The 202,982-nt window shown below is 39.7% G+C and overlaps 5 protein-coding genes across 15 annotated transcripts in view; 2 read left to right on the top strand and 3 right to left on the bottom strand.

Annotated features, from left to right (window-relative positions):
- The window catches only part of LOC130929904 (E3 ubiquitin/ISG15 ligase TRIM25-like), a 42,404-nt gene extending 26,103 nt beyond the window's left edge, over nucleotides 1-16,301 (top strand). The window contains exons 9-15 of the mRNA XM_057857523.1: nucleotides 4,423-4,578; nucleotides 5,081-5,167; nucleotides 10,598-10,831; nucleotides 12,444-12,603; nucleotides 12,797-12,841; nucleotides 12,920-12,982; nucleotides 15,089-16,301. Of these exons, the coding sequence (XP_057713506.1) occupies nucleotides 4,423-4,578; nucleotides 5,081-5,167; nucleotides 10,598-10,831; nucleotides 12,444-12,603; nucleotides 12,797-12,841; nucleotides 12,920-12,982; nucleotides 15,089-15,615 (1,272 nt within the window). The 3' untranslated portion in view covers nucleotides 15,616-16,301. The remainder of the gene's footprint in view (nucleotides 1-4,422; nucleotides 4,579-5,080; nucleotides 5,168-10,597; nucleotides 10,832-12,443; nucleotides 12,604-12,796; nucleotides 12,842-12,919; nucleotides 12,983-15,088) is intronic.
- Nucleotides 16,302-17,943: 1,642 nt separating this feature from the next.
- On the bottom strand, nucleotides 17,944-38,680 carry LOC130929579 (elongation factor 1-delta-like). Of its 4 annotated transcripts, XM_057856851.1 has the most exons (9): nucleotides 38,106-38,117; nucleotides 31,050-31,483; nucleotides 27,792-27,915; nucleotides 27,199-27,258; nucleotides 23,850-23,928; nucleotides 23,699-23,793; nucleotides 23,436-23,639; nucleotides 18,095-18,289; nucleotides 17,944-18,022 (listed from the first exon to the last, which is right to left on the bottom strand). In XM_057856851.1, the coding sequence occupies exons 2-9, from the start codon at nucleotides 31,478-31,480 to the stop codon at nucleotides 17,984-17,986; spliced, it is 1,227 nt and encodes a 408-aa protein (XP_057712834.1). In that variant the 5' UTR covers nucleotides 31,481-31,483; nucleotides 38,106-38,117; the 3' UTR covers nucleotides 17,944-17,983. The 4 variants fall into 4 exon arrangements, with proteins under 4 accessions (XP_057712834.1, XP_057712833.1, XP_057712836.1 ...); XM_057856850.1 differs by lacking the exon at nucleotides 38,106-38,117 and having other exon boundaries at nucleotides 31,050-31,530; XM_057856853.1 differs by lacking the exons at nucleotides 27,199-27,258; nucleotides 31,050-31,483; nucleotides 38,106-38,117 and adding an exon at nucleotides 38,539-38,680.
- Nucleotides 38,681-41,913: 3,233 nt separating this feature from the next.
- cfap300 (cilia and flagella associated protein 300) lies at nucleotides 41,914-49,066 on the bottom strand. Of its 3 annotated transcripts, none has more exons than XM_057857877.1 (8): nucleotides 48,930-49,066; nucleotides 48,764-48,845; nucleotides 45,864-45,927; nucleotides 45,635-45,792; nucleotides 45,391-45,563; nucleotides 44,143-44,209; nucleotides 43,835-43,970; nucleotides 41,914-42,564 (listed from the first exon to the last, which is right to left on the bottom strand). In XM_057857877.1, exons 1-7 carry the CDS (start codon nucleotides 49,064-49,066, stop codon nucleotides 43,839-43,841), a joined length of 813 nt encoding a protein of 270 aa, XP_057713860.1. In that variant the 3' UTR covers nucleotides 41,914-42,564; nucleotides 43,835-43,838. The 3 variants fall into 3 exon arrangements, with proteins under 3 accessions (XP_057713860.1, XP_057713861.1, XP_057713859.1); XM_057857878.1 differs by having other exon boundaries at nucleotides 41,914-42,450; XM_057857876.1 differs by having other exon boundaries at nucleotides 41,914-43,970.
- Nucleotides 49,067-61,957: 12,891 nt separating this feature from the next.
- On the top strand, nucleotides 61,958-127,540 carry LOC130929571 (pituitary adenylate cyclase-activating polypeptide type I receptor-like). 3 transcript variants are annotated; one of them, XR_009066921.1, is made up of 13 exons: nucleotides 61,958-62,144; nucleotides 68,422-68,530; nucleotides 99,797-99,904; nucleotides 101,421-101,521; nucleotides 101,601-101,698; nucleotides 104,805-104,937; nucleotides 105,026-105,179; nucleotides 110,354-110,414; nucleotides 111,619-111,688; nucleotides 111,734-111,844; nucleotides 116,865-116,994; nucleotides 120,234-120,275; nucleotides 120,383-120,483. XR_009066921.1 is itself a non-coding variant. In XM_057856816.1 (13 exons), the coding sequence occupies exons 1-13, from the start codon at nucleotides 62,058-62,060 to the stop codon at nucleotides 120,527-120,529; spliced, it is 1,335 nt and encodes a 444-aa protein (XP_057712799.1). In that variant the 5' UTR covers nucleotides 61,958-62,057; the 3' UTR covers nucleotides 120,530-127,540. The 3 variants fall into 3 exon arrangements, 2 of the variants coding, with proteins under 2 accessions (XP_057712799.1, XP_057712800.1); XM_057856816.1 differs by having other exon boundaries at nucleotides 111,750-111,844; nucleotides 120,383-127,540; XM_057856817.1 differs by lacking the exon at nucleotides 116,865-116,994 and having other exon boundaries at nucleotides 120,383-127,540.
- LOC130929570 (pituitary adenylate cyclase-activating polypeptide type I receptor-like) lies at nucleotides 124,328-199,097 on the bottom strand. Of its 4 annotated transcripts, none has more exons than XM_057856812.1 (15): nucleotides 198,964-199,097; nucleotides 185,349-185,481; nucleotides 171,860-171,971; nucleotides 164,312-164,422; nucleotides 164,143-164,243; nucleotides 156,534-156,631; nucleotides 156,207-156,339; nucleotides 152,286-152,439; nucleotides 150,277-150,337; nucleotides 150,042-150,111; nucleotides 146,146-146,237; nucleotides 145,773-145,856; nucleotides 140,638-140,767; nucleotides 140,524-140,565; nucleotides 124,328-134,338 (listed from the first exon to the last, which is right to left on the bottom strand). In XM_057856812.1, the coding sequence occupies exons 2-15, from the start codon at nucleotides 185,397-185,399 to the stop codon at nucleotides 134,114-134,116; spliced, it is 1,464 nt and encodes a 487-aa protein (XP_057712795.1). In that variant the 5' UTR covers nucleotides 185,400-185,481; nucleotides 198,964-199,097; the 3' UTR covers nucleotides 124,328-134,113. The 4 variants fall into 4 exon arrangements, with proteins under 4 accessions (XP_057712795.1, XP_057712796.1, XP_057712797.1 ...); XM_057856813.1 differs by having other exon boundaries at nucleotides 124,328-134,325; XM_057856814.1 differs by lacking the exon at nucleotides 145,773-145,856.
- Between the last annotated feature and the right edge of the window lie 3,885 nt (nucleotides 199,098-202,982).

Genomic DNA, 202,982 nt, shown 5'->3' with positions numbered 1-202,982 from the left:
TGGAGTAAATATGTCGACGGGCTTCCACAATTACGCGAAATGGACATTCTGCTGTATTTATTTTTTGGTGTATGTTACTAAACTCATGAGCGATTCCGAAATTACAAATCGCTACAAAGCTACGAACATTTTTCCTGCGGATGGGTGCAGGAGCTGCACATTATGACCGTATCAAACAGCAACTCCATCGTTCTTGCAAAGCTAGGCTATGTGTGTTTACTATTTTCATTGCCAAGAACCTGAACGCACCCCAAGTCTTGGATGACGAATAAACCGAGCAGAGGAAACTCGCTACGGCTGGTAGTTTCTTCAATTTATTCAAAGTAAGTAATGCACCGCTTTTGACCGTCAGTAACGGTAACGGCGGAAAAAATAGTTAGATTCGCCCGTTACCGAAAAAATAACGCTGTTATGTAACAGCGTTATTCCCTGTTCTTAACCCCTTGTACTGACTCCATTTTGAAAGCTGGAAGAAGGTTTCGAAACACAAGTTGACAATTTATTCAGATCGACAGCGATCAAACAGCAAGGTGAAGGGAATAGTTACCTTTCTCGCACACTATAACTGTTTGCATTTCTCTAACACACGTAATATAATTAATCAGGGAATAGCATAATTTCTCATATTGACTGTAGGACTGTTTTTTTATTACTCTAACACACCTAATATAAAATAAATAGCACTTACACCATAGTTCAATGAAAATAAGCAGAATGGAGGCGAAATAAAAGATACACAATACCATCTTATCACAGAAGCCCAACGTGTGTGTCACGAGCAAGATTGACGCACCAACTCTCGCAATCAGTTCACCCGGGCACTCCAGGACAAAGAGCAGGGCGCTCTGTCCTAAAACTGTAGCATCTCGCCCAATCAGGATAACAAGTTGATAGCAGGCGCCTGGGACGTCAAGACCGGCGTCGGTCGCTGTGGCAACCACGTCCCAGCCACAAAGAATGACGCACGAACCTAACTGCCCAAAGCCTGCCACAGAGGGATGATCCCAAGACAACACCCAGCCACACCTTCGGCCCGGCCCACTCCACCGCAACTTTCAAAGAGACTGGACACTGAGATAACAAACTGACGCTTCTGGGGAACATTCCTATGTAGCCGTTGTTTTGCTGACCCTGGATCCAGCATTGTTCCTCCGTCGTCTGTTTTTGCCTTGTTTTTTGACCATTGTCGACGAATAAATTGTCAACGTGTTCTTCGGTGAGCCTTCTTCAAACTTTTGGAACATGGAGTCAATACAAAGGGTTAACACAGGAGTGAACGTGCGGAATCTTGGCCCCGACCGGTGGGCTTGCGGGAGCAGTGTTAGAGGAACGGCGTTTTGTTCGGCTGGAGATGTTTCCGCGGCATGGTGGCGGGGGGTTGAATTCCTTCAAAGGCAAACAGAAAATGGACTCAGGCGGGGGAGGCAAGGTCACCATATCACACGTCAACAAAAGGTTCCAGAGAAAAATGAAAATGTTTAGTTAAACATTGTCTTACTAAGGCTCTCGCAAGGCAGGCCGTGGGCAGGATTAGGATAATCTTCTATCGCAGTTTGGGCTCTTTAGTTCGTGTGTCACCGTTGTTGGGTCATGGTTAATAAGGCAACTGAGGTGGAGGTTGGGCCTGCCTTGACGTCTGAGAGGCGCCGAGCTATCAAACTTCTTGTTCTCTGGTGTTGCTTTGGTTGGCCGGGGTCTCTTGGCCCCACCGAAGAGATGATAGCGTCTTTTCCTTTGCTTATCAGGCGAAGGCTGATAAGCCAGTCCGCTTCACTGTGTCAAACGGCATGGAGTATTGTCTGCTTGTTTCCTTAAACTATAGTTAAATGGTTTATGATAACAAATGTGTTAGAATAATGCAAACAATTAAACGGTGCCTACGAGAAAAAGTAGTATCACCTTCATTAGCTACTTTTTCACATCTCATTTTGAATCATGCAGTTTATACTCCATTGCGGCTTATTGGTTCATTTATTTGGGTTAAAGTAACACAAGGTAATTTTTCAACCATTGTAATATTTTCACAACATTTATGATAATATGCCAACTGACAACTACTTTATTGGCCCGAATATAAGACGGCCCTGATAAGGCGAGGTCGTCTTATAATTTTTCAAGACTCAAGTTTGGAAAAAGACTTTTTGAACACCAAATTATTTTTTATACAGAAAATAATTACAGCACATCCGAAACAAATGATTATAACAATATAGTTGAGGGAAAAAGCATGTTGTTTTGCCTCATTCAAAACTTAATATCTGAACATTTAAATATGTAAACTAAAGTGCAATCACATTGGTAAATGAATGGCTTCTGGTTTTTGCAATGTAAATAAACCAATCTATTGTGATAAAACAACAAAATTGCAATAACTGCATTAACCATCAAAGTGAAGTCTAACTGTAACTGTAGTCTTGAAACAAATCTGAATAAGGAAAAACATTGCAATAAAATAATGCAAACTGGTTAAATGAGAGTAGCTGAGATCTGTCATGACATAACAATGCTTGTGATATCTGGCGCCATCTAGCGTCTTGAATGGGGAAAGTAGCTGAGATCTGTCATTACAGAACATCGCTTCAATAATATATGGTGCCATCTAGCGTCGTGATCAGCTGTCCCGAGCCGATCGCGTAAGCTCACTCTCTTTCCCTCCCGCCCTCTCCCTGCTCATTGTTGGTCAGGCAGTGCACTGAAGTTGCCTGTTAAAATTAACGATGATTGACAGATATTTAATGTTTGATCTTGTCAAAGAGCGAACTTCAAAGCGACGCATGCGTCTACAATCGTTTAACTTGTTAAACAGTTGCTATGGCAACTCATTGTGTGTAAGTGAGCAGCTTGAGCGGATCTGAGTGGACTCACTCAATGAAAAATTTATTAAACCCAAGCATTTTTCCACTTTATTGTTTAAAAATAATTCGGTGGGACAGTAACATATTTAAAACCTAACAGAATTATTACATTTGAAGTGCTTAAAAAACATTTATTAAAATATATGACGGAAAAAAGACAAGGCTGAAAAAGCAGTTTCTGCTCTTGCACTCCTCTTTAAAATAAACTGCTGTATTTTAAGCCAAAAGAACTGTTGTGTTTGATAGAACAATATGTCTGTATGCTGCAATAGTAGATTCTTGGCGCAATAAGCCCCAAACTATTTTTAATTTGTCCGTTTTACCCTGGAAACTCCCTTTGTTTTAACCTAGCCATAAAAAGCAGGTAAGTAATCGTATTTATTATTCGAAATGTCTGTCATATTTAGCTTAGAATCATTAATTGACTTCTAATGTTTCGTTAAAAAAAAAAAAACGACTTTAAAAAATGAATAAATTAGGGCTGTCAAAATTATGGCGTTAACGGGCATTAAATAAATATTTTAATTAATCACGTTAAAATATTTGACGCAATTAACGCAGATGCCCCGCTCCGACAGATTTAAATGACAGTACAATGAAACGCTCACTTGTTGTGTTTTAGTTTTGCTGCCCTCTGCTGGCGCTTGGGTGTGACTGATTTTATAGGCTTCAGCACCCATGAGCATTGTGTAAGTAATTATTGACATACACAATGGCGGGCAACTAGTTTATTTTTTGATTGAAAATTTTACAAATTTTATTAAAACGAAAACATTAAGAGGGGTTTTAATATAAAATTTCTATAACTTGTACTAACGTTTATCTTTTAAGAACAAGTCTTTCGCTTTAACAGAATGTTAATAATGTTAATGCCATCTTGTTGATTTATTGTTATAATAAACAAATACAGTCCTTATGTACCTTATGTTGAATGTATATATCCATCTTGTCTTATCTTTCCATTCCAACAATAATTTAAAGAAAAATATGACATATTTTATAGATGGTTTGAATTCCAATTAATTACGATAAATTAATTTTTAAGCTGTAATTAACTCGATTAAAAATTTTAACCGGTTGAGAGCCCTAGAATAAATACATTGAACAAACATGTAATTTTTTTTGGGGGGGGCGGGGGGTTACTTTGCAGTTTTTTGCTTATCAAGGCGGGTTCTGGTCCTCATTAACCGCGACAAACGAGGGATCACTGTACTTTTAAATTAAATAACGAATGCATAAACAAAAATATTGGAGCAAACAAAATTTACCTTCTGCAACTTTTAACCGGGAGCAGCTGGATTCAGCTATATTAGATTTGTCATATTCACTCTTGCCACTAGAGGGCTGTATATCCACCCAAATCAATACAACTAAAATGCAAACACTTTCAAATCAAACCATTACGTCACTCTAAACCAATCTTTGAGCAGCAAAATTTCATTCAAAGCTTTTTTTCTAAACGAATTACTTAAACTAATCTGTTAATCATTGCAACACTAAAGCAAATTTCTTTTGCAAAGATGTCCAATTGTTAATTGCGAATGTATATCGTCTGTTCATGTCTTAGTCTGGTGCTGTGAAAGAGAACCTGTGTCCACGCCACGAGAAGCCGGTGAAGAAATACTGCCGCACTGACCATCAGGGCTTGTGTTTGCGCTGCGTCAAATCCCATCACGCGGATCATGACGTCGTGCAGCTGGTGGATGAACGAGTGGCGGAACAGGTTTTCTTTTTGTTTGTTTTATAGATTTATTGCTATGATGATCCTTTTAATTTAGAGATATGATCAAACCAATCAAAGTGATGAAGGTAAATGGAACACTTGTGATAAAACGCTGAAACATAACCTCTTAGCGTTAGCTTACCGCCTGCCATTAAGGGCTCTAGACACCCAATTTATTTTGACTGGATTGGACCTCTAGCGCCGTCAATGGCACTGAAACTGAACTTTCATAGCCAGTCTTGTGGGCATTCACAGAACATATGAGTCCCTTTCAAAGTCCTTTGTTAACACACTTGGTCAATACCAACTGTATTAACCAAAGAGACCATGAACATATAGAGGAAGGTAAAACCTTCATGTTTGCTGACTAACAGCATTCCAGTCTCATCTTTATTTGTCGTTTCACATGAGAAGTTTCCCTTGGGAAAAGTCAACAGTGTTGAGTGATCTTACATATGCAGCCTGACGGGCTAAAACGCTTGAGTGCTTCATTTTTTTGTAGAAAAAACTCCAAGAAGCATCTCTGAAGAGCACGCAGAACATTAAGGATGTGGAGAAGGAGCTTCGATATGCGGTCAAATACATCAAAGTAAGTGTATGTGTCCATATACAGTGGGGCAAATAAGTATTTAGTCAACAACTAATTGTGTAAGTTCTCCCACTTGAAAATATTAGAGAGACCTGTAATTGTCAACATGGGTAAACCTCAACCATGAGAGACAGAATGTGGAGAAAAAAAACAGAAAATCACATTGTTTGATTTTTAAAGAATTTATTTGTAAATCATGGTGGAAAATAAGTATTTGGTAAATACCAAAAGTTCATCTCAATACTTTGTTATGTACCCTTTGTTGGCAATAACGGAGGCCAAATGTTATCTGTAACTCTTCACAAGCTTTTCACACACCGTTGCTGGTATTTTGGCCCATTCCACCATGCAGAGTTCCTCTAGAGCAGTGACGTTTTGGGGCTGTCGTTGGGCAACACAGACTTTCAACTCCCTCCACAGATTATCTATTATCACAGAGATTATATTATCCTTGAAATGCTTCTTACGAAGCCACTCCTTTGTTGCCCTGGCTGTGTGTTTGGGATCATTGTTATGCTGAAAGACCCAGCCACGTCTCATCTTCAATGCCCTTGCTGATGGAAGGAGATTTTCACTCAAAATCTCTCGATACATGGCCCCATTCATTCTTGCCTTTACACAGATCAGTCGTCCTGGTTTCTGCAGAAAAACAGCCCCACAGCATGATGTTTCTACCCCCATGCTTCACAGTGGGTATGGTGTTCTTCGGATGCATTTCAGTATTCTTTCTCCTCTAAACACGAGAACCTGTGTTTCTACCCAAAAGTTCTATTTTGGTTTCATCTGACCATAACACATTCTCCCAGTCCTCTTCTCAATCATCCAAATGCTCTCTAGCGATCCGCAGACGGGCCTGGACGTGTACTGGCTTCAGCAGGGGGACACATCTGGCAGTGCAGGATTTGAGTCCCTGGCGGCGCATTGTGTTACTGATAGTAGCCTGTGTTACTGTGGTCCCAGCTCTCTGAAGGCCATTCACTAGGTCCCCCCGTGTGGTTCTGAGATTTTTGCTCACCGTTCTTATCATTTTGACGCCACGGGGTGAGATCTTGCATGGAGCCCCAGATCGAGGGAGATTATCTTGTGGTCTTGTATGTCTTCCATTTTCTAATAATTGCTCCCACAGTTGATTTCTTTACACCAAGTGTGTTACCTATTGCAGATTCAGTCTTCCCAGCCTGGTACAGGTCTACAATTTTGTCTCTGGTGTCCTTCGACAGCTCTTTGGTCTTGGCCATAGTGGAATTTGGAGTGTGACTGACTGAGATTGTGGACAGGTGTCTTTTATACCGATAAAAAACAGGTGCCATTAGTACAGGTAACGAGTGAAGCCTCGTTAGACCCCATAAGAAGATGTTAGACCTCTTTGACAGCCAGAAATCTTGCTTGTTTATAGGTGACCAAATACTTATTTTCCACTCTAACATCCAAGTTCCGATTATTGAATTTTACCAGATTACGCGGAACTAAAACGCAGGAGGTCTTCGGGACGCAATGAGGAACGGACAGAGAGTAAATATCATGTTCAAATCATGCCGCTAGATAAAAAAACAATAATACCTGACTGTAGCCGACAGCCGCTACAAACATACGGCGACAGTAGATATCACATATTTGTAGACCTAGATGCAAAATGACAGACTTGCTGGCGTTAGTTAACAGCCGCCATCTTAAAGCAGTAGACTTCTCTAGAAGGCTCTGTTGTAGCGAACCTAATTAACTTTTGATCTAAAACACTCCTAAATCGGCAAAATCTTGACTTGAATCCATCTTTAAATGATGAAACAGTTTTAAACCTTCGACATGTCGAAAGTAGACAGAAGGGAAATTATGGAATAATATGCATGCATTAATGCATTAATATGTATTGAAATATGTACAAGTTACTTTAACCAACATTCTAGTTTAAGTGGATTGGACGTCTGGTGCTGTCAATGGCACTGAAACATGACCATTCACAGCCAGTCTTTCTGGTTTTTTGAGGGTATTTACAGGTTTGTTTGAAGTGATACTCACTGCCCGTTCAGTAACCCAAAATCATCAAGAAGTGAACCGTAAATGCCCCAAAATCAAAAGGAAGTGACCCATAAATGCCCCCCCAAAAATCCTGCTCGACATACGACCATTTCGACTTACAAACCAGTAAAGGTGTAACGGTACATGTATTTGTATTGAACAGTTTCGGTACGGGGTGCTCGGTTCAGAACGGACATGTTTCTGACGTAATATAACCCTTACTTCTCGAGGCTGTGAGTTGATCGGGTTACAATTTCTTTGTGTAGATTATATTTTACTCCGTCTTCTCTACTATAATGAGGACCAAAATGGTAGGACAGTATAACCCAGAAACGTCAACGGCGCAACAACGTGGCCGCCACGAGAACGCAGTGAAACGCGGGCGTTAGAGTCCATCAGCCAATGCACACCAGTCGCAGTGCGGCCGCGTGTTAGATGCGTCCCAGATGCGGCTCAACGAGACGAACGGCAGAGTTAATTATTTGACGCGAGACTCGGTCCTCCTGTGTCAATACTACTACCTGTAGCTTGGATCGGGCCGGAAGTCACTCGTGTAAAAATACGGTGGATCCAGTCGATTTTCAAACTAATATGCAATCTTAACCTACTTTTTTAGTCCATCAGATCTCTTGAGTGGTGGATCAGGGCACAGTTGACTTGTCTTTGTTGATATACTGCTGTTTTCTCTACTATAATAATAGACACGGCCCAGTGTTCAATACAAAACCCTCCTACCACACACAAAACAAGTAGGAACTAATATTCACATTAAAGTTATACAACATAAAATATACAGTATAAATGAATACTACATCACATTTGGAAAATATAAACACATAATAAAATAAATAATAGCCCATTGAAATAAAATAAATTGAAATGAGCCAAAAAACCTGTAATTAAATAATAAGAATAATACACGGATCCTGCTTACACAATTAAATTTCTTAATTTCTGTGTGGCGCTTTAACTTGAGAAAATTCACCAACAAAGTTTTTGAAAACCGTTCATAAGGGAAAAAAATGTTTCATTGAGTAGTGTTGTATCGGTCGCGAACGATTCGTTCTTTTTGAACGAATTGTTTGGGTGAACGAGACCGAACTAATCACCATCTGCACTGATTCGTTCTATGAAGTTGGTGGCGCTTGTTCGCTGCGTGGGAGGGCGTTGAGCAAGCAGCAGCGTCTTCTGACATCGCACACGACCAATCAGACGCCAGCCTCATCGCGGGCAGGGGAGGGAGCGGAAACAGAATCAAGGCGTCTGTCACTCATTTCCACGTGTGGCCAATAAGCAGCCAGCATGCAGGCAGGGGGGAAAGACCGAGTTTTGTCACTTCCCGTTCAGTGGTTCGGTCCTCCGGTTCCTGACCTAGCTTGCTGCTAACTTGACTTTCCAGTAATGACTTGCGGTGAACGAGTCATAAAATGAAAGGAAATGACTTTATCACATATTTGTTAAGTGGAGCCTATCAAATGCTGCTCAAACAGACAAAAACACCACACAAATCTAGCGAGCATAGTTTAGTGTTCTACTTTTCTCAACAGACTCGGGACTGTACCTATGACGATATACTATCAAATATACAGTAATTTAAAACGCGTAGCTACGAGGCAAGCAAAAGCTGAGCTGCGGTCGCGTGACTGCAGTGAAGCGGGCAGAGAACTGTCACTATATGGAGGCTTCATGGCAGCGATATTTACCTCATATGTGCACAGAAAAAAAAGAATATTTAGTATGATCACCGTAATACTGATTTGCAATGAAACTGTATATACATGTCAATTTTTTCCGAGTGTTTTATTTTTTTTTTTCGTGTCAGAGCGTGTCGGGTGTTGGTTGGTTTGACAAACTATGTCAATCCGTCCATCATGTGCTACTCAAGCGCCCAAAAACAAAGCACGCGGACACGGGAGATGTCGCAATATGTCTACATTTTTCTTAACAGACTAATGAGAGTAGAAAGGCGACATCATAAAGAGCAAACAATTATTTCTCGTCAGCATTTGACGATCTGAGATGCGGGGACGACAGGGGAGCTGACCGGATGATTTTACTTATTAATACCAGTGCAAAAAATCAATACGATCATCATAATACTAAAAAAAACAAAAATACAACAGAGCGAGAGGTAAATATGATGTTGGTCGTTCCATATTTAGAAATTAAACTTTCGATTTATTTTTATTTTCGTGACAGCAAGCATGCCGCGTTGGCTGGTAGCAGCAGCATTGTATATGTGAGCAAGATCATGCTAAAGAAAGTCCGTGCGCCCCCGACCCCAAACCCCACTTCCCCCACAAAAGGAAAATGTTTAACCGTGTCCTAAATCGAAATGCAAGCACTAGCCACGACTTTGAGCCCATAGAACTAGGACAGACTACGCGGAAGTTCTCCCTCGCTTTTGCAGCAGCGGGAGGGAGACGAGGCTGTCTGTGAAAGCAGAATGATATCGGCTGTCACTCATTTCTGAAACTACGACGAGCGGTCAATGAGGAGCCCGTGTGCAAGAGAGGGAGGGACCAAGCAATGTCACTTCCCGTTCAGTTATACTGCGAAGCTGTCTTTGGTGATTCGTTCGGCAACGTCACTTCCCGTTCACTAACCGAACGATTCATTTGGACGGGGAGGGAGATGAGGGGGGCGAACGATTCGTTGAACGATTTGTTTGAACGAATCTTTTTACTGAACGAACCGGAATGGATTCGTTTACTCAAGTGAACGACAGATCCCGTCACTATCATTGAGGCATGTAAAATACATTTGTAAAATACACGTTAAAATCTTTGTCATTTGGGATTGCTTTTCTCTTTAGCACAGGACTTTTTTCTTATTTCTTTCAGAAAGCTGACCAATATGCGGGGTCTGAAAGGCAAATTGTTGTTGGATTATCTTTAAATACCCGCTACTTTTTGAGCAGAATTCTAGCTTTGTATAGGCTAATGTTCCTATTGGTGAAAGCACAAAAGTGTGTAATAAACAACTAGCACATTTATATTTTGCATTTTGTTTTCTTACTGTACCGAAAATGAACCGAACCGTGACCTCAAAACCGAGGTACGTACCGAACCGAGATTTTTGTGTCCCGTTACACCCCTACAAACCAGGTCCCGGAACGAATTAACTTCGTATGCAGAGGTACCACTGTACTTCCTATTCATTTGGGGACATTCCCAGTTCACATTTTGTTCAAGAACCCAAATTCAAAAGGAAGTGATCCGTTAATGCCCCCAAAATCAACAGGAAGTGACCAAAAATCAATATATTGTGTATTATAGAATGAGTTGCTGACCCAGGTATCGATAATTGTTGTAGAGGCATATCGTGAGATCATCGTGATTATGTGCCTTGGATCATGAGGTACCCAGAGGTTCCCACCCCTAATTCTCACCACTCCTTTTCGTCTCAATTTAGCACGCCACCGAGGCAGCGGAGGAAGAGAGTGACCGGGTCTTCGCCAAGCTGCTCCGAGCCATTGATAAACATCGATGCGATGTGAAAGAGGCGATCCGAGGGCGAGAGCAGGTGGCCTTGGCGCAAACCGAGCAGTTGCTAGAGAAGCTGGAGCGCGAGACAGCGGAGGTCCGGAGGAACGAGGCCGAGCTGGAGAAACTCTGCCGGAGCAACGACCACCTTCACTTCCTTCAGGTACGCAGTGATACCCAGTTTTACTCTTTTAAAGAGTATTATAACACGTGGGAAAATGCTAATATTCCATCATTTATCCATAAACGCATGCCTTTTGGATTCATATCATGCCACTTCGTGTAATTACACGCATCGAAACACCAAGAAAATGATAGAAATTTGGATCAATTGTCAAGGTAAAACCACCGGCGCCCGAGATTCCGGAAATCTAGCATATTGTGTGCGTGACGTCACAACTAGGAAACACCCGGCTCAGTACTTAGTACTGAATGGCGGCGATGATGGCGGACAATTTTGTTTCTATTTGCAGCGAGGAATCCGACGTAACGAACATTCTTCTAATGGTGACGAGGAGAGTTATGAACCTTTCTTTGGTGTTTTGGGTTATCAATTTGAGCCCAAACGAAAGCCAATGCAGCCTCATGAAAGGATCATTGAGGGGAGCAATCGCACTGATGAAACACCGGCCGGCAACAGATCGTGTGGTAAACACCGATTGGTTTGTTTTGCATTTCTTTTTGTGGAGCTGATACACCGTGACCGTAAAATAAAGTCATGTATAGAATAATTATCATTTATTGGTTTTCGCTCTGCCAGCAGACACAAATATGAATAGGATTAGAGGATTTGTTGTATATATTTTACGAGCGATAATTTATACATGTGTCTAGTCCTATATCCAATGCGTGATATGTTTTTTATTATAAAAGAGTACTCACTCTGGCCATTTCGAGCTTGGCTGCTCCCCTCCTTTGCTTAACCTGGGCTGGTGGGGTGGTCTCATCAGTGCCAGTCATTGTCCTCTATCTTGATATCTCGGGACATTTAGGTGGCTGCACGTGTATGGTGGCTGCTTTCATCAGCAATTTCTTAGCAAAACCTGATTCCATTTGTCCATAGTTCGAATAGCTTTCAGGTGTAAAATGCGCACCACACAAAACCTTGCCGGTGGCTGGCTGCGTCTGCAAAATTAGCCCTATTTGCACGGACGAACTTTACTCATTGTCTGCGTAGTCCAGCTCTTTTTCTTGCGTTCGGAAACTCATGGGTACTACATTGCGACAAATGGCTATTTGTACACCACATAGCATGACAGGTTTGAACCATTTTAGCGATTTTTTTTTTTGGATAAAACACGAACGCCACTCTCTCGTCGATAAGCAACGATGGCACCTGCCTCGACCTTTTGTTTCCTGGCTGTGACGTCAAAGCCCCATTCGACTGTTTCCGGAATACTTTCGGAAATGTTCATAATTTTCGATCTATTTTTTGATAATTGCTCATGAATCTGATTCTTTTTTTTTTTTTTTTTTCTGTTAACTTTATTAATATTTGTTATCTTGCCACATAATGGTTTTATTGATATCTCACAGCCCCTTAGTATTATAATTCTCTTTAAAGGAACCAACACAATCTCCCCAACCGTGTGATGCACAGCAGGGCCGGACCAGGCCAAGAAGTAAAATTTACTTGAGTAAAATTTACTTGAAGCACTGGCAGTTAATTTCACTTATTCCTAGTAGATTTACACTGAAAACAAGGGGATTCAACTATTTTTAAGGAGGTGTGTTTTTGCAGGATTACCTTTTTGCTTGTATGTGTGTAATTCCAGAAGAGCAGATCTCTTCATTTCCCATCCAAGCGGGTTCAGATGCCTAACACAGACATGCTTCCATACTTAATGTACAAAAGCATGAGAGGAGGCCTGTCGGAGCTGAAGGAGGGTCTGGATGAAAGCCTCCAAAGAGAAATCAACCGAATCTCCGATAAAGGCAACCACCACAACACAAACTGACATTCAACAGACTACACTATCAGTTGATAGGACACGGGGCTGATCCGTAGGGGGACTATTTTCAAAAACTTAGGTTTTGAAACTATTTGAATCTTAAGTGCCCCCCTCAATCTCTGCCTATGTCACACCGCGAGTCATCACTGACATTATTATTTCTCTCCGTCTTGTAGTGATTTCACTGAAGGAAACCAGCGCTCCAAATGAAAAGACTAAAGGTATGCAAACGGATGGGGTGGGATTCAGGAATCAAGACGCTATGAATAATTGTCTTTTTTCCCCCTTCATTTTTCTAGTCACACTAGACGCTCACATATTATATGACGCGGAACCAAAGACGAGAGAAGAATTTTTACACTGTGAGTACAATTTTTAACGTGTTAAATCAAGGGCGTAGGTTTGGTCTCAACATTGGTAGGGACGATATAACAGCATAACCTGTATGTACACTTTTTGCTGGGGACGGGACATTTATAAGACGAAACAGACTAGGGGAACGGGGGTCAGGGCTACATTTCTCACCAATATGAACCTAATAAATTGATAAGCTAAATGATCAATGCAAAACCTGTATTCACTTATACTAAATTTCGTGTTTAAAGGTTATACACCATTCAATTCAAACCTTTGTTTTCAAAAACAACTAAAACATTTTGAAGACTTGTTCTGAAAAATGGATTTTATTAGCAAATACAATTTGCAATATTTGAACCCAAATTTACACAAGAAATAAAAACTTAACTATAAGGGGGTTGTAGTTTCCAAAACATAAGCCCGACGCGCTCCCCGCTCGTGCCCCTCACGCATGCTGGACAGTGGCCAAAAAAAGACCCTCACGCTGCTGGTTCCGAGTTCGTTCGTTTAATCCACAGCTTGACATCCAAACGCAAACTAAAGAGCAACTGAGAGAATGATCGAGAGAGAGAGAGGTCGGAAAACTAGCTGGCTCTCTCTGGCTTATACCTAGCGCGACTGCTTCCCACACACAGCTACTTCCTCTTATATATCGTCAAACGTGACGTCACTAGTTATACGAAATCAAATAAACCCTAATTTACATGACTAATCAACTAAACAATTATTTAGGCTCCTACAGGGGTAATCCTTAGTTGACTACATTTCTTAATTTAAATAACATTAACAGTAGAAAACACACAGGAAGATATTTTTCTCAACGCAGCTTCCTCTTCAATTTTGGGAAATTCACACAGATTATTGTGATGCTAACTGTGATGCAGGTTGGACTTTCAGTAGCAAAGTTATTTGTGTGTTCCCCACCTCCACAACATTGACATCTTTTTACATACAGTGGCTGCTGCTCGCGGGGGAAAAAACGGGGGTCAAGTCATCAGCCAATCAAACTTGAGTTTGAGGGAAAATATGGACTGGCACAGTTATCAAGTGAAAAGGGTTCAATGTAAGTTTGAACATCAATAAAGTACTGTAAATCACTAAATAATAGTAGGGTAAATTCTAGAGGTGGGAATCTTTGGGCACCTAACGATTTGATTACGATTCTGAGGCTACGATTCAATTATAAATCGATTATTGATGACACCCCCGCTATTAGCTGCTTTTATAATGTTTTGTACATTAGTTACAAAAACAAAACAACAACAAAAAAAGCTTCGCAGGCTTAAATAAATAAACATTCAATTAATTTAATGTTGTGAATCAACCATTAAAGTTGTTAAAATTGCTCCCGTTATTCCATAATTTCCCTTTTTTCTACTTTCGGCATGTGAAAGTTTTAAAACTATTTTAAAGATAGATTCAAGTCAATATTTTACCGATTTAGGAGTATTTTAGATAAAAAGTTAATTAGGTTCGCTACAACAGCCTTGTAGGGAAGTCTACTGCTTTAAGATGGCGGCCGTTTACTAACGCCCGCATCTAGCTTTTTGTACATATGCTGCTACGCCACCGAGTCTATTTTGCATCTAGTCCTACATAAATATGATGTCTACTGTACCATTATGTGGACGTACTTTGTAGCAGCTGTCTGCAGCAGTCAGGTATGTTGTTTTTTTATCTCGCGGCATGAGTTGAGCACTGGCATTACCCGAGGGGCCGGGTAATGACAAGCATGTTTAGCTACTCTCGCTCCGTTCCTCATTGTGTCCCGAAGACCCCGCGGCGCGCTGAGTGTTTTTTACTTCCGCTTTACTTGACATATATCAATAATTGGAATTTGGATGTTTGTGAAATTGTTCTCGAATCTTCCACGGCCGAACCGCGAATAATCTAAGAATCGGAAATTTCGCACACCTCTACTAAATTCTGTCCTTACAACATACGGGAAGACAATCTAAATGACTTATATAACTGAAGTCATTATAAAGTTGCTGGGGACGATTTGAGCATCCTGAAAAGTTGGTAGCATTATGTCCCTACCATCCGATGCAAACCTACGCCCTTGTTTTAAATCTGCTCGTCAGCTTGTAAAACTGCTCGCCAATACGCAGATTACCAGGATTTAACGTTGGACCCTAACACGGCCAACCCTTACCTGAGCTTGTCCGAGAGTCTGCGGGGGGCGACCACTCGCTCCGAGGCAAAGCCCTACCCGGAGCACCCGGAGCGCTTCAGCAGCTGGGCGCAGGTATTGTGTTGCGCCGGCGTGGCGGGTCGCTGCTACTGGGAGGCGGCCTGGGCCGGCAAGGGCGGGGCGTCCGTCGGCGTGTGCTACCGAGGCATGAACAGGATCGGCGGAGGCAACGACAGCAAACTGGGCCACAACGCCAAGTCCTGGAGCCTGGACTGCTCCGAAAGCGGGTGCGTGTTCCGCCACGACAAGCAGAGCGTGCGCGTGGCAAACGGCTGCGTCAACAGGATAGGAGTTTATCTGGACTTGAGGGCCGGGGTTTTGTCCTTCTACAATGTTTCCGGGGGTATGCTTCTACTTCACAGCGTCCACGCCGCTTTCAGCCAGCCCGTGCATCCGGGATTCTGGGTGGGTTTAGGATCTACTTTGAAGTTGTGCTCTTTGTAATTGTAAAACCTGGTTGCTGCTCACTTTTTGAGATGCACCTGCACCATCTCCTGTAAAGACATGTACCGGTTTCACGGTATACTGTGGTATAAAAACGTCAAGGTTTCAAAACTGCAAAAAATTTCCGTCATATTAGCTATTTATGTCCCAAAAATGCATGGAAATCCCTCGCTTGCAGCTGGAAGGCTCAACGCTCCCCCACCGGTTGTTGCTCAGTGTCGTTGAGTCAGCTGTGCTACACAATGGCTAGAGGAAGTGAAAGTCCTGAACATTTTTCCCCCCATCGAAGAAAACCAAAACATTGGTATGGGAATACTTCGGCTGAAGAAAATTTTGACTGTCAACCGACCTGCAAAACATGTTTGCAGGGTGTTGCTGCCGAGGAGGCAATACCTCCAATATGATTTCGCATTTATACATAATTAAAGGTTAGTAAACACTGTCATGAACGTTTCCCACCAGTTACGAGAGAGGACTCCAGTGTGTCTAGCGGTGGTAAAACGTGTTTTTTTTTTTTCTCTCTCTGGCAACAATGTTGAAAAAGTGTGTGTAATGTAAACATGATACGTGTCATACGCATGTGCTTCTTATGAAAAAGAATTCAATTATTTTTGTTCTGATGCTAATACTATTGAGATGTGGCTGTGAATTTAAGCTCACCTAAAAGGACTGCATTTATTTTAATTTTATTCAAACTTTTTTAAATGTATGTTTATATACTTGTTTCAATTTGCGAATGTTCTGAAAAATAAAAATCCTATTCAATTTTATTTTTTTTTAAACCAGATATCTAACAGTTTTCAGCTGTAAAGGCGTACCGCAAGCAACACGTCACTTTTGCTCATTAATATTCATGACGTTAGCAATTGTTGCTAGGCGGGTCAACCTCCAGTTTGTCGCTAATATTAAATGCATGGAAATAGTGTACGAACACTGAGCTAAACCTACCAATTCTGTCCAAAATGATGTCCCTGGTGCCAAATTCACTGGTAAAGATGTGGAAGAACATACAAATGTTCAGTTACAGAGATGGTTTGAGTGTTGAGTACTGAAAAAGACGGGAAAAAGAGCCAACCTGATCAGAGAAGGTTTGTTTTATCCACACTATTTTCTTGTGTGCATTGCCTTACGCCACTGACAATGACATTCTCTTGTTTCAACAATTATCCTTTACCACTATATGCCCCGTCTTTCTTATATATCCTCTGTCTTACATCTGTTCTTGGGGGTAATTTACATTGTTTTTATGTAACGTCCGCAAATGCTACTTAGTGACAGCCAATGAACACTTTTAATTTCATTAATACCAAATCTTTTTTCTATTTATTTACAACAGAAAAGGTAACAATGGTGGCAGTCAGATACCATTTAATTTTTTTTCAGGTCATTCATTGTCAGACAGCATCAGCACGGCAAAACGCCACGCTAAAAAATATATCAAAATGGCTTACCACTTCGTCCTCTGTAGGACCATGGCCCCCAACAAAATGTTTACTGCATATGAAGGTGAATGGCTTCACACTTGCTGGCGTTAAACTAGATCAAATTGTGCAGACGTCAAAAGACCATTCATCATAACCCCCCCAGAGTTTTTGGCTTCGGGAAACGTATGAAGAAAACATCCTTTATATGTCGTAATGTCTAGAGTCGTTTCTACAAGTTCCATAGCAGCAGTGTTTACTCGGCATGTTTTTTGAAAGCTTACCCGCAAAAAAAAAAAAAAAAAAAAAAAAAAAAAAAAACAGTTTGTATGCAAGGGCGTGTATGTTGATCCACTTCCTGGTTAAGATGGCAAAGTACGGTCTAAAAATAATATTCGGCGGTACGCTATTGCAATACTATGATAGTTTCGCTTACGGTTATTGTACCGTCAGATTGTCATACAGCCATATTTTTCTTTAAAGCATGTTTTTTTGTTCGCTGTCGATTTGTGTACCCACATACACTGAGGACACAATAAGTGCCATATTGGCACTAGAACTTGATCCAAAAAGCTGATTGCAATGTTCTGATTTCAACAATATAATGGTGCAATTTGGCACTTTTTTCCATAACATCCAGCATACATCGGATTTTTGAAGTTGTACATTATATGTTGTCATTATCGGACAACGCTACTCAAAATTTCAAATTTTGTCTCATCAGTTTCTCTTATCATGCTTGATCATTTACCCTGCAAAATTGAGTTGATCTTCCGTACCGGTTATCCTCAAGGTTGATCCAGCCTTTGTAATCTTTGTGATTCAACTTTCACTCTGCATCTTCAAATGCTGGGGAAACAATGTTGTAGCCAGTGATTAACACGAAGGAGTCACATCAGAAGCAGAGTTTTTAAATTTTATTGACCCATCAAACAGCAGCTCTTTGTTCAGATCTTATTGAAGGCAGCAACGTCGACACTCTGGACCTGCAACGGCGAGACCATCAAACAAATAGTTACCACAAAACGGCAAAAATCCCTCCCACTTTGTTTACTCACAAAGTCCTCAAACTTGGTGATCTCCTCCTCCAAAATGTCTGTCCCCACTTTGTCGTCCTCCACCACGCAGTTGATCTGCAACTTTTTGATACCGTAGCCTACCGGCACAAGCTTGGACGCACCCCACAGGAGACCGTCCATCTGCACCGAGCGCACACACTCTTCCAGCTTGGCCATGTCTGTCTCATCGTCCCACTGGGAGGACACAAAGATGTAAATGTCCAGATCAAATTTTACTTGTTTCAACCCGTCTAAAATGGTAAATAGAGAGTATATCTAACGCATTTATCTACATGGTTACTAGAGGTGGGAATCTTTGGGCACCTAACGATTCGATTATAAATCGATTATTGATTACCCCCCCTCCCCCACCAATAGCTGATTTTTAATGTTTTGTACATTAGTTACAAAAAAAAAAAAAAAAAAGCCTCGCAGGCTTAAATAAACGACTATTTCAGTATCAAGTTAACAGTTAAAAAAACAATAATATACTCAAATCCCCATTCTGTATCAGCAGCTTTAAACTACGTTCAATTACTTTTAATGTTGTGAATCAACAGTTAAAGTTGTTAAAATTGCTCCTGTTATTCCATAATTTCCCTTTTGTCTACTTTCGACATGTGAAAGTTTTAAAACTACTGTATTTTAAAGATAGATTCAAGTCAATATTTTACCGATTTAGGAGTATTTTAGATAAAAAGTTCATTAGTTTCGCTTGGAAGGTTCGCTACAACAGCCTTGCAGGGAAGTCTACTGCTTTAAGATGGCGGCCGTTTACTAACGCCCGCATCTAGCTTTTTGTACATGTGCTGCTAATGCCACCGAGTCTATAATGCATCTAGTCCTATATAAATATGATATCTACCGTGCCATTATGTGGACGTACTTTGTAGCAGCTGTCGGCAGCAGTCAGGTATGTTGTTTTTTTTATCTCGCGGCATGAGTTGAGCTAAAGCCGCGAGTTGAGCATTGGCATTACCCGAGGGGCCGGGTAATGACAAGCATGTTTAGCTACTCTTGCTCCGTTCCTCATTGCGTCCCGAAGACCGTGCGGAGTGTGTTTTACTTCCGCTTTACTCGACATATTTCAATAATCGGAATTTGGATGTTTGTGAATCGTTCTCCAATCTTCCACGGCCGAAGATTTCGCACACCTCTAATGGTTACCATGCCCAAAGTGCTTTACATTCACACAACAATGGTGCTGCCAACCCATTTGGGGCAAATTAGGGTTCAGTGCCTTGCCCAAGGGCACTACAACAATGAGCAGTCGTAGCCAGGAATCGAACCTTCAGACGCAGGATAACTCTAGCTATGAACTGCGCCCCGGCCGCTCATAGTTTTAGGGCACTCATTTGAATACTAATTCCACATTGGCATAATTTGTGCATGAAAGTTAACCAAAATCAGGATTATTTTCTCAAGTGTTTTTATAATTCTGTAGGCATGATCAGAAATAAGTGTCCAGTGTAGTAACTACTACCAGAGTGCATTTGCTTTCATTTTATTAAAACAAAACTACAAAAAAACCTTTACAGTCTCAGGTTATAATAAAATTAAAAAAGGCGTAATAATAATTGAGACCGGACATCTACGTATGTGAACATTACATCAGTGCCACTGATTATGAGACATCCTATTATATGGCTCTTTTCATCCTTGTGCTGTAAAATTAGATTAGTTCGTCACTGGTAGACGTCCAATCCAATTGAACAAAGAGGAACAGTTGTTAAATGATTGGCCACCATTGACGGTAGATGTCCAGACTAGAGATAGACGGATTATCGCCGCCGATTAGATCGGTTAGGAGTGTGCCATCTAAGGCACCCCACGATTCCATTACGATTCTGGGTGCAATGATTCGATCGTTGAACGATTATCGATGCATCATACATACAGTATTAATTAATAAAGTAGCCAAACCAAATTGTCTTATTTAAAATATCCTAATGATTCAACAGGAAAGATGGAAACATGCCCATGCAACAAAAAGCTGCCTTTTTTTCCCTCTTACTAGAAAGTGAAAAAACATTTACCATTTCAAAGGCAGTACTTATTTCTCAACATGCCTATAAAACACAAAGCTGACCTTAAGGTGGTCTTTTTCGCAAGAAGGTTCAAAAACATTAGCCATTTCAAATGCAGTACTTATTTCTCTCAACTACAGATGATATCGGATCGGACGCCGATATGGGCAAAAAATGCGCATCGGTATCGGATCGGCCGACACGGAAAAATTCCGATCCAGACTTCCGATCCAGTTTTTTTTAAAGTCCGGTCTGGGTTTTCCAGTGCACCGATTAACATAATCCATTCCAGTTTTTGCTTCGGTTTCCCTAAAAGTCTGTCTGCATTTTACGGCACACCTTCAACACACTACATTGCCGTCTCTCAATTTACCAAGAGACTATCAGTAAAAATGTCAGCGGTGTGGGATCATTTCACCTTAAAGGACGACAAAGACGAAGAGGCGGAGTCCAACATATGCAACAATAAAGTCAAGCGTGGTGGTAAAGCTGTAAGAAGTTTTAATACAACCAACCTAATCAAGCATTTAGCGAAATACCACCACAAACAATATGAGGAGTATGTTAAGAAAACCGAAGACAAAAAGAAACGTCCTTTTTATACAATTTTTGTAACTAATGCACGAAACATTAAAAGCATCTACTAGCTTGGGGGGTTTGTGGGATTTTCCACTGAGGTTGTTTGTGTGTTTTGCTTTTTTAAGACAGTTTACAATATTATTTGCACGTTTTACTGACTGAGTATGCCATTTCTGTTGGTTATTTATAATGTTTTTTGTTTGTCACTGAATAAACAGGTCAGTTTCTTGTTACCAACCATTGTGTGTTATTCAAACTCACCTAATTCAGCTGGCTAGTTGTTATCAAGAGTACTAAAACCTTTTTCAACATGAGTCTGACAACTAAGTAATGAGGCTAAATAACTTTCAAACTTTAACACATGCTCAGATAGGCCGGTATTGGTATCGGCCAGTACAAAACAATATCGGTATCAGATCGGAAGTGCAAAAACCTGGATCAGGACATCCCTACTTTCAACAATAAAATTTACACTGGTGGAATGAATTCCACATTTTCTGGAAACAAAGAGCCTTTAGAAATAAGACTTTTATCCACTATACTTCATTTTCCCAGATTTCTGTAATATTTAGCATGTATGTAGTGTTACCGCTGTACTTAGTCCTGATTTTACAAGTTCTCCCTCTGGAGTAACTTTTGTACACCACCAAACAACGTGCAAATGGACATGAAAACACGAATTCACTAATTAGCATAGCGGTCAGCGTCAACTAGTAACATCTCAAAAACAACAACAATGAAGGCATAACAGTACAAGACTGTTTGTGTACTCACCTCTTATCGACAAACACGGGACTTTGCAACACACTGGGGACATTTTCCAATTAACACGACTTGAACTTACTGTTGGACAACTGAAAGGCAAGGCGCAACAAACTATCGCTCTTCCTCTCTCGCTCTAAAAAATAACTTGCGCACAGAAAACCCAATTGCGACCCAGTGCTTGCCTGTCTAATACAAAAATTTATTTTCGAGACTTTTTAACAGGAGTAAATTTCTCGGTCAGTAACTTCAACTGCAGCCATCTTAACCTTGTGCATCCCTTTAGGTGTTTGGGCGGCAGACGTATCTTGAATTTCGTTCCGCTAGCAGCGGGCTATCATTAAGTTATTAGGGGGGAAAAAATCGTTTTTTTAACATTTATGAATCAATCAAATCGTCACGTGTCGAATTTCAATGAATCCAATAATCGATCTATTGTCACACCCTTAACATTGGTATCTGCCTTTTGTTTTAAATCTGACTGGCCGATATGAAAAAAAATCAATTTAAACCCGGCCCTCCCTCCTGCCTATTGTCTCCTTCAATAGTATTCACCCAGTCCTCTGATGGGTTAAATGGTAATAGTAAATGGACTAAAGCCTGAGTTATACTCCCGCGTTGCGGGGACGGCGCAGCTACTACGGCGTCATTCGACATTCGATAGTTCTGCGGTGAGTGGACGCGTTGCTCTGTAATTCACCGCCAAGCCACTAGAGGGATGTGGCGTTATGTTTGTACGGTTTTAGGGCATGCTCGTTGACTTCCGCTAGTTGGAGAAAAATTAAACAATGCAAGATGGAACTCTTTAAAGTAAATATTCTGCTCATCAACACTGGATAAATATTGAACATACAAATGTTGAGGGGCAGGCGACGCAGAAGACGGTTTCGAGGCGGTCTGGCCGACTTTTGATGCCGCAGAGAGAGGTTTAGACTCGGGTGGAGAGAGCTAGCTGGCGGCTAGCTTCAAACTGGCGTCGAGCACTGCGTTCAAGGTCTGCAAAGCCCTCCAGCCCGATTTGTTTGCCGTGTCCTACAACCAGCCAGTGGGAAGCCATAGCCGATTTCTGGCGTCTATGGAACTTCCCAAACTGTGTTGGGAGCCTTGATTTTAACGTTATCATAAAAAGCACCGAGGCACTCTCAATCAGTGATGATGTATCGTGTGTGAACTGTCTGTTATTGAAAATTAAAGATCAAAACAACTTTTGACACCACATCTGTGCTTTATTCTTCATATACTTCAAGTGTGACACGTAAATAAGTCACAGACTCACAGCAAACATATGTACACAATAAATGATGAAGTGCACCAACTAAAAATACAACACAAAGTGATAAAAAGTTGGCAGTTTTTGGCTGACTGGGTCACCGCTTCTTGTGGCCACTCGTTTCCGAACACACACGTCTCGGTGGTTTTTCCATTCCCCCCCCAATCGCCGACCTTGCCATTTGGCAATCACAATAATGTCTTGACGAGACTTGCTCTTCGATGAAACTCCCGTCGGCTTGGTCCATTTTTGCGTGTAGAAAACAATATTTGATTCTATTCTACAATGGCGGTGATTTCGCGCTAAACCGGAAACAACAGTCTGAGCGGACCAGTCACAGTCTGTTTTCGCCACGTCAAACACGTCTACGTGACGCGAAGGTTAGAAAATTCGAGAGGCGCGCGTCAGGCTACGGCGTAGGGTCGTAACTTGGTTCTTCCTTGACGGCGTAGGTCTGACGCGGAAGTATAACTCGGCCTTTACACTTGTATTGCGCCTTTCCACCTTCTTAAGGCCCTCAAAACGCTTCACACTATATCCTCTTCTATCTACTGGTGACAAAGCATGTACCAAGAGGTTCCCAGCTCTAATAGATTGAACGATATTCGCCATTATTGGCACTTGTTCTAAATGAATTCGCTTTAACTTAAATAAATGCATTAAAATTGCGAGAAGACTCCTAATTTTAAGAGTTGTGACTTACGGGCTTGACGTCCAACAAGATGGATGACTTGGCGATCAGGGTGGGCTTTTTGGCCTTTTTGGCAGCGTATGCTTCCACGCGCTCTTGCTTTAGACGGGCCGCCTCTTCATCTTCGTCATCGCTGCCGAACAAGTCCATGTCGTCGTCTTCGTCCCCGTTTTCTTCCGCCTGTTTTGCAGGCGCAGCTTTGACGGCGGGAGCGGCCTGGTGAAGGCAATCAATTAAGACATTGAGCGAAAATAACTGTCATTCTTGTTTTCTACCTTGACTACTGGGACTGCTGCTGACCCCGGGGTCTTCTCTAGCTGAACAACTCTGGATTCAAGCTTCTGCAAGGCAGCCTGCATATCGCGGACCACTAAGAAAACCGCAGTTTAGCCTTCAGCAGAGTGTAAAACACTTCAGTGCATTTACCTTTGTGCAAAGCTTGGTTCTCCAACTCCAGGCTCTTCATGCGGCCAATCAGCTCCTGCTCTCCTGACTGTGAGGAAGACTGTCGAGGGCAAATGAAAGAACACGCGAATGTTCAAGCACGATTCACACTTCATGATCAAAAGGTGAGTTTGCGGTTTCAGCTGCATGACATGTACTGACAACTCCAGGAGGTTTACCCCTATCAGATGCAAATTTATCAAAAAATTATGCCAATCAGGTTTGTACAACAAAAAAAGTTTTGTTTGGTTTTCCATTTTGAGATATTTACAATTATTTTATAGGTTAATCTGATGTCAACCAGTCGAGAAATTTAGTTCGAAAGGTGCCAATCTGAACCCCCCGAGAGGGTGCGTTCCCGGCAGGAGTGAGCGTTTTGTGGCAAACCTAGTGCGTCCAATAGCAAAAGTGCTGGAGACACCCAGGTCACGGCCGAGGAAACCTTGACAAATGTGCCTTCTTAGAAAGTTTGGGACACTCGAAAAATGGCTCAGACTCCTCCAATTGCTAAGACGAATAATATCTCGAATGATCCTGTTTGTGCGGAACTAAATTCACAACAACAACAACATACTATTCCGTTCTTGCCATAACTAGTAATGCTCTTTACAAGGCTATTACACTCTCACACTCCTTAAAATAAGTGGCTGTTTACTTGTACAACGCGGGAAGTCGATCGAGAAATAGGCGAGTAGGCAGAGTCCGAGCGGTGACGAAGCTGAGTGAAGTGGCTCCTAGCCAGATTACCAGGCGACTGGCAGAGGGGGTGTAGGATCCTCAAAAAATAAAGTGACAAAAAGGAACTGGTTGGGCAATAAATGTATTGTACTAAACCACAGCATAGCCATTGTTGTTGACGTCGCAGGGCGTTGACGTCACATGGGTATGCTGCCGGATTCCACAGTGTCACTTTTTAACTACATACATTTCATCGGTTCTGCCCTCCCAATTTGAACCACAGTGGAACATAAATAAGAACAGCAAACGCAAAATGAACAGGAAAGACTGGTTGAGACGAGTAGCGTTCATGTGTCAAGTTCGCTCGTGACAGCATTGTTTGATGTCAAAAACGGTTACCAAATTTTCGCAATAAACTATTGTGTGATCCAACTTATTCCAATATTATAATGGGGATAATTAGCATCCACGGCTGTCGTGTACTCTCCATATGATTAGGATATACAGTACAGTGAAACAGCAGTTTTCTGATAGCCCGTGCATAACGGCACACGAAAACGTAGATGCAGCTTGCCTCTACCGAGACGTCTAAGTGGCTCCGTGACCAAGAGAATGCTGCCTTACCTTATTTTTGTCACGTAAAAGCAATGTCCAGATTGTTAATCATCCTGGCGGTCTTCTCAGATTTGCCATACTTAATCAGATGTTACTCCCGAAGCTTGCTTCCCAGTGAATAAGTGACACGGAAAACGAATAAATGTACCGTATTGGCCCGAATATAAGACGGCCCTGATTATAAGACGACCCCCTCTTTTTCAAGACTCGGGTTTGAAAAAAAAAAAAAAAAAAAAAAAAAAAAAAAAGACTTTTTGAACACCAAATTTTTATACAAAAAAATAATTACAGTACATCTGAAACAAATGATAAAATATATTTGAGAGAAAAAGCATGTTATTTTGCCTCATTCAAATCTTAATATCTGAACATTTAGATATGTAAACTAAAGTGCGATCACATTCGTAAATGAATGACTTCTGGTTTTTGAAATGTAAATAAACCAATCTATTGTAATAAAACAACAAAATTGCAATAACTGCATTAACCATCAAAGTGAAGTCTAACTGTAGTCTTGAAACAAATCTGAATACATAAAAACATTGCAATAAAATAATGCAAACTGGTTAAACTTGAGAGTAGCCGAGATCTGTCATGACAGAACATCGCTTCAATGATATCTGGCGCCATCTAGCGTCGTGAATGGGTATAATGTCTAGACCGCGAATATAAGACGACCCCCACTTTTTCAGTCTTATTTCAATGCAAAAAACACCGTCTTATATTCGGGCCAATACAGTATTTAAACTTAGTTTGACTGCTGGCTATTCGTATCGTTTTCTGCCCAACAAATTATAATGACGCCTTATTTTACACATTGAGAGCTAAGAGGCAGAGAAAGGCGAGTGGACACAGGTGTTCAGATTCGTAGCTCAGACCGCGCTGTTTATTGGCAAAAGCGTCGGCAAGTACTTCACAACATAAACATAGTTGTGAAAATACAATAAAAATCTCTCAAAGAATAATGTTCAAAAAAGGAAAAGTGCTTCAATCTGGATTAATGAGGCCCTATTGTCACAGTTAAACAATAATGCAAAGGACTAGCATTCACAAATTCACAATCAAAATAGATATGAACATTAACAAAACTTAGACTTTGGTCAAACTCAACATTTCAGCAACTCGTTTAGCTCAACAAATACACTGGATGGCAATATTTAGCCACGATATACAAACTATGATGCGGGAGCCATTATCAGGAGTCTTGTATGTTGTTTTCACAACATACAAAATGAACATAGGGCACAATGGACCCGCCGTAAAAAAAACTACAGCGTCAGCGAAGGGGGAAAAAAACACTCATTGGCTTGATCTCTAAAATTCGCAATTGACACCTTGTGGTTTACTTAAATCACTACCTTACACAGTTAAAGAGTGACACTGTGGATGTAGTAAAGGAAATTTTATTAAAATGAAAACATTAAGAGGGATTTTAATATCAAATTATTATAACTCGTACTAACATTTATCTTTTAAGAACTACATGTCTTTCTATCTGTGGTACCCTTTAAGGGACGGCAACTTCAGAACGAGCGTGTAGCAGCGATGAAGCAAATTTTATTTACCTTTATTTTATAATGAATATTTTTTTTAGACCGGGTGCTGAGAAATGTGTGCTTAACACTTCCAAGCATTTAAGGACTTTACGCAACATTCAAAACATTCCTCGAACCTTGAAAACGTGATAAAATCATTTTCAAGGATTTCAAGGACCCGTACGAACCCTGAAAGAAAATATTTTTTCATCCATCACTCTGTTTTATTGTATTGTTCAAAAGTTCCCGTTTTTTTGGGTCACCCTGTACATGACTTGCATTCTACACACACACAAACATTCAAAGTTATTATGAATGGATCATTTATTTCACACCAAATGACACAATTATCATTATGATTATTATGATGATTCAAAACAACAACAAAAACAAAACCGTAATCCACCCCAATTAGGTCACTTCATGCAATGACGTGATGATGCCACACAAATGTCAAATGATCGATGGCGGCCATGCAGCATTCCCACACGTTCATAACTTACATTTCTGTGTTGGCGCTTGTACTGGCGCCCTTTGGCCTGTTGGGGCGCAGCGCTTTTCACCTGCGGCATTTGAAAGCCCAGGTGATGGCAGCATGGAAAGAAAGTTATTTTAAAATATGAAAAAAGGACAAGCAGCCATCTCTTTAAGCCGATGAGGCTTCATAATTTGCAAGCTAACTCATTGGCTGTTGGTGATCGGCCTAAAGTTTCAAAGCGATATACTACAGTCTGTATTTAGCTGCATAGTAAAAGGAATCGAGACAGCTGCCAAAGCACCTGACCTGGCTGGCCAAGGCTTCTAAATAGAGCACACGTTTGCGCCCACACAGCTGCTTTGGGCTATGATGTAACTTTGGCCTAAACCAATAGAGGCAGATAGGGCAGCGGGACCTTTCCAAGGTTGAAGGTTTTACGGCAAACCTCCAAAAAACGACTATAGCAACTCATGCTTGAATTGATCTGAAAGACAATCTGACTAGAATGGCTGCAATAATATCAATAATAAAAAAAACTGTTTACGAGACAAGGATTAACATTTCTAACCAATGTGGTTAAAACACAACCCTCCAAAGAAAAGTGAATAAATTAGTGACCTGTTGCTGCTTGGGGGCAGGTCCATTAGCGCCCTCGTAGAACTTCCTCTCGGCCTCATCGTAGCGGTTCTTGTCAAACCACACTTTCTCGGCAGCAAGGCACTCGAGTCCACTCATGATGGTGCTGAGGGCAAAACAGTTATTTATACTTCCAGAATTGCAACACTAAGACTGATGGCAACAAATACGCAAGATGCTGGCCCGATATTTAAACTCTTACATTTAATACACACACATGCGTACACTTGCCCCTCAAAACCAGAACACAACAAGGATTTTCTACACTATCTGCTAAATTAGACTTAATATGCCAAAACGGTTACCCCCAACATCTACTTTAGTGTTGTTTTTGTCAACAATGACAAGAATGAAAATATTTCATGGATATATGCTGGTCCTTCTAGAAAAATTAGCATATTGTGATAAAGTTCATTATTTTGTACTGATAAACATTAGACTTTCATATATTTTAGATTCATTACACACAACTGAAGTATTTCAAGCCTTTTATTGTTTTAATATTGATGATTTTGGCAAAAAAGTCAAGAAAAACCAAAAATCCCCATCTAAAAAAATTAGCATATCATGAAAAGGCACTCTAAATAAGCTACTAACCTAATCATCTGAATCAACGAATTAACTCAAAACCCCTGCGAAAGATTCCTGAGGCTTTTAAAAACTCCCAGCCTGGTTCATTACTCAAATCCGCAATCATGGACAAGACTGCCGACCTGACTGCTGTCCAGAAGGCCATCATTGACACCATCAAGCAAGAGGCTAAGACACAGAAACATTTCTAAGCGAATCGGCTGTTCCCAGAGTGCCGTATCAAGGCACCTCAGTGGGAAGTAAGAAGTGTGGCAGGAAACGCTGCACAACCAGAAGAGGTGAAAGCACCCTGAGAAAGATTGTGAAGAACGGCCGATTCCAGACCTTGGGGGACCTGCAGAAACAGTGGGCTGAGTCTGGAGTAGAAACATCCAGAGCCACCGTGCATAGGCGTGTGCTGGAAATGGGCTACAGGTGCTGCATTCGCCAGGTCAAGCCACTTTTGAACCTGAAACAGGGGCAGAAGCGCCTGACCTGGGCTACAGAGAAGCAGCACTGGACTGTTGCTCAGTGGTCCAAAGTACTTTTGGATGTCATTCGGAAATCAACGTGCCAGAGTTTGGAGGAAGACTGGGGAGAAGAAAATGTCCAGTGTCAAGTATCCACAGTCAGTGATGGTCTGGGGTGCCATGTCAGCTGCTGGTGTTGGTCTACTGTGTTTTATCAAGGGCAGGGTCAATGCAGCTAGCGATCAGGAGCTTTCTGAGCAATTCATGCTTCCATCTGCTGAAAAGCTTTATGGAGTTGAAGATTTTATTTTTCAGCCCGACCTGGCACCTGCTCACAGTGCCAAAACCACTGGTAAATGGTTTACTGACCATGGCATTACTGTGCTCAATTGGCCTGCCAACTCTCCTGACCTGTACCCCATAGAGAATTTGTGGGATATTGTGAAGAGGAAGTTGAGAGACGCCAGACCCAACACTGTGGATGAGCTTAAGGCCGCTATCGAAGCATCCTGGGCCTTCAGAACACCTCAGCAATACCACAGGCTGATTGCCTCAATGCCCCGCCGCATTAAAGCAGTCATTTCGGCAAAAGGATTTCCTACCAAGTATTGAGTGCATAGCTGATATAATTGAAGGTTGACTTTTTTTGTATTAAAAAAAAAAAAAAAAAAACTTTTTTTGTATTGGTCGGATGAAATATGCTATTTTTTTTAGATAGGGATTTTTGTTTTTTCTCGACTTTTTTGCCAAAATCATCAATATTAAAACAAAACAATGAAAGGCTTGAACTACTTTAGTTGTGTGTAATGAATCTAAAATATATGAAAGTCTAATGTTTATCATTACATTACAGAAAATAATGAACTTTATCACAATGTGCAAATTTTTTTAGAAAGACTAATATAGTTTTGGTCTGACGAGACAAAAATGCAACAGTTTCTGTCATATATTCACAAAGCATGAGTCAGTAACATTTTCATGTTGTACAATACGTGGAGTACGCTAGCTTGCATTGTAGCAGTGTTCGGGTCGTGTCACTCGTGAGATGTGCTGCGCCTCTCCCTCACTCTCCTCACCGGAGTTTAGGATGTTTCAAGCTAGGCTGTGCTCCATCTTGCTTTTTTAGAAACTTTTTATCTTGGCAAAAGAGAATATGCAATGTTGTTTTTAAAGTTTTAAAAATCTGTGCTGAGTGATCACCACACACTAAATGTAACTCACTGCGTAAGCATTAGCATTAACTTTAGCATGGCGAGCATCCTGTTAAATGCTTACACAATTTTTTCCCTTTCTTTACATACAGTTTGTGGCTTCTAGGTGGATTTAATTGAAAATAATATTCTGCTTTTCCTGCCGAGCGTGTGTGTTATCGTCACAAAGTTGAAGTTGTCGAGGCAATAGCATGTGCTCGTCTATGTTCATCCGAAATTGTTGGAAACATTATAACTTGAATTGGATAGATGAAACATTTTGAATGACTTGATGAAAACAAGACAAAATTTGTATTTGATTTAGACTAAAACTAGACTGAAACGAACACATTTTGAAAAGACTAAAATATGACAGATTAATATTTTTGTCCAAAAGAACAATTAAAAGGGCTGGCAAAAACAACACTGATCTAATTATATTTTTCCTCAGGAAATTAAAAATTGTATGCATTTGAGGTGGGTTTTTTTTTTTACATCCCCCCACCCTTTTTTTTCTTTTTAAACTGTCTGTTGCCCATATTTTCAGCAAACTAAAAATCATTAACACTACATAGCACCAGTAAACTTGGGCAGAGACTCAAATGACCCTCCCAGTTGAAACGGATCAGACGTCAATGAGATGAATGCGTTCTACCCCTTTACATTATACAGATATTCTTTCATTAGGTCAGATGTAAGTGTAAATTGTACATAATTAAGTACTGAATAACATTCTTTTGGAAACAAAACAATTTAGACATTACATGCAACAATGAAACCAACAGCCTGCTTTTGCCAAATCAACACATTCCTCGGACAGCGAAGCAGACTTGTCTGCTCAGCAGGATTACCACAGACGGCCAAAATGCTGTATATCCAAGAGTGAGCCATTTCCCTTTCACGTTGATATACTTATAGTTTCAAAAATGACAACATGGAAGCCAAACGACAAGAGTGCAAGGCAGACAACTAATAGTACACATCATTTCTTCCATTCCTCGCACCCCGACCTGTTGTCGCTCTCAGAGAGGCCCTTCTTCCGAAACTTGGGGTCCCTGCTGCCTTTTCCTCCCTTCTCAGTCTCGGATGATGTTCGGAAGCGGCCCCTGCTATAGCGACGGTGGGGGGTACCGGATGACTTGACCGTGGGGATCTGGGAAGATTCCTGTTGGGAGCGTTTGGCCCAGTGGCCCCTGGTGTTGGGGCTCCTCGGGGAAAAGGACTGCTGCTTGAAGATCTCTGCGTGGACGCCGGGGCTCCTTCCGTAGGAGCCGCCGGCCTCCAAGGACGAGCCCAAGTTTTCTTCCTCGGGGCCCGAGTTCTGATGCTCTGACTGGGACAAGCGGGTGTGGCGCCGCATCTTTCCAAACTGGAGGTTATCTCCGCTGATGATGCTCCTCTCCGGAGTGGCTGCTTTTGGCTCAGAGCTCAACTGATCCATCCGCTTAAGGAAAAAACAGAGTTCTTCTCACAGAGAAAAACAACAAGTGGCAGCTAACTTTATGCTACAACTTCACGGAATAACTCTTAGGCAGTACTCAGACGAGGCCATTCAAGGCTTAGTGGACTTGACAGACTCAACAATAGCCATTATATCATAGCTGTTTCACACTAGCGGCAGCCAACGACAAGCACAAAACGAGAGGAGCCACGCAGGGTGACCTAGACGCCGTCAGGAAGTAAAAAGCAGGTGGACTCCAGCAAGCGTATTTACTATAGTGTAGTGCTGCAACAATTACTCTATTAAATCATGTAATTTGATTAGGGGAAAAAAATGCTTCCTATCAATTTTGCTGCCTCGAAGATGCTTTTAGTTGGAGTGGCGTTGTAATGGTTTGTTTTGAAAGTGTTTGCATTTAGTTTTATTGATTTGGGTGGATACAATGCTCTCTAGTGGCAACAGTGAATATAACTCATCTAATGTGGCTGGATCCAGCTGCTTCCGGTTGAGACCAACATAAGGTTGTAAGTTTTTCTTTGAGCGAATATGATTGTTTTTGCATTTGTAATTGAGGTATATTTGGCAGTCTTTTTTGTGGGAATATGTGTTTGAACGATTCGTTAAGAGCATTGCAAAAAAAACTAGCATTTTATAGCATTTAAGCTAGTGGACTGTTGTTACGTAAGATACTCAATTGTTCTTTGGTTGTACTTCGATTCTCATTTATTATTATTTTTTAATCTATCCTTTAGAGCTGAAACGAGCAACTCGAGTTTAAAAACTGATCCGAGTAATTTTATTCACCTCGAGGAATCGTTTAATTTTGCCAGCTCTAAGCATCACGTTTTGCCCGGACTACTTTTAATGCGGGACAACGCGCTAACGTCACGTGCGTAGAGAGCCGTTACAAACTGCGACAACGTTGCTTAAAAACTACGCCCGCATGTTGCTACGGTGGTAGCAGCCTAGCAGGTAGCGTCTGATGCGAAATGACCAACATGCCGGCGTTAATAAAACAGCCGCCATCTTAAAGCGGTACACTTCTCGGCGCTCATAAATAAGATTAACGTTACTTTCACTCGCTCACGTAATATTATCCCTGCGGAGGGCTAGGTTTCTATTCATTATGACCACTGCCGATGCGTGGCTAACTCTTACATACAGGCTTTATTTAATCTGTGAAAACAGCGCTGTAGAGTGATTAGGGTGTAAAATAAAAATATAATAATGCTAACTGTCAATTTTAGCTCAGTAGTCATTGCTGGATAAAACACCAAGTAGCATTGGTGCCTAATGTGCTCCAATACAGCCCAACATTTATTTTGAGCACTGCAAAAACTCAAAATCCTATCAGGACTTAGAGGTTTAGAATAACTTAAAACTTAACTAGAATTTATAGCTTGACACAAGTGGAAATTCAATTGAAACACGTAGGAAAAACACCTTTTAAGTGTGTTATCAGCGTAATGACATTTTTAGGTAAGAATTTTTTTTTTTTTTTATAACATCTAAAAGGTTTTGGAGTGAAAGCAGTGAATTAGTCTTTTTTTGTCACATTTGAGATGCAATTGTTGGCTGTTTTCAACAATGTACATCGAAAATAAAGACATTGATTGACTGAAAATGGTTCAATATTACATGAAATGTATTTTCTCATCTGTATGTATAATTGCTCTTTACCTAACAAAAAATGTTTTATCCGATTACTCGATTAATCGATAGAATTTTCAGTCGATTACTCAAATACTAAAATATTCGATAGCTGCAGCCCTAATATCGTTTGAGGCTAAACTTGGGTATTTCAATTATTGCTCTTGTGAAAACGAAAGTAATTCTGCACTTTGGGGGAAAAAAAACAACGTATTTTGTATTCGCATTTAATGCTCTTTTTAAAGTGTAATATTAGCAAGCCTTTGTTTTACATCTCCTAAAATTGATTCTGCAATGAATTAAATAATCCTTATCCAATTACTTGATTATTCGAACTGATAGATTAATCCATGACTAAAATAATTGATAGCTGCAGCCATACTATAAACAAACACCAATTCATTTATTTTTCATTGTTGCACAAGAAAACCAACTTTTCCCATTTCAAGTATTAGGGGCATTATATAATATACGTACATATAATAGATGTGTTAAGAGTTTTACTAGTTTTGGTGACAAGGTGAAAAGTTTTTTTTTGTCATTTGTGAACTACATTTCCACACAAATGCACATTGAGTTATCATTTAGCTTAGCAAGGAGAGGCGACTCATTTTTGAGTGTCCTAGAGCTTGCAAAAATTTTTAAAAAGCGCCCTTATCAAGGTTTCGGCGTCTTTGATTTATGTGTATCCCCAGCCTGATCAGTACTCTTTCCCTTCTACTATTGGCTGTGTTGTTGACGTCAGCGTGGCAGCGCTGTGAAAGTTGAACAAGTTTCTATTTTCGGCCCCACTCCTACTAGCTGAAAATTCACTCAAGAATTTCCGCTCAGTCCAAAAAGGCCGCAGCTCACTTTCGCCGACAAGTCCCCTCCCACATACACAATGAATGGGTTGCCGAGCACCCCGTCATTGTGTCGCTAGTGTGAAACTGCTTTAACAGATGCCAGACTAGACTTTGGGTGTCAAACGGGCTCATGCATGGTACAAATTAGGCCTCGCGCAAGTACACCAGCTTCCAATGTGCTCTTCGGTTGACGATTGATCAAAAAGCTTCAAATAAATCTTAGTTTATTTCAATATTTGGGAATAATAAGGCTCAACTCTTTACAGGGAAATCATTTTTGGTCATTAAAAAAAGATCCCAGTCAAAATGGATGAGATGTCTAGCACAATCAGTGGCAGTCATGAAAGGCTTATAAAAAGGTTAACACTGAAAATCTCTGCTTTGGTGGAAGTTTGAATGTCCAACTAATAGAAGCTAATGGATCAATGTCACGTTACACTTTAAAACTTGCATTTTGGTTTCCTAAACGCCACACAATTAGAAATTACAGTAAAACCTCCAAAATTCAAATACTCTTAGAGTTGTACAAATATATGAATTAAATGTATTAATGTTATTTTGTTCATTTTTGGCTTTTTGCAGTCTTCACAGAAGAGAACCGGGGATGTCAACATAACCCCCGCGTTCACCAATATCTATGAGGACTTTTTTTCTTGTATTTTAATTTTAAACTTCAATTTCAAACATTTCAAATTTTATATATTTATTAGATAAATCATTTTTTCCTAAGACTTCTCCACATGTAATGACATCTTTTTTTATCAAGTCCAAAGTCTGCCTGAGTAAATGATCATTTAGTATTTACATAATTTATCAGGGTCTTGAACCTTGGAGGTTTCGCTGTAATTTGTTTTTAATGATTACAATAAATTAACCACACCAGCAGTGTTCAATTAAGGAACTCCAAATTACAGAACATAAAAAGGACATGACCCCATGATTTCATTGCATTGAATACTGTATGCTCCCTGTAATTGAACAAAAAACACATACACATGCCCAATAAAACAAAAGCCCAATTAGCATCAGATAAGACTCAATATCAATTACAAACGAGGACATTTACAGTTGCAATCATTTACAATTTGCTGTTAAGCGGGAACACCTCCGTTAAGTTGGCCCCCCATTAGACGCATGTTCATATAAAAATGATGTCAATCAGCCCATTTTGATTAAAAATGGCTAAAAATTGTGTCATTGTAAATGTTTTTATTTGTGCTGCAATGGTTTTGAGATATTCTTTTATTTTGTTGTGACGGCATCATGCAGCCCCCCCATTTACTGCAAAATGGACCCGAAGTGGTGCCGTTATCACTACAACAGAAAAAAATACGTAATATCGATAAAAGAGCGTTTGTGGCGGTGACCCAGTCAGTAAAAAAATAAAATGTGTAATATCTATTAAACCGTCAGTTAAACTCTGGATGACCTTGGGAAAAAAAAAAAAATTGTAATAATAACTTGTAACAACTGCAAAGCTGTGGCAGCACAAACAAACAAAAAATTCCAGCACAAACGGATGCGGTTCCATTCCTGGGACGTCATTACTCGAAATGAGTATCTCAATATACTATAAAATGTTAGCAGCACAAACAAAACTTTTTACAGCACAAACTAGCAAAAACGAACAGAACCACTTCGGGTCCATTTTACAGTAAATGAGCGGCTTGGAGTGACGTCATCACTCGAAATGAATGTCTCAAAAGCTATAAAACGTTAGCAGCACAAGTGAATTTTTTTTACAGCATTAATGATTGACATAATTGTTACATAAATTTGCGTCTGATGGGGGGCCAGCTTCACGGAGCTAACGGGGGCAAATTATAGAAATTTGACTCTTTTCAGGTCTACAAATGGCGGGGTCTGTTCTAACTCTAGAGCAGTGGTTCTTTACCTTGCTAAAGGCACCGAAACCGAACCCTCCAAGTTTCACATGTGTATTCACAACACTTCAGAATTAGATCACAAAGCAATTTTTCCGAATTCAAAACCAATATATCTAAGCTAGCAAGCTAATAAGTTAGCAAATCCCCATTCAAAAATCTTCTCATTTTGACAGCATGTTTTATAAAACAGGTCAAAGTTTTGAGACTACGCTGCCCATTGGTCTGTTGTATTCCTCATACCAAGTGCGAGTCGACCTTCCACCGAGCAAACCAGTTCCTCCTCCCATACGTTTGAGCAAACCAGTCCAAGACCTAGTCTAAAAAGCCACTTTGCATAGATTTAATCAGCGTACGAAAATAGGGCTCTGCGTTTCTTTACTTTCGCCGAACCCTTAGACTTACTCACCAATCCAGAGGCGTCGCGTCCCATTAGGCAAACCAGACAACTGCCTAGGGCCCCCAGCCAGCAGGGGCCCTCAGAGGGCCAACAGATTTAGCACACGCAGCTTTACTGCACTGTCACAGTGACAAGTGTAGGGAGTGTTTCAATACCATGGAATAATTTGGCAGGTTATCTAACGGTTCTGTTATCAATCCCAATCAGCACTAACCACGTCACGTAGATTATATATGTTTAAGAAAGTCCAATCAGCTATTAATACCACATGACTGATTTAAGAGTGACTCACCAAGTACTCTCGGGAAAGTCCTTGCCGAGTTTATGTAGATTTTCACAGGCCACCTCATTATTCATGTGACTACTTAAAGAAATGGTGATTTTTCCCAAAAAGTCTATGAATGGGTCTATCGTATTCCTCGTCGAAACCTCCATAAGAATTTATAACATATATGCATCTAAAATAATCCTAAACTATTTTATTAGCAAATTTAATACTCATTTCGGTCAGTAGTCCAACAATCAATGGTTTTTACGGAATAATTTGAATTTGGTGGGTCGTAGGGCCAATCTGACTACTGATTTCACACAAAGGTATATACCTCCGCATCCAATGGTGGTATTTTTGTGTTGCTAGTCTTCTATTGCTCCAAGTCCAACTGTCCCCCTTAATTGCTCACGCTCGAAGGGCCCCATGTTGCTTGTTGCCTGGGGCCCCTTGCTACGTCTCTGCACCGAACCCCCGGGGTTCAATGGAACCCAGGTTAAGAACCACTGCTCTCGAGCCCGTCGCCAACATACAACTTATTTTTCATAAAGTTTGTTTTTAACAATGTTTCTACATCAACTGTGTGATGTTTTGACAAAGATCCACTAAACAAGACAAAAGAGTGTTCCAAGTTTAGGATTAGTAATTAGGGTCGGGAACCTTTGGGTACCTGATGATCCGATACGATTTGCGATACAAGGCTTACGATAATGATGGGTTTAGGGTAAGGGTTTATACAAGTCATCCCAATACATAATTCTACAAAACGACTGAAACAGAAAAACAGGCTATATTCATCCTTCTGCTGTGAATTGACTATCACTAGTAGGTGTCCAATCCGCATCCACTTCAAACGGATTGAATGAGTTAATTATGGGGCATTTCACATCATTCCTTGTTGATTTTTGTTGACTTCCTTTACCTTTTGGGGCATTTACGAGTCACTTCCTGTTGATTTTGGGATACTGAAAAAGGATGTGAGTCAAGAATGTCTCTAAATGAATAGGAAGTAACTTGTAAATGCCCTAAATTGAATAGAAACTGACCTGTAAATGCCCACAAGACTGGCTGTGAATGCTCATTTCAGTGCCATTGACGGCGCTAAACGTCCAATTCAGTCAAAATGAATTGGATGTCAGGGCGCCGTCCATGGCAAACGTAGACACTATTCAAATGGAAGATATTGGTTGTATTTTTTAAACGGTGACCTTTTTAAAATGATATATCGATTCTTGGCGGGAGCATATCAATAACCTTTTGGGTTACTAGGTTTTGCGATATGTCACCTTTTCAATGTATTGTCACACCCAGAGTAGTAATAAAGCATTATTGCTCATTTTTATATTGTTCCGCTTCACATTCAGATTTACAGTTTAATTTCAAACAAAAATTCTTCATTCTCTTATATAGATTTCACCATAGAAATAGAGAACTTGATTTTTCCACAGGCAGTTTCATTAATTGATGCTTTGCATGCAAATAAATTGGCAAATTACAACGAATTGATCAAGCAGAAACATGTCTTAGACAATGAATTTAGACAAATTAAACACGAAACAGTATGATATCCAACACTTACCTATGGTAACTGAAATGAGACCGACAACAAACATAGGAAATACACAAACACACACAGAAAATAAAACTTTTACATCGTTAGCCAACTCATTAGGTACACCCATACATTCTAAATGGAATCCATAAATGGGTCGCTGTCACAGTCCAAGTATGTCAGTCTATGCGATACAGTTGCTGTAATTAGCTTTATATAGAGCGTCAAGTAGTTAGAAAAATGTCTAAGCTTTCACAAACATTGTCTCCAATTATAGACAAATAATATGAGCATGATATGACATGTAACAACTCCGTCCAAGTTTTTGACAGCTGCCTCGAATGGTGACTGAACACGTGGCGCTTAAACCAGTCATAATGTCGCACATTACCTCGCATTCGAACCTGTACGAATTTGTTAAAAGTTTCAGGGCGCTCGCGTGTGACTTTTCCACACTTACCTGGTTGTTTTATTCGACGTTTCAAGTCTCCGGAAGCGTCCCTTCGCGTGCTGCCTCGGCTGTAATCCGACGGGAAAAGGGCCGCCGTGAAACGGACGCTTTTATTCGTTGAACGCGGAGGGGGTAGCCACTTTGGCGGTTTTCCAAAATGTCAATTGGTTGCTTGTTTAAATCTTCGTAGTTGTGTTTATTATAATTATTACACCACGATGATAAGTCAGAGTTCAATATTTAAAAACGTATATCCTGTTTTCCAATATGTAGAATTACCCTTAAGAATGGTATGAGCCTTTTTTCTGAAGACTTCGTTTCCCACAATGCTACTCGCCTCAATGTTTTTTTTTCTAGCTGCCCTTCCATTGACTGTAAAGCCTTACACTTTTCTTAAACGTATATGAAATATTGCATTCCAACACGAACAATTTTTTTGTCTTTGCATATTTTAAAAACGGTATTATAACTGGACGAAGCTAAACCAGGTAATTTTCGAGCAATTTGTCATTTGTCCGGTAGAGGGCACAATACAATCATTTACAGTGTGCATTCAGCAGGCAGTCGCTGCATTTTCCTAATCTACATTTTGTTACTCTTCCAAAAGTTATAAACATTTCACATCACACATTATCATGAAATTTTTAATTTTGTTTAGATTTTAAAAATATTTACAGAATAACCGAATGCCTGCCAACAAAGGCGTAGGCAGGGGCGTCACTAGATTTTGAGAACAGGGGGCGGGCCGGGTTGCGTGCCCGCCGCCCGGTGGGGCTCGCGTGCGGCTGGATGTGATTGGGCGCGCTCGGGTGGGGGGACCCGGTGCCGGGATTGGCGATGGGGCGGCGTAAAGTCGGTCGCCGCTTACACTCACAAGGGATTCACACGATTACTGGGTTCTAGATCACAGAGCTGATTTGTGTACACTCTACCCCTTTCAATCACTTAGCTTATAGACTCCCCCAGCCCCTTCCCACTCTTTCCCTGGTCAACAGACCCCCCACATGGTGCCAACCGGAAATACATTTAGCTGACGATAGCACCAACATATTAGTAGTTAGTGTAGTTAGGCGTTCAATGTATTTCTTGTTGTTAGGGTTTAGTTTTGTGTTTCTTTCCTTTCTTCTCTTGTGTTTCTTTTCTTCTGTTCCCCCATAGCCCCTTCCTGTTGCTGCTTTGTCATAATAAGCGAGGTATGTTGAATTCAATTCAAACCTTTGTTTTCAAAAACTACAAAAGAAACATTTTGAAAACTTCTAGAATAAATGTCTGGATTTTTAAAGCAAATTTAAATAGCAATACTTGAACATAAATTATATTAACATTGGAGCCTTCCTTCAGGTAAAACACTACATCCTTTGTCCACAAACTCAACCAAAAAATGAAAGCTCCTTGGACCTGCTTTAAGAACACATAAATAAAATTAAAATTAAAATTGGGGGGTGAACCTCGGTTCACTACATTTCTCACAGTTTAATTAATGTCAACAGTCGAAAACACACAACGGAGGACACTTCTCTCTACGCAGCTTTCTACTCGTGTTTTGCAGTTTAGCAAATTCGCACAGCTTAATGTTATTGTAACTCTGATGCAGGTCGGTCTTTCAGTAGCAAAATTAGTGGCGTGTCCACAACATTGACGTCTTTTCACACATCCTACAGGTGCTGCTGCTGGCCGAAAAAAAAAAACTTCTAATATCCATCCTCTTTGAAAGGTGTGGAGGAGGCGGCATGTTCTTGACATGTTGTATTTCTGTTGGGTTTAGGTGAGTGTTCATGTGTGTGGGAGTGGCGAGTCATCAGCCAATCAAACATGCGTTGGGGGGGGGGGGGACTCGCACATTAAGCAAGTGAAAAAGGGCAAATATAAGTTTGAAGAAAATGAAAATAATGTACTTAAAAAACATGGCGTCAATTTTATCCATACAACATATGGAAAGATCATCTAAATGATGCAAAATACTCATGTTTCAGTGCCAATGACGGCACTAGACGTCCAATCTATTTTGACTGATCAATGCCAGCCTCTCCTAGTCAAAACAGATTGGACGTCTAGTGCCGTAAATGTCAACCAATGAGCTATAAACTCAAATTAGGTGTAAATTATAGCTTTATTGAATAGATGACATTAGTAACAGCAGTGTGCTCAGGGTCATTGACCTACTCAAAATATCTCTCTTCTGATAGTCTGTATACTACCATGACTTTCAATAAAAATTCTCTATTCAAGTTAATTACATGGGACACAACCACTATTTATACAAGACATATTTTTAGTCTGTAAATCTGTATAATTTGGAGGCAGTCCCATTTTAAACACCTTTATTAAAAGAACTAAGACATCATCTGAGAAAAAATGGATTATTTATGACATTATTGTTCGGCTGCACGCTTTAGCTCACCTTTGCTTTTAAATGAAAGAGCAGTGTTATCGTGTGAACCCGTGGGGATGATGAGTAACCTTTCAAAACCCAACACACTGCTGCCACTTTAAAAAATGAAAAGGGCATAGATTCACCGTCTTAAAAATGCTTCTTCTCTGTTCTATTATCCAGCAAAACAATTGCTACTTGTACTATGATTTATGCATTTTTCTAATGTATATAATAATATCAGAGGCAGGGTTAGCGGACAGACAAGCCAGGCAGTTGATTGGGGTCCTGGCCAATAAAGGGGCCCTTAAGGAGAATTGACCATTTTAACTGACATTGTATTGTTGGCCATGCGTCAAATGCCCTGCGTTCGTTCTTACTCTTACCACTGATCTGACTCCAATATTGATAGCTGAAAGAAAGGTTTCAACAAAAACTCCAAACAAAGTTGAATATTTACCGTATTGGCCCTAATATAAGATGGTGTTTTTGTCATTGAAATAAGACTGAAAAGGTGGGGGTCGTCTTATATTCGCAGTCTAGACATTATACCCATTCACGACGCTAGATGGCGCCAGATATCATTGAAGCGATGTTCTGTCATGACATCTCAGCTACTTTCAAGTTTAACCAGTTTGCATTATTTTATTGTAATGATTTTCCTTATTCAGATTTGTTTCAAGACTACAGTTAGTTAGACTTCACTTTGATGGTAATGCAGTTATTGCAATTTTGTTGTTTTATCACAATAGATTGGTTTATTTACATTTCAAAAACCAGAAGCCATTCATTTACGATTCCGAATGTGATTGCACTTTAGTTTAAATAATTAAATGTTCATATTAGGATTTGAATGAGGCAAAATAACATGCTTTTTCTCTCAAATATATATATATATACACACACACATATACATATACATACATACATATACAGTGGGGAGAACAAGTATTTGATACACTGCCAATGGGAAAACCCATTGACATTAATCATTTGTTTCAGATGTACTGTAATTATCTTCTGTATAAAAATTCATTTGGTGTTCAAAAAGTCTTTTTTCAAACTTGAGTCTTGAAAAAGAGGGGGTCATCTTATAATCAGGGCCGTCTTATATTTGGGCCAGTACGGTATGGAAATGTTTCATCTTTTTGAAGGTGCTGGGCTTCGGGGAGGCAGATCGGAGGGGCTATCTATCCAGCGGTGTCAGCAGTCTTGGGTTGGGCAGCAGAGTTCGTGCGTTACTGTTGTCAGGGCGACAGGAATTATCATGCCAATGGAATACGACGCCATCTTCGAATGTTGTAATCGGGCTCCAGGACATCTAGTGATGGGGTTTGTTCCTATTTTATCTCGTGTCGCGCCAATCCGGCAAGTTGTTGTTATCCTCACTGCTCCCAACTATCTCTGCGCCGCCCAGGCCAAAGCACTTTTGTTGTTTCCCAATGGACTGCGCCGTTGTCGTCATGGACATCTCTGGTATCCTTGATGTCACTTCCCTGGCTTTCTTATCACCACTGCATGGTCATCTCACCAACCTGCTGTCTTTTTATCTGACACTCAGAGAATCACATACTCACTAACCCTAACCCTTAAGTAACAAACCTCTCTTGTGGGGCTCCAGCCCATCTATCGTAGCAACCTGCACTTGAAGCTGTCATTGGACCCTGCACATTTCGAGACGTCTATTTTATTTTAATTTGTTTATTTTTACTATAAAGCAACACTTGGTAGCTTTTCAGTTTTGGTCGATTTAAGCTACGCCGGTCGACAAATGTGGTAGTGTTTTGCCTTAAGGAAGACTGTGTTTCCCACGAGGACCAGCGCACACCCGCAAAGTGTAGTAAAATCATCAATCAATCAATCAATCAATCAATCAATCAATCAATCAATCAATCAATCAATCAATCAATCAATCAATCAATCAATCAATCAATCAATCAATCAATCTCCTGGTCGCCTGCAGATGAATTAAACAAAATTTCTGGTTCCAGGGCTGTGTGAAGCATGAATAGTAATAAGGTAATGAATCTAGTTGTGGCCAAATAATAGCATAGGACGGTTAGCATTTAGCAACTGTGTGGCTAACCCACCACCCTGTCCGAACGGCTGAGGGGCAGGGGGCGTCACACCAGCAAGTGAAAGTCGGGCCAATTTTTATTCTGTCCTGGTAGCCTTTCTTGTTTTTCCTCTTCAAACAAAACATTTTGTCTTTTTTGTTGCTCTGCCATCTTTGCAGAATTCGCGCAATAGAGTTCGCATCGACTGACATTGTCTTTATAATGAATGGGGAGAGGGGGAAGTGATGTATGCCTTAAAGCGGTCGGCACATTTGTAGTTTTTTTGTGTGGCAGGGTTCCTGCCACCCTCTTCAAAGTTAATTAGTGCTGGTGAAAGCGATACAAACCCCTTCAAGGTATAAAAGAGGTGTCGTTCAACTAGTTGTCAGTCGACATATTATCACAAATGTTATGAAAATATTTTTATAAAGATTGGAAAGTTACCTCGTGCTGCTTTAAATTGTTTGCTATTTAAAATGTTGTACACAGTATATTGTCTGTCAAGTTTTTCTTTTGATATGCCCTAATACTTTATTCATTTTGCCCAGGAAGTGACCCTGAAACGTCACCAAAACAACAGAAAATGACCCTGGAATGCCCCTAAATCAACAGGAAGTGACCCGATATACCCACCATATCAGCAAAGCTACCATTGCATTTTCTCCAGATTTCTAGTTTATTAGCATCATGTGCGCCCCAATTTTTTTGTTCAACGTGCACGGGTGGGGTGGGGGCCCCATGGGTTTCTGGCTTGGAGCCCCGAGAGACCCGAGCCACGCCAATGTACAATACAATTTACTGTCCCTCCAGATGTGTGCTGATACACAGAAATTATGCCACAAAATCTTGTGTTTTGAACGTATCAGAGATCATTCACCTTGTCAAAGGGACATGGTTCCAACACCGTGAGAGTGGGAGAGTAGTGTCACGAGGCGTTTGAAGGGGTCCACGATGAGGTAAGAAAACATCTGCTCGTTTTCCCGTTCCCCCGGGTGGCACTGGCCTGACTCATCCTAAATTTGAAAATGCACAGAATTTTAAGAAGTTAGTTGCCCTATTTTATCTTCAGGATTTTCTTCTATATGCTGCTTATCCTGTTAAGGGTTGCATGGAACTGAAGCCCATATCAGCGTATTCTGGGAGAAAGAAAGACTACAACCGGGATTGGTCGCCAGCAAGACTTACATAAACATGGACTTTGAGCACTGTGGAGACAACACCAATCTTTTTGTTTTCTGGATCCTTTTGAACACTGAAGGGAAAACAGATGAACGACGGTTAGTTACTCAACAGAGGTGGTCCGAGTGCACCTGACCACCACACAGTGAGCGATACCACCCAACAACAAAAAATTAGTTGGTCACTCTTCAACAAGTGTTTGTTGTTTTGTCCATTTAGTTGTAGAATGAAATGTTTTCCTGTATTTACGGGTGCTTGTTGTTTTTGTTTTTTAAGTATCCTATAATCAGGGGCGGATCTAGACAAATATTTTGGGAGGGGATGAGAAGGGGGCAAGAATTTTTTAAAATTATCTTATGATGGTATTATACATCATTAATTCGATTCAAAGGCCTTCGAACGATTTAATACAAAATTATGAAGACATTTTAATACAGTCAGTTCCAAATTACATAGAGGAATAAAAAAAAATACAAATCAGTTTTGATGTGTTTGTAGTAAAGTTGAAATCCTGTAAATCGGGTATGTCGTAACCCGGGTACTTTCTGTATTTACAAACTGATTTCGATTAATTTAGCTTCAGACAATGTTTTTTATATTTTTATTAGGGTCAAATTTATCGCATTAACGGGCGGTAATTAGTTTCTTTGATTAATCATGTTAAAATATTTGAGTTTACAATGACGCCGTTTTAGCACATTAAGGGCAAAAAGGCAGATAAATGCAAGTGGATACAGGTGTTCATTGAACTGCACCTTTTATTGGCTTAAACTCTGGCAGCCACTACCAACAGTCATGGTTGCTCAACTTCCCATCATGCATTTGGGCGGAGCAGGAAACGATCTTTTTCTTAACACGGCTAGTTGAACAGACATGGTTTGAATTGTGATTAATTAATATTAATTAATTTTTAAGCTGTGATTAACTTGATTGAAATGTTTAATCGTTTGACAGCCCAAATTTTTATTATTATTATTGTAATTATAAGTATCATCACTGAAACCACTATTTAATTGATGGTAGTAAAAGTCAAGTTGACTGGAGGTTTTTTTCTATTAGTGCCAACTAGGGTGCCAAGGCTGTCTTTTAGGGTGGCAGTTGCAATCCCATGCCACCCTGGTGGCTCTGCCCCTGCCTATAACTCTTATCTGCTGAGTATTTTGAGGAACACTTGCAGCACACATCCTAAGCCACCTGCCTTTATACATTTACTAACTTTTTTAGGATAGCCACAATTTGACCCTCAAAGCGTACCTGATGAGCTCTTTGTACATTTTCTTGGTGACGCTTATGTAAGGTTCGACGGTCTCTTCATACTGATTCAACGTCCCTCCGAAGCAGAGGTGCTTGAATAGACGGAACAGGAACTCCCCTCGCTCAGCGCTCCCCAGTACGTGATAGTTCTCAGAGTCCTCATCCTGTAGCATCTGCAGGCAAAACAAAACATCTGGTTGGAGGGAAAACCAACAAAGTGGTGAAAACAAAAAGGAAGGTTAACCTCTCTGAGTTTGTCATAGTCCGGGTAGTAATCGTGGAAGCATCTGGCGATGTGGCCTGAGGGCGCCACAATGCCACAAGTGTAGATGGGGTCAAATAAGTCCATGGAGACCCTAGTGCAAGGTACTATCTCCACATTGACTGACGTAACTGGTTTGCCTGCGAGGAAAAAGAAGAGTCAGACCTAAAAGAAAACTACCTTCGAGTGACAATAAGATGACGGCGCATACTGAGAGATTCCCAGGCAATCGTTGTCTTCAAACTGGATAAAACACTGCTGTCTGTGAAGAAGCACTGCATGGAGAGACAGAAACACACACAAATGCAGTAATTATTATGAACGATTGTGACTAGTGGTGTGACAATATATCGAAAAGGTGATATATAGTGATACTTTATAGCCCAAAAGATATCGATATGCTCCCACCAAGATTCAACGTATCGTTACTGCTTAAAAAAAAAAAAGGAACCAAGAGTTTGCTACCAAAATCTTACATTAGAATAGTGTCTATGTTAGCTCACTGGTTGCCATTGACGGCGCTAGACATCCAGTTTATTTTGACTAGATTGGACGATTAGTGCTGTTAATGGCATTGAAACCAGTGCTTTCATAGTCAGCCTTGTGGAAATTTAAAGGCCACCTGTTCATTTTGACTCACTTCCTATTAATTTGGGGACATTCTTTTGTCACTTTCTTTTCAGTAACCCAAAATCAACCGGAAGTGACCCATAAATGCTCTAAAAGGAAACGGTAGTGACCAAAAATCAACAGGAAATGACATGAATTACCTTAAAATGAACTCATTGCCTGGCATTGGTTGCCGCTGACGGCCATAGATGTCATTCGTCGCCATCCCTCCCACTTCAAATGGATTGGACGTAGACATGTGCCGATTATCGGTTTCAAGGTATACCGTGGTATGAAAATGTTAAGGTTTCTAAACCGCAAAAAAATTCTGTCATACTGTCCCTACGGTATTAGCCATTTTTTATGTCCTAACAATGCAAGAAGAAATCCCTCGCTTGCACCCTAAAGGCTCAACCCTCCCTCACTGATTGTTCCTCAGTGTCAGTCAGTCAGCTGTGCTACACAATGGCTGGAGGAGGTGAAACTCCCGAACTTTTTCCCCCATTGAAAAAAACGAAATCACTGGTATGGGAATACTTCGTCTACAGAAAAAAATACAGACGGCCGCAGCTTAGAGGAGGGGGCCAACTGATATTTAAAACATGTTTGTGGCGGGTGGCTACCGAGGAGGCAATACCTCCAATATGATTTTGCATTCATACAAAATTAAAGGTTAGTAAACACTGTCATGAATGTATTCCACCAGCTACGAGAGTTAACTCCAGCATGTTTAGTGTGTCTAGCGCTGGTAAAACGTTTTTTTTTTCTCTGGCAACTGTTGAGAAAGAGTGTGTGCATAATGTAAACAAGATACGAGTCATACACACGTGCTTTTTATGGAAAATAATTCACTTATTTTTGTTCTGATGGCAAAAATGTTGAGCTGTGGCTATGGGTTTAGGTTCACCTAAAGGACTGCATTTATTTTAATTTTATTTAGAATATTTCTTTTTTTTTTAAACTTAACAATATACTTATGTTCCAGTTTGCTAATATATTTTGAAAAATAAAAATCCTGTTCAATGGAAAAAAGTTTTGTTTTTTTAACCCAGATATCTCAAGGTAACACATTTTAGAGCTGTAACTTCAATACTGTGATACCGTGAAACCATGATATTTTGGCTTTAGGTTATCATACCGTCAGAATCTTATACCAGCACATGCCTAATTGAACGTTTATGACCGTCAATGGGAGGCAATGTGTTCATTTTGAGGTAGGTCATTCAGGTCATTTTGGTCACTTCCTGTTGATTTTAGTGCATTTCTAGGTAGCTTCCTGTTGATTTTTGGGCATCTACGGCTCACCTCCTGTTGGTTATGGTTTACTGAACAGGACATCACCCGGGAAAGTCCCCAAATGAATAGGAAGTGAACTGTAAATGCCCTAGAATGAACAGGAAGTGACCTTTAAATGCCTCCAAAACCGGGAAGACTGGCTGCGACTCCTCTGGATTCATTGCCATTGACAGTGCTGGACGTATAATCAATTTAGACTGGGATGGGCGAATGGTTCATTCGAAACCAGAGCATTTGCAGCCAGTCTTTCCGATTTTCGGGGCGTTGACAGGTAACTTTTTGTTCATTTTAGGGTCTTTACATGTCACTCCCTGTTGAGTTTGAGCCACTGCCTCCTCATTTGGGGATATTCTCGGGTCACATCCTGCTCTGTAACCATACACTGAGGCATACCACCCCCCCCCCCCCCCCCCGGTGGCCGAAAATTTCTTTGCATGTAATTTACTTTCCAATATATAAATTTAAAATTAAGACTTTGCCGGTAAATGGTGTCTATAAAAGTTTTAAAGCAATAAATTAAACAACAAAAATGAAAGAAATGAAAAAAAAAAAATAAAATAAAAAATTAAATGGATTAAAATTTAAAACAGATCATGTGACTAGCACCTTAGAGACGTGCATGCTCACGCATGCACACACAGCTGGGATGCCTGTATGTACGAGCATGGGCTAAGCTACTATCCGAGCCTATATCTTGTAAGTTAATTTTATTCCTGACACTGCGTTTCAGGGTCATCAACATTTTTGCCCCCCCCCCCCGCCACAAAAGCCAAACGCCGCCTATTGTAACCCGAAATAAACACGGAGTGAACCAGAAATTCCACAAAATCAATAAGAAGTGACTTAAAATCAACAGCAAATGACCTGAAATGCCGCAAAATTAAACTCGTTGTTAGTCATTGACTGCCGTAGACGTCCAATCTGTTGGAACTGGGAGGGATGGCAGCGAATTAACGAATGTTCATTTGCTGCCACCCTCCCACTTCCAACAGATTGGACGTCTACTGGTGATAAACTCAATTCAATTGACAGCAGATGAATGAAAAAAAAAACTTGAATTTCTGTTTATTGTAAAATATTGTTGAATTATTTCCTGACCCCATGTATCGATAATTGTTATATCGCCATATTGTCATTTTAACAGGTTCATATGCAATGTAAATAGTGGATTCAGGTTACTTGAATGTGAGTGACGTCATGACTTACCAGCGCAAACCTATCGCAATCGTAAAGGTGAAATTTCTGGTCAAAGATGAACGTTTGTGACGAGAGCCTCCCATGCATGGACCTAAATAAGGCAAAAAACAACTACATTCGAATACCCACAAGATGGCGACAGAACGAAATACATTAATTGACGTTTGAGTTTTACCATTTCATCAACAGAGTAACTGTCTCCTTATCTTCCAGAAACGAAAACTTCCTGGAGGGATTCGGACGGAAAGTAAAAATTTGTTCAAAATCGTTTTTGTCTCCGGACATGTTAAATTGCGTTGCTACTGAATCCATACGAAGATAGCTAATGAAAAGAAGAACTCAGTCTAGCTAACAAAAAAAAACAGACCAATCAGAAACGAGTTTGCTCACAGTAGCCAATGAGCGCTCGATGTTTGCCTCATGCAGTTTGACGAAATTCAATTGAAGTGAGTGCTCTTTTCTTTTTTTCACTTTACGTTTCCTTGACAACGGACGCCCAAACTTCTACTTTCGAGAAGCTTCTTTCAATAATAAATAAATAAATAAATAAATAAATACACTACACTAATCAGAAATATTCCAAATAAATAGCCCCCACCTCGCATTCCATTTGATTACGTCCTTGGTAGAGGTAATAAACTCATAACGACTTTCTGCATGGCTGGCACATACTGAAGTAAATTTTCCAAGCCACTGAGCCAGCATTATTGAAAGTATTCAATGTGCATCCTAAACTTCTTTTGACAGTTTCGGCTTGTTGGCAGCCATCATTTTACGAAACCGCTGAGCCATGTAAAGAGGCTAACATCCATTTCCCGGTGTTTTATTGATTAAAGAGCATACGACATGAGAAAAAAAAGTCTTAAATAGCATTATTATGTGAATTAGAATAATATTTTGAGACGATTCAACTTTATACAACAATTTAGCAAAGCACAGATGACGAGAAATTAGTCTTTTAATCTGCCGGTTAGCCACGCCTACCATTATAGGGCTCTAGCGTCCCCAACAGGTGGATGACGTCAGCGGAGTCACGATTTCACCTGATTTAGTATGCAGTCCATTGAGGGGGAATTATTCAGAATGAGGAAAACTCGACGAAGAGAGCCGCAAAATGTCATTGTTCAGTCTCTCTACTCCAATATTTTTACAGGATATTCTTTTTATCCAAGTATTTTTCCCCAATAGCTAAATAAATGGCTTGAGAAGGACCAGTCAGCCCGTCGAGGGGGAATTATTCACAACGAGAAAAACGCGACGAAGAGCTGCAAAATGTCATTGTTTCTGTCTCTCTACTTCAATATTTTTTAGAGGATATTATTTTTATCCAAGTATTTTTCCCCAATTGCTGAATAAATAGCATGGTCATGACAAATAACAGTCTTGTGCTAAATGGAATATGAAAGAATAAAAACGCACTTATTCAGGACGACATGGCAAAATTACTCCATAATGGTCAAAACTGTCGACTTCACCTTTACTGTCGCACCTCCCGAACGATATTTTATGACACCTAAATCGGGTTTATGTCATTTCCCTTCCCCAGCTTCGGAGAATGTAAACAAACCAAGAGGCGTGACAGCTAGCCGACATGCTAACCCGAACCGAGTGATGTTTCAAAGTCTTCGAAGCGGAAAATCACACATAACTAGCCCAGAACTTTTGACATGACGACTGGGTTGTCGATTGTCTTCGCTGATCAGCAAACTGCCCGGCGGAGAGCAATTTACAGTTCATTCCCCGGAGACGGGCGGCTGCAGTTGCTGTGCAGCTAACGTGCAGCTAATGTGCATTAGGAGAGCTTTTTACATGCCTATCAATGATCAAACGTAAGTAGTCCTTTATTTAAAGAAAGTTTGTAGTGTTTACTTTGTAATCGCTGTATTCGCGGCTAATTTTAACAAAAAGTTGCAATTTCTGATCGGGTGGAAAATTTGACAGAACATCGGGCACACCAAGAGTGCAAAAGCCAAGTATAGTGCTCGCCCGGCGGGGGTATGTGCGACAAGGAGCATGTCAGTCACAAAATGCAACCCACCTCCGTATTAAAATGATCCCAGTATTTGACATAATACAAAACAAGATGGTTACTCACTTCCTCGTATGTCCTATGGTCCCACAGTGGTAGGACTTGTTTTGGCCAATATCCATGGTGAATGGGAACCTTTTGAAACTCCAAAAAGGCGCACACGCTTCTCCCTCATACAGCAAGATTTTTTCTGCAGGCGTTTGGCTGGCGTGATGCGAAAAATGTATTAATCCGCAAAATCAGCCGAATCCATAGTTCTTCTCATACAACAGTACGGCTGCATAGTGAAGAGGACTCCTTCTACTGTACACGTCACAGCGCCCTCTTCCTCAACTCGAGACTGTTGCCGGAAGTCACTCATTTTCATGGCGCGGGATTAAAATAAATAAATAAATATAGCGATCACTTCCACACACATCCAAGCGGTCCATATCATTCAGGAGCATAAAATACCGCGTGTATTATGAAATAAACATGCTTTTTCGTGTCACATGCACTTTAAGGGCATCACAGACTACCTTGGCTTGTTGTGAAGCTTACATTTTCCTAAATTTAATGCCCCCGTTGTTGTTTACAGGACTCTGAGAAATAAATATCCCCAAAACACATTGGCGGAGATTGTGGGGATGGGGCAGTGTCGCCCCTGGTTGCAGAAAAATGTAATTGAATGTAATTGACTTTCCTATAAATCAGGGGTCCTCAAATACAAATCTTGAAGGTCCACAATCATTTTTGTCATACAAGCATGGGTCCATTTATTAATGTCGGTCAAGTACAAGGCAGGTAGAAGGTGATAAAACTGGTTTTCTTTTGACCAAACAAAAATACAATGAACATTCTGATTAAATAAAAATAGATTAACAAAACATTTTCTTGACTTAAATAAATGTACACTAAATAATTGACAAGATCTGTCATTATTGTGCAAACAATAACTATTGACAGTACATTTTGTAACTGTAAAACACTGTTTGAATAAAAAAGAAAACAAGTGCAAGTAGTCCAGAACATGTTTACATGTACAGAACATAAATGACAAGCTCTGTCATTAAGGTCAAACATAATAATTATTATCAGTAACTTTAATTGTAAAACACTGCTCAATGAGAGAAATGACATTTGGGGGTCACAAAGCTGTTTACTCACTTCATCAGCCAGTACTTCAGAGCGTCTTATGGTTGATGAATCTGAGAGTGAGATTTGTTTGTTTTTTGTTGTCATTTCCTCCTTTTCTTTTCCTTTGAACATTGCTGCAAACACTTCAGTCATACACTCTTTTATTATTTCTCCATCAGAGAACGGCTTCTTATGTTTGGCCAACACCCACGATGCTCTGAATGAGCACTCTGTTGCAATTTGTTGTTGTGTCATAGATTTAACAATAACCTTGCTTGACTCTTGATATGACTGCTTCAACCTGTTAATTTCTTGCCTTCTCTTCAAAATAGCTGTGCTCTTTAACATAATGGCGTTTCACATTTTCACTTTAATCAGAGCAACTGTTATTGGTTTGGTACTTGCAGTTGGTAAAATGGACGCACATTTTTCAGTCAGTTCCGCATTGAAACAGCGATTTTCGTTGTCCACTTTTCTTCCCTTGGTTAACTTTGAGCATGACATTTTGTTGGATTCGGTCTTCTACTGGTAGCATGTAAACAAAAAGATTGCAAAGTGCCGGGTGCGACTCGTGTTTCACATTGCTGCCCTCCGTCTACTCTAGCTAGCAGCATGCAGGCTCTCTCGGCCAATCAGCGTATCCATTCACGCTCTCTCAGCCAATCAGCGCATCGTTGTCATAAAGATGATAACAGAAGTGGGAACATGGATAATATTTGACTAAAAATGAAACAGAATTTAGCGATAGAATAGTAGCACATAGCGATAGACCAACGATTGATACAAATAACATATGTTAAAATAATTTTTTTTTTTTTTTTTTTTTAAAGTGCCATTTGCTCTGGGTCCGCAGAGAGGAGTGCCGCGGTCCGGTAATTGAGGACCCCGGCTATAAATTAATTTAAAGGGGAAGTTCAGAATTTTTGACATACAGTGCCCTCCATAGTTATTGGCACCCCTGGTTAAGATGTGTGTTTTTTTTTTAATTCAAATAATATGGGACGTTAATGGAAAAAAGAGAAAAATCCAACCTTCAATACAAGTGCATTTATTCAGTGGGGAAAAAATCCCACATAAAGAAATAATTATTTGACATCAAATAATGTGTGTCACAATTATTAGCACCCCTGGTGTTAATACTTTGTACAACCCCCTTTTGCCAACAAAACAAGGTCTGGGGACTGAGATGGCCATGGGAGGAGCTTGATTTTGTGTCTGGTAAACCATTTCTGTGTAGATTTGGCCATATGTTTAGGGTCATTGTCTTGCTGAAAGACCCAGTGACGACCCATCTTCAGCTTTCGGGCAGAGGGCAACAGATTTTGATTTCAAATGTCCTGGTATTTCAAAGCATTCGCGATGCCATGCACCCTAACAAGGTTCCCAGGGCCTTATATGGAGGGCACTGTAAATCCTAATCTTTGAGTAAACTGGGGTTTAATTAGTTGGTGGAGTTGATTTCAACAAATTTGCCTGCTTAGCATACCAATCGAAAAACAACATATGTATGTATGTATGCATGCATGAGACTCACCGATGACCCATGCAACCAATAGTGTTTTCAAGATAAAGTTATCAAAACTAAGGAAAAAAATAGTCCTGCAGAATGAAATGAATCACAGCAATTTGGTGTGACATCAAAGGTAAGTATTTTGAACAATGATCTGCGTTTTGAATTCATTTGACTATGTTAGATCTGTCCTAAGCAGGCACCATTAACTCGTGCTAGCTTAGCCACTCAAGACTGACAAACTGCACGGACTTTGTTAAAATCAAATCCACCGACCAATAAAACCCCCGCTAACTTGAAGATTAAGCCTTATGTGAAAAATTCTTCAGTGACCTAGCCGCTATAATATTGTCTACAAAAGTTGTAAAGCAAGAAAACAACAAAAATGAATGAATTGAGCAAGAATCGTACAAAATATTTCATATTTATATAAGTTTTGCTTTGCTAAGCCAAAACTACACCTGAGGAGGCAAGATGGATATGTAGAACTTCTTTAAGCCTAATCTTTCAAAAGTTTCAACAACTCAGCGATGTTATTGCTGACACTGCGTTTCGGGGTCATCAACATGTTTTGCCCACTCTCCCACAAAAGTCACACTCCGCCTCTTTAACTTTATGTACATCTTCTGAAAATACTTCAATGCGGTGCTTTAAATATTTTGTAGAGTTACTGACTTGACACTGACTGTGTTTTATGGATTCAAGGCATCACAGACTACCTTGGCTTGTTGTGAAATTTACACATTCCTAAATTTAAAGCCCCCATTGTTGTTTACAGGACTCTGACAAATAAATAACCCCAAAACTTCAATGCTTTTATGTACATCTTCTGCAAACACTTCAATTTTGTGCTTTAAATGTCCTTGAAACTTACTGATTTGACACTGCAAATCATTATGTACGATAAAAATAATTGACATAATAATAGCGAGGAGTTTAGGGACTCTCAGTCTCTCACTGCAATCGCAAAATGACCTTAGCCAGCCCGTTTTGTCAGTAAGTCATTAGCGCGAGCGCGCTAAGGGCTAATTAATGTCATTTTCTCGTAACCTAGTGTACATTGACGTATTAAACTACCGGGCACTGTGACATGCTGACAGGTGATTCATCCACAAATATCAATCAATCACCTCCCTCAGTTAGAAAAGTATGTTTAGGTGATAAAAGGGCACATATCATGCTGATAAGCGTTCCAATTTGTGGATCATTTGCAAATATTCGTTGAAGACAACTTAATAGCTCCTTCAAAAAGAACAGTTGATAGTTTCTATTTAGTGTATGGAAGCAGGGCCGGCCCAGGCCATTTGGGGACCCTAAGCAAAATAATGCAAAGGTGCTGTTGAAATCCCTTTTCCCAAAAAGCTCTACTTTTGTCTTACAGAGGGGAGAACAAGTATTTGATACACTGCCGATTTGCAAAGCATGTAGGGGTCTGTAATTTGTATCATAAGTTCTCTTCAACTGTGAGGGACGGTATCTAATACAACCCCCCCCCCCCCCCCCCCCCCCCCAGAAAATCACGTTGTATGATTTTTAAATCTAAATTTGCATTTAATTGCATGAAATAAGTATTTGATACATCACAAAAATCAAACTTAATATTTGGTACAGAAACCTTTGTTTGCTATTACAGATACCAAACGTTTCCTGTAGTCCTTGACAAGGTTTGCACACACTGCAGCAGGGATTTTGGCCCACTCCTCCATGCAGATCTTCTCTTCTCGGCTGCTGCCGGGCAACACGGACTTTCAGCTCCCTCCATAGATTTTCTATCGGGTTCAGATCTGGTGACTGGCTAGGCCACTCCAGGACCTTAAGATGCTTCTTACGGAGCCACTCTTAAGTTGCCTTGGCTGTGTGCTTTGGGTCGTTGTCATGCTGGAAGACCCAGCCACGACCCATCTTCAGGGCTCACACTGAAGGAAGGAGGTTGTCAGCCAAGATCCTCCCCTCAATACGGTGCAGTCGTCCTGTACCCTTGGCAGAGAAGCAGCCCCAAAAAAATGATGTTTCCTCCTCCATGTTTCACGGTTGGGATGGTATTCTTGGGGTTGTACTCATCCTTCTTTTTCCTCCAAACACGACGAGCCGAGTTTGGACCAAAAAGTTCGATTTTGGTCTCATCCGACCACATGACCTTCTCCCATTGCTCCTCTGGTTCATCCAGATGGTCAGTGGCAAACTTCAGACGTGTCTGGACATGCACTGGCTTCAGCAACGGGACCTTGCGTGCGCTGTCTGATTTTAATCCATGACGGCGTAATGTGTTTCCGTTGGTTTTCTTCGAGACTGTGGTTCCAGCTCTCTTCAGGTCATTGACCAGGTCCTGCCGTGTAGTTCTGGGCTGATCCTTCACCTTCCTCATGATCAGTGATGCCCCACGAGGTGAGATCTTGCATGGAGCCCCATAACGAGGCAGATTGACCGTCAACTTGAACTTCTTCCATTTTCTAATAATCGCTCCAACAGTTGTTACCTTCTCACCAAGCTGCTTACTTATTTTCCTGTAGCCCATCCCAGCCTTGTGCAGGTCTATTATTTTATCCCTGATTTCCTTACACATCTCTTTGGTCTTGGCCATTGTGGAGAGGTTGGAGTTTGTTTGTTTGAGCATGTGAACAGGTGTCTTTTATACAGGTAACAAGTTCAAACAGGTGCAGTTACTTCCGGTAATGAGTGGAGAACAGGAGGGGTTCTTAAAAAGGAACTAAGAGCCGTAATATTTACTAGCTGGTAATGTATCAAATACTTATTTCATGCAGTTAAATACAAATTTATTATTAAAAAATTATACAATGTGATTTTCTGGATTTTTGTATTAGAATCCGTCCCTCACAGATGAAGAGAACTTATGATACAAATTACAGACCTCTACATGGCTTGCAAGTGGGAAAACCAGCAAAATCGGCAGTGTATCAAATATTTGTTCTCCCCACTGTATCTGACCCGAGAAATTCTTCCAAAATGTTTTTGGCTTTTTCAGGTAAGTTTTGGCAAACTCCAGCCTGGCTTTTTTATGTCTCTGGGTCAGAAGTGGGGTCTTCCTGGGTATCCTACTATAGAGTCCCTTTTCATTCTGACGCCAACAGGTTGACACTGTTGTACCCTCAGACTGCAGGACATCTTGAACTTGTTTGGATGTTAGTCGTGGTTCTTTATCTACCATCCGCACAATCTTTTGTTGAAATCTCTCGTCAATGTTTCTTTTCCGTCCACATCTAGGGAGCTTAGCCATAGTGCCATGGGCTTCACACTTATTAATGACACTGTGCACGGTAGACACAGGAATATTCAGGTCTTTGGAGATGGACTTGTAGCCTTGAGATTGCTCATGCTTCCTCACAATTTTGCTTCTGAAGTCCTCGGACAGTTCTTTGGTCTTCTTTCTTTTCTCCATGCTCAATGTGGTACACACAAGGACACAGGACAGAGGTTGAGTTAACTTTAATCCATTTTAACTGGTTGCAAGTGTAATTTAGCTATTGCAACCTCCTGTTATGTGCCACAGGTAAGTAACAGTTGCTGTTAATTACACAAATTAGAGAAGCATCACATGATTTTTCAAATGGTACCAATACTTTTGTTCGGACCATTTTTGGAGTTTTGTGTATAATGATAATGATTTAAACATTTTTTCCCATTCTATTTTGTGTTTTTTTCATTGCAAGCAAAATAAATGAAGATAATACTACCAAAGCATTTGTAATTGCAATCATTTTCTGGGAGAAATGTAACTGCTTTTAATACTTTTATTTTATTACGTACTAAATTACCACAAGCAATAAAAGCAGGTATGTTTATGATTACCGATCACCAGACAATTGTACTTGAGTTGCAGGGACTCGGACTCGAGTTGACTGGAGTCGCAAATTTGATGACTTGCAACTTGACTCGGACTTGGAAGAAAAAAAAAAGCAGACTCAGACTTGCTTCGCTTGAGTTGTCAGAGTCTGAGACTTTAGACTCGACTTGTGAGGCAATAACTCGAGACGTGACTCGGCTCGTGAGACAACGACGCGAGACGCGACTAGCTAACTCTTAACGGAACATCACGTCAATCATCAGAGTGCAGACGGAAGCCCCTTTAACACTCATATCCTGGTAAATTCCCGTGGAAGGTGATGTGGTATTTACTCGCGTCATTGCTGTCACGCATGGAGAGATACGAATGACGCAGGTTGGACACTTTCACAGACTTGTCCCGTGTTGCCCACTGGCACGATTTTATAACCTGGACATTACGTCAATTTTGGTTGGCATCGGCTGTCACATTCTGTTGGTCAGAACGCGTTTTGAAACAGAACCGGTTGTGGGAGTGCTCCTGACGTTGTAACTGAAGCCAATACACAATCCAAGAGAAGAGTGCCGAGATATTAACTTGCTGGGCGCCATTCGACACCTTGTACTCACAGATTTTGTGCATTTGCTAGCTTGTTCGTCTGCCGCCCTTGTTTTGAAATCCCCTACATTGTGCTGGTGTTTTAGTGTATCCGTTTTGTTGTTTTATCGGCCAATTGTCACGGAACTATTGTGTTATTCCCCTTTTCCACGATTGCGTGTATTTTTGTTTGTATTTAAAAACCTTTGAACGCATCCCCCCGTTGTTTTCTGGTTTGAGGTACAACCTTTTTTCCGCAGTTGCGGACCGTAACAACAAATGAAAAACACATTTCCAAAGATCGACGACGGGCTCTCTTCCTTGGTGCTACGATCCATTAGCAATTTAATTTCGTTATGTTTTCAGTTGAATTTACCTATTTCCAGCTTCCTATTTAATCATTGCAATGTTTGTTTACTGCTTATCGTCCAACTGACAAGAAAGAGAAAGTGACGATAAGCCCGCCATGATGTTTACGTCAACAGCCATCGTTCTGTTACCCGGGAATTTGACGCCTGCTTTCATGCACACCGCTTCCCGGGAAAGTCCTGGACATGATACGAAAACGCGACTTGGTAAATGTCTGCGTCATCTCTGCGTCAGTTAACACGGGAAATTGCTTTCACATACAAGGGCTGCACGGGATTTAAACGGTGTTCAGGTGTATATGAAAGGGGGCTTGAGACAACAGACGCATGATGGCAAGTTTAGCTGTGCTAGTTCCCAAGATGATTAATTTGCAAACAAAAACTTCTATTGCGATGGAAAACACCGAAAGGCAACATGCAAGACATGCAACACCAATATTTGTGACAATTAAGGCATAACGTCACACTGCAGTTTTTTTAATTTTTTTTATTTACTTGCATTGATAGAAAGGTTTCCCTCAAGATAAACCTGAGTGCTTTGTGCGTGGGTTGAGGAACAATGGTGAAGGCTTTGAATAACCTGTGACTCGACTTGACTATAGACTCAACACGACTTGTCTTTACAATAGTAGGCTGATTGAACACTCCTAAGGTCCCAAGGTATGAGTGTGTGCGTAATAGCTTGTTTGTCTCCTTGTGCCTTGCGATTGGCTGGCGACCAATTCCGAATGTACCTCGCCTACTGCCCAGTTATCTAGGATAGGCTCCAGCACCCCCATGACCCTCGTGGGGAAAGGTGGCTTGGAAGATGAATGAATGAATGATTTAGACTCAAGATCCACTTTACACAATTTACTATACCACTGCGAACCCTCCCAATCACAATGGATTGGACGGCTATTTCCGTCACTGGCAGTTAATGATTTAAACACCTCATTAAAATAAATTGCATCATGCTGATAGATTTTTCGCTTGGTTGCTCATCCACTTAAGGCAGTTGAATGCCTCTGTCAAGTTAAAAACATTTTCAAGTAAATGCACCGAAGCAATACTAACTTTTGTTTAATTATTTATTCCAACTACTGTACACCACATCACAAGTAGCCATTTCGACAGGTGGGTTAGTCTCCTACAAGTAGAAAAATGTTGCCACTTTTCACTCAATAGATTGGAATGAATTGATTTTGAACTGATCTTTGTCAAAATCACACAGATGAAAAAATAGTGTCTGCTTTAACCAAAACCACCCAAACATTTAGTTTAAAAAAAAATATATATATATTTAATGAGGATAGTATGCAAAGAATGACAGCAGGAATATGAGAAGTTCCAAAAGGTTCAGATACTTTTTCATACCACTGTATAACATAACATAACATAATGTAATATATAATATCGGGGTAGCGTCATTGTAAACATCTCAAAAACAATAGCACAAACAAAACTTTTTACAGCTCAAACCGGCACAAACCATTGACATCATTTTTATATAAATTTGCGTCTGATTGGGGGGCCAACTTCACGGAGGTTTTTATATACTCCTTGACAGGTGTATTGATGGTTGAGGCAACCACTTAAAAAGCAAGCAGGGCCGAGAACCAAAAGTGGTGTTTGCCATGTGGCACAACGGATTTTGCCATGTGGCATTTTTTTTTGCCATGTGTCAAAATAGATTTGACATGTGGCATTTTTTTTTTGGTATGTGGCAAAATGTATTTTGGTTTGCGGCATTTTTTGGGGGGGGGGGGGGGGTATATGGGAATTTTGCAGGCCATGCACGTCCATGCCATTGACGGCTATGCACGTCCAAATTTTCCATTCATTTTAAATGGCAGAAAAACATGTGTGACTGTGATTTTTGACCATACACTTTCTAAAAATCGCAGCCACACATGTCATTTAAAATGAATGGAAAATTTGGACCTACATAGCCATCAGTGGCATAGCCTGACTTGGGTGTCCGTTAAATGAAATTTTTATATGGCAGAAAAACATGTGTGGCTGTTATTTTTGACCATACACGTTCCTAAAATCACAGCCACACATTTTTTTCTGCCATTGAAAATGAATGGAAAATTTGGACTTGCATAGCCGTCAATGGCATGGACGTGCATGGCCTGCAAAACTGCCATATACCTCCCCCCAAAATGCCATACCGCCTGCCACTACCCCCCCCCCCCCCCCAAAAAATGCCACAAACCCAAATCCATTTTGCCACATACCAAAAAATATGCCACACATCAAAATCCATTTTGCCTCATGGCAAAAAAAAAAAGCAACATGGCAAAATCCATTTTGCCACATGGCAAAAAATGCCACATGGCAAAGTTCCATTTTGCCACACGGCAAAAAATGCCACATGGCAAAGTTCCATTTTGCCACACGGCAAAAAATGCCACATGGCAAAATCAATTTTGCCACACGGCAAAAAATGCCACATGGCAAAATCAATTTTGCCACACAGCAAAAAATGCCAGATGGCAAAATCCATTTTGCTGTACGGCAAAAAAAATGCCAAATGGCAAAATCCATTTTGCTGTACGGCAAAAAAAATGCCATATGGCAAAATCCGTTTTTCCACATGGCAAAAAAAAGTGCCACATGGCAAAATCAATTTTGCCACACGGCAAAAAATGCCACATGGCAAAATCCATTTTGCCACATGGCAAAAAATGCCACATGGCAAAATCCATTTTGCCACACGGCAAAAAATGCCACATGGCAAAATCCATTTTGCCACATGGCAAAAAAATTGCCACATGGCAAAATCCATTTTGCCATACGGCAAAAAAATGCCAAATGGCAAAATCCATTTTGCCACATGGCAAAAAAAATGCCACATGGCAATATCAATTTTGCCACATGGTAAAAAATGCCACATGGCAAAATCCGTTTTTCCACATGGCAAAAAAAATGTGCCAACATGGCAAAATCAATTTTGCCACATGGCAAAAAAATTGCCATTTGGCAAAATCAATTTTGCCACATGGCAAAAAAATTGCCACATGGTAAAATAATTTTTTCCAGATGGCAAAAAAATTGCTACATGGCAAAAAAAATGCCACATGGCAAAATCCATTTTGTCACATGGCAAAAAAGAATGCCACATGGCAAAACCCATTTTGCCACACGGTAAAAAATGCCACATGGCAAAATCAATTTTGCCACATGGCAAAAAAATTGCCACATGGTAAAATATTTTTTTCCAGATGGCAAAAAAATGCCACATGGCAAAATCCATTTTGTCACATAGCAAAAAAAAAAAAAAATGCCACATGGCAAAACCCATTTTGCCACATGGCAAAATCCGTTTTGCCACACAGCAAAAAAAATGCCACATGGCAAAATCAGTTTTGCCATATGGCAAATATCACTTTTGGTTCTTGCTGTCTTTCTAAAAAAGCTTACCTCAAAAAGACACATTGGAAGTCAACAAATTAATGAAGCAAAGAAAACCAAGTGACGCACAGCCAAGGCCTAATGACGGCCGAACATTTGCAGGAATCCATAGAGAGGGACAGACTTTTTAAATGAACATAATTCAGTTACCCGTCTGCTCAATCAAATCAAGCCGATTTGCTCATGCACACGCATTTGTCCGCGACGTGCACGCCTCCGCCGCCTCTCATTGACATTCATTAACGCGTGACCGATTGCATCCCGATTGGAGCGAGGAGCCACGTTGTGTCTTTAAATGGGCCGTGCAGCCTTGTTGCCTCTCCTGAGATGCTTCTTCACCTGATTCATAGAGCGAGAGAGAGAGAGTGTGACGGGGAGAGATTCAAGTTTTCATCTGGCAGTCATCTATTTTAGGTTGACACAGTACATATTTCATTGCGGGACTGCACACGCGTACACACACGGGGCTCCAATTTTCTGGAATTACCTCCATCTGTACCACTATGAGGGAAATCAAGAGGTCGGATCAGGGAATATTTTGCAAATTTCAGGAGAGATTCCTGCTTTTCTTGTGTCTTTGTGTCCCCATGGTGAGTGTGACTAAACCTCTTGTTGGTAAAGATATTTATGGTCATTTATCATGATTAGTTGTATCTTCTATGTATTGCGGAGCACACATGTCCTCATTAGGCTGGTGACACTAATTTGAGCTCATTAGGCAGTGTGACCGTCCAGTCGTAACGTCATTTACTCCGTACGAGATAATCAACTCGGGAAATGCTGGATGGATTTCAAGATGGCTTTAGTCATCGTGTAGATATTTAGTTAATTCAGAATTAAAGTGATGAAATTTTCTGCAAAGTTGACTGTAGTTTGGTAAGGAAACTCCAGAGAGATCCTGCAAAAATCGCCGCAACTGGGCCACAACAAAAGGTCATCCAGAACTATTTGCATACTGTAACTATATGTAAAACATCCATTTAGGGGTGACATAATTCTCACCCCATTTTGTGACATTGTGGACTAACCTTGAGGTGCATCAACCCACAGAAGATGTGGCGAGGAGAGAGAATTGGTGTTTAGGGATGGAGAATTGAACTGTGAATTGAGTCACGATAATGCACACTGTGATCGTATACATCTCTGATCCGCGAGTGAACGGAGACTTCGAATATCTTCTTTATTGTTCTGGTTTAATAGGCAGGTCTGACATACGCCAACGCTCTCTATCTTCTGCTATCTTTTTCAGTCCCCATCCCCAGAGAGTTCCCAGTAGTGTGGCTTTTCTTCCTCCCCTTTTCTTTTCAACAACTGTATAAACGATCTTCTCTTAATATATCCCAGCCACTTTTTCTTCCCAGCGTTCAATGTTTATCAGCAGTTTTCTTTTCACGACATCTTCCTTGTATCTTCAATGCTACTTACTTTTCCAAAGTCGCATCTCCAGTTAATCATTCTTAGCTTCTTACTTCTTCTGTAGCATCCATGCCTACTCCATACAAAGCTACAGTCCAAACTAATAGTTCTCATTGATGGATAGTCCTTTTAGTTTGAGCATCCTTCTACTTGCAGTGCAGGATGGGCATTTCTATTGTAAGTCATACTTTCTTTTATTTGTAAGTGATTTAAAATGGACAGTGCATAATACATGTACAGTGGGGCAAATAAGTATTTAGTCAACCACCAATTGTGCAAGTTCTCCTACTTGAAAAGATTAGAGAGGCCTGTAATTGTCAACATGGGTAAACCTCAACCATGAAAGACAGAATGGGGGAAAAAAAACAGAAAATCACGTTGTTTGATTTTTAAAGAATTTATTTCCAAATTAGACTGGAAAATAAGTATTCGGTCACCTTCAAACAAGCAAGGTTTTTCTGGCTGTCAAAGAGGTCTAACTTCTTCTAACGAGGTCTAACGAGGCTCCACTCGTTACCTGTATTCATGGCATCTGTTTTAACTCATTATTGGTATAAAAGACACCTGTCCACAATCTCAGTCAGTCACACTCCAAACTCCACTATGGCCAAGACCAAAGAGCTGTCGAAGGACACCAGAGACAAAATTGTAGACCTGCACCAGGCTGGGAAGACTGAATCTGCAATAGGTAAAACGCTTGGTTTAAAGAAATCAAATGTGGGAGCAAATGTTTAGAAAATGGAAGACATACAAGACCAATGATAATCTCCCTCAATCTGGGGCTCCATGCAAGATCTCACCCCTGGCGTCAAAATGATAACAAGAACAGTGAGCAAAAATCCCAGAATCACACGGGGGCACCTAGTGAATGACCTACAGAGAGCTGGGACCACAGTCGAAAAAGGCTACTATCAGTAACACAATGCGCCGCCAGGGACTCAAATCCTGCACTGCCAGACGTGTCCCCCTGCTGAAGCCAGTACACGTCCAGGCTCGTCTTTCGCAGAAATTCGGGTTACATCGCCAGAGTAGTAACAGAACCCATTCATAACCTACCTGCAGGGGCGGACTGGTAATCTGTAGCTTCTGGAGGATCACAGAACGGCTGGTGCTCTGGACGGCCGGCGGCCGCCATACATACATCACTGTTTTTATCCCCTCTATACGCTGTGATTATCTACAGTTCGCATCCAGTCCGACAGGTGGCAGCAATGCGCCTGGCTGAAAGACTTGTTGTGGCCCACGAAGGGGCAGGATAGAGCTATAAGAGCTTTGGCGGAGTTTCTAGCTGCAATCGGGCTGAGATGGAATGAAGAGGGTTACTTGCTAGGTATATTGGCAATTGTTATCCACCTAGTAGCTACAATTTAAATAAAATAAATGGTAGTTAAAGGGCTAGTGCCAGCAAAAAACATTTTAGCTGTAAAACAACGTATGCACACGCAGCAGCAATATTAATTCAGAAGAAATATAACAAAATATCAATAAAATGAATGGTTTTACTTTAAAGTTTAGGTAGTTAAAATGATACGATATATATTTCTAATCATTTATATATCGTTTTGTTTCCTGGTTAACACTTTCCAATGAAGGTTATGTATACAGGATTTGTCTTGAAATGTTTATTGTATTTTCATTGAAATTTATTATTTGTGTGGCAAGATTAATTATGGCATAAACAATGAAGTCATTTTATAGACAGAGGGGATAGGTGTTATAATAATCAATTGGATCCATAAAACTTGCTTTAAAAAATAAGTTCTTTTGTTTGTTTATTCAGGTTGATTATAGAGCTAGGGCAGAAGATGAATCCAATTCCAGTTCAGCCTTGCAGTACTTTGAGCGCCCCAAGTCAGACAGTCACAGTCTAGACACATTTTCTTCATTTTTCTCTCAAAGTGAACGAAATTGATGCATTTTACAATAAAATATTTTTTAAAATTCTCCCGGGGGGGGGGGCATGCCCCCGGACCCCCTTAGAGGGTCTATGTACAGCGATTCTTGTGGGCTGGGCTGAGTCCAGGGCTGCTTTTTAGTCCCAGTACGCCCCTGCCTACCTGAATTAATTATGGTGAGTGGCTCAAGTTAAACGTTTCATTTTTTATTTAATCTTATTTTATGTTGTGTATTGTTGAAATGGTAGTACCAAGCTTTTGTTATAAGTGTTTTAATTGACGCTCTTACATAATAAATACAATAATGGATTCAGTAATTTGTAAAAACACAACGCTAATGTGTATATATTATGAAAAACACCTTTTTAAAAGTTAAAAAATGCTTTATCATAAGTGTTTTTATTGTGACTCTCACATAATAAATACAAAAATGGATTCAGTAATGTGTAAAAGCACAACGCTAATGTGTACATACAATGAAAAACACCTATTTAAAAGTTAAAACAGTGCATGTTTATTTTTTGAGTGCAAGTGCTTCAATCAATTCTGCTGGTATGACATCTACAGCTTCAGTTGTTTCTATTTTTTCAGTTCCTTAATGGTTTTGCATTGTTCATAATTTCATGGGGTCTTGAAGTAATTCATCTTGGAATAATGGCTCCTGAAGATCCATATCGTCTGGCTATTCATTCTTTGACTAAAGCTCTTCAATACATTATGTCTATCTCCCTTTTATTTCATCCTTGTCTGTTCTTGTATTGGTGCACCCATGATTTGGGTACTAACTTCTATCCCATTTTTGAATATAGCATCATTTCACCATAAGACAGAATTGTTCTACTTTGACTGTGTTCAGTCAATGCCACTTGCAATTAAATAATCCGATGTCGACGCCAGTGTCTGATCTAACATAAAATAATGGTTTGGCAGCAGAATTGTGTAACAATAACAATTGTGGTGTATTTTTGTGGGGGTCGGAATGAATTAATGGCTTTCCATTTCATTTCAATAAAGTATAATGATTTGGAGTAGGAGTAAATTGATCTTGGATTCAGGACATTAAACTCATAACCCAAGCTATTACTATAGTGTAAATCCAGAGTTTATCTACCTTTTCTTTTTACACAGAACAGTGTGTGACTTCTGAAGGGAATAGTATATTTTCTGGTATTTACCAATTGACTGCTTGTACTCAACACACTTAATATAGTCAATCAGGGAATAGTATCTTTTCTCATAATTACTGTTTGACTGTTTGTAGTACTCTAACACACCCAATATAAAATGAATAGCACTGATACCATAGTTTAAGGAAAATAAGCAGAATATAGGGCATAAGAGATACATGACGCCTTCTTGTCACGGAAGCCCAACATGTGTGTCATGCAGCTGACTTACCAAGATGGATGCTGACTACCAGGTGATAGGCAAGACATCTACAAACCCACGTCTCCACGTCAGTTCTTCCGGACAGTCCAGAACAAATTGCGGGATGTCCTGTCCCAACACAAGAAACACCGGAGAATGCCCGATATCCAACTGATAACACGACTGATAAGACTCCAAGAGCCCTTTTGACACTAAAGCGGGCAAAATCTCCCACTGCGGTTGGCCCAATAATGGTGACTCAGCAACTGTGACACATGAACTAAACAGCCCAAACTGCAATAGAAGATTATCCTGAACACACCCTTCTTTCTGCCCACGGCCCGCCCCCGCGAGAGCCTTCAAAAGACTGAATGTTTAATGTTGGGAACCTTTTGTTGACTTGTGATATGGTGACCTTGGAACTCGTCTGCCTCCTCGCCTGAGTTTCTGTTTCACGTTGCCGTTTGATCGCTGACGACCTTAATACCGTATTGGCCCGAATATAAGACAGCCCTGATTATAAGACAACCCCCTCTTTTTCAAGACTCAAGTTTGAAAAGACTTTTAAACACCAAATTAATTTTTATACAGAAAATAATTACAGTACATCTAAAACAAATGATTATAACAATATATTCAAGAGAAAAAGCATGTTATTTTGCCTCATTCAAATCTTAATATCTGATATATTTTAAAATATGTAAACTAAATGTCATGAACGGCAAGCCGTTGATGTGAATCCCAAAAACAGACCAGGAGATCAGGTAAAGCTAATGTTTGTATTTAATAAGTACAACAAAGGGAGCACGCCAAAAATGCGGGTTTAACAAACTGAGAGAGCACGCCAATAAACGCGAGTGTAATAATAAAGTACAACAAAGGGAGCACGCGAAAAAATGCATGAATATAACAGAGTACAAGAATCTAACTACTAAGCTCAAAAGAGCACTAAAGTAAAGATGACCAAACCAAAATACGACCGTAGAACGTCGGGAAACTCGAAGGCTGACGATGAACAAACAGGCGGTAAGCAAGGCAAGTAGCAAGCAATAGTCCGACACTTGCAGATGGTGACAGGCTTCCTTAAATACTGAGCTTTCCCAATCAAGCACAGGTGTGTCGCATTACCGCCAATCTGGCTCAATCAGGTGCTGCATAAAGAAAAAAGAACTGAGAACACACACAAATATGACACTAAAGTGCAATCACATTCGTGAATGAATGGCTTCTGGTTTTTTAAATGTAAATAAACCAATCTATTGTGATAAAACAACAAAATTGCAATAACTGCATGAACCATCAAAGTGAAGTCTAACTGTAACTGTAGTCTTGAAACAAATCTGAATAAGGAAAAACATTGCGATAAAATAATGCAAACTGGTTAAACTTGAGAGAAGCTGAGATCTGTCATGACAGAACATCGCTTCAATGATATCTGGCGCCATCTAGCGTCGTGAATGGGGAGAGTAGCTGAGAGCTGTCATGACAGAACATCGCTTCAACGGTATGGGGGATGGCATGGCTCAGTGATAGAGTAGTTGTCCCCCAACCCAGAGGTTGTGGGCTCGATTCTCTGCCCTGATGAACATGCCTAAGTATCCTTGAGCAAGATACTGAACCCTACATTGCTGCGTCACCAGTAGGTAGATGACGATATACTGTGGAGCGCCTTGAAAGGTGGAAAAGCGCTATACAAGTATGACACCATTTACCATATCTAGCGTCATGAATTGGTATAATGTCTAGACCGCGAATATAAGACAACTCCCTCTTTTTCAGTTTTATTTCAATGCAAAAAACATGGTCGTATATTCAGGCCAATACGGTAAATTGTGAACTTGTACTTCGAAGCCTTTTTCCAGCTTTCAAAATGGTGTCAGTACAAGGGGTTTAAGACTAAGGTGAACATGCTGAGTTTGGCCTTTTGGCCGGGTTGTCGGAGCCTCGCCGGCAGTCTGGCTAAAGGATCAGATTCCTTCACCTTACTTGCAATCAGGGAATCATTGGATTCCAGAATCTGGTGTATCGTGTAAAATACATGTTACACTGTGAAAATCGCTTTCAACAAAACAGAGTGGGAGAGAGGAATGTCACTTGCTTAATTCTGACACCTCCCAGGAAAATATTAACTATTTATGCTGTGTGTGCGTGTATCTCTCTGATTGGATTTGTTGTGTCATGTTTTCAGATGGAAGCCATCCATCCGGACTGCGCCATCATTGCTCAGCACCTGAGGGCTCGTGAGATTTGTAGCCAAGCAAGAAGCAGAGAAGTTCAGAACCAGACTGCGCACGGCGGTGGGTTCCTCTGCTGTCCGTACTTTGCACGCGAACACACATATGCTTCATGTGACAAACGATGGTACACTGTGCAATGTAGTTTAGTTGTGAGGGAGCTATTTTAAGGCAAAGCTAATTATGAAACAATAAGCAATTTCCTCCATTAGGTTAGTAAAAGATTAGCTTCTTCGAGGAAACAACACAAAACGTAATTGCTTCAGCACCGCTCTCAGTCCCCAAAATATAGCCCAATGACTCCATTTGTAATAAACCTGAAAATGAACTTTTTCTTTCACTTAGGGAGACCACAGCAGGCTTTTGTTGTCACTTCATCACAAAGAGACAAACTCTAGCATTTCGGCCACTAATTTGATCTAAATTATGCCTGATGACGGTGAACAATGGGACGACACAAGCATCTGAGCGCACATACTTCCGTGTGCTGCTCATTATGCAGATAAATGTCATCTGATGAAGTTGACTGTCAAAAGCGGTGTGCTTGTACGTCCGTTTGCGTTACATCTAACATGCAGGTGGAGAAACCTTTTTTGGGAGGAAAATAATGGCATCCAGCAGCGATGACACCCTGCTGGGCCTGTGCTGTTTTGGGCCATGCTTTTACAGTACAGTGTGTATAACAATTAAATGATGGTAGATTTGCATTTAATGCAAACGCTATCATCTATAATCCTTTTTTCTGAGAGACAGCGAGAACGAAAAGTGGCATTTGGTATGTGGCAAAATTGATTTTGCCATGTGGCATTTTTTTTTATTTTGCTACTTTGCCATGTGGCATTTTTTTAAATAATGAGGTAGAATTGATTTTGCCATGTGGCATTTTTTGCAATGTGGTAAAATTAATTTTGCCATGTGGCATTTTTTTGCCATGTAGCAAAATTAATTTTGCAATCTGGCAAAATGTATTTTGTCACGTGGCATTTTTTTTTTTTTTTGGTATGTGGCAAAATGGATTTTGGCATGTGGCATTTTTTTGCAAATTGGCAAAATTTATCATTTTTTTCATATGTGGCAAAATTAATTTTGCCATGTGGCATTTTTTTTGCCATTTGGCAAAATGGATTTTCCTAGTGGCATTTTTCTTACCATGTTGCAAAATGTATTTTGTCATGTGGCATTTTTTTTGCCATGTGGCATTTTTGGTATGTGGCAAAATGGATTTTGGTATGTGGCAAAATTGATTTTGCCATGTGGCTTTTTTTTTTTGGTATGTGGCAAAATGGATTTTGGCATGTGTTTTTTTTTTTTTGCCATGTGGTAAAATTGATTTTGCCATGTGGCACTTTTTTGCCATGTGGTAAAATTAATGTTGACAGGTGGCAATTTTTTTCGCCATGTGACATTTTTTGGGGGGATGTGGCAAAATGGATTTTGGCATGTGGCATTTTTTAAATTATTTTGCTATTTTGCCACGTGGCATTTTTTTTTACCATGTGGTAAAATTGATTTTGCCATGTGGCAAAAAGTATTTTGTCTCGTGGCATTTTTTTTTTCATATGTGGCAAAATTAATTTTGCCATGTGGCTTTTTTTTGCCATGTGGCAAAATGGATTTTCTTTGTGGCATTTTTTTGCCATGTGGCAAAATGTATTTTGTCATGTGGCATTTTTTTGCCATGTGGCAAAATGTATTTTGTCATGTGGCATTTTTTTCGCCATGTGGTAGTTTTTTTTGGTATGTGGCACAATGGATTTTGCTATGTGGCAAAATTGATTTTGCCATGTGGCATTTTTTATCCATGTGGTAAAATTGATTTTGCCATGTGGCATTTTTTTTGCCATGTGTTAAATTAATTTTGTCATGTGGCATTTTTTTTGCCATGTGGCAAAATGTATTTTGTCATGTGGCATTTTTTTGCCATGTTGCAAAATGTATTTTTTTTGTTGCCATGTGGCATTTTTTTGGTATGCGGCCAAATGGATTTTGGTGTTGTACGTGGCATTTTTTAAATTTTTCTTCTGGTATATGGCATTTTTTAGGCCATGCACGTCCATGCCATTGGCGGGTATAAACGTCCAAATTTTCCATACATTTTAAATGGCAGACAAACACAAGTGGCTGGACTGTAATTTCATGTTAATTACAGTCATGCAACATGGTGCCATGGGTGACAAGACGCTTGGCGCCCCCCCCCCCCCAAAAAAAAATACAGCTCATGAAGTATACTTAGCTCCAGTGTTGTTAATAACGGCATTAGAGTATAACGGCATTAATAACGGCGTTATTTTTGTCACTAGTGAGTAATATAATTAATTACTTTCACCATCTTTGCAATAATGTTACCGTTACTGAGGATGTGTAGGTGTAATTTGGTTGAAGGACGCTTGAAACACGGAGAGAGCAGAGTGGGACGGGGGTAGAGGGAAGGGGGTTGTCACGCCATTGCCAACGTGATGCTATGTGGCTCAAAGCATTAGCATAGCATTCGCATTCTCGCTAGCATTAGCATTTAGCGATATGAGGGGGAAGAGATTCAGAGCCTCACCTGCATATTGAAAAACATATCTATATTCTAGTATATTAGGGCTGTGACGGTAAACACAGTCCAGTTCAGTACGTACCTCGGTACGGAGTCACTGTTCGGTGCGGATTCAATACAACAGAAAAAACAAAAAGGCTTTTTTTCTCACAGCATTTGAATGTTAAAATTTGTATTCCATGAAGCTCTTATATAGGTGAAATAAAAAAAATTAAAAAGTGTGACTTACTTAAAAAAAAAAAAATTTTTTTTTTGGAATGAAAAATTCAGTTCAATTCAGTCATCTTCAATGTGAAAGATGCTATAGAATGGATCATGTAACAACGTGTTGAACATGAAAAGTAACGTCTTTGCTGAGTAACTAATTACTCCTACATTGAGGTAACTGAGTTACTAACTCAATTACGTTTTGGGAGAAGTAATTTGTAACTGTAAGTAATTACTTTTTCAGAGTAAGATTAACAACACTGCTTAGCACAACCCAACAACCAAAACACATTATTTGCTAAGAATGTTACATTTATTAACGGTATCAAACCAGTTGAAAGTGCAAAACAAAAATATGTGCAAGAGAATATTCATTTCACATCACAAACATGAATAAAATATTGTAGAAATAATAAATTCACATTCATATCTGTATGTGAAGGGTGCTCCATTCCTCCATCTTCTTTGAGCCCCAATGCGAATCGCCGGCTGAGTGTCGCCCCCTCCGGGTGGGGATCCTTTCCTGCCTCGTGGGCTGTTGAGGTCCCGCGGTGTGCCGCGTTGGTTTGGGAGTGGCTAGGGGACCCTCAGTGGCACGTCTTCTCTTCCCTTCTCTAAGGGCTGGTTAACGGGAGCGCGGTTGGTCCGGGGGGGGATGACGGTGGCCCCTTTGCCAGAGCTACGAGGGGTGTGCCACGCTTGCCCTCCTCCCCACCCTTCCCTAATTGACTGGGGCGGTGCCGGGGCCCTGGGGCGGCACCTGCGTAGCATTTCCACTTTTGACGTCTCGGTTGGTTCACGCAATTAGACACACTCAGGGTGAGGGATTGTCGGTGCGATGTTAGTGATCAGGTAGCATAGAACAGGATGTCAACATATCTACAGTTACATCGTACTGGTTTCCCCACCTCACATTGCTGAAATGCGTACCCTCCACCCTGCCTAATCACACCTTCACTCTTCTTTCTCCTTGGTTTTTGGGTCCCACACATAGTGTCCTCGGGTAAGTATAATTAGCTAACAATAGCACCACTATGTTCATAGGTAGCATAGGTGTATAATATTGTATTTCTTGTTGTTTGTTCTTCTCCTCTTCTGTCTGCTTCCCTACTTTCTGTCCCGTCATAACTCCTTCTTTTTCGCTACTTTCTCCTAATAAATATAGTAGGGCTGTCAAACGATTAAAAATTTTATTCGGGTTAATTACAGCTTAAAAATTAATTAATCGTAATTAATCGCAATTAATCGCAATTCAAACCATCTATAAAATATGCCATATTTTTCTGTAAATTATTGTTGGAATGGAAAGATAAGACACAAGATGGATATATACGTTCAACATACGGTACATAAGGACTGTATTTGTTTATTATAACAATAAATCAACAAGATGGCATTAACATTATTAACATTCTGTTAAAGCGATCCATGGATAGAAAGACTTGTAGTTCTTAAACGATAAATGTTAGTACAAGTTATAGAAATCTTGTTTTCGTTTTAATAAAATTTGTTTTCAATAAAAAAATTAACTAGTAGCGCGCCATTATTGATGTCAATAATTACTTACACAATGCTCATGGCTGCTGAAGCCTATAAAATCAGTCACACCCAAGCGCCAGCAGAGGGCGGCAAAACTCCATAAAACACAATTAACAAGTGGGCATTTCACTGTACTGTCATTTAAATCTGTCTGAGCGGGGCATGTGCGTTAATTGCGTCAAATATTTTAACGTGATTAATTTTAAAAAATTAATTACCGCCCGTTAACGCGATAATTTTGACAGCCCTAAAATATTGACAATGAACAACCACAACCGGAGAATGTTAAATTCTCATGTGATACATTAAAGGACACTTAAATTCCTATTCTCCGTGTCAAAGCAACTGAACAGGACAGCTCCATTGTTGACTTTTATATTTTTATTACAATTGAGCTTTTGCATTTTCTGCCGTCTAGATGCATATTCTATTACATGAGTACTGTATTTGGCATTTTTTGTCAGCATAAATACTTGACTTTTAGCCTTCCTGCTTCCTATGCGCCATCCACAGTCATCATCGTCATCAGCATGCTCTCCCCTGGGTGTCCAAAGCAATTCCAGCAGAGTGCGGCTAATCCTAAATAAGGTGACATTCAAGTGTCAAAACATTCTCCTTCCCACAAAAGGCCAAATCAAAAGATAGAGAAGCTTTGGGCTTTTTCTTGTTGCGAGAACCTTTTTCTTTCTTTTTTTTTTTTTAGCTTTTAAACCAGGTTTTGTTGACCTTGCAGAGGCGAAATCATGTGGCATGGGCTTCCTCTCACTTTATACGCTTCGGGATTATGCCTCCATTCTGGGGAAATAAAAGAGCATCTTTCCGTAAGTTTTGTCGTGTCTCGATAAACGTGGAGCAATGTTTCATCATAGAGGGGCTGTGCTTTCTTTCTTTGGCTCACTCAGGGCTAAAAATGGAAATCTGTATGACGTTAAGCTTCCAAAAGCAACACAGAGCATTTTCCTGCTACCTCAAAGCGATCCAATTCATGAATGAAACGTGCCACATCCTATTAATTAAAAAAAACCTCTAACAGAACTCAATGAAATCAAATCTGACTCTTGCTTGAAGCTGTTTAGGCTCATTTGTTGGCCACAGTTGATATCGTGTGACACAGCGAGAACCGTATTGATTTTAAAATGTCATTAACGAAACAAAGGAACGTCCAAAGTTGAACATAACCTGTCGTGTGTCACTTAAAAAAACAACAACAACTCAACCAACAGGTTGCTATAAAATCTTTCACTAGAATAGTGTCTATGTTAGCTCACTGGCTGCCATTGACCGCGACGTCCATTTCATTTTGACGGGGAGGGGGCTACTGAACAGGCATGACAATCTCTCACCTTTCGGCGAAATTCGCCGTTTTGAAGTCAAAAAGGGTGACCTAAACTCACCGGCCACTTTATTAGGTACATCTGTCCAACTGCTCGTTAACACTTAATTTCTAATCAGCCAATCACATGGTGGCAACTCAGTGCATTTAGGCATGTAGACATGGTTTAAGACAATCTCCTGCAGTTCAAACCGAGCATCAGTATGGGGAAGAAAGGTGATTTGAGTGACTTTGAACGTGGCATGGCTGTTGGTGCCAGAATGGCTGGTCTGAGTATTTCAGAAACTGCTGATCTCCTGGGATTTTCACGCACAACCATCTCTAGGGTTTACAGAGAATGGTCCGAAAAAGAAAAAATATCCAGTGAGCGGCAGTTCTGTGGTCGGAAATGCCTTGTTGATGTCAGAGGTCAGAGGAGAATGGCCAGACTGGTTCGAGCTGATAGAAAGGCAACAGTGACTCAAATAACCACCCGTTACAACCAAGGTAGGCAGAAGAGCATCTCTGAACGCACAGTATGTCGAACTTTGAGGCAGATGGGCTACAGCCGCAGAAGACCACGCCGGGTGCCACTTCTTTCAGCTAAGAAAGGAAACTGAGGCTACAATTTGCACAAGCTCATCAAAATTGGACATTAGAAGATTGGAAAAACGTTGCCTGGTCTGATGAGTCTCGATTTCTGCTGCGACATTTGGATGGTAGGGTCAGAATTTGGCGTCAACAACATGAAAGCATGGATCTATCCTGCCTTGTATCAACGGTTCAGGCTGGTGGTGGTGGTGTAATGGTGTGGGGAATATTTTCTTGGCACTCTTTGGGCCCCTTGGTACCAATTGAGCATCGTTGGAACGCCACAGCCTACCTGAGTATTGTTGCTGACCATGTCCATCCCTTTATGACAGGGGTGGGCAAACCGGTCCTCGAGGGCCGCAGTGGGTCCTGGTCTTTGTTCCAACTGACCCAGCACAGATAGTTTAACCAATTAGGTTTCAGCAGAAATGAGAAGCACCTGACTGCAATCGACTGATTGCACGTGTAAAATAGCAGATTGGTGAAAAGATGTCCTCTTAATAGGTTGCAACAAAAACCCGCACCCACTGCGGCTCTTTGTGGAATAGTTTGCCCACCCCTGCTTTATGACCACAATGTACCCAACTTCTGATGGCTACTTTCAGCAGGATAATGCGCCATGTCATAAAACTGGAATCATCTCAGACTGGTTTCTTGAAAATGACAATGAGTTCATTGTACTCAAATGGCCTCCACAGTCACCAGATCTCAATCCAATAGAGCATCTTTGGGATGTGGTGAAACGAACGGGAGATTCGCAACATGGATGTGCAGCCAACAAATCTGCACCAACTGTGTGATGCCATCATGTCAATATGGACCAAACTCTCTGAGGAATGCTTCCAGCACCTTGTTGAATCTATGCCACGAAGAATTGAGGCAGTTCTGAAGGCAAAAGGGGGTCCAACCCGTTACTGGGGGGGTTTAATGCCGGACGCTTGGTATGCAAGCTAGGAAAGCGGCACAAAGCCAAAAAAAGCGCACCAGAGTGGCCAAAACATTGACTTATTTCAATGAAACAAAGGAGCAGTGGTGGACTTGGCAATTTTGGGTCCTAAGGCAAACATATCCAGGGGCCCTCTTCATAGGTCAGGGGTTAAAAAGGTGAGAAGTGTGTGGAGGAAATATGTTGCGGTACACTAGGGCTGTTCTAAATGACAATTTTTTTCCTGATTAGTCAGCCGACTAGTTTTACGATTAGTCTGACTAATCTAATAATTTTCTTTTTTTTACAAATTAAGCAATGAATTTTTTGTTGACGCTTATTAATTCACAAAACCATTTTGGAACACTTAAATTCTTTATTAAAGTACAAATAATCATGTAAATAAGAATAATTACAAATAAACAATGAGGTTAAATGCTGATAGCATTTACTAGTGCAAAAGAATGGAAAGTAAACAGATTCAGAACACTGACTTTGCCATTCCAACATTATTCAAAACAATTCTTTAAAAAAAAAATTCTAGCATTATTATTATAGTATACTACTATTTATAATAATAGTATAATAATTATAATAATTATTCATTGCCAATGATATTTGTCATAAAGAGTGTCATTTGAAAGCAATTCTTAGTGTAGAATCTGTATTCTGTAGTATTTACTCAACATATTATAATATTAATTCTGAAGTATGTGTGATTAACTCCAGAAATCGTTATTTATATGACGAACATGAAATGTTGAAATTTTGAAATGTTCACCGGAGGTACGTTCACTAAACCACTAACAGAAAGCTTTACACTCCATAAAAAAACATTCTTCGTCATTGCTTGTGGTGTCACTAATAGATTTCATTTTTTTTTCGTTAGCCAATGCTGTTAATCAGCTGTTGATTGTCATTGTAAGACTGATTGGAACTGTACTTCATTGTTTCGCCACAGGGTGTGCTGTCGTATATTTTATGTTTGGAGTGAAGAAAAAGAAGAAAGTTAAGAGGCATTAGCGGCCTGTTCTCAACTTCTCACTCACTGAACTTTGGCTCTCATGGAGAGCACGTTCGCGCATGTGTTTGAAATAAACGATAGCCGACGTGAAAAGTAGCAAGTGAGCTGTAAAAATAGCAAGCTTAGTGGCGTGAAAAACGAAGCTAAGATAAGCGAAGCTAAACGGTGCTAAATGAAGCTAAGGGACTGATACTCAGTCCGTCGTCGTGGAACAGACCATTGTGGTGCTTAGGTGTGGGGGAGAGATAATATAAATGCAGAATTAAAATGACTTTCTTTTTTGTTTTGTTATTTGTTTGTTTGGTATGCTGACATAATTATACATGGCGAATAGTTGGAGGTGCTGCTGGCTCCGGTGGCCCAAGCCCTTGCTCATTGGAGGCCTCTGTAATCTTTTCAAGTAGGAGAACTTGCACAATTGGTGGTTGACTAAATACTTACAGTATTTGCCCCACTGTATGTGATCAGAATTATAAAGTTGTAAGATAAGCTTGTTTTTGTATGCCAAATATATTATGCCAGTTTGCTCTCCCACAGCTATTATACGCGCACTCCCAAGCTATTATGAAGAATACAGTTTTAGCCCATAATCATGTGCTTACATTTTTATTACCGGCAATTGCTCACATTCTGCTGATAAATACATACACACACATATGTTGATTCATCACACAACGTCTCAGTACTTTTCCACCAAGCTACAGTACTTTGAGTGCAAATGTGTATTCAAAACAAAGATATCTTGCCCGCTCAAGAGTGTGACTGTTAATTCAATCAAGAGTGTGACTGTTAAATCAATGACTAGAATAAGGAACTTGCCCGATCGAAACTGCCACGTTGGACAACAGTGTTGTAACTAAATTCTGCCCAGCAACAAGCCCTCAATAAAAGTTAGCAGCACGGGGGAGCTCGGAGAGAGACTTCGATGAGACAGCATTGGTTGCGGAACTCTGTCTCCTGGCTCTCCCAACCTGCAGGTTGAAAAACGTCAACTCTCTGACTCTGCCTCACTTCGTGCACGGCCTTTTGTCAGGTTGCCTTGGGTAGATAACTAAGTTAAAGAACGAGTTTTAGACCCAACAGAAATACTGTATAAAACAAAGTGAGGCTTTACAGTACACATTGGTAGGTTGCTGGCATAACTAGCGTTACTTCGCTTCCATTCCCACCTAATCTAGAAATGTTCATAACAGTTAAATTCATCCATCCATTATCTTCCGCTTAGTCCGGGGTCGGGTCGCCAGCGGAGTTTCACAGAGGGTACTGTCTATACACTCCTACTGGCAATTCCAAATGAGGGTATTACATCATGTGAATTACCTCCATTGACGTTGTGCTGGTCCTTATGGTTTTCAGGATAATAGCTTCACAGCTGACTCGATAAGCTGTGGTAATATTAGTCATTTTTCACAAAGGACAAAGAATGTTTTTTGTGAGTGACACACACACACCCGTTGAGGAGTTTAAAGTTTGCCAGCAGACATTTCAGCGATGCGCATTTGGACGCGCACACCAGCAACAATGACTGGCCATCATTTTTGTGACCTAGTAAACCAGTGAGCCATCGTAATCTTGAAAATGCGATGCAGCCATAATTAATGTTATTACTAACGCTTGTGGACATGTGTCGTGATACTTTTTTGTTGTTGTTGTTTTGGATAGTTTTAATTAATTATTATTTATTGGGACAACTGGACAAGAAGATTCAGTTATTGGTATTATTATTTATTTGTGTGTATTTTTAGTGCTTAGTATATGTGTATGATCCAGTATTCCTCTATTCCTCTATTATATATTGTGCATTAAAGTATACACTTGATTAGTTTTTTTTTTATTTTATTTTTTTTTTTTTAAATATAATTAAATATGATAATATTAGAAAATTTTCACATATTGATGTTCAGTGCAAAAAAAAATGACAAACAGTAAAAGCATTATATTAAAAATTTTGTTACAAAATTGATTGCATGAATGCATTGTAGAATATATGCCATGTAAAGTATTTGTATTTCTATTTATTTGTTTACAATATTTTCTATTTTTCCACTCATATTAATAGTGGACAAAGCATTAATAACAATAATGCACTTATTAATTTTATGTCGTCAAAATCTGGTAAAACATTTACATTAATTAGAAATACAGACTGTGTATCGGTTACATAAACACACTATAAAAATGTATACAATATATTTTATTTAAAATATTAACTGTTCTGATAAAAAAAAAAACAGTGTATAACAGTATGTATAATTTACAGTGTAAGAAAGTGACATACAGTGGTTTGAAAAAGTATCTGAACCTTTTGGAATTTCTCCAATTTCTGCATGAAATCACCATCAAATGTGATCTGATCTTTGTCAAAATTACACAGATGTAAAACAGTGTCTGCTTTAACTAAAAGCACGCAAACATTTATTGTTTTTCATATTTTAATGACGATAGCATGCAAACAATCACAGAAGGGGGGAAAAACAAGTAAGTTAACCCTTTGCCTAAGGAGACTTAAAGAGCAATTGAAACCAATTTTTAACAATTTAAGTCAGCTGTGTGCCCAATCACTGATGAGTGGTTCAAAGCTGCCCTGCACACTATAAAACACACACCTTGTAAGAATTGTCCCAATGAGAAGCATTGTCTGATGTGCATCACGGCTCGGTCAAAAGAGTTGTCTGAAGACCTGTGATCAAGGATAAGATAAGTGTGAGTTGGGAAGCCAGTGCAGTTTGTGGAGGACGGGGGTAATGTGATTCCTATAGGGGGTACGGGTGAGAAGGCGTGCAGCGGAGTTCTGGATATATTGTAGTTTATTGAGGAGTTTGTCTGGAGATCCGAAAAGAATGCTGTTACAATAATCGAGTCTGGAGGTGACGAATGCATGCATGAGGGTTTCTGCAGCAGAGTAGGTGAGGGAGGGGTGAAGGCGGGCTATGTTCTTGAGGTGGAAGAAGGCAGTTCTGGTGTTGTGGTTGATGTGCTGGTCGAATCTTAGTTTATTGTCGAAAATGATACCTAGGTTGCGGGAGTGTGTTGAGAGAGGGAGGGTGCAGTTGTTGATGGTAAGGGTGAAATGACTCTTTTTGATGTGAGCTGTAGGGTAGATGATGATTATGTCCGATTTGTTGCTGTTGAGTTGAAGATAGTTAAGTTGCATCCAGGATTTAATTTCGCTGAGGCAGTTGTGAAGTGTAGATTTGGTGCTGTGTGAGATGGTTTTTGTGGAGATGTACAGTTGTGGTCAAAAGTTTACATACACTTGTGAAGAACATAATGTCATGGCTCTCTTGAGTTTCCAGTTATTTCTACAACTCTGATTTTTCTCTGATCGAGTGATTGGAACAGATACTTCTTTGTCACAAAAAACATTCATGAAGTTTGGTTCTTTTATGACTTTATTATGGGTGAACAGAAAAAAGTGATCAAATCTGCTGGGTCAAAAATATACATACAGCAGCGCTAATGTTTGGTAACATGTCCCTTGGCCATTTTCACTTCAATTAGGCGCTTTTTGGTAGCCATCCACAAGCTTCTGGCAAGCTTCTGGTTGAATCTTTGACCACTCCTCTTGACAGAATTGGTGCAGTTCAGTTAAATTTGATAGCTTTCTGACATGGACTTGTTTCTTCAGCATTGTCCACAAGTTTAGTCAGGACTTTGGGAAGGCCATTCGAAAACCTTAATTCTAGCCTGATTTAGCCATTCCATTACCACTTTTGATGTGTGTTTGGGGTCATTGTCCTGTTGGAACACCCAACTGCCCCCAAGACCCAATCTTCGGGCTGATGACGTTAGGTTATCTTGAAGAATTTGAAGGTAATCCTCCTTCTTCATTATCCCATTTACTCTCTGTAAAGCATCAGTTCCATTGGCAGCTAAACAGCCCCACAGCATATTACTACCACCACCGTGCTTGACGGTAGGCATGGTGTACTTGGGGTTAAAGGCCTCACCTTTTCTCTTCCAAAGATATTGCTGGGCATTGTGGCCAAACAGCTCGTTTTTTGTTTTGTCTGACAGCAGAACTTTCCTTCAGAGGGTCTTATCTTTGTCCACGTGATCAGCAGCAAACTTCAGTCGAGCCTTAAGGTGCCGCTTTTGGAGCAAGGGCTTCCTTCTTGCACGGCAGCCTCTCAGTCCATGGAGATGCAAAACAAGCTTGACTGTGGACACTGACACCTGTGTTCCAGCAGTTTCTAATTCTTGGCAGATCTGCTTTTTGGTGATTCTCGGTTGAATCTTCACCCTCCTGACCAATTTTCTCTTAGCAGCAGGTGATAGCTTGCGTTTTCTTCCTGATTGTGGCAGTGACAAAACAGTACCATGCACTTTATACTTACAAACAATTGTTTGCACTGTTGCTCTTGGGACCTGCAGCTGGTTTGAAATGGCTCCAAGTGACTTTCCTGACTTGTTCAAGTCAATGATTGTTCAAGTCAATAATCACTCACAAGAAATTGCTAATTCGTGTTGCTGTATGTATATTTTTGACCCAGCAGATTTGATCACTTTTTCTGTTAACCCATAATAAAGTCATAAAAGAACCAAACTTCATGAATGTTTTTTGTGACAAAGAAGTATCTGTTCCAATCACTCTATCGGAGAAAAATCAGAGTTGTAGAAATAACTGGAAACTCAAGAGAGCCATGACATTATGTTCTTCACAAGTGTATGTAAACTTTTGAACACAACTGTATATTTGGATGTCATAGGCGTAGCAGGGAAATTGCAGTCCAAATTTACGGACGATCTGACCTAGGGGGAGGATGTAAAGAATGAAGAGGAGGGGCCCAAGAACTGAACCTTGGGGGACACCTTGTGGTGGGGAAACAGCAGGGGACGTGCAGTTAATAATGCCGATGAATTGTTGTCGGCCGGTGAGGTAGGAGTGGAACCAGGAAAGTGCGGTGCCAGTAATGTGTAGAGCAGGGGTGTCCAAACTTTTTTCAAAGGGGGCCAGATTTGGTGAGTTAAAAATGTGGGGGGCCGACCTTGACCTTTATGTAGAATAATATTAGGGCTGTCAAACGATTAAAATTTTTAATCGAGTTAATTACAGCTTAAAAATTAATTAATCGTAATTAATCGCAATTCAAACCATGTAAAAAATATGCCATATTTTTCTGTAAATTATTGTTGGAATGGAAAGATAAGACACAAGACGGATATATACATTCAACATACACTACATAAGTACTGTATTAGTTTATTATAAAAATAAATCAACAAGATGGCATTAACATTATTAACATTCTCTTAAAGCGTTCCATGGAAAGAAAGACTTAGAAAGACTTGTACTTCTTAAAAGATAAATGTTAGTACAAGTCATAGGAATTTTATATTAAAACCCCTCTTAATGTTTTCGTTTTATTAAAATTTGTAAAAAAAATTCAACCAAAAAATGTTGTTGATGTCAATAATTACACCATGCTCACTCGTGGTGCTGAGAGCCATAAAATCAGTTGGACCCAAGCGCCAACAAGTAACAAGCGGACATTACACCCTGCTGTCATTTTAATCTGTTTGAGCGGGGCATGTGCGTTAATTGCGTCAAATATTTTAACGTGACTAATTTAAAAAATTAATTATCGCCCGTTAACGCAATAATTTTGACAGCCCTAAATAATATATTTAAGCAAATTTTAGCAAGCCATTCTGTGTGTCACATCTGCTTCATTATTTTTTTAAATTAATAATTTCAACAATCTCGCAACTAGCCCAGTGGCGTTTCCTTTCGACTCTCGGGCTTTTGCGAAATACTGCTGCTGTGAAGCTAAACTAGCTTCAAGTTGCTTCAATTTCTCGCTGCGTATCTTCCCTGTAATCTTGTCGTACATGTCAGTGTGTCGTGTTTGGTAATATCGCCTCACATTGAACTCTTTAAAAACAGCGACTGTCTCTTTGCAAATTAGGCAGACACAGTTGTTGCATATTCTAGTGAAGAAATAGTCTAATTTCCACCTATCCTTGAAGTGTCAGCCTTTCGCAGTCAACTTTTTTTGTTGATTGTCGCCATTTTAGAAAATTAGGAGTAAAGGGTCACACGGGGTAATGTTGCTTAGAGTGCTGCTGCCTTTTAGTGGGTAAATGAGGAGCAGCATTTAGTGTGTAAGTTACTTCATATGCTGGTGGCAGTACTGCTGACCAATTTATTAAGTCTGTGTGCGGGCCAGATGTTATTGATTTTATGACAGAGGCTGGGGGGCGGATGAAATTTGACCACGGGCCGCATTTGGCCCCCGGGCCGGACTGTGGACATGTCTGGTGTAGAGACTAGTCGGGAGAGCAGGATGGTGTGGTTGATTGTGTCAAAAGCAGCAGTGAGGTTCAGGAGGATGAGGATGGTGAGTTGTCCAGAGTCCGAGGAGAGGAGGATGTCGTTGGTTACTTTAAGAAGTGCTGTTTCAGTGATGGTTCACTCACTTGTTTTCCTGCCCTTCTGACATTGTTTGCATACTATCCTCATTAAAATATGAAAGCCTATAAATATTTGTGTGGTTTAGTTAAAGCAGACACTGTTTTTACATCTGTGTGATTTTGACAAAGTTCAGATTACATTTGATGGTGATTCTATGCAGAAATGTGAGAAATTCCTAAAGGTTTAGATACTTTTTCATACCACTATATATGATACTCCAAATAAAATAACTAGGGCTGTCAAAATTATCGCGTTAACGGGCGGTAATTAATTTTTAAAATTAATAACATTAAAATATTTGACGCATTAACGCACATGCCCCGCTCAAACAGATTAAAATGACAGTACAGTGTAATGTCCGCTTGTTACTTGTTTTTTGGTGTTTGGCGCCCTCTGCTGGCGCTTGGGTCCAACTGCTTTTATGGGTTAGTACCATGAGTGAGCATGGTGTAATTATTGACATCAACAATGGTGGGCTCCTAGTTTATTTTTTGATTGAAAATTTTACAAATTTTAATAAAACGAAAACATTAAGAGGGGTTTTATTATAAAATGTCTATAACTTGTACTAACATTTATCTTTTAAGAACTACAAGTCTTTCTATCCATGGATCACTTTAAGAGAATGTTAATAATGCCATCTTGTTGATTTATTGTTATAATAAACAAATACAGTACTTATGTACTGTATGTTGAATGTATATATCCGTCTTGTGTCTTATCTTTCCATTCCAACAATAATTTACAGAAAAATATGGCATATTTCATAGATGGTTTGAATTGCGATTAATCACGATTAATTAATTTTTAAGATGTAATTAACTTGATAAAAAAATTTTAATCGTTTGACAGCCCTAAAAATAACACAAATACAAAAAGCTGCAGCAATGCAATTACAGAAAAGTTAGGAGATGAACCCCTTTTTCACAGAATGCATCCAAACCCATCATTATTATCAATAAGTATACATAATCATCGTGTGGATTGTCATGCAAATTGGATAGTACCAGCAAGAATAGGATTAGCTCCCCATCATTAAAAATGAAAAATCTAGGTTGATGTTTTAAAAACAGCAGATAGGAAATTGCACACAAAGCAACCCACGCTGTTGAAAACATCGTCTTTTTGGCAGGTGCAATGAAAGACTGCCTGGCGTGCGTCACAAAAAAAGTGTTCAGTGCGTGGAACACAATTCATTGTCTCGTCCCCGAGACCTGATGAGAAAACACTCATCCAAGTGACATATTTCCGTACAGGCATCTGACGTTAAATCTAAAAGTTGATTCTGGAATAATTCCAGATCCCTGCTGTGCCCTTTTCCACAGGAAGCCTCGGAGGAGACTCGCTGCCACGCACGCTATCGTTCGCTTCATGTCACACACTGACGTCACATTAGCGGATGGATAAAAATAGAGTGGAAACTTTAGGCAGGTAGGAGTTAACTCATGCTCAACTCATCGACTGCCATTGTCGATGATAGCCGTTCAAGACATTTGAACTGGGAGAAGCTGGTGACGAAAAGGATTAGACGTCAATTGTCGGCATTGGTAGTCAATGAAATTGTTACAATACGAATAGTTGATGGGGACCAGTGGTGGTTTTAGAAGGGCGAGCACAGGGGCAGAGGCCCAACTCTAAAGCCCCTGTGACACATACAGTGGGGCAAATAAGTATTTAGTCAACCACCAATTGTGCAAGTTCTGCTACTTGAAAAGATTAGAGAGGCCTGTAATTGTCAACATGGGTAAACATCAACCATGAGAGACAGAATGGGGGAAAAAAAGCAGAAAATCACATTGTTTGATTTTTAAAGAATGTATTTCCAAATTAGAGTGGGAAATAAGTATTTGGTCACCTACAAACAAGCAAGATTTCTGGCTGTCAAAGAGGTCTAACTTCTTCTAACGAGGTCTAACGAGGCTCCACTCGTTACCTGTATTAGTGGCAGCTGTTTTAACTCATTATCGGTATAAAAGACACCTGTCCACAATCTCAGTCAGTCACACTCCAAACTCCACCATGGCCAAGACCAAAGAGCTGTCGAAGGACACCAGAGACAAAATTGTAGACCTGCACCAGGCTGGGAAGACGGAATCTGCAATAGGTAAAACGCTTGGTGTAAAGAAATCAACTGTGGGAGCAATTATTAGAAAATGGAAGACATACAAGACCACTGATAATCTCCCTCGATCTGGGGCTCCGTGCAAGATCTCACCCCGTGATGTCAAAATGATAACAAGAATGGTGAGCAAAAATCCCAGAACCACACGGGGGGACCTAGTGAATGACCTACAGAGAGCTGGGAGCACAGTAACAAAGGCTACTATCAGTAACACAATGCGCCGCCAGGGACTCAAATCCTGCACTGCCAGTCGTGTCTCCCTGCTGAAGCCAGTACACTTCCAGGCCCGTCTGCGGTTCGCTAGAGAGCATTTGTATGATCCACAAGAGGACTGGGAGAATGTGTTATGGTCAGATGAAACCAAATAGAACTTTTTGGTAGAAACACAGGTTCTTGTGTTTGGAGGAGAAAGAATAGTGAATTGCATCCGAAGAACACCATACCCACTGTGAAGCATGGGGGTGGAAACATCATGCTTTGGGGCTGTTTTTCTGCAAAGGGACCAGGACGACTGATCTGTGTAAAGGAAAGAATGAATGGGGCCATGTATCGAAAGATTTTGAGTGAAAATCTCCTTCCATCAGCAAGGGCATTGAAGATGAGACGTGGCTGGGTCTTTCAGCATGACAATGATCCCAAACACACAGCCAGGGCAACAAAGGAGTGGCTTCGTAAGAAGCATTTCAAGGTCCTGGAGTGGCCTAGTCAGTCTCCAGATCTCAACCCCATAGAAAATCTCTGGAGGGAGTTGAAAGTCCGTGTTGCCCAACGACAGCCCCAAAACATCACTGCTCTAGAGGAGATCTGCATGGAGGAATGGGCCAAAATACAAGCAACAGTGTGTGAAAAGCTTGTGAAGAGTTACAGACAACGTTTGGCCTCCGTTATTGCCAAAAAGGGTACATAACAAAGTAGTGACATGAACTTTTGATATTGACCAAATACTTATTTTCCACCATGATTTGCAAATAAATTCTTCAAAAATCAAACAATGTGATTTTCTGTTTTTTTCCCCACATTCTGTCTCTAATGGTTGAGGTTTACCCATGTTGACAATTACAAGCTTCTTTAATATTTTCAAGTGGGAGAACTAGTTGGCTAAATACTTATTTTCCCTATACTGTACACTATGAAAATATCCCACATTGTGAATTTATGACTGAAACTATGGCGAATTTTCATCTCAATCTTGTGTCGTCGTTGTTTAAAATGGCTTTTCAGAAAAGTGATAAAAATTATTGTTCCATGTATTGTATCCTCACTTGCACACAGTATGATTAAATACGAATTCTTACAAATTTAACTGGTTCATCTCTGCTTTACAGAGATGTTTATACTGCCACATGCAGGATAATCTGTGTATTGCCTTGTTGACCAAACACACTGAACAAAGATATCAGTGAAATGTGGCCCCTTCTCGGCCTGTTTCAGAAAAATCCTAGAACCGCCACTGATAGGACATACATTATATAACAGGTGTAAAATTGAACAGCTGGTTTCCTATCATCCCAGACTGCTGGATTAAATATTCAAAAGTGCAAGCTACTTTTTCCTTCTGTGTTTAGGAATGTCCTAATCCAGTAGTGTGAGTGCCACCAATGGTACGCAAAGGATTGATCGAATTAAATGTTTTAAGAACATTTATAGAACACCCTCAGGGAGGGCTCAAAATGTCACATGCTTTGTTGTACTTCAGCTTGTTGAGGACACTAACTTTAATAGTTAATCCTCCGTTATTCATTGAGGGATCAGAATGAAAATATGGTAGGTACAGTGCTGGCCAAAAGTATTGGCACCCCTGCAATTCTGTCAGATAATGCTCAAAATGATTGCAATTAGAAATGCTTTGGTACTAATATTTTCATTCATTTTGCTTGCAATGAAAAAACACAAAAGAAAAAAAAAAAAAAATAAATAAATCATTATAATTTTAACAGAAATCTTCGAAAATGGGCCAGACAAAAGTATTGGCACCCTCAGCCTAACCCTTTCCAGTGCTTTTTCTCAAGCTGTTTTCTCGTACTATTTGAAGTGTGTTTTGTGTCATTGTCCTGTTGAAAGACCCATGACCTCTGAGGGGCACTCAGCTTTCTCACACTGGGTCCTACATTATGCTGCAAAATTTGTTGGTAATCTTCAGACTTCATAATGCCATGCACACTGTCAATCAGTCCAGTGCCAGAGGTAGCAAAGCAACCCAAAACCATCAGGGAACCCCCGCCATATTTGACTGTGGGGACCGTGTTCTTTTCTTTGGAGGCCTCGTTTTTTTCTCCTCTGTAAACTCTATGTTGATGCCTTGGCCCACAAAGCTCTACTTTTGTCTCATCTGAGCAGAGAACATTCTTCCAAAACGTTTTTGGCTTTCTCAGGTAAGTTTTGGCAAACTCCAGCCTGGCTTTTTTATGTCTCTGGGTCAGAAGTGAGGGTTTCCTGGGTATCCTATCATAGAGTCCCCTTTTATTCAGACGCCGACAGATAGTACGGGTTGACACTGTTGCACGCTCGGACGGCTTGAACTTGTTTGGATGTTAGTCGAGGTTCTTTATCCATCATCTGCACAATCTTTTGTTGAAATATCTTCTATCTCCGTCCACATCTAGGAAGGTTAGCCACAGTGCCATGGGCTTTACACTTACTGATGACACTGCGCACAGCAGACACAGGAACATTCAGGTCTTTGGAGATGGACTTGTAGCCTTGAGATTGCCCATGCTTCCTCACAATTTTGCTTCTCAAGTCCGCATACAGTTCGTTGGTCTTCTTTCTTTTCTCCATGCTCAATGTGGTACACACAAGGACACAGGACAGCGGTTGAGTCAACTTTAATCCATTTTAACTGGCAGCAAGTGTGATTTTGTTATTGCCACTACCTGTTATGTGCCACAGATAAGTAACAGGTGTGGTTAATTACACAAATTAGAGAAGCATCACATGATTTTTCAAAGGGTGCCAATACTTTTGTCTGGCCCATTTTTGGAGTCTTTTGTAAAATGATAGTGATTAAATTTTTTTTCGCCATTCTCTTTTGTGTTTTTTCATTGCATGCAAAATACATGAAGATATTACTACCAAATAATTTGTAATTAGAATCATTTTCTGGGAAAAATTGAGCATGCCAGAATTGCAGGGGTGCATATACTTTTAGCCAGCACTGTACAGTATATCTGCAACTGGTCTGTATGGAGGCGCGCCACACGACGCAATCTGTCCCCCTCGTCCAGGTCAGGACTCATACCCGCGCTAACCGCCAAGCCAAAAGCTTTTTTTTTTTTTGGTCAAATACTTATGAACAACCTTTTGGTGTAATACCATTTAATTATAATTAAGCCTTTTTTTCTCAAATCTGAGTGAAGTGTTAATGCTCAAATTGTGGCTTATAAAAACAATTAAATAATTTTTGCCTTTTTTTGAATATTTTCAGCAACGTATTTTAACTCATCACCCTCAATTGACAGCGATACACATTAAGCTACTAGCGCTGTCAATAGCAGCCAATGAATTAAGGTGTTACGATATAACTTTAGGTGTTATTTGGAGAGCCAATTATTCTTTTAGGTGGTACATGTTGTAAAATGTTTGCAAACCACTGACCTAATCTACAACGATAATGAGGAGAACTGGGACAGATCTTGTCAAAAATCATTGATTTGATTAATTTAATCAGTGCATGTGGGAGCCGGGCCTTCAGTGGGGACTCTATCAAGTCCAAATTTAATGAAAACAATATTAAACAATGCAAAATAAAAACCTCATAAGCTCCACACGATAAGATAATTTGGAGCAGTTCACAATGAACATACAGTATATAATACTCAGCAGAGATGCAGATTTTTTTTATAGATCGTAAAATCCACTTTTCTTCCTTTGGCGCTCATATGTGCTGCTCTGAGAGTGCCGAATAAATCTTTTAAACAAGCCAGGAAACAGGTGGAAATCATGCCTGACATTTATCCTTCTAGCGTAGCACAATGTAAGATTATTCAGCTCAAGCAATATGACAGCAAATGCCAAAATCATGGAATCGTGAAAATTTAATCGCGTATAAAAAAAAAAAAAAGAAAAAAATCAATGTTAAATAAATTAACCTTGATTGACTTTAGACTGCGGCAGGCCAGGAGGTTGATTGCACTGTTGTGGGGGGAAAATGGATGTGCCGTCATAAATTTCTGGATAAAGGAAATTAATTCTATGTCGAACTGGACAAATGACTTACATTATTAGAAAGAGGGCAAAGGTGTTTGAAGAAAAACCTTTACTAAATTAATGAGGCATGAGGTGCACAGCCACCTGTTTCATTACGTTACATTGAGGACTGTCCATGTGGGGATTTTCATTTTCATGCTTTCGTTTAGAATTATATTTGTAGTCTTTTACAAAGACAATGTTGAGATTACAAATTTACTCAGGGGCAGAGATGGGTAGTAACGCACTAAAGTTACTCTGTTACATTTGCTCGAGTAACTTTTTGAGAAAAATGTACTTCTTAGAATTTTACCACGCAATACTCTTTACTTTTACTTGCGTAGATTTGTGAAGACGAAACAATACTCTTACTATGCTACGTAGAGCTGGGAATCTTTGAGCACCTAACGATTTGATTCTGATTCAGAGGCTCCGATTCGATTATAAATCGATTATTGATGCACCCTACCACACTTGTAATGTTTTGTACGTTAGTTCCAAAATTGTTCAAAAATCCTCTCAGGCTAAACCAAACAATTTTAGTATCAAGTTAACAGTTAAAAACAGTAAATAAAATACTAAACTCCCCATTCTGTATCAAAAGCTTTAAACTACATTCAATTAATTTAATGTTGTGAATCAACTGTTAAAGTTGTTAAAATTGTTCCTGTTATTCCATAATTTCCCATCTGTACTTTCGACATGTCAAAGTTTTAAAACTGTCTTATCATTTAAAGATAGATTCAAGTCAAGATTTTGCCGATTTAGAAGTATTATAGATGAAAAGTTAATTGGGTTCACTACAACAGAACAGAGAAGTCAACTGCTTTAAGATGGCGGCAAGTCTGTCATTTCGCATCTAGTTCTTTGTATATGTTCCAACGCTGTCTCATCTGTCATTTCACATCTAGTTCTACAATATGTGATATCTACCATAGCCATATGTTGCTGTATGTAGGGCTGCAGCTATCGAATATTTTAGTAATCGACTGAAAATTCTATCGATTAATCGAGTAATCGGATAAAACAAATATATTTTTAGGTGAAGAGCAATTATAAATATACATGAGAAAACAAGACATTTCATCTAATCTTGAGGCTAAAAGAACACAACTACTTTCAAAATGCTTGCATAATGTATCAGGTCATCCATAAGCTAAATCGTAAATTAAGTGATCTCATCCCAATCAGTACTCCTCAGCACACATATACTACTAGAAGAAAACATCACATCACAGGAAAAACCAGAAGTCTAAAGTCTACAAGCTTTGGGATTGTATGCAGAGGACCACAGATCTGGAATGAATTGGACGAAACACTTAAAATGTCACACTCCATCTCTATTTTTAAGAAAAAACTGAAAACACATCTCCTTGCTATGTATGTTTAATATGCTGTCTTTGAATAACATTCCTAAGGTATCACATGTCAAATCCGATGTAATCAGAATTTTGAAATTTCCCATAGTTAATTGCATGTATGTGTATGAATGAGTGTATGTGTGTGTTGTTTGACTGGGCCCCTACTAAAAGCTTTAAATAGCTTATTCGGAGTGTCCCTTTCATACATCTTGTCAGATGAATTGCTTGTATATATGACCATGTTCATGTGTGTACCATGATACGATGTGTGAATAAACTAAACTAAACTAAACTAAACTAAACTAAACTAAACTAAACTAAACTAAACTAAACTAAACTAAACTAAACTAAACTAAACTAAACTAAACTAAACTAAACTAAACTAAACTAAACTAAACTAAACCATTTTCAGTCAATCAGTGTCTTTATTTTCGATGTATATTGTTGAAAACAGCCAACAATTGCATCTCAGATGTAACTAGAATAATAATAATAATAAAAAAAAAGACTAATTCACTGCTTTCACTCAAAAACCTTTAGATCTTATTAAAAAAAAGTCCTGATAGGATTTTGAGTTTTTGCAGTGTTCAAAATGAATGTATGATACAGGCTGTATTGGAGCACATTAGGGACCAGTGCTACTTGGTGTTTTATCCAGCAATGACTACTGAGCTAAATTTGCTAGTTAGCATTATTGAGTTTTTATTTTACACCCTCATTACTCCACAACGCCATGTTATGTTATAGCCTGTATGTAAGACACGTTAGCCACACATCGACAGTAGTCATAATTAATAGAAACCTATCCCTCCGCAGGGCTAACGTTACTTGAATTAGTGACAGTAACGTTAATCTTTATTTATGAGCGCTTAGCGCTCTTTATTAGCGCTAAGCGCTCTACTGCTTTAAGATGGCGGCTATTTACTAACGCTGTCCAGAGGCGGCCGAGTCTGTCATGTCGCATCTAGTTCAACATACATGTGATCTCTATGAGACTCATCAGATGCTACCTACCAACGTAGCATCGTGCGGGCTAGTATGTAGCAACGTCGGCGTCGTTTGTAGCGGCTGTCGGTTGCAGTAAGTTTTTTCTTTTTTTTTGTGCTTCTTCCTCTACGCACATGACATCAGCGCGTTGTCCCGCATTAAAAGTAGTCCGAGCAAAACGTGATGCTTAGAGCTGTCAAAATAAACGATTACTCGAGGTGAATAAAATTACTCGGATCAGTTTTGAAACTCGAGTTACTCGAGTTGCTCGAGTATTCATTTCAGCTCTAGCTGTATGTTTGTAGCAACTAGCAACCAATCGCTGTTTGTAGCGGCTGTCGGCCGTTTTTTCATCTAGTGGCATGAGTTGAACAAGTTATTTACTCTCGGTCCGTTCCTCATTGCGTCCCGAAGACCGCGGGGTCCCAAAGACCGCGCTGACTGTGTTTTATTGCTGCCCAATGACAGCCCCAAAGCATCACTGCTCTAGAGGAGATCTGCATGGAGGAATGGGCCAAAATACCAGCAACAGTGTGAGAAAAGGTCTCTCTAATATTTACAAGTGGGAGAACTTGCACAATTAGTGGTTGACTAAATACTCATTTGCCCCACTGTATGTAACATATGTGGGGTGAGTTTTGAGGAGTTGTGTGGGTTAGGGGGAGACATTTTCTTCGAAAGAAGCTGTCTCTTGTGGTTAATATAATCAACATTTATTTTGTTGTCCCATCAGCCACGCGCACGGGCACATCCCCTACCCCATCATTTCTATTGTTCAATATTATTCCCTTTATATTTTGCCATTTCATCACTGCGACTCCACGAGATGTACAGTTCTTCTGACTTGTTTGCCTTCACCTTGTCTCCTTGTTCACTGTCCCGGGTGATGGCTGTTACGTAAAACGCGCTTCTGAAATGGAAGACAGTCCGTGGAAAAAAAAAACTGCTGCCCTGTGTGACAGGAAGCAAAAGCCTTGCAAGACACTGTATGAAGAAAAATGAGGGAAAGAGTCTTTCAGCAGTTTTGTCGGCTGGAACCTGTCAGGTTGTGCGATGGAGTCAAGACCAATGTCACAAAAGGATTTAAAGTTTATGACAGTAGGGAGAGTATTATTTGGAGAAAGAGTTTGGCTCTCTATCGGTCTCGATGCAAGGTACTTTTTGGCTCAGGGGCCACAAAGAGTTCTAAACTTTGACAGAGGGACCGGGCTAGGAACAGATGGATGTATTTGTGTAAATTTATGAATCAGTGGAGAAAACTCACATTCTCTGGGGCGCTGTCTGTAAAGCATCCCATGCTGAAAATACAATATTTTGTTACATTTAGCTTCAAGAAATGGAAACCCTGGCTTGACTATATAAATAAAAACATAATAAATAAATAATAATACATAAATAGATAATAATAATAAAAAAGTATAAAATATAAAACTGTCAAATTCAGTGGGGCAAATAAGTATTTAGTCAACCACCAATTGTGCAAGTTCTCCTACTTGAAAAGATTAGAGAGGCCTGTAATTTGTCATCATGGTTAAACCTCAACCATGAGAGACAGAATGTGGAAAAAAAAAACAGAAAATCACATTGTTTGATTTTTAAAGAATTTATTTCCAAATTAGAGTGGAAAATAAGTATTTCGTCACCTACAAACAAGCAAGGTTTCTGGCTGTCAAAGAAGTCTAACTTCTTCTAACGAGGTCTAACGAGGCTCCACTTGTTACCTGTATTAATGGCACCTGTTTTAACTCATTATCGGTATAAAAGACACCTGTCCACAACCTCAGTCAGTCACACTCCAAACTCCACTATGGCCAAGACCAAAGAGATATCGAAGGACACCAGAGACAAAATTGTAGACCTGCACCAGGCTGGGAAGACTGAATCTGCAATAGGTAAAAACGCTTGGTGTAAAGCAGGGGTGTCCAAACTTTTTGCAAAGGGGGCCAGATTTGGTGTGGTAAAAATGTGGGGGGCCGACCTTGGCTGACGTCCTTTACGTAGAACAATATATTTGAGACAATTTTAGCAAGCAATTCTGTGTGTCACATTTGCTTTATTTTTTTTTTAATTAATAATTTCAACTCAATTTCAATCTCGCAACTAGCCTTTGTGGTGTTCACTTTCGACTCTCAGGCTCTTGCGAAATACTGCTGCTGTGAAATTAAACTAGCTTCAAGTTTCTTCAATTTCTTGCTACGTATCTTCCCTGTAATCTTGTCGTACATGTCAGCGTGTCTTGTTTGGTAATATTGCCTCTCAGTGAACTCTTTAAAAACAGCGACTGTCTCAAATGAGGCAGACACAGTTGTTGCGTATTTTAGTGAAGAAATAGTCTTAATTTCCACCTATCCTTGAAGCGTCGGCCGTCACAGTCAATTTTTTGTTGTTGTTGTTGACTGTTGCCATTTTAGAAAATTGGGAGTAAAGGGTCACACGGTGTAATCCTGCTTACAGTGCTGCTGCCTTTTAGTGGGTAAATGAGGAGCAGCATTTAGTGTGTAAGCTTTAATTTATTATTATTAAGACTGTGTGCGGGCGAGACGTTAATGATTTTATGACAGTGGCTGGGGGCTGGATGAAATTTGACCACGGGCCGCATTTGGCCCCCGGGCCGTACTTTGGACATCTCTGGTGTAAAGAAATCAACCGTGGGAGCAATTATTAGAAAATGGAAGACATAAAAGAACATTGATAATCTCCCTCGATCTGGGGCTCCATGCAAGATCTCACCCCGTGGCGTCAAAATGATAACAAGAACGGTGAGCAAAAATCCCAGAATTACACGGGGGGACCGAGTGAATGACCTACAGAGAGCTGGGACCACAGTAACAAAGGCTACTATCAGTAACACAATGCGCCGCCAGGGATTCAAATCCTGCACGGCCAGACGCGTCCCCCTGCTGAAGCCAGTACACGTCCAGGCCCGCCTGCGGTTCGCTAGAGAACATTTGGATGATCCAGAAGAAGACTGGGAGAATGTGTTATGGTCAGATGAAACCAAAATAGCACTTTTTGGTAGAAACACAGGTTCTGGTGTTTGGAGGAGAAAGAATACTGAATTGCATCCAAAGAATACCATACCCACTGTGAAGCATGGGAGTGGAAACATCCTGCTTTGGGGCTGTTTTTCTGCAAAGGGACCAGAACGACTGATCTGTTTAAAGGAAAGAATGAATTGGGCCATGTATCGAAAGATTTTGAGTGAAAATCTCTTTCCATCAGCAAGTGCATTGAAGATGAGACGTGGCTGGGTCTTTCAGCATGACAATGATCCCAAACACACAGCCAGGGCAACAAAGGAGTGGCTTCGTAAGAAGCATTTCAATGTCCTGGAGTGGCCTAGCCAGTCTCCAGATCTCAACCCCATAGAAAATCTGTGGGGGAGTTGAAAGTCCGTGTTGCCCAACGACAGCCCCAAAACATCACTGCTCTACAGGAGATCTGCATGGAGGAATGGGCCAAAATACCAGCAACAGTGTGTGAAAAGCTTGTGAAGAGTTACAGAAAACGTATGGCCTCCGTTATTGCCCACAAAGGGTACATAACAAAGTATTGAGATGAACTTTTGGTATTGACCAAATACTTATTTTCCACCATGGTTTGCAAATAAATTCTTTCAAAATCAAACAATGTGATTTTCTGTATTTTTTTTCCACATTTTGTCTCTCATGGTTAAGGTTTATCAATGTTGACAATTACAGGCCTCTCTAATATTTTCAAGTGGGAAAACCTGCAAAATTAGTGGTTGACTAAATACTTATTTGCCCCACTGTACATATACTGTATCTGTCAATTGAAAGGAAGGCCATACCCGTCAATTCAAATAATGACTATATCCGTCAATTCCATTTTTTAAACACCTGTCCTGTTGAACTGCTTAGACAGAGAGAATAGAAATCTGAGTGTCCTTACGGTCTGAACAGTTTTAATGTATCACGTTTGATATACTACCATTGTGGTTGTTCACTATGTTTATTCATTACGAGGTGAGCAGGAAGGGGTTATGGGGGACAGAAAGGAATGAATCAGACAGAAGAGGAGAAGAACAAACAACAACAAGAAATACATTGTTACACGCCTATGCTATCTATGAACATAGTGGTGCTATTGTTAGCTAGTTATATTTATCCGTGGACATCATGTGCGGGGGCCCGTCAGCAGAGGAGAAAGAGGGGGGAAAGTAAGTTAAAAGGACATGTGATCTAGGCAGAATGGAGCATACACAATTCAGCAATGTGAGGTAGGGAACCCAGTATTATGTAAGTGTGGCTATGTTGACATCCTATTCTATGTTACCTGGTTGCTGATCCTGGCACGGAATATCTCTCAACCCTGAGCGTGTTCAATTGCACCCACTCATGCTTGAATTCACTCAGACGTGTAATAGTCCAGCTGAAAAGTGGGAATCCTGTGCGGGGGCTATCCCAGGGCCCTGGTACAGCCCCAGCCAATCAGGATGGTGAGCGAGCATTGCCCATCCCTCGTCCTGCAGCTCCGGCAAAACATCCCTCGGGACCCAGGGCGGTCCCCTGGATCATCAGCACCCCCATTGACCGGCCCTCAAGGAAGGCATGAGGGGACGCTCTACTGCCCCTCACGCCCGCCCCCATCACTGCCCACCCACCCGGCCCCCGAGCCATCGAGGCAAACCCCAAAAACAGCTAGCTGGCGATTCGCACCGGGACCAACAAGGATGCCCGGGTAGAAAAGAGAGAGGAAGGCGGAAGCAGGAAAATGCAGAGAGGTCGCCGTGGGGCGACATGGGACGGGAGCCCCGACCCCCACCACCCCCGCAACCGACAGCCCAGACGAAGAGGAGGCCCCTCCCAGGGAGGCCTGCCGTATAGAAAAACTACCCAGCACCGTGATTGGATTGTGTGGGGAGAATAGTACAGTGTATGCATTAAAATAGGAGAGCCCGGCTAGGAGGGCAGTGGCACCGCCCATGGAACTTCTTCTCAGCCACACATCCCACCTTCCCTCAACGTAGCTCCCCCCAGTATAATGCACGTGGTGTTTTAAAAGAGGTGCGGGAATGGTCGGGCTTCCATGTCTAACAACGTCTGTCTCCTTGCTGCATCTCTCCCTCTCACTCACGTTACGGTTAATTTCTGCCTTCTGTTTGAGGTTTTATGGTAATATCTCCCAGAAATCATGTTCTTCAGGACTTACCTCCTCCTATGACCCACTTTCAATTTCGTATTGTGACTCGTCGCCCGATAGAGTCAACGAATTTCAACGGCTGTTTTCCAGTGTGTCCTATGCCTTCTGCCGGAATCCTTGCCTTTGACTACATCATCAGTTTTAGTGACGTGGAGGCAAATTGTTACAATAATTCTTATTGCACAATTTCAATAGTTATCTGTTGTTGAGGTAATTATCGAGGTTTGATTGATTAAGTATTTGCTTGATTGATTGATTGAATATTTGCTTGTGCTCATATGTACCATAAATAATTAGAGGTGTGCAAAATTTCCGATTCTTAGATTATTCGCGATTCGGCCGTGGAAGATTCGAGAACGATTCACAAACATCCAAATTCCGATTATTGAAATATGCCAAGTAAAGCGGAAGTACAACACACTCAGCGCGCCGCGCGGGCTTCGGGACGGAACGGAGCGGGAGTAGCTAAACATTATGCTTCTCATTAACCGGCCCCTCGGGTAATGCCAACGCTCAACTCACGGCTCTAGCTCAACTCATGCCACGAGATAAAAAAACACAACAACATACCTGACTGCTGCAGAAAAGCTGCTACAAGTACAGCTAAGCTACATAATGTTACGGTAGATATCATTTATATAGGACTAGATGGATTGTAGACTCGGTAGCGGTAGCAGCACATCTGCAAAAAGCTAGATGCGGGCGTTAGTAAACGGCCGCCATCTTAAAGCAGTAAACTTCCCTGCAATGCTGTTGTAGCGAACCTTCCAAGCAAACCTAATTAACTTTTTATCTAAAATACTCCTAAATCGGTAAAATATTGACTTGAATCTATCTTTAAAATAGTTTTAAAACTTTCACATGTCACAAGTAGACAAAAGGGAAATTATGGAATAACGGGAGCAATTTTAACAACTTTAACGGTTGATTCACAACATTAAATTAATTGAATGTAGTTTAAAGCTGCTGATACAGAATGGGGACTGGAGTTTTTTTATTTAATGTTATTTTTGTATATTTGTTTACTGCTATATGTTAACTTGATACTGAAATAGTAGTTTGGTTTAGCCTAAGAGTATTTTTGAACAATTTTGGAACTAATGTACAAAACTTTATTTAAAAAAAAAAAAAAAAAAAAAAAAAGGAGGGGGGTGCATCAATAATCGTTTTATAATCGAATCGGAGCCTCTGAATCGTAATCGTAATCGAATCGTTAGGTGCCCAAAGATTCCCAGCTCTATAAATAATACATATTGCCATATTTTTCTTATTAATATAACCAGTAAATGATTATTGCTTGCTATAGACCCTACCCACGTGACGTCACAACTCCTTCCTCCTGACTGGTGCCGCCCAATTGTCCGTCAACACATCATGTTTCCCTGTTACGGCTACGTACATTCCTCCTATTTACGACGTGTTTTTCTGCTCATTAACATTAATAATCAAAATGGTGAAGGCGTGTGTGGCGGTCGGTTGCAATAACAGAGAAGACAGACGGAGAGACTTGAAGTTCTACCGGATTCTGAGAGACCCGGAGAGAAGAGAGCGAGATGGGCTGCTGCAATTCGACGAGAAAACTGGGCTCCAAACGATTACCACAGATTATGTAGTAGTCATTTTATATCTGGTAAGACGCATTTAATATATATTTAGAGGGTTTTGGGCTGACAACCACAATTTAGATCATTGCTAGGCTAATCGCCGACAACATACACGTGTGTATGTAGTGAGAGTGCTATCGCTAAACCATATAAACATTAAAAGCCCTAACTCTATTGACAAACGACATGAAATACATTAGACTTGACAGTGGATGTTAGCAATAACAAAAGATTTTGAATTGAAAATTTCGTAACTCACCTTTCCAAGCACAAGATAGATTCCTGCCGAATTTTCGTGGACGAGGACCTGTTTCACCCAACCAGCAACGAAGTATCTATAAGCCTCCAAGCTCTTAAAGTTTTTCAAACTTTCGTGAGAATAGGCTGATTTTGTGTGGACAAGATAGTTGTACAGTTCAGGGTAGCTAGCAGATGTCAGGCAAATACGGCGGAGACAGCGGGTCGAAAAACATCGATTTAGGCATCAAATATGGATCTGGCGAATGGATAAACTGAAGCTTTTCCACATAACGCCTTTTATGCAACGCATCAAGTGAGTTTACGGCATCCGAAAGCACCGGGTCTTCCATGAAATGCATTATAAATTGCTCGATCAATTGAGACCATTGATAATACAGACACAAAATGACGGACAAGTGGGCGGAACCATACAGCGAGCACGTGATTTTGTGACGTCGGTGGGTAGGGTCTATACCAGGTTGTAGTATAATGCTTAAGTGTTACAAAGAGTAAAAGAGGGTCGGGTGACAACTGCCTTGCTTCATGGCCGCATCATTGCGTAACTAGACCTTCCGAGACATCTTCAGCACCTGGTGTCTGGACTTCCGTCTAGACCTTCGAGGACAATTTTCCATCCGAGGACATCTTCCATGGCCGCAGCGTTGCATAACTGAAGTGTCTGGGTCATTTTGACTGTTTACATGATTGTTTACATGAGCCTTTGCTTACACACGTGTACTCACTTGGTTCCACCTACGTGCACACACATATCCAATAAAAATCACATGGGTGTCTCCAGCTTGTTTTCCCCCTTCCTCAGGGCGGCACGCATTTTGTATTAGGACAAACCCCTAAATAAATGTACCAAGGAGGATTTTTTCTTTAGATCAATTTTGCTGACTGTCACTAGTCACTCTTTTGCTCTCCTTGGCCAAGAAAACTGAGTGTCTTCTCTCCTTATTTTTGGGTAATTTTACAATGTCTACCTAAGGATCTATTTTTGAACTTGACATCTGTGATCTGTGTGAGTCTTGATAACTGATGTTTGAATACGCCTTGACAAAATTCAATACAGGGGCTTTAAAAAAAAACCTTTTCTCTGATTTGTCCAGGTTGCCAGACGGAATGGGATGAAATCGGATGTTGGTTGAGAGCTGATGTGGGGCAGGTGGTCAACGTGTCCTGCTCTGATGTATTTCAGCATTACTCAAGCGGTCACGGTTAGTTGGGAAATGCATTGTGTTCATGTTTGATTTCACATTCGATCACTGCGGATCATATACAGTGGGGCAAATAAGTATTTAGTCAACCACCAATTGTGCAAGTTCTCCTACTTGAAAAGATTAGAGCGGCCTGGAATTGTCAACATGGGTAAACCTCAACCACGAGAGACAGAATGTGGAAAAAAGAAAAAACAGAAAATCACATTGTTTGATTTCTAAATTATTTATTTCCAAATTAGAGTGGAAAATAAGTATTTGGTCACCTACAAACAAGCAAGATTTCTGGGTTCCAAAGAGGTCTAACTTCTCCTAATGAGGTCTAACGAGGCTCCAATCGTTACCTGTAATAATGGCACCTATTTTAACTCATTATCGGTATAAAAGACACTTGTCCACAACCTCAGTCAGTCACACTCCAAACTCCACCATGGCCAAAACCAAAGAGCTGTTGAAGGACACCAGAGACAAAATTGTAGACCTGCACCAGGCTGGGAAGACTGAATCTGCAATAGGTAAAACGCTTGGTGTAAAGAAATCAACTGTGGGAGCAATTATTAGAAAATGGAAGACATACAAGACCACTGATAATGTCCCTCGATCTGGGGCTCCATGCAAGATCTCACCCCGTGGCGTCAAAATGATAACAAAAACGGTGAGCAAAAATCCCAGAACCACACGGGGGGACCTAGAGAATGACCTACAGAGAACTGGGACCACAGTAACAAAGGCTACTATCAGTAACACAATGCGCCGCCAGGGACTCGAATCCTGCACTGCCAGACGTGTCCCCTTGCTGAAGCCAGTACATGTCCAGGCCCGTCTGCGGTTCGCTGGAGAGCATTTGGATGATCCAGAAGAGAACTGGGAGAATGTGTTATGGTCAGATGAAACCAAAATAGAACTTTTTGGTAGAAACACAGGTTCTGGTGTTTGGAGGAGAACGAATACTGAATTGCATTCGAAGAACACTATACACACAGTGTAAAGGAAAGAATGAATGGGGCCATGTATCGAGAGATTTTGAGTGAAAATCTCCTTCCATCAGCAAGGGCATTGAAGATGAGACGTGGCTGGGTCCTTTAGCGTGACAATGATCCCAAACACATAGCCAGGGCAACAAAGGAGTGACTTTTCAAGGTCCTGGAGTGGTCTAGCCAATCTCCAGACCTCAACCCCATAGAAAATCTTTGGAGGGAGTTGAAAGTCCGTGTTGCCCAACAACAGCCCCAAAACATTACTGCTCTAGAGGAGATCTGCATGGAGGAATGGGCCAAAATTGCCAAACTGTTTTTTTTTTTTTTTCCACATTCTGTCTCTCATGGTTGAGGTTTACCCATGTTGACGATTACAGGCCTCTCTAATATTTTCAAGTGGGAGAACTTGCACAATTAGTGGTTGACTAAAAACTTATTTGCCCCACTGTAGCTCAACTTAATTTTACTTGCAGGGCAGTTAACAAATTCACTTCACTGAGTTAAAAGTGTTTAAAGGCATTGTTTGCTTCCATGTTAAGGGTTTGTTTTCAGGAACTGCACAGCAAGCGGCTGGTCGGATATTTTTCCGCCCTACGAAGAAGTCTGTGCATTTAGAGATGACAGCAGCCCAGAAACAGAGGTTAGTTGTAATCACGCGTTCTTATAGGAAAGCATATACACATACAACATGGCTTCTTTGTATTGTTTCCCACCTGCAGACCAGTTACCTATCCACCTTTAGACAAGTGTACACTGTTGGCTATGCCACCTCACTCATCTCCCTTGTAACGGCCGTTGTGGTGTTCACCGCCTTCAGGTAAAAACAATTAGTGAGTAGAATTGCACTTGTTGTTTGTTGGTGAAATAAAGACGTATTCTAATGTATAACACGCGTGGGAACCTCCGGGTATGCCTCACGATACGATATGATTTGCGATACAAGGCTCACAACGATGATATCACAATATATCGATACGATACACGGATCAGAAAATCATTCTAGGATATTCTACAAAATAACTAATAAACCAAAAAAAAAACAAGATGTTCATCACAAGTAGTCCAATCCGTTTGAAGTGGGATGGATGGTAGCGAATGAACATTTCTGCCTCTATAGCCATCAGTGGCAGCCAATACCAGGCAATGAGTTCATTTTGGAGCATTTCACGTCATTTCCTGTGACTTTCGGTCACTTCATTGTCCTTTTTGGGGATTTACAGGTCACTTCTAGTTGATTTTGGGGCATTTACAGGTTCAATTCAATTCAATTTTATTTGTATAGCCCTAGATCACAAAAATGTTGTCTCAAAGGGCTTTGCAGAGGCAATATGATACACAATCAGAAACAGGAAACGAAGCAACAAATATGAATAAATAAATTCAAGTCCTGGGTATCCCCCATCCTTAGACCCTCCATGTCGGCAAGGAAAAACTCCAAAAACTCCAGAGTCTTCGGGAGAAAACGAGAAACCTTGGGGAGTACCACAGTCAGGAGAGATCCACTCCCAGGACGGATAAACAGGAAGCCCTAGGACCGCTAATGGGAATTAGCAGGCGAAGTTACACTCCGTAAAAAATGCGGTGGAGTACAGGAACAAGAAGAGGTCCATCTAGCCAGATGAGACGGGGGTAGCAACGAGGACGTCCATCCAGCTTGGGGTCTGGACAGTCAGGAGGCTGCAGCTGAAAAACAGCCCCTCCCCAGAGGGGAGGGGGGAAAGGGGACACCGGGTGACTAGTGATGAAGAGACTAGACAACTAGATATTAACATTAGGAAATAGAAATAAAGTAAGATAAGTGGTAGGTAGAGTGAGAAAAAAGGAGCTAGAACTCAGTGGCTGTACTTCCCCCATCTTTATAGCTTCTAGTGCAGCTTAGACTAAACTTTGAGTCTACTCCGACTTCACCTAGCCTGACCATAAGCTTTGCTGAATAGGAACGTTTTTAATCTAATCTTAAATGTGTAGACTGTCTCGGCTTCTTTAATATTAGCTGGAAGCTGATTCCATAAAACGGGCTTGGTGGCTAAAGGCTCTAGCTCCGACAGTACTTTTAGAAACCCTGGGAACTACCAGTAGACCTGCATTCTGAGAGTGGAGTGTTCTGTTGGGGCGGTATGGAACCAGAGCATCGGAGAGATAAGATGGCCCCAACCCATTAATGGTCTTAAATGTAAGAAGGAGGATTTTAAATTTAATTCTAAACTCGACTGGAAGCCAGGGAAGGGCCTGGAGCACAGGGGTGATGTGCTCTCTTCTATTGGTTCCAGTTAAAAGTCTTGCTGCTGCGTAAGGTTACTTTCTTTTGATTATTATTGACTATCAAAGACTTCAGTAGACAAAGGGAGATTATCTTGAAGTGTCCGTTATTTATTATGTACCAGGATGGGTGTCCTAAACCTTTTTTTAAAATGAGAAACTTAAAGAAAAATTTCAAAGTTCTCAAAAGTGTGTATTTTTCACTGATTTGACCTACTTTAAGGTGTTCTTCCCCCAGAAAATAGATATTTTAAAATTTCCAATCATGTATCACACAATCATATAGGACAATTTTGAAATTTGGCCAAATTGGGGGTCTCAGAGCAGAACTTCAAGTCCGCCATATATATATTAGGGCTGTGACGGTCAGTGTTGTCAGTAACGCGTAACGCGTTACGGTAATCTGATTACTTTCTTTCAGTAACGAGCAATCTAATGCGTTCATTTTTCCAAGACAGTAGTCTGATTAAAGTTAGTTTCCTCAGTGCCTGTGCGTCACTATTTTGTGGTTGCCTCATAATGTATGTAGAATGAAGAATACTGTAGTCATGTACGAAGAGCATTTGAATAGAAAATACTGCTCTTGAGTTTGGGAGTGACATCACATCTCACGTTTTCTCATCGGAAAAAAAAAAACGGGTCACGTGTATTACCATGCTGTGCGCGCGCCGTCTGCCACGGCAGTCAACAACATAGCCTGGCTACCTTGTCAGAATATACCACAAACGGCTGCATTTGCTAAATGGAAATACAGCCATTACTTCACATTTCTGTCCAGTAAAGATGACAAAAATATCTCCGTGCGTTGTAAACTCTGCGCTGGCTCAGAAAGACTGTCGACCGCTAAAAACTCGACATCCAATTCAACAAGGAAGCACTTGGAATTACAGCACAACGCGAAAAAACTCGAAACAAAGCCGACAGGTTACGAGACAGCCAGCACTTCTAGTTTGTAACCAGCCTTTATAATATGTGTAAATATGTACATTTTATAGTTAGAGTTTTACATTTGTGGGACGGGGGAGAAGCATGTTAAAGACTCTGAAACAAAAGTCAAAAGTTTGGACACACTTCATCATTTTTGCGTTTTATATATTTTCACTACTATTGTAAATTCTCACTGAAGACATCAAATCTCCGTGTCAGTCTACCCGGGAAATTGCGTTCGCAGACAAGGGCTGCACGTTGAAATCCCGCGATTTTCCCGGTGTTTCGGCGTGTGTGTGGCTTGAGTTACTAACTCAATTACTTTTTGGAAGAATCAATTTGTAACTGTAACTTATTACTTTTTTAAAGTAAGATTAACAACACTGATTATCACACCCCTAATATATATTACATCCATTCGCGCCTAAAGCCTATAACCAGTTTTTTTGTTTCAATTATTTTCTTATTTGTGTTTGAGTCCAGATTTACTTTTTACTATCTACTTTTACTTTTTAGTTCAGCTTCTTACTTAAAAAAAAAAGAAGGTAGAATTGCATTAGGTTTGAGTTTAATAAAATTAGCTATTGTTCGTCTTCTGAGCTTCTTTTGTGATTTTTTTTATTAATTGAAAAAAATCTCTTATAGATCTGTGATAAGACAGTACAGTTCAAGTGCAATTTAGTACTGACCTTTTAATAAAAATGTCATCAATAATAGATTCGTTCCGCTTTTGTCAGGAAGTTCCACTGCACCAGGAACTACATCCACATCAACTTGTTCTCCTCGTTTATCCTGAGGGCTAGCGCCGTTTTCATCAAAGACACAGTGTTGTTTGCTGACGAAACGCTGGACCACTGCTCCGTGTCTACGGTGAGTCGTCGCTCTAAAGCGCTTCGACATCAAAAGTGTGTGAAGAAGTAGACCCGAAGGAAGCGCGAAAACCTGCTGTTCCCGTCAGACGGCGTGCAAGTCGGCAGTGGCGTTCTTCCAGTTCAGCATCTTGGCCAATTACTTTTGGCTGTTGGTGGAGGGCATGTACCTGCAGACCCTGCTGGCGCTCACCTTCGTCTCCCAGAGGATGTACTTCTGGTGGTACATCCTGATTGGATGGGGTGAGTCAGTATATTTGGTGTTAATTAAGGTGCCAATTGGGGGTCACATTATCTTCTCTGCCAAACTGGTGAAGGACGAAGAAGTAACTAGTACAGAACTGCTTGTATTCAAGTTTGCCCTGGTAAAGTTAAAGAGCATATGACAGGAGAAAAAAAGTCTTAAATAGCATTATTATGTGAATTAGAATCATATTTTGAGACGATTCAACTATATACAACAATTTAGCAAAGCGCAGATGACGAGAAATTAGTCTTTCAATCTGCCGGTTAGCCACGCCGACCATTATAGGGCTCTGGCGTCCCCAACAGGTGGATGACGTCAGCGGGAGACTGGGCTCATCGGTTTTACTATTCAGCACATTGAGGGGGAATTATTCAGAACGAGGAAAACGCGACGAATAGAGCCGCAAAATGTCATTGTTTCAGACTCTCTACTCCAATATTTTTACAGGATATTCTTTTTATCCAAGTATTTTTCCCCAATAGCTAAATAAATGGCTTGAGAAGGACCAGTCAGCCCGTTGAGGGGGCACGATTCACAACGAGGAAAACGCGATGAAGAGAGCTGCAAAATGTCTTTGTTTCTGTCTCTTTACTTCAATATTTTTACAGGATATTCTTTTTACCCAAGTATTTTCCCCCATTGCTAACTAAATGGCATGGTCATGACAAATAACAGTCTTGTGCTAAATGGAATATGAAATAATAAAAATGCACTTATTCAGGACGACATGGCAAAATTACTCCATAATGGTCAAAACTGTCGACTTCACCTTTACTGTTTCACCTCCCGAACAATATTTTATGACACCTAAATCGGACATATGTCATTTCCCTTCCCGGGCTTCGGAGAATGTAAACAAACCAAGAGGTGTGACAGCTAGCCGACATGCTAACCCGAACCGAGTGATGTTTCAAAGTCTTCAAAGCGGTAAATCACACATAACTAGCCCGGATTATTTGACATGACGACTGGGTTGTCGATTGTCTTCGCGGATCGGCAATTTACAGCTCGTTCCCCTGAGGAGGGTGGCTGCAGTTTTTGTGCAGCTAACGTGCAGCTAATGTGCTTGAGGAGAGCTTTTTACATTCCTATCAATGATCAAACGTAAGTAGTCCTTTATTTAAAGAAAGTTTTAAGTGTTTACTTTGTAATCGCTGTATTCGTATTTGACATAATACAAAACAAGATGTTTACTCACTTCCTTCCTTGTAAGTCCAATGGTCCCACAGTAGTAGGGCTTGTTTTGGCCAATAGCCACGGTGAATGGGAACCTTTTGAAACTCCAAAAAGGCGCACACACCTCTCCCTTATGCAGCAAGATTTTTCTGCAGCCGTTTGGCTGGCGTGATGCAAAAAATAAACGTATTAATCTACAAAATCAGCTGAATCCTAAGTCCTCATACACAACAGTACCGCTGTTTAGTGAAGAGGACGCCTTCATCCGTACACGTCACAGCGCCCTCCTCCTCAATGCAAGACTGAAGCCGGAAGTCACTCATTTTCATGACGCGGGATTCAAATAAACTAAATAAATATAGCGATCCCCTAAAGACACATTCAAGCGGTCCATATCATTCAGGAGCATAAAATACCGCGTGTATTAAGGAATAAACATGCTTTTTCGTGTCACATGCACTATAAGAACTCTGAAGTATACTTTGTGTTCAGAAGGTGCTCTTGTCCTTCTCGCTGTGTTTATCTTAACCCTTCATAGGGCAAGTGACTATTTTTGGTAATTTAAACAAACTAAAAGTAACATAAAGAACTGTGGTCCATATACATGGATAGTGGCGGACTTGGCAATTTTGGGGCCTAAGGCGAACATATCCAGGGGCCCTCTTCATGGGTCAGGGGTTAAAAAGGGGAGAAGGGTGTGGCAGAAATATGTTCTGGTACACTACGGCTATCCTAAACGACAAATTTTCTTCTGATTAGTAAGCCGACTAGTTTTACGATTAATTGACTAATCTAATAATTTTCTTTTTTTACTAATTTAGCAATGAAATTTTTGTTGACGCTTATTAATTCACAAAACTATTTTGCCTGTCCAACATTATTCAAAACAATTCTTTAAAAAAAATTCTAGCAATATTATTATAGTATACTACTATATATAATATAGTAATAAAAATTCATTGCCAATCATATTTGTCATGAAGAGTGTCATTTGAAAGCTATTCTTAGAGTAGAATCTGTATTATGTAGTATTTACTCAACATATTATAATATTAATTCTGAAGTATGTGGGATTAACTCCAGAAATCGTTATTTATATGACGAACATGACGTGCTTTTGCTGTTAACCAGCTGTTGAGCGTTATTGTATGACTGATTGGAACTGTACTGCATTGTTTCGCCACAGGGTGTGCTGTCGTGTATTTTATGTTCGGTGTGAAGAAGAAGAAGAACGTTAAAAGAGGCATTAGCCTGTTCTCAACTTCTCCCTCATTGCTCTTTGCCTCTAATGGAGAGCACGTTCGCTCATGTGTTCGAAATAAACGATAGCCGACGTGCAAAGTAACAAGTGAGCTGTAAAAATAGCGAGCTTAGTGGCGTGAAAACCCCGGGAGTGCTAAGTCAAGCTAACGAACAGCTAAGCGATGCTAAACGGCGCTAAATGAAGCTAAGCGACTGATAATCAGTCCGTCGTCGTGGAACAGTCCATTGTAGTGTGTGTGTGGGGGTGGGGGAGATAATATAAATGCAGTATTCAAATGGCTTTCTTTTTTGTTTTGTTGTTTGTTTGTTTGGTATGCTGACATAATTATACATGATGAATAGTTGAGGGTGCTGCTGACTCCGGTAGCCCAAGCCGTTGCTCGTTGGGGGCCTAAGGTAGGGTGACCATATTTTGATTTCTAAAAAAGAGGACACTCGGCCCGGCCTCAAGATACTTGAATTTTACTCGAAGTTCACTCAAAGATGCCTATATCACTTTAATATATTTAAAGTGTCCCACATCACTCTGGATGGAAAAATGCAGTTTGAAAATAAATAAATAATGACTTAAAAAAAAAAAAAAAAAAAAAATATATATATATATATATATATATATATATATATATATATATATATATATATATATATATATATATTAGGGCTGTCAAAATTAGCGCGTTAACGCGCGGTAATTAATTTTTTTAATTAATCACGTTAAAATGTTTGACGCAATTAATGCACATGTCCCGCTCAAAAAGTATTCTACCTTTTGGTAAGTTTTACAGCAAGGCTTTTTATGCTGTCCAACAGTGAACTCTTGTGGTCACTTTGCGACATGGTTATTGTTTTCTTACCAGTTCATTATGGCTGCACGACGTCTCGGGCTGATAATGTTGTGCTTATATGATCCTTGGACAAGATTTGTCTGTAAGTATGGTTGTTGTAAAGAATGTACATATTATGTTAGTAAGCGAAATGTTATATTTTTTGTTTGAGACGCTTTTTGTTTATGTTTAGTGAACCTGTATAGCGTGCTAAGCTAACGTTGTTGCTAATGCAATGCTTGTGTACTTTTATTTTGTAGTTTTACGACGGTCTAAAGAGGACAATGGTTTGAGGCCATTTTATTAATAAATCAGATGAAAAAGGAAGAAGAATTATTAAGGCGTCGTTCACTAGCTGTCTAGCTTTGGAAAAAGTAGACGCTTCGGAGAGAGGACAGCACAGACAGATTTAAATGACAGTAGAGTGAAATACCCACTACAGTCCTTATGTACCGTATGTTGAATGTATATATCCATCTTGTGTCTTATCTTTCCATTCCAACAATTTATTTTACAGAATATATATATAATTTACAGAAAAATATGGCATATTTTATAGATGGTTTGAATTGCGATTAATTGCGATTAATTACGATTAATTAATTTTTAAGCTGTAATTAACTCGATTAAAAATTTTCATCGTTCGACAGCCCTTATATATATATATATATATATATATATATATATATATATATATATATATATATATATACTGTATATATATATATAAAATGCAGACCCATAGAAATGTAGTCCAGTCAATACACATACACACAGTAGGCTATGTGCCAACTAAACATTTTTATAAATTACTATCACGACAATTGTCCTTGACAAATTGTTATTCCCATTCAATTGATGTTCTCATTCAATGTTCCAGATTGCACACAAACAAAAACCGAAATAAACTGACGAACTAGTCAATCAGCATGTTTCCAAAAGTAGCAGTTAAAAACTACGTTTCCCATAATGCCTAGCGCGGTTTAGCTTACTGATAGCTAGCTGAGGCAAAAATCAAACTTTGCTATAAAAGTTTACAATCATCGGCAGCGCGCCGATGCGACACCAAACGGGATTTTACAGTCAAAGCTCCGACAGAAGTCAACAGTTGCCATTATATACGTATTTATCATTAAAAAAAAACAAAAAAACTTGAGGCATTGTGGCCAAATCGTCAACCCAGTAGATGGCGGTAATGCCTCATGATAGGAGTAAACTGCCAACAAAAACAAGAAGAACTACTACTTCCCTCCATTCTCGTCGGAGCCATGTCAACTGCTGCCACCCAGCGGTCGGAGGGATTCTCTTCAAATTGGTCCCGTGAAAAATCATTTAAAAAATCATAAAAACCGGACATTTTTATGAATTTATAAAACCCGCCCGGACCACGAGGACACTACGTGAAAGTAGGACTTGTCCGGGCAAAAGAGGACGTTTGGTCACCCTACCTAAGGCGATCGTCTACTTCGCCTGAATAGTAGATCCGCCTATGTACGTGGACATCACATTTTGGGTCATTTAGGCCAGTGTTTTTCAACCTTTTATGAGCCACGGCACACAATTTTCTTTTAAAGGTGCACGATGTATGATTTTCACTTCAACTATCCATGAAATGGCCATAATATTTCAGTAGAAATGAAAGAAACATGTATTTTGGAAAATCTTCTAAAACTGATCTCAATGGTTAAGCTGAGACTTTCCCATTTTAAAAGACGATTAACACATCAGAAATGTCATTCTACGGGAACAAATTTGCCATGTGTTCAATAATACCTGACATTTTAAAATTTGAAGTAGACACTTATTAGAATCTATTTTTGTTACTTTTAATAGTGGCACACTGCCACCTTTTGGTTCCAAATTCTATTTTCATTCTATATTCATGAATCACTGTCCAACTGTTACAGGACTCCCGTCAACTATTCTCATCCTTTGGGTGCTTACCAGATTCTTCTATGATGACAGAGGGTATGTTAAACAGTATATTACAATGTTTTTTTTCAGTGGCGAATGCTGGTCTTTCATTGAAGGGAATCCATACCTGTCAAACCGAAGCCGTTGGCAATCTTACAAATAGTGTCGTACGCCCTTACAAATTGGTGACTAATCTTACTTTTTATATAGCGTGCAATATGAAACACAAATCAAACTCAATTTTTCAAATAATATGAATTTATTGGTAATATTGTCTAGTGCTGTAACGATTATTCGATTAACTCGAGTATTCGATTAGAAAAAAATTCGAATTAAATTTTATAGCTTCGATTCGAATAGCTTAAATTAAAGTGGATACACTGCACTCTGGTCTGCCTCATTTCACATGGCTGAATCCAACTGCTCCCTGTTAAGACCAACGTAAGCTAAGTTTTAGTTGGAGCTAATTTTTTTTAATGCATTCATAATTTAGTTTATTGGAATATTTAGCCGTTTTTTTGTGGGGATATGTGTCTGAACCATTTGTTAAGAGCATTGTAAAAAACGTTAGCATTTTATAGCATTTAAGCTAGCGGACTTTTGCTATGTAAGTTAGCAAATTGTTCTTTTTGTGGTACCTACAGTGCCCGCCATAATTATTGGCACCCCTGGTTAAGATGTGTTTTTTTAGCTTTTGGAAGCGAAACAGCCCCACAGCATCACTGACCCACTCCCATACTTCACAGTGGGTATGAGGTGCTTTTCAACATGCACATCATTCATGGCACGCCAGAACCACTTAGAGTGTTTGTTGTTAAAAAGCTCAATCTTGGTCTCATCTGTCCAAAGCACACGGTCCTAGGCTTCAACTGGGGCTGTTTTGCTTCCAAAGGCCCTGGGAACCTTGTTAGGGTGCATGGCATCATGTTTGCTTCGAAATACCAGGACATTTTAAATCAAAATCTGTTGCCCTCTGCCCGAAAGCTGAAGGTGGGTCGTCACTGGGTCTTTCAGCAAGACAATGACCCTAAACATATGGCCAAATCTACACAGAAATGGTTCACCAGACACAAAATCAAGCTCCTCCCATGGTCATATCAGTCCCCAGACCTTGTTTTGTTGGCAAAACGGGGTTGTACAAAGTATTAACACCAGGGGTGCTAATAATTGTGACACACATTATTTGATGTCAAATGATTATTTCTTTATGTGGGAATTTTGTTGTAATGTTTTTAACATTTGCTTTCCATGCTGCTAGTTGCTGGGATGACACAGACAACGTTGCCATTTGGTGGATTATTAAAGGCCCAATAACGGCTTCGTTGCTGGTAAGTAGCTTGCGTGTGGCAAAAATTCCTAGCGCTTAAATATAGCTGTCATATCAAACAGGTCAACATCGTCATCTTTGTCAACGTGATCCGCATCCTGGTGCAGAAACTCAAATCTTCCGCCATGTCCGGAAACAACGACAGTGGGCATTTTATGTGAGTTACAAAGAATGAAATATTAAAATACCTGTACGCTTTGATGTGGGGGGAAAAAAATTGGATTTGATTTGGAATGAAGCTCTAAAAACCAAAGGAATTTTAACGTGGAGGAGCGTGCATCTTCACAAGGCTTCCTTCAACACTGCACTGATTGAATTGGACTTCAAAAAGCAAGTCTTTGATCCGTGCCTGCGAGCGAAACCTGCGCCGAGGTCATACCTCCCGAAATGATGGTCAACTGTTTGTGACCTTTAAGCCATTTAGTCGAGCTGACTTATAGTATACAGGAGAGACTGTCTAATTCCTTTGTGTCATTTATATTAGCGCTCACCCGAATTAACATAGACAGGAAGACCTTAAAAATAGTATGAAATACTAGAAATAGATTTATCACCCAACAGGATTGTTCAAAGATAGTGTCTTAGTCAAACAAAAGTAATTGAAAATACATTTTTGAATGATTATTTTATTGGTATTGACCAGCAAAAAGTATTCATTGAAAAAAATACTAAAGTTATAAGTAACATTGTGAGTAACAGCTTACGATGTCAGGTTTTTTTTTTTTTAATGATGTTTTTTTTTTTTTTTTTGTCTCAGCACAACTTCATCTTTATGAACTGTTATTATTGTACTGTACTATAGCCCAGTTGTCCCAAACCTTTTTTGCACCACATACCATTACCCATCCAAAGAGCATGAGTGCCCTCTCGTGGAGAAAAAACATAGTTACCTCTGAACGGTATAATGGATTGATGTGTTTATTGTTGCGGCATCTTATTGGTGAAACAGGTAGCGCTACTGTCGACATCTCTGGCAAAAATAAGTCAATACGTAGAATAAAGAGAAAACATGTAAAGACTCTAGTGTAACTCAAAGTAGCGGATTAAGAGTAGTGTGTCTTCTTCAAAAATCTACTCAACCATATTTTGATTTCCAAAAAAGAGGACACTCGACCGGCCTCCAGATACTTGAATTTTACCCGAAGATCATTCAAAGATGCCTATATCACCCACCTTTTTTTTACTCAACTGGTTACTCAACAGGCTTTATTCTTCCTAAAAAATAATCAAACAATAAAAATAAAAAATAAAAAAAAAGAATAATGATTAAAAAAAAATGGCCATGGAAATGTAGTCCAGTCAATACACACACAGTAGGCTATGTGCCAACTCAACATTTTTTAAAATTATTATCACAACAGTTGTCATTGACAAATTATTATTCCCACTCAATTTTTATTCTCATTCAATGTTCTAGATTGTACACAAACAATAACCGAAATAAACTGACAAGCTTTTCAACCAGCATGTTTCCAAACGCAGCAGTTCAAAACTACATTGCCCATAATGCCTAGCGCGGCTGAGCTCACTGATAGCTCCCCTATTAGCGAGTATGGGAGCCAAAATACGACTTTGCTATAGAAGTTTACAATCATCAGCAGCACAAAGATGCGACACCAAACCGGATTTTACAGATTACATCAGTACAAATCTCCGACAGACGTCAACAGTTGCCTTTATATTAGGGTTGTTCCGATCATGTTTTTTTGCTCCCGATCCGATCCCGATCGTTTTAGTTTGAGTATCTGCCGATCCCGATATTTCCTGATCCGATTGCTTTTTTTTTGCTCTCGATTCAATTCCAATCATTCCCAATAATTTTCCCGATCATATACATTTTGGCAATGCTTTAAGAAAAAAATGAATAAAACTAAGACAAGACGAATATATACATTCAACATACAGTACATAAGTACTGTATTTGTTTATTATGACAATAAATCCTCAAGATGGCATTTACATCGTTAACATTCTTTCTGTGAGAGGGATCCACGGATAGAAAGACATGTGACTTTGTATATTGTGACTAAATATTGCTATCTATTGTATTTGTTGAGCTTTCAGTAAATGATACTGTAGCCATGCCCAAAGGCATGATGGGAAGTGGAACCATGACTGTGCGTAGTGCTACCAATTGATATATCTTCTCTGCTTTGGGAAATAACATAAGGTGTTAAGAAAAAGATGAATTGCTACCTTGCCTCCCCACATTGCTTCCCATGATATTTTTCATCGTAGGAAGAGAGATTGTAAGGCTTTAGCCAATCAAAAAAAGGCTCCAAAGGCTGCCAAAATTCACTCTACTCATTATTCGCTGCCTTTTATCTCTCTATATAGGTAAAACGGCGCCATTACAGATTGAGCGCGACAATGTGTGAGTGGGTCGTGCAGCGCATGCATTAATTGCGTTAAATATTGTAACGTGATACATTTTTTAAAAAATTAATTACCGCCGTTATCGGGATGAATTTGATAACCCTACCTTAAGCCTAAATTAAAGACTCTGGATGAGTGTAACATATTATGTCTGTAACGTTAAATACAATTAGAAAACGATTTGTTTAAAAAAAATATATATATATTAAAAAAAAGGCATGGCCGATATTTTTTTGCCGATTCTTTGAAAATGACGTAATCAGACCCGATCGATCCCGATCGATCGGGACATCTCTACTTCATATACTTATTTATCAAAAAAAAAAAAAAAAAAAACTCATAAGAAACACAGCTATTTAGAATATAATACTATTATTCAACCAAATAAACTAACGCAGAACAATTACAAGACTCACAGAATATACTGTACTGCATATCTGTGCACACATATAACCCTATATACAACAGAAGACACATGATCGACATTAACAGGAGATAAACTTACAGAAAGGTGTATGGAGTCATGTCTTTTAGAACTCCTTATTGAACTCCTTACTGTAGTCTGATCTCTCGCCAAACCGTCAGTAGATGGTGGTAATTCCCTATGAAACAAAGGGTAAATTGCCAACCAAAAAGAAGAAGATATACTCTTTCTCCGGCCCCCAGTAGGAGCCGTGTCAACGCAGGCAGCCGCTGCCCCCTGGCGGCCAGAGGGATTCTCTTCAAATCCCGTGGTCCCGTGAAAAATCATAAAAACTGGACTTTTCATGAATTTATGAAACCCGGCCGGACGATCCGGAGGGTAATAAGACGTAATAAGAGGACTTGTCTGGGCAAAAGAGGACGTTTGGTCACCCTACTCAAGCAAAAGTAAAAAAAATTGTATGGTAAAACTACAAAGTACATTTTTCTCAAAAAGTTACTCGAGTAAATTCAACAGAGTAAATGTAACGCGTTGATACCCACCTCTGTGTATTTGTACTTAAGTTTACAGCTACAGTTTTTGGAGTTACGTGTGAGCGATTTGCTATTAGAATTGTAAATACGTTAGCATGCTTAGCATTTAAGCTAGCGGACTTTTGTTAGGCAAATTTAATCTCCTAAATTTACATATTGATCAGACTAGATGGACGTTTGAACACCAATAGTTTTGTGTAAAATGTTTTATAGTTAAAATGTGTGTCGTTTTGAACATGAGTGTACATATGTGTGTTACAGCTTTACAAATTGTCAAAAGTGAAGGAAGTTAAAAGCTTAAAAAAGCACAGTTGCCTTGTTTGATGTCTGTAAAGCTGAACAACTTCTCGTTTAGTGAGGACAGAACACGTCACATTAATAAAGTAAAATAAAAATAAGATACTGTGAGGTACAATTAGGTATTGTTTGTGCGACAAACAAAAAAAGGCTGGAGACAAAATGGCGGATGAGTCTTGGGCGTCTTAAAGTCCAAATCGTGTAAGTCGATTAGGGCTGCAGCTATCGAATATTTTAGTAGTTGATTAATCGATGGACTAGTTAGTTCGAATAATCGAGTAATCGGATAAGGAACATGAAACATTAAAATAAACCTGAGCTGAGCCTCAAAGGATGTTAAATGTTTTTTTTTTTTTTTAAAAAATGAGGATCTAAGTACAACAAAAGAACAATTGGCTAACTTACATAGAAACAGGCCGCGAGCTTAAATGCTATAAAATGCCAAAGTTTTTTTACAGTGCTCTTAACAAATGGTTCAGACTAGTGCAGCAACGATTAATCGATTAACTCGAGTATTCGATTAGATAAAAAATATTCAAATTAAATTTTGTTGCTTCGAGTATTTGTTTAATCAAAGTGAAGTTGTAATGGTTTATTTTGAAAGTGTTTATATTTAATCTATTGACTAGGGTGGATACATTGCCCTCTGGTCTGTCTCATTTCACATGGCTGAATTCAACAGCTCCCTGTTAAGACCAACATAAACTAAGTTTTTGTTTGGGCTATTGTTTTTTAATGCATTCGTAATTTAGTTTATATGTATATTTAGCCGTTATTTTTGTGGAATATGAGTCTGAACCATTTGTTAAGAGCATTGGGGGGAAAAAAGTAAGCATTTCATAGCATTTAAGCTAGCAGACTTTGCTATGTAAGTTAGCCAATTGTTCTTTTGTTGTTCATAGCTCCTCATTTATTTATTTTTAATACCGCTTGAAGCTCAGCGCAGGTACAGTATTTTAATTTTTCATGTTCCTTACCCGATTACTCGATTATTCGAACTAACTAGTTCATCGATTAATCGACTACTAAAATAGTCGATAGCTGCAGCCCTAGTTCAGACACATATTCCCACAAAAAATGTACTGTGAGGTACAATAAGGTACTGTTTATGCGACAAAAACCCAAAACGACTGGAGACAAAATGGCGAACGCGTGAGTTGCGTACGTTGTAATCTGGGACCTGTATCAATTCTTGGTGGGAGCATAGCGATAAACTTTTGGTCAACAAAGTATCACGATACATCACCTTTTTGATATATTGTCACACCCCTACTATTGACAGCGATAGATGTCCAATTCATTTGAATTCAATTCATTTGAGGTGAAGTTAAATTGCCATCAGCTTGCAATAAATGCAGATATCTGCTGCAAACGAAAATAAGCTTCTGTACTTTATCTGGTGACATTTAATCCACTGATAGCGAAATCCCCATGAGAAAATTGTGTAAATTTGCATTTAATTTTCACTTGACATTTTAAACAAAAGGCTACATTTAACAGATGTCGAGTTGTGATTTGGTGTCCCTTGTGTTTTTTTCCCTCCTTAGAAAGCTGGCAAAGTCCACGCTTTTCCTTATCCCGCTGTTCGGGATGCATTATACCGTTTTCGCCTTCTTGCCCGAGAACACGGGCGTGGCCGCTCGGCTCTACATTGAATTGGGCCTGGGGTCCTTCCAGGTAATCATAAAAAAATGTCAAGTTGGGCTGCAACTACTGGTTATTTTTTCTTAAATAATTGATTAATCTGACGATTAATTAAACAATTAATTGGATAAATATCACTTTTTTCCAATTAGCTTCACAAGTTAACTTGAAGTTGTTTTAGGCATGTTGTACGTTACAAAGAAGACAAAATTGATGACTAGTGTCATGTTCTGTTCGGTTTATGCCCTAGTGTGTCTTGTCATGTGATTATCCATTAATTTCACCTGTTGTTCAGGATGCATTGTACCGTTTTGTCAAAATCACACAGATGATAAAACGGTGTCTGCTTGAACTATAACCACCCAAACATTTATAGGTTTTCATATTTTAATGAGGATAGTATGCAAACAATGGCAGAATAGGGGAAAATATTTCAGTGAACCATCACATTCAAGTTTTTGTGGCCTGCCTTTTCGGCAGCAATAACTTCAACCAGACGCTTCCTGTAGCTGCAGATCAGTCCGGCACATTGATCAGGACTAATCTTGGCCCGTTTTTCCCTACAAAACTGCTGTAGTTCAGTCAGATTCCTGCGATGTCTGGCATGAATCTCTGTCTTTAGGTCATGCCACAGCATCTCAATGGGGTTCAAGTCTGGACTTGGCCACTCCAGACCGTGTATTTTGTTCTTCTGAAACCATTCTGAAGTTAATTTACTTCTGTGTTTTGGATCATTGTCTTGTATTCATGGTCATGGTTTTACATATAGTTGATGTGTGCACAGAGATACAGTATTGGACTGTGCCAGTGATTTCTGTAAGTCTTTAGCAGACACTCTAGGGTTCTTTTTTACCTCTCTGAGTATTCTGCGTTGAACTCTTGGCGTCATCTTTGGTGGACGGCCACTTCCTGAGAGAGAAGCAACAGTGCCAAACTCCCTCTATTTGTAGATAACTTCTCTGACTGTCGATTGATGAACATCCAGACTTTTGGAGACTTTTTGTATCCTTTCCCAGCTTTATACAAATCAACAATCCTTGATCGCAGGTCTTCATACAGCTCTTTTGACCGAGCCATGATGCACATCAGACAATGCTTTTCATCTTACCAGGTGTGTGATTTATAGTGGGCAGGGCAGCTTTAAATCACTCATCAGACATTGAGACACAGCTAACTTAAATTGTTTGGCAAAAATTGGTTTCAATTACACTTTAAGTCTCCTTAGGCACAGGGTTCACTTACTTATTTTCCCCCTTCTGTCATTGTTTGCATAATATCCTCATTAAAATATGAAAATTGTCAGGGAAATTCAAGTTTGAACTCCAAGACAAGTGTTACCTTGATAGCTCGATTAGAGAATTGAATACGACCAAGCAAAGATTGCCTGCTTCGAAGACTTTATAAACGTGATATATCAAGGGTACAAAATGTTGTGATCCAGCCAGGAGCTGTGATCACCCAGAAGTACAAAGAAGTACAATAGAGGCTGGACATTTATACTGTTGAAAGGTCGTTACCCAAGGATGCTTACTGTGAAACGATACCTATCAAAACGAAAGTGAAACTTAAGTATCAACTCCGGTGGTTTTCCACAGAAAAACATCTCCAGTAGGGGGAAAAAACTCCTCAAGTTATGACTTTGAACACCGGCTCTGGCTAGAACGATGATGAGCTCAGTCTGATAAGCCACAGTCGCCCATTGTATTCATTCAGGGCATATTGGAAAACACAGGAACATAACAGTCCATATTTGGGCATATTGTGAGTCGGTCTACAATAGTCAAGGCTATGGGAAGGCACACTCAAACAGGTTAATATAACAATGATGCGTTATAAATAAAATGTATTATTATTATTATGCTACAATGTTCTCATGCAAGCATAACAAAAACATACCAAATATGATGTATAATGGTTGTGTTTTAAGCATGAATAAAATTCTCACAAAAACCTATAAATGTTTGGGTGATTTTAGTTAAAGCAGACACTGTTTTTTCATCTGTGTGATTTTGACAACGATCTAATCACATTTGATGGTAATTTTATGCAGAAATGTGAGAAATTCCAAAAGGTTCAGATACTTTTTCAAACTACTGTTCTCAACTCTGACGGAGGCACACTGGATCTAACAACACAAAAGACAATCTAACTCTCGACACTTCGTAATAGTGATTCAGCAACCCAACCTGAGTGTCACAGTGAACTCTTATCTTTATTGCTCTCATCACCGGCGCACGTGCGCAGCCTCACTTTATACACAAACAAGGACCCAAACAGGACTGCTTATTGCTGCAGGCAAAAATTAATTATCAAATTCGTTGGCAACTAATTTATTAATCAATTTTAATCGATTAGTTGTTGCAGCTTTAATGTCAGGGATACATTTTTAATAGAGCTGTCAAACGATTACAATTTTTAATCGAGTTAATCACAGCTTAAAAATTAATCGCAATTCAAACCATCTATAAAATATGCCATATTTTTCTGTAAATTATTGTTGGAATGGAAAGATAAGACACAAGACGGATATATAAATTCAACATACTGTACATAAGTACTGTATTTGTTTATTATAACAATAAATCAACAAGATGGCATTAACATTATTAACATTCTGTTAAAGCGATCCATGGATAGAAAGACTTGTAGTTCTTAAAAGATAAATGTTAGTACAAGTTATAGAAATTTTATATTAAAACCCCTCTTAATGTTTTCGTTTTAATAAAATTTGTAAAATTTTCAAACAAAAAATAAACTAGTAGCTTGCCATTGTTGGTGTCAATAATTACACAATGCTCATGGTGCTGAAACCCATAAAATCAGTCGCACCCGAGCGCCAGCACAGGGCGACAAAACACCAAAAAACACAAGTCACAAATGGACATGACACTGTGCTGTCATTTTAATCTGTTTGAGCGGGGCATGTGCGTTAAATGCGTCAGATATTTTATCGTGATTAATTTAAAAAATGAATTACCGCCCGTTAACGCGATAATTTTGACAGCCCTAATTTTTTAATCACTCAGTTCAAATGGATTTGACATTGTAGAGATATTTTCCCCATATATTTATTCAATTTAATTAGATCTGCATATAAATCTAGATATTCATTTCTTTATTGGTTTGTCTTCTGACTTTATTTGGATAAGATAAGTGCAACTATCAGCTTCTTGGAAGCAAGGTCAAAGCAGAGAACATAACATAGCTGCTAGTCAAAGCCAATGGTGGAATGTAATGAAGTTGAAGTACTCCAATGAATTTGTTTCTTTCAGGGCTTCGTAGTGGCTCTGCTTTACTGTTTCATGAATGGAGAGGTAAACAACTTTGATTCAATTTCGTCCATTATTTTGTGGCGGTGGTCCTGTCTTGTGCAAAAGATGACCTCCCTCCCACCTCCGTCTACAACTCTGTGTGCTCACAGGTGCAGGCGGAACTGCGGCGGTGGTTATGGAAGTGTCACAACCAAAGTCAGCGCACGCCAGCCAAGCGAAGCCTTAGTCAGGTTAGTATGGGAGCACGCGGAGGGCTGCGCCGGACCCCCTCCACCGGAATTGTTTCTACTGTATGACCGAAAGGAAACACCGAACCGATGGGACATTGCATCGTTTTGGGTTGACTTGATGTTTGCTGTACTGAGCCTTTAAGAACATTTTTTGGGTGAGTACAAAGTGTTTCATGTGGAGTTACAAAGACGTCGGTTGAATTGAAGGAGTTCATTGATAAAGGGAATTATTTTCAATCACATTTTAGAATTCATTGAATAACATTTCACATATTAATCAGCAAAAATATTTATTGTGTTTTAAAGCAACACTAGGTAACTTTTCAGTTTCGGTCGATTTTAGTGACACCGGTGGACAAATGGGATAGTGCTTTGCCTTAAGTAAGACTGCATTTCCCATGAGAACCAGCGCACACACGCACAGTGTCGTAAAATCATGATTTGAATGACAATTCTCTTTCCAGCAGCTGTGTGAAGGATGGATGGTAATGAATCCAGCTATTGTTTAAATAGCATATGACGGTTAGCAACCGTGTGGATTAGTGTGGTTAATTCCCCCGTCCCTAAACCGACTTCTTCAGCGTTCACGCTGCGCCAGGCAGTGAAAGCCAGGCCAGTGTTAATTCTGTTTATGGCGGAAAACACAGACAAGACTGAAAAAGCAGTTTCTGCTGTTGCACACCTCATTAAAAGAAACTGCTGTTTTTTAGGCCAAAACAACTGTTGTGTTTGATAGAACAATATGTCTATATGCTGCCACAGCAGATTCATGGCGCATTAAGCCCCCGAACTATTTTTAATTTGTCCGTTTTACCCTGGAAACCCCCGTTTACAGATGTCACGCAACCGCTTTTGTTTCAACCTAGCCATAAAACAAAGGCAATTAATTATATTTATTATTCAAAATGTCTGTCATTTTTAGTTTAGAATCATTAATTGATGTCTAATATTTCGTTTAAAAAAAATAAATAAAAAACTTAAAAAATTATTCGCTCGCATATTTTAAACTTTTAAGCAAATTACGTCACAACGAAAAAAATGGTATATGGTGTCTGTAAAACCTCCTATCGCTTAATTGTATTTTTTTTTGTTACTGTTGCATTGTCTCCTATATGTTAGATGATAATTAATCGATCCAAACAAAGAAAAAAAAAAAAACGTGTAAAAGGATAAATATATGATTAAGAAAATCTCGACCACTCCTTGATGTCTGCGATTTCTGCATCGCGACCCTTGTTATATTACCATGTTTCACCCATAAAATCCCCCCAAAATCCAGCTGTGGCCATTCACAGCTGTGTCTTGACACTCAGTGATATATGCTACATGGGTTTTTTGGGTCGAAACAAGGTAAGTACGCGATAATATCTCGTTAAAGTCATGGCGTCTGTAAGTCTGCTCTCGCCTGCTCTCACCTCCAGATAGGGTTTTGCGGTTTAATTTATTTATTTATTTAAAATGCCCTCCTGTTCAAAAATTTTCTTCCCCCAGAAAATTGAGATTTTAAGCTTTCCAATGATATATCAGACATGCATACAGAACAATTTTGAAATGTGGCCAAATTGGGGGTCTCAGAGCGGTACTTCACCTGAGTGTTTTCCGCCATATCCTGGTAGCCTCCCTTTTTCCCCTCCTATGACAGTACTTTTTGTCTCGCTTGTTGCTCTGCCTTCTTTGCAGAATCGGCGCGAAAGCATTCGCATCTACTTCTGTCTTTACATTGAATGGGGAAAGGGAGAAGTGACGTATGCCGTAAAACAGTCGGAACACTTGTAGTTTTTTTGTGTGGCAGGGTTTCTGCCACCCTTCTCAAATCAACTAGTTGCCGGTTGACATATCACAAAAATATTTTATATACCGTAATTTTCGGACTGTAAGTCGCTACTTTTTCCCCTCATTTTGAATCCTGCCGCTTATAGTCCAGTGCGGCTTATTTCTTGATTTATTTGGGTTAATAGGACACACTTTGACAGCGGCGTCATAACACTGTCATAAGACCGTCATAATTATGACATGACACTATCATGGGCATTACTGAATGCTTATGTCATTAAGTGTTATCCAGCAAATTATGTCACTAACTCCATTTATGTCCAGCTTGGATGTTTTACATCAATTCAAAAGTGAGATAATTTGCCATATAACAGTAAATGACATCTGTCATAAGCATTCATAAATGCTCATGATAGTGTTATATCACAATAATGATGGTCTAATGACAGTGTTATGCTGCCACCGTCAAATAAGGTGTTAACAAATACCATAACTAGCAATTAATGAAACAACTTTAACAGTAACTGAAGAAATAATTAGTACAGAACATAGCGCTGCAATGCATGCTAGGAGGCATGTTGGACACCAACTTTGTTGACAGCAGGTACCAGCAGAGGTTGACTGTCTCCAACAAGGAAACAGTGATGGCCAAATGAAGCTTCTTGAAGCAATGAAGCGTTGCAGCCAATTGGTTCAAAGCTTCATAGTGTCTTATGACAGTCGTATGATGCCGCTGTCAAAAAAAGTGTTACCGGTTAATATCTTTTGGCGTACATGTCCCATAATACAGTGATGTCAGCTGCGGCTTATATTCCAGTGCGGCTTATCTATGAAGAAATGCCGTTTTCGTGCCAAATTTGGTGGGTAGCGGCTTATTGTAAGGTGTGCCATATAGTGCGAAAATTACGGTAGGTTGAAAAGTTACCTAGTGTTTAAATAGACCAATATCAATGAAACACTGCATAGAATAGAGAAATTAAAAATGGATTAAATTCAATGATTCAATATCAATTTTTAAGAAATGAATGAATGGTGTTTTTCATCATTGAAATACTGTATATTCCAGTAGTTGAAAAATGTGATTGGCTTTCTATGTATTAGATTTTGCGGAATTTTAGGGTCCAATCTCCCCACTTATATGCAATGTGATGTTGGGCCCATTGAATTTTCTGAGCCAAAATGAAAACAATTTAAGTAATTGAACTTCTTATTAAAAGCAGTGAAATAATGAAATTACCATTATATTTAGCAATTATATGTAACTATTTGGGAAATATATGGAACCATTTGAATAAGTATTTTAAAAGCTAATTAAACACATTTTTGAAATATTTCATATTTCACAATTGTTTATTTATTGGATCAACTCATCTATTTATTCAATTTATGACCTATATAATTGGCTCGAAATGTTTTTTGGGTGTACGCGTTATATAACGGTAATTAATTTGCATTCAGAGAGTTAGCAAATGTAAAATGGCATCGACGTGGATAAACCGAGCATTTACCATACAATACAGTAGTGTCTTATTGTACAATTCAAACCATTTATTGTACACATTGTGTTTTCACACATTTTTTCTACTGTATAGTAATATAAAGCACTTTGTAACAGTACACACAGACATAATTTGTCATGATATTTTCCATGTTTTTTTTTTTTTTTTAATCTTACTGTATTTCCACTGTTGTTGTGGATTAAGTGAAGGAAATGTATGTAAAAGGGAAAAAGCTCAATAATAAATAGAAGAATAATAATAACTGTTTGTGATTACACATGACTGGTCATTATAACTATTACATAATACTTTTTCGAAACACCTTTTCGGGCATTCAGGCAAACTGAAAAAAGTAAAAATAGCACAACACTGAAAATGATGTGAAATAGAAAACTTTTTTTTTGAAATTGTAAAATGAAATAATTATAAATATAACAAATATTTCTGCAGGTTCACATTTAAAGTAGAAATTCCTGTGCTTTAAATTTTTTTTATTTTTTTTATTTTAATGAACAGTAATGGCACATACAGGGCTGGCCCTGGTCACCCATACACGTGCCTGAGCACTTACAAGAAAAACCAAACAGGTATGACAAGTTTGCACATTTTTATTGAGCATTCAAATGTACACAACATGGATTGTGAATGTCAGATTTTTTTTTTTTTTTTTTTTTTAAACGACACAACTTCACAGGAACCTTGATGACCAAACGACCTTTTTTTTCTCCCCAATATATACATTTACTTCTTTTTTTAATATGCTCGTCATTACAAATGCGCATACACGCACGCGCTGGGTTATAAGAGCGTACAAAAAATGTCTTTATAACGTAACGGCACGTCTTTGTCAAGAAGTAAAAAAAAAAATAAAAAAAAATAAAATACACCATTTACTTTTTTACTGTATATATGATTAAACACCATGTAGATTCATAGCAGGCATCATAGAAGAGCAGCTGAGCGACAACTGTACATTCAAAAATGCATTGGCAATAAATAAAAGTTCACAGTTAGTCAAAAACAAAGCAAAATAAACACATTACAGTACATACTTGAAACTTCCCTTAGAAAAATGTCCACAATTGCCATCTGGTTTCAACCTGTAACCCTTGTACAGAGACCTCTGAGCAAGCGATAGCTTATCAACTAGCAGGTGAAAATTCCCTGAAAATGTCCAACTTTGGCCTTTCTCTCCTCCCTTATCTTTGATACACACCGGAAAAAATATCTGTGTGCCTTTTGCAAAAGCCAACAGTAAGTTCAATGTCACAGAATATGAAGCTAAATGCTAACAAAAGTGCTGTGATGCCTGAAACACTTCACAGTTTGTTTTTGGAAAAGAAAAGACAAATGTTCACAGAAGGCACAAAAACAAAATCACAATTTTTTTTTGTTAGTTTGTTTTGTTGCGCATCCTTGTACGTTAGGCCGGTAGCTAAAAACAAGACAAGTCGCTAATGCTAAAAGTAGAGACGCACTATTGCCTCGCACCCTTTACATTTTTTAAAATTTCTTTTTACAGCTACATAGCTTTAAATACACATGAAACAAAAACATTTTCAATATAAAAGCTCATAAAAGAAGTGGGCAGCCTTCTTTGGCTCATTTTTATCAGAAAGAAAATCATCAAAAACATGACAGTCACAAGTTAGCCTTGCTAGCTAGCAACTATTGTGACACATATTCCTCTTTTCAGGGTCTGAAAATTTAAATGGCTTTGTTTTAGAAGGTACATTTTTAATTGAAATCTTTGTTTTCACAGTTTTCACGTTCATAAATATGACTTTTACACTCACTATGTCATCAGGCTACTTTACATTTCACATTACAAATGGAGCACGACGCCATTTTAAATTTGCGATATTCCGCTTTATGTCGTAGTAACAATGACACGCTTTTTCCCCCCGTTTTTGCACCAACTAAATAGATCCATATAGAGCTAGTTAAATGATGTAAAATATATTCATAAATAAATATCTATTAATAAAGTTATATTTTTTCACATTTGAAACAATGATAAAACATTTCACATTTTAATCAAGAATTGAATAACAACGATTTCAATGTAATTTTTTAAATTTGTGTCTGCTGTCTGTTAAAAAGTAATGAAAAACAAAAAGTACAATTATTTTGTATTACATTTGAAAAATTTATTAACTGATGTGTATTTTTACTTTGGATTAATAAATATTCAAATGGCATAATACTCATAGTTTTTTGTATTTTCTTTTTAAAAAATACATGACAAAAAATGTCTTGTTATTTATCAGTGCATTCACATCATCGTTTGTGGATGAAGATAAAATTAATTCCTACAATATTTAGCATTCCTTCGTAATAAATAAATTAGAGTACCGTATTTTCCGGACTATAAGTCTAGCCTATAAGCCTGCAACTTTACTCAAGTGTAATTTATTATTAAGATGTTTATTATACATTTGCTTTATACTATATAATTTCTGCTCGCAGTGAAGAGATGCGATGCTTATTGCTCGCTATGAAGAAATATTTTGTCATGTTTTGACAAACGTAGTAATTCCACCTACATGCACACACATAGCCATGCAAATTCACTGGGTTCCACACTCGCTTTTAATTCCCTTTATGGTAAGACACCCCCATGGTTGCTAGGGCCATACCATGTAAAAATTAAGTGAACGGAAGGCTCATGGGAGAATGAGTGTGGAATTTGTATTGTGTAGTCTTAGTATTGCATTATATAAGCTGCCATCCGTTCTCTTTGCAAGCTATTCGATAAAATTGAGTGCCTTCTCTCAATATTTTCTGTAATCTTTATAAATTTCCTCCTAAGGATTTGTATTTGAACTTGACATTTGGACGGTCCTTCGAGCCGGATTTGAACCAGCTAAATTTTAAGCTATAGTTATCTGAAAAACTAAAAACAGAGAGACAGCGAGAACTAAAAGTGGTATTTGCCATGTGTCAAAATTGATTTTGCCATGTGGCATTTTTTTTTTTTTTTTGCCACTTGGCATTTTTTTGGCCACTTGTCAAAATGGATTTTGCCATGTGGCATTTTTTGGGGACATTTGGCAAAAAAATGCCTCAAACCAAAATACATTGCGTTTTTTTTTTACATGTGGCAACATGTATTTTGCCATGTGGCTTTTTTTGCCATGTGGCAAAATGGATTTTGCCATGTGGAATTTTTTTTGCCACGTGGCCAAATGGATTTTGACATGTGGCAAAATTGATTTCGCCATGTGGTATTTTTTTTTTTCCATGTATCAAAATGTATTTTGCCACGTTGGATTTTTTTGGCCAAAAAATGCCTCAAACCAAAATATATTGCATTTTTTTTACATGTGGCAAAATGGATTTTGCCATGTGGCATTTTTTTTTGCCATGTGGCCAAATGAATTTTGTAGGGCTGTCAAAATTATCGCGTTAACGGGCGTTAATTAATTTTTTAAATTAATCACGTTAAAATATTTGACGCAATTAACGCACCCGCTGGCATATTGCCTCAAACATTACAATGAGGCCGTTTATGGACATTAAGAGTGAAGAGAATGCCACCGGCCGCTTGGGGGCAGCGCCGTTCCATACTCATGTCTTCTAAACGTGGGAGAATTAGTAGTTGTGAGACGTTTATGCTGTATTCACAATGCAATGCAAATTGCTATTTGTGCTCCACACATATTTCGGTAAGTTTTCTTTCTTTTAGTGGCAATTATGTGTCTCTTGTTTTATTTTGGGTAAGATATGTACAGATACAGTGGGGAGAACAAGTATTTGATACACTGCCAATGGGTTTTGGCAGTGTATCAAGTACAAGTATTTGATACACTGCCAATGGGTTTTGGCAGTGTATCAAGTACTTGTTCTCCCCACTGTATATGTTATACAGTAAAGGCGAGTGGACACAGGCGCGCCGTTTATTGGCATAAGCTTCTCCTTCACAACAAACATAAGTATCCTTTAGTGAAAGCACAACAAAAATAATATTCCTATCGCTCAAAAAAAAAAAAAAAAAAAAATGTTCTCAAAAAGAAAAGCACTTCAGTCTATAGTAATGAGGCCCTATTCTGACACACAGTTAAACAACAATGCTAAATAAACTGGCATTCCATATCAATTCAGCTGTGCAAAATACACGTAAAACTTTTCACTCTATTTTTATTATTGTTATTTTTATTCTCATTATTATTATATTAACTCTACTTTTGATTGAAAATTTTACAAATTTTATTAAAACGAAAACATGAAGAGGGGTTTTAATATAAAATTACTATAACTTGTAACTATAACATTTATCGTTTAAGAACTACAAGCCTTTCTATCCGTGGATCACTTTAACAGAAAGGATGTTAATAATGCCATTTGTGGATTTATTGTTACAAAAAACAAATACAGTACTGATGTACAGTATGTTGTATGTATATATCCGTCATGTGTCTTATCTTTCCATTCCAACAATAATTTACATAAAAATATGGCATATTTTATAGATGGTTTGAATTGCGATTAATTGCGATTAATTACGATTAATTAATTTTTAAGCTGTAATTAACTCAATTAAAAATTTTAATCGTTCGACAGCCCTAGAATTTTGCCATGTGGAATTTCTTTTGCTATGTGGCGAAATAAATTTTGCCATATGGCTTTTTTTTTTTTTTTTGATTTTGCCACGTGGCATTTTCTTTTGCCATGTGGCATTTTTTTTTGCCATGTGTCAAAATGGATTTTGCCATGTGGCATTTTTTTGGCCATTTGGCAAAAAATGCCTCAAACCAAAATAAATCGCTTTTTTTTAACATTTTTTTTTAACATGTGGTAAAATGTATTTTGCCATGTGGCATTTTTTTGGCCGTGCGGGAAAAAAAATGCCACAAACCAAAATACATGTTGCCACATGTAAAAAAAAAATGCCACATGGCAAAATCCATTTGGCCAAATGGCAAAAAAATGCCAACTAGCAAAAAAAAAAATCCCTCTTGGCAAAATCCATTTTGCTACATGGCAAATACCACTTTTTGTTCTCGGCCCTGCTGGAGAAACAACTGAGAAGGGCACAAAATGGCGCTGAAATAAAAAATCATATTCTGCAGATTACAAGCTGCAATTCATGAAATATACAGCCAAAAATGGTAATCGAGCAGCAGAAAGAAAGTTTGGAGTTAATGAAATGAGGAAAACAAAAAAAGTTAATCGTGGGCTAAAAGCTAGGTGGCCACAGCTAGAGGAACAAGTTCGCACATGTGTTCTTGGACACCATTTTTATTTCAAATTGCCTTTCAAGCTGACGTGTCTGATCCTGGTGTTGGATTTTATCAAATAAACCCCCCCCCCCCCAATATACGACTTACTCTCCGGTGCGACTTATAGTCCGAAAAATACGGTAATAGCTTTACGAAGTAAAAAACAACAACTCTAACACATGCTTGTCAGACATTTTTGTATTGTAGAGTTAATTTAATCTAGTGTTTTTTATCCAGTGGTTTATGTTTTTGGTACTAAACATGACGGCATAAATTTGGCCCCAGCAACAATGACTTCATCTGATATTATTAGTTATTGAGATGTTTTGCCATCAAAACCACTGGTGGCCTACTTTTAGAGGTTCCACTGTATTTGATACTGGTATCTCAATTTTTATAAATGTAAAAATACGACAGTAAGAAAGTGGCAAAATTAAAAAAAGGGCTTTAAAATGTAATCTCCTTCAAAACACAAATATACACAAAATGATGGTTACATTTAAATATTGAAAATTATATACACTATTTATAAATATTAAATTTATTGTTGAATGCAAACTATGAAAAATATTCATTAATGTAATTAACGTGAAAAAAGGGACGTTCAAAAGATGAGAGATGCACCCCTTAATAATATTTTGGGAAAACAAAAAACACATCAACTTCAACGGGACATGCGGCGTAAAGCACAAGACTGTACATTCAATGTATGAAATGGCTTCTTCACAACGTCCATTGTAAATAAATGAAAAGGAATGAGAGACGAGGCACTTTTCGTGGACGCACGCGACGCATAAGGGGAGCTTGATATCCTTGTACGATGTGTGTAAAGCTGCAGATGAAGTCACTAAAAAGTTATGGCACTATTCTATTGCACTATTATATCCGCGGATCAATAAAAAAAACTTTCATTTTGGCACCAATTCTACTTCAGTAGTCCCCATATTGAATTGAATATGGGATGAGGTCTACAGATTTGGGCTCCATTTGCTTTCTTCGTTTTCTTTACATTACAATACTTGTTATGCAAACGTCATGAATAAGACGAGTCTATTGTCGACACTAAAAATATTTACAAACCGCACTTTTTTTTTTAGATGTATATATTTTTTTGACATACTCAGTACTTACGGCTGATTGTAGAAAAGTGAAACATTTGAACAATACGCATTTTAGGGGTAGGGATACAGTTTATATAATAGGGATTGGATTTAAACTAAGGGTTTAGGGTAGAGTTGAGCCGATAATATCGGCGGATAAAAGCATTTAAAAATGATATCGGATAATATTGACATCGGTTTTGGGCCAAAATGCAAAATGAATGTAGAAGCAATCTGCATTTGTACAAAGGCTGGTCACAGCTTAGCACAGCTTCTCCTTATTTTTCACAGAATCCTTATTTGGAAAACCTTGAAGTTGTTACATTTATCATTATTAAAGCATCCAGTGGGGCGTCACAACACAATTAACCATAATATGTTAAAGCAACACTAGGTAACTTTTCAGTTTAGGTCGATTTTAGCAATCCGGTGACAAAAGCGGTAGTGTTTTGCCTTAAAAAAGACTACGTTTCCCATTAGCACCAGCGCCCACCCGCACAGTGTCGTAAAATCATGAGGTCGCCTAAAGATGGATTAAACAACATTTCAGTTTCCTGCGGCTGTGTAAAGGATGAATAGTAATAAGCAGTGTTGTCACTACTTTCTTTCTGTAACAAGCAATCTAACGCGTTATATATTTTTTTTCAAATTAGTAATCTGATTTAAGTTAGTTTCCTTAGTGTCTGTAAATTATTATTTTGTTATTTCCTCATAATGTATGTAGAATGAAGAATATTGTAGTCATGTACGAAGAGCATTTTGAAAAGAAAATGTTAGAAAGGTTCCCACTATGCGTTCGTTTCCATGGTAACCGCTCATAGTTACCTACTTTTTTGGTCTTGAGTCACACGTTTGTTTTGAGACTAGGGCCATGTCCACACGTAGCAGGGTTTTTTTTTTTAAAAAACGAGGATTCTGCCCTAATACGTCGGGGGGGAAAAATTGCGTCCACACCTGCACGTTTGTGTAGAAAAAAAAAAAACTTCCACAGCCAACCGCTTTTCATTTTTAAGCACATTCAAAACAATAAAATAATTGCCCAAAATGCCCATTATTCAATAAGAAGCACAGCAAGAGTTTGTAAAAAAAATGGAAGCAAAAAAGCGCCTATTTAATATGGTCAAAATGTAAAAATTGGTCTCATGTGTGACGTGAGGACAAAATTTGTCGCAGCCACTGACGTAAATCTTCGGTTATCAGTGTCCAAATGATGGAGCCATAAACGCAGAATTCGCAAATCTTCACCTTCCCCGTCGTTTTTAAGAACCCTGGTTTAAGTCTGCGTGGGCGTGTGGATGATCGGTTAAACCGTAGAAAAATATCTTCTTTTTGCCAAATACCCTGCTACGTGTGGACATGACCTGAGAAAGGCGTGAGGAACATGGATGCACATTCGAGCCAAGTGTAGCCACCTGTTGAGATGTGCGAGGGAATTTTGATCTGTGTGCGTCCATGAATGAACATTTTTCCTTGATACTGGAGGGTTCCAGTGATAGGTTGGAGCTGCTACATGCGGGCCTTTTTGTAGCTTTGCAATTGGAAAGCGGGTCATCATTGCTCCAAGTCGGCAGCATTGTTGACATCATATGGTCGTGTTGCACATTTATGCCGTGAGGTAACGTGTTCGTTTAGCATATATGAGATGGGTTGTAAATCAGATTGGGTTTAAAGTGCTTAGTTGCCGCCACGTTTTGTGGCCAAATTGACTGCATGTGTGTATGGTGTACTTCCGGGTTGTGCGCGTGCATTCACGCCTGCCCCCACCTTTGTGTTTATTACACATTTGTGTGTTTTTGATTATTGTGCAGTCAATTGGCACCGAACCTGAAATTCAGAATTTTTGACATTAGGCTTAATCTTTAAGTTAGCGGGGGTTTAATTAGTCGATGGAATTGATTTCAACAAATTCAATGCAGTTTATCAGTTATTTGTTAGTTTCAGGGCTCCTGAGTGGCTAAGCTAGAGCGATTCAATGATGGTTTAAATCAACTCCATCGACAAATTAAACCCTCGCTAACTCGAAGATTGAGCCTTATGTGAAAAATTCTGATTTTCCCCTTTAAATTCAATGATCGGAAAGTCAATTACATGTTACATTTTCTGTTGAGGCAGCAAAGGGAGAAACATTGGTAAAATGTAACTGATACATTACTTTTAAACTAACTTAGTTACTTTGATAATAAAGTAATCAGTATAGTAACTGGATTACTTTTTAAGGCGTAATCAGTAATTAAATGATTTTTTTTCCAGTGATCTGTGACAGCACTGGTAATAGGGTAATGAATCCAGTTGTGGCTAAACAACAGCATATGACGGTTAGCAACAGTGTAGCTTAGTATGGCTACAGTGTATCACAAAAGTGAGTACACTCCTCGCATTTCTGCAGATATTTAAGTATATCTTTTCATTGGACAACACTGACAAAATGACACTTTGACACAATGAAAAGTAGTCAGTGTGCAGCTTATATAATATATGTGAGTTAATTTATTTTCCCCTCAGAATACTCAAAATATAGCCGTTAATATCTAAACCCCTGGCAACAAAAGTGAGTACACCCCTTAGAAACTACGTACATCCCTAAATGTCCAAATTGAGTATTGCTAGTCATTTTCCCTCCAAAATGTCATGTGACTCGTTACAGGAGTGCTGTCAGCATTGCTGCAGAGATTGAAGAGGTGGGAGGTCAGCTTGTTAGTGCTCAGAAAGCCCGCCCGTCGCATCAGACAATCGGACATGGTTCCAGTAATCCATGTGCTTTGTTGACATGTGTTCAGCAAACTGTTTGCGGGCTTTCTTGTGTACCGTCTTCAGAAGAGGCTTCCTCCTGAGATGACAGCCATGCACACCTATTTGATGTAGAGTGCGGCGTATGGTCTGAGCACTAACAGGTTGACCCCCCACCTCTTTAATCTCTGCAGCAATGCTGACAGCACTCCTGCAACGAGCCACATGACATTTTGGAGGGACAATGACAAGCAGTAGTCAATTTGGACATTTAGGGATGTACTCACTTTTTTGCCAGGGGTTTAGATATTAATGGCTATATTTTGAGTTATTTTGAGGGAAAAATAAATTAACTCTATTATATCAGCAGCACACAGACTACTTTTCATTTAGTCAAAGTGTCATTTCGTCAGTGTTGTCCCATGAAAAGATATACTTAAATATCTGCAGAAATGGGAGGGGTGTACTCACTTTTGTGATACACTGTAAGTCGTTCGGTTGGGGCGGGGGGCGTTACACCAGCGAGTGAAAGCCTGGCCAATGTTTATTCTTGAGTATCCCTGGTAGCCTTTTTTTCCTCCTCGGACAAAACTTTTTGTCTTATTTGTTGCTCTGCCGTCTTTGAAGAATTCACGCGAAAGCATTCTTATCGACTTCCGTTCTTATAAATCAAGGGGGAAGTGACGTATGTTGTAAAGCAGTCAGCTGATTTGTAGTTTTTTTTTTTGTGAGGTAGGGTCCGTGCCACCCTCCTCAAAGTTAATTAGTGCCGGTGAAAGCGATACAGACCCCCTCAAGATATAAAAGAGGTGTCATTCAACTAGTTGTCAGTCGACATATCATCACAAATGTTATGAAAATATTTGATAAAGGTTGAAAAGTTACCTAGTGTTGGAGTTGGAAAATATCGGGTTATCACTTAACGGTTAAAAAGCGATTTTTGGACAACTCTAGTAGGGTGAATGTTAGGCTTAAGGAAAGGTTGGGCAGTGTTGTCACAAGGCTGTGCTTAGGGTAAGGGTCGAGAGTACGCTGGCAAACGAAATTGATTTCTCTTGAATTTAGATGGCACTTTGAAGCACACGGACTGCACGCGAAGCCAAATGAACCACAAACTCTCTTGTATTGTATCATCACAATCAATGAAGCGGTCAAATAGAAAAAGGAAACATTTGTATTGTCTCCTTTGATTGTTTTAAATGGAATCCGAAGTGCGTTATTGAAGGGAATTGAAAAAAAAGTACTCATAAGCCAGGGGGGCAAGTTGGTGTCTTCCGCCTGGCGTAGACAAAACGGCGGGCGGAGGCAGCGGGCGGCGAACTCACTCGATCACACGCTCAGGTGGGCAGGCTGATGTTGGCGCTCTCCGCCAGCGGGCTGGACATGCGGATCTGGGAGCTGCTCTTGCTCAGGATGGACAGCTGCGTCCCCCCGTTCACACCGCTGCTCGCCAGCGACGGGTGCCTCTGCTGCTTCAGGTCCACAGCAAAGTATCGGTTCACCCTCCAGCTGCGCCATTTCCGCTTGATCTCCGACTGCACCTTCAGGGAGAAACTTCACAACGTCATTTTTACATGCACTTTGGCCATACAGTTGTCTTTTAGTGACGTCAAATGTCTGACTATTCATCTATCGGCTAAAAACCCAATTTCTCCCCCTTTCTGCTACCGTAATACATCCAGACATACCGAACAGTTCAAATGAACCTCAGACTTGTAGGCTCTAATAAGCCAAAATTGTTCTCTATTAGTAATCATGTCATCAGAAACACATATGGCGGAAAACACAGACAAGACTGAAAAAGCAGTTTCTGGTCTTGCACTCCTCTTGAAAAGAAACTGCTGTATTTTAAGCCAAAACAATTGTTGTGTTTGATAGAACAATACAGTATGTCTACTGTATATGCTGCCATAGCAGATTCATGGCGCATTAAGCCCCTGAACTATTTTTAATTTGTCCGTTTTACCCCGGAAACCCCCGTTCACAGACGTCGCGCAACCGCTTTTGTTTCAACTCAGCCATAAAACGAGGGTAATTAATTATATTTATTATTCAAAATGTCATTTTTAGCTTAGAATCATTAATTGATGTCTAATATTTCGTTTAAAAAAAAACAACAACTTTAAAAAACTATTCACTCGCATATTTTAAACTTCTAAACAATTGACGTCACAATGAAAAAAATGGTGTCTGTAAAAAAGTCAGATATCTACCTCATAACTATCGCTTAATTGTATTTTTTTGTTACTGTCGCATTTTCTACGAAATGTTAGATGATAAATAATCGACCCAAACAAAGAAAAATTGAAAAAAACAAACAAAAAGTTTAAAAGGGTAAATATGAAAAAGAAAATCTCGACCATTCCTTGACGTCTGCGATTTCTGCATCGCGACCCTTGTTATATTACCGTGTTTCACCCATAAAATTCCCCAAAAATCAGGCTGTGGCCATTCACAGCTGTGGCTTGACACTTGGTGATACATGCTACATGGAGTTTTTGGATCGGAAAAAGGTTAGTACGCGATAATATCTCGTTAAAGTCGTGGTGTCTGTAATTCTGCTCTCGCGTGCGCTCACCTCCCGATAGGGTATTGCTGTTTAAAAAATCTTTTTTTTTTTTTTTAAAATGCCCTCCTGTTCAAAATTTTTCCTCCCCCAGAATATTGAGATTTTAAGCTTTCCAATGATGTATCACACATGCATATCGGACAATTTTGAAAGCTGGCCAAATTGGGGGTCTCAGAGCACAACTTCAAGTCACCTGAGTGTTTTCCGCCATATATTATTGCCATTGATTTAAAAATCTATAATTTTAGTCCATGTTTTGACCTATGGAGGGCGCTATGTTTTACGCATGCAATGCACGCTGGGGGTGATGACTCGGGTTGGACTGGGAGAATAGCTGTGCTAGCTAGCAAGCGACGCTAGTATGACGACTAGCAGGATTTTGTCACATTCTGCTGCTGGTCAGATTGTTTTGTTACAGAGGAGATGTAGGATAAGTTCTCGACGTCGTACTTGCATCCAATTCCAGGTCATCAGCAGTTTCTTTCAACCGATCCTAGGCGGCTTGCCGAGATATTGACTTGCTGCAATTTGACAGTTTGTATATCCCTTTGTTGCTGGTTGCATTATTGCCTTATTTTTTCGTATGTCTGCCTCTCACCATGGTTTTCCCTCATTTAAAAAAAAAAAAAAAAAAAAAAAATTTGATCCCAACCTACTGTTACGGACCCTTTTTGTGTTTCCCTTTTGCGATCGCATATTTTTTTGATTGTTTAATAAACCCTTTTACACAATCCATATGTTATTGCTGTCTGCTTGCTGTCTGAAATGAGCCGCGTTTTCTTAATCCATGGTCAATCCAGCCACACTTTCTTTTCAGTTGTGTTTCCTTTTCAGGTTCTACTGCACAGACAGACACCGCATGTGGGTTGCGATTGCAATATAAGGACAAATCATGACTAACGTCACGGGTAAGCATAGTTCTGTGGTCTACGTGCTCGTATGTCGCAACTCGAATCTTGCTGGAGACCATTTAATTGCTTGTGCTGCTCGTTTTGCGAAATATCGACAGTTCTGTTCTGTCACTTTTCCGCTCGGGTTCAAATTGGAAGGGCAGAACCGACAACATGTTTATGTACTGTAGCTAGCGAGTGACACTGTGGAAGTACGGCATCAACGTCACCACCCAGAGTGCATTGCGTCGTAAACAACAATGGCGGCCTACTAGTTCAACTAATTTTTCATATTTTATTAAAAACAAAATCATTAAACTTTTTTCCTAGTACATTTACACTGAAAACAAGGGAAAATATCTAGTTTTAAGGAGGTGCGTTTTTGCAGTGCACAGACAAGATTCGTAGTCGTCAAAAAAAACAGTACTCACACACCCCCACAAAAAAATTAATCGGCAAAATTTTGTGGTCACAGAAACAAATGTCTAAATACGAACACGAATGCGTAAATATGAGTATGAATATTTAATATATGAACACGAATGCGTACACTGCAAAAACGCACCTTCTTAAAACTAGTTAAATTCTCTTGATTTCAGTGTAAATCTACTAAGTGAAATGATCTGCTAGTGCTTCGTGTAAATTTTACTCGGATTTCTTGAAATAAGAATAACAGCTAGTTAAACAGATTTATTTTAAGCAATAAATTAGTATATTTAATTTTAAAATAAGGTTTAAAATGTCAATGGTCTTATTTCAAGAATAGCTATTGTTCAAATCATTATTTGAAAGAATTTTTTTCTTGATTTAGGCGAAAAATGACCAACTTTTAGATGTATGGGCCTTATAAGAACAAATTTACATCAAGTGGAATAATCTGATACAACAATTATTTGACTAGATTTAGGAAAAAAATAATCTGATTAAGACGTTACAAATTTACAGTGTAAATACAAGAACGAATATTTTTTGACAGCTATTTTATTCCATAAGTATAACCTTAACATACGTAATCTAAGCAATAAATTAGTATATATAATTTTAAAAAAAAGCTTTGAAATGTCAAAATGTTCTTAATTCAAGACTAGATATTGTTCAAAACATTATTTGAATGCAATTTTTTCTTGAGTTAAGTGAAAAATGACCAACTTTTAGCTGGATTGGCTTAATAAGAACAAATAGTATCATTTACTGAAAGTAAGTGGAATAATCTGACGTATTAATCTGTTAACTAGTCGTTAAAGGGATCCACAGATAGAAAGACTTGTAATTCTTAAAAGATAAACATTAAAATAAATTGATATTAAAACCCGTCTTGATTTCGTTTTTATACTATTTGTAAAATTTGTTTAACTAGTAGGTTGCCATAGTTGTTGACATCGCAGAGCGGTGACGTCACTGGGTTACGCTGCCGGGCTTCCAGGGTATGACTCTAGCGACATAAACATGTCATCTGTTCAAGCCTTTCAATTTGAACCCGACAGGAACATTAATGAGCATGACAGCAATGTCGATATTTCACAAAACGAGCAGCAAAAGCAAAATAAACAGGAAAGACAGGATGAGACAAGACGAGAGTATGACAAAATCGGTATTGTGCCAAATTTTCTGCTCCGGCGAAACGTCTACAAGAGTCTAAATTGACACTCAAACTACAATCGTGCTCTTTCAGCTTGTTTTGTTTAGATGCATACAGGCAGAACGTCATAAAAATGCCTTAAGAAAATACTTGACAATAACAATCTGCTTCAAAGCTACCACAAGAAAACACAATCCTTCAAAGTGTGAGAGGGAAACACATGCAAAATTTATTTTGAGGCAATGAAAAGGTAATAGGACTCAATAAAAACACAAATCGTGAGTACTCGTTGCTGTTAACCGATGTGCGCATGTGTTGGACGTCTCGACGCGTAAAAGGAATTGCAGAACACCGGTAGTGTTTGTCTAGTGACAGTGACAAGCTATGTCATCAGCCCGAGCATCTATTGCGCGCATAAAACATGGTGCCCTCTGTAGGTTAAAACAGGGGTCCCCATTTGCCGGGCCGCGGACCGGTACCGGTCCGTGGCGCATTTGCGACCGGGCCGCAGAGAAAAAAATATTTAATAACGACCGCATTCTGGCCGAATTAACCCTGTGCCCCTGCTTAACACACCAATATCTCTGTCTACTCTAGATATATCATACTACGGGATAGATTATAATGTTGTCATAGAAGTCCATTGATTGGACTGCTAGCAGTCCATCTTGTTTGTGTAAATAATATATCTATGTGCGCTTGTCCTTGATAATAGCGTATTACTTGGCCGCGGCGCAGCACATTTGTTCCCGGAAATACTTAGCCCCCACACGAGCAAAGATAACAGGAAAACAGACGTCTTTGGAAACATTTTTATGGCGAAAAGGATATTTTTACGGCGAAAAGGGCACCTGACGAGCCTACAACCTCGAAGACCCACGAACTGCGAAGGAGTGGATTCGTGACCCGTTTGTGAATAAACAGAGATCGCAAATGACGGCGACCTTATTAAACGTACATTTGAGACAACAACTCCATCGAGGTTCTGGATTAAAGTCATTCTGGAATATCCTGACATCGCGTCAAGAGCGTTGAAAACCTTGCTACTATTTCCAACATCGTACCTTTGTGAAGCGAACTTTTTAATTAATGTTTAACGACAAGGCGAAGTCGTTAATGGTGAGCGCGGTGTGCAGCTGTTGTGTGAACTTTACATGGCAGATGAATCTGAGGAGAACTTTTCTACAAGTCCTTCCATGATCAAACGTAAGTTAATATTCCTTTCTTTCAAGAAAGTTTGTAGTGTTTACTTTGGAATCGCTTCATTTGCGCATTTTGCGACTATGTTTAACGTTACGCGCATGCACAGAACCGCATCGTTGCAATTTTTGATGGGTTGCAAAATTTGTCAGAACACCGGTCCGTGAAAAAAAGACCCAAATAACACGGGTCCGTGGTGCAAAAAAGGTTGGGGTCCCCTGGGTTAAAACATGCACTAAATATTATAGATTTTTAAATCATTGGCAATATTTTATTTGCTTCTAATGACAGACAGTATTTTAGTCAAAGAAAACAATTGTGGCTCAATAGAGCCCACAAGTCTTTAAAAATAATCTTAAGACATTATGAATTTGCAGTGCAGGTGCGATTTATAGTCCGAAAAATCACGTCAGATCCTATCACGTCATTCTCAAAGTATCGGAATCAGCAAAAAAATATCGGACATGCCTTTTTTTAATATATATATATACTTAATTAAATCGTTTTCTAATTGTATTTAACGTTACAGACATAATATGTTACACTCATCCAGAGTCTTTAGTTTAGGCTTATGGTAAGGTTATCAAATTTATCCCGTTAACGGCAGTAATTAATTTTTCAAAAAAGTTTATCACGTTAAAATATTTAATGCAATGAACGCATGCGTTGCACAACCTACTCACGCATTGTCGCGCTCAATCTGTAATGGTGCCGTTTTACCTAAATATAGAGCTAAAAGGCCGCATAAAATGAGTAGAGTGAATTTTGGCAGCCTTTGGAGCCTTTTTTTAATTGGCTAAAGCCTTACAATCCCTCTCCCTACGATTAGAAATATCGTGGGAAGCAATGTGGGGAAGAAAGGTAGTAATTGGTCTTTTTCTTAACACCCTATGTTATTTCGCAACGCAGAGAAGATATATCAATTGGTACGCACAGTCATGGTTGCACTTCCCATCATGCATTTGGGCAGAACAGTTAAATGGCGACAGTATCATTTACTGAAAGCTCAACAAATACACTAGATGGCAATATTTAGTCACAATATACAAAGTCACATTTATCCTTTAAGAATTGCAAGTCTTTCTTTCCGTGGACCTCTCTCACAGAAAGAATGTTAATAATGTAAATGCCATCTTGAGGAATTATTGTCATAATAAACAAATACAGTACTTATGTATTGTATGTTGAATGTATATATTCGTTCGAGTTTTATTCATTTTTTTCTTAATGCATTGCCAAAATGTATATGATCGGGAAAAATTATCGGGAATGATTGGAATTGAATCGGGAGCAAAAAAAAAAAAGCAATCGGATCCGGAAATATCGGGATCGGCAGATACTCAAACTAAAACGATCGGGAGCAAAAAAAAACATGATAGGAACAACCCTATCAGTGAGAAAAAAATGACCAAAGTAGGAAGGTAACAATATTTTAATGGGGCCCTGGTTAAAAAAAAAAGCCTGCTTTATGGAATTTAACAGGGTATGCAGCACATCTTACCTCTCCGTTGAGGAAGCAGTAGAGTACAGCCACCACAAAACCCTGAGAAGAAAGAAAGAACTGTGTTTCACTGATGCCTGACGCTTGTCAGTGCAAAGTGAACGGTGCATATACTTGAAAAGATCCGAGGCCCAGCTCAAAGACCAGCCGCTCCCTCTTGCTAACATCCTCCGGGGAGAAGGCAAAGACGGTGTAGTGAATTCCAAACAGCGGGATGAGCAGGAGGGTGGAACGCGCCAGACGTCTGCGCGACACACATACAGGGTCAAGATATTGGAAACACATCTCACTTATTCAAGAACAATGAACAATTGATGACAAAAAACATACTGCGTATCAGTGTTGTTTTCAACAATGAATTTATTCTGTTTACGAACAAATTTTTCATGACAATGATGAGCTAAAAACAGGGACGAGACGAATGCCAGTTTTCCTCTGACGAGACAACGTGACAAAAATGCAACATTGTTTTCGTCATTTATTCACAATGTGTGACGTTTTTATATTGTACGTGGAGCACGTTAGCTTGCATCGTAGCAGTGTGTGGGTTGTGCCGCCCATGTGAGATGTACTGCGTCTATCCCTCACTCTCCTCACCGAAGTTTAGGATGTGTTTCAACCTAACTTGTCTGGAAACATGCTAAGCTTTGTTTTCTTATGTTGGCAAGAGAGAATATGCAATTAGTGCTGCAACAATTAACTCATTTGCTCCCAAAAACGTATAAATATGTTCTATTTTTAATTCAGTGTTTTAATTTCAGTGTCCCAAAGACGTAGTTTATGTTTTTTTTTTTTTTTTTTTTTTTTTTTTACAAGAGACATGTCTGGGTTCTGATTCAATTTAGCTCCAAAGCACAAAGCTGAAAATCCATTTTAAAGCAATAAAACTGGCCACTGGAGGGCAGTAGCGCATTTGGCAAGACCCTCAACCCGATCCAACGGCAACGAACGGCCGGGGCGCACGGCCTGGACGCCGGCGGAAGACGACCGAGCAGAACAACCTAGAGGACGCCCGGGATGCCAGGCGCTGGACGACCGAGCAGAACGACCGGGACCACCAGTGCAGCGGACGATGCCGTTGAGTCCGTGCTGCTCGCCGAGCAGACCCCGCAGAGACTCATAAAAATCCATCTTTATGAGAGCGATGAGGGAAAGTTTACCCGGCTGTCGCAGCTACAACAGCATCATCTCTCAGTTAGTTATGTGTAAATAAATTGTTACTTTGCTATCCAAAGCTCTAGTTGTCTTGTTGTTTATGTTATTTTGTAAAAGGAAAACATTATTCAGATGTTTGGGATGTAACTAAAGCAAAAAAATAGTTGTGTTAAAGTCAAAGTTCTATTTGAAATGTATGTTTTCACAAAAAGCTCAATTTCCCTGTTTTTCGTCAGAAATTGGAAAATTGCTAAAACTAAGATATTTTCTAATGCTAATTTCTAAAGAATGGAAAAAGATATGAACTTACTTTTTTTCCTGCTGAAAGAAGAGAGTCTAATCTTTCTTTTGGTGGGTTCCATGTTTATATAGCAATAGAACATAATTTTCTGTGGGCCTTGCATAATCAGTCAAAATCCAGTAAAACGGCCGGGAGGGAAGGGGGTTGCACCGGTGAAAATGGCTGGGACTACCCGCCGTTGCAACGTTGCTCTCGCTCGTCCTCGGCGAGCATCGTTTACCTCATATTCACGTTGCACATTTATGCTTTGAGGTGACGTGTTCGTTTAGCATCTTTGGATGTATTGTAAGTCCAACTGAGTGTGGCGTGTGAAGTGCTTAGTAGTTTTGTGTTTTGTGGCCAAATTGACCGCGTATGTGTACGGCGCACTTCCGGGTTGTGCGCACCTGCCCCCACCTTGTGTTTATTGCACTGTGCAATTCATTTGTGTGTTGTTGATTATTGTGCAGTCAATTTGCATTGTTTTACATTGGCATTGATATGGTGTTAACCCAAAACCCTAACCTGAAGTTCAGATTTTTTTTACATTAGGCTTAAACTTCGAGTTAGCAGGGGTTTAATTTGTTGGTGGAGTTGATTTCAACAAATTCCATGCAGTTTGTCAGTTATTTTTTTAGTTTCACGACTCGGGAGCGGCTACGCTAGCGCGAGTCAATGGTGGTTGAAATCAACTCCATCGACTAATTAAAACTCCGCTAACTCGAAGATTAAACCTTATGTGAAAAATTCTGATCTTCCCCTTTAAATTCAACTATGGGAAAGTCAATTACAAGCGATGACATTTTTCTGTTAATTACTTTTTCAAGTAATCTGTTACAACACTGCTGTCGACTTAGACAAAATTTATGAGATTTTGTTGACTAAAACTAGACGAACACATTTTGAAAAAGTATTTTCGTCCATAAGACTAAGACAAAAATTAAAAGGGCTGCCAAAAACAACACTGCTGTGTATGAAGCTATTGGCGGTCAACATGATACTGTAACAATACATGTATGATTGCAAACACACAACGAACAATGACACATAATGGAAAGCAGTTGTTTTTAAGAGAATTATGCAAGAAGGTAATTGCTGTTTTTCAAGTTGTTCTTCACTGACGGTTTGCAGTTTAATCTACGTATTTTTCGGACTATAAGACAAAGTTTTTTTCCCCCAGAGTTTGGCCGGGGGTGCGACGTATACTCTGGAGCAACTAATGTGTGAAATAATTAACACATTATTATATCATTTCACATGCCATTTTCACACTAAACCTCAAGAAGCCGCTAAAGGCCTGTGCTTCAAAATTGGCGGTAACTTATAAAAACTGAGAAGGGCAGAACAAAATGGCACCGAAAAGAAAATCATATTCTGAAGATTAAAAGCTGCAAATAGTGAAATATGCAGCCGAAATCCAGTAATCAAGCAGGAGAAACAAAGTTTGGAGTTTTTTGTTTATACTTCATGTAACATTAGCATACCTTACACTTATTCAGTTTGTTGTTCTCTCTTTTATTTTTATTTTAAATTGTCTTTCGAGTAGGGCTGTCAAAATCATCGCGTTAATAGGCGTTAATTAATTTTTTAAATTAATCACGTTAAAATATTTGACGCAATTAACGCACATGCCCCGCTCAAACAGATTAAAATGACAGCAGTGTAATGTCCGCTTGTTACTTATTCTTGGTGTTTGGCGCCCTCTTCTTGCGCTTGGATCCAAATAATTTTATGGGTGTAAGCACAATGAGTGAGCATGGTGTAATTATTGACATCAACAATGGCGAGCTACTAGTTTATTTTTTGATTGAAAATTTTACAAATTTTAATAAAACGAAAACATTAAGAGAGGTTTTAATATAAAATTTCTATAACTTGTACTAACATTTATCTTTTAAGAACCACAAGTCTTTCTTTCCATGGATTGCTTTAAGAGAATGTTAATAATGTTAATGCCATCTTGTTGATTTATAGTTATAATAAACAAATACAGTACTTATGTACCGAATGTTGAATGTATATATCCGTCTTGTGTCTTATCTTTCCATTCCAACAATAATTTACTGAAAAATATGGCATATTTTATAGATGATTTGAATTGTGATTAATTACAATTAATTAATTTTTAAGCTGTAATTAACTCCATTAAAAATTTTAATCGTTTGACAGCCCTAATAATAACACTATTAATTAAATAGATAATAACCCTCTCTGGGTTATTCACACAAAAAAGCCAGCAAAAAAAGATAATACTATTGAAAAAAAAATAATAAACATTGTTCAGGGGGCGGACCAAATGTGGAGGCGGGCCGTATCCGCCCCACGGGCCATAGTTTGGGGACTCTGCTCTGGAGCAACTAATGTGTGAAATCATTAACACATTATTATATCATTTCACATGCCGTTTTCAGACCAAACCTCAGGAAGGCGCTAAAGGCCTGTGCTTCAAAATTGGGGGTAACTTATAAAAACAACTGAGAAGGGCTGAACAAAATGGCACCGAAAAGAAAATCATATTCTGAAGATTAAAAGCTGCAAATAGTGAAATATGCAGCCGAAATCCGGTAATCAAGCAGCAGAAACAAAGTTTGGAGTTTGTTGTTTATGCCAGGGGTTTTTAACCCAGTCCTCAAGGCACACTGTGGGTCCTGGTTTTTGTTCCAGCCGATCCAGCAGAGACAGTTGAACCAATGAGGCTTCTGCTAAAACAAGCCACACCTGACTGCAATCAACTGATTGCACTTGTAAAACACCAGATTGGGGAAAAAGTGTTGTCATCTTGTTTGGTAAGAATGAAATCCTGCACCCACAGTGTGCCTTAGTGGAATAGGTTGGGAACCCCTGGTTTATGCTTCATGTAACGTTAGCATACCATACACTTATTCAGTTTGTTGTTCTCTCTTCTATTTTTATTTTAAATTGTCTTTCGAGTAGGGCTGTCAAAATTATCGCGTTAACGGGCGTTAATTAATTTTTAAAATTAATCACGTTAAAATATTTGACGCAATTAACGCACATGACCCGCTCAAACAGATTAAAATGACAGCAGTGTAATCTCCGCTTGTTACTTGTTTTAGGTGTTTGGCGCCATCTGCTGGCGCTTGGGTCCAAATAAGTTTATGGGTTTAAGCACAATGAGTGAGCATGGTGTATTTATTGACATCAACAATGGCGAGCTACTAGTTCATTTTTTGATTGAAAATTTTACAAATTTTAATAAAACGAAAACATTAAGAGGGGTTTTCATATAACATTTCTATAACTTGTACTTACATTTATCTTTTAAGAACTACAAGTCTTTCTATCCATGGATCGCTTTAAAAGAATGTTAATAATGTTAATGCCATCTTGTTGATTTATTGTTATAATAAACAAATACATTACTTATGTACCGTATGTTGATTGTATATATCCGTCTTATGTCTTATCTTTCCATTCCAACAATAATTTACAGAAAAATTTGGCATATTTTATAAATGGTTTGAATTGCGATTAATAACGATTAATTAATTTTTAAGCTGTAATTAACTCGATTAAAATTTTTAATCGTTTGACAGCCCTACTTTCGAGATGACATGTTTGTTCTTGTTCTTGGTGTTGTCTTATAGTCCGAAAAATACAATACTTTTTTTTTTTTAGCTCATTGGCCGTCGAATTTGACTGGGAAAGGCCCAACAAGTTCAAATTGATTGGCACGTCCATCGCCATTAATGCCAGTGAATGAGTTAAATGCCAAATGATTCAAGCAAAAATTACTGCCACAACTGTATGAGCCCCTTGGGTATCTAGATCATGCAAACACACACACACTTACAGTGTGATGGTGGACAACTCTGACATCCTGCACGAATGCTGAACAGCCTGTGAGGGCTCACTGAAGCATTTCTGAGCACAGCTGCTACACCGCACAAAGACAACACAACAGCACAACAAAGACAACGTCTTTAGGGACACACGTGTGATCAGACACACACACATTCACACAATGTGAATTTATTGGCAAAAATTTGAAAAGCCTTAAAATAAAAAAATTAAAAAAGCAAAAATCTGGATATGCTGCATTCTTTTGTTCTTAAGTAGATTTTTAACATACTTAGAAAATCATAAAAATGAATGAAACTAGACAAGTCTGGTGAACAGTCCAGGGTGTACCAGCTGATGTGCCCTGCTGAGGTCGGCTTACTTACAGGTAAATACTGGATTCGTTGCCGCCAATGTCAGGGGACTGCAACTTCTGCACCAAGATGATGATGATTCCCACAAAGAGAACGAAATTGATCTAAAAAACACAGTAGGGGGAGAAAATAATAAACACATCTTTTATAGATCAATCTGAGGTCAACCAGACCCCCATTGTGATCTAAACCGGGTTAAATTGGTGTCAATTGTTAGTGCTGTAAAATATTTCATTTGCACTGCCACTGTTTTGCAGTTATTACAAATTATTATTACTGTATTATTTAGGTAATCCAGAGCCACAAACGTAGCACAAACAAACTGGGGTTCCATTCCGCCGCAGATGGGGGGGCTGCGCGACATCATGACTGCCAATCAAAAGTAGAATATTTACAAAACCATTGCAAATCAAACTATTTTTTGCCGCACAAACGATTGACCCCTTTTTAGCTGTTTTAGATCAAAATGATTGACCTCAGATTAAGCCTGTCGCAATATGCAATAATTCCATTTATCGCGCGATACATAAAAATGAAGGCGGTAATTTTTCCGCTGCGATTTATCGCCTCGCGTGCACGTGTGTGCGCGCGTGTGGCAGACGTGCTTTTAAAAGTTCGAATTCTTCGTTACCAACTGCGCAAAATGCATCTTCGTTCCAGGTCCGGCAAAAACTAGCACCGTAGCCAATCGTTCCCATTATATCCTATTGTTCAACGTATACCGGCCGCGTCAGTGCTCCGGAGTGACTGTGGACCATCTTTGTTGTGGGCGCTCTCGTCAGGAGTGACATTTCACGCGGGGCGGCTATTTTTCAGCACAACGCCGGATTACAACGAAGTCCGCCATAACGTTGTTCCCGACTTGGCTGCTACGAACAACCTCACTTTGACAACGAACAGCTGCATGAAATTAAGAGCGTTGTGCTTGTAACTCGTCCTGTTTATGAAAGTCGAGTGTCATATGCTGGTGTGGTGTAGCAATGAGCAGACGTAACTTCAGCGGCGCTTGCTAACTTTTTTAATGAGCGCACACACTAGATATCATGAAATGGCTAACTAGATGTGCTACGTCCCATACCATTGGCTACGTGAGCCCATTCTAAACTGTCATGACTGAAGGGTAGTTAAGAAGGCCAAATCAATCCATACCAGTGACAATAGATAATGTTGCAAATATTGTTAATTCAGTACGTGACACAGATGGATTCGGACCACATATAGGATGTCTTGCTCAAGTGGTAAACCTAGCTGCTAAGAGAGCTGTAGCAATCAACAGTGTGCCCTGCCTCACTTTACAAAGAGTAAAGATTGTTCTCAGCACTTTCATACAAAATTTTTTCAGATCAGTAAAAAGTAAGCACATAAATATTATGCACTAAAATGCATCTTTATATGATGGCAATTTAATTTTTGCTCGTTAGCAAAAAAAAAAAAAAAAAAAAAACCGAAACAAAACAAAACAAAAAAATATATATATATTTTTTACAGGGCATTAAATATATTGAATATGATAGAAAATTGTGTCCCCCGTATTAAAAATCGTACCGAACCATGACTTAACTGTATCGTTGCATCCCTATGAAATACCATTGCAGAAGCTATGACGGGAAAAGTTTTCATTTGCCTAAATGCTTAAGTTATTAAGTGCATTTTTTTCCCCCTTTAACACATTTTATTTATTCTGTGTTTCTGTGCGGTATCAATATTGTTGTTTTTTACTTAAGAGGCATGGTCTATTGTTTTTAGTTGTGATTTCTTAAAAATTATTTTTGAATTTAAGAGTAAATATTTATCGCGTTTAAATGGGTGTACTTGATCTATTAATATATACTGTATTCTCACTGTGTTACTGTAAATTGGTTTAAAAAAAAAAATTGGGGGAGGCGCAATAATATCGCATATCGCAATAATTTATAGAAATAATTATCGCACATTAAAATTTGTTATCGCGACAGGCCTACCTCAGATTGACCTGTAAAAGAATTGTGAATACAGAATTTCTGCGTAAATCGGAATTAACAATTTAAAAATTCAAAATAACTATCCATAAAGTCCAAAAGTATTGTATTTTGTATAATGGTGTAGGATATACTGCCGTCCGGTGGCAGTGTAGGGTCTGGCTGGACTGTCGTTCATTAATGTTTCCATACAGGAGCACTCAGGCGTCTCACATGGATGAAGGATAGCTGCGCTCGTTTGGCCCACACAAGGCTGTAATTTGCTTCAGCTAATATACGTTTGTGCATGCATTTGTAATTAAGTTTAGGGCTACAGTTTGTGAAGTTACGTGTAAGCGATTTGCTATGAGAACTATAAATACGTTAGCATTCGTAGCATTTAAGATAGCGGACTTTTGTGAGGCAAATTAGGCTAATTTAATGTACTAAATTTACATATTGATCAGACTAGATGGACGTGAGATGCTAGATGTGTGCGGTTTTGAACAGACGTGTACATATGTGTGTTACAGCTCTACAAATGGTCAAAAGTGAAGAAAGTAAAATGCTTCAAAAAGCATAATTGCTTTGTTTACAATTAGGTACTGTTTGTGCGACAAACAAACAAAAAAAGAGTGGAGACAAAATGGCGGACAAGACTTGGGCGTCTTAAAGTCGAAATTGTGTAAGTCGATTAGGGCTGCAGGTATCGAATATTTTAGTACTCGTTTAATCGATGGACTAGTTAGCTCGAATGATCAAGTGTCAGGGACGCAGGCAAGCAGGTTGTGTGGACCCAATTGCAGGGAAACAAAAAGCAGCAAGGCAGGTGGTGGTGAACTCAAAAAACGTTTTAATGATATCTAACAACAACACAAAGTACAACCAAAAGCACTGGGGATCAAAAGGGCAAGATTCAAACAAAACTTACATAAATCGGAGGGAATGATACATGAGGACTTCGACAGCGCTTGACTTTGACACAGACATTGACGAGCACATGGGCATTGACATGACGCAACAAGAAATGAAAAGAAACTGGGAGCTTATATACACACACGCAGACAAGGGGTAACGAGGCAACGAGGAACAGTTGAGCACAGGAGGATGCAAGTGAAATTAATAGGCAATCACGGGAACACACTAGGAGGTCACCAACACAAAACCTAACATCAAGTAATCGGATAAGGAACATGAAAAATTAAAAACCTGAGCTGAGCCTCAAAGGGTACATATATATTTTTAAAATCAGGATCTATGTACAACGAAAGAACAAATGGCTAACTTACATAGAAACCGTCCGCTAGCTTGAATGCTATAAAAAGCTAAAGTTTTTTTTACAATGCTCTGAACAAATAGTTCAGACACATATTCCCACAAAAAACGGCTAAATATACCTATAAACTAAATTACGAATGCATTAAAAACATTAGCTCAAACAAAAACTTAGCTTACGTTGGTCTTAACAGAGAGCAGTTGGATTCAGCCAATGGAAAAGAGGCAGACCAGAGGGCAGTGTATCCACCCTAATCAATAAAACTAATGCAAACACTTTCAAAATAAACCATTACAACACCACTTTAATTAAACGAATACTCGAGGCAACAAAATTTAATTAGAATATTTTTTTCTCATCGAATACTCGAGTTAATTGATTAATCGTTGCAGCACTAAAGTCGATTACGCCGTAACCCTGGGACAACCTAAAAAAACGATAGCAACACAAACAAAACTCTTACAGCACAAAGCGGCACAAACGATTGACATCATTTTTATATAAATTTGCGCCTGATAAGCGGCCAAATTCACGGAGGTACAATATTTTGCTGCCCCCCTCTCCCAGTCAAAATGGATTGGACGTTTAGCACTGTCAATAGCATCCGTTGACTTAAATGAGCATTCTATAAAGGGTTAAAACTACATCTCCTCTGATGGTGTGGGTGTGTGTAACACAAGCAGACTCTTTCCTACCATGATGGAGGCCACAACAGGTCCTTTGATCACCCACCAGAGAGCAGTGTGCTCATTTGTGTCCCAGCATCTAGTTGAAGAGGAGAGGGAAGACATCTTCTATTTGACATGCAGATTACAACCCCTCGACAGACATTGTGTAACTGGAAAGATGTCATTTGCATGCAGCAATGATGAGCACCACCCATTTATACTAAACAAGGCTGATACTATGATGGCGAAAGCTTGTTCATACCCAGTGTCGTGAAAATGGAGTCTCAGTACGGCCCAGACAGTCACACAAATTGTGGGCGTTCCTATAAAAAAATAGAACAAATCGTTTAAAGTAAATAAATAAATCATGTGTTTCACTTTGACAAAACTGCATTCATACATTTATGATGTCGTAGCGCGTGGACCTATCATGGGACAAGCAGAAAGTGGCAAAATGCATCTTTCATGCAGTTTAAAATAATTCATAGGTGGTGCACCAGCGCTACTTAGTGGGAGTTTTGGTGAATTACAGTTAAAACGTGAAAATAACACGTTTCTCTAGATTCCAGGTGAGCTGAGAACGAAAAGTGGTATTTGGTGTGTGGCAAAATTGATTTTGCCATTCATTCACTCATTCACTCATTCACTCATTCATTCATTCATTCATTCATTTTCCATGCCGCTTGTAGCATTTTTTTTTTGCAATGTGGCAAATGTGGCATTTATGAAAAGTGGAATTTGGTATGTGGCAAAATTGATTTTACAATGTGGCATTTTTTTTGCCACGTGGCAAACTGGATTTTGCCATTTGGCATTTATTTTGCCATGTGGCATTTTTTTTTGCCATGTGGCAAAATTGATTTTGCCATGTTGCATTTACGAAAAGTGGTATTTGGTATGTGGGAAAATGGATTTTGCCATGTGGCACTTTTTTTTTTTTTCTTGCCAAGTAGCAAAATTGATTTTGCCATGTGGCATTTTTTTTACCATGTGGCAAAACTGATTTTGCCATGTGGCATTTACTAAAGGTGTTATTTGGTATGTGCAACAATTGATTTTGCCATGTTGCATTTTTTTTGCCACGTGCCAAAATGGATTTTGCCATGTGGCTTTTTTTTTTTTTTTTTTTTTTTGCCATATGGCATTTTTTTGCCATATGGCACTTTTTTGCAATGTGGCAAAATTGAATTTGCCATGTGGCATTTTTTTTGCCATGTGGCAAAATTGATTTTGCCATTTGGCATTTCTTTTGCCATGTGTCCTTTTTTTGGGGGGCATGTGGCAAAATTGATTTTGCCATGTTGCATTTACGAAAAGGGGTATTTTGTTGGTGGCAAAATTGATTTTGCCATTAGCATTTACTTTGCCATGTGGCATTTTTTTGCCATATGGGATTTTTTGCAATGTGGCAAAATATATTTTGCCATGGAGCATTTTTTTGCCATGTGGCAAACTGGAATTTGCCATTTAGCATTTTATTTTGCCATGTGGCATTTTTTTTTTTTTGGCATGTGGCAAAACTGATTTTGCCACGTGGCATTTTTTGGCCTTGTAGCAAAATGTATTTTGACATGTGGCAAAATGGATTTTGGTTTGTGGCTTTTTTTTTTTTTTTTTTGGTATGTGGCATTTGTTTTGGGTATATGGCATTTTTGCAGGTCCTGCACATCCACGCCATTGACGGCTATGCCCGCCCGAATTTTCCATTTATTTTAAATTCCAGAAAAACGTGTGGCTGACATTTTTGACCATGCACTTTACATTACAGCGCATTCACATTCAAGTGGAACCCAAGTTAGGCTATACCATTGACAGCTGTGCGTCCATTTGAATGTCAGTTCGCTGTAATGGTAATTGTATGGTCAAAAATCACAGCCACAAATGTGTTTCTGCCATTTAATATGAATGGAAATTTCGATGTGCATAGCCGTCATTGGCATGGACGTGCATGGCCAGCAAAAATGCAATATGTAAAAAAAAAAAAAAAAAAAAAAAAAAGCCACATGGCAAAATCAATTTTGCCACATGGCAAAAAAATGCCACATGGCAAAATTAATTTTGCCACATACCAAATGCCACTTTTGGTTCTCGCTGTCTCTCCATTTTTTTGTTGAATTTGTTGAGATGTTGAGATCTCATGAACTGTACAGTAAAAAATAAATACAATAAAAATGCGGGGAAAAAAACCACCAGTGTACTGTAAACATTTCATATTGCTGCAGAAAAAGTCCAATTTGATTTCAATCCAAAGAATTTTATGAAAATACATACCCCATCCAACAATGGTGTACCAGTAGAAATATCGCCTTTCAGGAAAGAATGTCTCCACCAACAAAGTGAAAAGGTAGAGGCCTTCGATGAAGAGCCAGAAGTAGTTGGACATGACGCAGTAATGGAAGAAAACCATCACTGCTTTGCATGCCACCTGTATAAGCATGAAAAATCAATAATATCATTCCAGCTGCATTGGTTAGGAATGCTAGAAATAGATTGGACGCTTATTGCTGTCAACAGCAGGGACGCACGATCATTTGCAGCCATCCCTCCCAGGACAACTTGACAACACAACTTGAGCGGGGTCAAGCAATTACATCCCAGATGCAATTCCAGTGTGAGGGTGTCCACCACCGGTTGCCATGGTAACTGCTGTGACTAGGTTAAAGTAAGGCTAACAGCAAAGAGCCCATTAGCGCAACCGATTAGCCCCATTAATCATGGCTGCTTAAAGACAGCATGTGATGTGTTGTTACGAAGAACCTCTGGGTACCTCACGAAACAATACGATTTAAGATACAAGCCTAACGATGAAGATGATATCACTATACAGTGGTATAAAAAAAGTATCTGAACCTTTTGGAATTTCTCACATTACTGCATAAAATCACCATAAAATGTGATCTGATCTTTTTCAAAATCACACAGATAAAAAAACTGCTTCAACTAAAACCACCCAAACATTTATAGGTTCTCATCTTTTAATGAGGATGGTGTGCAAACAATGACAGAAAGGAGAAAAATAAGTGAACCCTAAGGAGACGTAAAGAGCAATTGAAACCAATTTTTACCAAACAATTTAAGTCAGATGTGTGACCAATCACTGATGAGTGGTTTAAAGCTGCCCTGCCCACTATAAAACACACACCTGGTAAGAATTGTCTTGATGACAAGCATTGTCTAATGTGCGTCATAGCTCAAAGAGCTGCCCGAAGACCTGCAATCAAGGATTGCTGATTTGTATAAAGCTGGGAAAGGATACAAAAACCATCTCTATAAGTCTGGATGTTCATCTATCGACAGTCAGAGAAGTTGTCTACAAATGGAGAGAGTTTGCCACTGTTGCTTCTCTCCCAAGGAGTGGCCGTCCACCAAAAATGACGCCAAGAGTTCCACGCAGAATACTCAGAGAGGTTAAAAAAAAGAACCCGAGAGTGTCTGCTTAAGACTTGCAGAAATCACTGGCACAGTCCAATGTCGCTCAACTATATGTAAAACAAAGGCCAAGAACGGTGTTGAAGGGAGGACTCCACAAAGGAATTCACTGCTGTCTAAAAAAACATTGTTGCTGCTTTCATGTTTGCAAAAAGGCACTTGGACAATCCACAGAAGTTTTGGCAAAATATTTTGTTGACTGATGAAACCAAAGTTGAATTGTTTGGGAGTAACACACAGCTCACAAACAACAACACCTCATCCCCACCTTTAATCATGGAGGAGGGAGCATCATGATTGGGGGTGTTTTGCTGCCTCAGGGCCTGGACAACTTGCAATAATTAATGGAAGAATGAATTCAAAAGTTTTTCAGGATGTTTTGCAGCAAAACCTGAGGCCGTCTGTCGGACAGTTTAAGCTAAAAAGAGGATGGATGCTGCAACAACACAATAACCCAAAACAAAGAAATAAATCAACTTCAGAATGTTTCAGAAGAACAAAATACACATTCCGGAGTGGCCAAATCAAAGGCAAGACTTGAACCCCATTGAGATGCTGTGGCATGACCTAAAGACAGCGATTCATGCCAGACATCCCAGGAATCTGACTGACCTACAGCAATTTTGTAGAGAAGAGTGGGCCAAGATTAGTCCTGAAAGATGTACCAGACTGATTTGCAGTTCAATTCAAGTTATTGCTGCCAAAGGGGGGCCATAAAATATTAAATGTGATGGTTCACTTACGTACTTATTTTTCCCCCTTCTGTCATTGTTTGCATACTATCCTCATTAAAATATGAAAACCTATAATGTTTGGGTGGTTTTAGTTAAAGCAGACTCTGTTTTTTCATCTGTGTGATTTTGACAAAGATCAGATCACATTTGATGGTGATTTTACGCAGAAATGTGAGAAATTCCAAAAGGCTCAGATACTTTTTATACCACTGTATACCGAAATAATTCTCGAAACGTGGGTCAAAAAAATCATCGTAGGATAGTCTACAAAACAACTAATAAACAGAAAAAGAAGCTATTTTCATCCTTCTGCTGTGAATTTGAATTGTTTTATCACTGTACTATATCACTATACTTTATGACAACATAAAACAAAATGTAGTATAAAAAATTGAATTGATATATTAATATGTGTATTTTTACAAATATTATTATTATGAATAAAAACCTGATATGTTCAATGCTTAACCAAAATATTAAAAATGAATTTAGTCCAAGAGCTGTTCCATTCTGCAGTATATGATCAAAATATTTAAAAATGAACATACTCCAAGAACTGTTGCGCTGTTCAATATACAGTTGTGGTCAAAAGTTTACATGCACTTGTGAAGAACATAATGTCTTGGTTCTCTTGAGTTTCCAGTTATTTCTACAACTCAGATTTTACTCTGATAGAGTGATTGGAACAGATACTTCTTGGTCACAAAAAACATTCATGAAGTTTGGTTCTTTTATGACTTTATTATGGGTTAACAGAAAAAAGTGATCAAATCTGCTGGGTCAAAAATATACATACAGCAGCGCTAATATTTGGTAACATGTCCCTTGGCCATTTTCCACTTCAATTAGGCGCTTTTGGTAGTCATCCACAAGCTTCTGGTTGAATCTTTGACCACTCCTCTTGACAGAATTGGTGCAGTTCAGTTAAATTTGATGGCTTTTTGACATGGAGTTGTTTCTTCAGCATTGTCCACAAGTTCTCAATGGGGTTTAAGTCAGGACTTTGGGAAGGCCATTCGAAAACCTTAATTCTAGCCTGATTTAGCCATTCCATTACCACTTTTGACGTGTGTTTTGGGTCATTGTCCTGTTGGAACAACCAACTGCGCCAAAGACCCAATCTTCGGGCTGATGACGTTCGGTTATCTTGAAGAATTTGAAGGTAATCCTCCTTCTTCATTATCCCATTTACTCTCTGTAAAGCACCAGTTCCATTGGCAGCAAAACAGCCCCACAGCATAATACTACCACCACCGTGCTTGACGGTAGGCATGGTGTCCTTGGGGTGAAAGGCCTCACCTTTTCTCCTCCAAACATATTGCTGGGCATTGTGGCCAAACAGCTCGATTTTTGTTTCGTCTGACCACAGAACTTTCCTCCAGAAGGTCTTATCTTTGTCCATGTGATCAGCAGCAAACTTCAGTCGAGCCCTAAGGTGCCGCTTTTGGAGCAAGGGCTTCCTTCTTGTACGGTAGCCTCTTAGTACATGGAGATGCAAAACACGCTTGACTGTGGACACTGACACCTGTGTTCCAGCAGCTTCTAATTCTTGGCAGATCTGCTTTTTGGTGATTCTCGGTTGAATCTTGACCCTCTTGACCAATTTTCTCTCAGCAGCAGGTGATAGCTTGCGTTTTCTTCCTGATCGTGGCAGTGACAAAACAGTGCCATGCACTTTATACTTACAAACAATTGTTTGCACTGTTGCTCTTGGGACCTGCAGCTGCTTTGAAATGGCTCCAAGTGACTTTCCTGACTTGTTCAAGTCAATGATTCGCTTTTTCAGATCCATGTATGTATATTTTTGACCCAGCAGATTTGATCACTTTTTCTGTTAACCCATAATAAAGTCATAAAAGAACCAAACTTCATGAATGTTTTTTTGTGACAAAGAAGCATCTGTTCCAATTACTCTATCGGAGAAAAATCAGAGTTGTAGAAATAACTGGAAACTCAAGAGAGCCATGACATTATGTTCTTCACAAGTGTATGTAAACTTTTGACCACAACTGTATGACATGATGCTTACCGTGTGCACAAAGCAATGATCGCTGTCCTCCTGCGCGTACAGAACGCCATCCTTGATGAACACCGAGATGGCTCTGAGCATGAAGGATACGAACAGGTTCATGTGGATGAAGTTCCTTGTGCAGTGAAGCTTCCTAAACAGGAATGAAACATAATCGCCCACAAATGTAATTGTTTTATTTTCAGGCCCGAAGCATCCATTTCGGGAGTTGGCATGTTTCAAAGTCATTGACAGTGATAGACATCCAATCTATTTTGACTGGGAGCTGTCAGCCCTCCCACTCAAAATCGATTGGATGTTCATTGCGGTCAATGCAATTTTGCTCACCTGAACCTGCAGAGGATAACCATGGCAGTGGTGAGAGACACCAGGGAGGTGCTATAGCCAACTGTATACAGGGCCTTGACTGAAGCATAATACATGTCCTAAAAGTGCACAGAGTATGTAAGATTAACACAGTTGTTAGCGTGAGACTGCTACAGTCCTACCCAGGGGCGGAAATTAGGGTGGTTCTGGGGGTGCGATTGCACCCGAGCTCAGGCCTCTAAGGCAGGGGTCCCCCTTCTGCCGACCGGTACCGGTCCGTGGCGCATTTGCTACCGGGCCGCACAGAAATAATAATTTGATAACGACCGCATTCTGGCAGAATTAACCCTGTGCCCCTGCTTAACACACCAATATCCCTGTCTACTCTAGATATAATACTACAGGATAGATTAGAATGTCGTCCTAGAAATCCATTGATTGGACTGCTAGCAGAACATCTTGTTTGTGTACAGTGCCTTGCAAAAGTATTCGGCCCCCTTGAACCTTGTAACCTTTCGCCACATTTCAGGCTTCAAACATAAAGATATAAAATTTGAATTTTTTGTCAAGAATCAACAACAAGTGGGACACAGTCGTGAAGTGGAACAAAATTTATTGGATAATTTAAACTTTTTTAACAAATAAAAAACTGAAAAGTGGGGCGTGCAATATTATTTGGCCCCCTTGCGTTAATACTTTGTAGCGCCACCTTTTGCTCCAATTACAGCTGCAAGTCGCTTGGGGTATGTTTCTATCAGTTTTGCAAATCGAGAGACTGGCATTCTTGCCCATTCTTCCTTGCAAAACAGCTCGAGCTCAGTGAGGTTGGATGGAGAGTGTTTGTCAACAGCAGTCTTCAGCTCTTTCCACAGATTCTCGATTGGATTCAGGTCTGGACTTTGACTTGGCCATTCTAACACCTGGATACGTTTATTTTTGAACCATTCCATTGTAGATTTGGCTTTATGTTTTGGATCATTGTCCTGTTGGAAGATAAATCTCCGTCCCAGTCTCAGGTCTTGTGCAGACACCAACAGGTTTTCTTCCAGAATGTTCCTGTATTTGGCTGCATCCATCTTCCCGTCAATTTTAACCATCTTCCCTGTCCCTGCTGAAGAAAAGCAGGCCCAAACCATGATGCTGCCACCACCATGTTTGACAGTGGGGATGGTGTGTTCAGGGTGATGAGCTGTGTTGCTTTTACGCCAAACATATCGTTTTGCATTGTGGCCAAAAAGTTCAATTTTGGTTTCATCTGACCAGAGCACCTTCTTCCACATGTTTGGTGTGTCTCCCAGGTGGCTTGTGGCAAACTTTAAATGAGACTTTTTATGGATATCTTTGAGAAATGGCTTTCTTCTTGCCACTCTTCCATAAAGGCCGGATTTGTGCAGTGTACGACTGATTGTTGTCCTATGGACAGACTCTCCCACCTCAGCTGTTCATCCAGAGTGATCATGGGCCTCTTGGCTGCATCTCTGATCAGTTTTCTCCTTGTTTGAGAAGAAAGTTTGGAAGGACGGCCGGGTCTTGGTAGATTTGCAGTGGTCTGATGCTCCTTCCATTTCAATATGATGGCTTGCACAGTGCTCCTTGAGATGTTTAAAGCTTGGGAAATCCTTTTGTATCCAAATCCGGCTTTAAACTTCTCCACAACAGTATCTCGGACCTGCCTGGTGTGTTCCTTGGTTTTCATAATGCTCTCTGCACTTTAAACAGAACCCTGAGACTATCACAGAGCAGGTGCATTTATACGGAGACTTGATTACACACAGGTGGATTCTATTTATCATCATCGGTCATTTAGGACAACATTGGATCATTCAGAGATCCTCACTGAACTTCTGGAGTGAGTTTGCTGCACTGAAAGTAAAGGGGCCGAATAATATTGCACGCCCCACTTTTCAGTTTTTTATTTGTTAAAAAAGTTTAAATTATCCAATAAATGTTGTTCCACTTCACGATTGTGTTCCACTTGTTGTTGATTCTTGACAAAAAAATTAAATTTCATATCTTTATGTTTGAAGCCTGAAATGTGGCGAAAGGTTGCAAGATTCAAGGGGGCCGAATACTTTTGCAAGGCACTGTACAAGCATTCATTGGGGTGGTGCTTATAATTGGCAAAAGCTTTGTCATCTCTCCCACAGCAACTATAAATATTGTGGGGAAGAATGACAGGAGTTGATCTTTTTCTTAATACCCTGTAGTGTACGCAACGCAGAGAAGATATAGCATTTGCAGCCACCACACACAGTCATGGTTGCACCACTTCCCATCATGCATTCAAGATTCAAGGGGGCCGAATACTTTTGCAAGGCACTGTATATAATATATCTATGTGCGCTTGTCCTCGATAATAACGCATTGCTAGGCCACGGGCGAAGCACATTTGTTCCCGGAAATAATTAGCCCTCACAGGAGCGAAGATGACTGGAAAACAGACGTCTTTGGAGATATTTTTACGGCGAAAAGGGCACTTGACGAGCCTACAACCTCGAAGACCCATGAACTGTGAAGGAGTGGATTCGTGACCCGTTTGTGAATAAACCGAGAGATTCAAGCATGTCTGTGCAACAGTGGCGCCTCTAGAAATTTTTCATAGGGGTGGCCAGATGGGGCCACTTAAAATCTTGGGGTGGCCAAAACGAAAAGCCATAATTTCAGGTTTTCATTATATTATTGCGGTAAAAAGGTCAGGGGAAAACTACCGGAAAGACTTAAGGACACGGCTACTAATATACTTTGGTGTATTGTGTAATATTTGATTTTACTAATGATTTAATGTGCATGTTCATAACTGTCCAGTCAACATTTTGAGTTCCACGACAATTGTTTTATTGTGTTATGTGTATATATTAGGCATAAGGTGTACATTTAACTAGGGCTGTCAAACGATTAAAAATTTTAATCGAGTTAATCACAGCTTAAAAATTAATTAATCGTAATTAATTGCAATTCAAACTATCTCTAAAATGTGCCATATTTTTCTGTAAATTATTGTTGGAATGGAAAGATGACAAGACGGATATATACATTCAACATACTGTACATAAGTACTGTATTTGTTTATTATAACAATAAATCCACAAGATGGCATTGACATTACTAACATTCTTTCTGTGAAAGGGATCCACGGATAGAAAGACTTGTAATTCTTAAAGGATAAATGTCAGTTTGTATATTGTGACTAAATGTTGCCATCTAGTGTATTTGTTGAGCTTTCAGTAAATGATACTGTAGCGACTTAACTGTTCTGCCCAAATGCATGATGGGAAGTGGTGCAACCATGACTGTGTGTGGTGGCTGCAAATGCTATATCTTCTCTGCGTTGGGTACACTACTACTGTTAAGAAAAAGTTCAACTCCTGTCATTCTTCCATACGTCGCTTCCCACAATATTTAAAGTTGCTGCGGGAGAGATGACTAAGCTTTTGCCAATTAAAAGCATGGCCCCAATGAATGCTTGTATCTACTCCACTTACATGACACTGTCTCTTATCTCTGTATATAAGTAAAACGGCACCATTGTAGGCTGTTTGCGGCAATTCGTGAATAAGTCGTATCGTGAATGTGTTAACTGCGATAAATATTTTCACGTGATTAATTTTAAAAAATTAATTACCGCCCGTTAATGCGATAAATTTGACAGCCCTACTTTTAACAATTCAAAATAAATGCATTCATTTGGGATGGAATGCATAACTGATGCTCCAACAATCTAACGATATACTGGCAAGTGGGGTGGCCAGTGGGGTGGCCAACCAATTTATAGGGAAGGCCGTGGCCACCCCTGGCCACCCCCTGGTGGCGCCACTGCTGTGCAACAGTAAGATCAACTTGTAGAGATCGCAACTGACGGCGACCTTATTAAACGTAGATTTGAGACAACAACTCTACCGAGGTTCTGGATTAAAGTCATTCTGGAATATCCTGACATCGCTACAAGAGCATTGAAAACCTTGCTACAATTTCCAACATCGTATCTTTGTGAAGCGGGCTTCTTAATTAATGTTTAACGACAAGGCGAAGTCGTTAATGGTGAGAGCGGCGTGAAGTTGTTGTGTGCAGCTTACATGGCAGGATGTATCTGAGGAGAACTTTTCTACAAGTCCTTCCATGATCAAACGTAAGTTAATACTCCTTTCTTTCAAGAAAGTTTGAAGTGTTTACTTTGGAATCGCTGCATTTGCGCATTTTGCGGCTATGTTTAAAGTTACGCGCATGCGCAGAACCGCATCGTTGCAATTTTTGATGGGTTGCAAAATTTGTCAGAACACCGTTCCGTGAGAAAAAGACCCAAATAACACCGGTCCTTGTTGCAAAAAAGTTTGGGGACCCCTGCTCTAAGGGATCCGGTTTGCAGACGTTAAGCAGTGGCGCCTCCAGAAATGTTTCATAGGGGTGGCCAGAAGGGGCCAGTTAAAATCTTGGGGTGGCCAAAACTAAAAGCCATAATTTCAGGTTTTCATTATATTATTCCAGTAAAAAGGTCAGCGGAAAACTATCAGAAAGACTTAAGGACACGGCTACTGATATACTTTGGTGTATTGTGTAATATTTGATGTCACTAATGATTTAATGTGCATAGTCCATAACTGTCCAGTCAACATTTTGAGTTCCACAACAATTCTGTTTTATTGTGTTATGTATATATTAGGCATTAGGTGTACATTTAACTAGGGCTGTCAAACAGACACCTTATTTGTTTCAACCCAGCCATAAAAAGAAAATAATTATATTTATTAGGGCTGTCAAACGATTAAACTTTTTAATCGAGTTAATTACAGCTTAAAAATTAATTAATCGCAATTCAAACCATCTCTAAAATATGCCATATTTGTCTGTAAATTATTGTTGGAATGGAAAGCTAAGACGGATATACTGTATACATTCAACATACTGTACATAAGTACTGTATTTGTTTATTATAACAATACATCCACCAGATGGCATTAACATTATTAACATTTTTTCTGTGAAAGGGATCCACGGATAGAAAGACTTGTAATTGTTCAAGGATAAATTTGAGTTTGTTTATTGTGACTAAATATTGCCATCTAGTGTATTTGTTGAGCTTTCAGTAGATGATACTGTAGCGACTTAACTGTTCTGCCCAAATGCATGATGGGAAGTGGTGCAACCATTACTGTGTGTGGTGGCTGCAAATGCTATATCTTCTCTGCGTTGGGAAATAAAATCACATTGCTTCCCACGATATTTCTAATCATAGGGAGAGGGATTGTAAGGCTTTAGCCAATTAAAAAAAGGCTCCAAAGGCTGCCAAAATTCACTCTACTAATTTTACACTGCCTTTTAGCTCTATATGTTGGTAAAACGGCGCCATTACAGATTGAACGCGACAATGCGTGAGTGGGTTGTGCAGCGCATGCGTTAATTGCGTTAAATATTTTAACGTGATAAATTCTTTTAAAAATTACTTACTGTTGTTAACGGGATAAATTTGATAACCCTACCATAAGCCTAAACTAAACACTCTGGATGAGTGTAACATATTATGTCTGTAACGTTAAATACAATTAGAAAACGATTTAATTAAAAAATTGTATATATATTAAAAAAAGGCATGTCTGATATTTTTTTGCCGATTCTGATACTTTGAAAATGACGTGATGGGACCCGATCGATCGGCATCTCTAGTCATAAGCATTAAGTAATGTCCATGATAGTGTCATGTCATAATTATGACGGTCTTATGACAGTCCTATGACGCCACTGTCAAATAAAGTGTTACCTATTAACCCAAACAAATCAACAAGTAAGTCGCACTGGACTATAAGCCGCAGAATTCAAAATGAGGAGAAAAAGTAGTGGTTTAAAGTCCGAAAATTACGGTATTCAGTTTTTTGAATCCCACGCCATGAAAATGAATTTTGACCATCGGGCAGTAATTTAGCGCTGTCGGACTGCAAAAATGCATTTCTAATATTTCATATTCCATTTAGCACAACACTGTTATTTGACATGAGCATACCATTTATTTAGTCATCTAAAACGAATACTTTGATTGAAAAATATCCTGTAAAAATATTGGAGTAGAGAGAAAAAACAGTGAAGGCATTTTAAAGTATGCTCCAGTCATCAGCCTCATGTTTGTTGTGGTTCTGAATCTTACTGCTCCTCCAAATACGACTCAAACATATGTTGCTGTATGCCACAGGCTTCCTCTGGATCGATAATATCACTTGAAAGATCCACACTTGAACCAGAATCGCTGAAAAACGCTTCAGATGAAATTGCTACTCTGCTGACGTCATCATCCAGATGGAGGCGCCAGAGCGCTATAATGACAGGAGGAGCTAAACGGCAGATTAAAAGACTCATTTCTCATCATCAGCGCTTTGCCAAATTGTTGTATATAGTCGAATCGTCTCAATATATGATTAAATTCTAATGATAAATAGAGCTGGGAATCTTTGGGCACCTAACGATTCGATTACGATTACGATTCAGAGGCTCTGATTCGATTATAAAACGATTATTGATGCACCCCCGTCCTTTTTTTTTAAAAAATGTTTTGTACATTAGTTCCAAAATTGTTCAAAAATCCTCTCAGGCTAAACCAAACTACTATTTCAGTATCAAGTTAACATATAACAGTACACAAATATGCTAAAATAACAGTAAATAAAAAACTTCAGTCCCCATTCTGTATCAGCAGCTTTAAACTACATTCAATTAATTTAATGTTGTGAATCAACTGTTACAGTTGTTCAAATTGCTCCCGTTATTCCATAATTTCCCTTCTGTCTACTTTTTTCAAAACTATTTCATCATTTAAAAAAAGTTTCAAGACAAGATTATGCCGATTTAGGAGTATTTTAGATAAAAAGTTAATTAGGTTCGCTACAACAGAGCCTTCTAGAGAGGTCCACTGTTTTAAGATGGCGGATGTTTACTTACGCCGGAAAGTCTGTCAATTCGCGTCTCTGTTCAATAATACATGTTTTAACACTGACGTTGTCTGTCATTTTGCATCTAGTTCTACATATATATGATAGCTACTGTAGCCGTATGTTTGTAGCAACTAGCAACTGGGCGTTGTTTGTAGCGGCTGTCAGCCGCAGTCAGGTATGATTGTTTTTTTATCTAACGGCATGAGTTGAACATGATATTTACCTGGTATAATTCAATCATCAGAATTTGTATATTTGCGAATCGTTCTCGAATCTTCCACGGCCGAATCGCGAATAATCTAAGAATCGGAAATTTCGCACGCCTCTAATGATAAAGCTATTTAAGATATTTTTAATCATGTCACAGGCACTTTAAGGATCGTTTTCCGTTATTAAATTACCAGGTTTTAATCGGGAAACGGGATGATTCATTTCTCGTTTTTTTGTTTGTTAACGCACATAAAAACAAAAATGGAAATTTCATTCTCAGTTTTTTGTTTTCCAAAATTAGAAGGAAAACGAAAGTCCGAAAGTTGAACACAGTACACCCCCCCCCCGCCTTCCCCCCGAACGCACACCGGATAATTGCCTTGAAGGACCTGTAAATAACTGTCCACTAGCAACCCCCCCACCCCTGTTGGACCATCCACTCAGGGATCCCGTTTATGCTTATCGCACTTGGGCCTTGTTCACATTTGTTCGACTACTGGCCTTACCGGTTTAGTGGCGTTGTCGTAAAAGAGACACACGTCCAAGTAGTGAGGGTATGGTTCCGACCAGCCATCTTCCGTGCAGTTCCGGCTTACCCGTCCCATCTCTATGTAGAAAAGCATCAAGGACACATTAGAGGAAAGCCAAACATAGGATGGAAAGTCTCAAGCTCACCATCTTCAGGGCCCATAAGGTCGTGGAAAAACTCCGGGCAGTTGACCACTACCACTTCACCCACGGCGGCCGCCTGCCAGCAGGTTAGGTTGTCCCACATCCATGGGCAAGCTGGGAAAGAAAAGATGTGTGAGGACGCACAATGAGGAACGACTTCCTTCTGAGAAGCAGTGAGGTTCACAGACAAATTCAGTACGTCCATTGATTTGTATTGTACACTTTTGGAAGACAAAGAGTTTACAAGTGGAATGTACATGACATTGGCTTGATGAGAGGGTAAAATCACAGGTTCAATCCCAGGCGCCAGCCTTCCTTGTTTGGAATTTTTGTGTTCTCCCCGTCCCTATGTGGGTTTTCAGTTTTCACCGAGTATTCCGGCTTGCTCCCACTTCCCAAAAGCACGCATAGTAGGCTGATTTAACACCCTAACTCCCAGACAAGCGGACTCGTGTCACAGGGACTCGGACTTGAGTCGCAAATTTGATGACTCGCAACCCGACTTGGAATTGAAGAAAAAAAAACCTAGACCTAGACTTGACTCGGTTGAGCAAGGAGGGTCTGAGACTCGACTCATCTTGTGAGGCAATATCTCGAGACTCGACATGACTCGTGAGAGAATGACTCGAGACTCGACAAGCTGACTTGAAAAACTTATTATTCATTATTACTCATTATTGGTTACCACCTGCCAGTGATCTGCTTGGAACACCATAGTGGTTTATTCCCTCCAGACTATACTGCATTGTTTTTTTTTGTTTGTTTTTTTTACCTGTGACTCGACTTGACTTGACAACATTTTGAGTTGACACGACTTGTCTTTACAACCTTTTACTTGATACAGCTCTTCTTTACAACCTTGTGACTCGGCTCGAATCGACATGACCTTGACATCAACCTTTTGACTCGACTTGTGAGGCAATATCTCTCGACTAGGCATGTGCCGGTATATTTTGACGGTACGATAACCGTGAGCAAAAATACCGCGGTTTCACGGTATCACGGTATTGCAATTATATCTCCCAAAAATTTTGAGATGAATGGGTTAAAAAAAAAAAACTTTTTTCCATTGAACAGGATTTTTTTTTTCAGACCATAGCTGGAAATTGGAACATGAATATATTGTTAAAATAAATAAATCATCAATAAAAAAAAGTATTTTAAATAAAATTAAACTAAATATAACTTATAGACTATATTCACAGCAACAGCTGAAGTTGCTCAAGATTAGAGCAAGAACAAAATAATTTCTATAAAAAAGTAAAAACACTTCTGAATAAAATTTTTAAAAAATTTATACTGCATGACTTTTTTTTTTTTTTTTGAGGGTGGAAAAGCTTAAGTGAAGTTTCGCCATTTTTAGCCACTGTGTCAACTCTAGTCTACATGATGTTATGCCTTTGTGTTAAAAAGAACATAAAGAATTCATAAGTTAGTTAAAATTGTATAAGTTAGTTAAAATGTCAATATTGTTGTGGAAAGGTTTCATCTAAAAAATAAAAATAAAAAAAAAACATTGGGAGTGAGACCCCCCCTTGATCCAGCGAACGTGGATTTGTGCTTAGGGCAAGATCATCTTTCACAATTAGTGATCTTTGACGTTATCCATTTTTCCCCTTCATTCAAGCGAATCAAGCTTGTTTTCTCACTCTGCGGCTGTCACACTCAACGAAGTTGCTCTCCCAGGTAAGCCTAGGCTAACAATAATCTTTGTAAGCTTTTAGTTAGTTTGTATATTGAATTTGAAAGGAAAATGTGTGTTTTGTTTTTGGCGAACTTTTTCCATGGTGCTAATCTGTTGAAGCTACTCACATGGAAAAATCTAATTGTACAACATTTTAAATGTATTCATTTTGTATATTACACCTACCACGATTTGAGAGCTCAATAAATTGAAGAACAGTACACCTTATGTTTGGAGTATTTGTTTTTGGGTTAGCTGGCTGGCTAGCCGATAGCGTCACTTTCACACACAGCAACAAACGGGAGGGGGTGAGCGCTGCTGCGCCAAGCCGCTTCTGGCTGCATTTTTGACACAAGAAAAACAGCGAATACCATACTACGGTCTGACGGAAAATTTTAGTGGTTTTGAAACCGCGACTTTTTCACACCACGGTAAACCGTTAAACCGGTAACCGGCACATGCCTACTCTCGACTCGACACGACTCGTGAGACAATGACTCGAGACTTGACTAGCTGACTCGAAAAACTTGGATTGGTTCCCACCTGCCAGTGATCTGCTTGGGACACCATGCTGGTTTATTCCCTGCAGACTAGACTGCATATTTTTTTTCTAGCTGTGACTTGATTTGACTTGACAACCTTTTGACTTGACACAACTCTTCTTACAACCTTTGACTTGATATGACTCTTCTTTACAACCTTGTGACTCGGCTAGAATCGACACGAACTCGAGACTCGACATCAACCTTGTGACTCGACTCGACTTGTGAGGCAATAACTTGAGACACAACATGACTCATTAGACAATGACTCGAGACTTGACAAGCTGACTCGAAAAACTTGGATCATTATTGGTTCTCACCTGCCAGTGATCTACTTGGAACACCATGCTGGTTTATTCCCTTCAGACTATACTGCATAGTTTTTTTTAACTGTGACTCAATAACATTTTGATTTGACACGACTCGTCTTACAACCTTTGACTTGATATGACTCTTCTTTACAACCTTGTGACTCGGCTCGAATCGACATGACCCCGAGAGTCGACTTGACATCAACCTTGTGACTTGACTCGACAACATTTTGAGTTGACACGACTCGTCTTTACAACCTTTGACTGGATACGACTCTTATTTACAACCTTGTGACTTGGCTCGAATCAACATGACCTCGAGACTTGACTTCAAATCAACCTTGTGACTCGACTCGACTTGTGAAGCAATATCTCAAGACTCGACATGACTCGTGAGACAATGACTAGAGACTCGACAAACTGACTCGAAAAACTTGGATTGTAGATTGGCTTCCACTTACCAGTAACCTGGCTTGAAACAACATGCTGATTTATTCTCTACAGACTATACTCCATTTTTTTTTTTTTTTAACCTGTGACTCGACTCGACAACCTTTTGACTTGACACGACTCTTCTTTACAACCTTGTGACTTGGCTCGAATCGACATGACCTCAAGATTCGACTTGAGATTCGACTTAACATCAACCTTGTGACTCGACTCGACTTGTGAGGCAATATCTCGAGACGCAATACGACTCATGATACAATGACAAGCTGACTCGAAAAACAGTGATCTACTTGGAACACCATGCTGGTTTATTCCCTTCAGACTATACTGCATAGTTTTTTTTTTTAACTGTGACTCAAAAACATTTTGATTTGACACGACTCGTCTTACAACCTTTGACTTGATATGACTCTTCTTTACAACCTTGTGACTCGGCTCGAATCGACATGACCCCGAGAGTCGACTTGACATCAACCTTGTGACTCGACTCGACTTGTGAGGCAATATCTCGGGACTCGACACGACTCGTGAGACAATGATTCGAGACGAGACAAGCTGACTCAAAAAACTTGGAAAGTAGATTGGTTCCTACCTGGCAGTGATCTGCTTGGAACACCATGCTGGTTTATTCCCTGCAGACTATACTGCATAGTTTTTTGTTTTTTTTAACTGTGACTCGACTTGACTCAACAACCTTTTGACTTGACACAACTCGTCTTACAACCTTTGACTTGATATGACTCTTCTTTACAACCTTATGACTTGGCTCTAATTGACATGACCTCGAGACTCGACATCAACCTTGTGACTTGACTCGACTCGTGAGACAATGACTCGATACTTAACAAGCTGACTCGAAAAACTTGGATTAGTGCCCACCAGCTAGTGATCTGCTTGGAACACCATGCTGGTTTATTCCCTTCAGACTATACTGAATAGTTTTTTTGTTTTTTTTTATCTGTGACTCGACTTGACTCGACTACATTTTGAGTTGACATGCCTCGTCTTTACGACCTTTGACTGGATATGACTTTTATTTACAACGTTGTGATTTGGCTCGAATCAACATGACCTCGAGACTTGACTTGACATCAACCTCGTGACTCGACTCGACTTGTGAGGCAATATCTCGAGACTCGACACGACTTGTGAGACAATGACTCGAGACTCGACAAGCTGACTTGAAAAACTTGGATCATACATTGGTTCCCACCTGCCAGTGATCTGGTTGGAACACCATGCCGGTTTATTCCCTGCAGACTATACTGCATAGGGTTTTTTTAACCTCTGACTCAACTTGACTCGATAACCTTTTGACTTGACTCGTCGTACAATCTTTGACTTGATATGACTCTTCATTACAACTTTGGTACTCAGCCCGAATCGACATGACCTCGAGACTCGACTCGACATTAAACTTGTGACTCGACTCGACTTGTCCAGGTAAGACTCGGGATTTACTTGTGACTCGGATCACAATGACTCATGCAAATATCTGCAAATTTCTCCAAAGGTGTGATTGTGAATGGTTGTTTTTTGCACTATAAGTGCACTGCCATTAGCTCGCAAACAGTTCAGAGTGTACCCACCTCCAGTTGGCTGGAACAGGGTCCAGCACCGCCACCACTCTTGACAGGATAAGCGGTACAGACGATGAATGAATGAATAAATGTAAGACACACAGTACGGATCACTCTTTCCTCTACAGTTTCAGCTAATTAATTTGTCCCGACTATAAATACATCCTTTCTTTTCAGTCTTCTTTCAGCTCTTTCTCCAGATGTTCACCATCACTCATGCTCCAGTGGTTTTGTAGCGCTTCAGAGGCGTGTCCAAGTGCATGTACACTATATGTGTGAGAGTGTTGACTTGCATGACAGTCTCATACTAGATAGAGTATATTGTGGAGACGTGTGCAAGTGTGTGTTTGTAGACCTTTCTCTTCTTCCTAATGTGTTTGCTTGTGTGTGGTGAGCCGGACAGGAAGCCAATTACTTTTAAAGGGCAAATCTGAGTCAAATGAGGCACACTGAGTTGCCCATGAAGAACTGCATCATTGCCGGCTATACTGACGTGAAGGTACAATGGCCATACTACACATTTACTATGCATGCAACCTACAGCCAACCCTACAATACAGTACAGTACAGGTAGTCACCGGGTTACGGCAAACCTGACTTAAGCGATTTCGACTTTACGACGCCTGCGTCTCAGCTCGCATTTTTTTTTGTTTTTGTTTTTAAATTATGACTTTTGTTTTGTGATGCATGGTTTTATTTTGGCGTAGAAAGCAACAAATTTGCATGTTTATTTCATAATAAATGCGGTGTTTTATGCTCCTGAATGAAATGGACCACTTGGATGTGTGAAGAAGCGATCGATATATTCATTTGGTTTTTTTGAATCCCGCGTTACGAAAATGACAGACTTCCGGCTTTGGTCTTGCATTGAGGAAGAGGGCGCTGTGACGTGTACGGGAGAAGGAGTCCTCTTCACCATACAGCCGTAATGTTGTATGAGAAGGACTAAGGATTGAGGTGATTTTGGGGATTAAATTGGTTCATTTTTCGCATCACGCCAGCCAAACGGCTGCAGAATTTTTTTTCTGCACCAGGGAGAGGCGTGTGAGCCTTTTTGGGGTTTCAAAAGGTTACCATTCACCAGTGGATATTGGCCAAAAGAAGCCCTACTACTGTGGGACCACGGGACTTACGAGGAAGTGAGTAAACATCGTGTTTTGTATTATGTCAAATACTGGGATCATTTTAATATCTACAGTGGGGAGAACAAGTATTTGATACACTGCCAATGGGTTTTCCCCAATGGGTTTTCCCATTGGCAGTGCATCAAATACTTGTTCTCCCCACTGTGGGTGGCTTGCATTTTGTGGCTGACATGCTCCTTGTCCCCTCAGCTGACGACCGGCGGCTTGCTGCACATCCCCCTGCCGGGAGAGCACTATACTCGGCTTGTTGCCCTCTTCATGTGCCCGGTGTTGTCAAATTTTCCAACCAATCAGAAATTGCAAGTGAGTTAAAAATAGTCGCGAATACAGCGATTACAAAGTAAACACTACAAACTTTCTTTAAATAAAGGGACTACTTACGTTTGATCATGGATGAGCATGTAAAAAGCTATCCTCATACACATATTGTCATGTTAGCTGCATAACGACTGCAGCCACCCTCCTATGAGTCTCTCGCTGTTTACGACTTTGCCATGTAGTAAAGCATTATTTTGCCATGTTCGTGTTAACCATTTGGCAGCTACGGGCTCCTCCGACGTCGGCCGGTTTGTCCGGCGGTCATTGTCCAGCTGCTTCCCCGCAAACGAGCCCTCTGCCCTCAGCAGGGGAACAACGAGCTCTAACTTGTTCGCCGCCGGGCGGGTTGCCGATTGGCGAAGACAATCGACAACCCAGTTGTCACGTGAAATGATCCGGGCTAGTTATGTGCGATTTTCCGCTTCGAAGACTTTCAAACATCACTCGGTCCGGGTTAGCTTGTCGGCTAGCTGTCACGCCCAATGGAAAATGACATAAGCCCGACTTAGTGGCATAAAATATCGTTCGGGAGGTGCAACAGTAAAGGTGAAGACGACGGTTTTGACAATTATGGAGTAATTTTGCCATGTCGTCCTGAATAAATGCATTTTTATTATTTCATATTCCATTTAACACAAGACTGTTATTTGTCATGATCATGCCATTTATTTAGCTATTGGGGAAAAAAAATACTTGGATAAAAAGAATATCATGTAAAAATATTGGAGTAGAGAGACTGAAACAATGACATTTTGCGGCTCCCCACGTCGTGTTTTCCTCGTTCTGAATAATTCCCCCTCAATGGGCTGCATACTAAATCAGATGAAATCGTTACTCTGCTGACGTCATCCACCTGTTGGGGACATTAGAGCCCTATAATAGTAGGCGTAGCTAACCGGCAGATTAAAAAACTAATTTCTCGTAATCTGCACTTTGCTTAATTGTTGTATATAGTTGAATCGTCTCAAAATATGATTCTAATTCACATAATAATGGTATTTAAGACTTTTATTTCTCCTATCGTACACACTTTAAACACCCGCCCACCCCACACACGGAAGTGACATGAGCTAGCAGCTGAGTGAAGAGGTGACAGCCTGCGCGCACATTTGTTGCTTGTGAACCATCCAGAGGTGACGGCTGTATAAGAGCCCTTTTGTACTGTTTATTGTGAGTTTTCAATTGTGGTCGAATACTTGGGGCGAGTTTATGTGATTGTTTTTGACGATACATGGATGATAACTGATACATGCTAATCGTTTGTTATTGCTGTATCAGCAGGTACTTGTAAACACGAATTTGAATGGCTTTTATTAACGATGAGACTGATCTAATTTAATTTTATTTCAGTTTTATTCTGTAAGGGTTGATGTCATGAGCAGCTGAATAAAGTCAGCAAACCACACTATCCTCTAACACCTAGTTCAGATGGATTGGACTTCTATCGCTGTGAATGACAGCCAATGAGTTGGCCACTATTTGGGTTATGGCTATGACATAGAGCAGACAAACCAAACTCACCCATGTCCAAGTCCTCACTGGGGTCATGCATGTCCATCCTCTCCATACATTTGTCATGTTCTCGCTGGATAATGCAGTGCTCTGACTCTGACGCCACTTGAACAAAAGACACCTATAAATATGAACATAAGATCATTAAACATGGCAGCGCAATATAATCAAGAACAGAGGAGGTGTGTATCTCATTTGCTCCCAAAAACGTATAAATACAATCTATTTTTAATTGTTTCAGTGTCCTAAAGACGTATTTATACGTCTTTTACATTATTTTTTTCACAAGAGACATACAAACGTTTGGCCTCCGTTATTGCCAACAAAGGGTACATAACAAAGTATTGAGATGAACTTTTGTATTGACCAAATACTTATTTTCCACCATGATTTGCAAATAGGGATCACACTCCTCAGCCTCCCTGGTAAAGTCTATTCAGGGGTGCTGGAGAGGAGAGTCCGTCGAGAAGTCGAATCTCGGATTCAGGAGGAGCAGTGTAGTTTTCGTCCCGGCCGTGGAACAGTGGACCAGCTCTACACCCTCGGCAGGGTCCTCGAGGGTGCATGGGAGTTCGCCCGATCAGTCTACTGGTGTTTTGTGGATCTGGAGAAGGCGTTCGACCGTGTGCCTCGGGGAGTCCTGTGGGGGGTGCTCCGGGAGTACGGGGTACCGAGCCCCTTGGTAAGGGCTGTTCGGTCCCTGTACGACCGGTGTCAGAGTTTGGTCCGCATTGCCGGCAGTAAGTCGAATTCGTTCCCGGTGAGGGTTGGACTCCGCCAAGGCTGCCCTTTGTCACCGATTTTGTTCATAATTTTTATGGACAGAATTTCTAGGCGCAGCCGAAGCGTTGAGGGGGTCCGGTTTGGTGACCTCAGCATTGAATCTCTGCTTTTTGCAGATGATTTAGTGCTGTTGGCTTCATCAAGCCGTGACCTCCAACTCTCACTGGAGCGGTTCGCAGCTGAGTGTGAAGCGGTTGGGATGAAGATCAGCACCTCCAAATCCGAGACCATGGTCCTCAGTCGGAAAAGGGTGGAGTGCCCTCTCCGGGTTGGGGATGAGATCCTGCCCCAAGTGGAGGAGTTGAAGTATCTTGGGGTCTTGTTCACGAGTGACGGTAGGTGGGAGCGGGAGATCGACAGGCGAATCGGTGCGGCGTCTGCAGTAATGCGGACTCTGCACCGGTCCGTAGTGGTGAAGAAGGAGCTGAGCAAAAAGGCAAAGCTCTCGATTTACCAGTCGATCTACGTTCCTACCCTCACCTATGGTCACGAGCTTTGGGTCGTGACCGAAAGAACAAGATCCCGGATACAAGCGGCCGAAATGAGTTTCCTCCGCAGGGTGTCCGGGCTCTCCCTTAGAGATAGGGTGAGAAGCTCGGTCATCCGAGAGGGACTCGGCGTCGAGCCGCTACTCCTCCGCGTAGAGAGGAGCCAGATGAGGTGGCTCGGGCATCTGGTTCGGATGCCTCCCGGACGCCTCCTTGGAGAGGTGTTCCGGGCATGTCCCACCGGCGGGAGGCCCCGGGGACGACCCAGGACACGCTGGAGAGACTATGTCTCTCGGCTGGCCCGGGAACGCCTTGGGATCCCGCCGGAGGAGCTGGTTGAAGTGGCTGGGGAGAGGGAAGTCTGGGCTTCCCTGTTAAAGCTGCTGCCCCCGCGACCCGACCCCGGAACAAGCGGAAGATAATGGATGGATGGATGGATGGATTTGCAAATAAATTATTTAAAAATCAAACAATGAGATTTTTTGTTTTTTTTTCCTCCACATTCTGTCTCTCGTGGTTGAGGTTTACCCATGTTGACAATTACAGGCCTCTCTAATATTTCCAAGTGGGAGAAGTTGCACAATTAGTGGTTGACTAAATACTTATTTGCCCCACTGTATGAGCCATTTCTGAAACCAATTAAAAGTCAGGTTATTAGCAATTATTTCTACAAAATGGATAAGCGACAAGACTTTTGTCAGGGACTGTATATCCAGAAAAAGGAGGGAATATATGCACGACATTCTATACTAATGTTGTACCGTCATTACAGTAGTGGAAAACCAAGATTTCACAGCTCACTTCAACCAAACATCACTTTGTAATTAGCGCAATTAGACGACTTTTCGCTTTGACCTGCCAAATATAACAGAAAAAAAGACTTGTGATGAGTCCTCTCATGTCTCCATAAGGTTCTCTCTCTCTATCTCTTGCACTCTCTCTCTAGGCAACAGTCACTCTGCATGAAGTGACGGCTACAGCATGTCCTTTTGACTGACTCATCACTTTGTAACATGATGTGACCCCAGGCCCCTTGCTGGCTTGGACATTCTGTAAGTGACTTACTGTGAGCACACTTAGCGTCTACTTCTTTCTGTGTTTAATGATTGCGCTTATCGATGCGATGTTTTCATAATCAAACCGACACGGGCTTCGCCTTTGAAGGAGTCAATTCACTGTTGCTAGGCAGCAGCAGCCTCTCAGGTACACATGTAAAAAAATACTGAACGCAGATGAGTGATAGCTACTTCGAGATTATGATTAGCCCCATTATTTATTTATACGGAGCACTGCATAGTATGCAGGTAATGTTGTGTCGAGCGGGTGACCTTTGTTAGCATTCAAACAATGCCGAATATAATAATTTAAACCTTTAGTGTTAGGAATGTGCAAATGAATATATATTAGGGCTGCAGCTATCAATTATTTTAGTATTCGATTAATCTATCAACTAGTTAGTTCGAATAATCGAGTAATTGGATTAGGAACATTTATTGCGCTGCAAAATAAATTTTAGCTGATGTAAAACAATGACTTGTTAAGATTGCACTTTCAAAAGAGCGTTAAATGCGAACAGAAATGACCATTTCAGAGGTATCTTTAAACTATGCAAAATTTGCACTTTCATTTAAAAATACATTAAAATAGCTGATCTTGGCCTCAAACGGTATTAAAAATGAAATAAATGATTATCTAAATACAACAAAGGAACAAATGGCTAACTTGTGTGGCAAAAATCCGCTAGCTTAAATGCTATAAAATGCTTTTTTTTCTTCAATACTCTTAACAAATAATTTAAACCCATTTTCCCACAAAAACAGCTAGATGTACCTATAAACTAAATTACGAATGCATAAAAAACATTAGCTTATGTTGATCTTAACAGGGAGCAGCTGGATTCAATGATGCTAAATGAGTTATATCATATTCACTGTTGCCACTAGAGTGCAGTGTATCCAGCCAAATCAATAAAACTAAATACTAAAAACCAAAATACCAAAAAGCAAAATTTGATTCGAAGTTTTTTTTTTTTTTTTAATCGAATTACTCGAGTTAATCGATTAATCGTTGCAGCAATAACGTATATATACACACACACTTTCATTCCTATAATTTTCTCAAACAAATAGCCATAGAATTGCCAACACTGTTCACCTCTTGGGCTTCATGAGCACTTGATAGCGCTTTAGACCAAATGAACCATCCTGAAGCTTTAACACTAGAAAACCCAGCAGAGGCTGACTTGGCCTTTCCCAAGACAAACACTCCTAATATTCCCTAGCAATGGCCGATTTGACCTCTCCTCCATGACTCATGTGATAGTTTGTGTCAGTCAAGTCAAGCTACATTTATTTAATTACATTTATTTATGAAGTTTGACACTTTTTACACATTTTTTAATTCACTTCTCCTATACTCCACACATAACAACAGAAAGAATGGCACAAATGTGTACATTGTTTTGAAGAAGAAAAAAAAAGCGTTTTAGAACTGCAATTTGAGTGTAAAGCAGGAATTGTGTCTATAGTTTAGAAGGACTGAATCAGGGGCATGGAGTATAAAATGTGGTCATTGTGTCTGAAGTTAATGTATGTCTAGTGGTTGAATTTCCATATGAACGGCTGCTGTCTGTCCGACAATGATTTGCCAATTCAAAAGCACTTGGGTCATTTTTGCCACTTCTGGGTTTTCCGGGGGAGGCCATATCAGCCATTGTTTGGGACTAGTAGGAGTACCAAAATTCTCTGGGACTTCTAGTGTTAAAATAATTTGCTGCAAAGCTTCATTGCTACATGAAGCTTCATTTGGCCATCACTGCTCAATATAATTTCTCACTTACCTGCCACCTGCTGTCAACACTGTTGTCATACAACATGTCTCTTGCTCCCAGCATGCAGCACTACAGATGTAAATACCATTCAAACTTGAGGTTCTTTCCTAATTATTTAGCTTCTGTTTCAGTCGTTTCATGACTTGCTAGTTATGCTATTTAGTTTGTTGTAATGTGATCATTTTAGTTTTGTTCTGAAACCGTGAGTTTGAAAGAGCTTTGCTTTTATTACGTGCAAATATTTGTCCTTTTTCATTGAGTTGATCTGCAATGTATCGGTGTGAACTGTTCATCCTTGTCTCGTGAGTTTCACAGAATAGCAGGTTGCTAACACAATCCAGGTTGGAAACGGCAACAATTTTTTATACGCAGCTTATTAAAATGTACTTGATATGTTAGAAATATAGGGGGAAGAGGCTCTGTCGTCCGGGAGGGACTCGGGGTCAAGCTGTTACTCCTCCGCAGTGAGAGGAGTCAGCTGAGTTGGCTTGGGCATCTGGTCCGGATGCCTCCTGGACGCCTCCCTGGAGAGATGTTCCGGGCGTGTCCCACCCGCAGAAGGCCAAGACCCAGGACATGCTGGAGAGACTATGTCTCTTGACTGGCTTAGGAACGCCTTGGGATCCCACTGGAGGAGCTGGTTGAGGAGGCTGGGGAGAGGGAAGTCTGGGCTTCCCTGCTAAAGTTGCTGCCTCCGGGACCTGACCCCCCTTAAGAGGTAGATAATGGATGGACGGATGGGTATTGGAAAAAGTTTGGGAAGCATAACGTGCAGGGGTTAATTTGTGCCGGATCCTGCCAGAACAAGATCCGGCATCTCTTGATTTTGGCCTCACTGTGTTCCGGGACATATTTGGGCAGATCCGGAACCTCTCATGTATAGAAAATAATAATAATTAGGGGCGTGCAAAATTTCCGATTCTTAGATTATTCACGATTCGGCCGTGGAAGATTCGAGAACGATTCACAAACATCCAAATTCCGATTATTGAATTATACCAGGTAAAGCGGAAATAAAACGCAGTCAGCGCGGTCTTCAGGATGCAATGAGGAACTGACCGAGAGTAAATATCATGTGCAGCTAATGCCGCTAGGTAAAAAAAAAACAAAAAAACAATAATACATGACTGCGGCCGTCAGCCGCTACAAACAGCGCCCAGTTGCTAGTTGCTACAAACATACGGCAACAGACGGCTATGGTAGATATCACATATCTAGACTAGATGTAGAATTTCCCGCGCTAGTAAACAGGCGCCATCTTAAAGCAGTAGACTTCTCTAGAAGGCTCTGTTGTAGAGAACCTAATTACTTTTTATCCAAAATACCCCTAAATCGGCAAAATCTTGACTTGAATCTGTCTTTAAATGATGAAACAGTTTTAAAACTTTCACATGTCGAAAGTAGACATGAGGGAAATTATGGAATAACGGCTGCAATTTTAACAACTTTGACGGTTGATTCACAACATTAAATTAATTGAATGTAGTTTAAAGCTGCTGATACAGAATGGGGACTTGAGTATTTATTTACTGTTTTTAACCGGTAACTTGACACTAAAATAATAGTAGGTTGGTTTATTTAGCCTGAGAGGATTTTTGACCAATTTTGGAACCAATATACAAAACAAAACAAAACAAAAAATGGGGGGGGGATCAATAATCGATTTATAATCGAATCGGAGTCCCTGAATCGTAATCGAATCGTTAGGTGCCCAAAGATTCCCACCTCTAATAATAATATAAAAATGTTTTTTAAAAATATATTATAATAGCCCCGAATGGGGGAAAAAGGAGAGGAGTTGTAGATGGCTTTCTCCACTTTATTGTGACAACAATAGGAAAACAATAAACAAAATAACAGCGGACTGCCGCCACATTCAACCGTTAACTTTTGCTTCTCGCCCGTCTCCCCCTCATTTGCTACTACCTCACTGCTCTCCGGTCTCTTAAAGGGTCCGTGCATAGTTACGGACATTGGAGTATAAAATAAAACAATAATATGCATAAATTCATTTACAGAACAAATCCCAAGAATTGCATGTTTTTTTGTAAAAAATTAATTTGAAAGAGTCAGAGATGTGTTGATGCACAAAAAAACTGGACCAACAAATCATGCCCCTGACATAAAAAAAAAAAAAAAAAAAAAAAAAAAAAAAAAAAAAAACTTTGCCGCATCTGGGGAGCAAGCAGCCAGGATCAAATGGTATTTCAACATGCCAAAAGGACAGTTGCATTTACTGTCTTTTTTTTTCAAAATGAAGGAAGACGGTTCAAAACGAGTCAGAAAAGCAACAACAGGCGATTAGGGCAGCTGCAGCGTTCATGCTAACGGGCGGAAAACCAGGTGCAGCAGGAGGCTAATGCCGCAGCAGCTAGCCAGGTTCACGGACAGCCAGCCAAGCCGGGGCAGGAGGCTGCTACCGTGGCAGCAGCTGGTCAGGTTCAGCGCCACCCGGAGTGGGGCCAGCTACAGCGCCAGCACTCAGCCAGGTGGATCACGAACAGGAGGAGCAACAGGCCAGTACCCTTGTGGGAAATTTGGGTTTGGGCTGCACAATTTGTAAGACGGTGGGATCAAGAGAAGACGGGGGGTGAAACTCGCAAAAGAATGGGTTTGTGTTATTTATTGTAATCTCTAATTTTTGTTTTTGTTTTACAAGTTAGACTTTACTGTAAGTCCCACCTGTGTTTATGTGGGCAATTGCCTGTGCTGTGCAGAGTATAGGCAAAATAATGGTAAATTGTTGTCATAACATTTACGTATACCATGGATATTATCTGAAATTGAGGCTTGTAAATCCCACAGCATGGCAAGTGGGATTTGCGTGTTGTTTTCAGCACCATTTTCTGCGTATGTTTCGGGACCTGCGCCCGCCTCGTCATCCCTGCGCTGTCATATGTACATTGCGTCTCTGCACCTTATGATTTACAAATTAAGCACTGGTAACATGACAATTTTTGTCAGAGTATTCTTTTCCCCCCAAAGCAATTTGGCGTCCCCACCCAGAGGTGGCACTCTACGCAACCACCTAGCTCGCCTATGCCTAGGGCCAGCCCTGGGAGTACATCATATACCCATGTAGCATGTTAAACTGTTCAGCCTATTAAGTCACTCAAAAATTCCGATTCTCCAAGCCTAAGCAGTTGAACAGGACATGTTTAGGAAAAAAAATATGTTTTTAAAGTAATTGTGGTTGTTTGACATACACAAGATAATATTCTTTTTGATTTACGTTTGGTTAGACAGTGTATTCACCAGGGAATTACGGTCAACAACTTAAAGCGTTTTGAGAACGAACTGATCCTTGTTGTGAAGTTAGTTGAGATCACGTAGTACTCGTATCTCAATTATTTTTACTATATACTTTCTTGAAGTAAGCATCTCCCACAACAGATCATTGCAACAGAACGCCCTTTACCTCCCTCAAGGCTATTTTCAAAGGCCAGTTAACATCGTGCCGGCATCCCGGCAGCCCCAGACTCGGATCATAAAAGCGCCATTTGAAGCGGCAGCCGCTGGCCCTTCGCCTTGGTCGTCGTTGACCCGGCAGCGGCGGCGGCGCCATTTGACACACGCTAAGTACATGACGACGGGAGGTCAAGGTCAGCCGGAGAGTGTGGTGGATATTGCGTGAAAAGATGTCTGCTGGAGGGACATTTCACCTTTGTTGCTTGGGGGTTTACAGGAGGTTTGTGATGAGTCATACTGTGAATTAATTACATTCTGCTGCATGTGTTGCTTTAAAAAACAAAAACTAAATATATAGTAAATAGAAGTGAAATTCCACCCACACTAGTACCATTTTGTATAATTTAGAAAAGACATTAGTTTTCTTACGCGTGACCGTGCATGCCTCACAGCAAAGAAAATGAACGATACTTTTTGCATATATATTTATAATGAATGCTGATATTTTTTGCCACAAATTACTGTACACTAGGGTTGTTCCGATCATGTTTTTTTTGCTCCCGATCCGATCCCGATCGTTTTAGTTTGAGTATCTGCCGATCCCGATATTTCCTGATCCGATTGCTTTTTTTTTTTGCTCCCGATTCAATTCCAATCATTCCCGATATTTTTTCCCGATCATATACATTTTGGCAATGCATTAAGAAAAAAATGAATAAAACTTGGACGAATATATACATTCAACATACAGTACATAAGTACTGTATTTGTTTATTATGACAATAAATTCTCAAAATGGTATTTACATTATTAACATTCTTTCTGTGAGAGGGATCCACGGATAGAAAGACTTGTAATTCTTAAAGGATAAATGTGACTTTGTATATTGTGACTAAATATTGCCATCTAGTGTATTTGTTGAGCTTTCAGTAAATGATACTGTAGCCATTTAACTGTTCTGCCCAAATGCATGATGGGAAGTGCAACCATGACTGTGCGTAGTGGCACCAATTGATATAGCTTCTCTGCGTTGGGAAATAACATAGGGTGTTAAGAAAAAGATCAATTATTACCTTTCTTCCCCACATTGCTTCCGACGATATTTCTAATTGTAGGGAGAGGGATTGTAAGGCTTTAGCCAATTAAAAAAAAGGCTCCAAAGGCTGCCAAAATTCACTCTACTCATTTTATGCTGCCTTTTAGCTCTATATATAGGTAAAACGACGCCATTACAGATTGAACGCGACAATGCGTGAGTGGGTCGTGCAGCGCATGCGTTAATTGCGTTAAATATTTTAACGTGATAATTAAAAAAAAAAAATTAATTACCGCCGTTAACGGAATAAATTTGATAACCCTACCTTAAACCTAAACTAAAGACTCTGGATGAGTGTAACATATTATGTATGTAACGTTAAATACAATTAGAAAACGATTTAATTAGAAAATATATATTTTTGTCCGATATTTTTTTGCCAATTCCGATACTTTGAAAATGACGTGATCGGACATCTGTACTGTATACCGTAATTTTTGGACTATAAGACGCTAGTTTTTTCCTTCATTTTGAATCCTGCAGCTTATGGTCCAGTGTGGCTTATTTGTTTATTTTTTTGGGTTAATAGGGAACACTTTATTTGACAACGGTGTCATAAGACTGTCATATAACCGTCATGATTATGACATGACACTATCATGGGCATTCCTGAATGCTTATGACAGATGTCCTTAAGCGTCATCCAGCAAATTATGTCACTAACTCCATTTATGTCCAGCTTGGATCTTTTACATCCATTCATAAGTGAGATAGTTAGCTCCATTCAATCTTTATATACTTTATATTATTATTGCATGGATTCTCACTGACACTAGTATTTAATTTATGGCAGTACATGCCAAACTGACTGGAGCTTTGTTTTTATTTCTCCCATGGGTGCCGATTGGTGTGGCAAGCCTGTCTTTTCAGGTGGCAATTGCCACCCCATGCCACCCTGGTGGATCCGCCCCTGCATGAATGGCAGGCCACATTTAGGAAAGTGATTCATTTTCTGTGGCTTAAAAACAACCCAAAAGGTAAAAATAATAAGCACAACTTTGAAATTCATGAACCCTATTTGGTTTCATATCAAAATATTAGCCTGTGTTCAAACCACAAGTAATTTCCAATACAGTATTTATTGCCCAAATATGACATATAATTAAACAGTGTGAACAATGTGAATTGTACTGTCCCGATTTTTCCAAAATATGGCTTCTTGGGTATATATCCGCCATATTTGATTTCGGAAACACTGTACCACTGTGCAAAATTTTACGACTATACTGAATGTCATATTTGTAAAGGTAACAATAACATTGTAAGGATGGATGGCTTGCCGTTTGAGTGTATTGTGTTTCTTCACATACACTTCAAATTTAGAACATCTTAATCAGATATTTTTTCTTAAATCTAGTCAAATAATTTTCTTGGTTTGAGTGTTAAAGACCAGTTAACAGATTATTGCGTTGGATTATTTTACTTACTTTAAGTAAATATTACTATCTGTTCTTATTAAGCCCAGACATCTAAATGTTGGTCATTTTTCACCTAAATCAAGAAAAAATTGCTTTCGAATAATGTTTTGAACAATATCTATACTTGCATTAAGAACAGTTCGAGAATTCAAAGCTTTATTTAAGATTAAAAACACTAATTTGTTGCTCAAAATAAATTTTAAGTTTATTTAGAGCTAGATTTTTTATTTCAAGAAATCTGAGTAAAATTGACTTGGAGCACTGTCAGATAATTTCACTCATTTCTAGTAGATGTACACTGAAAACAAGAGAATTTAACTAGTTTGAAGGAGGTGTGTTTTTGCAGTGTAGAAACTTGATTTCTTCCAAACCTTTCCATGTGTTGTACTGAAATAGAACATAGCAATGTTCAGGGAATCATACAGAATTCCATTACTAAGTGTATAAACAAAGTAAAAAAATAACGCGAATCACCAAAAAGGAATTAAAATCCTCCATTGCTTATTATCTGACTGCATTCTTTCACAGTGAGACAGCTAGGCTCCATCTTGAACACCCACAGAAGTTACCAAAAATGGTTCTTGACTATTTGTATGGTACATACACACGGCGGAAAACACAGACAAGACTGAAAAAGCAGTTTCTGATCTTGCATTACTCTTTAAGATAAACTGCTGTATTTTAAGCCAAAACAACTGTTGTGTTTGATAGAACAATATGTCTATATGCTGCCATAGCAGATTCATGGTGCATTAAGCCCCCGAACTATTTTTAATTTGCCCGTTTTACCTTGAAAACCAATGTTTACCGCTTTTGTTTCAACCCAGCCATAAAACGAAGGTCATTAATTATCAATTATTCAAAATGTCTGTCATTTTTAGCTTAAAATCATTAATTGATGTCTAATATTTCGTTTAAAAAAAAAAAGACTTCAAAAAAATTATTCACTTGCATATTTTAAACTTTTAAACAAATTATGTCAGTGAAAAAAATGGTGTCTGTAAAAAAAGTCACGCATATTTACCTCATAACTATCGCTTAAATGTTTTTTTTTTTTAATTTCTGTCGCATTTTTTCTGATATGTTAGATGATAGATAATCGAGCCAAACAAAGAAAAATTGGGAAAAAAAAAACATTTAAAAATGAAATTAAAATAAATTTTAAAAAACATCTCGACCACTCCTTGATGTCTGCGACTTCTGCATCGTGACCGTTGTTATATTACCATGTTTCACCCATAAAATTCCCCAAAAATCCAGCTGTGGCCATTCACAGCTGTGTCTTGACACTCAGTGATGCATGCTACATGGAGTTTTTGGATCGAAACAGGGTACGGTAAGTACGCGATAATATCTCGTTAAAGTCATGGCGTCTGTAATTCTGTTTTCGTGTTCTCTCACCTCCAGATAGGGTTTTGCAGTTTAAAAAAAAAAAAAATTGCCCTCCTGTTCAAAATTTTTCTTGCCCCAGAAAACAGAAATTTTAAGCTTTCCAATGATGTATCACACCTGCATATAGGACAATTATGAAAGTTGGCTAAATTGGGGGTCGGGGGTCTAAGAGCGTAACTTCAAGTCACCTGAGTGTTTTCCGCCATAAACAAAGTAAAAAAACTAACACGAATCATCAAAAATGAATTAAAATCCTCCACTGCTTACTCTCTGACTGGATTCTTTCACAGTGAGACATCTCGGCTACATCTTGAACACCCACAGAAGCAAGGGCGTAGGTTTGCATAGGGACGGTAGAGACATAACACTACCAACTTTTCAGGATGCGCAAATTGTCCCCACCAACTTTTGAGCAACCTGATTTGCATGATACAATGAGTTCCTGATGACTAGAACCCCCACATTCACACAATCCCGACAGAAATGCTTGTCAATATCCTGCCTCCTCCGCCCCGTTTGAAGAGGAAGGATATTTAGAGGTTTTTTTTTTTTTTTTGCCAGCAGCAGCAGCAGCAGCAGCAGCAGCAGCCACTGTAAGTAATGTAAAAAGATGTCAGTGTTGTGGAAGTGGGGAACACTCCACTAATTTTGCTACTGAAAGTCCAACCTGCATAACAGTTAGGATGACATTAAACTGTGTGAACTTGCTAACCTGTGAAACTCAATTAGCTGTCTTCCTATGTTTTCTACTGTCAACTTGAATTCAACTGTGCATTTTGTGCATTTATTCATTAATTAAAATGTATTTATTTTCAACATCATAAAAAAATTAAAAAAAAATAAAAAACTTTTATTTGCAGCCTATGTACATTTTAAACCCCCCTCAAAAAAAAACAAAAAAACTTCAAAAGCACAACCACTCTAAATTTCGTTTATATGACCAAAGCATTTTGAAAAATGATTTTCTCTCTATGAAAATACCGTAATTTTTGGACTATAAGCCGCTACTTTTTTCCTTCATTTTAAATCATGCGGCTTATAGTCCAGAGCGGCTTATTTGTTGATTTAGTTGTATTAACAGGAAACACTTTATTTGACAGCGGCGTCATAAGACTGTCATAAGCCCGTCATAAGACCGTCATAATTTTGACCTGAAACCCTCATGGGCATGCTTATGACAGATGTTGGCAAATTATGTCACTAACTTTTTTACATCCATTCAAAAGTGTGATAATTTTCCAGATGACATTAAATGACATCTGTTATAAGCATTCATTATTGCTCATATCAGTGTCATGTCATAATTAAAATTGTCAAATGACAAATAAAGTGTTATCAAATACCATAACTAGCAATTAATGAAACAACTGGAACAGTAAGTGAAGAAATAATTAGCACAGAACATGAATTTTGATTGTTATTTACATCTGTAGCACCGCAATGCATGCTAGGAGGCATGTTGGACAACAACAGTATTGACAGCAGGTGGCAGAAGAGGTTGACTGTCTCCCTTCAGGGAGCAGTGATGGCCAAATAAAGCTTCTTGAAGCAATGAAGCTTTGAACCCAATTGCTTCAAAGTTTCATGGTGCTTCATTTGGACTTATGACAGTCGTATGAAGCCGCTGTCAAATAAAGTGTTACCAGTTAAAATATGTTGGTGTAAACGTCCCATAATACAGTGAGAACAGCTGCGGCTTATAGTACGGTGCGGCTTATCTGTGAACAAATGCCGTTTTCGTGTCACATTTGGTGGGTGGCGGCTTATAGTCAGGTGCGCCTTATAGTGCGAAAATTATGGTAATTTGAACTTTTTTCATTTTTTATGTAGGAACCAGCCATTTTTGAGAAATGTACCCAATCTGTTTGGTCTTATTAATGTCCCGTCCCTAGCAAAAAGTGTACATGCAGGTTATGCTGCTATAGCGTCCCTACCAATTTTGAGACCAAACCTCCGCCCTTGCACAGAAGTTACCAAAAATGGTTCTCCGCTATTTGGAATCATCTCTGATTTGAGGCAACACTGACATACGTGTACGGTACATCCACATACATGGTGCAAACTCCACAGCGGCGATACTCACCAGAGGCAGCAGGATGATCACAGTCAGGATCAAATCTCTCATTGTCTCCATTTGAAGGCCTTCTTGTGGATATTTGTGTGTGCTCGTGTTGGCTATGTGGTATCTCTCCCAGCACCGTTTAGCATCAAGAGCCCTGCAATAATAACACATCAGAGAGGAAGTGAGAACTATTAGGCGGTGTTTTTGAACCGATTCCACGCACTGCAAAACAGGATATTACAGTAGCTCTGAATTAAATTTTAACTTACTACTGATGATGACAATGATCTCTGTCATCCCTTTCTAGTTAAAAGAAATTGGACGCCCATCATGGCAGAGAATGAGTTAATTGTCTCTAACTGACCGATCAACTTAATACTTTTATGTAGGGCATTTAAAGTTATCGCGTTAACGGGCGGTAATAAATTTTTTTTTTAATCAATCATGTTAAAATATTTGACGTATTTAACGCACATGCCCTGCTGAAACAGATTAAAATGACAGCACAGTGTCATGTCCACTTGTTACTTGTGTTTTTTGGTGTTTTGTCGCCCTCTGCTGGAACTTGGGTGTGACTGATTTTATGGGTTTCAGCACCATGAGCATGGTGTAATTATTGACATCAATAATGGCGAGCTGCTAGTTTATTTTTTGATTGAAATTTTTACAAATTTTAATAAAGCGAAAACATTAAGAGGGGTTTTAATATAAAATTTAACCCTAACCCATAAGTGCTATTTATTATATATTGGGTGTGTAATAGTAATACAAACAAACAGTAAATACGAGATACAGTGGGGCAAATAAGTATTTAGTCAACCACTAATTGTGCAAGTTCTCCCACTTGAAAATATGAGAGAGGCCTGTAAATGTCAACATGGGTAAACCTCAACCATGAGAGACAGAATGTGGAAAAAAAATAACCCAGAAAATCACATTGTTTGATTTTTATAGAATTCATTTGCAAATCATGGTGGAAAATAAGTATTTGGTCAATACCAAAAGTTCATCTCAATACTTTGTTATGTACCCTTTGTTGGCAATAACGGAGGCCAAATGTTTTCTGTAACTCTTCACAAGCTTTTCACTCACTGTTGCTGGTATTTTGGTCCATTCCTCCATGCAGATCTCCTCTAGAGCAGTGATGTTTTGGGGCTGTCGTTAGACACAGATTTTCAACCCCCTCCACAGATTTTCTATGGGGTTGAGATCTGGAGACTGGCTAGGCCACTCCAGGACCTTGAAATGCTTCTTACAAAGCCACTCCTTTGTTGCCCTGGCTGTGTGTTTGGGATCATTGTCATGCTGAAAGACCCAGCCACGTGTCATCTTCAATGCCCTTGCTGAGGGAAGGAGATTTTCACTCAAAATCTCTGGATACATGGCCCCATTCATTCTTTCCTTTACACAGATCAGTCACCCTTGTCCCTTTGCAGAAAAGCAGCCTCAAAGCATGATGTTTCCACCACCATGCTTCACAGTGGGTATGGTGTTCTTCGGATGCAATTCAGTATTCTTTCTCCTCCAAACACGAGAACCTGTGTTTCTACCAAAAAGTTCTATTTTGGTTTCATCTGACCATAACACATTCTCCCAGTCCTCTTCTGGATCATCCAAATGCTCTCTAGTGAACCGCAGACGGGCCTGGACGTGTACTGGCTTCAGCAGGGGGACACGTCCGGCAGTGCAGGATTTGAGTCCCTGGTGGCGTATTGTGTTATTGATAGTAGCCTTTGTTACTGTGGTCCCAGCTCTCTGTAGGTCATTCACTAGGTGGTTCTGGGATCTTGTACGTCTTCCATTTTCTAATAATTGCTCCCACAGTTGGTTTCTTTACACCAAGCGTTTGACCTATTGCAGATTCAGTCTTCCCAGCCTGGTGCAGGTCTACAATTTTGTCTCTAGTGTCCTTCGACAGCTCTTTGGTCTTGGCCATAGTGGAGTTTGGAGTGTGACTGACTGAGATTGTGGACAGGTGTCTTTTATACCATTATATATAATGAGTTAAAACAGGTGCCATTAGTACAGGTAAGGAGTGGAGCCTCGTTAGACCTCGTTAGACCTTGTTAGAAGATGTTAGACCTCTTTGACAGCCAGAAATCTTGCTTGTTTGTAAATGACCAAATACTTATTTTCCACTCTAATTTGGAAATAAATCGAGTTTAGAATTAAATTTAAAATCCTCCTTCTTACATTTAAGACCATTATTGGGTTGGGGCCATCTTATCTCACCGGTGCTGTGGTTCCATACCGCCCCAACAGAACACTCCGCTCTCACAATGCAGGTCTACTGGTAGTTCCCAGGGTTTCTAAAAGTACTATCGTAGCTAGAGCCTTTAGCCACCAAGCCCCTGTTTTATGGAATCAGCTTCCAGTTAATATTAAAGAAGCCGAGACAGTCTGCATATTTAAGATTAGATTATAAACGTTCCTATTCAACAAAGCTTATGGTCAGGCTAGTTGAAGTCGGAGTAGACTCAAAGTTTAGTCTAAGCTGCACTAGAAGCTATAAAGCTGGGGGAAGTACAGCCACTGAGTTCTATCTCCTTTTTGTCACTCTGCCTACCACTTATCTTACTTTATTTCTATTTCACAATGTTAATATCTAGTTGTCTAGTCTCTTCATCACTAGTCACCCGGTGTCCCCTTTCCCCCCTCCCCTCTGGGCAGGGGCTATTTTTCAGCTGCAGCCTCCTGACTGTCCGGACCCCAAGCTGGATGGATGTCCTCATGGCTACCCCCGTCTCATCTGGCTAGATGGACCCCTTCTTGTTCCTTTACTCCACTGCATCTTTACGGACTGTAACTTCGCCTGCTAATTCCCATTAGCGGTCCTGGGGCTTCCTGTCTATCCGTCCTGGGAGTGGATCTCTCCTGACTGTAGTACTCCCCAAGGTTTCTCATTTTTCTCCCGAAGACTGGAGTTTTTGGAGTTTTTCCTTGCCGACATGGAGGGTCTAAGGATGGGGGATACCCAGGACTTGAATTTATTTATTCATCTTTGTTGCTTCATTTGCTGTTTCTGATTGTGTATCATATTGCCTCTGTAAAGCCCTTTGAGACAAGTTGGTGTGATCCAGGGCTATACAAATAAAACTGAATTGAATTGAATTAAATTCTTTAAGAATCAAACAATGTGATTTTCTGTTTTTTTTTCTTCCACATTCTGTCTCTCATGGTTGAGGTTTCACATGTTGACAATTACAGGCCTCTCTAATCTTTTCAAGGAGAACTTGCACAATTGGTGGTTGACGAAATACTTATTTGACCCACTGTACTATTCCCTGATTGATTATATTAAGTGTGTTAGAGTAATACAAACAGTCAATCGGTAAATACGAGAAAAGATACTATTCCCATCAGTACACATATGCACGCTGAACTAAAACCGCATCCATACGTTGAAACTGGAATAGAGTGACATAATTCATCCCACCCACAAAAGAAAAATACCATACAAATACAACAATGTAACTAATACAAAAAAAGGTGACATTTTCTCCTATTTTAGGGAAGATAATGTGTTATCGGTTCAACCTTAAATCAAATTTTACCATAAAAACCAAATAATAACAAAGTATGTCAATTGATTTAAATAACTGAAAAGTAGGGGCGACATGAAAAGAACGCTGCGACTCTTTGTAATCGTTGTTTTATTTTCATTGGATGACTGTCGCCATGGAAACTGCACTGTGCATCATCACTGTCTAGTATTATTTAAGAAGAAAAATAAGCTGCACATCTATCTCATACAGCTTCTGCCCTTGAACAAAACATGTGCTTTTTATACAATTAGTGCATTATTGTGTGTTTATTCAATGTATTTATTCAACAATTCTTTAAAATACACAAACACTGGAGCAGAAATCGTTCTCCATTTAACCACATTTACCCCTAAAGCATTCTTGATTAAATCCAAAGCAGCTGGAAACAAAAGCATTGGAACATTTTATTTTTTTAATCCCCAAATTTGGAAGGCTCGCAATGGGAAAAATTACAACAAATAAAATAAAATAAAGACCCACCCCCACCCTGCTCGACTTACTCATCCACACAGCTTCCTGACACAGCAATGAATCACTGCAAGCGCGCGTGCACACACACACTCACCCCAACACACACTTGGCAGTACCAGTTTACACACATACACATGGTGTAATAGAAAGAAAGGGGCGTGGATTAGTCAAAAACGTCCCCGCAGGGACAAATGTCCTGACGTCCAAGGTTGTGTCAGACAGAGGAATACAAAAAAAAAAACAAAAAAAACCCACACACACAAACAGTTACCGTAATTTTTGGACTATAAGCTGCTACTTTTTTCCCTACTTTTGAATCCTGCGGCTTATAGTCCATTGCAGCTTATTTGTTGATTTATTTGGGTTATAGGTAACACTTTGACAGTTGCGTCATAAGACTGTCACAAGACCGCCATAATTATGACATGACACTATTATGGGCATTAATGAATGTTTGTGACAGATGCCATTACAGTGCCTTGCAAAAGTATTCGGCCCCCTTGAACCTTGCAACCTTTCGCCACATCTCAGGCTTCAAACATAAAGATATAAAATTTGAATTTTTTGTCAAGAATCAATAACAAGTGGGACACAATCGTGAAGTGGAACAAAATTTATTGGATAATTTAAACTTTTTTAACAAATAAAAAACTGAAAAGTGGGGCGTGCAATATTATTTGGCCCCCTTGCGTTAATACTTTGTAGCGCCACCTTTTGCTCCAATTACAGCTGCAAGTCGCTTGGGGTATGTTTCTATCAGTTTTGCACATGGAGAGACTGACATTCTTGCCCATTCTTCCTTGCAAAACAGCTCGAGCTCAGTGAGGTTGGATGGAGAGTGTTTGTGAACAGCAGTCTTCAGCTCTTTCCACAGATTCTCGATTGGATTCAGGTCTGGACTTTGACTTGGCCATTCTAACACCTGGATACGTTTATTTTTGAACCATTCCATTGTAGATTTGGCTTTATGTTTTGGATCATGGTCCTGTTGGAAGATAAATCTCCGTCCCAGTCTCAGGTCTTGTGCAGATACTAACAGGTTTTCTTCCAGAATATTCCTGTATTTGGCTGCATCCATCTTCCCGTCAATTTTAACCATCTTCCCTGTCCCTGCTGAAGAAAAGCAGGCCCAAACCATGATGCTGCCACCACCATATTTGACAGTGGGGATGGTGTGTTCAGGGTGATGAGCTGTGTTGCTTTTACGCCAAACATATCGTTTTGCATTGTGGCCAAAAAGTTCAATTTTGTTTTCAGCTGACCAGAGCACCTTCTTCCACATGTTTGGTGTGTCTCCCAGGTGGCTTGTGGCAAACTTTAAACGAGACTTTTTATGGATATCTTTGAGTTATGGCTTTCTTCTTGCCACTCTTCCATAAAGGCCAGATTTGTGCAGTGTACGACTGATTGTTATCCTATGGACAGACTCTCCCACCTCAGCTGTAGATCTCTGCAGTTCATCCAGAGTGATCATGGGCCTCTTGGCTGCATCTCTGATCAGTTTTCTCCTTGTTTGAGAAGAAAGTTTGGAAGGATGGCCGGGTCTTGGTAGATTTGCAGTGGTCTGATGCTCCTTCCATTTCAATATGATGGCTTGCACAGTGCTCCTTGAGATTTTTGTACCCAAATCCGGCTTTAAACTTCTCCACAACAGTATCTCGGACCTGCCTGGTGTGTTCCTTGGTTTTCATAATGCTCTCTGCACTTTAAACAGAACCCTGAGACTATCACAGAGCAGGTGCATTTATACGGAGACTTGATTACACACAGGTGGATTCTAATTATCATCATCGGTCATTTAGGACAACATTGGATCATTCAGAGATCCTCACTGAACTTCTGGAGTGAGTTTGCTGCACTGAAAGTAAAGGGGCCGAATAATATTGCACGCCCCACTTTTCAGTTTTTTATTTGTTAAAAAAGTTTAAATTATCCAATAAATGTTGTTCCACTTCACGATTGTGTCCCACTTGTTGTTGATTCTTGACAAAAAATTAAATTTCATATCTTTATGTTTGAAGCCTGAAATGTGGCGAAAGGTTGCAAGATTCAAAGGGGCCGAATACTTTTGCAAGGCACTGTAAGTGTCATCTGGCAAATTATGTCTCTAACTCTAAGTCCAGCTCGGATCAAAAAGTGAGACAATTTGCTGGATGGCACAAAATGACGTCTTTCACAAGCATTCATTAAGGCTCATGGAAGTGTCATGTCATAAGTATGATTGTCTTATGACAGTCTTATGGCGCCACTGTCAAAAAAAGTGTTACCAAATATCATAACTTGCAATTAATGAAACGACAGAAACAGTATCTGAAGAAATAATTAGCACAGAACATGAATTTTAATTGTTATTTACATCTGTAGCGCTGCAATGCATGCTAGGAAGCATGTTGGACGACAACAGTGTTGACAGCAGGTGGCAGCAGAGGTTGACTGTCTCCCTCAAGGGAGCAGTGATGACCAAATGAAGTTTTTTGAAGCAATGAAGTTTTGCAGCCAATTGGTTCGAAGCGTCATGGTGGTTCATTTGGTCTTGTGACAGACTTATGACGTGGCTGTCAAATAAAGTGTGACCTGTTAATACCTTTTGGTGTAAATATCCCATAATACAGTGAGGAAAGCTGCGGCTTGTATTTCGGAGCGGCTAATCTATGAACAAATGCCTTTTCGTGTCAAATTTGATGGGTGGCGGCTTATAGTCAGGTGCGCCTTATAGCCCGAAATTTACGATAAATGCGGTGCAAGGAGCTCATTCTGGTATTTTTAGTGTGAAACTGCACTGGCATATCAATAACAGAATGACAACAACAAACTAAATTGTGACATGTTTATTTTAGTTTTTTTTTTTTTTAATAACATAAAGAGAATGCCCCACAATAAATATGAGATATCAATTATTAGGGGTGTGATAAAATATCAAAATAGTGATACACACCTGGCCAAAAGTATTAGCACTAGAGATGTCCCGATCGATCGGGTCCGATCATGTCATTTTCAAAGTATCGGAATCGGCAAAAAAATATCGGACATGCCTTTTTTAAAAATATATATATGTATATTTTAATTAAATCATTTCCTAATTACAATATTTACCGCAATTAACGCATGCGCTGCACGACCCACTCACGCATTGTCGCGTTCAATCTATAATGGCGCCGTTTTACCTATACAGTATATAGAGCTAAAAGGCAGCGTAAAATGAGTACAGTGAGTTTTGGCAGCCTTTGGAGCCTTTTTTTAAATGGCTAAAGCCTTACAATCCCTCTCCCAACGATTAGAATAATCGTGGGAGGCAACGTGGGGAAGAAAGGTAGTAGTTGATCTTTTTCTTAACATCCTATGTTATTTCCTATCGCAGAGAAGATATATCAATTGGTACCATGACACACAGTCATGGTTGCACTTCCCATCATGCATTTGGGCAGAAGTTAAATGGCTACAGTATCATTTACTGAAAACTCAACAAATACACTAGATGGAAATATTTAGTCACATTATACAAAGTCAAATTTATCCTTTAAGAATTACAAGTCTTTCTATCTGTGGATCCCTCTCACAGAAAGAATGTTAATAATGTAAATGCCATCTTGAGGATTTATTGTCATAATAAACAAATACAGTACTTATGTACTGTATGTTGAATGTATATATTCGTCCGAGTTTTATTCATTTTTTTCTTAATGCATTGCCAAAATGTATATGATCGGGGGAAATTATCGGGAATGATTGGAATTGAATCGGGAGCAAAAAAAAAAAGCATCGGATCGGGACATATCGGGATCGGCAGATACTCAAACGAAAACGATCGGGATCGGATCGGGAGCAAAACAAGATGATCGGAACAACCCTAATTCGCACCACTGCAATTCTGTCAGATACTGCTTAATTTCTCCCAGAAAAATGATTGCATTTACAAATGCTTTGGTAGTAAAATTCATTTACTTTGCTTGCAATGAAAAAACACAAAACAATGAAAAAAATAAGTCATTATCATTTTACACAAAACTCCAAAAACGGGCGAGTCAAAAGTATTGGCACCCTCAGCCTAATACTTGCTAGCACAACCTTCAGACAAAATAACTGCGAACAACTTCTTCCGGTATCCATCAATGAGTTTCTTACAATGCTCTGCTGGAATTTTAGACCATTCTTCTTTGGCCAACTGCTCCAGGTCTCTGAGATTTGAAGGGTGCCTTTTCCAAACTGCCATTTTCAGATCTCTCCATAGGTGTTCTATGGGGTTCAGGTCTGGACTCATTGCTGGCCACTTTAGAAGTTTCCAGTGCTTTCTCTCAAACCATTTTCTAGTGCTTTTTGAAGTGTGTTTTGGGTCATTGTCCTGCTGGAAGACCCATGACCTCTGAGGGAGACCCAGTTTTCTCACACTGGGCCCTACATTATGCTGCAAAATGTGTCTTCATACTTTATAACACCATGCACACGGTCAAGCAGTCCACTGCCGGAGGCAGCAAAGCAACCCCAAAACATCAGGGAACCTCCGCCATGTTTGACTGTGGGGACCGTGTTCTTTTATTTGAAGGCCTCATTTTTCCCCCTGTAAACACTATGTTGATGCCTTTTCTCCAAATAGCTCTACTTTTGTCTCATCTGACCAGAGAACATTCTTCCAAAACGTTTTTGGCTTTCTCAGGTTAGTTTTGGCCAACTCCAGCCTGGCTTTTTTATGTCTCTGGGTCAGAAGTGGGGTCTTCCTGGGTATCCTACCAGAGAGTCCCTTTCATTCAGCCGACGGATAGTACGGGTTGACACTGTTGTACCCTCGGACTGAAGGACAGCTTGAACTTGTTTGGATGTTAGTCGAGGTTCTTTATCCACCATCCGCACAATCTTTCGTTGAAATCTCTAGTCAATTTTTCTTGTCCGTCCACATCTAGGGAGGTTAGCCACAGTGCCATGGGCTTTACACTTATTGATGAGACTGTAGACACAGGAACATTCAGGTCTTTGGAGATGGACTTGTAGCTATGAGATTGCCTATGCTTCCTCACAATTTTGCTTCTCAAGTCATCAGACAGTTCTTTGGCTTTCTTTTTTTTCCATGCTCAATGTGGTACACACAAGGACACGAGTTGAGTCAACTTTAATCCATTTTAACTGGCTGCAAGTGTGATTTATTTATTGCCACCACCTGTTAAGTGTTAAAGCATTTGTAATCCCAATCATTTTCTGGGAAGAATTGAGCATTATCTGACAGAATTGCAGGGGTGCCAATACTTTTGGCCAGCAGTTTATATCGTGATACTTTGTATCTCAAAAAGTTATTGATGAACTCCTGCTAAGAATCAGCTGTCTTCATCAAAATGAAGTGACCTGTAATTGCCCTAAATCAGGGGTCTCCAAACCGGTCTTCGAGGGCTGCTGTGGGTCCTGGTTTTTGTTCATACCGATCAAGCACAGACCTTTTAACCAATGTGGTTTCTACTAAAACAAGCCGCACCTGACTGCAATCAATTGATTACACTAATAAAACACCAGATTGGTGAAAAGATGTGGTCTTGTTTTGTTGGAGTGAAATCCTTCACTCACTGTGGCCCTATGTGGAATAGTTTGGAGACTACTGCCCTAAATGAACAGGAAGTGACTTCAAAGGTAACTTTTTGTTGAGTTTGAGTCACTGCCTATTCATTTGGGGTGATTCCCAGGTCACTTTTTTTGCTGTAACTAGGCATGTGCCAGTTACCGGTTTCAAGGTTTACCATGGTATGAAAACGTCACGGTTTGAGAACCACTAAAATTTTCCGTCATACCGTAGTATGGTATTAGTCATTTTTTAAGTCCCAAAAATGCAGCGAGAAATGGCTTGGAGCGGCAGCGCCCACCCCTCACCCTCCAGTTGTTGCTCTGTCCTGTGTCTGTCGGTGACACTACACCTTAGCCCCCCCCATCTCAATAAAGAAAGTTGTTAGTATAGTATTAGTATTAGTTAGTAGTATTTTGGAAAGAAACAGACAGAAACACTTCCAACATGATTTCACATTTAAGTCGTCACTTTACACAAAATTTATGGTAGGTAAACGCTGTCATGAACATTTCCCACCAGCTTTGAGAGTTCAGTCCAGCGTGCTTTGTGTGTCTAGCGACGGTAAAATGAATACTATAACATAAGCTTGTTAACGAGGCTATTAACGTGGCTAGTTAGCATGCCAAGACAGCTAACTTGTTTCCTCACTATCCTCACTATTAGCGTACTTTTGTATTTCATGACGATGACGTCACGACGACGCGCTGAAAACGTGTTTTGGGAGACTAAAACATAACTCATCCCTCGTCTGTCATGTTTAGGGATGTAGTTATCGATTATTTTACTAGTCAATTAATCGATGAACTAGTTAGTTCGAATAATCGAGTAATCGGATCAGGAACATAAAAAAAATTAAATACCTGAGCTGAGCCTCAAATGGTTTAAAAAAAAAAAAAAAGAAAAGAAAACAAATAAATGAGGCTCTAAGTACAACAAAAGGACAATTGGCTAACTTACATGGCAAAAGTCCGCTAGCTTAAATGCTATAAAATGCTGAAGTTTTTTTTTTCCTGCAATGTTCTTAACAAATGGTTGGAAATTATATTCGCACGAAAACGGCTAATTATACCTATAAACTAAAATTACGAAAGTTTTTGTTTGAGCTAATGTTGATCTTAACAGGGAGCAGCTGGATTCGGCCATGTGAGTTATGTCATATTCGCTGTTGCCACTAAAGGGCAGTGTATCCACCCAAATCGATAAAACTAAATGCAAACGCTTTCAAAACAAACGAATACACAAAGCAGCAAAATTTTAATTCAAATCTTTTTTCTGATCGAATTACTCGAGTTAACCGATTAATCGTTGCAACACTAGTCATGTTCATTTGAAATTGTTGGATACTTTTTATTTATTTATTTATTCATGGACTAAAACTTTTGAAGTTTATAGACGAAAACGTTTTTCAGAGTTGGCGACTAGAACTAGACAAAATTTGTCTTGAGTTTTCGTTGACTAGATGAAGATGAACACATTTCGAAATGACTAAAATATGACTAAGACTAATAAGTATTTTCATCTAAAAGACTAAAACAAAAATTAAAATGGCTGCCAAAACCAACACTGGTACCCAGAGGTTCCCACCCTTATTAGGCCTCAAGCACCAACAGGCGCGAAGGCCCTATTGTAATCCAAAGGATTATTATTACTTTTTCATGGCAAATGAAAATGGCCAATTTGGAGGGCTTAACATGCACAAAAACTCACCAAAATTTGCACATACATACAGTATATTACATATAATTTAGCATCATTGCGAAAAAATGTCATAAAATGGCTCAGTGGCGCCCCCTTGAATTTTTAAAAAAGGCCTCTCCATTTATGTTTTTTCAACGTAGAGTGATGAATTTTGGGGAGTTGATAAATTGTGCAAAAATGCTTCAAAAACTCTCTCGCATCCATATTCCACACCCAACAGGAAATCGGATATTTTGGATTGAATGTTGAAAAACATGCCATTTTAGTCGAAAACCAGCGTGCACATTTGAGACCCCTGTGCCGAGGCAGTTAGTTGGATCCTCCTCAAAATTGGTGAGACTCTTCATGAGACATATGAGATGCTAAGTTATCAAAATAGTGAGTTTTTATTCATGGGCCTGACCTGTGCGGGGTACCAAAGTCGGGCATTTTTTGGGAGGTTTAGGGTTAGGGTTGGGCTTCTTCATGGCAAATGAAAATGGCCAATTTGGAGGTCTTAACATGCTCAAAAACTCACCATAATTTGCACATACATATATTACATATAATTTTGCAACGTTGCGAAAAAACGTCACAAAATGGCTCAGTGGCGCCCCACTGAATTAGGGGGAGTCGATACGTTGTGCAAAAATGCTTGAATACCTCTCTTGCACCCATATTTCAAACCAAACAGGAAATCGGATATTTTGGATTGAATGTTGAAAAACATGCCATTTTAGTCAAAAACCAGCGTGCACATTTGAGAGCCCTGCGCCAAGGCAGTTAGTTGGAACCTCCTCAAAATTGGTGAGACTCTTCATGAGACATATGAGATGTTAAGTTATCAAAATGGTGAGTTTTTATTCATGGGCCTGACCTGTGCGGGGTACCAAAGTCAGGCGTTTTTTGGGGGGTTTAGGGTTAGGGTTGGACTTCTTCATGGCAAATGAAAATGGCCAATTTGGAGGGCTTAACATGCTCAAAAACTCCCCAATATTTGCACATACATATATTACATATAATTTTGCAATGTTGCGAAAAAACGTCACAAAATGGCTCAGTGGCGCCCCACTGAATTAGGGGGAGTCGATACGTTGTGCAAAAATGCTTGGATAACTCTCTTGAACCCATATTTTAAACCTAACAGGAAATGGGATATTTTGGATTGAATGTTGAAAAACATGCCATTTTAGTCAAAAACCAGCGTGCACATTTGAGACCATTGCGCCGAGGCAGTTAGTTGGATCCTCCTCAAAATTGGTGAGACTCTTCATGAGACATATGAGATGTTAAGTTATCAAAATGGTGAGTTTTTATTCATGGGCCTAACCTGTGCGGGGTACCAAAGTCGGGCGTTTTTTGGGGGGTTTAGGGTTAGGGTTAGTGCTTCTTCATGGCAAATGAAAATAGCCAATTTAAAGGCCTTAACATGCTTGAAAACTCACCAAAATTTGCACATACATACGGAGAGCGATGAAATTTGGGGAATCGATACATTGTGCGAGGGCCCATTCCGTCCTGCTTGCAGGGCTAGTTAATTATTGTCCCTCACAAAGATAAAAAAGCGAGAATTCTAACACGCACACACAGTGAAAAAAGGAACTACATTCTAGTATTATGGGGAAGTTGCCAAAATATTCTCATAAATACAAATGAGCTGTTGCCATATGAAGTGTAACACACAAAAACACTTGCACACACACACCCCACCTCCCCCCGTATCCATCCACACACCGACAAATTCCACCTCATGTCCCTTCCCCTCTTGTGGCCAATCCAATTAGCCGGCGAGCATCTCTCTCGCATGTTTTACCGAATCGTAACTCACAAACGGGGAGCGAGTGGCGTAAACAGAAAAGAAGAAAAAGAAGATTGCGACGTATAAGGGGCTGACACGCTGTGAAGAAATGAGGAAGCCAACATGGCAGATTGAAGGAAGAAGGAAAAGTGTCACATGACAACAAATAAGAGAAATGTGTGACTCATACGCTGACAATCCAAATTGTGGTGAAAAATTGGTGTGTGTGTATGACTATTGATTGACATAAAGACAAGAGTATAATACGAGCCATCTGGGGAAGCGATTAGTCAATACACACTCATTGTACAAAATTTGTGTCGTCTGGCAATTAATGCTGCAAATTCATTGGCCGGCTCCTCTAATGTGTTAATCCTGCAGCATGTAGTGCTCCCACTCAATATGCATGTGTGTCATCATGCGTAGCCCCTTTTTTTACCCCCGATATCTCATCCACCCCCTCACACACACTGCATCCATCCATAGCTTCACATCGACTCCCATTCAAAAAGCTTATCGAAGTCCTTCAGCATTTTTTTTCCTCTGCAGAAAAGGCAAGTAAAGGCGCGTTAATAGAGGGGAGGATATTCAAGAGGAACTTACCGATGCAGAGAGAGTCATGCTCCCCTTCTCAGGGGTCCGTCCTGCTTCCTCCTCCTTCCCAAAGCACGTAGTGAGGGTCCGGTCTGTCCGTCTGTCCTTTCTGTGGCTGCCTCTGCACAATGTGTCGAGCGCTGCTGCTGTGAGGAAGAGGAGGATGAAGAAGATGAGGAGGAGGAGGGTGAGAGTGGAGAAAAGGAGGGGGGAGTGTCAGTTCCTTTGGGATTTCAACCTTGTGGAGATGGAAATGAGAGAACGTTGTTGAAAGAAACATTTGAATTAATAGGTTAAAACTAAAGATGTCCTGATCGATCGGGTCCGATCACGTCATTTTCAAAGTATCGGAATTGGCAAAAAATTATCGGACATGCCTTATTTTATATTTATATTTTATATTTTAATTAAATCATTTTCTAATTGTGTTTAACGTTACAGACAAAATGTCTTAGATTCATCCAGAGTCTTTAGTTTTGGCTTAAAGTAGGGCTACCAAATTTATCGCGTAAACGGCTGTAATTATTTTTTAGAAAAATTAATCATGTTAAAATGTTTAATGCAATTAACGCATGCGCCGCACGACCCACTCACGCATTGTCGCGTTCAATCTATAATGGCGCCATTTTACCTATATATAGAGCTAACAGGCAGCGTAAAATGAGTAGAGAGAATTTTGGCAGTCTTTGGAGCCTTTTTCATTGGCTAAAGCCTTAAAATCCCTCTCTCAACAATTAGAAATATTGTGGGAAGCAATGTGGGGAAGAACGGTAGTGGTTGATCTTTTCCTTAACACCCTATGTTACTTCCCAACGCAGAGAAGATATATAAATTGGTAGCACTACGCACAGTCATGGTTGCACTTCCCCTCATGCATTTGGAAAGAACAGTTAAATGGCTACAGTATCATTTACTGAAAGCTCAACAAATACACTAGATGACAATATTTAGTCACAATATACAAAGTCACATTTATCCTTTAAGAATTACAAGTCTTTCTATCCGTGGAACCCTCTCACAGAAAGAATGTTAATAATGTAAATGCCATATTGAGGATTTATTGTCATAATAAACAAATACAGTACTTACAGTATGTACTGTATGTTGAATGTATATATTCATCCGAGTTTTATTCATTTTTTTCTTAATGAATTGCCAAAATGTATATGATCAGGAAAAATGATCGGGAATGATTGGAATTGAATCGGGAGCAAAAAAAAGCAATCGGATCGGGAAACATTGGGATCGGCAGATACTCAAACTAAAACGATCGGGATCGGATCGGGAGCAAAAAAACATGATCGGAACAACCCTAGTTAAAACATGTACAAATATAATAACATCAATGAGTTAATAGAGTCATCACTCATCAGCAGCTATTGACGGAGACAGACGTCCAATGTATTAGAACTGGGAAGGTTGGCATTTTAATTGAATCATACATCTACATTGAGAAAGAAATGCATAGGGTTAAGTGGGTTGAGTTGTACTGGTAGTCAGAAAAACATAGATGAAGTTGGTTATGTGACCACGTTTGGTATATACTGGGAGTTTGATATACTCCCATTGTGGTTGCTTATTATGTTTTGTTTATTAGGAGAAAGCAGTGAACAGGAAAGGGTTATGGAGGGACAGAAAGGAAAGAAACAGACAGAAAAACAAACAACAACAAGAAATACACTACACGCCTATGCTACCATTGAGCATACAGTGGGGCAAATAAGTATTTAGTCAACCACCAATTCTGCAAGTTTTCCTACTTGAAAAGATTAGAGAGGCCTGTAATTGTCAACATGGGTAAACCTCAACCACGAGAGACAGAATGTGGGAAAAAAACAGAAAATCATATTGTTTGATTTTTAAAGAATTTATTTGCAAATTAGAGTGGAAAATAGGTATTTGGTCACCTACAAACAAGCAAGATTTCTGGCTGTCAAAGAGGTCTAACTTCTTCTAACGAGGTCTAACGAGGCTCCACTTTTTACCTGTATTAATGGCACCTATTTTAACTCATTATCGGTATAAAAGACACCAGTCCACAACCTCATTCAGTCACACTCCAAACTCCACTATGGCCAAGACCAAAGAGCTGTCGAAGGACACCAGAGACAAAATTGTAGACCTGCACCAGGCTGGGAAGACTGAATCTGCAATAGGTAAAACGCTTGGTGTAAAGAAATCAACTGTGGGAGCAATTATTAGAAAATAGAAGACATACAAGACCACTGATAACCTCCCTCGATCTAGGGCTCCATGCAAGATCTCACCCTGCGGCGTCAAAATGATAACAAGAACGGTGAGCAAAAATCCCAGAACCACACGGGGGGTGGTGAATGACCTACAGAGAGCTGGGACCACAGTAACAAAGGCCAGGGACTCAAATCCTGCACTGCCAGACGTTTCCCCCTGCTTAAACCAGTATACATCCAGACCCGTCTGCGGTTCGCTAGAGGGCATTTGGATGATCCAGAAGAGGACTGGGAGAATGTGTTATCGTCAGATGAAACCGAAATAGAACTTTTTGGTAGAAACACAGGTTCTTGTGTTTGGAGGAGAAATAATACTGAATTGCATCCGAAGAACACCATACCCACTGTGAAGCATGGGAGTGGAAACATCATGCTTTGGGGCTGTTTTTCTGCGAAGGGACCAGGACGACTGCTGTGTAAAGGAAAGAATGAATGGGGCCATGTATCGAGAGATTTTGAGTGAAAATCTCCTTCCATTAGCAAGGGCATTGAAGATGAGACATGGCTGGGTCTTTCAGCAAGACAATGATCCCAAACACACAGCCAGGGCAACAAAGGAGTGGCTTCGTAAGAAGCATTCCAAGGTCATTGAGTGGCCAAGCCAGTCTCCAGATTTCAACCCCAGTGAAAATCTGTGGAGGGAGTTGAAAATCTGTGTTGCCCAACGACAGCCCCAAAACATCACTGTTCTAGAGGAGATCTGCATGGAGGAATGGGCCAAAATACCAGCAATAGTGTGTGAAAAGCTTGTGAAGAGTTACAGAAAACGTTTGGCCTCCGTTACTGCCAACAATGGGTACATAACAAAGTATTGAGATGAACTTTTGGTACTGACCAAATACCTATTTTCCACGATGATTTGCAAATAAATTCTTGAAAAATCAAACAATGTGATTGTTTTTTTTTTTTTTTTCCACATTCTGTCTCTCATGGTTGAGGTTTACCCATGTTGACAATTACAGGGCTCTCTAATATTTTCAAGTAGGAGAACTTGCACAATTCGTGGTTGACTAAATACTTATTTGGCACCAGTTTAGTGGTGCTATGGTTAGCAAATTATATTTACCCGTGGACACCATGTGAGGGGCCTGATAACTGGGGAGAAAGACAAGGTAACAGGAGCAAAAAGGTGATTAGGTGTGGTGGAGTGTGCACAAATCAGCAATTTGTTTAACCTTAGTCTTAACCCATTGTACCGACTCCATTTTGAAAGGTTTAAAGAAGGCTCACCGAGAACAACTTGACAATTTATTCGGGTCCACAGCGATCAAACAGAAAGGAGAAACAGACACAGACTCAGGCGAGGAGGCTCCAAAGTCACCATATCACACGTCAACAAATGGTTCCCGGGAAAAAAATGACAATGCTTAGTTAAACATTCAGTATTTTGAAGGCTCTCGCAGGGCGGGTGGGCAGGAAGACGGGTGTGTTTGGGATTATTGTCTGTTGGTGGATTGGACAGGAGGATTCAGGAGTTACTGTTGTCAGGGCAACGAGGGTTGTGGATTTTGCCACCTCAGCGTCAAAGGGGCTCTTGGAGTCTTATCAGTCGTGTTATCCATTGGCTATCAGGCGTTCTCTGGTGTTCCTTGTGTTGGGACAAGGTGTCCCGGTGTTTGTTCTGGACTGCCCAGGAGAACTGTTTGCGAGAGTTGGTTGTACAGACGTGGGCTTGTCAGCGTCAATCTTGCTCATGACGCACACGTCGGGCTTCTGTGATAAGAAGGCGTCGTGTATCTTTTATGCCCTATATTCTGCTTGTTTTCCTTAAACTAAGGT

The sequence above is a fragment of the Corythoichthys intestinalis genome, chromosome 14, assembly GCF_030265065.1.
Source record: "Corythoichthys intestinalis isolate RoL2023-P3 chromosome 14, ASM3026506v1, whole genome shotgun sequence".
NCBI lineage: Eukaryota > Metazoa > Chordata > Actinopteri > Syngnathiformes > Syngnathidae > Corythoichthys > Corythoichthys intestinalis.
The sequence above is the reverse complement of the archived record's forward strand: the minus strand, read 5'-3'. Positions and strand labels throughout refer to the sequence as shown.

Coding starts and splice junctions, on each gene's coding strand:
- LOC130929579 (XM_057856851.1), bottom strand. CDS start 31,480: ATGGATCAGTTGAGCTCTGAGCCAAAAGCAGCCACTCCGGAGAGGAGC. Junction 23,794..23,849: donor GAACCAAGCTTTGCACAAAG/GTAAATGCACTG, acceptor CGGTTTTCTTAG/TGGTCCGCGATATGCAGGCT. Junction 18,290..23,435: donor TCTTGTTGGACGTCAAGCCC/GTAAGTCACAAC, acceptor GTGTCCTCCCAG/TGGGACGATGAGACAGACAT.
- cfap300 (XM_057857876.1), bottom strand. CDS start 49,066: ATGGATTCAGTAGCAACGCAATTTAACATGTCCGGAGACAAAAACGAT. Junction 45,564..45,634: donor ACTATGACAAACTCAGAGAG/GTTAACCTTCCT, acceptor TTTTGCCTGCAG/ATGCTACAGGATGAGGACTC. Junction 44,210..45,390: donor ATGTACAAAGAGCTCATCAG/GTACGCTTTGAG, acceptor TTTTCCCTTCAG/TGTTCAAAAGGATCCAGAAA.
- LOC130929571 (XM_057856816.1), top strand. CDS start 62,058: ATGAGGGAAATCAAGAGGTCGGATCAGGGAATATTTTGCAAATTTCAG. Junction 105,180..110,353: donor GTACATCCTGATTGGATGGG/GTGAGTCAGTAT, acceptor CAACTGTTACAG/GACTCCCGTCAACTATTCTC. Junction 116,995..120,233: donor TGGGCCTGGGGTCCTTCCAG/GTAATCATAAAA, acceptor TGTTTCTTTCAG/GGCTTCGTAGTGGCTCTGCT.
- LOC130929570 (XM_057856812.1), bottom strand. CDS start 185,399: ATGGAGACAATGAGAGATTTGATCCTGACTGTGATCATCCTGCTGCCT. Junction 152,440..156,206: donor ATCATTGCTTTGTGCACACG/GTAAGCATCATG, acceptor ATGCTTATACAG/GTGGCATGCAAAGCAGTGAT. Junction 140,566..140,637: donor TGGGCCTCGGATCTTTTCAA/GTATATGCACCG, acceptor CTTTCTTCTCAG/GGTTTTGTGGTGGCTGTACT.